This window comes from Anabrus simplex, chromosome 2, assembly GCF_040414725.1.
Source record: "Anabrus simplex isolate iqAnaSimp1 chromosome 2, ASM4041472v1, whole genome shotgun sequence".
Taxonomy (NCBI): domain Eukaryota; kingdom Metazoa; phylum Arthropoda; class Insecta; order Orthoptera; family Tettigoniidae; genus Anabrus; species Anabrus simplex.
Genome location: NC_090266.1, coordinates 1,122,560,316 through 1,122,804,108, shown reverse-complemented (window position 1 = coordinate 1,122,804,108; position 243,793 = coordinate 1,122,560,316). Strand labels below are relative to the sequence as shown.

At 41.4% G+C, this 243,793-nt stretch overlaps 2 protein-coding genes across 2 annotated transcripts; one reads left to right on the top strand and one right to left on the bottom strand.

The window, feature by feature from the left end:
• Window positions 1–7,256: 7,256 nt before the first annotated feature.
• LOC136863803 (17-beta-hydroxysteroid dehydrogenase type 6-like) lies at window positions 7,257–183,279 on the bottom strand. The gene is made up of 8 exons (XM_067140142.2): window positions 183,226–183,279; window positions 151,171–151,395; window positions 130,524–130,736; window positions 53,057–53,239; window positions 22,923–23,055; window positions 13,687–13,786; window positions 13,501–13,602; window positions 7,257–7,510 (listed from the first exon to the last, which is right to left on the bottom strand). Exons 2-8 carry the CDS (start codon window positions 151,388–151,390, stop codon window positions 7,328–7,330), a joined length of 1,134 nt encoding a protein of 377 aa, XP_066996243.2. The 5' UTR covers window positions 151,391–151,395; window positions 183,226–183,279; the 3' UTR covers window positions 7,257–7,327.
• LOC136863336 (uncharacterized) lies at window positions 169,823–202,583 on the top strand. Its single transcript, XM_067139723.2, has 4 exons — window positions 169,823–169,956; window positions 170,027–170,137; window positions 189,793–189,964; window positions 202,357–202,583. Exons 2-4 carry the CDS (start codon window positions 170,112–170,114, stop codon window positions 202,501–202,503), a joined length of 345 nt encoding a protein of 114 aa, XP_066995824.2. The 5' UTR covers window positions 169,823–169,956; window positions 170,027–170,111; the 3' UTR covers window positions 202,504–202,583.
• The last annotated feature ends 41,210 nt before the right edge of the window (window positions 202,584–243,793 follow it).

Here is a 243,793-nt window from a genome sequence, read left to right as displayed (position 1 = left end):
CTGAACAGGGGCCTTGTGGAAGGGATAGGCAAGGAAGAGGGAAGGAAGCGGCCGTGGCCTTAAGTTAGGTACCATCCCGGCATTCGCCTGGAGGTGAAGTGGGAAACCACAGAAAACCACTTCCAGGATGGCTGAGGTGGGAATCGAACCCACCTCTACTCAGTTGACCTCCCGAGGCTGAGTGGACCCCGTTCCAGCCCTCGTACCACTTTTCAAATTTCGTGGCAGAGCCGGGAATCGAACCCGGACCTCCGGGGGTGGCAGCTAATCACGCTAACCACTACACCACAGAGGCGGACACATTGTTGTTTTTTTTCTTACTGGTATTAATGTTATTTGTTACTAATGAATTATGACAATTTTACTTTCTGACACGACAATAATGAATAATTAGTAACAATGACTATCTAACGACTCTTAACACAGCAATTATGACAGATTATTAATAATAATTATTATTTATGCCTCCTTACACAGCAATAATTAAAATTTAGTGATAATAACAATTTACGCATCCTAACACAACAATAATGACAATTTAACTACCGAGCTCGATAGCTGCAGTCGCTTAAGTGCGGCCAGTATCCAGTATTCGGGGGATAGTAGGTTCGAACCCCACTGTCGGCAACCCTGAAAATGGTTTTCCGTGGTTTCCTATTTTCACACCAGGCAAATGCTAGGGCTGTACCTTAATTAAGGCCACGGCCGGTTCCTTCCCACTCCTAGCCCTTTTCTGTCTCATCGTCGCCGTAAGACCTACCTGTGTCGGTGCGACGTAAAACAACTAGCAAAAAAACAAACAATTTAGCTGTTTTTTATTTATTTTATTTTCTTACAATTGGCTTTACGTTGCACCGACACAGGTAGGTCTTATGGTGACGACGGCATAAGAAAGGACCAGACAATTATTGTTATTTTTGGAAGGAAGTGACCTTGGCCTTAATAAAGGTACAGCCCCGGCATTTGCCTGGTGTGAAAATGGGAAACCGTGGAAAATCGCCTTCATGGCCGCCGACAGTGGGATTCGAACCCACTATCACCCGAATGCAAGCTGACAGCTACGTGACAATTTAGTATTAACAATTTACGCCTCTTAACACGGCAAAAAGGACAATTTACACTTTTGAACACAGTGACCCTTTTTTACTAAGGTACTCATCGACACTAGTGATGAAATTTCAGCAAAGTTATTCCATTTTCTTGAAACTTATATCACGGATTCTAAGGGTATAAACTAGTGGATTTCTGGCATAAAATAATCCAAAATGAATTTCTGGGGGTTTTTCCCAAAGAAATTTTGAAAAAATAACAAGCATTTTTGGGACGTAATATCTCTGCTCGTATTCAACATAAAAGGCTCATTGTTGCTTCAGATTGCTTCTCAATACATTCTGAGTGTTACATAGCAGAATAGTTTTCGTAGATTTCATAGGGCCAAGTTTATTCATGTTTTTCCATAAATTGAATTATTCTAATAGAGAAGAATAATTTAATTGCAGGGGTCCGGACCCTTAATTTTAATGTAATTGTATTATTCTGCTATACAACATAGCTGAATTATTTAGCTACAATTTAGTTTCTGAATGAAGTTAATATCTCTATTCTAAGTGTAGATTTCATTTGCCAAAGTAATGTCAAATGCTGAAAAAAATGAAACGTGAGAAAAAGTCACTTAAAGTTGAGATATACATTTAGAGTAAAGTAGCTTACTCCTATGCTCCTAAAAGCCTCCTGATGCATAGGTGGTGCCTTCTTCTCGGGATTTTAGGTCAATCTTGTGCTTCCTCCTCGCCCGTATCACCGACGTTGTTTTTGCTCCGGAGTACACTGCTTCAGAGCCACAAAAGGTGCTCCTTATCTGCGCCACCTACGCCGGACACTGTATACTTGCCTGGATTGATGCCAGCCTTCTTGAGAATGTCCAGTTCTGACGTACAGCCGTTGTTAAAGTGGCAAATACTGTCCATTACTCCAAGTTATAGGGTTTTTCGTCTTGTCTTGTGTTTGATAGCCACACATATTACATTATAATAATATAGAAATGGCCCAGCCAATCTCTTATTATCTACTTCGTTTATAACTAAACTACCACATGTCAAACATTCAGGGCATGCTACAAATAAAATCATAGTATGTAGACATTCTAAATTAAACAGAACGTTCCCAGAACAAAAATGAACATCACTAAATACGTCAGTATTTACAATGTCTGAACCTAACCTATGTGAATGACTTTTTGGCACATGATTATTCACACTATCAGTAACACTTGTTATTTTGAAATTCCGTAGGTGTCTTAGCGTGTTAATTCCCTTGAAACACGTGTGATTTCCTTCTATTTTGCGTACGAGACTTGGAGCCGATCTTTCAAAATAAAACATGAAGACCACATGTACAAAATAACTATCACTCACATGACCACGTGGCAAGGAAGAAAGACGTTCTTCCTTTATTCAAGGAATACAACATAGTTAGTGCTTCTATCTGCTGCCCACCAGGAAAACTAACTTCTGAGTATGAGAAATAAAGCGTTCAAACACATCCCGCGCTTTGAATGAAATGATATTGAAATATCAAGCCAGAAACGTCAAGTTGTCAAAGTGACAGCTGCTGAAACACGTGCGCACCGATCATTTAAATGTATATAAATAAGCTAAATAAGAAGAAAACATATATAAATTATACATTTCTGGAAACTAGATAAAACATACATTCGTATGGGCCAATAAAAAAATTCCAAAATTTTCTTAAAAATGGCTGTATGGAGGGTCGATGAGTACCTTAACGCAAATATCTGCGTCAAGTTATTAAAGAATCAGTGAAAAGTGGTACTAAATTATAAAAGTTTAGACCCAATTATTCTTTTGCTGTTGTTTTCGAAACTGAAACTTATTAAGGAACTACCTATGAAATGTCATGACCCAAGACAGATTGCGAACTCAGCCTAACGAGCGTTCAAGATAATTAATAAGCTCACGTAATCCGGAGGTAAACGAAGGACGGTGATAAAATGATCATTTCTTCAAGACCGCAGGCTCAAACAGGGTCTTCAAGGCCAAGGACAATGGGTTCAACAGCAATAACAAAAACAGTAATAAAAATAACAACACAGTGCAACAAATTTAAACGTTCTTTCGCTCTCAGAAATGAAATGCTGTGTGGCCTCAGGTCTGGTGCAGGTCTTTTTGATTTGATGCTCGTAGGCGACATACATCCAGTCCCCGTGCCAGGGGAATTAACCAATTATTATTAAAATTCTAGAACTTGCCAGGAATCGAACCCAGGATCCCTGTGACGAAAGATCAGCACGTAACTACTTAGCCATGGAACCGACCAGAAATGAAAGTATGCGATGTTAGCTGATTAGCAAGTGCTGATTTCCAATCTGAAGCTCGTTTTTCTCTATCACTCAACAGTTATTTGAGAAGATATGATGAACTTCCCGCAACGTACTGCATAGTTCACCGTTGTTCATTTGCGGTTTTCTATTATTTTTTGCTATAATTTCAACCCAAATCATCCATAATCCAAAATAAACAACAACAGAAATATACTAAGTATCCTAAAATTGTTTTTTTGTTGGAATTAAGACTTTATATAGTAAAAATTATTCTTTCTTTCTTAATCTGTTTACCCTCCAGGGTTGGTTTTTCCCTCGGACTCAGCGAGGGATCCCACTTCTACCGCCTCAAGGGCAGTGTCCTGGAGAGTGAGACATTGGGTCGGGGAATACATCTGGGAAGAATGACCAGTACCTCGCCCAGGCGGCTTCACCTGCTATATTGAACAGCAGCCTTGGTGGGGGATGGGAAGATTGGAAGGGATAGACAAGGAAGAGGGGAAGAAGCGGCCGTGGCCTTAAGTTAGGTACCATCCCGGCATTGGCCTGGAGGAGAAATGGGAAACCACGGAAAATCACTTCCAGAATGGCTGAGGTGGGTATCGAACCCACCTCTAATCAGTCGACCTCTCGAGGCTGAGTGGACTCCGTTCCAGCCCTCGTACCACTTTTTCAAATTTCGTGGCAGAGCCGAAAATCGAACATGGACCTTCGAGGGTGGCAGCTAATCACACTAACCACTAGATCACGGAGGCGGACTAGCATATTATTGCTGGTGCTTAATGAGGAGTACACCGCAAAGTCACAGCAGGGCAGCAAAACGGCACAACATTTCGACCGATAAATTGAAAATCTGCTTTTGAGTTATATAAGCCGGAAGAGTCTGGTGTATTATTAGGTTGGAGGTTGAACTTGTGTGTTTAAAACTTACGTGACAAAGGCGAAGCATGTTTGAATATTTATATGTGTGTAATTCGAGATGCCCTTCCTACAATTGAACACTTGTCCGATATTGATGATCAAATTATTGGTTCTAACTTGCATACTGCTTATGCAACACAGGACGCAATGACTGCTGCTAATAAATTATGTTACCGGGCGAGTTGGCCGTGCGCGTAGAGGCACGCGGCTGTGAGCTTGCATCCGGGAGATAGTAGGTTCGAATCCCACTATCGGCAGCCCTGAAAATGGTTTTCCGTGGTTTCCCATTTTCATACCAGGCAAATGCTGGGGCTGTACCTTAATTAAGGCCACGGCCGCTTCCTTCCAACTCCTAGGCCTTTCCTATCCCATCGTCGCCATAAGACCTATCTGTGTCGGTGCGACGTAAAGCCCCTAGCAAAAAAAAAAAATAAATAAATTATGTTGGTGTTCGAAAAGGAAGGCTAAATTCTGGAGGGGACACGTACTGGGTGTTGTAATAAATATAAAATCAGAAGTGAGTTCATTGAAATTAAATTTGTTTGGTAATGCACCGCTACACTTTAAAGTATAAGCATTATCATTTTTCCTACCCTTTCCTGTCTGACCAGGCTTGCCTGAGAGCTCCAATGGCCCTTTTCACTTTTAGTGAATGTTTTATGGTTAATTTTATATTGCGGCGTCAAAACACGTTTAAAATGATATACCTAATTTTCTTCTTCTTCTTCTTAATATCTTTACACTCCAGGGTTGGTTTTTGCCTCGGACTCGGCGTGGGATCCCACATCTACTGCCCCAAGAGCAGTGTCCTGGAGCGTAAGACTTTGGGTCGGGGGATAAAACTGGGTAGGAGGACCAGTACCTCGGCCAGGTGGCCTCACCTGCTATGTTGAACAGGGGCCTTGTGGGGGATGGGAAGATTGGAAGGGATAGACAAGGAAGAGGGAAGTAAGCGGCCATAACCTAAGTTAGGTACAATCCCGGCATTTGCCTGGACGAGCCGCGAGTTGGGGAAAGGGCGATCTCAACCTAGGGGTAAAGTCATGGCTGTGAACTCAGTCATGATAATGCCAAGTGGAGACCACGTGAGTAGGCTTACTGAAGGGGGAACAAACCTGGCTAGAGCAAAGTGTTGTGTTGGTTCCTGCACCCCGCAGTGAGCCTTCACCTCAATCAGCAGCCCCACTTCACATGAACCACCGTATCACCCACTTGGAGGAACCATGGATGCCTCTCTAGCATGAGTGGGCGAGGCCTCCACTTCCAAACCGTGACTTGGGCTAGTAACAATCACAATGCCTCAAGACTTTTTCTGGCAATACCTGTTTTTGGTCCGCGAGAGGGTATTTTATTTCCGTCATACCCTCCAGACAAGTCAGAAGGGTCCCCTATCCGCCATCTGGGACGCGCCCGATAGGGGAACAGGTTAGAAAACCGCAACGGGTTGCGTGCGGTACGTATTAAACAAATATTTAAAAAATTGGTAATCCTCACCCTAGACTCGAACCTCCCACCTAACATGCAAGCCCGCTTCGCCACGCCTGTACCAACTACACTACGGCTCCGTACGGCACACTGGGCAGCTTATAGCAAGAATTAGGTTTACTGTGGCCACAATATTAATTTAGTGTTTCGCCGGCGTGTCAGGTTCATATGATCTAGAAGGCACACGCATGTCTTCCAGTGTTTAATACGAGTATAATATTACGGCGTCCTATCATGGTGAGGCGGTAAATACCATGATATCCGGTTGTGTTGTCTGAGCATATCGGCAGGGCAGATGTTTCCTCGTCGGGGTGAATATTGTGGGTTGCATAAAACTACATCAGAAGGGGTGGCTGAATCACGCTGTATATATACCAGGCAGCCCGCAGGCGTCGTGCTTTCTTCTTACAAGTGTTCCGCATGCACGAGTGATGAATGGGATATCTAATAACTGATTTTCTCCGGGGTATTACCGCCTGCAGGTTATTCACGTCAGAATTTAAAGGTAAAACAACAGGACGGCCGTTCTCTTCATGTTCCTCAGCGCTACCCGTCAAATGAACCTTCTTGGGTTAATAAGTCTCGTTTTCGAATGCTTAGTGGTAGGCTATATTTGGTAGAGTAGCACTACAGCTGCAGTCAACATATCGACATTGGCTGGTGTGTTCGGGAACGACGAATGTACAGACATAATTTTAATCTACGAAGAATCTAGTCGGAGTGCAGCCGAAGCTTGCAGACGGTTTGAGCAGGAGTTTCCAAACAGCTCCACGCCTTCTCTACACGTATTTCGCGGAACAGAGTTGCAGTTCAGAGCTAATGGATCGTTCAAGGCACATACCACACACAAGCAAATTTTCAGTAGAGTGGATTGTCTGTACGTGTATAAATTAACGAGTTATTGAATGTTATTTTCTGCAACTTGGTGTGGTTAAAAATGCACCCTGTTATAGAAGGTGTGCAGTAAAATGACTGCTGTTTTTCACATCCAAAATACAGCACGTTGTAGCGCTCCTTTCTAAACCAGCGATTGGGCATTTGATTCATAATTAGTTCACTTATTCGTAAAAAGTTCTGGGCTGGAGGGCCACTTGATATATCATAGGGAATTTTGCCTTTTCAGCCCGGCACATGGAAACCGCACGTGGATATGATTATGATATCAACAGTTAAGTAAACCGACAACCTTCCCCTTCCTTTATTATATTACGCTTGTTATTGTTTCTTGAGGATGCTCTGTCTCTTCTGCTGCCACTCCTCTTCACTAGATGGCATTACTGTTGTGAAAATACGTACTCTGCAATGTGAAAAGACTAGCCTATCAAACACGGGTACAAGAATTTAATAAACTGAACAGAATATTGAAGGTGATACAAAATTTTCCCGACAGTGTTTTTAAGGATTAGCATGAAAGTGCCTTGGTTAAATGAATTTATATTCTTTTTGCCGGCTCAAATACACAGGGAGAAAGGTAAGGAGGAAGAAGAAGCACAAGAATAAGAATGCGTATTTTATTTATTAACACAAATACAAATTAAATTTGCTAATTTAAGGAAGAGGTATCACGTATCTGGAGTAACATTATCTCTGTCGAATTTTCTCTTCCTTCTCTTTACTCATAGCTTGCAGCTTGTTAACAATCCAGTTTCCAAATGTTGGTAATTTTGGCTGAAACAAATCCTTGAAGAAGTTCCAAGCGACAGTTGGAGCATAGATTACGAGAGTTTTCATTACCCAATCAATCAGAGAGGGTGAAATACTATCCTGAAACGTAATGGAACAGATTTAATTTAATAAATATTACAATTACGTATGGAGAAGCAGTGGAAGACATGTTAACAAAAGCGTTTTAACGCTCACATTCCTCAAAATGTAAAAGGGCCGATGACCTTAGATGTTAGGCCCATTTAAACAACAAGCATCATCATCATCAAAATGTAAAAAAATAAGTTTTTGCAAATTTCTCAGAAAATCTGTTTCACGTTTTATTTCTATCTCTTATCTAAATGCACATCATAAATTTATTTAGTTGCATAATTCAACGATATATTAATTAACAATCATTAAAAATAGAATGATCCGTTTATGATTTGTTCATTAATTCAAACATACAGTACACCATATCATTCAGTACATCAGTTTCTGTTTTAAACACAACAAAGGATTTATAGCTGAAAAACAGCTGCATCTGTGAATCAGTGGTTAGAGTGTCGTCTGCTGGATCCCAAGCTAGCGGGTTCAAACCCGGCAGAAATAGTCGTATTTTTGAAGGGCGGAGAAAAGTCCATTCGACACTCCATGTCGAACGATGTCGGCATGTAAAAGATCTCTGGTGACACATTTGATGTTTACGCGACGTAATTTAATCTCAACCATAGACGCCCAAGAGAGTTTCAGTTTACTCGGTCTGCCATCTAGTAGGCCTAGAGTAAAACAGAACGTGAAATTGACGAGCAGACAGCCAGGTTACGTCAAATCCAAATGTCTGCATATGGTAGCTAAGGCCATACGATTATTATTATTATTATTATTATTATTATTATTATTATTATTATTATTATTTATTAGCTGAAAAACATTAATTTCCAAGAAAAGATTAATTGTGAGATTATTAGTAACTTTTCATTTATCAAATGAACACCGAGCATTGCCTGTTTCTATATCAGGGAGCATGCATGTTAAACACTTTCTTGTTGTGTAGAAGTTTCTATAGTTACTACCGTAGTTAAAATGGTATTTCAATGTATGTTTACAGCATTAGACGGGTAGTCTGCATGAATTTGTGTACTTCTTCGCTCCACGAAACTATCTCATCGGACACGCAAGAAATCCAGGGGGATAGATTTAGTGGCCATTCGATGTTAGACCAACCGTTAATAGTATCTATCTCAATTAACATATTGCAGCACTAACCTCGACATTTTCAGCGTTTAAGGTTAGGTCACTTTTGTGTACATGCCTTCAATTCAAAATATGGAATTCATTTCCTGAAGCACAAAACCTAAGGAACAAATAGGATATTTAAAGAATATCTCTCCTGCATATTTAGGTTGAAAGCGAATGCGTGCTTTTGGTTCAGATTTACCAAGAGCGTGGACGGTATACCCCCTTTCCTCTTTGTCTGGAGAAATGATCATAACTTCAGACCGCACAGATTAATCTTGTAACGCCAGACTAACTAGTATATAACGTCATAAAGATTTGATTTTCATAAAGTTTCTTCGTATCATATCAGATTCTCGTAAAACGATTTTGTATGCTTTCGATCTTTTTAATATGTCTATTATGATGTGACATATTTTAATAATACTGTATATGACACAGAAAAAAGTTTTAAATAAAATAACATTGGTTCACGACTTTCTTATCAGAAAAGTGTAAATTGATTGTACTGGTGAGAATTCACCTTGAAGCTAATACGGTTGCATGTTTACGTTAGAAACAATACGACAAGTATATCAAAAAAGCGAAACTAATAAAAAGCACACAGATCCTGAATATTAACAATGCGGGAAGTTCATTGTACTTATAAAACCACAGATTATGAATATTTGCAATACAGGAAGTACATGAAATTAGGAAAAATTGCACATCATGGATATTAGCATCACAGTTCATTTTGTATGTAAAAAAAACTCCTAAATTGTATATTAGATCAATAGATCAATAAATAAAATTCTGAAATAATTTCAATTTCTTAAGTAGAGAAATTGCTTACTCTTTTCATAGCACGTATCGGCGTTGATATCCGGGGCGTTACCTAAGAGTAAATCTAGAGCTTTTAAGCAAAGGCTGTTTACGACTCTGAGGAGTAATATTTCTTATTGTGTAATAATAGAGGAGGCATGAACTGATCCTCCTTGTAACTTGAAGTAATTTGTGTGACAAATACGTGACACGGGGAATTATAGTGTTAGTGTCGAGAGGGCAATGGAACACGGAGACAAGTGTATACGGGATGGTCCACCTGTCCTTGCGATTTAGCTTTTAGTCCCGCACCGTATACTTCCAGGCTATCCAGCACAGCCTGTGAAGAAAAATTTAATTAAATTAAAACTGAATTACGTAAATGAACGCCTATATCTGCAGTTTAATAGAGAAATAAGAGCCACAATAAGCATTTGTATATTTTTGAAGGAAAATTGACGGAAAATCATGTGCTAAGTATTTCTGATTTATGATAATTACGCAGTGAGAGCCTTAGTCCACAAAGATGGCCCGCTATTGGAGTCACCGGCTTGCCTAAAATGCATGAATGATGCTTAAATTTGCTAGTAAGTAAATACACAAATACACATTTGAATTAAAAAATAAATAAAATGCACACGCGATCTATCACTTATAAATTAAGAACAGAAAGTTCATTGAACTTCTCCTGCGCTAGAAAACTACCATACAATGGCAGTTTTTGTCTCGCTGCCTTGAGGAACTGTCTAAAGATGTGTACAGAGCATCTATCTTCGGTCTGCACATAGTGAAGAAAGACCATTGATAGCCATACTAGGGTGATATTTTTCCCTATTGGTTACGTTCAAAATTAAGTACATCTTATTAGGGTTGCTGGAAGATGTAAGCTGCTGCGCCATATTAAGTGTCCATTGCCAGACATCTAGCGTGTCACCAACAGCGTGTGAGTCTGTGGAGTTGCGTATCGATAGTTTTAAACGCCCTTTCCTTACACAAGGGTGACAGGATCAAGCTGTGGCGAAATTTCTTCTCCTCGGATGGTGTGGCCTCTTGAATGACTACATATGCAGAGTTTCCATTCTGTTGGAATCTCGTGAGTTTTGAACTGCTTCCATAAATTTTTCCAGTTTTTGTAAGGAAATATTTCCAAGATCCGTGGTGTGACACGATGACGGAAATACGATTGTAGATAGTTTTCGTGGGGTGGAATGTACTGTTGATTCGTATGAAGACAGAAGGATTACAAAGTCTCCGGCCATTTTTTGAAGCTTGAGAATTCTACCAAAAGATTTCACGTCTGAGCTGACGTCCAAAAGTATCCATCATTTATATCTCCGAGTCCGTTCTTTGCCATTAGAATAGTTCTCGAAGTAGGGCCTGACACTTAGAGGAGACTGCGATGAGCCTCAGGACTCCTTGCTCAACTGATCTTCTGAGCTGAGGCTCCACTCTTTGCGCATGTTTCTCTGAAAAGGGGAAGGACCTGGACTGTGTACCATAATTTAGATAGAGCGAATAGATTAATATGCCGTACTTCCTGTACTAGGTCAAGATTCCTCCTGAGGTGAGTCATCATTGAGTTCCGCACGGTGTGATTACTCTAGTCCAATACTTTTGGTTTGTCTCCTGAAAATTACCCGTACATTTCAAACCGATGATTTTTAATTCTTCTTTTACTGGTATTTTGGCACGGCCAGTTATCCCGTGGTAACAAGGCATATTTCTGACATTTCACTTTCGCTTTGGCGGCTTTTTCATACACAGATAATTTTCCCCTCAGCTGATCCGTTTGGGTTCGGATTAGTATTAACAGTGTTATGTAGTCGGCATAAGCTCTGAATGTAAACATCTTGTGCGGGTTTGGTACGTCCTTCAGTAGGTGATCGACAGCTCGAATGAAGTTTTACACTTAAGGGGAAGAGAATCAGTGATATTGTACATCCCTGTTGAACTGACTTTCTTACTGGAATAGATTATTTTGAAGAAATTGAGATTTAGGAGTATTCTGGAATGAGCATGAGTGTGTAGATTTCTAAAGATACAACAGGTTGACCTTGGAATATCAAACTTGTCGAGAATCGTGAAGAAATAACTATGGTGAACTCTGTCAAAGGTATTCTCAAAGTTAATATTAAGTATTGCTGCGTCATTATGGGGATAGTTTTAACATAATAATACAGCGCGTCGAATTGCTTGGAGATTAAAAATGATTTTCTTGTTCGGAATGCCACGCGTGTGTCCTCGTGTAGTTGAGTGATGCTTTCCTAAAACGGCCGCAATCTGTTGGCGAGAAATTTTACGAATTCTAAATTCCCGATATACTCACCCGTAATGCCGGCGAGGGATGGAATTCTCCAGTCTGATATTTTGCTTTTATTTAAAACACAGTTGAAGTCGCCTCCGAGGATAATATTTCCATCATTTTGACGCAGATAATACGGCAAATGTGTCTGGAAGAAATCGTGTCGTCTGTGTGTTCCTGCGTGTAGATACAGGCTACTGTATATTAATCGTCAGTGTATTATCTTCTGTACGTATGGGTGAGATTCTTCCTGACAGTTATTCCTGCTCTACACACTACGGAGGTTCCTCTAAGTTTCTCTCCTGCTTTAACTATGTAATATTCTATTCAAATCCAAGGAGTGCTAGGTTCGTGATGTTAAACTATTACAAGAAAAATAAGGCCTAAATTATCTTTAATAAATTATTTTAGCAACACCTGCGTGCTCTGACTTCTCACACTCAGAGTTCCATAAGAGCTAATACTTTTATTTTACAGTGTGCTTTACATCGCACCGACACAGATAGGTCTTATGGCGACGATGGGATAGGAAAGAGTGTTAAGGGAGTGGCCGTGGCCTTAATTAAGGTACAGCCCCAGCATGCGCCTGGTGTGAAAATGGGAAACCACGGAAAACCATTTTTAGGGCTGTCGACAGTGGGGTTCGAACCCACTATCTCCCGGACGCAAGTTCACAGCTGCGCCCCCCTAACCATACGGCCTACTCGAGCTAATTACTGACATAACAGCTAAGGTTACCAAGAAAAGTACATTGGCGGCTTCCATACTGTTTAGCATTATCGTAACGGCACGTAATGTTATTCAGATTATGTCTGCGGAAGACATTTCCTTGATTTAGTTACTTTTTCCTGTCATTCCATTCAACTGGACCTATAAATCACGGATTTCTGTAACTAACTTCAGGGATGGGTTTCGACCATTCAAATACCGCCTTCATCGCCCTCCGTATATGTGTATTTTGTCGGGGGATGTGTCTGCAATGACTGTGTAGCGGTGGCATTGGTTTAAGCCAGTCATATCATTGTCAAGGTGTCGGCAACTTTTCGCTGTGTGATTCACATATTTCAATTTGTTTCTGTGAGGGTGGCTCTGATAGTAGGTATTATCACTGGGTGATCGTTCCCCCGCTCGTCCGCCCACTTATATACACTGTGTGTCTGTGGGACGAAGATCCCAGCGCGAGCACCTCTTTTATAGAGCCTTATCGACCCTTGCTACGTCTCAAAGTACCCTACAGCAGGCATGTGAACCGATACGGACCGACGGAGCAAACACGATGGTTTCAGTTGAGCTGAGGGTGAAACTGTCTTGGCCATTAGCCCGCTGAGTTAGTTCAAGGTAGGATTTTGAACCACCCGAACATTTTCTGGCCGGCTACAAGACGACTGAGTTACATGGAGGTCACTTAATCGTTTAAGAACTGGTATTGGCAGACCTAAACCAAGTGCATCTGTGATGAAGAAGAGACAGTGAAAGAAATGAGTCAGATTCGTCTGTGTTCATCTTCCTGTTCTGAGTGAGAACTGTGACGGTACCATAATAGGTGTGCTCGATTCTGAACAAAAACAACCTGATATACCTATTTTGTCAAATCACAGCATTTCCTTACTTTCCACGTGTATATGGCTCTATTTAATTCTTTCATATATTTTTCCACTATGTTAGTAGGTTCCAGACAGAAGTAAGAAAGCTGCGCAGATCACTTATTGGGATGCCTAAACAATATGTAAAGAAACAAAATACGAAACAAGAAACAAAAACTTACCGGTGGATTGACACCTACGGATGCTTCAATCATACCATCAACAACATCGTTCACCCTATTTGATACTAACCTAAAGGTCGAGAGTATGTATTCATCTCTTGCCTGCAACAAAAAACACTTTGATTACGATTTATGCTCAGTAGTTACTTCTTTCAACAGAAAATGAAATTATCAAGATCATATCACCTGATATAACTTGAAGTAATCCTCTCCATACACCTCTTTAATATGCAATGGACACCCCTCCCAAACAGCTGAGGAGAACAGATTTTGCATTATTGGTGTTCTGAAATAAAGAAGAAAACATAGCATACAAAAGTACTGTCAGCAACATTCTGTACTATTATCGTTATGCACTGTAATATTATCTAAAATTACGCAACTAGACACAATTTTAATTTATATATATTTAAATGAAAATGGCGAATTATCGGTAGGTTAATAAGATAATCCAGGGAATAATATTTGAGATCAGTCAGCCAGTGCACATGTGCGGGTTTAGGTTATTGTGAAATAGTGGTACAAGAGATGTATTTTTAGTTTGGGGAAGTTGTTGAGCATTAGATTTATCCTGGATCTATCCAGGAATTTTGCCTTTGCTGTGGAAAGACGTTGGTTAAGTGAAACCGGAAAGTATTTGATTATTTAGTGGCGGTATACGTGTGGCCCGTGCCTGGCGGGTAAGTTCATCTCATGTTCTTGTCAGACAAATGGAGGTGATGGCTTGCTCCACAGTGTGTTCGGCTGGTGTGTTGGTGGTTTAGAGTTCTGTTCTCAGTATGTAAATCCTAAGTGGTGGATAAGACCACCGTTTTCATTGATATAGTATTTAAATGGGGTTGTAAATAAAGGGTAATGATCGCTGCACATGATTTTGAGGGTGTTTAGGGATTGTAGTAAGGATGTAAAGGAGAGGGCATATAAGTCTCTGGTGAGACCCCACCTAGAGTATGGTGCCAGTGTATGGGACCCTCACCAGGATTACTTGATTCAAGAACTGGAAAAAATCCAAAGAAAAGCAGCTCGATTTCTTCTGTGTGTTTTCCGACAAAAGAGTAGCGTTACAAAAATGTTGCAAAGTTTGAACTGGGAAGACTTGGGAGAAAGGAGCTGCTCGACTAAATGGTATGTTCCGAGCTGTCAGTAGAGAGATGGCGTGGGACGTAGACGAATAAGTTTGAGTGGTGTCTTTAAAAGTAATAAAATCACAATATGAATATAAAGTTGGAATTCAAGAGGACAAATTGGGGCAATTATTCGTTTATAGGAAGTGGAATTAGGGATTGGAATAACTTACCAAGGGAGATGCTCAATAAATTTCCAATTTCTTTTAAATCATTCAAGAAAAGCCTAGGAAAAAAACAGATAGGGAATTTTTTTTTGCTAGGGGCTTTACGTCGCACCGACACAGATAGGTCTTATGGCGACGATAGGGAATCTAGCACCTGGACAAGTGCCCTAAGTGCAGATCAGTAGTGATTGATTGATTGATTGATTGATTGATTGATTGATTGATTGATTGATTGATTGATTGATTGATTGATTGATTGATTGATTGATTGATTGATTGAACTTATAATTTTGTACGAGTCGATAATGAACAAAGTCAGGTGAGTGGTATAAGCTCAGGGCAGCTGTGCCTATTAGTCAGGTACTACATAGGGTTGATTAAAGGTAAGTGTCGCTTGTGGTGTAGAGAAATAAACGCGCACAACCAGTCCAGTGTGTGTTCCGCGATAAATCTTGAATCCTACCTACTGTCAATCACAATACCGGGTGGGTCATAAGTCGCTACCATATACTTAATAAATTTGTCACACGCTGTATTCCACTTGGATTCTAAAATGGAAAAGTGGCGTCTCATGGTACTTTTCCAGTTCGTTGACTGGTCGAGTGACTGACAAATGCGGTTACAATAATCCAGGCGTGTTTAAAATAAGCTTCGTCAATATTCTGCACAGTATAGAGGAGAATCGGGTAATATGGAATAGTCGGTCAATATGGAATACCACAATATCTTGCCTGTAAGGTACTCCTCTCAGGTGGAAACTCGTCAAATTACGGTAAATGTTCTCATGATGCTTTGTATTCAGTTTCGACATGTTCGTGAGTGAGGTTAGTGCGTGGAGCAAGAATATTTGTTTCTCATATTTGAAAAGCTTTTGCAGGTAACTCTTTTAAAACTTGTACTAATTACCAACACTGTGTTTAGTCCTGGGAAATCCAATGTTACATATTGTACAAGAGTTGCTTATATTGTTACACCAGTGTAACTTCCTTGTTGTGCAAAGTTTATGGCATGACGAATCCTTTAATTCAAACATGGTGTGTCGGGATATATGGAATACTGTTTTAGTTTCAAAGTAAAATGACGTTTAAAATTAATTAAAATTAATTGCATTAATCCTGGTATATTATAACATTTAACTACCTATAGATCTCAGTTTCTGCATCTGTGACTTTTGTCACTGAATGAACATGTGACTGTAAAAAGAAAACTCTGAATAATTAGTGTATACAGATTATCATTTAAGTTAATTACCAATTTTATTCTTTCGATTTTCTAAAATTTCTGTATGTCCACCTGTAAGAACGTTCCTTAAATATAACTGAAAGAATTTATTGAAGCTGTATTTTAATTTACATATTATTTACCCTACTATTCCATATTAGCCGAGTATTCCGTATTACTCATCAAGTGCAACTTTTTGAAAGAAATAATTTTGACGTGAAGACATTAACAATTTACAATTTAAAAATATAGAGAATCTTGGCTAATTATTTGAATTTTCAAACCATATTTATATATATTTCATAACTGATTTCAGTAAGAAGTTATACTGCCAAAAGTAAATGGTATTCCATATTGTACGACTCTCCTCTATCCATGTAGAAGCTTGTTTTAGCTTTGTCATTATTTTGTGTTTACAAACATTAGCTTGTTTGTAGCTTTCTCAACAGTTTTATATACTGTACATCAAGATGTAACCTAATCTACCGTTTGTAGCTAAGCTATCTTCTCAAAGCCAAACAAGATGTGAAGACTCCAGTAATTTTTCACGTTTTTTTCTAAACTTTCATCAAGTTTTCATTATTTCTTCTGCCTCCTTTTCCCAGTAATCTTTAATTAGGCTCTAGTGTATATGCAGCGTTTTCAGCTTCACTCTTCATACAAATGAATACTTATTTGATCCTGTGGTTTGGTCTTCAGGTTTGGTGGTTTATTTTGCTGTTCGAACCTTCAAGAAGCTTGGTAGTACGGTGCCGCCTCTCCTAGCGAGTCCATTGTTCAATTGGAATTTCTTCATTCTCCAGTCAACTTTCTACAAGACAATAAAACATCTGAGACAATTTCGGATTGTCGGGATCCATCTTCGATACCATCAGGCTTCAGGGAGTCTAGAGCACTGGATGTGCAGGCGAATGTCTTTGTTTTTACGGTATTCATTATTCAATCCAACGTCTTGCACTGTTCACCACAAATACTTTTTTTCATGTGCAAGTAGCACCCGTTTATTTCCACGGAAGGAAATACTTTCTTAAGGGCAGAAATCGCAGCTACCTCAAAGTTAACGTTGATTTTCCTTGGTTTTCATTCAGGGATAATATTTACATCATGACGGAATAGTCGGATGTAAGTCTCCTTTTTCTTATTTCGTAACAGAGGGCTACTACTGGATGGACGTTTGTTTCTTCTCTAGAGCTCCCATAATCAACATGAATAGAACAAATTTTGGCAAACTCTCTGATATTTTATTTTATTTTATGAAATACTTCCTCTCATGCAGAGACTGCCTTGCGACAAAGTATACTTTTACATTTATTTTTAGAAGAGAAATAGATATATTGTACTTGAGAAGTGTTGAAGGTAACCTAATTGTAACAGTGATTTCTTAGAATTATCAGTGAACCCCTTAAGGCTATGATGGCAATCTCCCGTAACGTTGTAACTGGCAGAGACATCTGTTTCCAGAAATTAGCGGCAAAAACGGGAATCGTTCCCTTAGCTCCAATCATCAGACCTGCTATGTCGACTTCCTCTAGCTGGTATTTCTCCCTGTAGTAAGGAATTGTTGTTTAATAAATATTCTTCTCGAGGTTAACTGTGGTTAGCTGAGGTTAGCTGTGACTGTAGCTTTCAAAGCGAATTGTGGCACCTCTTCCTTTCTGCTGCAAGTTACACCACTCACTGAATGCCCTTTCTCTCAGTACTGTTCTCACTTTCCTGGCATCAGTTATTTCTAGGCGTGGATGTAGAAAATTGTCAGATCGAGGGACACTGAGGGATTGTAGTGAGAGAGTTATTTCTTCGCTCAGATTTCTCGTAGCACGGATGTATTCGTCACCTGATCTTAATAGTACCTTACAGATGTTAATGTGCTGAAGATGAGCTTCCCAAGTGGCGCAGAAGAGTCCCGACCCCTTATATTTTTTCTCAGTATAGACCATTCCATTAGGAATGTGTGCAGGAATTTGAAGAATTTCCTTAAGAGCACGAGAAAAATATTGATGACACTTTATGTTCTCACTTTCTTGCTTCCCACTGAGAATTATAGTTCTTTCTGCTCTGTTATGATCTTTCACTTGAAGGACTTCATGATCTAGAACAGGGATGCTCAGTTGGACGCCCGTTGAGGCTAGTCCAGTGCGGCCGGGGTTGTCTGACGTAAATGCGGGCAGGTTACGCAGCAAGCGTACGTCACAGTGAAGCGAGAGAGCGAACACACTTGGCAGGGAAGGCGGCAGTGACTTCGATTGTGATGACAAAACTCTTCTCCACTACTCAGCGAAATGTTGATTGGGGTACATTATTTAAAATAAAACGCTATAACGGCAAGAAATGACCTGTTCAAGATATTCCGGTTTTATTTTTACTGCGCTCAATATAGGCCTAAACGGTAAGTTTTATTTTCTTATATGTATTCATTCAAAGTCCACCTCTGTAGCGTAACGGTTAGTGTTATTAACTGCCGTCCTCGGAGGCCCGGGTTCGATTCCCGGTACTGCCAGAAATTAAAAAGGGAGTGCCGGCCCCGTGGTGTAGGGGTAGCGTGCCTGCCTCTTACTCGGAGGCCCCGGGTTCGATTCCCGGCCAGGTCAGGGACTTTTACCTGGACCTGAGGGCTGGTTCGAGGTCCACTCAGCCTACGTGATTAGAATTGAGAAGCTATCTGACGGTGAGATAGCTGCCCCGGTCTAGAAAGCCAAGAAAAACGGGCGAGAGGATTCGCCGTGCTGAACACACGACACCTCGTAATCTGCAGGCTTTCGGGCTGAGCAGCGGTCGCTTGGTAGGCCAAGGCCCTTCAAGGGCTGTAGTGCCATGGGGTTTGGTTTGGTTAGGTTTTTTATTCATGCAAAGAAAACATGACGTTATCATTTTTGTGAACAATGTACAAGGGTACAGGGTTTAAGCGTACAAGCTACGATTTAAATTCCTTGGATGCAAATGAGAGTATTTCCATTTTTTAAAACTCCTGTTATTCATTAACCAAAAAGTAATATCATTACATAATTCAACAAGTTTACTGCTTGATTTTGTACAGTTTTGTGTGACTTTCTCTGTTCACTGAATTTCTGAAAATAGCAATTAACACTTATCAGGTATCCGATGATAATAGCTAGCTCCTAAATGGCGAGGGAATTTAATCATGAGTCAGAACATAGATATTTATTATCCAAGATTAAATTACAACAACAATTTAAATGCATCTATCAAATAGATAAACAGTATGCCTTCAAACAAATAAACTGACTTTATTCGCGGTTAGCATAATTCGATTGTTGGCGCGTTTAACAGATAATTTAAACCCAAACAGCCACAAGCCACAGCTTATTCGCCTTAACTCCGTATTATAGTCTATTAATGATGATTCTAAAGCACCTCTTAAAATATAATTGTGAAAGTTGTAATTCATTACGTACATTATAACAATATTTGACGTTGTAGTGACGTATACTTCTGCCCTCTGGCTTTCATTATTTTCTGCCTCATTTCAAACTCGAGTATCGCCGCAGTGATCAAGAGTGAGTGGGAGAACTTCGCCCATCCTTCATGGCCTGTGACAGCCACAGCGTCACTGGCTGAATAGCATACGCTGCACTCATCGCCCGCCTGCCCGCTTAAAGTGCTGGGCGCCCGCGCTTTGAAATGCTCAACGTGAGCACCTCTGATCTAGAACAACGTCATCTCGGCTTTTCGGCTCCGTTTGGTTTCCAAGCGACTTGCTTTTCTGATGGTACAAAATGCTCCTGGGCATTCGTTGATGGAGGATTTCTGTAACAAAGTAAGTCTTTTGTTGACACTTGAAAATACCTCAGAAGTTCATTCCCGTTTGTAACAAACATGATCCATGACCAGAGAGCAGCACGTGGCTATGTGTAAGATGACTACAATATTTCCGATCTTGGCCGTAATACTGTGTATGGTCATGATATGGGCTTTTGAGCTTATGCTGTATCAAGAAAACAAGGACCGGACGAGTTGGCCGTGCGGTTAGAGGAGCAGCTGTAAGTCAAACCGTTTTGGGGGATGATTGTTTATTTTCTGATCAAACACTCACTTGAACCTCATACGGAAGTATTTCGATGTTTTAAACACTATCATATTTTACATCTAGGATGTAAAGGCGAACAATCTGTGAAATTTTGATTTTGCACGTCGAACCGTAATGGAGGAATGAACTAAGGGATGAATGTTTTTAAATATTTACTAACATCTAGGATATAGAAGACAACCTTTCATGAAAAAAATGAAGTTCGTATCTGAAACGGTTTCGCAAGAATGGATATTGTGTTTTTGAGAATCAACCGTCATCTAACCCCCTTAGGGGAGAAATATTTTGAAGTATACAATATTTTATACCTAAGACTAAAATTGCAACTTTGTACGTCTAACGGTTTTGAAGGGATGAATAATTGCGCTTACGGAGCTAACCTCACTTAAGACTTTAGGGGGTGGAACGTTAATAAATATTTCCCATTTCACACCTAGGATTTAAAATATACACAGCTATTTGGAACTGTGTCTTCGTACGTTAAACCGTTTCGGAGGAAGGAATGAATATACACTGACTGACAGAGCAAATGCAACACCAAGGAGGAGTGGTTCGAAAGGGATGAAAGTTGGGGAAAAAACAGAGACGGCACGGATGAATAATTGATGTTTATTTCAAACCGATGTGCAGGTTACACAATGCGCACGGCATCGACTCAGTAGGATGTAGGACCACCGCGAGCGGCGATGCACGCAGAAACACGTCGAGGTACAGAGTCAATAAGAGTGCGGATGGTGTCCTGAGGGATGGTTCTCCATTCTCTGTCAACCATTTGCCACAGTTGGTCGTCCGTACGAGGCTGGGGCAGAGTTTCAGAGTTTGCAAACGACGTCCAATGAGATCCCACACGTGTTCGATTGGTGAGAGATCCGGAGAGTACGCTGGCCACGGAAGCATCTGTACACCTCGTAGAGCCTGTTGGGAGATGCGAGCAGTGTGTGGGCGGGCATTATCCTGCTGAAACAGAGCATTGGGCAGCCCCTGAAGGTACGGGAGTGCCACCGGCCGCAGCACATGCTGCACGTAGCGGTGGGCATTTAACGTGCCTTGAATACGCACTAGAGGTGACGTGGAATCATACGCAATAGCGCCCCAAACCATGATGCCGCGTTGTATAGCGGTAGGGCGCTCCACAGTTACTGCCGGATTTGACCTTTCTCCACGCCGACGCCACACTCGTCTGCGGTGACTATCACTGACAGAACAGAAGCGTGACTCATCGGAGAACACGACGTTCCGCCATTCCCTCATCCAAGTCGCTCTAGCCCGGCACCATGCCAGGCGTGCACGTCTATGCTGTGGAGTCAATGGTAGTCTTCTGAGCGGACGCCGAGAGTGCAGGCCTCCTTCAACCAATCGACGGGAAATTGTTCTGGTCGATATTGGAACAGCCAGGGTGTCTTGCACATGCTGAAGAATGGCGGTTGACGTGGCGTGCGGGGCTGTCACCGCTTGGCGGCGGATGCGCTGATCCTCGCGTGCTGACGTCACTCGGGCTGCGCCTGGACCCCTCGCACGTGCCACATGTCCCTGCGCCAACCATCTTCACCACAGGCGCTGCACCGTGGACACATCCCTATGGGTATCGGCTGCGATTTGACGAAGCGACCAACCTGCCCTTCTCAGCCCGATCACCATACCCCTCGTAAAGTCGTCTGTCTGCTGGAAATGCCTCCGTTGACGGCGGCCTGGCATTCTTAGCTATACACGTGTCCTGTGGCACACGACAACACGTTCTACAATGACTGTCGGCTGAGAAATCACGGTACGAAGTGGGCAATTCGCCAACGCCGTGTCCCATTTATCGTTCGCTACGTGCGCAGCACAGCGGCGCATTTCACATCATGAGCATACCTCAGTGACGTCAGTCTACCCTGCAATTGGCATAACGTTCTGACCACTCCTTCTTGGTGTTGCATTTGCTCTGTCAGTCAGTGTATTTGTTTTCGGATCTTAACCCCCAATTAACCCCGGTTAAATTTGTTTCAAACCTTCTGTTATTTATCACCTAGGATACCATTTGAAATTTTAACGTCATAATTCAAACGGTTGTATATAAATGTGTATTTTTGTCTCTATTCCTCACTCCCCAGTCAAAACTCCTTTAGGGGTGCATTGTTTAAATTCACGCCTTATTTGTATCCTCATAAAAGAATTCAACACCTTTTACACACCCTTGAGTTAAATCCACACTCCTCCCTGCCACAAAATACGTGTGTATTTATTTTTGATAAAGGAGATTCCAAATACCAATTTTCTCGCCAGTAACAACCTTTCTTTCCGAGGTATAAGTATCCTCAAACAAATAATTGAATTCAATTTTCAATTCATTTACCCCCACCCCTTAATTGGATTTTCCGAAAACAATAGAATACGCGTTTCTTTATTTTTGAAGGAGATTCCAAATACAAATTTTCATGTCGGTAACATCTTCAGTATCTTCATAAAAGAATTCAACCAGCCTCTCAGTACTTTTTGTAACCCCCGCTCTTTAAGTGTTCATCCGAAACAAAAAAAAATACGTGTTACTTTATCTTAAAAAGAGATTAAATATACCTATTTTCACGTCTGTAATATGTTAAATTTTTGAGATATACTGTAGACATGCTCACAGTCAAGAAAACGTGTAACAAATTAGAGAATGGGTAGCATGCAGTCGTTTAGTAGAGATGGAAAGGCTAGCACATGACAGGGTAGCATGGAGAGCTGGATCAAAGCAGTCTAATTACTGATAACCAAAAAAGAATCCTTACATGCCGGATTTCATAGAATTCAACTCGTAAAGAAAGCAGGAAATTTTAATTAATAACAAAAACTATGTACTAAGTGACTAGAGAATTGAGTATAATAAAATGTTCTCCTTACCTGTAAAAAGCAGGCTCTATGGAGTGCACTGATATGGAGAATTTCTGTAGTTCCTGACGTAATCCTTCAGTGAAAGCGACTGATGCATGTTTGGAAGCAGAGTATGGGGTGATACCGTTTAAAGTTACGAAAGCTGAAACAGAAAAAAGTGAGGCAATATAACATTGACATACGAGGTGATTAAAAATTATAGACGCAAACTGCAGGGTTGAGTACAGCGCAATTAAACGATCAAAAGATTCCTAATAAACAAAATGTCCGGAAGGAACTGTTTATAAGATATGAAGTAATCACACTTACAACCGTTGTTCTTGTTTTATGTTTCAGGTATCGGGCTCATCATCGGATGTCAATTACGCCTAGCACTTATAGAGGCATCTGAAGCATTTGTTATGCCTACTCACACGTTTTGTAATTGGAAAGGGCTAGGAATGGGAAGGAAACGATCTTGGATTAATTAAGGTATTACCCCAGCATTTGTCTGGTGTGAAAATGGGAAACCACTGAAAACCATCTTCAGGGCTGACGGCTGTAGGGTTTGGACATTTAGAGATATCTGGCAATGGCCCTCATGGACGTTTTAGGATTCTCATCTATAATATTCCACAGAGCGTTCGTACCGTCCAAATGTAAGTGCTATTTGCACTTCGCTGCTTGAGATATATCCCCATCGGAGGCTTCCATCTCCTTCAAAAATTTGTGCACAATTGAACTTTTGGCTTTGAAATACCATGCAATTTCAACATGACTGTCACAACAAGAGAAAAGTACAGCTGTCAGTTCGCACATAACTGAAGGCGTACCAGTCGCGAAGCTCTCTAATAAGAGGAAGGTCCATCCGTTTGACAGCTGGAGCGACACTAGCACCTCTAGCGGCGAGGTAGAGGCAACTTGCTAACAGACAACAGGGAACGTACTACCGCTACAGTCTAAAATGGTCATAACTTCTGAAGCATTTATTCAAATAATGTCCTGACAAAGTTATAGTAATCCTTACAAAATAGTGGAGGAGGTCAAGTAATTTATTTCGATGGGGAGTTCGAGGATAGTATCAAAATATTTATTTATTTTTAAGGAGTTATCTTTTTACCGCGGCCTATAACATAAAATCGCTCCTAGAGGGCGACCGGTTGGAAATAGGTATACTATCCCGAAGTTTCTTGTAAAAGTTCCTATCCTCTACAATTCGTACGCTTACACTTGGGGTCTATTGTTGACGGTTCAGGCAGCGTAAGCCAAGAAATTAAGTGACCGACCGACTGATCTTTTTGTCTCTTTCTTCATATTTACTGTATATCGGATCAGGGATACTGTATTATTTCATGAGCTTCAAGATATATTCAGAAATATAAGTTATTAGCAGGGGCGGTGCTTCGTTAAGGACTAAAGGGGCTTAGCCCCACCAGATTTTTGGACAAAAAGAGTTTAGAAATGTTACACGATTATTATTATTATTATTATTATTATTATTATTATTATTATTATTATTATTATTATTATTATTACATTAATACATAATTTATTTAATGAGACCAAATTAATGTCTGAGTACCATTGTTCTCAAGTAATTGATGATATGAGAAAAATTCAGTCTAACTCAAGCTACCGAAGGGAGCGGTTGTGCTGAGTGGAGTGTGCAGAACAATGGTTGGTGTGGAGTAGTACCGAGCAGCGATAGGAAGGTGGTTATGGAGAATGAAATGGGGAAAAACTGAGAAGAGAGAGCACAAAAGTGACTTATGGAGGATAGCAGAGATGGTGCTGGTGGCTGTGGTGGTTACGACGCTGTTAGTTATTGGGGGCGTGGAACTTAATCCCGGCCCGAATGCTAACGGCAATATGAGTTGGAACGACATGGAGGCTATTAAAGGAATAGTCAGAGAAGAGGTGAAGGATGTCTGTACAACAGAACAACTAAAGCAGATGTTTCAGAACCAGTCAAGTAAATTCGAAGAGCTGGAGAAATGGTTAAAGGACAAAACTGAAGAGGTAGCGGCAAAGACGGGGAATAACGAAGAAAAATCAGGAAACTGAAGGAAAAAGTCAAAAACCTGGAAGAAGAGGTAACGAAATTGAAGAAAGTAGAGGCGAACAGTGGACAGGAACGCGTGAAGAAATATATTTTTATGTACGGAGTGAAGGAAGAGGTAAAAGAAGTTAAAGTTGAACTCATATACAAGGTGTTCGATGTAATTCAGACTAAGATGAAGATCAACTTTAGCGAAGTGGATAGCGACGGTGTGGAAAGGGTTGGAAAAGTGAGGGGGAGCAGGCCTATCAGAGTGAAACTGATATCAACTCTCATAGCGGAAATTATCGTAAGAAATACGAACAATCTTCAAGGCGAGAAATTATGGGTGAGAAGAGATATGGGAAGTGAAGGCAGTAAGTGCTTAAATAGAGCTCATCTATTTAGAGCAAGAAGTCAAGGGCTTAGAGCACATATCAGGGTACAGCAGTTGATAGTTCAAACGGAAAGTGGGTAAGGCGTTGGACGGTGGAGAAGTCACAGATGATTGACTAAAACCTAAAACGAGAAGAAAACAGGCTGGGTGACAGGAAGACAGAAGAGGATACAGTGCGGGACAACGAAGCAAGTAAGGAGCGCACGTCAGGGGTCAGCGTACCGAGCAGTCCAGTAAGCAGTGCGGAAGCTGAAGCGGGGAGTCAGCAAGTGCCGGCAGAAGTTGACTCACAAGATCCGGGAAGTTCAAATGTAAGTAGGCAAGTGTCCACTAAAGAACAAGGAGCATGAGAGGAAATAAAAGGTCGAGACGAGAGGGAAGACTTATGGGGTAAGAAAAGTAGACTTGCGGAAGAATAGGAGGGCAAGCTGCGCCCCAATGGGAAGAAGAAAGATGGAATGGGAATAGAAGTGGAAAGGGCCAGAATAACAAGAAGCAAAAATAAGGGAGATAACCGGGAGGGACGGGAGGGGAAGTCATAGCTAGAATGGAAGATAGGGTTTATAAATATTGAAGGGCTACTAAATAAATTAGGTAACGAGGCAGTTATTAAAATGATGGATAGCTTTGACATTGTGGCACTACTAGAAACCTGGCTTGAATTTGGGAAAGAGATAGAATGGAAAGGGTATGAGGTAAAATATAAAACTAGGAGAAAAAAGAGCGGAAAAAGGAGAGCTCCGGGAGGAATAGCGCTATTGATAAAAGAAGAGGTTAGTGAGCTAGTAGAAGTTATTGACAACCAGATGGAGGAAGTAATTTGGGCCAGATTTACTAGGGGGAAGGTTTTTTATTTTATTTTTTTTGCTTTTTGCTTTACGTCGCTCCGACACAGATATGTCTTATGGCGACGATGGGATAGGAAAGGCCTAGGAAGTGGAAGGAAGCGGCCGTAGCCTTAATTGAGGTACAGCCCCGGCATTTGCCTGGTGTGAAAATGGGAAACCACGGAAAACCATCTTCAGGGCTGCCGACAGTGAGGCTCCAACCCACTATCTCCCGATTACTGGATACTGGCCGCACTTAAGCGACTTCAGCATGTAGGGGGAAGGAAAAAGGGAGGGAAAGGAAGATATGTTTGGCCTTTGTTTATTGGCACCCACAGAACTCTGCCTATGCGAACGAAAATTTCTATGAGGAGTTAGTTATAGAAGCGAGTACCATAAGAGGTAAATTTGATGAAGATGGATTGTTGTTATTGGGGGACTGGAATGCCAGAATAGGAGAGTTGTGCCCTGTTTGTAGTAAAGAAGATGATGACGATGAGGGTAAGAAAGCGAAATGCAGATAAAGAAAGGAATGGGTACGGATCAAAACTGTTGGAGCTATGTGCCACAGGCCAATTTTATATTTTGAACGGATTGTGGGAAGGAGATAGGGTGGGTAAGCTGACTTTCATTAGGGAACAGGGGGGGGGGGAGTGTGCTTGATTTAATATTGTGTACAAAGGACATGCTAGAGTATATCAAACAGATGCAGGTTGGAGACTGGGCTCAGTCCCATCATGCACCAGTATGGGTAATGTTAGAAAGAAGCGAGGGAAAATAGAGGGGGAGGAGGTATAGGGATGAATGGGGAAGGGCACTAGCTACACTTAATACAGGTGGACGGAAAATACAACACAGGAGCTAAATGCCCTTTTAGAGAAGGAGCTGGATGTAATTAGGTGTGGAAGGGAACAGGCCTTGAGAGAAGGTAATACTGATAGAGTACTCGAGTTAATCGATACCCAATTAAAAGGGTGGCAAAGGCGAATAGAGTCCCTAGCAGGTCGAAGAAGAATGAAGAGGGCTGGTACAACAATGAATGTAAAGAAAAAAGGAAATTAGTGATGGTGGCGCTAAAAGAGTTTAGGAAGAAGGGAGGGAGCCAGGAAAGAATAGCGTTCTGTAACCTAAGAAAAGAATACAAATTAAAAATCGCAGAGAGAAAGGGAATATATATGAAAGAGCAAATAGAGCTAATTAACAAGGAGTGCAAAATGAAACAAGTGGATAGGGTATGGGACAGAATTAATAAAATTAACAAGGGAGGGGAAAGGGTTGGCAAATCGAATATAGCGGACAATCAATGGTTTGATTATTTTCGAGAGCTGTTAGGAGGTGAAGACAAATGGAAAAAGGTGGAAATAGAAATGACAGGAGGGAGAAATCTAGAGGTTCACGTTCAGGAACTGGATAAAGAGATCTCGAGGGATGAAGTGATGAGGGTGCTGAGCAATCTTAAGAGTAAATCAGCGGGAGGATGTAATGGTATAAGTAACGTTTTTTGGAAGGAAATAGGCAAACGCGATCAGATAGTAGAAGGTATAGTTAAACTTTCCAACAGTATTTTCGAAGGAGGGAACCGCCCAAAAGAATGGGAAGTTGGTGTAATATGCCCTATTTCCAAAAAGAAAGGGTTCAGAAATCTACCAAAGAATTATAGAGGAATAACACTGCTGGACTCGCTGAGTAAGGTTTACACAGGGGTATTGGCGAACAGGCTAAGTGATTGGGCTGAGAAACAGTCGATATTGTCAATCTATCAAGGGGGGGTTTAGGAGACGACGCAGAACAACAGATAGTATAATGACCGTCAAGATGATCATAGAAAAATATCTGGATAGGAAAGGGGGTAAAGTGTACCTAGCTGCAGTAGACTTTGAGAAAGCATTTGATACAGTTAGTAGAAGAGCACTATAAGAAAAATTAGGGGAAGTGGGGTGTATCTAGGAAAATGATCAAAGCGATTGAAGCGTTATATAGGAAGGTATATTGTAGGGTTAGATTGGAGGATAATCGGTTGAGCAACCAAATAGAATGTAAGGTAGGTCTGAAACAGGACTGTAAGCTGTCGCTCATATTATTTCTCCTGTCCATTAAAGACATCCTCCAGGATCACGGTGGAGATAGCTGGGCGGTGCCAGCGATAAATGGGTTAGAGGTAACAGGCTTAATATTTGCCGATGATGTGATCCTACTAGCCCTGACAGGGGGAGGTTTACAGAAAAGTCTCAACATGGCTGAGGAGTTTGCAAGGAAATGGTCCCTGAGAATTAATGGAAGTAAGTCGAAGGTGATGGTAGTAAGTAAAACTAGGAGAAGGAAGAATGAAAGAATATAGGTGGTATAGAGAGTGAAGATTGAAGAGGTAAGCAAACTAGAATATCTGGGGGTAATTATAAACAGGAGCGGAGGCTGGGGCGACCAAATTAGGACGGTGTAATGGAAGGGGGCCGTAGCACTTTCGGTGGTCAACATCCTAGAATCAAAATTCCCTGGTATAAATTACAGCCTGCACAGACTGGTTTTTAAAACGCTGGTGCTAGGCAGAGTACTGTACGGGATGGAACTATGGGGTTTAGAGGACAAAAAAGACATGTTGAAACAGATTGTATCCATATTCAGCAAAGTAATAATGCAATTACCACAACGCACGGCTAATGCCGGTGCATTACTAATGTGTGGGGAGTGTATCGAAGCTGACTGTGTAAAAAGAGTACTAAAATATTGGATGAGACTTAAAATAGGAGAAGGGGGTGTTGTTTTGCAAGTAGCATATCTCCAACAGTCGAAGCATATGTATAAGGGTGTTGGCTTACGAAAGTTAAAGCGTATTTGGATAGGATCGGTATGGGGTATATATGGGTGACAGTGTGGTACGGGAAAGAGAACTGTAGACTGAGAGAGATAGTAGGGACAGTTAAAGACATTCCAAGGCAGCGTCTGATAGAGGAAGGTAGGGAGAAGTGTTCCCTTAGCCTGTATACTGAAATCACCAAAGAAGCAAGATTAAGCATTACCAATGTAAACAGAGCAGAGAGAAGAGGTATGTTATGGTGGTTAATGGGGATGTATATGATTAAGGGATGACCAGAAGGGCAGGTAAGTCACGGTGTTTATTATTCGAGAAAGTGTCCAATGACCTGCACTTGGTGAAAGAATGTGTTGCTTTAGAAAAAGTGAGAAATAAATTATTGAATCCAGAGGAACAAGCCCTACTTAAGAAGGGGGATGAACGGAAAATTACTAAATGGGTAGTGAATGAATGGACCAGGGCCGGTAACTTAAATAAATATTTAAGTGTTGCGAAAAATTATGTGTGGGCAAAATAGAAGAAGGATTTGGTGGAATATCTTAAAGAAACAATTTTAAAGGAAGACTTGGTGAGTGTGATTTGAATGCTGCTCTTAAATAATGAGTCACGGTTTAGGAGACTTCGAGTTGGAAGTAGTTAGTGTATAACTCAGCAGGCTAAAGAAGTTATGTGTGTGTAGCGAAATGGAGCAATAGAGGATGTCTAAGAGCAAGCAGGCAGGTCCAACCATATTGAATAGGGTTCAAGGACAATGCCTGCTTGCTAAGATGCCAGAGTGTGAGGAGGAAGTGAATAGACAAGTGTTGCTGACACTAAGGATGGGGGCAGGTCATGTACCCCTCTAGAGTGCCGATGTGTTTTATTTATTTCACTGTTTTTCTCTTTTTATCACCGAAAGGAATTATTTTTATTTTCTTTATTCAGTGTTGCCGTTCTGCCAAGGTCTCCGATAAGGAGCGAAACATTTCTCTGTTTTATCAGTTCTATATGTATTGGGTTAGATGTAAATTAGTAATCACATTTAGTAGGAGGTGGTAAGAGGAATAGTATATTTGGTTTTTATGGGCATGGTGAACATGTATCTGGGTGAAAGCCTGCTATGTTCAATCAATCAATCAATCAATCAATCAATCAATCAATCAATCAATCAATCAATCAATCAATCAATCAATCAATCAATCAATCAATCAATCACTACTGATCTGCATTTAGGGCAGTCGCCCAGGTGGTAGACTCCCTATCTGTTGTTTTCCTAGCCTTTTCTTAACTGATTGCAAAGAAATTGGAAATTTATTGAACATCTCTCTTGGTAAGTTATTCCAATCCCTAACTCCCCTTCCTATAAACGAATATTTGCCCCAATTTGTCCTCTTGAATTCCAACTTTATCTTCATACTGTGATCTTTCCTACTTTTAAAGACACCATCCAAACTTTTTCGTCTACTGACGTCCTCCCACGCCATCTCTCCACTGACAGCTCGGAACATACCACTTAGTCGAGCAGCTCGTCTCCTTTCTACCAAGTCTTCCCAGCCTAAACTTTGCAATATTTTTGTAACGCTATTCTTTTGTCGGATATCGCCCAGAACAAATCGAGCTGCTTTTCTTTGGATTTTTTTCCAGTTCCTGAATCAAGTAATCCTGGTGAGGGTCCCATACACTGGAACCATACTCAAGTTGAGGTCTTACCAGAGACAAATATGCTCTCTCCTTTACATCCTTACTACAATCCCTAAATACTCTCATAACCATGTGCAGAGATCTGTACCCTTTATTTACAATCATATTTATGTGATTACCCCAAAGAAGATCTTTCCTTATATTTATACCTAGGTATTTACAATGATCCCGAAAGGGAACTTTCACCCCATCAACGCAGTAATTAAAACTGAGAGGACTTTTCCTATTTGTGAAACTCACAACCTGACTTTTATCCCCATTTATCATCATACCATTGCCTACTGTCCATCTCACAATATTATCGAGGTCATTTTGCAGTTGCTCACAATCTTGTAACTTATTTATTACTCTGTACAGCATAACATCATCTGTGAAAAGCCTTATCTCTGATTCCACTTCTTTACACATATCATTGATATATATAAGAAAACATAAAGGTCCAATAATACTGCCTTGAGGAATTCCCCTCTTAATTTTTACAGGGACAGATAAAGCTTCACCTACTCTAATTCTCTGAGTTCTATTTTCTAGAAACAGAGCCACTTATTCAGTCACCCTTTTGTCAAGTCCAATTGCACTCATTTTGGCCAGTAGTTTCCCATTATCTACCCTATCAAATGCCTTAGATTAGTCAATCGCAATACAGTCCAACTGACCTCCTGAATCCAGGATATCTGCTATATCTTGCTGGAATCCTACAAGTTGGGCTTCAGTGGAATAACCTTTCCTAAACCCAAACTGCCTTCTGTCAAACCAATTATTAATTTTGCAAACATGTCTTATATAATCAGAAAGAATGTTTTCCCAAAGTTTACATGCAATGAATGTCAAACTGACTGGCCTGTAATTTTCAGCTTTATGCCTATCACCCTTTCCGTTATATACAGGGGCTACTATAGCAACTCTCCATTCATTTGGTAAAGTTCCTTCATGCAAACAAAAATCAAACAAGTACTTCAGATATGGTACTATATTCCAACCCATTGTCTTTAGTATATCCCCCGAAACCTTATCAATTCCAGCAGCTTTTCTAGTTTTCAACTTTTGTATCTTACTGTAAATGTCATTGCTGTCATAGGTAAATTTTAATACTTCTTTAGTATTAGTCACCTCCTCTATCTGGACATTATCCTTGTAACCAACAATCTCTACATACTGCTGACTGAATACTTCTGCCTTTTGAAGATCTTCGCATACACACTCCCCTTGTTCATTAATTATTCCTGGAATGTCCTTCTTGGAACCTGTTTCTGCCTTAAAGTACCTGTACATACTCTTCCATTTTTCACTAAAATTAGTGTGGCCACCAATTATGCTTGCCATCATGTTATCCTTAGCTGACTTCTTTGCTAGATTCAATTTCCTAGTAAGTTCCTTCAATTTCTCCTTATTTCCACAGCCATTTCTAACTCTATTTCTTTCCAACCTGCACCTCCTTCTTAGTCTCTTTACTTCCCTGTTATAATATAGTGGATCTTTACCATTCCTTACCACCTTTAAAGGTACAAACCTATTTTCACATTCCTCAACAATTGCTTTAAAACCATCCCAGAGTCTGTTTACATTTTTATTTACCATTTTCCACCGATCATAGTTGTTTATTAAAAACTCCCTCATGTCTGTTTTATCAGCCATATGTTTAATGTTCAATAAATAAATATGAGAAAAATTAAAGTATGATTGTATTAAAATGTTTTGTACGTTTGTCCTGACACAGGGGCTAATTCGCTCTCAGTCCTCACAGTGAGTATTGGTAACCGTTTTGAAGGTCAGTGAACTTTTGACGGAGTCAAAGTTCCAATGCATTTTAAAATGTCAACCTAAGGGCTAGTTTTGATATGCCCACAATAGAAAAGGACATTGTAGACGAAGCTGTAGCGGCGGGTGTTACGGCGATGTATTGCAAACTCACTTGTATTCTTCTAACCTCATGTTGTAACATGTTCTTGTGATAATTCACAGAGGGAAGCTTTCGACACGTTTCGAATTTTAGTTTACAGTTCGCTTTTAGCAGTCGCGGAGTGGAGAGCATAAGTTCTGGATAGTTGTTGTTCAACAGTGATTAGTATGTAGCGTTTAAAAAAGTGAATAGTTTGCACCGCAGAAGAATCGACAAGCGTAGCTAACTGTAGTAATACTGCAAATAAAAATGCAGTGGCAAGGTTTAATATGGGTGTAGGTACAACAGCAGAAGAAACACAAACTACAATAATAATAATATTAAGAATAATAATAATAGGAAATATAATTTTCATTGTCATTTATATCTGACACCTTTCTACCGTACGAGTTGTAATAATGGAGACATTCAAGAGTTTATTACAAAGTGCATCAACAGCCAAGCATTGCTCATTAGGAAGTATTGTTATGCCATCATAGTACCAAACTAACTGGCTATGGCGGTCTTTATAATATGCAAAATAATACTAGTATTAATTGTGTTACGTCGCACTAACGACATTTACGGTTTTCTGAGACTCGAGGTGCCGTAATTTTGTCCCACGGGAGTTCTTTTACGTGCCGACAGTGTTCTAGGCCCATAAAAATTTTCAACGGTGACATTTACCTTTCTGAATCCTTAGGAAAACTTACACCGACTGTTGTCAGGAAATCTAACGAAAGACAATCCCGGTGAATTCTTCCGGGTACTGGAGCAATTTATAGCACCACACGCGTTTACGTAATATGTTGACTGCATTTTAATCAGTACAGCTGTAGTGAACGTACAGCGTTTCCTCTACCTCGCCGCTTGGAGAGCTGTAGTCGCCTCGGATGAAAAATATCGTCAGAGCTTCGTGACTGGACTGTGGACGCACAATGACACGAGGTAGTTACGAGTAAAGAGGTCAGGTAGATATCACGCGCAGATCTCTCCACCACGCTTAGCCGTCGATGACGTCATCGGAACCCTGACATCTCAGCGCCTCTGTTTGATATAATACGCAGCTGTGAGCGTTTCTGTTTTAGCCGCAAGTTTCAGATTAGAGAACTTAGTTGACATTTTTATCTTGTTGACATTTTTATTTCACCTCAGAAAAGGCATTCCGCTATTATATTAGAGTAATAAATGAGATCACGTACCGTACAATGTGGATCAGGCAGCGTTTCTGAAGTATTTTGACGGTCGGTATAAAAGGTTGTAACAATGCTAAGACTGTACTCGCAGAGGAATGGCCATTCCATATTTTCATGTTCCTAAACCTAACTATGACAACAATACCATACATACATACATAACACTAGCCTGCAAAAACAAAAAAACAAAAACCAACTTTTTTGTGCGGTAAAAACGAAAATAGGTGGATTTTATGAATTTCTTAACGCAGAATTCGAGAAAAAAATTAGTTTGGGAGTATCACCTCTGGTTTAGTGGCAATTTTACAAAATATTATGTTGTTCTTACGTAAAATTTTTGATACTTAGTATTGATTAAATTTGACGTATTAATATAAATTTCAGCTTGCAAAACGTAATCATATTTTGCATGCTTTGAATACACATAAATGCTGCTTTGTAAGCAAGTAGATGGTTTGTATTATATTTTTAATGTATATTGAAATTCGTGAAACTGAAGCATAAAACGCCTATTTAGTTTCGGCTGTACAAATTAATATAACCATACCTTGAATAAAAATTACATGGTTAATCATACATAGTTTTGTTACTTACATTATATGCAGGTTAGATTCACACCTCCATCTTTTCCGTGGAATTTCCGGGTTTTTAAATTTCTTGAATGACCTCTAGAAGGGTCGTCTCGTGCAAATGGACCAGCAGTAATCGGCCATCATATTCACATCCCAACGTCCCTGATAGCGTCGTTCTGCATCTTTGAGATCCTGGTGAAACCGTTCACCTTGTTCTTCACTGACAGTTCCTAAATTTGGAGGGAAATAATCCAGATGCGAAGCCAAGAAATGAAGCTTAAGGTTCATATTAAAATCGAGTTCCGTAAACTTTACCAACATTTTCCTTACAATTTCTTTGTATTGAGGGTCCTTAATGTTGCCAAGGAATTTAGTCACTACATCTTTGAATGCGTTCCATGCCTCTTTCTCAATTTTGGTCATCGTGTCTGTGAAATTTTTATCCTTCATCAGTTTACGAATCTGTGGTCCATCAAATACGCCTTCTTTGATTTTTTCATCTGATAATAGGGGAATTTTAGTGGATAAATATTGGAAGCATAGGCTACTTTTATCTAATGCCTTGACATACAGTTTCATCAATCCTAATTTGATGTGCAAGGGCTGAAGTAGAATTTTTTCACGGTCAATAAGACTTACATTCAAGAAAATTTTGGATCCTGGTTGTAGTTGTTTCCTTTCTGGCCAATTCACTGTATCCCAATGTTTATCCCGTGCCCTGATCTCCCATTCGCATAGGAAACAGGGAAATTGTGTATAGCCTTTTTGTTGTCCCAGCAACAATCCAATGATCTTCAAATCACCGCAAATTTGCCACCCATGCTCATGATATGTAAATTTTTCAAGCACCAACTTTAAGGTCTCGTATGTTTCAGACATTTTTGTGGAGTGTGCAAGTGGACGGATGCCAGAACATTTGTATTATGAAGCAAAACAGCCTCTAAGCTTATTTTGGAAGAGTCAATAAAAACACGCTAGTTACTAGGATCATACTCTTTATCTCCCAATTGACGTATAAGATTTGAAACATCCGTACAAAATACAAGTTCATCTTCTTGAGTATAATAATTTCGGGCTGTTGTCTTTGAAAGGAAACTGCTTTATCACTCCATCATAAACATTGCGTAAGGGCTGGGGCTTTTAACACGTCTGTTTATTCAAGTGGTCTAAGATGAAAGACAAACTCTCAACTGTCTAATTGTCAATCCTACATACCTCGCGGTCTATTGCGTATCTGGGGGAGTTTGTTATGAATTTACCAGGAAATTCCCAACTACAAAATGAAAATTTAGACAGCAATAAACCTATAATACAATGCAAACAATAACAAATCAAATCACATAATTGTTTTCTAAAAATATTTGCGCGAGAACATCTCTCAACATTACATCTTACGAATTCATGTAGATACTAAAAAACCGAATTGCGTCCAAAATAGACGTGATAGGAAAAAAATAGCATCATTTTCAGAACCAGGGCAGCGATTTCCATAACAATTACATATTTTCTATTTTACCACAAAATCATGTTGGCTAGTGTAATCATTATAGACCGTTATGCCTTTCAGCGTTCAGTCTGCAATCCTCTGTGAATTTACTAAACGTCGCCACAATCCTCTATTTGCAACTAGTGCTGTGGCCTCATTTAGTTCTGTACCTCTTATGTTTAAATCGTTAGAAACAGAGTCTAACCATCGTCGTCTTGGTCTCTCTTACGATCCATAACAGAGTCCATTATTCTCCTACGTAATCTATCGTCCTCCATTCGCCTCACATGACCCCACCACCAAAGCAGGTTTATACATACAGCTGCATCCATAGAGTTCATTCCTAAATTAGCCTTTATCTCATCATTCCGAGTACCCTCTTGCCATTGTTCCCACCTGTTTGTACCAGCGATCATTCTCGCTACTTTCATGTCTGTTACTTCTAACTTATGAATAAGATATCCTGAGTCCACCCAGCTTTCGCTCCCGTAAAGCAAAGTTGGTCTGAAAACAGACCAATGTAAAGATAGTTTCGTCTGGGAGCTGACTTCCTTCTTACAGAATACTGTTGATCGCAACTGCGAGCTCACTGCATTAGCTTTACTACACCTTGATTCAACCTCACTTACTATATTACCATCCTGGGAGAACACACAACCTAAATACTTGAAATTATCGACCTGTTCTAGCTTTGTACCACCAATCTGACATTCAATTCTGTTGAATTTCTTACCACTGACATCAATTTAGTCTTCGAAAGGTTAATTTTCATACAATACTCATTGCACCTATTTTCAAGTTACAAGATATTAGGCTGCAGGCTTTCGGCACAGTCTGCCATTAAGACCAAGGCGTCAGCATAGGCCAGACTGCTTACTACATTTCCACCTAACATAATCCCTCCCTGCCATTTTATACCTTTCAGCAGATGATCCATGTAAACTACGAACAGCAAAAGTGAAAGATTACAGCCTTGTCTAACTCCTGTAAGTACCCTGAACCAAGAACTCATTCTACCATCAATTCTCACTGAAGCCCAATTGTCAACATAAATGCCTTTGATTGATTTTAATAATCTACCTTTAATTCCATAGTCCCCCAGTATGGCGAACATTTTTTCTCTCGGTACTCTAATTGTTGGAGACTCGAACATTAAAGCTTGATGACTGCAAGAAGTATGTCCATTGTTAAAAACAATATTAGGGAACTATATACACTGTCAACAACACAGACAGGAGATGTTAGGAAATTATACCTGTCCACAACACAAGCAGTAAATGTTCTCCTCCAAGTGCCAAGAACTGATAAATTCCACGTTAACATTAGATAGTATATCAATGAGCCTGTATATTAACACCGTTAGCCCTAGTTTCATATACAACATAGTAAACGGCCTTTCATAAAAAATAATACGGATGTTATACACAAAGAATTTTGCTGATATTTAAAAAAGTTATCAAACATAATGGATCTGTAGCATCTATATCATCAATGGAATTTATTTGTCTTTCTTCTTTCTCTATCCGTATTGTAACTGAAAAACTGAAACTCGGTCTATTGAATGCCTTACTTTTGTTTAAAGTGTTCATTCGAATAAAAGGATGACTTCTGACAAAGCAACTTGCAAATTCATGTATTTCGGGAAATTTCTTCAGGATATCCGTAAGGTCTGTGATTACTTTAGAAAGCTCTTTCAGTTCTTTCCTGTGGTCAAAATTGAACTCTCTTTCCATCTGCACTACCGAGTTGTACCATCTCTCTGTAGGCTGAATCAAACTGTCTCTAGACGTCTTTGAAATCCAATTTCCAGCCCTTGTTTTAAGTTGACTTTCTTTTCTCTTCGTAATCGCTTCCTATGCTGAGGTGCTTTTTCTTACCCCTGAAACCTATATAGGCCGCGATGTCTTCAAGCAGTTGATCACGATCCTTGGTCCTGCGACTGTGCCGCTAACTCTTTAAGGGCTTTAACAAACCCTTGTTCATCCTCCCGTAAATAATAGGATGTTGTGGGCGCAACGCTGGCCTTAGACCGGCACACTATACCCGAGTTTTGATCGACTTCAACAGTAGCATATGACAAAATATTTGCACGTAATGTTTCATAATATTCTGGAGAACAGTTGGAACTTCTTATCACCTCGAAAACATTGATACTGAAAAGCAATGATTTCACCCTTTGCGTCACATCTGTCGGAAGAGGATGGTCATAAAATCTTCCGAACCCTCGAAGCTGAGAGACATAGCTCTCAATAATGCCTTGATTAGCCTACATCTTGCTGCCACCCTTTATTTAGGTCAGTGGCTTTGGGGAACAAATGAAAGTGTATGTTTCGTTCCTTTGCGTGCCTGCTATGATATGTGCAGCCTGCAATGGAGCAACAAATCATAAAGAAACGTGCACAGTACACTATTACTGCTTTTTACGTGTTATCACATAAAATAAATACACAACGTCTCTTATACACCACAGATATGTTATTATCGTGTATTATGACCTCCTAGCTTTTGCGTGCACAACGATTCGTATTCGGACTACCGGTACGTCTGTCTCGTTAGTAGTGAATACTTGTGTGAACTGGGCCAGGGACTCGTGTATACACGGGCTCTTATGGGACTAACTCGGCAGAGCTGTGCTAGGGCTCTTGAGGCAGGATGGCGGCTGGCACAGGGCCCCTGCGTATACACTGACTGACAGAGCAAATGCAACACCAAGGAGGAGTGGTTCGAAAGGGATGAAAGTTGGGGGAAAAACAGAGACGGCACGGACGAATAATTGATGTTTATTTCAAACCGATATGCAGGTTACACAATGCGCACGGCATCGACTCAGTAGGATGTAGGACCACCGCGAGCGGCGATGCACGCAGAAACACGTCGAGGTACAGAGTCAATAAGAGTGCGGATGGTGTCCTGAGGGAAGGTTCTCCATTCTCTGTCAACCATTTGCCACAGATGGTCGTCCGTACGAGGCTGGGGCAGAGTTTGCAAACGGCGTCCAATGAGATCCCACACGTGTTCGATTGGTGAGAGATCCGGAGAGTACGCTGGCCACGGAAGCATCTGTACACCTCGTAGAGCCTGTTGGGAGATGCGAGCAGTGTGTGGGCGGGCATTATCCTGCTGAAACAGAGCATTGGGCAGCCCCTGAAGGTACGGGAGTGCCACCGGCCGCAGCACATGCTGCACGTAGCGGTGGGCATTTAACGTGCCTTGAATACGCACTAGAGGTGACGTGGAATTATACGCAATAGCGCCTCAAACCATGATGCCGCGTTGTCTAGCGGTAGGGCGCTCCACAGTTACTGCCGGATTTGACCTTTCTCCACGCCGACGCCACACTCGTCTGCGGTGACTATCACTGACAGAACAGAAGCGTGACTCATCGGAGAACACGACGTTCCGCCATTCCCTCATCCAAGTCGCTCTAGCCCGGCACCATGCCAGGCGTGCACGTCTATGCTGTGGAGTCAATGGTAGTCTTCTGAGCGGACGCTGGGAGTGCAGGCCTCCTTCAACCAATCGACGGGAAATTGTTCTGGTCGGTATTGGAACAGCCAGGGTGTCTTGCACATGCTGAAGAATGGCGGTTGACGTGGCGTGCGGGGCTGCCACCGCTTGGCGGCGGATGCGCCGATCCTCGCGTGCTGACGTCACTCGGGCTGCGCCTGGACCCCTTGCTCGTGCCACATGTCCCTGCGCCAACCATCTTCGCCACTGGCGCTGCACCGTGGACACATCCCTATGGGTATCGGCTGCGATTTGACGAAGCGACCAACCTGCCCTTCTCAGCCCGATCACCATACCCCTCGTAAAGTCGTCTGTCTGCTGGAAATGCCTCCGTTGACGACGGCCTGGCATTCTTAGCTATACACGTGTCCTGTGGCACACGACAACACGTTCTACAATGACTGTCGGCTGAGAAATCACGGTACGAATTGGGCCATTCGCCAACGCCGTGTCCCATTTATCGTTCGCTACGTGCGCAGCACAGCGGCGCATTTCACATCATGAGCATACCTCAGTGACGTCAGTCTACCCTGCAATTGGCATAAAGTTCTGACCACTCCTTCTTGGTGTTGCATTTGCTCTGTCAGTCAGTGTATATTAAAGCAAGGCGTACATAAACAAATCAAGGAAATTCAGACAGCGATATACGACACATTTAAAATCTTTCACACATCCACGTGTACAGAGACCTCAAATATCAAATCATGAACGGAGCAGTAACATAGTGGAAACACATCTCCCTTCAGTCACCATAATAATCAAATAAAAAAAGGAATGCTCATATAGACCAGTCAAAATAGTGAACCAGAACTCAAGGTCCATTACAAGACGTCTTTCACGAATTTCCATCATTCCACAACCAATAACACTCGCAACCACCACAAATAGAACCAGACCTCTAGGCATGAGCAATATATCGTCGCCACAGAGGTAAATTAAATTACGGTCCCAAGACACAGAAAGATCCGCACCACCACACACAAAGTATAACAGGACGTATACCCCCAATAATTCTCATACTTACACGAGGGAACTAACATAACGCGAAGAAATAAAACAAGATGAAATCAGGCTCGAGCCACAAAACTAGAAATAAACACGACAAAAGCATGAAGATCTCAAAGATGGCTATGGAAACCATCTCAATTTAAAAACCGAGAATAAGTACACGTTAGAGATGGGGAGAATCTGAACGAGTGATTCATAATGAACGAATCACTACACTGATTCAGTGTACGAAATGATTAGGCTCGTTTGCGAATCGAAAGCTGAATCGAGAGATGGCAGCCGCAACTCGTTTCTTGGTTTCTCGTTCTTCGTTCGTTTTTATTCATATCGGCAAATCGGGTATCCACCCTTTTTGAATCAATGACAACTTGTGAAGAACGACTGTGTTATTTTTTATTTAACGTGAACTAAAAGTCCGGTTCACAAGTCAAAAACTCCTAACCTAACCTTACAGGAAATTTTTTTTTTAAAAAAATAAGAAAATTATCAGGTCGTTTCAAGTCACACACTTCACGTAACTGTAATATACACTCAACTTCCAGCTCGTTGCGAAATGTTTGGTTAAGTTTACATCAAGGTTCCCGTTACCGTTCTCGTTCTCGTGAACTAACCTGTGGAACATGGAAGCCTCCCCGTTCTGGTTCTCAGCCCTTAGTAAGAATCGATATAAGTGATTTGTTTTAATCTTGTCATGTCATGAAGTGTATATGCAAATGGAAGTGATATAGCTAACCATTATTTATTTGTAGTATATAAGCAATACAGGACTACAAATGTACGTTATTTAAAGGAATTTCATCATGATGACGAAGGGAGCAGATAAATCATCCAAGTGATAGATTCTTGTGAATGTGATATGTACACCAGTTACTATCTGACACATAACCGCAATTAGGTCTATTTCTTAAGCATTTTCGTAAAATGTTCCATACTTCCCCCTATGGCGTTCGCCTTTCTGGTCTCTATGGTTACTCTGAGGTGCGGCAGTTTATTAAGGGGCAACCGTACTAAAGAAAATACAAGTCACCGAGCGAGAGGCTGCGCGGTTTGATTCGCGTAGCTGTCAGCTTGCCCTAGGGAGATAGTGGTTTTTTTGTTGCTATTTGCTTTACGTCGCACCGACACAAATAGGTCTTATGGCGACGACGAAATAGGAAAGGTCTAGTAGTGGGAAGGAAGCGGCCGTGGCCTTAATTAAGGTACAGCCCCAGCATTTGTCTGGTGTGAAAATGGGAAACCATGGAAAACCATCTTCAGGGCTGCCGACAGTGGGGTTCGAACCCACTATCTCCCGGATGCAAGATCACAGCTGCGCGACCCTAACCGCACGGCCAACTCGCCCGGTGATAGTGGATTTTGACTCCACTGTCGGCAGCCCTGCTTCTTTCCTACTCCTAGCTCTTTCCTATCCCACCGTCGCCATAAGACCTACCTGTGTCGGTGCGACGTAAAGAAAATTGTACTTTTTTAAAGACAGATGTTTTAATTCGATAACGCAGTGTCTTATTGGCGGTAGTGAGTTGCTATCTAGTGAGTAGCTAGTAAACTTAATGAAAATCGTAAGGAATGTTGTTAAGAACAATAGAATTTCAAAAAACCGTAACGTAGCAGTTGTTTTGTCACGGTTGATTATCTCACAGTCAGGTGATCGCGTTTGCATTTGGTTTTGATGTTTTAAAAACATTTCTTCACTAATAAAGAATGAAAAGTAAAGAACTGATATTGAGGTGCTCTCAATATTCATTTTCTAATTACCAGAAAAATGTTCATATCTACTATAAATTTCAAATTCGACTGTCGTATAGTTTCGAATGGTAGCTTTGAAGAATGTACATTACTTTCATAAAATCACAGTTAAGCTTCGGCTGTTCCTAACCTACTTAAGTTTGGAAAGGATTAGTCGGACAGTGGAGTAGCATTTTTCGACTGTAACCTCTAAAAAGGATATTGAAAACCTACAACCTGTTTTCCAGTCTTTGACCGGGTCAGGGATGTAATGAATGAAACATATATAGGCTGTTATTACAATGGGGTCGCCACTCCCAAGGTGATTTATTAATGAGTGATAAATGCTATGAAATGATAATGGAGAGTGTTGCTGGAATGAAAGATGACAGGGAAAACCGGAGTACCCGGAGAAAAACCTGTCCCGCCTCCGCTTTGTCCAGCACAAATCTCACATGGAGTGATCGAGATTTGAACCACAGTATCCAGCGGGGAGAGGTCGACGCGCTGCCGTCTGAGCCACGGAAGCTCCCCTAAAAAGGATATTACTCTTGTTAAAATGTTAGCGATTACCTTCAACATTTCACTTCTTGTAACTTGTAGACTTGTAAAGGGGTAGCGGTTATGACGAAAATAACGGAATGGTTTATTTGAGTCCATGGTTTCGCCATTCACTTTCGGCTCTCAGTCACATGGTAATCGAGTGAACGAATCAATTAAACGAATCAAATGAACGTCAGGGGCGGCTTTTCAGGTGAAATAGGTGAAGTGCCATTTCACCATTTATTTTTACTAGAATGAATATTTTTAAAATTTATTTTTCTTATGGCATTTGTTTGTTTTACGAAAGAAAATGTTTTTTTGTACGGCGTTTGGAGCACCAAGAGCTCGCATCACTTAATGAGAACCAGGGGAACTCACGAAAGCGAGTACGGCGCATGAGATTGAGTGAAGACGAGAGATTCTGCAGCTGGCTCTACTTCCCCCGTACCGCTTGGCCTTGGCGGTTATCATGACAACTAAGGCTCTATAAGATGGGTATGCTTAGCCGCCATTTTGGTTCATACATGTGCAGTGGGACATGCGATCAAACTCTAGGTTCTCCTACGAGCGCTCGCTTCGTCATATCGAACGTATTGCTTTAATCACCACGTGCATGGACAGAATAGAGCTAAATTGTGTGGATATTTATCACATAATGGTGGGTTGTTCTGAACCTAATTGTAGTAATGTCTCTACTGCGGGATAGAGGTTGTATTATGCCTCCACTCCTCTGCTACACCTTCTACTTCAACTGCTGGCTTAAACCTGCATCCATCTCCCACTGACATTACTACAACCCTTAATTCAGACACACTAATCATTCAATATTAAGTTCTGCCCCCAAAGTCTGGCAACAGGAGTTCAACATCCAAACACCACAGTTTCAATATTTGTCAAAACTAACTTCATATGACAGAAATAAATTGTTTAACATTGGTGGTAGTACAACAAATGCATGATTGAAAACCAAGATCTGTGTTAGGCTTATATGCAGACAGGTTTTAAACTATGAGCATTCTGACTCAAGCTCTGAAACTTTCGGGTTTTTTGGGTGAACCAAAGAAAGCAAATTGTGAAGTTTTGAAATTAATTTGTAACTGTGAGGTGCAATCTTGTAATGGAGAAAATTTTGAATGATAAATGTACCAGTACATGTTCTCCAATTTAAAAGTAAAAATTGTTAGATACTTCTTCAAAATTCGATCCTATGTTGTTGTGACTCTAACAAGAATGTAGGGAAACGAGGTAAAATGTATGGGACAGCTTCGGAAAAGAAGATATCGTCGAAAACAAGGAATTGAATGTTATTGTTTTGTAAATACTGTAATAAAAGAAGACAGTAAATTAGTAAAATATTACTTAAATATAATATTTTTTAATGTGCTGCCTGAGCAAGTTACCAATGTTGCAGCCCTTCGAAGTTTAATAAGGTGAGTCGTGTTGAGAAATCATAATACTTCTCCTCAAACCAGAGAAATCTCTGTAACAAAAAGTACTGTTAACTTTGCGAAAGTCAAAAAATTTCAATATTCTCCCTTCCCTTATAAGTCACTGGTAACTGATTATCCGTGCGATACTTCAAGTTGGGAGAGAAGATTCAGCTATAGAAGTAGTTACTCTATTCCTATTTTCTTCCTGAATGTAATTTATAATAGCATAACATTTGTTTCATGAATGGTCGGTTGAATAAACTAAAATCCTCTGTTCATTATAACTGAATAACCTGATGAGATTCATAACACTCGCCAAAAATTAAGTTTATTTTTTACATAGAATGTCTTTTTTTAAATACTGGTAAATAAGAAAAGGGACTAAATTTTAGAAGAAAGAAATAAACTTAAAGAATCCCAGTTACTTGGGTGTGTTCGTCTTCATACATCACATTTCAACGTAATTTTTCTTCGAAGAATTGTTTCTTATAATTTCTACAACATTGAAAATAGCGCTGTATCAGTCCGGCTCCGCGGAGTAGGGCGCAACGCGTCCACCTGTCACCCGGCAGCCCCGCGTTCGATTCAGGAGTTTTTAATTGTAAATGATTAATATCCCTGGCCTGGGGACTGGATGTTTGTGTCGTCCTTAACGTTCCTTTCCTCACATGCAACACTCTACACTTCCGCAATTCCAATTACAAGCAGGTTCATATCATATGGTGCAAGTAGGGGCAAAAGATCTCTATAGGCCGACGCCCCGAACAAATAGCATTAAAAAAAGCGCTGTATCAATTTCACGCAAGTATGAAATACCGACTGAGATCATATGGTATCAAAATCTTCTATTACAGTTTACATATCTTCAACACTGACCGATTACCACGTCAAATTCCGAGATTTAAGAACGACAGTAGCCTATATCAATACCACGGTGTCCCTCATTTCATTTGACGGTACCGCGGCGCATAGCTTACGAACACCCTATTCTACTTATCAATAATATAATAATAATAAAAAACCGATTTATTAGTAAGCTATTTTTTCTAATATTTCTCCAGTGAGAGTACATGCCTAGTTTGTTTGTTTGTTTGTTAAAAGGCAAATTATCAACCACCTTGCTTTTACAACCTTCGTCTCGAGTAAAATTACACAATAATGTAAGAAATATACTAATATTTATCTTTAGTAACCGTTTGAGTAATATTGAGAACGAGTATTTTTATAGTATGTTAGTTCAGCATAATTTCCTAGCGTGGAGAACAGTAAAAAGAGGGATATACAAGGCTAGGGTGGTCAACTGCCTTACCAACGTAGCGCAGGAATGAACCATATGGCGGGCGAGCATACCTAGTCTTTAGAGAGCCCTAATGACAACCGTGACGTCACCTGAGTACTTTCCTCACGGCGGAATGTGCAAGTGAAGTTGCCGGGAGATCGAAATGTTTCGTCCTCCCTGCGTCATCCTGCCCTGCAGAACATATCAAATGTCAGACTTTGGAAAGAAACCAAAATACGATCTCTGATGCCCTGAAGGAAAATGCTAGACTTGTATATTGTACAGTTCAGTGAAAATGTACGTTTAAATAGGCTTTTCCTTCAGTTGGTAATTGATGCAGTGCTCTATTTAAGTAAGCAAGAACTAGCTTTTCGTGGTCATGACGAAACATTAAATTCAATACATCGTGGTAATTCTAAGGAATTGTTAACATTGCTGGTATCAAGGAGCCCTGCAGAAATACGAAACCAGTATTCTAAGATAAAAAGTACGTTTAAGGCTTTTTAACGTGCTAGACCCTCCGCCAGTCAAAGGTGCTAAACAACCGAAAACATCACGTAGTTCCTAAATCTGTCGCTCGAAACCGAACGGGTTTTAGCTCTTCACCATACTTTACAGCCACGAGCCGCCACTGATGAACGAATCATTTTGGTGAATTGTTTCAAATGAATCAGATTCCCCATCTCTAGTATACATGTCAATGATTGTAGTGTTAAGATAAACATTACCTTGGGACGAAGCGAAGCGAAAACAAGTTATTTCATTCCTCTCCTCAACCGAGGAGGGGCGGGCCATCAGCTCAACTAAGGAGCTCTTCGGCCGTGTAAAGGAAAGGATTTACCGAAAAAGAGAAAAAGTAGGGGGTGTGTGTCGTACACACCAGAGGGGGAAAAGTGTGAGAGAATCTGGCGCAAAGGTACCGTCACAATAAGCCGGGACCCAGGGAAGACCCACAAAGCACCCCGCACAGGCAAACCCCCGCAAACACCGGGGGAAGAGGAGACAAGTGATTTATTTAATACCGATGTATCTCGGGCGCGCGTTACAGAAAGTAACAGTATTTACAGAGAATTACAGAAATTACATACATTGTGCAGGGAGAAGGTTGGAGTAAGGAGGAGGGTAGAAGTGTGACAGAAGGTAGGAAAGGGTCGTGGTTATGTTGGTAAGGGAAGTGGCTAGTAGGCGAAGGAAGTCTAGAGTCTGGAAGGGCGAAACGAGGAAGTTCTGTTCTGGAGCGGCTAGGGGGGCAGCTTGCTGGGGAGGTGTGGGTGGCGGGGTGGGCGGCGGGCTACGAGAAGGGGTGAGAGGAGGGGATCGGTCAGGGCGGGGTGGGGAGCGAGAGGGCTCCACTCGATATGTCCGCCCGCGAAATCGGGCGCCGGTGGTGAGTAGATGGTCGACGTCGGCTGCAGAGGAGAGTTGGATGCGTACCATGAAGGTCGAGCCGCTGGCGTTGAAGATACGAAACGCCCGACGAGCGGGAACGCCTGCCAGTTGTAGTTCCTCCAGGATGTCCCGGTCGGCGACGGCGGGGTCAAGGCCACGGATGACACAGCTCGGAGAAGAAGACTGCTGGTGAGATGGCGTTGCTGTAGAGGCTTCGGCGCGAGAGAATTGCTGAGCTGGAAGGGCGGCATCCATGTAGGTGACAGGAGGTGTGTGTGAACGGGAGAGAGGGGGAGAGAGGGAGGTGGTGGGAGTGGACATGATAGGAGTGAGGTGGCTAGTCGTGGTAAGAAGAAGAGAAGTAGACGAGGTAGTAAGGGCAGAAGTGGTGATGGTAGTGGTAGGGGTAGTGGTAGTGATGAGAGTGGTCGGTATGACGGAGGGGGGCGCGGGAGACGGTGAGGAAGGGTGAGGCTGACGGACATGAATAGTGGAAATGGGATGAGGATGGTGGCGCCGCGCCTCGATGAGTTCCTCCGGAGTAGAGACCACTTCATGGAGCCTGCCGTTGATGGTTGCGCCGGTGGAGATCAGGGCTGCAGGGGCGTCCGAATGGAGGAAGAAGGCCAGAACCTCCGTCGATAGTTGACCAGTGAAGTCGTCCCGGAGCCGATGGACATCGTAGATGGGGTAACCAGCCTGGCCGATTTCACGGCGAATATACAGGTCGGGGAGAGTGGTGTCCACATTCTGAATAAGACAGGTGTAAAACATGGTGGAGTGGGGGAAGGCGACAGCCAACTAGGCGTCTGCCCGTTTAATTATTCTTGGGTCGACTGAGTATGCGCAGAGAAGAGGGCCACCCAGCCGAAAAAAGTGTGGACACGCGAGAGTGCCTTGGGACTATCTATCTATCTATCTATCAAATGCTTTCATTCCCCACCCTGAAGGGGTGGGGCGGGCCACCTAGAGGGTGTCGCCCTCTCTCTGGCCAAGAGATGCGGGCAGGTTGGGGAGATGTGACGGAAGAAGGAGGTGGGTAAAGGATGTGAATGTGTAGGAGATGGCGAGGTGCTTTATTATATCAAGGGGTTTACAATAGGAAGTATATAAAATTTTTCAACACTGGTATTACAGATTTACAATTTCGGTTGTGGCATGTTACAAAGATTATGCACTGCATTATAAACATGTAGGAAAGCATGGTGGGGTAAAGGATTAATGCAGAGGCTGTGGGACTAGTGAGGGGTGTGTGAGAGGGGTGAAAGAATGGGCTAGGTTGTGGAAGATACAAGAGAAATGATGCAGTGAAGTAGTAGTAGTAGTAGTAGTAGTAGTAGTAGTAGTAGTAGTAGTATTTATTCATTCATCAAGTCGTTTACATATTTACAGGACTCTGTTTTATGTATACATAACTCTTCTAATAACATTATTACTTGAGAAATATTAATCTTATAACTAAACCACATATATTACATAAGTAGTAGTATTATCAACGTATTAATACTTAAAATAAATTGAACTTCTAACTATCTCTTGCACACATTAAATAAATTATTATTATTATTATTATTATTATTATTATTATTATTTTTATTATTATTATTATTATTATTATTATTATTATTATTATTATTATTATTATTATTATTATTATACAAAATCACACCAACCTCAACAGAGTCGAGTAGATATCAGTAAAATACCACGTAAGGTGAAACCTTGTGTGTGGTAATTTAGAATATTAATTACATAGTGAGAAATATATTTTAAATGATGCCTGAAATACGAGTATGGGTATGAGTGAATGACGGATATGATCAACAGCACATGGTGGAGCATTGAATGGAAATTGGATATGGTGACGTGATATTCTCATTTAGTTATTTCTTCCATAACAGTTTTATTATCCCTGACAAAGGATTTAAGACACTTCAGACTCATTTTCTGACCTAATAAAGTAGTTTGTAAAGAACCGGGAAGGACATTAAAGAATTTTGGAATGAAGTACAAGAAATTGCGCTTTGTTATGCTAAGTTTGGGTTTGTATAACATACAGCGGTGGTTCATCTTACTGCGTGTTGAATATTCATGTTTCTCGGTGGAAGGAAAGGTGGAGCTGGCCGGGGACGGCGACGAGGTGTGGGAGGTCGGGTGAAAGTTTGGGGAGAAGAACGAGAGGGTTCAATCTGTTGAAGGCGGCCGTGGAGATGAATTCCGTTGTCGATGAGGTGTTGGGCGGTGTCCGGAGTCGGTAGATGAAGTCGAACAAGGTGCGTAGGTCCTGAGGCATTGAAGATCCGGGTTGCTCGGCGCACTGGTGTTACGGTCTGGCGAAGGGCTTGGACGATGGTATCCGTAGATAAGAGCGGGTCCACTCCTCGAATGACGCAGGTGTAAGCTGGCGATAATGGTGGCGTCGTGTCGGTGGCAGTTTCAGATGCTGCTTGTTGGCTTGATGGGGTAAGGTTGGGAGGGGAGGTGACAGTAGTTATCATTATAGGGGTGGGATGGGTAGTAAGCGAAGTGGTGAGAGAGTTTGTGATGGGGTTGTGAACAGAGGAGATGGTGGTGGTAATAGTGGTGGCGGTGATCGTGGCGGTAGAAGTGATGCAGAGAGAGGACAATGGTTGTGGCGCAGTGGGGGTAGGGAGATGACGTAGAAACATCAGATGCAGGAAGATCAGATGAGTAGTCCGGTAATTGTTCAAGAACTTGGCTAGGAGTGGGTTCCACGCGATGAAGACGGCTGCGAATATGGGCACCAGTGGCGAGAAGATGGTCACGGTCGGTCGGAGAGGTGAGAAATAGAAGGACCTCTGGTGCTGGAGCGGAGCCTTCGTAGAGTCTGGTTGCGCTGTACACTCCCGTCTTGCGGAGGTCGGAGAGGATGGTTTCTTCCGAGATGGAATGGTGGACGTCCAGCACAATACAGGTGAACATAGTCTATAGCCGACTTCCAACTAGGCGTCTGACCGATATGCTTGTTGGGTCGGCTGGGTGCGATGGTAAAGTTGTGACGTCACCCGGCCGAATTAAAAAATAATGAGGAGAAGGATTCGCCAGAGCTGTGTAATGTGTCATTGGGACATCGGAGGAGATAAATCATAACTTATGTATCGTCAGAAATAGGCGAGTGCTCGATAAAACATACCGTACTTAAAATGATAGAAGTATCGTCGTTATGTTAAGAAAACTGGCAAAATATTTCTCGCTTTCATTAACAAGAAACATAAATCCGGACAGACAAGTCAAGGAAGTAAACAGGTCAAAAAGAGGCAGGAAAGAAATTCTTTCCTGGCAGATATATGCATGGAGCGCCATCTGTCGGTCATCGGGTCAACTTAAATAATCAACTACCATTTCTGAGTTCAGTGAAGCCATTATTGGTAGAGATGCAGCTAATCAAGACCAATATGCTCCCATCCGTAGTTACAGTCACAGAGATCATAGTAATGGCTCGCTCTGTTTAGTATTAATAGAGGATGATTGCCCAGTTATACTTCCTCTTAAAACAGTAATCACCATCACCTTTTCATTACTTGTTTTTCGTTAGGTTCTGCCTCCACTTCAAACTCGGTTATTGCCGGAATGATCGACACCGACTGAGAGATCTTCACCCGGCGTTGACTTCCATGGCCTGTTACGTAACCACAACGTCACTCTGCCTGGAACACACATACTGATCGCCCACCTACGAACTTATATGCTGGGTGCCCGCGGGACAAAAATCCCAGCGTGATTCAGATTGGTCTACACATTTTCTTCGCTGGGAAAAGCACCATTACAAAATATCTTCTCCAGTGTTACGAACTCTAGCTGTCTTGAGTCTTTCTGAAGTCATTTAAGGACTTAATTGCAAAGATAGCCATGTAGAGAAAATCCTGGCGATTTTAATTTATAACGTGATAAATTTGCTGAGCCAAGGAGTCAACACTAGCATTGCGATTCGCGTAGTAGCATGGGCGCGTGATTCATTATGTTAATGTATGCATGTTAAGTAATGGCACCTGAGTTCATTACTTATTCACATGTGTGGAGCACGAGTTCGTATTATTTTCGGAAGGCTTACCATAAACCAATCGTCCAACTTCCTGTGAGAGAATGGAGGTAGGAAATTTTAATTTATCTGAGATGAGAGTGATAAGCTGATGACACCATTTGGATCACTTTTCATTCGATCATTTCAAAAGAATTCACTATTCGATTGCCTCATTCATTCGAATGGAGTTTCGAATGAATAGTCGAAGAAATAGTCCAATGGATAAATTAAACAAGTAAGCGAATTTTTTATATTCTATTACTCCATCACTACTGTATACCTACTCGGATTAGTATTTATAGTGTTGTACTTCGATCTTGGATACTAAATATCTATGACTTCGCTCATGACGCAACTCTCTCGCGATTTAAAGGCTAGCTATTATCACAGAACGTCTGATGACGAATTTTTAAATTCTGTTTTTAGAAACTCATCGATTAGGGAAAGTCACTTCACATTACAACACAGCGCAAAATCAGGCATTAAGCTTGTCGAATTATGGTTTTACTGAATGAATAACGGGAATTTTACTTTTCTTAGTGGAAATTCCGTCATTCCCATCCAAGAAATTGTAAATCATAGCTTGTATGCTTAATCCCGTGTCTTTGTACATTGTAACACAAAAGCTGCAATTTGTCACTTTTTCAAATGTGTAAATGTATGAAATCAAAATCATGTCTGTTAATATCGAGCGCAGTATAAATCAAACACTGATATTTAAGAAACATCGGTCTTCCTTGTGTGACAGTGTACTTTTTATACTGTACTCTAATCAACATTTCGCTATGCGATGAAAGCTTCGTAGTCACAATATAACGTCATTGCTCCTGCCCCGTGCCGAGTTTGTTCGCTCCCTCACTTGAGTGTGACATGTTTGGCACGTAAGCTGCAATCAAGCCAACCCGGCTGCACTAGGCTGGTTTCTACAGGCACCCAGCTGCGCATCTATGCTTTAGAGTAGAGATGGAAAAAGTAACAAAACAGCTATTTTTGAACCGTTCTGGAATCGGAATGAACAGTACGCCGGAACATCCTTTTTCAAAAGAACAATGTTCCATGTCGTCTGCACTCCAGCGAGATTGGTGTAGTAACATCCTGTTCCGAAAGAACAGTGTTCCGTACCGCCTGCACTCGGCGGGACTGGTCTAGCAGCACCCTGTTCCGGAAGAGCAGTGTTCCGTACCGCCTGCACTCGGCGGGATTGGTCTAGCAGCACCCTGTTCCGAAAGAAAATTGTTCCATATCGCTTGCACTCACCTGAATTGGTGCAAGATCGACTCCAGTGGTCTTGCTTGGTCTCGGTGTTTGAAAACCGCGCATGTTCCGCTGGTTGGCTGATTGTTCTGACTCCGGGCTACCCTGGTTTTGATATTCTTTTAAACTAGACATTGAATGTACTGGAGCCTCAAGGGAAGGGGAAGGGAGCCCACGAAATATGAAAGGCCCGCTTCTTAGTCGGCATTTTGACAGACAACGAATCCGCGGTAAGTATGCATGACACTGATTTTAAATCTTCGTTGGTATAAATCCTCGCTGCGTGAAACTATGTGCATCGTCAAAGCATTCTTTTACCGCGATACACTGATGTTTGTGTTGTGCTCTCCACTTTAATTTGTTCATTGAAAGTGTTAGAAATAGACTATTATACATACCGGTATAAAAACATGGCAATATCAATTTACCAAATATTATTGAACTAGGCCTACATGTTTAATATCTTCCAGTATCAGTACCTGCCTTCTTTTGCAGATAAAAAGCTTAGTTAATCTATAACTGTTAGGTTCTTCTATCTTTCGAAACAAATTTATGATTGAAAAATAAAACATTTAACAACAGATCAAACCTGAAAATTAGTTTAACTTAATTAAGGTGTTTCTTTCTCAGGGTTCATTAATATAATATTTGTTGCGATAAAACCATGGTTTAGCGTTTTCTAGGGACATTAACATTAAAGCATGAAACTAGCAGTGAGGAAAATTTTTTGAATTTGCATTTATGAGGTTCATTAATATTTTTTATTCCCCTGTGCCTAAACCTTTGACTGTTATTTTGGAACTGTTATTCAGAACATAGTATTTTTCCGGAACAGGAAAAACCGGAATTGTTCCAGAAAAAGAACAACTTCGCCCATCTCTACTTTAGAGTCTCAGGTCCAAAGACGAGAGTCCCGGGTTTGATCCCAGGCGAGTTCATATGGGATTTCTCAATAGGGCTAGCACGTAGTGACGGAAAAACATCCGGTTTTAGACTCCCAGCCAAATCCTAAACTGAACATAAGTGCTTTGCCGTCTTCTCACAAACGTGGAAAATGTATGCTATTCTTTGAACACAGTTCAGAATTTCTATGCACATACCTGCTGCACTGTTGACATTAACTACTCTTCCTTTGGACTCTCGCAGTAGTGGAAGCAATGCTCTCGTAACTCTCAGCTGGCCGTAAACATTTATATCAAATATCTTCTTTATGGAATCAATGCTGTGCCATTCAACTTCAGCAAATGCTGCGATGCCTGCGTTATTTACGACAGCCCATAAAACTGAAAAAGAATTTATCAACACATACATAAGATATTCTAATATATACATACATACATACATACATACATACATACATACATACATACATACTGTCCCCTTAAAATTTGGCCTATAACGAATATTTTATTATAAGTGGTAAATGGATGGTATCATTCTTTCGTTGAGTGTAATACGTTACAAGTTTATTCTGACCCAGTCGTGTCTTCGCGCAGAAAACCGGTTTGAACGGGTAGAGTAGACAGTGTATTGATTTTTCAATCGACCGGCTCGTCGTGGTCATGTGACCAGCCAGGAATTTCTCAAAGCCGCTCCAATTTATAGCACGTGGGAATGTTCTCGAAGTAATACTTTCTCGAATTATGAGAACCTATCAGGTGAAAGTACGATGTCAAATTACGAGGCAATGTAAGGCCACACCTCCAAGTGTAAATGCATAAGTACCTGTGCTTTGGGAAAATACGATCCCTGCTACTTCGACGTGTTTTGCTTCTACTTCGACGCTCTCTTATCTTCGCTTCTACTTTGATGTGATTTTCTATTGCGACGTTCTCCGAGTGAAGCAGATTTTCGAGGACAAGTTACGTATTATTCTACGATAATTTCCACGTGGTCGTGTGTGTGATCACATTCTAAAACTTTTGTGTCAGCTTCAGCTCTCATCGAGGCAAGAAAGAAGAGGACCTTTACATACTCAATTATCTACACCAGGATGTTTCACCCATCTTCTGAAAGAGCGATCTACGTGAATCTGGGGATCGACTTTGCTGTCAACATGCAGTGTTAAAAATGTAGGCACCATCTGACATGGGGGAGATGACCACTGGGCGCAGATTGCCATGTAAGCAGATCACCATGTGAGGAGATTCTTTCATCGACGGCGAGATCCAATTTCATCAAAAATTTAAGTACGTTCTTAAATAATGTCTATGTTCATCTTTGTAGAAGTAGTACGATCCTATTCATTGATGGTAGTATTTCTGTTAGATTAGAGCCTTTTGGCAATATTTCCATTCTTCTTTCTTAAGGGGTAATGATAGTGTTGTCACATTGTGTGTGAATGATTTGTTGGACTCTATTAGCGTAGTTATTCTGTGAATGTCTTCTAATATTGTTCTAAATGTCCCTCCGAATGCTGAGAATGTTATTTAAAAACCTAGACCTCTCCGATAAAAGATAATTTTATGTGAGATTAATTTCAAGTGAACTCGTGTGAGAAAAAATTACGTAGTACCTTATATGTTAAATTTTAGAGTATATTTCATATTACGCATTTCAATGGATTTATGCAAGGCAGTGCCATCAGTTTCTGTGATGAATTCAGATTTTTGGCAGAATTAATAATCAGCACTAATAACAAAGTTGAAGGCCGGATTAAACTGAAATTTAATGGTCATGAGTGGTAAATGTTATTTGCTATTATTGTGTTATGTTTGATGTGTGCTCTATTAGTGGATTATGAGCCTGGAATACGGCAGATCTTGAGGGATTTATTGTGAAATTTTATTTGGTTCATGTTTGTGGGTTACTGTAGTCACGTCCTAGTTCGTGAACCATGGGCAACGGCTGAGTGGCATAGTAAGTGGTCCTGAGAGTCGGGATACAAGTTGCTATGGAATGGGAGTGGGCATCTCGGACATATTCTGAGTCGTGGCCCTCCTTGTGCTCAGGCGGCTAGGACTACACAATTCACCGGTGGTCCATAACCCGTTAGAGGAGAGATCCTCACTTGGACTATGTGCAAGTAGGGCAGCATCCTGCTTCATGACTTTACCGAGCTCAGAACACTTTAAGCAAGCCTCGGACCTATGGGAGTAATGGAGTCCCACTCCCATTTGACAGGCGAGGGACTCCTTGGAAACAACTTGGCGAACGAAATGGAATTCGATGGGGAGCTATCAATATTAATGGGGCTTATGGAAGAAAGAAGGTAGAACTTGCTGAGTCAGCAAAGAGGATGCATCTGGATGTGCTAGGAGTAAGTGATATTCGGGTAAGGGGAGATAAGGAGGAAGAGATAGGAGATTATAAAGTGTACTTGACGGGTGTTAGAAAGGGAAGGGCAGAGTCTGGGGTAGGGCTCTTTATCAGGAATACCATTGCACGCCACATAGTTTCTGTTAGGCACGTAAGTGAGCGAATGATGTGGGTAGATTTGTCAGTGGGAGGAATTAGGACAAGAATTGTGTCCGTGTATTCACCATGTGAGGGTGCAGATGAGGATGAAGTTGACAAGTTTTATGAAGCATTGAGTGACATCGTGGTCAGGGTCAACAGCAAGGATAGAATAGTGCTAATGGGCGATTTCAATGCGAGAGTTGGGAATAGAACTGAAGGATACGAAAGGGTGATTGGTAAATGTGGGGAAGATATGGAAGCTAATGGGAATGGGAAGCGTTTGCTGGACTTCTGTGCTAGTATGGGTTTAGCTGTTACGAATACATTCTTCAACCATAAGGCTATTCACCGCTACACATGGGAGGCTAGGGGTACCAGATCCATAATAGACTATATCTTAACAGACTTTGAATTCAGGAAATCTTTTAGGAATGTACGAGTTTTTCGGGGATTTTTCGATGATACAGACCATTATCTGATCTGTAGTGAACTAAGTATCTCTAGGCCTAGAGTAGAGAAAGTGAAATCTGTCTGCAAACGAATATGAACTAAGTATCTCTCGGCCTAGAGTAGAGAAAGTGAAATCTGTCTGCAAACGAATAAGGGTAGAAAATCTCCAGGACGAGGAAATTAGACAGAAGTACATGGATATGATTAGTGAGAAGTTTCGAACAGTAGACAGTAAGCAGGTTCAGGATATAGAAAGTGAATGGGTGGCATACAGGGATGCTGTAGCAGAAACAGCAAGAGAATGCCTAGGAACAACTGTGTGTAAAGATGGGAAAAGGCGAACATCTTGGTGGAATGATGAAGTGAGAGCAGCCTGTAAACGTAAAAAGAAGGCTTATCAGAAATGGCTCCAAACAAGGGCCGAGGCAGACAGGGATTTGTACGTAGATGAAAGAAACAGAGCGAAACAAATATTTGTTGAATCCAAAAAGAAGTCGTGGGAAGATTTTGGTAATAACCTGGAAAGGCTAGGTCAAGCAGCAGGGAAACCTTTCTGGACAGTAATAAAGAATCTTAGGAAGGGAGGGAAAAAGGAAATGAACAGTGTTTTGAGTAATTCAGGTGAACTCATAACAGATCCCAGGGAATCACTGGAGAGGTGGAGGGAATATTTTGAACATCTTCTCAATGTAAAAGGAAATCATCATTGTGGTGTTGCAAACAGTCAAGCTCATGGGGAGGAGGAAAATGATGTTGGTGAAATTATGCTTGAGGAAGTGGAAAGGATAGTAAATAAACTCCATTGTCATAAGGCAGCAGGAATAGATGAAATTAGACCTGAAATGGTGAAGTATAGTGGGAAGGCAGGGATGAAATGGCTTCATAGAGTAGTCAAATTAGCGTGGAGTGTTGGTAAGGTACCTTCAGATTGGACAAAAGCAGTAATTGTACCTATCTATATGCAAGGGAACAGGATGGATTGCAACAACTATCGAGGTATCTCATTGATTAGTATACAAGGCAAAGTATTCACTGGCATCTTGGAAGGGAGGGTGCGATCAGTCGATGAGAGGAAGTTGGATGAAAACCAGTGTGGTTTCAGACCACAGCCAGGCTGTCAGGATCAGATTTTCAGTATGCGCCAGGTAATTGAAAAATGCTACGAGAGGAATGGGCAGTTGTGTTTATGTTTCGTAGATCTAGAGAAAGCATATGACAGGGTACCGAGGGAAAAGATGTTCACTATACTGGGGGACTATGGAATTAAAGGTAGATTATTGAAATCAATCAAATGCATTTATGTTGACAATTGGGCTTCAGTGAGAATTGATGGTAGAATGAGTTCTTGGTTCAGGGTACTTACAGGGGTTAGACAAAGCTGTAATCTTTCACCTTTGCTGTTTGTAGTTTACATGGATCATCTGCTGAAAGGTATAAAATGGCAGGGAGGGATTAAGTTAGGTGGAAATGTAGTAAGCAGTTTGGCTTATGCTGACGCCTTGGTCTTAATGGCAGACTGTGCCGAAAGCCTGCAGTCTAATATCTTGGAACTTGAAAATAGGTGCAATGAGTATGGTATGAAAATTAGTCTCTCGAAGGCTAAATTGATGTCAGTAGGTAAGAAATCCAAGAGAATTGAATGTCAGACTGGTGATACAAAGCTAGAATAGGTCGATAATTTCAAGTATTTAGGTTGTGTGTTCTCCCAGGATGGTAATATAGTAAGTGAGATTGAATCAAGGTGTAGTAAAGCTAATGCAGGGAGCTCGCAGTTGCGATCAGCAGTATTCTGTAAGAAGGAAGTCAGCTCCCAGACGAAACTATCTTTACATCGGTCTGTTTTCAGACCAACTTTGCTTTACGGGAGCGAAAGCTGGGTGGACTCAGGATATCTTATTCATAAGTTAGAAGTAACAGACATGAAAGTAGCAAGAATGATTGCTGGTACAAACAGGTGGGAACAATAGCAGGAGGGTACTCAGAATGAGGAGATAAAGGCTAATTTAGGAATGAACTCGATGGATGAAGCTGTACGCATAAACCGGCTTCGGTGGTGGGGTCATGTGAGGCGACTGGAGGAGGATAGGTTACCTAGGAGAATAATGGACTCTGCTATGGAGGGTAAGAGAAGTAGAGAGAGACCAAGACGACGATGGTTAGACTCGGTTTCTTACGATTTAAAGATAAGAGGTATAGAACTAAATGAGGCCACAACACTAGTTGCAAATCGAGGATTGTGGCGACGTTTAGTAAATTCTCAGAGGCTTGCAGACTGAACGCGAAAGGCATAACAGTCTATAATGAAAATGTATGTACGTATGTTTATTTGGTGAAGCATGTGTCTAGAGAAGCATGCCTTCTGTGAATTTGGAGCATGTGTTAAATAATGTGGGTGAGATTTAGGAGTAATAATAGTTCGTCGCGACTCGTGAAGCACATGTCCAATGACATTAACGTTTGACCAATATTTATGTGCGTAGTATTTGTCGACCATTTCTCCTGAATATTGAATCGCTGATTTTCTAGATGATCAACGTTGTGATAACTCTGCTATTTTTCTTTCCAGGAGATTGCCCAGATTCAATCACATTTCTATGACTGTTGAGTGGTACGATTTATCATATACCGTCATCTGAATATTCCACGTATAGTAAGATAAAAATCATAACTTACATTTAAGTTCCAGAATCCGATTTTAAAATATGTAAATAATAATCGTGTGTCATTTGTGTGAGTGTGGAATGAGTGCAGTAGCTTGTGATATTTTTCTGTAATTTTTTGAAATGTGGTTCTGACCTGGCCACGTGTTCATCATGTTATGCCCAGGTTATTTCAGCGTTGTTTGTGGTGACTTATTTTGATATAATTAATACCTTTAGTAAATTTTACTTGAATTTTACGTAAAGTTGACATTGACGTACTAGTCAAAAATGAATAGGTGCATATTATTTCGTAAATTGTATGAGCAAAGCACCAAAATTGTAAATCTTGTAAAATTCATTTTCAAGGCGTCGAGTTCATTAATGTTATAAATTATTCAAAGCAGTTTAGAAGGATTTTCGTGGAAATAATAATTGTTAACGTAATTAATTTTCTGAAGTCTTGAATAGATATGATTATATAGGATTGCGTTAATGGAAATATTTTCAAGAGTGTAGTGCAGTGGTATTCACGCCGGAAATTGGAAATAATATTAATGGAATTTATTCATGAAGAAGAAGGATAGTAATGTAATATTTCTGATAATATTTGCAAAGTTTAATGACGCCATTATCAATTAATTTTCTTCATTAATTTAAAATTTATGAATTTTCTTGTGCAATGGTAGATGCTATCGCGATAGCCTAGGATAGTTTAAGATAACATGGCTAGCTTACTGTTGTTTAATTTTGTAATTTACTGATAATCCAACCAGTGTTAGGAGGAGTTTCTCCCGCAATAATTTTTATTTTTATTAAAGCCAGATGTGGGCTAATTGTTATTTTATTTACATTGCAGTAAAATTCAGGCTTCGTTATGATTGGAGAAGGAAGTTGTAGTGTATCAGATAACCTTTCGAGAAGAAATCAGAACCAATATCAACAAGATTAAATTGTTAAATTTGGTTATTTTGTGTTATATGAAGTGCTAGTGTTAATAAATGTCAAACCTATTGTTTTAAGTGTTTGTTTTTCAATTATCGTCAGTCCTTAAGTCTTACCAGCCCTTTTAAAATAGGCAAAGCCTGACAGCGAACGGCCCACGACTGGGATTCTCGCTCTCCGTCTGAGCCGACCGGGAATAAAGGGGGCACGTATGAAAATGGCTTTATCCATTCGTGGGGCTCGAAGGCGCGAATTAAGGGCTACTTGATAGCTGTTAATTCGGCTTGTCAAACAAGGACTCGACCTTGCAGTGTCCAGTGATTTTGACATGAAAATGACGCGGCGACAATTTATTTTTTAAGATTGATTTCATGACATTTATTTAACCAAATATTTATGGCTAACATAGCACGTGTGTTAAGGTTAGAGCAGTGTTGTGTTGTTGATGATTAAAATAAAATCGTGATGAAAATTAGGAAATTTACGTTTATATACGATAATTTACGCTTAATTTAGGTAGAAAATTGACAATTGCTTTAAATTTAATCTTCTCTGAAGGTTGAAAACTTTGCTCATACTTTTCTGATGAACTGGATCTCCGAAAATCTGCGTTCCACACGTTACCTCCCTTATTGTTAGAACCGCCGCTTACGTAATAAATCATTGTGATGGAAGAGCTTCAGTGCTTTTAATGGATATGGACCGCAGAAACCAGGAGGCTATTGCAAGTCTACAAGCTAGTGTAGAACAAAAACTGAGTGAAAATCAGGCTACTTTGAAAAAAGAGCTTAGTGAAAATCAGGCCAGTTTGAAACAAGACATTAACGACACTCTTAGTGAAAATCAGCTAGTTTGAAACAGTAACTTAGTGAAAATCAGGCTAGGTTGAAACAAGAACTGAGTGAAAATCAGGCTAGTTTGAAACAGGAACTTAGAACAAATCAAGCTAGTTTTGAACAAAAATTTAATGAAGATTAGATTAGGTTTGAAGAGAAACTCGCTAGTACCTTAGAGAAAGTGCAAACCCGGACTGACGAAAACATCGGGAAACTCCATGCGGACGTTAAACTGTTTAATGGAAAATTGGCTTCTGTTCAGAGTGAACTAGTGGCAGTTAAACAGAAGTTTGCTAACCTGAAGAGCGAAACAAAGGGAAGCATCACTAAATCGATGTCGGCCATGTCAAACGAATTTAGTGAGAGGTTGCCATATGTACAGCAAGATATTATGCGAAGTCTCGACAAGTACAAGGACGAGGTCGAGGAGAATTTCCAAAACATTGAGGATAAAATAGATGACAATATTTCAGACCTCGCGGCATCTAAGTCCGCGTAGGCGAGGAAATTCAATGGAATTTACGATGTAGTGAAACAGGTGGAAAAGGAGATATCGCTGAAATCAGAGTAGCACCAACTACCAACACTGAGCGTCTAGATTATTTTTATGAGGCATTAGGAGCTAATCAGGAAGACCTCAAGAAATCGAGAAGGTTAAAGCAGACTCAAAAACCGATGCTGAGGACTGCAGAAGAGAACTCGCCGGGGGAATCCAATATCTCGTACAGGAAATGAAAGTGCTCAAACTACAGAGCGAGAGTACCAGTCTAGTCACGGCTTCGCTCCTTGAAAAACAAAACTTGTTGGAAAAATGGATGTCCGGAGAGGTTAAACCATCAACTCCCATAATAAATCCAGGACTGAATACAGTTAACCCTGTAATCCATGTATCAATTATGATAATAAAAATTCCAACCAGCTAAATTCCACAGGCCAAACTCAGATCGTGAACATAATCAGGCTTCACGAGGACCAACCAAAGAAATTTAATAATATCAAAGGAATCACTCCTGAAAGTTTATAAGTGAATTACAGGATTACTTCCGAGACGCCAAGATTCCGCCAGAACGTCAATTACGCGTAACAGCGTTACCTGGAGAATTCAGTACATACTTCGTTCACAGCGTTCAAATTTTCCTTTGACGATTTCGAGGATTTCAAATGGGCATTCCTCGAAAAGTACTGGAATCAGATGTTCAAAACAACCTCAAAACCGAGTTATAGCTCAAAAGTACGCTTCTCTGATTTCTTTTCCAGTCAGCTTAGAAAGCTCAGAGAATTAGATGCCCCTTCATCTGAGCCAGAAGTGGTGAAGGTTATTATCACACAACTGCCAGCTGATATCCAAAGAATAATGATTGCATCGGACGTACAAACTGCCATAGCTGAGGCGATACACAGGCAGTTAGATATGCCGTCTAAGGAAACGACCAGACCCAGTAGGAGACCTGAGCAACAGGTACTTCAGATAACAGCGACAGGACAGGAAGAAAGGATACCAAACAATCAGGGGAGAACATGGAAGAGGGATCCCCAAGGAAGAAGTTCACCGAAGGACCGATCACCTGCATTGAGACTAAGAAATGGACGAAATTGGGAATTTTCCCACAGAAACAATAGAAGAATTCCGTACGATAACCACCAACGAGAATGGAGGAGAGATCCGAACTTTCGCCAAACAAGGGAGAGAAGGGATTGGTGACAGGAAGAAAGAGAAAAATACCCTAAGGAACTACAGAAGTCCGCGCATGAAAAGGGCAAATGGAAACGCGCAATCCACGAGCAAGACACCAACCTCGATACTGTAGGAGATGAAAGCATGCAATACAAGGAGGCGAAACGGCGCGAAAGAAGAGGCAGTCACAGCAGTGATGGGCACAACGAGGTGCTATTAAAAAACCCTGCACGAACCAGTAAAAGGTAGCCTGAATTCTTGAGTTTCTACCTTCAATGGATGTCAGGAGTGAGCAATTGTACAAATAGACTCTTGGATGACTAAGTCTGAAGACCTTTTGGAGGAAAATGAAGATCTAAACCACAAATCTTCAAACACATTGCCTATAATTTCGGCCAGGATCTGTAACGTGAATGTTAAATGTTTAGTAGACACAGGTTCAACTATCAGTGTTATTTCTACTTCATTCTTAAATGACCTTAAGTACAGGCATGAAATACCAATTATGCCTGTGTCACATGTAAAAATTAAGGGAATCATTCCGGATAAGACCGTATCATGTAAACAACAGACGTTTCTTGACTTAGAGATCGGAAATACCCAATTTTACATGCATTTTAGCCATGTCTAACATAAAATTCAACATTATCCTTGGGGTTGATTTTCTGTCGTCATACCAAGCGACCATTGACGTGAATACCAACCAGATCCAGTTTAGAAAGATAGACATATCTGAAGTTTCATTACTTAACCTTTCAGGTGCAGATGACCCATGCTTTTTTCACATGGAAGACGCATTATCACCGGGGGATGCGAAGACCAGGAGGCCGTAGAAGAGATTCAGATGGCCATGGATAACATACTAGAAGAGGGCGAAGGAAATGCGCATCCATTTGACCTCATTCACATCAAGGTCAAACAAGCTTTAGGGTCAGAACAGGAGCAGGATCAAACTCCGAAATTTACTACAAAATATAAGGATCTTTTTGATTCTAAACCAGGCAGGATCCCTGACATTAAGTACTCACTTTTGGTAACAGATTGGCTACCATTTAAAAAGAAGCCATGCCGTATCCCAGAAAAATTATTGAAGAAATGGAACGGGATGGCATTATCATGAAAGCCAGCACGCCTTTCATAAATTCTTTGGTCGTGGTATCCATGCCCGATGGTTCCCTACGCGTATGTTTGGACGCCCGTGTCGTCAATGAAAAGCTTATTCCATAGAACGATCAGGCTCCAACAATAAAAGACATAATTCAGAAATTTAGAGGGGTGAAACTCTTCTCATCTGTACATTTCACATCATCCTACTATCATATACTGCTTGAAGAGAAATCCAGATCGCTCACAGGATTTATGTATGACAAGCAGACGTATATTTCCTGCAGATTATTATTTGGTCTACGTTATGCTGGTGCAGCGCTTATTCGAGCACTCGAGAGATGTCTGACAGAAGGGAAAACGAGCTTCACCACTAGATACATTGATACAACGGAGACCCCAGACGAACACCTGGTTAAACTCGAAAAATTGCTTGACAGTCTCACGGGCTGGATTAACTTGCCGAAATCTCACTTCTGTAAACCTGAAATTTTATTTCCGGGACATGTCATCGATGGTACTGGGATAAAGCTTTACCCACTCAAAATTGAAGCCATCAGCAAGTTTCCGAAACTCATTCGGGTAAAACAGGTACGGCAAATTTTAGGCATGTCTCAGTTCTTCTCGAATCACTGCCCACAGTACAGCCAAACAGTCGCACAGAAAAGATATCGTTGGCACTGGAATGCTGAGTGTGACCAGGCGTTCTTAAAAACCAAAGAAATGCTTCTAAATAACATTAAATTGGTGTATCCTGACTTCAAGAAACCGTTTATCCTACAAACGGATGCATCTGGCATCGGCATCGGAGCTGTTTTGTTTCAAGAGGAAGCTGAGAATCCTGAAAAGAAACCTATTTGGCATTTGTCAGTCGAAGACTCCGTAAACATGAAAAGCACTACTCTGTCACCGAACTAGAGATGTTATCCATTGTATATGAGTTGAAGTTTTGGCAGAAACAAATTTATGGATTTCCTATCATTGTTATGACTGATCATCGAGCTCTAACATTTATCATGAAGACCACTATGGCTTAAGAACCTGTATCCCGATGGAGTCTCTTTGTACAGCAGTTTAATCTTCAATTAGCACACTGTTTCGGGAAAAACAACTTATTAGCTGATTGCTTAAGCCACAACCCCAACGCCAAGACTCTGGATGTTAACCAAGTTGAACTAATTCAAGAAGATCACGAATTTCTGCGTAAGCTTGGTTATCTCAGGCAAGCTCAGAGGCGAGATCAATTGTTGAGACCCATAATAAATTTTCTAGAAGATAAACTCAAACCTGGAGAACCTGGATAGCAGAAGATTAAAAGACAAGCTGAAAAGTACCAATATTTAGATGACATCTTGTTTATATTTGTAGATTCTAAAAAAATCCAAATTAAAGCTGTAATCCCAATAAAATTACAGGAACCACTCATTTGGCATACCCACCGAATTACAGGTTATGGCGGTATGGAAAAAACAATAGCCGCTATTCAAGAAAAATTAATGTGGGAAGGACTTAAAATTCTTTTCAGGAATGTAGTTAGAACGTGTGACATCTGCCAGAGAGTAAAACCTAGTTCTCATCTGCTACAACAGAACCCAATTCCAATAAAATCTTCAGGCCCGAGACAATTATATGCCATAGATTTTTTCGGCCAAATTCCAACGTCAAAAAGGGATAACCGTCATATCGTTGTTTCCATTGACGTGTTTTCAAAATACACTGACTGACATAGCAAATGCAACACCAAGGAGGAGTGGTTCGAAAGGGATGAAAGTTGGCGAAAAAATAGAGACGGCACGGAAGAATAATTGATGTTTATTTCAAAACGATATGCAGGTTACACAATGCGCACGGCATCGACTCAGTAGGATGTAGGACCACCGCGAGCGGCGATGCACGCAGAAACACGTCGAGGTACAGAGTCAATAAGAGTGCGGATGGTGTCCTGAGGGATGGTTCTCCATTCTCTGTCAACCATTTGCCACAGTTGGTCGTCCGTACGAGGCTGGGGCAGAGTTTGCAAACGGCGTCCAATGAGATCCCACACGTGTTCGATTGGTGAGAGATCCGGGAGTACGCTGGCCACGGAAGCATCTGTACACCTCGTAGAGCCTGTTGGGAGATGCGAGCAGTGTGTGGGCGGGCATTATCCTGCTGAAACAGAGCATTGGGCAGCCCCTGAAGGTACGGGAGTGCCACCGGCCGCAGCACATGCTGCACGTAGCGGTGGGCATTTAACGTGCCTTGAATACGCACTAGAGGTGACGTGGAATCATACGCAATAGCGCCCCAAACCATGATGCCGCGTTGTCTAGCGGTAGGGCGCTCCACAGTTACTGCCGGATTTGACCTTTCTCCACGCCGACGCCACACTCGTCTGCGGTGACTATCACTGACAGAACAGAAGCGTGACTCATCGGAGAACACGACGTTCCGCCATTCCCTCATCCAAGTCGCTCTAGCCCGGCACCATGCCAGGCGTGCACGTCTATGCTGTGGAGTCAATGGTAGTCTTCTGAGTGGACGCCGGGAGTGCAGGCCTCCTTCAACCAATCGACGGGAAATTGTTCTGGTCGATATTGGAACAGCCAGGGTGTCTTGCACATGCTGAAGAATGGCGGCTGACGTGGCGTGCGGGGCTGCCACCGCTTGGCGGCGGATGCGCCGATCCTCGCGTGCTGACGTCACTCGGGCTGCGCCTGGACCCCTCGCACGTGCCACATGTCCCTGCGCCAACCATCTTCGCCACAGGCGCTGCACCGTGGACACATCCCTATGGGTATCGGCTGCGATTTGACGAAGCGACCAACCTGCCCTTCTCAGCCCGATCACCATACCCCTCGTAAAGTCGTCTGTCTGCTGGAAATGCCTCCGTTGACGGCGGCCTGGCATTCTTAGCTATACACGTGTCCTGTGGCACACGACAACACGTTCTACAATGACTGTCGGCTGAGAAATCACGGTACGAAGTGGGCCATTCGCCAACGCCGTGTCCCATTTATCGTTCGCTACGTGCGCAGCACAGCGGCGCATTTCACATCATGAGCATACCTCAGTGACGTCAGTCTACCCTGCAATTGGCATAAAGTTCTGACCACTCCTTCTTGGTGTTGCATTTGCTCTGTCAGTCAGTGTATGTCACCCTGTACTCCATCCAAAAGCAAATTTTAAATCTATACTCCGGAGGATTACTCGTAATATTATTCCTCATATGGGTAAGCCTAACGCCTTGTTAACAGACCATGGATACCAATTTACTTCTGTCGAATTTCAGCAGACCATAGTTCAGTTAGAGATCAAACGTGTCCTTAATTCCGTGCGACACCCGTCCAGTAACCCAGCTGAGAGAGTCATGCAAGAGCTCGCTAAATTTTGTCGTATATTTTGTGGCGAGACACATTGGAAATGCGTAGACGTACTGCCTATTACGATGGACAGCTCAAATAATACTATTCATGAAGCCACATCTCAAATTCCATCTGTCGTTCACTCTGATAAATACCCTGTGAGACCATGGGACAATATTATTCAATGTCCAGGGACACATAAGCCCACCTTGAAAGAAAATATAGAGCAGGCTACTAGGTCACTCCAGGATCACGCTGAGAGACGTCAAAGAAGGGTAAAAGATAAGAAATTTCATCGACCGTTGAGATTACATGAGTGCATCTTGCTTAAGAATCCGGCTGTATCTGAACCCACTAGCAAGATCTACGTAAAATTTGCACCACTTTTCGTTGGGCCATATAAAATTATTAAAGTCTTTGTAAATAACGCCTACAGAATTCAGAGTTTGCATAAGAATTATGAAGCCAATCACAACGCGGCTAATTTTAAAGTTTATTATCAACCGAGACAGGCAAAAGCTATTCAAGTTAACGTCATCTCAGACGAAGAATATTCATCGAGGGAGGAAAATAAAGACCCGACTCACCATCATGTAGCAACGCAAGTGGACATTCCTGAAGAAACATGTAAGGAGGGCCAAGATCTACAGGCCACTTTAGTAGGAAAACTCCGTATGCTATGTACTGCTGTTGAAGTGGATAATACCAGGCTACGTGCGGAACAAGCTCGTCTGTTACAAGAAAAATATATTGTGAATCCTAGTCAGTGAATGCAAATTTTCACGGAACATTCTTATGTTGAAATAGTGTAAATTATGATTTAATCTGCCAACTAAATCATTTCCAACCATGGGAGATGATGTCCCCTTCAAATTTGGCCTATAACGAATATTTTATTATACGAGGGCTGAGACGAAAGTCATGGCAAATATTTTTTTTTGAAGATACCAGTCCGGTTGGAAAATGTGACATATACAGACAAAGGGCAAGGTGTTAACTACATGTGTGGACAATGAACAGCACTGAAATATCGTAACGCACTAATTTATCACGGTAGTATACAGGGGAATGTGGCCTTCCCGGTGCAAAAGACTGACAACGCAGTACACGTGAAGTTGACATGACAAACCTGGGCCTAAAGACCCTCGAAGTAGTCCCCTGCTACTGACACCACACGCTGCCAACTATGTGGGAGGCGCGAATACTATCTGCCTCAGCATTTGCCTCACCATGTGTGAATCGGGTCACCTGTTGGCGCACAGCATTAACAATGTCCTCTCGTGTTGCGAATCGCCTACCACGTAGTGGTTCCTTAATCTTTCGAGTGAGATCAAAGTTACAGGGCGAAATGTAGGGAGAGTACGGTGGGTGCTCCAATTCTTCCCATCCCGAACGTCGCAGTAGCTGCTCTACACACTCTGCTTTATGTGGTTTTGCATTGTCGTGCAGGATCATTGCACTGTCCACAAGATCCGGACGTTTCTCCAGGCGCCACGCCGTACCTGTCGCACCAGGAAGTCCCTGTAATACTGTGCGGTCACTGTTCTGCTATGTGGGACAAAGTGGCAAACAACGACACCTCTGACATCATACGCGACGATCACCATCAATTTGACTGGGGAAGGATTCTGACGGATCTTTTGCCTCCTTGGTGATCCAGCATGCCACCACTCCGCGGACTGATGTTTCAGTTCTGGTTCGTATGGCCTGGCCCAAAATTCATCGATGCGATTATTCATGACAAGAATTGATCGCTGTCCTGTTGCCAGAGTGCAAGGTGGTCGGAGCATATTACATAGCGCACCCACCTTTGAACTTCCGTCAGTGCATGTGGTACCCACCGCGATGCGATTTTGCGCAGTTGCAGCTCATTACGCAATATCCTGTGGACGGTGCGTTTATCGATGCCACTTGCCTTCTCTAACTCCAGTAGCGTCCATCTTCTGTCTTCATCCAGGAGCTGCTCGATGACGGCACGTGCCACGTTGGTCCGCACACCGACAGGTCGTCCCGAACGTTGCTCATCACTGGTTGACACACGTCCTTGCTGAAACTTTCCTACCCACCGTGCTACTAAACGATATGGTAGGGCATTATTCCCAAGCGCTTCCACTAATCCACTGTGACATTCCATCGCATTTCTCCCTCGTGGAATGGCTATTTTGATGTAAGCGCGCTGTTCATCACGGATTACGTCCATCTCGCTCGACACTCACCAACTGACTGATTTCACAGCCCTCGCTGCGCTACTACCAGCTATCACAGAGCCATCTGTTGTTCTGCATACACGCTATGCCTGCAGAACTTCCACACGACACATATACGTTTGTGATCCGTTCACATATCTACGAGAAAAAAAATAATTTTCATGACTTTTGCCCCAGCCGTCGTAGCTTGTGCGCGCCAATCACATCAATAGTAGTAGTATTAGAATTTTTTTTTTATCTTTGCTAGCACGACCTAGTGTTTACAGTGCACTATGTCGTCTGGTATGGGCTAGAGTAATGGTGTTACTTTCATTGATCTTTCTCTGTCTTATACTTGGCTTTGACAATATGAAAGTGACTGACGTATGAGCGATGCTAGTAATGCCATTCCTTCCGCAGCCAGTCCCTGCTATGAATGGTGTGAAAATGTTGCTCATAGGGTCAGTTGGTGCATGCATTTCAGTGGGCTTGGGAGAATGATATGTAATAGCAACTTCTGGCTCGGTGAGGAAAGCAACGCGAAACTATCTCACTCCTCATTTCTCTAGTACGCCTCTTCAGTGATGCTTATGCCATCTATGAAAGCTGGTGGTGGAGCTGTTGAGGATCCAACGAGCCTTAGGGCTGAAGACAGAACATACACACATGCATAAGGAAGTATATATATCCTCTCTTTCTATCGTTCCGCTGACTTGGAGTTGCCCTTCTGTCAGTGATTACAGCGTTATCGTTATACAATTAAGTAATCACGTGTTCGATTCCCGGGATTATAAGATGGTGAGTATAGGCTGTTGTGTTGTTTTTAAATTCTAATATGAAGTTGCAGAAAATCGTATTGTCTTGCGTCATTTTATCTGCATAGTAGTAGTGATTATTTATTTTATAGGAAGTACATCAATTCCTCTCCCCCTGGAATCTAAGTTCGAATCCTATTTTGTTTTCTTTCTCTATAGTGTTTGCGATAAGAGAACAGGGTTTGAATCCATGTTCTGTCTATTGTAACTAAATCAGTGTTTGAAATCCATACAGATTTTTTTCTGTTGCATGTGTTTGAATCCCGCAAAAAGTCTATTTCCTTAGGCCAAAGATTTTTCATAGTATTCCCTGAGAAGTAGTAAAATCATTTTATCTGCAGTGATTAAGAAGTACGTTGGATAGAGATATGCAACATTTGTAATTCCATGTGTGCACGCGCTGATTGCATAGAAGTGCGTTTTATCAACAGAGAGATTAATCTCATAATGCAGAGTTCGCATCTCATAATGATTTGTGTCATAAGTTTTTCTATTCTAAACACTAAACCGTCCCTAAAATGAAGGTAAGTTAACAATATACATTTACGATCCCTCTCGCAGCTCATTTTATCTGCATAATAGTAGTGATTATTGATTTAAAAGGAAGTACACTTCTACTCCTCTACCTTGTAAACAAAGTTTCAATCCCATAAATTTTTTGTAGTGTTAGAATAGGATTGAATGCGTAATTTTTCTCCTTAACACAATATGATGTAGGATAAAGGTATCCCCTGCTAAGTAGTAAAATCATTTTATCTGTACAGTAGTGTGATTTTTTATTCTGTTACGGTAACTAAACAGATTTTTTTCTGTTGCATGTGCTCGAATCCCGCAAAATCGATCTCCTTTGGACAAAGGTATCCTCTGTTAAGTAGTAACTAAAATCATTTTATCTGCAGTGATTAAGAAGAAGTATGTCGGATAGAGATATGCAGCATTTGCAATTCCATGTGTGCGCGCTGATTGCATAGAAGTGCGATTGTATCAACGGAGAAATTAATCTTATAATGCTTTGCGTTGTAAGTTTTTCTGTTCTGAACACTAATAGCCAACATGTTTTGTTTTGTTTTGTTCTACAATAAATTCTAGTGTGTGCAGATTGTAACTTGTCTTGACGAATAGAGACATACAGCACAGTAGCGTTAAAAGTTTTTCTGTTCTAAACACTAATAGTCAACATTTTTTGTATTGTCGGATGGAGACATACAGCATTAGATTATTCTACAATCAACTCTAGTGTGTGCTAATTGTAACAAAATTGAACCTGTTTTGTCCTTTCGAATAGAAACATACAGCACAGTAGCGATAAATGTTTTCTGTTTAATAGTCAACATGTTTTGTCCTGTCGGATAAAGACATACAGCATGTCAATTCTATATTTTTGCAATTGCATTCTGTAACTAGATTGAACCTGTTTTTTCTTGTCGGATTCAGAATTTGTTTATCGTACAATATTTTTGCATACTGATTGTAATCAACAAAGTATTACCTTCTCCTTACCGCCTCCTCCTCCTACCGCTCCCTCCTCAATCGGAAAACTTATGCGACGAGGACAACGCTACATAAAGTAAGTACATTTGTTTGTGATGTGACGTTCAATTCAGGAAGGCATCTGTCCATAGGAGGAGAGATTGAGCTAACCTCAGTAACTGTAAGGAGGAGTGCTTTTGCCCTTTTGCCACGAAGTGCCCTTTTGCCAGGAGGAGGAGCCCTTTTGCCAGAAAGAGGAGCCCTTTTCCCCTTTTGCCAGGAGGAAGAGCCCTTTTGCCATACAGATAAAAAGGAGACCTTTTGCCCTTTTGTTAGGAGGAGGTGCCCTTTTGCCAAACGGATAAGGAGCCCTTTTGCCAGGAAGAGGGTCCCTTTTGTCCTTTTGCTCTACGGATGAGGAAGAGGTATCCTTTTTGCCCATTTGCCCTTTTGCTAGAAGGAGGAGCCCTTTTGCTCTTTTTCTATATGGATGAGGAGGAGGAAGGGAAGGGGCGGCTGTGTCCCTTTGGAGGAGGAAGAGGCCATAAGAGCCTATGTATAGCCGCCATCTTGCGCAGTAGACCCTGGGCTAGCTTTCTCCTTAAGAGTCTGTGTATAGCCGCTATCTTGCGCAGGCACCCTTAAGCCGTCTTCTAAGAGCTTATGTATAGCCGCCATCTTGCACAGTAACAACTGACCCCGGTTCTAGGAGTTAGTCTCATAAGAGCCTGTGTATAGCGTCATTTTGTGCAATCGCCCATGCCCATCATCTTTCCCCACAACAGCCCGTGTATAGCCGCCATCTTGTGCAATCGCACATAAACGTCATCTTTCTCTATAAGAGTCTATGTATAGCCACCATCTTGCGCAATCGCCCATGACCGTTATCTTACTCCATAAAGAGCCTGTGTATAGCCGCCATCTTGTGAGAGCTCCCCTAGGCCGTCTCATAAGAGCCTGTGTATAGCCGCCATATTGCGCAGTAGGCCCCTCGGCTAGCTTACTCCATAAAATCCTGTGTATAGCCACCATCTTGCGCAGTAAGCCCCTGCGCCAGCTTTCTGCTTAAGAGCCTGGGTATAGCCGCCATCTTACGCAGTAGCCTCTAAGCTAGCTTTCTCCATATAAGCATGCGTATAGCCGCCATCTTACGCAGTAGACCCCTGGGCCAGCTTTCTCCATAAGAGCCTGTGTACAGCCGCCATCTTGCGCAAGCGCCCTTAAGCAATCTCATAAGAGCGTATGTATAGCCGCCATCTTACGCAAGCGCCCCTAGGCCATCCCATAAGGAGCTGTGTATAGCCGCCATCTTGTGCAATTGGCGTCGTGAAGGGCATCTTGTCGTAAAACTAAGGACATCCCCTTCAAGATGGCGGATGTGAGGTTAGGCTCGCTCTCTTAGGCGTCGGGAACGGCAACTAGCCGTTAATGTGAGGTTAGGCCCCTAAAGATGGCGACTGTGAGGTTAAGCTCACTCTCTTATGCAAAATCCGCAAATCGCCATTGGCCTCCTGCTATACTAGGGGTCAACGACCGCGGAGACGGAACCGGCCTAGGTACACCACCAGGGGTCAATGACCTCGGGTTAATGACCGTGGAGTCGGAACCGGCCTAGGTACTCTACTAGGGGCCAATGACCTCGGGTGCTGATTCAGCAGTAAAGTGCTGACGCTGTGGGGTTGAACTCTTACTGCTCTACTATTTCTGCAAGGAATGTTATAGTGATTTGGGATATCATAATAGGAAAGAGACACACAGAGAAAGTGGCTGCTTGGTTTGGGTCACGTAGCTATCAGCTTTCATTCTGAAGATAGTGGGTTTGAACCCTACTCTCCGACAGCCCTGAAGATGTCCCTCCGTGGTTTCCCATTTTCACACCAGGCAAATGAAATGAAATGCCGTGTGGCCTCTGCAGAGACCTTGTGCAGGTCTTTTGATTTGACGCTCGTAGGCGACCTGCGCGTCGCGATGAGGATGAAATTATGATGAAGACGGCACATACACCTAGCCCCTGTGCCAGGGGAATTAATCACTTTTGGTTGAAATCCCCGACCCTACCGGGAATCGAACCCGGGAACCCTGTGACCAAAGGCCAGCACGCTAACCACTTAGCCATGGAGCCGGACACCAGGCAAAAGCTTGATTAAGTCCACGACAGCTTCCTTTCAGTTCCTAGACCTTTCCTGTCCCATCGTTGCTATAAAAACTGTCTGTGTTCGTGCGACATAAAAACAATATTTGAAAGAAAACGAACATGGGTAAAAGCCATGAGAGCACCTTGAGAGTTGCCTCACGAGAATCCTCCAGTTAGCTCCCAGCGAATTAACAGACAGACCATTGCCGGTTTCTTGTTAGTCCTTGGCACAAAAATACTCTGGTATAAGTAACATGTATACAGTCCAGGCCTTTGGCTAAATGGTTAACGTAGCGACCCTCCTTTCAGTGTGCCTTGAGTTCAATTCCCCGTGCGGCCATAGATTTTAGTTGTGTCTGAATAATTTAATTGGTGTTTTTGTTCGCCTTAATAGAACGCCACAGAAACACGCAATGACGAATACATCCTTCCTCATAGTGTTAGCGGCAGGAAGGCATTCACCCGTAAAACTGGGCCAAATCCACATGAAGCCAGACTCTGAAGGTCAAAAGGAGAATTTCGGAAAACTGCTTGACAATGAGACTTTTTTTAATTTGTTAAGTGATTGCCAGATGTGATATTCTGACCATTGCCGGCCTCGCCGTCCAGGGTTGGACTCGTGGCCACTTCAGGGGTATTTTAATGTTGAACACATTTCATAGCAGACAAAGTGCTAAAATTAAGCAATTTCCTCAATTGTGCCGAACATTGAAGGGCTAAATGGCCCGGAGAGGTTTCAAATTGTGAGTCTTGGATAGCTCTAGCAAGAAAAAAATATAAAGTAATAAAATATAGGGGAGAGAGGGACAATGGGACGCTCCCCTATAAATCCCCTCCCCTTGTAGCAAGCATTCTATAATCTTCTTCAATCTAATGGGGTGAACAATCTTTCTAACAATTTTAACAAAACTAATAAACCGGCAAGGACTGGGCGATAGGTTTCTTCAGAAGAAATCAAGAACTCAGTCTGTGGAAACCCGAAGCAACTACGTAAGCAGAATTTTATAATTTAATAAAGCAGAAGTTAACAGAATTTATCATGGACCCATGGCTAATTTGGAGATAACAGATTATCAGTGTTATCTCCAGATACGAGCCTACTTCAGCCGACAAGCGATGATTAATAACGTGATGAAGTTTTAGGAGAATTGATTTCTCCTACGAGCAATGTGAAGTACCTCCAAATCAGGAAGATGTCAAACAGGACCTCCTACACAGTGATTTAAAAGGCACGAATAAAAAGGTAATACTTTATTACATAAAATCTGCCGTAAGCCTCATTTTTTAAGCTGCCATAACAAGAACAATAATAATAGTGAAATACGGCCTATTTTCAGATAGTAGTCTGGTTGTTAAATGTCGGCACCTTATTGCATAAAGTATTCTAACTACTGATAAGGTACGGAAATGAAACAGGCTGGTCTATCCTATCCGTTTATTTACTAAAATACATGAAATTGAAACGGATTAATTAACAAATTAAAAATCATAAATCATCGTTTACCGTACAATCTCATTTACTTATTTGTTACTTAAATATACTCGTATTTCGTATTATCCATCCTGCTGCCGTTCTCTCTGTTGTTTTACACATGTGTTCAAACATGCCTCTAAAAGTAAGCTGTGGAAGCTAACATTAATTCCTAACGTAATAAACAAATACACCTGGTCTTCACAGGTGAACTATATACAAGTGACACGCTAGCGTGGTGCCGTACACAAAATAAAAGCCTTAAATTGAAAACTAACTGAACTGTAGGAAGGTACACATGAAAACCTAACTACTGGAAATAAATCGCACAGTGACCTTTGAAGACGTGAAAAAGAGACAACATAGAATACACTCCTGTACTGGTCATCCGCGTCTTCTAAATCCATGCTCACTCTGTCTAAAATCAAAGGGTTTCGGTTAGGTATTTTGTCCAATTAAAAAGTACGCTTGGGTGACTAAATCAATTCTTTTCACCTAAGCAAAAATTTGTGTACCTAGAAGACATATTTACATTTTCGTTCCTGGTTCCAAGTTAGGCACTTCTAAATTTACTGTAGGCTTATATTCATTGATAGACGCTTGCTATTTTACTGGTGACATTGACATATACATATCACCCTAAAAACCTGTTACCGAGCTCGATAGCTGCAGTCGCTTAAGTGCGGCCAGTATCCAGTATTCGGGAGATAGTAGGTTCGAACCCCACTGTCGGCAGCCCTGAAAATGGTTTTCCGTGGTTTCCCATTTTCACACCAGGCAAATGCTGGGGCTGTACCTTAATTAAGGCCACGGCCGCTTCCTTCCCACTCCTAGCCCTTCCCTGTCCCACCGTCGCCATAAGACCTATCTGAGTCGGTGCGACGTAAAGCAACTAGCAAAAAAAAAAAAAAAAAAAAACCTGTTGTCCACTCTGCTCTATATCAATTCAATAATCTACCCACATTTTTATTACTTTTTTTTTTGCTAGTTGTTTTACGTCGCACCGACACAGATAGGTCTTATGGCGACGATGGGACAGGGAAGGGCTAAAAGTGGGAAGGAAGCGGCCGTGGCTTTAATTAAGGTACAGCCCCAGCATTTGCCTGGTGTGAAAATTGGAAACCACGGAAAACCATTTTCAGGGCTGCCGACAGTGGGGTTCGAACTTACTATCTCCTGAATACTGGATACTGGCCGCACTTAAGCGACTGCAGCTATCGAGCTCGGTATTAGTAGTAGCAGTAGTAGTGGTAGTAGTAGTAGAAATCACTTTTCAAATATTCATGCCGCAGTACAAACTCGATCATATTCTATTCCTTCAGCGCACAATATTACAACATCGTTGACACTTCACGTCACACTGACCTTGTTTGTTTTATCCAGAAAGTAGGTTGCAACAGCATGGGTTTCACTTACTGCCCATTTAGGTTGAGGTCGGTGGTTTGAATAAGACACCTTCGAGTCGTTGCTTTACCGCATGTTTAAGGTAATCAAAACCATTAACAGCAAGAGTGGGCGTTAAACAAATAACATTCAATTATACAATTTTGATTATAATTAGCATTAAAATTTTTAGATCGAGGGAGTGACCGCGCGGTTTGGGTCACATAGCTATCAGCTTGCATCTAGGAGATAGTGGGTTTGAACCCCACTGTCGGCAGCCTTAAAGATAATTTTCCATGTTTCCCCATTTCCCCATCAGCCAAACGCTGTGGTTGGACCTTAATTAAGGTCACGGTTGCTTTTTCCCACTGCTAGCCCTTTCCTATTCCATCGTCGCCATAAGACATATGTGTGTCGTTGCAACGTAAATCAAATTGTAGAAATAAAAAAAATATGGGTGTTGTAAAATAAATAGAACAATGCGTGTAACCCAGAGGGAACCGATCGATCGTTTAATAGCCTCGTTTTTTTTTCCATGTGTGGTCTTCCATGATGTCACGTTCCTCTGAACATGTCGACATTTTTAGTCTGCTGAGGTGTGTAACTGAAGAACCTGCAGACCCTCCAGTGCCGAGGGTCACACAAGAGGGAGTTTAATATTATTTCTACTCGTAAATGTATGTGTGATAAAAAATTGACAATATTGCTATTTACAGAAGAAACTTTGAGAACGGGTTACTTACACCGAAACAAGAAAAAATGGTCATATCAACATATGTCCCAAAACCCTTCGTTTCATTTTCACGTTAAATGAACATGTGCCTATTAGTCTGTCGTTACCGTTTCAATTCTGTACATGTTACAGTGGAAGTGTTCGGTTCAACTATGGCGTGATATTCATTTTGCGAGCAGGCAGACATGACTTATGTACGGCCGCGCGAATGATAATGGACGCACGGCTGTATCAGAGGTCATTTCCAGACCGAAGACAGCCGATTCATCCAAAAATTGCTGCTGCTTATCTTTGCGTTAGTGAGACAGGATCCGTAGAACCACAGGCTATTGATCGAGGAAGATAAAGAGTTGCTCGTACGCCTGACCAGGAAGAACACATTCTCCAGTACGTCGAAGAAGATCCAGGTATCAGCACATAGCAAGTGGCCCTGGCCAGTAGCGTAGCCAGGATTTCAGTTTGGAGGGGGGGCATTTATTTTGATAGGCGAGTAGTATAATTGGATGGTTCGGGCGCCGCCTCCGCCTCAGGGCTCCCAGGGGCCCCTCCGCCTCCGCCTCACGGGGGCCCTCCCAGAGGCCTCCTCCGCCTCCGCCACCCGAGGGGCCTTCCCAGAGGCCTCCTCCGCCTCCCACGGGAAATTTGAATTTGTAAACAAAGCCACGTGCTTCTTGACAGCTGTCATCGACAACAACGCATCCCTAACCTCACTGCTGCCATCTTGACGGGCCTAAACCTCAGTGGTACCAACTTAACCTAACTAGCGCGAGATTTGAATAGGTAAACAAATCCACGTGTTTTTTGACAGCCACGTGCTTTTTGACAGACAACAACGCATCGCCAACCTCAGTACTGCCATCTTGACGGGCCTAAACCTCAATAGTACCAACATAACCTAACTAGCGCGAGATTTGAATAGGTAAACAAATCCACGTGCTTTTTTGACAGCTGTCATCCGCCATCTTTAAACCACAGAGCAATGTGCTGCCCTCTTTATCGCAGTAGCTGCAAATTCGTCACCTGTCATCCGCAGTGCTGCCATCTTAACGGACCAAAACCTTAGTGCTACCAACTTAACCTCACTAGCGCGAGATTTGAATCGGTAAACAAATCCACGTGCTTTTTTGACAGCTGTCATCCGCCATCTTTAATCTATAGAGCACAGTGCTATCCTCTTTAGCTACTTACCTTTGAAATGTGGTGGCGGATAATTTGAAAAATGCTTTTTGACAGCAGCCATCTTTAATCTAGAGAGCACCGTGCTGCCCTCTTTAGCTAGATACCTTTGAAATGTGGTGGCAGGCAATTCCACATGACAGCAGCCATCTTTAATCAAGAGAGCACCGTTCTGCCCTCTATGTGATGGCGGCAATTTGAAAAATTCTACATGCTCTTGTTTGGAAACAAACTCACGCGCTTTTTTGACAGCCGTCATCCGCCATCTTTAATCAACAGAGCACAGTGCTGCCCTCTTTAGCTAGATACCTTTGAAATGTGGTGGCGGCAAATTCCACGTGCTCTTGTTTGGAAACAAAGCCATGTGCTTTTTGACAGCTGTCATCCGCCATCTTTAATCAACAGAGCACCGTGCTGCTATCATGCGGGCAATTTCGTCAGCTGTCATCCGCCATCTTTAATCCACAGAACACCGTGCTGCCCTCTTTGTGGCTACTACCTTAAGCACGTAGTAGTGGGCAATTTGAAAAGTTCTGTTAGCTATCATCCGCCATCTTTAATCAAGAGAGCACCGTGCTGCCATCTTTAGTTAGATACCTTTGAAATGTGGTGGCGGCAAATTGAAAAATTTCACGTGCTCTTGTTTGGAAACAAACTCACGTGCTTTTTGGACAGCTACCATCCGCCATCTTTAATCAACAGAGCATAGTGCTGCCCTCTTTAGTTAGATACCTTTGAAATGTGGTGGCGGCGAATTCCACGTGCTCTTGTTTGGAAACAAAGCCATGTGCTTTTTTGACAGGTGTCATCTGCCATTTTTAATCAACAGAGCACCGTGCTGCTATCATGCGGGTAATTTCGTCAGCTGTCATACGCCATCTTTAATCTACAGAGCACCGTGCTGCACTCTTTAGTTGAAATGTGGTGGCGGCAAATTCCACGTACTCTTGTTTGGAAACAAATTCTATGTGCTCTTCAGCTGTCATCCACCATCTTTAATCAAGAGAGCACCGTGCTGCCCTCTTTGTGGTAGCGGATAATTTGAAAAAATTCTTTTTTGACAAGCACCCATCTTTGAGCACCGTGCTGCTATCTTTATCGTAGTAGCGAGCAATTTAAAATCTAGATGCTTTTTTCTAACAGTTGTCATCCGCCATCTTTAATCTAGAGAGCACCTGGCTGCCCTCTTTGTGGTGGTGGTAAATTCCACGTGCTTTACAAACCCACGTGCTTTTTGTCATCCGCCATCTTTAAACAAGAGAGCGCAGTGCCGGACTCTATGTAGTAGCGGATAATTTGAAAAAAATTCTTTTTGACAAACAGCCATCTTTATTCAACACAGTTACCGCTATCTTAAATCGCTTACCTCGGCGCTGCACTCTTTAGTTGAAATGTGGTGGCGGTTAATTCGAACAAGTTTAATCATACATCGGGGGAGCTAGAGTAAGCACGTGCTGCAGTGATGACGTCATCATGCATGTTTAGACTTGTCCGTTTTCTTAAGAGTAAGTCGGTGTAAAGGAATGCAATAAGTATGCATCATAAAAACAAGAGTTTGCATATGCTGCAGTGATGACGTTATTGTGCATGTTTAAACCCGTTCGTTGTCCGACTCGTTGGCTGAATGGTCAGCGTACTGGCCTTCGGTTCAGAGGGTCCCGGGTTCGATTCCAGGCCGGGTCGGGGATTTTAACCTTAATTGGTTAATACCAATGGCCCGGGGGCTGGGTGTTTGTGCTGTCCCCAACATCCCTGCAACTCACACACCACACATAACGCTACCCTCCACCACAATAACAAGCAGTTACCTACATATGGCAGATGCCGCCCACCCTCATCGGAGGGTCTGCCTTACAAGGGCTGCACCCGGCTAGAAATAGCCACACGAAATTAAAATTAACCCGTTTGTTGACTAAAAGCTTTAGTCTTCGAGAAACAGTGACAGAGAGTGGAGTGCAAACATGACGAAAACATTAATAGTTGATGTGCAAGGCTTTGAAGTAAACGGAAACAAATTTGTGTTTAAAGAGGTGGCTGTGTTAGATTGCAGTGTGTTGTGGGCACTAAAACTTGTTAGTTTAGTATTTAGTCCACCGTTCCCTTACTGTTTGCAACCAGATGAAGATAAAAAGCAGACTCAGTGGATTGAAAACAATTTAGGTTTGAAGTGGGAAGAAAAAGGAATACCTTATCGTTTTCTACTTTTAATGATGAATGCACATTTGTCAAGAGCAGATCTTGTTCTTTTAAAGGGTTGTGAAAAGAAAGAATGGTTGCGTGATTTTCTACCATCATCGTGTGAAGTTATCGACATGCATGAATTGGGGTGCCCATCATTTAAAACTCTTCCGAAAGAGCATAGTAGAGAAACAAGTAAACAGTCTTTACAACATGTATGCATGCTCTTTGATTGGTTGTGTTGCAGTGCATGCCGGGAAGTGAACAACATATGTAAACTGCAATGCCGAAATAACCTTAGTGTAAAAGAAACATTTGTAAAGACATCATGTCATTTCTAACAGATACTAAGTGTAACGCAGTTGAAAAGGCGATCGTAAAGTTTTATGCATGCAAAAAGAAACTAAACACTTTTACTGAAGAAGTGTTAAATGCATTACCAAAGGCATTTTTGGTTAATGTAGCTGCGAATGCTGTAAAGAAGATTTGGGATAAGGTGCCTCGTGAGTGGACACAAGATCCTGTTTTGTCAGAGCTTCAAACGTGTAGTTTACATCATGAACACGTGAGTTTAGGTAGAAGACCTTCTGTGAGACAGTGCCGTACATGTCAACTAATTAAACTGTATCACGGACCTAAAACTAACGAGTTGTCTTCGCTTATAAACACTTATCATGGCTGTGGAGAGAGTAAACAAGGAAAAGGTGAAGAAACGTGCTGGGAAAAAGATGAGGAAGCATGTTGGGCGTGGACTCATCAATAGAGTGATTGATCTTCTTTTCTTCGTGCTTCATCTCCCCTGCGGCCCTAGAACATTTTCGCCTGACACGTAGTTACATGCTGCCTGCATAGAGTATGTCGTGTAGCTGTTAAAATCTGCTTCGTAAAGTTATGCTGTGTGTGTGTGTGTGTTATTACCTAGTGCTTTAGCTGCTCAGAAGATAGCAGCACTTGTCGTTGTTGGTGCAATAAAACGAAAACTGAGTAACAAAGACCGTAAGATAAACAAAGGATAAAAATGTATATATAGTCTAAAATTAACATGAATTGTCAAAACATATTACAGGTGTTGTTTAATCCTACAGCATGTCTTAGTGACTTAGAAGAAAGGAAACGTAGAGGATTAAAAGAAAACACACATAAGATTTAAAGTACATCCTCTTTATTAATCCATGAATTAAAGCTGTTATTAAAACCAAGCCATTTAACATACAGTTTATTGCCACGACGTCGAATAACACGTTCAACTAAATAGTGATCAGGATATTTTGTTTTCTGCAGTTCTTCGATGTAGAATCCTCCTTCAATAGGCTGTCCTGTGAGATCGCGAAGTAAATACGTAACTGGATTAGTAAGCTTAACACTTCTGATTTGAAAAATTTCAGTGCTCCAGTTAGGTGTGTATCCTTTTGCAAAGATAGACTTGTGTTTGCTGATGCGAACAAAATCACCTTCTTTAAAGCGATAGCGACGTGGATCAGCTGTTTTAATTACAAGATGAATAGCATTTATACGAGGTGTATTCTTTGTAACAAGACGTGGCTTTGTACGATAGTGCCATGAGGTGTATCGTTGTAGGTAGATAAAAGTCTAGGTAGCAGATCAATCCAACGATATGAACCTTGCGCTGTAAATTCTCGCCACATCATTGTTTTGAGTGTACGATTAAGGCGTTCTACAACACTTGCCTTGAGATTGCTGAACGTAGAGTAGTGTTGAATGCCAAGTAACTTGAGGTAAGAAGAAAAATCCTTGTTGTAAAACTCTTTACCTTGATCAGTTTGAAGAAGCCTTGGGCAGCGTTTCGATTCTTCAACAATATGTTTAAATGCTTCTTTAACTTGAGTTGCTGTTTTAGAACGCACGTGTTGTGCAAAAGCAAACTTCGAGTACACATCGATAACAGTAAGTAGATACTTATACCCCTTATTACTAGAAGCATATGGAATCATTTTTACTAAGTCTGCTTGCCAGAGATCATCTTTTCCTCGTGTAATAACGCGTCTGCGACAGTAGGTGCGACGTGCTGGTTTATGTAACTCATGTGCGATGTCTACCTTTACAGGTGAGATCTTCTCTTGACGAGCCATTACAAAATAATACCGGCATAACGTAGTTCTCTTTCTATTTCTATAATTTCTGATCCGTGACCAGTGTGACAGGCCTCTTGCGATGCTCTTAAAAGTTGTAATTGTTCAACGAGTAAGTTTGGGTCATTCCAGTATCTTACATCCACATACGGCAACAAAGGCTTGTAGATAACATCTAGACTACGTGCAGTCGGAAACAGCTTAGAAATAAACTCACGATACTTGTAACTCTTATTCGCATTTACAGCTTCTGTTCTCTTGTAATTACGTCGTGTTGCGTCAGTAGCAAAAAGTATTGCTTTATATTTTTTAAGATCATCTTGTAAAATTATATCCTTGTCAGGTATTCGTGAGAAAAGAAGTTCTAAGAGTCCTTTCGTAGGTTTATAGGTAACACCTTTTACAATGAGTTTGTTGTTATTAATGTTAACATTTGAATTTCCTATCCGGAAACAGTCATCTTCGTAGCGAATACCGTAGGTAGTGTCAGTTTGTCCTGTAAAAAGTTTTTCTATATAAGGTGCAAAGAGAGATCCATAGGTATCTTGAATAAAAGTTCTAAACTGATTGCGATACACTGGTGTAATCATAACCTCAGACAAAGATGGTAGATTTTGCGTCGATGTAGTAGGTGTTTCAGCAATAATATCTGTAGTTGAAAACTCAACACGCTTAGATGGTGATGTATCATTAAGTTCTTCTTCTCCTTCTTCCTTATCTTCCTCTTCCTCTTCTTGATCTACATCCTGCTTCTTCTCTTCCTTATCTTGTTCATGCTTTTCTTCTTCATGCTTCTCTTTATGATATGATGGTTGCAAAGAAGCAAAACTTGAAGTAGACTGCGGTAATGAAGTAGAATTAAAAATTTCTTTGAGTGGTGTACTTAGTTGTGTTTTTAAAAATAAATCCGTGTCTGCTTGAATACGTTTAAGCTCTTTAAATTTCCGTCGGATATTGTTTCTAGCTTGGATGATATGTTTTGTGATCTCATTGCTAGATGTTAACATGATGATGGTTTTTTAATCAAGTAGTTACTGTAATTCTGTGTTAATGCATATAAAATGATCGAAACCCATGCGATATCGTCCATGCTGTACATCACTTTCTTTATCAATAACTAAAATGCTGTAACGGTGTAATGACCAACATTTAGCACACATACGTTTAAAGTCATCGAATGTTATATCAGTGTTAACATGATCGTTATACACATGTCGCATGTTGCGCTCATCTTGCCGAAAAAGCACAATAACATTTGCGTTGTCGCGTATCAACTGCTTAGGCACACGAGAATAGGTTTGGCACAAATAGATACAATCAACATATTTATGCCGACCCATACTAAAGAATGCACGAATAACGTTTTGCTGTTCTGTTGCGACATCATCAAAGATCATAAGAGAATTAGGAAGCACATCGTCTGGTGATGGTACTTGCTCATGTGAATTAAATTTAAAATATCTTATTACATCTTTAACTAGATCGTGCATTACAGTTTGTAGAATAGTATATAGCGGCTGATAGAGTGACTTTGCGAAAACGTAAATATTCTCGAAGCGTACACCATTTACAGAAGTAATAAGTGTGAGTAAAAGATTTGTTTTACCGCATCCCGACGGACCTGATATAATACATCGAACAGTGAAAGGAAACAACGTTCCATGACGTTTTCTTGTAGTTGTACTAGAACTAGGTAAGAGCTGTGGTACAATGTCGGTGACAGGTAGTGTGTCTTGCTGCTTTATAATCTTCATGATAACTGAATCATAAAGTACGTAATAGTAATATATATATATATTAAACGAAACAAGAGGCAACGGTTAGTTTATGATTTGCTCTTGACTAGTAAAGTCGTGTGCAGCATGGTGAAACAACGATATCCAAACGACATGAAGAAGAAGAAGAAAGTAAAAACTGTTGGATGGAAAGATGTTATAAAGGCTGCGCAAAAAGCTATTCGAGGGGAATACAATCCTCGTGTAGCTATTACTAAAGCGTTACGCGCAGCAGGAGCGAGAATTTCTCCAAAGTGCAGAGCAATATTTAGTAAACGTGCACGAATTATTCCTGTACCAAAACGAGGAGGATTTCTTCCTGCGCTGTTTGCTGGCTTAGCAGCTTTAGGGTCATTGCTAGGTGGTGCTAGTGCTGTAGCGAGAACTGTCAAAGCTGTAGAAGAAGCGAAATAACAGTTGAAAGAGAGTGAACGTCATAACAAGACGATGGAGGCAATTGCGTTACGAGGCAAAGGTGTGAACATGAAGCTAGCGTCATACAAGAAAGGGCTTGGTATCTACATTTCTCCAAAAAACGTCTACTGAATGCACTGCCATATCGAGCTCTAACACATGATGAAGTTTTTACGTTTGCTAAACAACTAGGAATTCATTATTTTCGAGGAGTGTATATGCGCGATCAACTACCAGCGCGCCCACGTGAAAGTGCCGTAATTAACTTAGACGACAGTCGTGGACCTGGAACTCATTACGTTGCTTACGTAAAACGTAAATCTAAAGTATGGTATTTTGATAGCTATGGAGACTTACCTCCTCCTTTTGAGCTCATACGTTATTTCGGAAGCAGTGCAGACATTGTTTTCAATAAAAACCGTGTGCAAAACTTTAATACACGCATGTGCGGACGATTATGTCTTATGTTCTTATATCAAACCCAGACTGTAGAGAAAGTGCATTAGTGTCTACGTGATGACGAACAGTGAACGAACGTTTGCTGTACGTGGAGAAGGACCTGAAACAACCGTCTATTTTAATCCACCAATCGAACTTGGTTATCAGCCGCATAGTCTTGGACTAGTATCGTTTGAAAGCTACAATAAAATCTATAATGTGCGTGATGGTGTAAACAAGTTCTATTACGATGAGTATGTGCTAACACTACCTTCAGGTAGTTATACAGTAGACGATATTCACGACTATATTGAAAGTACGTTAATTGATCAGTTTGGGGAAGATAGTTTTAGTAATCATAATTACAAGTTCTCTATCACTATAAGCAACATTACACATAAATGTGTTATTGAATCATCATTTAAGATTGACTTCAAATCACAACCTGATTCGATTGGACCACTGCTTGGATTTTCATCGAGGGAGCTCCTACCGAACGTACGTTACGAGTCTTATCTATCTATCTATCTATATATATATAAAATAACTTGTCCTGACTGACTGACTGATTCATCATCGCCGAGCCAAAACTACTGGACATAAAGAGATGAAATTTTGGGGATATATTCATATTAAGACGTAGGTGCTCGCTAAGAGAGGATTTTTGGATATTCCTTCGCTAAGGAGGTGAAAACGGGGGTGAAATTTTAAAATGAGTTGCTCTATATCTCAAAACTTTAAAAGTTTACAGATGTAAAAATTGGTATTTAGAATCTTCTTTAAAAATAAGGAAACACGTATTTTTTTGTTTTCAGACAATCCCAATAGGAGGGGTGAAAAAGGGTGAAAATGGGGAAAAATGGGTTGAATGCCTTTAATCAGGATACCGGTACCTATATCTCAGAAACTGAAGATATTACAGACCTGAAAATTGGTACTTTTGATCTATTTTAAAAATAAAGAAACACCTAATTTTTTGTTTTTGGAAAATCCAATTAATGGGAGGGTGAAAAGGGGGTGAATTTTTAAAATGAGTGAATCTATATCTCCAAACTTTTGAAGTTTGCAGACGTAAAAATTGGTATTTAGAACCTTCATTAAAAATAAAGAAACACATATTTCTTTGTTTTCGGAAAATCGCAATAGGAGGAGTGAAAAGGGGTGAAAAATGGGTTGAATGCCTTTAATGAGGCTACTTACACCTCAGAAACTGAAGATATTATAGACCTGAAAATTGGTGTTTGGGATCTCTTTTAAAAATAAAGAAACACGTATTTTTTGTTTTTCTGGAAAACCCAGTTAAGGGGGGTAAAAAGGGGGTAATATTTTAAAATGACTGTATCTATATCTCAAAACTTTTAAAGGTTATAGATGTAAAACTTGGTATTTAGAATCTCCATTAAAAATAAAGAAACAGGTATATTTTGTTTTCGGAAAATCATAATAGGAAGGGTGGTAAAGGTTGAAAAAGGGGTCGAATGCATTTCATGAGTCTACTTATATTTCAGAACCTGAAGATATTACAGACCTGAAAATTGGTGTTTGGGATCTCCTTTAAAAATAAAGAAACACGTATTTTTCTTTTTGTGGAAAATCCAATTAATGGGGGGTGAAAAGGGGGTGATTTTTTAAAATGAGTGTATCTATATCTCAAAACTTTTTTAGTTTATAGATGTAAAAATTGGTATTTAGAATCTCCTTTAAAAATAAAGAAACACGTATTCTTTTGTTTTCGGAAAATCCCAATAGGAAGGGTGTAAAAGGGTGAATAATGGGTTGAATGCCTTTCATGAGGCTACTTATATTTCAGAACCTGAAGGTATTACAGACCTGAAAATTGGTATTTGGGATCTACTTTAAAAGTAAAGAAACACGTATTTTTTCGTTTTTGGAAAATCCAAATATTGGGGGGTGAAAAGGGGGGGTTAATTTTTTTTTTAAATGAGTGTGTCTACATCTTAAAACTTTAAAATTTACAGATGTAAAAATTGGTAATTAGAATCTCCTCTAAAAATAAAGGAACACGTATTTTTATGTTTTCTGTAAATTCTAATAGGAGGGGTGTAAAAGGGTGAATAATTGGTTGAATGCCTTTAATGAGGATACATATATCTCAGAAACTGAAGATATTACAGAACTGAAAATTTGTATATGGGAGCTCCTTTAAAAATAAAGAAACACGTATTTTTTGTTTTTGGAAAATCCATTTAATGGCGGTTAAACAGGAGTGACAAACTGGGGTGAATTTTTTGAAAGACTATATCTACAGAATATCTGAGAAACGTAAAATGTTACAGACGTAAAAACTGGGTATTTGGAATCTCTGTACATGTAAAGAAAGATAGGTGATTTGTTTTTGGAAACTCCACTTAAGGGGAACTAAAAAGGGGTGAAATTTTAAAAAGAGAATTTCTACAGTATATCTCAAAAACTTAACATGTTATAAAAGTGCAAAATTGTATTTTTAATCTCTATTAAAAAATAAAGAAACGTGTATTTTTAGCTTTCGGAAATACCACTTGGGTGGAAGGGTGGGGGGGTAAAAGTGACTGAAAATGGTGTTGAATTCTTTTAATTAGGCTACTGATATCTCAAAAATGAAGATATTACAGACGTGAAATTAGGCATTTGGAATCTGGTTTAAAAGTATAGAAACACGTATTATCGGAAAATACAGTGAAGGTGTGGGGGGGGGTGATGAAGGAATTGAAAAATTAATTGACTTAATTGTATGAGAATACATACATCTAATAAAAACTAAAGTTGTTACGGACGTGAAAATTGGTATTTGAATCTCCTTAAACAAAGAAAAACGCGTTTGGGGGGGACCATCTTGGGGAGCGAGAGCGAAAAGGAGTTGAATTCCTTTCATGAATACATGTAAATCAAAAACTGAAGAAGCTAGAGTCGGGATAATTCCTATTTAGAAGATCCTTTACTATTAAAGAAACAAGTATTTTTTGCCGGAAAATTCACTTACGGGGGGGGGGGGTGAAAAGAAGTGAAACAAAGTGAATTATTTTTATGGGAATACTTACATCTCAAAACTGAAGGTAACAGACGTGAACAATGGTGTTTGGAATCTCCTTTCAACATAAAGAAACCAGCCTTCTATTATTTATTTTTTGGTGGGGTTAAATTAAGTTAACGGCGGTGGGGTGTAAAAGGAGGTGAGACCAATTGATTTTACTGTTCATAATGTACTTATAAGGAGCCTCCGTTGCTCAGGCGGCAGCGCGCCGGCCTCTCGCAGCTGGGTTCCGTGGTTCAATTCCCGGTCACTCCATGTGATATTCGTGCTGGACAAAACGGAGGCGGGACAGGTTTTTCTCCGGATACTCGGATTTTCCCTGTCATCATTCATTCCAGCAACACTGTCCAAATTTCATTTCATTTGTCATTCACCGATCATTGCCTAAGAGGTGTGCTTCGGCAGCCGGCACAATTCCTATTGTCGCCGTTAGATGGGGCTTTATTCATTCCATTTCTTACCCTGTCGAATGACTGGAAGCAGGCTATATAGTTTCGATGTACTTATTCTGATCATAAACCGATCATTTTTTAATCTTTCCTGGGTTCGTTTTCAACAGCCATCTTTTCATTCGGAGAACGTTCTTAGATTACAGTAGATTCTCCTGGCATATAAATAAAAATTTAAACACATTTGAAATAAACGATAGGAATGAGATGGACCGTCAAATTGTTCACCTCTATAATAAGGTCAATAATGCACGGAAGTATGTCATTGGTGTCGGCAGAAATCCCGCACACATGCCTACGCGCGACAATGGTGCTGGTCACATTGTAACAATGACACTGGCAGCAGATGTAATTTACCGCCACGTAGCGATCTTGCATCTTGCTCTGGGGTCGAGAACATATTTTAATAATAATAATAATAATAATAATAATAATAATAATAATAGTAATGTTCTGGACCGTTGTCAAATGTGCGGACCACCCTGGAAACGGGTCCTGGACGTGTAATGACTAAGAATGCAGTCCGGCCGCGGTTCAGTACCGCGAAGGCACCCAAGACGACACCAAGCCGGATCTCCTGAAGGATTTGATTCATATTAAAAACGCTTATAGGAAGAGATGGCAAAGATTTAGGGACCCAACTGACCGGGTGGAATATCTGGACCTAGCTCGGGAAGTACGAAATCGATTGCTGGAAGGAAAGATTGAAAAATGGGAGGAAACATACCGTAATCTATTAGAAAACGAGTCAGATCGCGAATTTTGGCGGATTCTCGCAGAAAACGAGTCAGATCGCGAACTTCGGCGGATTATATATCTAAAACAATAAACATTCAATTGTAAATTTCAGTATAATACCGTAGCGAAGCACGGGTATCTTGCTAGTTATGAATAAAACACTTGATTGTTCTGGTCACACGAAAGAAATGCGTAAAAGAAGACTTTTGGAGTGCTTCACCCTCTTAAACGGCAGAGGGATATATTTCCATTTGAGCTAAAGGCAAAACTAATACAGACACTCATCCCCCCTATTCTTGATTACTGTTACGTTGTATTTGTTGATATGACGAGAGAAGAAACACTTAAACTTCAACGAGCACTGAATTTCTGCCTGAGATTTATTTACAACATCGGGTACGATGTTCATACCACCCCATACTATCAGGCTGTCTCATGGCTGAAGCCTGATAAACGTCGGCAGCTACACACTTTAACGATGGTGTTTAGGAGTGTTAGCTGAAAGTCAGCCACTGTATATTTCTTCTAAATTCACCTTTTTATCATCATTTCACAACTTAAATACACGTTCTAGATCCTATCTTTCTATTCCACTGCACCGCACAAATACAATTAATAGATTATTTGTGGTGATCGGCGTCACATTATGGAATTCCCTGTCAGCTCAGGTCAGAGAAACTAGCTCTTTATTAAGATTTAAGGTCACCTGGCGAGACGTCCGACTCGTTGGCTGAATGGTCAGCGTACTGGCCTTCGGTTTAGAGGGTCCCGGGTTCGATTAGTTAGTTAGTAATTGTATTTAAATTTATTTTTAAAACTATTAATTTTTGTAGTTTTAACTGTTTTACGTATCTCAGTATTTTATTTAAGATTTTGATTAGTGTGCGGTTAAGTATGCGAGAGGGCCTCGAGCCCTAACTTCGCCACTGTAAAAAAGGCCCTAATAAATAAATAAGTAAATACAGAATGTAAGGGGTATGGGTATAGATATTTTGTTAGGTGGTAAAAAAAATATATGTCACAACATATGCTAGGGAGTGTTTACCTTGTCCTATTAGTTTCCCTAGCGGTTAGGGCAGCGCAGTTGTGAGCTTGCATCCGGGAGCCAGTGGATTCGAACCCTTCTGTCGGCAGCCCTTAAAATGGTTTCCCGTGGTTTCCCATTTTCACACCAGGCAAATGCTGGGGCTGTACCTTAATTAAGGGAACGGCCGCTTCCATCCCACTCCTACGCCTTTCCTATCCCACCGTCACCATAAGGCCTATCAGTGTCGTTGCGACGTAAAGCAAATTGTTAATTCGTTTCCCTCGCAAGCCTGGGGTGCAGAATATAGTAGCATTAAGTTACAGTTTTATGACGCTAATATTCGTATGTATAATTTTTATTAACGTGCCAGAAACCAACGACATGGAGCTGTTGCCATTTCAACACCGTTTTGAGGGCCACCGACCAAAGTCGGGATTTGAACCTGCGAACTCGGACTCAGAAGGACAGCGACTCAACCAACTGAACCACATGAAAAGGAGGCGTTTCTGATTATTGTTATAAATAGAGTCAGTTAGTATGTTCACAAAGGTTTTATGAGGAGCATCTATTAAGGCGTACGTTTTCCAACTGTCCTAAATGCACGAGACCGGACGGAAGAACTAGCTGGAAGCTAAAGAGCCTTGCAGGGGTGTCGCTTCCTTCTCTGTACACTTTTCCAAACCAAACTCCATGACGTAACAGCCCCGAAGGGCCATCGCCTACCAAGCGACCGCTGTTCAGCCCGAAGTCCTGCAAATTATGAAGTGTCCTGTGGTCAGCACGACGAATCCTCTCCGCCGTTATTCTAGGCTTTCTAGACCGGGGCCGTATTCTCACCGTCAGATAGCCCCTCAATTATAAGCTCGTGGGCTGAGTGTACCTGGAATCAGTCCTCAGATCCAGGTAAAAACCCTGACCTGGCCGGGAATCGAACCTGGGGCCTCCGGTAAGAGGCAGGCAAGCTACCCCTACACCGCGGGGTCGGCTTGTTACTTTCAGGTCACCTTATTTTAGAATTAGACTTAAGGCATCCTGCATTCGATGCCCGCCACTGACAGAGTTAAGAAAGGCATAGGGTCGGGAAGATACAGCCTTGTTTGTGGGTGCAATAGAGTTGGCCATGAGTCCCCGTGATCGAAATATCTACGACCTGGCAGGTAGTCACCTTCACGGGGCGTCGTACCAAAGTGGTTCGTTTTTTTAGAAAAAATAAAAATAAATGAAGATTCTACTTCCTCACAAACGAAGAACGATATCAATTCTACGAACAGTTTCAATAATGCAGCCGGTTTATAGTACAGAAGCTATGATTTCGATTGTTGGATATAATTACATGGCAACAATCAAAACCATCAATATCTACAGAAGGTCCGTCACCGCACTCGGTAGGACCGGCTTTCTTTTCATATCCACCGGGCGAGTTGGCCGTGCGGTTAAGGGCGCACAGCTGTGTGCTTGCATCCGCTTCGAACCCCACTGTCGGCAGCCCTAAAGATAGTTTTCCGTGGTTTCCCATTTTCACACCTTAATGACAGCTGATGATCCAACCAGCCTTAGGGCTGAAGACTGAACATACAACATACAATTAAGACTACGGCCGCTTCCTTCCCACTCCTAACCCTTTACTTGCCCATCGTTGCCATAAGACCGACGGTGCGACGTAAAGCAAATTCTAAATACAAAATAAAACATCTTTTCACAGTCCCTTCCATAGAAAAGTTGTATCCACGCTACTGGCCTAGACTTGGCCACTGAAATTATTTCGTGGGTACGCCACTGCATCCACTCACCATTTAAGGTACAAGGTAAGCCCAAAGAATGGTTGATACTAAAAATACACCATCATAAATGATGCGGTTATTACTCAAAAGTACTAAAGAAAGGTAAGGCACTCGACCTAGTGTTTAAAGTAGAATCTGTGTCAATAGAACGTGACTTCCCATTTTAAAAATGTTTCGTGCATCGATTGCGACTCAAACCTCGGCCGTCTTGATGAGAGTTATCACGTCCGCTTATTACAAGATAGTTACATGCACTTTTGATGGTGCCATTTGAAGTTCCAATCAGTCCCCGGGCATTTGGCAAAATATATAGACCTACCTATAGAACTAAGGTACGCATCTGCGATCTGTCTTGCTATTAGAATTTAGAAAAAGTCATAACTTACCGAGGATGCACATTATTTTGCCCTTAGTGACAAATAAAGTTATTATATGGCACAAAATGAGAAACTAACGTGCAGCTCACAATCCTGTCACAGTCTTCCGAACGCTGCAACTTAAACACAGCACATCTTTCAACCACGGTACAACCCCAGTTTCCTGGAACTGATCTGCAAAAGCTGACACGATGTTGTTCAACTGTTTCTGGCTGTGGACCCCGTTATCTCGGGGGTCACGTTCCGGCCCCTACTGAGTAATCCCTGGCTAATTGCCCCTTTCCTCATCTTTTGGCGTTTGTCAACACATTCCCAATACAGAGGCCTCTACAGTGAAATATCCCCGCGCATCACAACCCTAAGTGTCTTCCTTTCATTCAAGCAGTACAAATATGGAGAATTATGAATGGCCGTATTGAGCCCTGCTAGTAGATTCTTTGTCGCTACGTTAATTCGTCATTTCGGCGTAAGTTTTAAGTTGTTCGTATCGTACGTAAAACAACGGCTGATCCTCGCTCTAGTTTCAGGAAACATTTTGGGGGGGGGGGGGCCGGCCCCACTGCCCCCCCCCCCTTGGCTACGCCAGTGGCCCTGGCATATGGTACATCTCAAAGTACAGCTTGCCTGGTGTGAAGGTGGGAAACCACGGAAACCATCTTCAGGGCTGCTGACTGTGGGTTTCGAATTATTTGAAAGAGTGCGACAGTCCGTGATTTGACGAGTGTATACGTGTGTAGACGCAAGAGAAGAACATTTCGAGCATTTCCGATGTGTTGAACATTCCCAACACGCTGACAATGTCAGCGCCAATGTTTAAAACAGATTATTGTATCACTTTAATCTGTTCTTTCATTAATAGCATTTTGAACTTCAATAAATGGAAAACGAAGGATTCCGCGACATATGTTTGTATGAACTTCTTTTTCTTCTTTTGGTACAAAGAACCCAACCCCAAAGTTTGTAAAAGTATTTTAGAATCACCCTGTGTGTATATATACCTCCTTCTTCTTCTTCTGCGCGAATGGATCACTTAGGACCACGCGAAATCAACATTCGTTGAGCTTTTCTCCTTGCCCAGTAGTTCTTCATTTTCAACTATTGTTGTAATTTCTGCTCCTCCCACCAAGTACGTCGTGTTGGTTTCTTCTCCTCTTCCTCAAATCCCCTTGTGTGAACAATTTTCCTGATCACCTTCCTGTCCTGCAGATTTGGTGATCCTAATTCAGTGAGGCCTTTCTCTACTTCTTTATACCATGTTGATCTCGTACGTTTGTTTTACAAACATGTGTGTATTTGCTACTGTATTTACGCCGCGCCAACACAGGCCTACGAGTTGGAAGGAAGCGGCCGTGGCCTTAATTAAGGTACAGTCGCAACATTTGCCTGGTGTGAAAATGGGAAAAGACGGAAAACCATTTTCAGGGCTGCCGACAGTGGGATTCGAACCTATCTCCTAGATGCAAGCTCACAGCCGCGCGCCCCTAACCGCACGGCCAACTCGCCCGGTTTTATGTAGGTATTTGATAAGTAAGTCTGTTGTTATTCATTCTTTCCAACTATACTCTCTTTAACTATCGTTTACCATTGCTAAGTGATGCAACAATAAACATCAAACGAATTATAATGCTAACATTCACGAATTAGGAATTCATCGTATTACATTTTCGGTTAACGGGCATGGTTTTCATAAAATGTGATGTGAAGAAAGCAGTTTTTCTATGAAATTTTCTTCATTAAACAAAAATGTATTACCAAAATTTAGTTCTGGTTATATGTGCTGGCTACCAATGAGGGAATTACTTTCTACCATCAACAGGGTATAATAGATTCGTTTTCTGCACAAAATCTTTAGTAATAACCATAAACTACGAACAGAGATAAGAATGAGTCAAGAAATAAAATCAAACATTTCCACATATTCATCAGTTTCTTCTGACTTACTTGAACAACATCTTCAGTTTTACTAGATGAACTTTCAAATAAATCTCAACTAAATTCACTGTCGGAGTTTATGAGTCTCTTGACAATTTCCTCCTCAGTCAGTCTCGGCCGTTTATACATTTTCAAACGTGCGATGAAAACAGACCGCCCTTTTCAGCACCATTTACTGAATGACTGACAGCTTCCAGGAATAACGCAACAAACAACTGACAGCGGACGCTCTCATGTTCTTCAACGCACAGAGTATTCATGATACACAAATGTCACAATTGCTTAAAATAAATGAAACTGTAACTTTAAAGTTTTTACTCCGTTAAACACTAAGACTATAACATACCTGTAAAATGAAAAGTACACAATTACATAAAGGATCACGTGTTTCGTTCTTCAACGAACATCACCATGCGAATCTATTAAATCGCACTTGATATTAATTGATGAAATGTAGAATCACTTATGTTTAAAATTGGGCCCGGGTTCGATTCCCGGCCGGGCCAGGGGTTTTTAATTGTAATGATTAATATCCCTGGTCTTGGGACTGGGTGTTTGTGACTTCCTTAATCATCCTTTCCTCACATCCAACATTCCACACTACCGCCATTCCAATTACACGCAGGGTCGTCATACAATATGGTGCCAGTAGGAGCAAAAGATCCACATGGGTCGACGCCCCGAACAAATAGCATATTTTTATAAAGAAAAAATGTTTAAATTATCTTCATACCGTATAATAATTGAAAGTTAGAACTCATATTAACGAAGTGCTCCAGTAGTATGTCCTCTCTCCTTGCTGATGCAACAAAGAGTGAGGAGTAGTGTGATGCTCTCTCACAGTCGTAAGTCTAGCTGACTAGTTTGTCGGTAACTCTCCGTTACTTCACGTTCTAGTGATGTCACCGGCTACTTTCAATTGTACTTTAAGATTCATTATTAACGTTATTAATTTCTTCTTCTTCTTTTTCTTCTTCTTAATATCATCACCGTATTCAACTGTTTCGCAAATTATATATGGATTGTTTAGTGAGCATCTACAGTGACTCACATAATTATTCGGACACGTTAATAATACCCTTTGTTACACACTCTGGTCTTATGTTTCAAGGAAAATATTGTACACGCAAACTAGTTTCTGACAGAACCCAGTTTGACAGATTCAGCATGGCGTTGAAATGTGTACTTTCAGAAAACAAGAGAGAACCAGTGACCCTGGAACCTCAGAACGCAGTTACCGTGCTTCAACAAAATTATTCGGACACAAGTCAGTTGCCATGCAGAGGTCGTGTGTAGAAGAGCCACGGACAGTATGAACGTAAACATTCAGTGAGTTAGAGTACTGTGTACAACTTAAGAGAAAATGGGCCGCAGAGGAAGAGAGAACACAATCAAACAGTGGCAGCTAGTAATTTTTCACCATGCTAAAGTTAAAAGTTGCCCTCAAATTGCTGAAATGTTACAAATGAAGAAAAGTACAGTCTCTGATATTATAACAAGATTGTGGAAGGAAGATAGGATTGAACTTCTACCGCATACGTGATGTCCAAGAACTTTTTCTGTGAGAGAAGAATGTTATATCATCAGAAAAACAAAAAAGGAACCCAAGTTTAGTGCTCCAAAACTCGTTACGGAGATTGCCGCAGACACCGAAAAGAAAGTTCGCCCCGTAACAATACGGAGAGTGTTCACAAGAGGTAACTTTCACGGCCGTATTACAAGAAGGAAACCGTTCATTAATCAAATAAATCGAAGAAAGAGAATACTGTTTGCCAGAGAGCATGTTAGAGAAGACAATGAGTGTGAAATAACGTTATATTTGCTCATGAGAGTAAATTTAACATGTTTCAGTATAATGAGAGGATAACAGTTTGGCGGCGTCCTAATACTGAGCTTCAAGAGAAAAATCTGAGAGCTGCTGTGAAGGATGGCGGTGGACATGTAATAGTGCGGGAGTGCATGTCGACGAATGGAGTTGGTGAATTGGTTTTTATTGAGGGTAAAATTGGCCACTCTCATTGCCTTAGAATACTGAGGGACAATATGAAAAAGAGTGCCTAGGATATGGGTATTGGTGAAATACTAAGTTTTATCAAGATAACGACCCAAAGCATTTGGCCTGGAATGTGAGGATGTGGTTATTGTTTACATGCCCAAAGGTTCTTCTTCCTCTCCCTTAATCCCTAGACTCGAATGTGATTGAGGATCTTTGGGACAAACATGATATAGCAATAAGAAAAACAACAAGGACATGTAGAGAACAGCTTGAAAACCGACTTCAAGAAGAGTGGCAGAAGATATCTCCCGACTACACCCGCAAATTCGTGGAGAGCATGCCCAGTCGACTCAAGGAAGTAATTAAAACTAAAGGAAAGCCCACCAGATGCTGAAACTTTAGGGCCATATGTAAAAAAAGGAAAGTGTCCGTATAATTTTGTGCTATATTGGTTTTGGTGTTGATTTTGTTTTTTAATTATTATATTTTCATTGAAAGTGTTCATTAGAAGAATGATGGACGTTTATTTTTATATTCCTTACAGTAACTTGTATTTAATTTATATCAGTGCTTTATAATTACTGAAATCACTAATACTAAGGAAAATGCAATATATCATGTCTGTCCGAATAATTATGCGAGTCACTGTAATGAGCTGGTTCGTTTACCGGTAATTTTCCGTTACGTTATTTGCCGGTGCCGTTAACGCCTTTCGTGGAAGTGTATTTGTAGTGTTTTTTAATTATTACTAATATTATCTTTAAAATGTTCCAGTAGCACTTTGATGATACACTGAAAATACATAAATTAGATTTGGAAATTATTCTTCTAGTACGTTTTTTAATTAATTGTATCCCCTAGTTTCATTAGCCCCTATCCTAACGTTCTGTCTGATAAAAAGTTGTTTAAGAAATATTGCCAGTGACAATGTTAGATGACTCACCTGTGTATTTTTTATTATGTGTGTATTGTCCACAAAACCATAGGAAAGTCAACGTGTTCTGAATGCACACAATAGGATATTTTACCGTTCAAACAGAATACGTTAGATCCTTTTACTTGTGAGGAATGTTGACGAATCTACTTGTGAACAGTTACACAGTTTATATGTTAGTTGACTTACATGATCATCTATTTCCGGCCCCATGGCTAAATGGTTAGCATGCTCAACTTGAATCCAAGGGATCCTGGCTTCGATTATCGGCCGGGTCGGAAGATTTAAAAATTATTTAAAACAACCGACTCGGGTGCTTGGAGTTTGTGCCGCCTTCAACATTAGAATCCATCTTGGATAGGGTCTCGTCCCCACAGTCCGGTTTGAGCTGTGGCAGAGAGTGGTTCGCTGTACTCTGCATTCATTGCGTGTGACGTTGGTGCGTTAATATTTTCCAGTAAAATACAGTAAAGTGACAATGGCAACCAATAGCATTAGGAGAAACGTAATAAAATGTGCATATACCAGCAAGACAAAAAAACCGGGGCCAGCGGAAAGTCATGAGTGGATTCAGCAAACCTTAAAACTTACAGTGGATCAACTGAAAGCCATCCAACTCGACAATCTGGAAATCGCTGTTTACATCAAGCTAACCAGTAAACTACTGATGGAGAACTTAAAACTGCCATACCACCCATCGTGGCCATAGAGGGATATAAAGCGCAGGTAATGTATGAAGGGCGACCTAAATCTTGCTTTTAATGCAACGCTACTGATCACTTTAGACAAGATTGCCCCATACGGCGAGGTGAGAACAACAAAACAGGGCCAAAGTTACTCAGTGATATAGTTGCGAACAGGGAACATCACACTGATTTAGCCGCTGTATCAGAGATGGATACTGTATCCACAAGCATACCTCACACGGACAAACTTGCCCCAGGACAAACACAGGCTGCAGAACAAGACGCAGTTGATGAATCACTTACTCACTCTAATGCCTTATCGCCAACACAAGTCAGCCAGGCAGCCTCACCGAACGACATATCCACAGAGCAACAAATACAGCTATCAACACAAGACGAACACGAGCAATAACAAACATCCGATAATAGTCAACACAAGAATGAAGGTCATGTCGGAACAGAACATTCTCTAATACACAACTACGAACAGGAAATTGCAAGCACACCTGTCAACACTGAAGCGGAGAATACAATAAATGCTAGAACACTAGAGAAACCAGGAGAGAGGGACATAAGTATTCAACCACTGAACAAGAGCGTTATTCAAGACACTACGACTAATAGCATGCAATGGGCCTATGAGATCGAAGCGGAAACCTCGAATCTTATGGAAATACAAGAGACGAGGTCAGGGAATCAAGAAAGCTTGAAGACGAACGAAACACCAACCCATGAAGTTGCTATTTCGAAAAGCAAAACAAAAGTAAAAACACATAGAGGGAGGAGATACAGAAGCCATACAACAGCAGGGACCCGCGGCTACAGGGGAGTAGAGTAGGAGATAGACGATAGAGTCCCTCCCCTCATCTCCGTTGAATTTATTAGGAGAAGAAACATGCATATTTTCACGAGTATGCTGTTAACATACACAGTGATGACACTAAATATAAATTGTATTCAAACTGCAAGTAAACAGTCGCTTCTTAAACAGCTTATTCGTGACCAGGACGTGGATATAGTTATATTGCAAGAAGTGGCAACCGAAGACCTTGCTCCCATTCCTGGATACGATAAAATTATTAATGTTAACGAGCACAAACGCGGTACAGCCATATACATTAAGGACAATATACCATACTCGAACACAGCACTCCTGCCAAATTCTCGAGGAATCAGCATACGTATTCGGGACTTATTAATTGTAAACATCTATGCCCCATCCGGCTCACAAGCAAGGATGCAAAGACGGCTGTTCTATACCACAGACATTCTTCCACTTATTTACAGACATAGAGACAATATGATCCTTGGAGGTGATTTTAACGCAGTATTATCAACCAAAGACCAAACAGGACAGTTCCAGGGATGTCCCGCGCTATCTGATTTAATAAAAGGGCTACGCCTAAAAGACGCGTGGGAAGTGAAGCAACAGAGGTCAGCTGGATATACGTATTATTACCAAGTGGCGCATCTCGTCTAGATAGAATATATGTCAGCGGGAGACTGAAAGAACAAGTGAGGGAAACAGACGTCTGCCCAGTGGATTTTTCAAACCATTGTGCGTTTATCCGTAAGATCAGACAACCTGAGTGGGGACCAAAACGCGGACGGGGAATTTGGAGGTTAAATGAATCTGTTTTGAAGAACATGGATTTAAAAGAAAGATTTTTCCTTGAATGGCAAAAATGGAAAATATGCATACCCCAATATAGAGATACTCTTGATTGGTGGCTGTTATACGCTAAACCTCGCATGATCTGGCTATTGAAGACATACAGTGCCGAGAGGAGAAGGCAGTTAAACCAAACGAAAGAATTCTATTATAAATGCTTCAGACAGCTATATAAGGAGGATCATACCAACCCTGATACATATTGAAAAATAAAGGAAACAAGAGCGCAGCTACTAACGATACAGCGAAGAGAAATGGAAGGTTTGAAAATTCAAGCGCAAGATCATCAAATTCTTGGCAACGAGTCTCCATCCAGTTACCACCTTATAAGAAATTGCAGGAAAGGACGTCGAAAATACATCCATGACATCGAAACAACTAGTGGACAAATAACGAATAGCCCCGAAACAGTAAAAGAAATGGCGGTGAGCTCTATCCAGTCTTTGTATAAAGAAGAGTCACCCAACATCATAAATCACAAACACTCATTTTTTTATGGTATAAGAGGGAGATTCAACATAGGGAACAAGAAAGTTTGACCCAAGACATCACCTTAGTAGAAATCCAGCAGGCAATACTACAAAGCGCACCGAACAAATCTCCTGGTCCCGATGGTCTAGGAAGAGCGTTTTACATGACCTATTGGTCCATCATTAGAGATTAACTTACTGCAGCAATGAATGATGCCTGTAATCCAGAAAGGAACATCGACAAGATGAAAGAAGGCCTTGTATTCCTTCTTCCCAAGAGGACAAATCCAACCACGTTATCTGACTTTCGGCCCATAACGCTCTTAAATTTTGACTATAAGCTATTAACTAAATGTGTGAAAAAGAGACTAACTGCCTTTATGGAGGACGCGTTTAAGGAGGTACGATACCAGAAAGATGTGTAATAAATTCTCTCTGTGTCATTCGGGATATTATAAGCGAGTCATTGGTCAACAATAAAAAAACTGCTAATATAACTAGATTTTGACCACGCATTTGACAGGGTAAACAACAAATATATAATTGAAACACTAAATGCCCTTGGCTTTGACACTCGATTCACGACTCTCATGGGCAAAATTCTTAATGGAGGCTCTTCAAAGATTAATATAAATGGTTATTTAACAAGGTCAATCCACATCCACAGAGGAGTACGGCAAGGGTGTCCGCAGTCTATGTCGTTCTTCATTCTCTACCTAGAACCACTACTTAGCAATCTACAGCAAACTTTCAGTCCTAGTAATCTAGATATTGTCGCATTCGCAGATGATGTTACTTTAATATTCGATCAAACCATTGATATCCAGCATTTGTTCAAGGTAATCGAGGATTACGGGAGATATTCCGGGGCTCAGCTGAACCCGAGGAAGACAAAGGCGATGTGGATTGGGAAAATGGGCAGTGCCCAATGGGCACTTCCAAAGTGTGTAACATTAACACAAGAAATAAAAATTCTGGGAATAACCTGCTTTAACAGTGTGCACAAGGTGATCAAGAAGAACTGGGCCGATGCTTTGCATTCAGCCAGGGGCATATTGAAACAGGTTAGGTATAGATCTTTCCTCTTGCAAAGATGTGTATCTTGGTATCTGAGCCAAATTCTTCCCATGCCACGGATGATTGGTAAACGTCTAATTTCGGTTGTTGGTTGATTCATTTGGCAAGGATCATTAATACGACTTGCCAGAAGTACACTCATCTTACCTAAATCCCAGGGTGGCCTGGGACTAATTGGCGTCAAGAAGAAAGCAAGAACCTTGTTTCTAACAAGAAATTTAAAGCTGTTTCACAAAGCAGGCGATCATACATCGAAGAATTTCCTCACGAGACTGTGCAGTCTTCAACAATGCTTTTACGTATGGAACACCTTGAGGTAGATAATCAGTAGAAGTACACGTTATTTTTAAAGTACCACACCAGCTAAGGAGTCGGAATGATACAGGTACAGACTACATGACGACTGACTGGAGGTCAAGGGAAAGCTTAGGCTGTGGATAGGCGTGATAGGAGTAGCCAATGAGATAGCTTTATTTGAACGGCAGCATGACCCAATGACGTACACATCGTCCAATCCTGACGTAGTGACAATCTAATACAGCTGCTTATAATCACATGGTTTACAATCGTAAGTTCTAGAAATATATGTGAAAATTGTAACAGAATATATTACATTCCTTCCTCCTTAAGATCTTGATTACAACAGATCAGGCCAATGTAGTATCGTAAGCATTCATTAGAAAACACAAAACACACCAATATATCCCAAATACAAAAAGTGATTATGTAACTAAACAAACAACCATACAAATTGAAAAATCACACAATACTATACAATACAAAAGAGTGACCTATTCTGAATTCAACCTTAGAATAGGTTTCCTGTCTCGAATTGGATAGCGTCTAGTTGTGACAGGTGACGTAACAGTTACCTGTGCGGGTTGCAGAGATCGTCTGCTAGCTGCAACTGACTGTGACGTTGTGGTGATACAGGTTGTGAAGTAGGAGAACTCTGTTGGCACTCAGAGGCTGGTGTCGGCAGAGGAGTGGTCAGTGAGGGAGAGTCTAACTGTGACGTCCCTCGCTGTAAAGGATTAGCCCTACAGCGGTCAGAGCTAAAAACAACGGGCCCTGACTGTATCCCTATTAGCTGGTCTATATGTCTTTTCCAAGTCAACCCAGACTCGAGTTGAATTAAATATGTAACGGGGCCAAGTCTATGTATAATCCTACCTTCTACCCACGTATCTCTTCCTCTGTAGTCTTTAGCTAATACCGGTTGTCCTATAGTTAATTGTCTAGTGTAACTACCTCCTGCGTTAGTTATTTGTTCGTCCTGTTTATTTGCTACAGCTTTCTGCAAATTAGGTCTGATCAAATCTAACTTAGTTCTCAAAGAACGATTGAACATTAGCTTAGCAGGAGTTTCATTAGTAGTGCTATGTACAGCATTACGATAAGCTATCAAAAATCTACTCAAAGCTAAATTTACATCTTCATGTTCAAAAATTGCACATTTTAAACGTTTTTTTCACAGTTTTAACTGCATTCTCAGCCTGTCCGTTAGAAGCTGGATGGTATGGTGCTATCAACGTTTGCCTTATCCCGTTAGGTTTCAAAAATCGAAAAAATTCTTCAGAGGAAAAGGGAGGGCCATTATCACTAGCAATGAGTTCGGGAAGACCAAATCTACAAAATATAGGACGCAATTTCTCAATGACTTGCTTAGCTGAAGTTGAGTTAACGGTTTCAATTTCCGACCATTTGCTATGAGCGTCCATTACAATTAAATACAGTTTTCCTTTGAAAGGTCCTAAAAAATCTATGTGAATTCTTTGCCATACATTGGGTGGAAATTCTCATACATGAAGTGTACTTCTATTAGGACTTTCTCGCTGGGCAAGACACGCTGAACAACTGCTGGCTACTGCTTCGATGTCCTTATCAATTGAAGGCCACCATAAGTACGATCTAGCTAATGATTTCATTTTAACTACTCCAAGGTGTCCACTGTGTAATTCATTTAACAAGGACTTTCTCAAGGACCTTGGAATTACGACTCTGTAGCCCCACATCAAAATTCCTTATTCTACAGTTAGCTCAGCTTGCCTTTTAACAAAGTTGCTTAAAGTTGGATCTGGCATAGTAGGCCATCCGTACAACACATAGCCTAGATTTTGTTTAACTCCTGGTCTTTTTGGGTCTCAATACGTATATCGCTAAAGTTTATCGGAACATCAGATTCCATTATGCATTGTAAGTAACTACCTACATACTCTAAACTAACATCAACGTCCGCAAAATGATTGGCTGATAAAGGTAGCCTAGATAAGCCATCTGCTTTGCCATGGCATTGAGATTTAACATACTGAATGCCATAGTCATAACTTGACAGAAACAATGCGTAGCGTTCAATCTACCTGCTGCAACGGCTGGTAAACCCTTTTTTGGACCGAAAATTGTTAGAAGCGGCTTGTGATCTGTACACAGAGTAAAATGTCTTCTCCATAAATGAAGGGTATGGGGAAATATAATGGTAACCCACATTGGCTATGAATGGAGATATTCAATTGGAAAGGTTTGAAAAAAATAGTTCATACAAAAGTTATTGACATTTTATTAGTAATGCAACTGGTATTTGCTGTTCAAAGACTGAAGCATACAAATCAATAGAAGAAAATATACACATTGAATTAATAATGTACAAATGATTCTGTTTTCTTTGCACTGGCAACGTATTTTGTGGCATACCATTGTTTTCCTGCAACTAGCACAAGACTGCTGAATGTTGTCACATCTCGTCTGCAGAGGCATCTACATACTCATCCTCAATTGTAGATGTTTTCTTAGTTTTTATGGCCCTGTAGAAGTCGTGGTAAATAGGAGGTATCCATTTCAGTGCAGAAATGAGGTCGTGTTTCTTCTTTGCGTCAATTGGAAGTGACGCAGAATACTTCTTTCGAGGACTGGTACTTTGTAAGGTTGAAGGACGACCTCGTTTGTTTAAGTTTACTTCCCCATTAAATGTGTTTGATACCAACATGATCCCTGGCTCGTCTGCAGTGAGGATGAGACATACACTATCTCGGAGTAACACCTTATGCCCTTCTTCTGAGATATTCTTCTGACTAAACAAACATGTCACGTCACTGCAGCACACAAAATCTTGTGATTTCATAACATGGACACACAGCGGTCTCTTTTGGGCACACTTCTTCAAGATGCCCACCCAGTCTTTAGGGGCGTATACATACTGCACATGTCGACGAACGTACTTCTCCACAACACTGAAGTCTCAATTACTTTGTGACATGGAGTGTCCAGAAAGAGGGAAGTGGTGCTCAACGGAGGAAAATCTTCCTGTTGCAATAAGCAGCATCCAAACATACACAATATTCCAGTTTTTGTTTTGCAATAAATTTATTCGCCCGTATATCGTGATCTTCAAAATACTTCAGTAAGCAGCTGCCTATTTCATCTGAACCCCTGGATGCTACTGTTTCATCCCAAACAAAAAAAAATGACAGGGTGAGGAATTACAGGGATGAATGCTAAAGTTATATGTCCACAATATCCTCTTATAGAACATTGGTCCTGTAGAGAGTTTAGGAGTGGGCAATGCCTGTTGTAGATCAAAAGTTATTACATGGATATCTTTATCTAAAACTGCTCACTGTGTCTGTACTTTTAGATTATCTTGACCTGCCTGGGCTTTTCTGAGATGTAATTCCTTCTGTACATTTATTTGTTTTAACTTTTCCATGTTGTTGTCATTTCTCACAGCCATCAGTTCAATTTCATTTGAATCGCACGTTGGGCAAGTATCTGATTTGGGCAATTTGAAAGAAATATTGAAATCTTCAATAAAAATGCCATGATACTTATCGAAAGATACAGGATTTGCTTTGATATCAGGACAGTATTCATCTTTATAGTGGTTGTAGCAACTGTGTATAGAATATTCCATTGACACATAGAATTTGTCAACATTATCTTTTATACTATAATGGCTTTTGTATTTTGGAATACCTTCTACATGTTTTTTTTTTTTGCTAGGTGTTTTACGTCGCACCGCCACAGATAGGCCTTATGGCGACGAGTGGAGAGGAAAGGCCTAGGAGTTGGAAGGAAGCGGCCGTGGCCTTAATTAAGGTACAGCCCCAGCATTTGCCTGGTGTGAAAATGGGAAACCACGGAAAACCATCTTCAGGGCTGCAGATAGTGGGATTCGAACCTACTATCTCCCGGATGCAAGCTCATAGCCGCGCGCCTCTACGCGCACGGCCAACTCGCCCGGTCTTCTACATGTTTCTTAACAAACTGCACGTCTTCCTCTGAGTAGGCATGTGGTCTGTGCTTGTGTTTGCCTCTACTATCATCTGGTGGAGTAGTAACCCCTGTTTGCATTTTTGATTGTACAGTATATTTTCTACCCTACCTCTGTAGTGCTGTAAACCATGGATGCTTAAAAATGCAACTTTACAGACATCAGTGCTTCTGCCATCTTTTATTACACTGTATCGCACAGTGTTTTTACGTCTACTAATCTCATTGCCTGTATATCTTCTTTTTATGGGTTATAGCCGCATGCAACCGAACAAATAAGCATTTTGTCTGTTGAAGTCCCCAATGTTCCAGAATGACTTTTTTATATTCTGTATAAGCCCCTCCCCAATCCGTTCAAAACACTTTTTAGGATATTTACGAGAAAGGTGGTGGTGGTGGTGGTGATTATTGTTTTAAGAGGAAGTACAACTAGGTAACCATCCTCTATGTAACGCTAATCAGAGGGAAAATATGGAAGGGGTCCGACACTTCGAAAAATGAAGATATCGGCCAAAGGAAGACAAGGGCCACGAAGGGCGTGAAAATGAAAGACTCCCTAGCCCTCGCAAACCTAATAGCGTCGGGGTCGGAAAAGAACAAGAGTTGACCAAGAGAGGTCGGATAGGATAGATGAAAGTGAGGAGCCTAGCACAAGTAAGTGGAAGCAATGCCAGGACTCAGCTGAAGGCCCCGTGGTCGCCAACCCACGCTCCAAAGTTCAGAACCCCTGGGGCCCCTTTTAGTCGCCTCTTACGACAGGCAGGGGATACCGTGGGTGTTATTCTACCGCCCCCACCCACAGGGGGTTTTACGAGAAACACCGGGTTCCTTTTCTCGCCTGGATCACTGTACTTTTTTTTTGTAGTGTATTCAAGTCCACTATTTCGTGCAAGTTTCTTCCTTTGTTGTTTGTTCACTTTCCTTTTTTCTTTTTCTTGATGTCTTCATTGCGATGTATTTATTCTGAGAGTCAATCCTGTTGTGGTCCTCCCCATTCTGGTAACAAAATGATATTGTATAGAAAGTGGCATTTTAAATTATTAGGTCCGTTACATCAATAAAATGGTAATCTCATCAATGATATGATGAATAAAATGGTAGTCCACAAATACAAGTACACTGCATTTGTAAGCATCGTATGATTTATACATGACAGTATAGTTGTATGAAAATGCATATTAACTTATCTCAGTATCACGACCTCCTATAATAGTTCACTATCCAAATAAAAACGCAGCTTAACTAGCCCGCACAAAGATAATGGTAACCAGCAAATAACAACATGTGGTGGAAAACAAAACTTACCTCACTTGTACTAGAATTAATATTAGTAGAATCTTCTATCTTCTTCTGTAAACTGAAGCCTGGATCATTAATGTCTTCATCAAAACAGTCAGAATCGCTGGAATCACTAGACAATTCACTTAAAATTGCATTAATATCACAACTTCCCTTACTACTGCCAGCTGCTGCCTCCATTTTGAATTGTGGTTTACCATTGTCTCTCACTAGAGAGTGTGGGTTCCCATAGAAACAAACCGATATTGTGCTGCCATCTGTCATCAATAAGGCGAACTCGTAGCACCAATTAGTGTAGATGTGGGTTACCATTGTATTACTCTACTTAGCTTGAAATATTCAAATTTGAGGGTTACCATTGTCTTTCCCCATACCCTTCAAATACTGACTGAACTTCTTTACACCATACACAATGCTCAAGGCTTCTTTATCAATCTGAGAGTAGTATTTTTCAGCTGAGTTTAGAACTCTACTTGCGAAAGAAATTGGTCTCTAAATTCCAGTGAAAATCTGCATCTTTTCTAAGAAGCTGGTACAAGGGTGTAAGAACAGTGGCTACACTGGGGATAAATTTAGCATAGTAGTTCACCAGACCAAGAAATCCTTTAAGCTGTGTAACATCTTTAGGAACTGGAGCCTCAACAACTGCTTTGACCTTATCACTGGCTGTAGCTAAACCATCTTTACTTATGACATAGCCTAAATATTCTAGACTGTCACAGAAAAACTTGCACTTATCTTTACCAACAGTCAACCCATGACTACTTAGGCGTTTACAAACTTCTCGTAATCTTGACAAATGTTCTGCTGTATTTGCTCCCGTCGCAATAATATCATCACAAAATGAGGCCACACCTGGTATACCTTGTAGTATTTGTTCAATAACTCTTTGAAAAATACCCGGTGCTGACGAGATTCCATAACAAAGACGGTTGTAAGCAAATAACCCTTTATGTGTACTTATAGTACATAGTTTTTTACTTTCTTCGTCTAACCACAACTGCATGTAAGCTGATGACAAATCTATTTTAGAAAACTTAATTACCTTTTGTAACACAACAAAGATGTCTTCAATTCTAGGTATTGGGTGTCTATCTACTTCTAGAAAGGGGTTTAAAGTGACCTTAAAATCTCCGCAAATACGGATATTACCATTCTTTTTTAATACTGGAACAATCGGAGTGCCCCATTCACTTGAAGATACTGGGGAAATAATTTCCTCATCCACTAAACTTTTCAACTCTTGTTCAACCTTTTCTCTTAAAGAATATGGTATTGACCCAGGTTTATGGTACTTGGGTACTGCATTTGGCTTAAGGTTTAGTTTTACTGGGTCTCCCTTAAAGCAGCCTAATTTACTAGTAAATACCTCTGGAAATTCATTAAATAAGTCTTGTACTAATTTAGACTCTGCATTGGTTTTTACATTCGATAAGTTTACGTTGTTTACACTGCTGGGAATGCTTATAACAGCTTGGAGCTCTTTTATCCAATCACTCCCCATGAAAGGATTAGATACATTACTAATAACATACAAATCTAAACTCTTTTCCAGGGACTGATATTTGACATTTACTTCTAACTTACCCACAGGCTTGATTTTCTCGTTGGTGTAAGAATTTAAAACTAAGTCTGTGGGAATCAATGTTACATGACTTAAGTTAGCCTTATAAAAATTTTCAGAAACAACAGACACACAAACACCAGAGTCTACTTCAAAGTTAATTGGCTTTCCTTCAACAGTTAAATTTACTCTAATGGGCTCAATTTTTGTTATTTTACCTAACTTAGGCTGAATGATTTGATCATTTTCATCACACTGAAAAATGTTAGAAATATCAGACACTTCATCACACAATTTTTCTTGACTAACATTGGGTTCATGTAAGTCTACATAATGCTGATTGGGTCTAAGTCTGTTTCCCTGTTGATTCTTAATTCCCTTAGAAAATGAAGGATTGTTTGTAAGCATGTTCGGTTTTACCTGAAATTGAGACTTGCTCTTACTTTTTGACTTGCAAACCCTTTCTAAATGACCCTTCTTCCTACAAAAATTGCAAATATATTCACGATAACAGCACTGAGCAGTAGAATGCCCACCTTTATGACCACAACAACAACACTGAGACACTTTCACAACACGTGATGACACATTAGGTACATTGCTGCGTGGAGAATGCCGTGCTGAAAACTTCTGCAGTCTTGGTGTGGTGTGGTAGGCCAAGGACACTGCATCCTTGTCAGTAGCTTCCAAACGATATCGCCAGCTGTTCCGCCTTCTGGAATGTGAGGTTCTCCTCCGACAGCAGTCGTTTCTTGATGGATTCATCACGGATGCCACTGACTAATCTGTCCCGTAAATAATCAGGAAGTTTGTCCTCGAACTCGCAATACTTGGATAACTGCTTTAGTTGAATAATATATTCTGACACAGTCTCATGTTCCAATTGATCTCGCCTGCTGAATTTATATCGTTCAACTATAAATGAAGGTTTAGGATGGAGATGGTCTTGACAATTTTAACAATGGTTTCAAAGGATTTTTCAGAAGGTTTATCAGGGGTGATTAAATCTTTCAGTAAATTGTAGGTTTTAACACCGACCACTGCTAGAAAGGTACTAACCTTTTTAGCATTCGAAATGTCATTGCACTGTACGTAAAGTTCAAAGCGTTCAACGTAGGTTGACCAAGTTTCTTCCGAACTGTCAAATGGTCCAATATTACCAATTAAAGACATGGCGTGATATAAGTGAGCTAAAGTTTAAAAGGCGGCGAAAAAACTGTTGTCTAAGGGCATGGAGTGAAAGGCATACGCAATATTACGTTGCTTCAGGAGGAGGCCCGATACATCGGACTATACTATGTTCCGTCATTCACTGTGAAAACACACGAGAAACGTTTTGTTGCCATGAGGAAGCACTGGCACTCGCTGCAATGTCATGACGTTTACCTCGTCGCCAATTTTTACGTATGGAACACCTTGAGGTAGATAATCAGTAGAAGTACACGTTATTTTTAAAGTACCACATCAGCTAAGGAGTCGGAATGATACAGGTGCAGACTACATGACGACTGACTGGAGGTCAACGGAAAGCTTAGGCTGTGGATAGGCGAGATAGGAGTAGCCAATGAGATAGCTTTATTTGAACGGCCACATGACCTAATGACGTACACATCGTCCAATCCTGACGTAGTGACAATCTAATACAGCTGCTTATAATCACATGGTTTACAATCGTAAGTTCTAGAAATATATGTGAAAATTGTAACAGAATATATTACAAATGCATTAACCACCAGTTTATTATGACATCCATCATCATGCACCTCACGCAAGATATCTGAGAGTCGAGTTAAGTTATATGCCAAAAGACGTCGTTACATCTCCAGATGTCTCAACGGAAAGGTTTAGAGCTGTATACTGTCTCAACAGTATTTACCCCTAACATAACGAAAGCAGCTATGATAATCAACTGGAATCGAGTGTGGAGGAATATCTCCAATCGAATACTTCCAGACGCAGTAAAAGAAAGTTGGTATAAAGTAATCCATGACATTATATCGACAAACAGTAGACTTCATCACATTCATATGATGGAGACGAATTTGTGCAACTTCTGTCAACATAAAGATACAATCCAACACCGACTTACAACTTGTGCGCAGATTCGTCGGACATGGAATAAATTTAAACAGATGCTGAAGAGTATCATCGGACGTCCGAACACATATATCGCACCTGAATGGGTAATCCTCCCTGTATTTAGTTTACAACTACCGCAACTGAACAGTGCTGTCGTGTTACTGTTAGGTTGTTATGTCGACTGCATGTTGAAATCTTCTGAGCCTTCCAGTGAACTCGAAAGAATGTCCGAGACAAGCGACTATGTTTTAATATGCCTTCAGTGTCCGCAAAGGAAGCGATGGTTGGGAGAATATGTAGAGCAGCTAAGTAGTGTTCTGTAAGTGTGAAGTGCTGGAAGTGCCAAGGGAAAATTTAAAAAAAAATCAAGATGGACTGTATAAAAGTGTGATATACATTTGTGTGATTCATTCGTTTGTTACTTGTTAATTCTTGTCAACCACAGATGGGCATTATTGTGATATTCTGAGAATTCAAATAATTCATTAGGCAATAAGAAATTGTGAACACGGTTCCTGTTGTGTTTTTTCTCTATCTAATTGTGTGTTCATTTGTTAAACAGTTGAAATAATTTTATGTATTGCCTATTATATGTAAATAAATCAGATGTGAAAAAAGTCCTCACAGACGTGCACGTCGCTTACGGGGAGTCTACTCGAATGATTGCCTCTCCGATGGCCATACGTTATTATTATTATTATTATTATTATTATTATTATTATTATTATTATTATTATTATTATTATACGCCCGACTGAATGGCTCAGACGGTTGAGGCACTGGCCTTCTGAATCCAAATTGACAGGTTCGATCCTGGCTCAGTCCAGACAGGTTCGATCCTGGCCCAGTCCATTGGTATTTGAAGGTGCTCAAATACGTCAGACTTGTGCCGGTAGATTTAGAGGAACATAAAAGAACTCCTGCGGGACAACATTCCGGCACCTCGGCGTCTCCCAAAAACCGCCAAAAACCGTTAGTTGGACTAAAAAGGTTATTATTATTGTTACGGAGATATCTGTGGTAGTCAGAGGTGAAAGAAGGTGCGGGCTGGAATAGGTTTCAACTACAGAATTAAAGTTAAGGAGAGTACATTCCATTACACCAGAGTGTATTACCATAGTTTTTGGTAGAGACATCTGTTAGAGTTTGTCCACATTTCTTGATCCATGAAAAACAAAAGCAAATCAAAAACACTCAGTGACATCTTCTGATAAACCTTAGAATTAGTTCAGTAGTAAAGTTCAGAGCTTCTCCTGTAGAGGAGTTTCAATTGGCGCAAGATTTGAACTTGCGTCGTAGAGGTGTACCGCCCGGTACAGACCTCCCCCCACCCAAAAGTCCTTCCAAGGGGTGACACAGAAGAAAACAAAAAAAAATTCCAAGGCAAAGTCCAAGTTTGTTGCTGATTAGTTGAAGAATAATTTAGCAGAGAAAATACAATTTTTCAGTAGTCGGAGGTTTCTCAATTGGTTTGATATAGATGGGTGCGACTTAGATTAAGTCCAGTTTTAGAATTTCTTTGTAGTTGTAGAATTGCGAAACAAAACATTAATTCATGGTAGTAAACTTTTTCTAAGTCCGCCAAAAGTTGATTGAAGCAGAATTTATTAATTGCCGAATAGAGTGTCCATGTAGCAGAAGAAGTACATTAGCTGCCGATTACTTTTGACGGCAAGGCCTGCCACCGCTGCCTGTGTCCAGAGGAGGCCGCTCGGACCCCTCAAGTACCCTGAGATACCTCTCTCCCTTTACTATGAGATGGGGAGTCGTGGTGAAGCACGCCGCAGACGCGACGATTGTTTACAGTCCTCGAGCAGTTTGCGGGAGGTGTGCCGCACATCAGCCTTGGCCGGAAGGAGGACTCCGGCTCGCCGTACACTGGTTGTCCTCACTGGAGTGGAGTGGGCCCGTACCCCACCTCAGTAGCGGTACGGCGCCGCACGGCTGCGGGGTCACTGAAACAATAAGATCTCGGCGGCAGAATTGTGCTGGACATTAATGTTTTTAGGGTACTGTCTTCGTGGTGAAGCTGAGGGGCCAGCGGCGTGGAAAATTTTATTTAATTTAAATGCCACTGGTGTGGTTTAGCAGGAGACGGGAGCGTGGTAATGGCCGAATAGACAGGACAGCAGAGTAACTATGGGGAAGGTTTTACAAGGTAAATGAACTAACACAGAGCAGAAGGCCTTAAAAATACCCCCCCCCCAAAATATAACCTTTGTGGTTCTTACAAAATGTTAAAGATCCAATGAGCAAGTACAGTAATTTACACAGGCTTCACCTCAGACAGGTGAACCCTAAAGATTCTCTCGGTGGCTGGATTGCTCACTAACAAAGTGACCGGCGTAAGAAAATCCAAGACGGTGCACGGCCCATGAAATCTGGGGGCAAGCTTGCCCGCGGGAACAAAATTCTTGACCATAACTTGGTCTCCTACATTTAAATTGGTGGGCCTCCGTCCACGATCATATCTTTCCCTAACCTTTTCATGATACACTTTAAGATTGGCCTTAGCCTTCTTCCAAAGATCTTTAGAATTATCCGGATCTATTGTCTCAGGTAGAATATCACTAAGAGACCAAAGGTTAGAGAGCGGCGTGTTGGGAACAAACTTAAACATCAAAGAAGCTGGAGTAAATTTATGGGATTCTTGAACCGCCGAATTCAAAGCAAAAGCTAACCAATGCAGGGATGTATCCCATCTGGAGTGATCGTCGTGATGATAGGCAATAAGAGCCGACCTCAGATTACGATTGACCCGTTCAGCAAGAGATGGTTGAGGATAGTAAGCAGAAGTAGTCACATGAGAGATGGATAGATCAAAACAGAATTTACGAAAGAGATTGGATGTGAAAGCTTTAGCATTATCAGAAACAATATATTGACATGGACCAAAAGAAGCGAAGATGGAATTTAAACAAGAAAAAGTGGACTGAGCGGTAGCCAGCTTGGTCGGAAATAACCATGAAAATCTTGTGAAACCATCTACACACACCAAAATGAATTTGTTGGCGTTCCCCTTTGACTGGGGGAAGGGTCCTACGTAGTCGATATAAAGACGTTCCATGGGGCGCGACGCCTGATGAGAAGACAAGAGCCCTTGCTTAGTGGACATGGAGGTTTACTAAGCCAACAAGTTTTACAAGCTTTTACCAATTCACGGATTTCTCCGTCCATACCCTTCCAAATGAACCTCTCTCTGATCTTTTCTCGAGTTTTAAAGATGCCTAGATGCCTCCCTAATGGGGTCTCATGATAGTACTTGAATATCATGGGCACAAGAACAGCTGGAACCACTACTTTCATCATCTTATCGTGCCCTGACGGGCAACATAGAACACCATTCCTCAATACATAAGGGACGACATGTTCCCCAGAAGAAAGGGTTTCCATAATGGGAGCCAGCACTGGATCTTCACGTTGATATTTTTCAATATCCCTAAATAACATGGGAGCATCAGTCAGAATGGCATTAACCTCAGGTAGTATGGACTCGGGAGGTGAAGAACTATCAACCTGTTCAGGGGTCTCTACGTCATTGGCAAACATACGGCTTAGTCCATCAGCCACAACATTTTCAGTTCCTCTTATATGCCTAACATCAAATTGGAAGGCAGAAATTCTGATGGCCCAGCGGGCTATGCGACCTGTACGACGCGGCCTACCTAAGACCCAACTTAAGGCTTGGTTATCTGTCTCCAAGTCGAACTTGACATGTTCCAGATAGAGGCGGAACTTTTCTAGAGCAAACAACACTGCTAACCTTTCAAGTTCGTAGATGGAATACTTGGATTCTTGAGCCGATAATGTCCTAGAGGCATAGGCGATGGGTCGCCTCCCTAGTTCAGTCTCTTGAAGAAGGACTGCAGCTACCGCCGACGACGACGCGTCGGTTTGGACGATGAATTTCTTAGAGAAATCGGGCATAGCGAGGACAGGGGCATTACAAAGGGCTAATTTGAGGTCTTCGAAAGCGGCTTGTTGAGAAGGCCCCCACTCAAATTTGACGCCTTTTCTACGAGGAAGTTTCAAGGGCGCCGCTCTATTAGCAAAGTTAGGAATAAATTTCCTGAAGAAGTTCACCATGCCTATGAACCTAGCAATACCTCTGATGTCCTTGGGAGGTTTGAAATCACGGATGGCCTGTGTTCTAGAATGATTGACTGCGACACCATCGGGCGACACAATATGCCCTAGGAATGATATGGAAGGTTTTGCGAAAGCAACCTTGGACAACTTCACAGTTAACGCTGCCTTACGAAGGCGACTGAGGACCTCTTTCAGATGATCTAGATGTTCTTCAAAGGTCTCAGAAAATACGACGACATCATCAAGATAATGGTATAAATACTCAAATTTGATGTCGGAGAAGACCTTATCTAGCAGCCTCGTAAGCACAGCTGCTCCTGTGGGGAGCCAGAAAGGCACGCGGTTGTATTCGTACAAGTTCCAATCTGTGGCCAAAGCTTTCAGGTGTTTAGATTCCTCTGCTAGCGGTATCTGATTATAAGCCTGATTAAGGTCTAAGATGGTGAAAAATGTAGCCTTTCGAAACCATGAAAAACAAGAGTGAAGGTCTGGAAGGGGCACAGATTGTAACACCACCTTCCGATTGAGAGCCCTATAATCAATCACAGGCCTGAAGCCACCTTGGGGTTTCGGGACTAGAAAAATAGACGAAGAATACGCCGACTTAGAGGGCCGAATAATACCATCCTTCAACATCTGATCTATGATTCCCTTCAAAGCTTTCATTTTAGGTGGAGACAGCCTATAGGCGGAAACCGGACTGGGATCGAATCCGTAACCTCAATCTTGTATTCAATGAGGTCAGTAACACCAAGAGTATCAGAGAAAACCTCTGGAAACGACTGACACAACTTACGAATACTATCAGCCTGCTCCTCAGGTAGATGTCTAAGATCTAACAACATCTCATCCTGGGTGGGCGAAACAGATGAACATGACACAGAACTACATTTTAATAAAGGGATATTGAATTTACTATCAAATTTGAAAGTGCACGACTTGCTCTGAATGTCCGGTGTGTGACATGAAATCCGCTCCTAGTATAATGAGGCAAGACAAGTGCTTAGCCACAAACAATTTAAATTTCGAAGTAAATTTGGCAATTCTAATTTTAGCATACATAAAACCTACAATTTCTAATGGAGAGGAGTTTGCCGAAACGCATTGAACTAAAGACGAACAATAATCAGGAAGTTTACAAACAGATTTTAATTTGGAATACCATTCAGCCTAAATAATGGAACAAACACTACCTGAATCTAAAAGAGCAGTTACGAGCCCATTATTCAATTCAATCTTGAGAAATGGAACAAGTTCAGGGGAATCCGCCGCAATCGTAAGACATTCTTTGGGACATTAAAATGGTAATGTAGAACAGTTCTGACTTTTCCCTGAATTTTCGTCGGATTTAACCTGGGCTGAGCCTTGAAAAGGTGGGATAGCCGACTCAGCCAAAGCCACTAGTCACTTATGATTGTTGGTGGAAGTTGCCCCCGAAGTTGAGCAGGAGGGAGTGCTGTTAGCATTAGGGCAGTTCTTGGCAATATGGGAAAAAGCGTCGCATTTAAAACAGCCTTGGGATGACCCTGCTCCATTCCTGGTCCCATTGGGTTTAATCAAGGGGGACTTGTTCCGAAAATGGTCAGGCGACCCGCAAGCGTAATATTTACGGGCAGTGAAGGTTCGGCGAAGTGGAGACCGAAAATTACTAGAGGATGGAGGGGGCTCTTTCGCGCCACGTAAGGTGTCGGCGTATCTAACTCCTTCCGCTGAGACAGCCATAGCCTCTAATTCAGCAAAAGTTTGAGGACGCGACGCAAAGCACAAATATGACCTGTATGATGGAGAAATACCTTCCACAATAGCCTGTACAATTAGATCTTCTGGAAAATGAAGGACAAATACTCTGGTGTAGAATTTGATGTCTTGAATAAAGTCGGCAAGGTTTTCATCCAGACGCTGTACTCGGTAGTAGTACTTTTGAATTAGCGATGACCTAGCTCGAGCGGGGATAAAATTTGCAGAAGGTGTGCATGAAACTCTTCAATACTTGATTGTTCGGCAATTGCCCTAACTATTTTGTCTGAGAGGACACCAATGGAATAAGGGTAAATAACTTGAAGGATTTGACACGGAGAAAGAGAAAAAACAAGAGCATGGTCTTGGAATTCAACTAAAAACCTTAAGAATGAAATAACGTCACTGGTAGAGTTAACCGAAAACTTCGAAATACCCCTGAGCAGCATTGCTAATGGATGAGGCAAACTACCGAACCCGGGTGACATAGTAGGTAAGGTTCTAAGGGGCGGAGAAGCTGTTTCAGAGGGTGCAATATTCAAAACAAAAGGTGGAATGGATGTGCGACGAACGGACTCAGTTTCTAATGGAACAGAATTTTGTCGGACATCTACAGTTTTCCTGCTTTCTTCCCCCGCGGGAGAATGCTCCTCGCTGACAACGTTTACCATATTGGGTTGGTCGGTTTTGGGGGGACTGCCCCAGTTAACAATAGGTTAACCTTACTGGACAATTCAGAAAGGTTTTCGAGAACTGCACTAGCTTCCTTCCTTGGACTGTCATTTAACTTAAGAGACAATAGATCAGTGACCCTATTGTAAAAATGAAACAATCTAGCTTGCACACGTTTAAGTTGATTTGGAGAGGGATCATTTTCTTCAAAAAAATACTAACTACAGATGCTAGCTCAGTAGTATTATCAGTGATCGTGGAGAGAGCGTCGTCAATCTCTTTCTCTCCCAAGGTGGGGATGGAAATGGGCAAATCAAGGGACTCTTTAAGCTTGTTGGTATCTACTGCAACCGTGCCTCCAGATTGCACATTTCTAATTGTTAATTCATAAATCAATTCCTCCTTGCGCAAATAGCCGGGATGGAGGACATCGCGAGGGCCGGGCATGATGACAGAAATTTACAAATTTAGAAAAATCAAAAAACTCCAGCGACGGAGAAAATTGTTAGAGTTCGATCCAAAAGCAATATTTAGCCGTCAAGAGGGGCTAAATTGAGACCCATTCAACCACGCTCTGCTACCACTTGTTACGGAGATATCCGTGGTAGTCAGAGGTGAAAGAAGGTGCGGGCTGGAATAGGTCTCAACTACAGAATTAAAGTTAATTTAGAACTTTAACAAAGGTTATATTTTCTTTTCAAAATCAACAAATAACAGATAACAACATTTAACAATTTCCACTAGGTGAAATAAAAACGAAAGGCAGGTAAAAAATAATTTTACCCGTTCAGGGGTTTTTTACAAGGTTTTGGGGGTTATTACAAGATCTGGGCTTCAAGCCGCAAGTATAATTTCCGAGCTCTCAGCTCACAACAACAAAATACCAAAGGGCAGAACACCCTTAATTACATGGAGCATTAGCTCCCAACTTTACGTCTCAAGCCTCTCTAAGGCACTTTTACCACAACCCTATAAAGAGCTATCCCGCTCTCGATCTTTCAAGCCTATAAAGACAATAACGGACTTTTACACAAACTGCCATCAAGGCATAATAAAGAAACAGGAGTATCTCGTACCCAACCTACTGGGCCTTAGTGAAAAAACTAGTTTAATATAAATGGCCCAAAACAAAAGGATGAAGGCGTGAATTTGCACTCCTAAATCTACACTTTAAAACCTAAGTGGCTCTAGGCCGATAGTACAGGGGATAATCCCAATCTATGGAGCTGACCCGTATGAGAAAAATTTAATACATTAAGGAAGAGAAGAAACGGTTATGAAACGTAGTCACCACAATTTCAAAATGAAGGGGAGCTCGAGAGGGTACAGCACTCTCTATCCCCGCTTTACAGTAAAATATATTTGTAGTTTTTACATAGACAGAAGAGGAATTTAATTTTAAAGTGGTAGGTTACCTATTAAAGGTTTTGAACCCTCCCCGAGAGTTAAACTGCTGAGCTAGCAAGAAATAAAGATGTTAAGAGGCCATTACCTTGTTGAAGAGCTGCTACTTGAAGAAAGAGGCGCTTCCCGCCCCCTGCTACATATCCACACACTAAGTAAGATGTTACTGAAGTGGCACCGAGACAAGAAAATTAGCAGTTCTTATACCCTTGTGGAAAATTCGAGACCTTTCAGGAAATGAGTAGATACCCCCACCAATTTTATTGGTAGACAAATAATTACACATGGAAATTCGAAGAAGAAACCAATGATTGGAGGAAAATTAATTACAGAAATTAGTGATTGGTTAAATTCAAAACAGGCGGAAAGAAAGGATTAATGTTGCCAACCCACAAACCACAGAACAAAATTTAGTAAAAACACAACTTAGGTGCAGTCGCAGAGTGTTGAACCTGGGTATCTTACGACTACTTTGGAGAGTTGGTGTTTTTCTAAAGGGTTGCATATTAATCTGAACAAGAGAAAGGTAGTGATCAGAATCTATGTTGGCTCCTCGTAATACCTTGACGGAAGGACCTCCACGTTATCCTTCAGGTCTCGTAATAGAGCATACACAATCGTAAATTTCCAATCACCCACGAATGACACAAACCGTTCAAACCTGGAAAATGTAGAACAATGCTGGGCCACCTTAGAAGAAACTCTAGATATGATCCCTTCCCACCATTCCATCATACTCATGGGAGACTTCAATGCACAAGTCGGTAAGGAGTGGAAGTACCGGAAGATAGTATGCCATTATCCAGCCCATAAGAGAACAAACAGAAATGGAGAACGACTCATTGAACTCTGTTGACAAGTACAACTTAGTCCTGAAATCAACAGCCTTCAAACGTCTACCTAGAAAGGCCAAAACCTGGAGGAGTCCAAATCCTATACTTGGTGAATTCCAGTTAGACCATGTTGCTATAGCACGGCAACATCATACGGACATACAGAACGTCTGCCAGTAGTTTGCCTCATCCATTAGCGATGTTGCTTAGGGGTATTTCCAAGTTTTCCGTTAACTCTACCAGTGATGTCATTTCATTTTTACGATGTTTAGTCGAGTTCCAGGATCACGCCCTTGTCTTTTCTCTTTCCCCATGTCAAATTCTTCAGATTATTTATCCCTATGCCATCGGTGTCCTTTCAGACAAAATAGTAAGATCCATAGCTGATCAATCCTCTATAGAAGACTTCCACGCCCATCTGTTAGCTAACTTCATTCCGGCTCGAGCTAGGTCATCCCTAATTCAAAGGTATTATTATAGAGTACAGCGACTGGATGAAAATCTTGCCGACATCATCCAAGACATTAAATTTTACACTAGGGTATTTGCTCTACATTTCCATGAACATATAATTGTACAGACCATTGTGGAAGGAATTTCACCATCCTACACGTCATATTTGTGTTTCGCGTCGCGTCCGCAAAATTTTGCCGAGTTAGAGGCTATGGCTGTCTCAGCCGAAGGTGTTAGATATGCTGACACATTACGTGTCGCGAAAGAGCCCCCTCCGTCTTTAAGTAATTTTCGGCCTCCACCTCGCCGAACTGTCATTGCGCGCAAATGTTATGCGTGTGGGTCGGCAGATCATCTCAGGAACAAGTGTGGCTTGGTTAAATCTAGAGGGACAAGGAATGGAGCAGGGTCATCCCAAGGCTGTTTTAAATGCTGCTCGTTTTCCCATATAGCCAAGAATTGCCCGAATACTAATAGTACCCTCTCCTGCTCAACTTATGTAGCAACGTCCACCAACACCAATAATCAAAAGTGACTAGTGGCACTGGCTGAGTCGGCACATTCTTCTCTCCAAGGCTCAGCCCCGGTTAAAGCCTCCGAAAGCTTGGAACCGGATAGAAGTTCTTCTAAACCGGCAGTTGAATGCCTTAAAGAATGTCTTAGGATTGCTGTGGATTCCCCCACACCTGTACCACTTCTCAAAATTGAATTACATAATGAACCTGTTACTGCTTTATTAGATTCTGGGAGTTTTGTTCCAATATTTCGGCTGAATGGTACTCTAAATTAAGGTCTGTCTGTAAGTATTCTGATTTTTGTTCGTCTTCGGTTCAATGCATTTCGGCAAACACTTCTCCATTAGCAATTTTAGGTTTCATCTTTGCCAGAAATAGGATTGCTAAATTTACTTGAAAAGTAAAATTGTTTGTGGCTAAGCATTTGTCTTGCCCCATTATATTAGGAGCGGATTTCATGTCTCACACCGGTCTTGTGCTCGACATTCAGAGCAAGTCGTACACTTTCAAATTTGCTAGTAATTTCAAAATCCCCTTGTTAAAATGTAATTCTGTGTCATGTTCATCTGTTTCGCCTACCCAGGATGAGATGTCGTAAGAGCTTAGACATCTCCCTGAGGAGCAGGCTGAGAGTATTCGTAAGCTGTGCCAGTCGTTTCCAGATTTTTCTCTGATACTCTTGATGTTACTGACCTTATGGAATACAAGATTGAAGTTACGGATTCGATTCTTGTTCGATTTCCACCTTATAGGTTATCTCCATCTAAAATGAAGGCTCTGAAGGAGATCATAGATCAGATGCTGAAGGACGGCATAATTCGGCCCTCTTAGTCTGCATATTCATTGCCTATTTTCTTAGTCCCGGAACCCGAAGGTGGCTTCAGGCCTGTGATTTACTATAGGGCTTTAAATCGGAAGGTGGTGTTATAATCTGTGCCCCTTTCCGACCTTCACTCTTGTTTATCATGGTTTCGAAAAGCTAAGTTCTTCACCATCTTAGACCTTAATCAGGCGTATAATCAGATCCCTCTAGCTGAAGAATCTAAATATCTGACAGCTTTTGCCACGGATTGGAACTTGTATGAGTACAACCGCGTGCCTTTCGGGCTCTCCACGGGAGCAGCTGTGCTTACGAGACTGCTAGATAGGGTATTCTCCGACATCAATTTCGAGTACTTATACCATTATCTTGACGATGTCGTCGTATTTTCAGAGACTTTTGAAGAACATCTAGATCATCTGAAAGAGGTCCTTAATCGCCTTCTTAAGGCAGGGTTAAGGGTGAAGTTGTCTAAGGTTGCTTTCGCTAAGCCTTCCATGTCATTTATAGGGCATATCGTGTCGCCCGATGGTGTCGCAGTGGATCATTCTAGAACACAGGCCAACCGTGATTTCAAACCTCCCAAGGACATCAAAGGTATTGCCAGATTCATTGGCATGGTGAATTTCTTCAGGAAATTTATTCCTAACTTCGCTAATAGAGCGGCGCCCTTGAACTTACTCCGTAGGAAAGGCGTCAAGTTCGAGTGGGGGCCTTTTCAACAAGCCGCTTTCGAAGACCTCAAACTAGCTCTTTGTAACGCCCCTGTCCTTGCTATGGCAGATTTCTCGAAGAAATTCATCGTCCAAACCGACGCGTCGTCGTCGGCGGTGGCTGCAGTACTTCTTCAAGAGAGTGAACTAGGGAGGCGACCCATCGCCTATGCATCTAGGGCTCTATCGGCTCAAGAAGCCAAGTATTCCATCTAAGAACTTGAGGGATTGGCTGTCTTATTTGCGTTAGAGAAGTTCCGCCTTTATCTGGAACACGTCATGTTCGACTTGGAAACGGATAACCAAGCCTTAAGTTGGGTCTTAGCTAGGCCGCGTCGTACTGGTCGCATAGCCCGCTGAGCCATCAGGATTTCTGCCTTCCAATTTGATGTTAGACATATAAGAGTGTCTGAAAATGTTGTGGCAGACGGACTAAGCCGTATGTTTTCTAATGAAGTAGAGAACTCCGAACAGGAGGACTATTCTTCACTTCCCGAGTCCATACCTCCGGGGGTGAATGCCATTCTAACTGATACCCCCATGCTGTTTAGGGATATTAAAAATATCAAAGTGAAGATCCAGTGCTGGCTCCTATAATGGAAACCCTTTCTTCTGGGGAACATGTTGTCCCTTATGTGTTGAGGAATGGGGTTTTATGTTGCCCATCGAGGCATGATCAGAAGATGAAAGTTGTGGTTTCAGCTGTGCTTTTACCCATGATCTTCAAGTATTACCATGAGACCCCACTAGGGGGGCATTTAGGCATCTTCAAAACCCGAGAAAATATCAGAGAGATGTTCATTTGGAAAGGTATGGACGGTGAAATTCGAAAGAGGAGATCAAGTTATGGTCAGAAACTTCGTTCCCTCGGGCAAGCTTGCCCCCAGATTTCATGGGCCGTGCATAATTCTAGACTTCCTAACTCCTGTTACATTATTAGTGAGCAATCCAGCCACCGAGAGGATATTTAGGGTACATATGTCACAGATTAAACCCATAAAATATCCTAGTTAACCTTGCCAATAAACATTGATGAAACTCTGAAGGTTATATTTTTCTATTAATCTTAGGCCTTCTGCCCTTTGCCTCTTATCTGCTCTGTATAAGTATGTAAGATTTTCCCCCCTGGTTACTCTGCTGTCCTTCCCGTGCAGCCATTACCAAGCTCCCGTCTCCTGCTAAATCATATCAGTGGCAAATAAAATTTTCCACGCCGCTGGCCCCTCTCCCTCTCCAACAAGAATGTGCCCTAAAATAAGAAATCACCAACAACGATTCTACCGCCGAGATCTTACTGTTTCAGTGCCCCGCAGCCGTTCGTCGCCTTACCGCCACCGTGGTGGGGTAAGGGCCCATTCCACTCCCGTGATGTCCTTCTGTGTACGGCGCGCCGGAGGCTATCTCCGGCACAGGGTGAAGTGCGGCGCACCAACCGCAAGCTTATCCGGGGACTGTAAACAAACTTCGCATCTGAGGCGTCCTTCACCACGACTACCCCTCTCATAGTGCGGGAGAGAGGTATCTCAGGGTACTTGAGGGGTCCGGAGGACCTCGACTGGACATCGGCAGCGGCGGCTCGTCTTGCCGTCAAAATTTCGATTTTGTGATTGGCTTTCTACGGCAACAAAGACACTCTCAAGCCGGAGTTCAACTAACTCCCAACTATCTACTTCAAAACAAAGTAGATTTTAAGAAAAATTTTTATGCCTTAAATGTTTTTCAAAATTCTTCTACAAACTTTGGAAATTCTTAATGTCTCCTCCATATTCTCCCACAATCTATTTGCAAAGAAGCAGAAATTTTCTTCTATTGATGACTAAATTTTGTTTAAAAACTTCTTCTGTGTCGCCCTGTGGAAACCGGCTGGTACACCTCTACGCCGTACATTTGAATTTTCCGCCTTAAAGTACTCCTCTACAAGAGGAACTCTGAACTTTAACTACTGTATCAACCCATAAGTTTTCTCAGAAGATGTCACTACCGTAAATTTTGTGATTACGAAGTTGTCAGTACTGTGTGGAGTTCAACTTGTTTTTTTTCTATTGATCATGAAGTGTGGACATTCTCTGATAGATGTCTCTACAAAAAACTATGATCATGCACCCTGGTGTTAAGTTAAGGAACTTTCTGAAGAAATTTTGTAGTCATAGGTTTCATCTTTACTAAATTTCGTTTTTTTCATTTGTGGGTTGGCAATATTAATCTTTTCTTTCCGCCAGTTTTGAATTGAGCCAACCCAAAATTTCTGTAATTAATTTTTGACCGATCGTGTCCATCTGCTTCGATTTTGATGTGTAACTCTAAGCTACCCAATAAACGACTGTGGGCGTGTCTTAATTATTCTTGAAAGGTCTCGAATCTTCCCCGAGAGTATAAAAACTGCTGATTTTTCTGTCTCTCCGCCACTCGAACAACATCTAGCCTAGTGTATGGAGTGTATGGAAGTGTAGCAGGAGGCGGGAAGCGCCTCTTTCATCCGGCAGCAGCTCTTCAACAAGGTAATGGCTACTTAACCATCTTTATTTCTTGCTAGCTCAGCAGTTTAACCCGCGGGGATGGTCCGAAACCTTTATTATGTAACCTATCTTCAAACATGTAAATTGCCGTCACTTTTGTAAAACTTCATATATCTTTAACTGTAAATCGGGGATAGAGAGTGCTTTACCCTCTCGAGCTCCCCTTCATTTTTGCCTTGAGGTGACTACGTTTTGGTAACTTTTTCTTCCTTAATGTATTAAATTTTCTTATACGAGTCACCTCCATAGTTTGGGAATAGCCCCTGGTTCATCGGCCTAGTGCCTCTTGGATTTTAAAAGATTTCATGTAGGAGTGCAAGTACACGCCTCCATTCTACTTGGTGTTGCGGGCCATTAACTTAACATATTATTTTTCTACTAAGGCCCATTCGGTTTCTTTGTAAGGGTGCCTTGAGGGCAGTTAATAGTAAAGTCCGTTGTGGCCTTTGATAGGCTTGAAAAATTGAGAGCGGGTCAGCTCTTTCTTGTATTTGGATATGTGTCTCTAGGAGGCCTGACAGTGCTAGGTGGGAGCAAGTACTCCAGGTTATTAGGGGTTTTCTGCCCTTTGATATATATATATATGGTTGTGAGCTGAGAGCTCAGGAATTGTAAAAAGTGGGGCTTGAAGCCCAGATCGTTAAAGTGTCTCTAAATCTTGGCTTTCCTGGTCTTGTACCTGATTTGTTAACTTGTTATTATTCGTTGAATGTTCAAATTGTATGTCAAAATTGTTAAGTTTTGATATTTTTTGAAAATATAACCTTTAAAACAATTTTAATCAATATCTCTGCTTTGTAGTTAGACCCATTCCAGCACGAGCCTTCTTTCACCTCTGCTGTTCCACGGGTATCCCCGTAACAAGTGGTAGCAGAGCGTGGTTGAATTGGTCTCAATTAAGACCCTTTTGACGGCTAAACATTGTCTTTGATTTGAACTCTAACAATTTTCTAAGTTGCCGGAATTTTCCTTTCTATCTTTTCAAAATTTGTCAAGTTTTTGTCATCATGTCCGGCCCCGCGAATTCCACCATCCCGGCTATTTGCGCAAGGAGGAATTGATTTTAACCATTAAAAATGTTCAATCTGGAGGCACGGTTGCGGTAGACACAAAAAAACTGAAGGAGTCATTAGAGTTACCAATTTGTATTCCAACATTGGGAGAGAGAGATATTGATGAGGCACTCTCCACTATCACTGACAATACTACTGATCTAGTATCTGTAGTTAGTTTCTTTGAAGTGAGTGATCCATCTCCAAATCAACTCAAAAGTGTACAGGCTAGATTGTACCATTTTTCCAATATAGTTAGCGATCTATTGTCTCTTACGTTAAATGAACTTCAGGGTAAGGTGGCTAGTGCTCTTGTTGAACACCTTTCTAAAATATCCAGTAAAGTTGGTCAATTGTTATCTGGATCCGCTACTCCCAACACCGACCAGCCCGCCGTGGTAAACGTAGCTAGCGAGAAGGTTTCGTCCAAGGGTGAAGAAGGTAGAAAATCCGTGGCAACTCAACAAATTTCTGCCCCATTAGAAAATGAATCTGAGCGTCGTACCTCACTACCGCCGTTTGAGTTGAATAATGCACCCTCTGAAGCAGCTTCTGCGCCCCTTAGGCCTTTACCTTCCATGTCACCCGGGTTCAGTAGTTTGCCTCATCCATTAGCGATGTTGCTTAGGGGTATTTCCAAGTTATCCGTTAACTCTACCAGTGATGTCATTTCATTTTTAAGATGTTTAGTCGAGATCCAGGATCACGCCCTTGTCTTTTCTCTTTCTCCATGTCAAATTCTTCAGATTATTTATCCCTATGCCATCGGTGTCCTTTCAGACAAAATAGTAAGATCCATAGCTGATCAATCCTCTATAGAAGACTTCCACGCCCATCTGTTAGCTAACTTCATTCCGGCTCGAGCTAGGTCATCTCTAATTCAAAAGTATTATTATAGAGTACAGCGACCGGATGAAAATCTTGCCGACTTCATCCAAGACATTAAATTTTACACTAGGGTATTTGCTCTACATTTCCCTGAAGATAAAATTGTACAGGCCATTGTGGAAGGAATTTCACCATCCTACACGTCATATTTGTGTTTGGCGTCGCGTCCGCAAACTTTTGCCGAGTTAGAGGCTATGGCTGTCTCAGCCGAAGGTGTTAGATATGCTGACACATTACGTGTCGCGAAGGAGCCCCCTCCGTCTTTAAGTAATTTTTTGCCTCCACCTCGCCGAACTGTCATTGCGCGCAAATGTTATGCGTGTGGGTCGGCAGATCATCTCAGGAACAAGTGTGGCTTGGTTAAATCTAGAGGGACAAGGAATGGAGCAGGGTCATCCCAAGGCTGTTTTAAATGCTGCTCGTTTTCCCATATAGCCAAGAATTGCCCGAATACTAATAGCACCCCCTCCTGCTCAACTTATGTTGCAACGTCCACCAACACCAATAATCAAAAGTGACTAGTGGCACTGGCTGAGTCGGCACATTCTTCTCTCCAAGGCTCAGCCCCGGTTAAAGCCTCCGAAAGCTTGGAACCGGATAGAAGTTCTTCTAAACCGGCAGTTGAATGCCTTAAAGAATGTCTTAGGATTGCTGTGGATTCCCCCACACCTGTACCACTTCTCAAAATTGAATTACATAATGAACCTGTTACTGCTTTATTAGATTCTGGGAGTTTTGTTCCATTATTTCGGCTGAATAGTATTCTAAATTAAGGTCTGTCTGTAAATTTTCTGATTTTTGTTCGTCTTCGGTTCAATGAATTTCGGCAAACACTTCTCCATTAGCAATTTTAGGTTTCATCTTTGCCAGAAATAGGATTGCTAAATTTACTTGAAAAGTAAAATTGTTTGTGGCTAAGCATTTGTCTCGCCCCATTATATTAGGAGCGGATTTCATGTCTCACACAGGTCTTGCGCTCGACATTCAGAGCAAGTCGTACACTTTCAAATTTGCTAGTAATTTCAAAATCCCCTTGTTAAAATGTAATTCTGTGTCATGTTCATCTGTTTCGCCTACCCAGGATGAGATGTCGTAAGACCTTAGACGTCTCCCTGAGGAGCAGGCTGAGAGTATTCGTAAGCTGTGCCAGTCGTTTCCAGATGTTTTCTCCGATACTCTTGGTGTTACTGACCTTATGGAATACAAGATTGAAGTTACGGATTCGATTCTTGTTCGATTTCCACCTTATAGGTTATCTCCATCTAAAATGAAGGCTCTGAAGGAGATCATAGATCAGATGCTCAAGGACGGCATAATTCGGCCCTCTAAGTCTGCATATTCATTGCCGTTTTTCTTAGTCCAGAAACCCCAAGGTGGCTTCAGGCCTGTGATTGACTATAGGGCTTTAAGTCGGAAGGTGGTGTTATAATCTGTGCCCCTTCCCGACCTTCGTTCTTGTTTTTCATGGTTTCGAAAAGCTAAGTTCTTCACCATCTTAGACCTTAATCAGGCGTATAATCAGATCCCTCTAGCTGAAGAATCTAAACATCTGACAGCTTTTGCCACGGATTGGAACTTGTATGAGTACAACCGCGTGCCTTTCGGGCTCCCCACGGGAGCAGCTGTGCTAACGAGACTGCTAGATAGGGTATTCTCCGACATCAATTTCGAGTACTTATACCATTATCTTGACGATGTCGTCGTATTTTCAGAGACCTTTGAAGAACATCTAGGTCATCTGAAAGAGGTCCTTAATCGCCTTCTTAAGGCAGGGTTAAGGGTGAAGTTGTCTAAGGTTGCTTTCGCTAAGCCTTCCATGTCATTTATAGGGCATATCGTGTCGCCCGATGGTGTCGCAGTGGATCATTCTAGAACACAGACCAACCGTGATTTCAAACCTCCCAAGGACATCAAAGGTATTGCCAGATTCATTGGCATGGTGAATTTCTTCAGGAAATGTATTCCTAACTTCGCTAATAGAGCGGCGCCCTTGAACTTACTCCGTAGGAAAGGCGTCAAGTTCGAGTGGGGGCCTTTTCAACAAGCCGCTTTCGAAGACCTCAAACTAGCTCTTTGTAACGCCCCTGTCCTTGCTATGGCTGATTTCTCGAAGAAATTCATCTTCCAAACCGACGCGTCGTCGTCGGCGGTGGCTGCAGTGCTTCTTCAAGAGAGTGAACTAGGGAGGTGACCCATCGCCTATGCATCTAGGTCTCTATCGGCTCAAGAAGCCAAGTATTCCATCTATGAACTTGAGGGATTGGCTGTCTTATATGCGTTAGAGAAGTTCCGCCTTTATCTGGAACACGTCAAGTTCGACTTGGAAACGGGTAACCAAGCCTTAAGTTGGGTCTTAGCTAGGCCGCGTCGTACTGGTGATGTCCCTTATGTGTTGAGGAATGGTGTTTTATGTCGCCCATCGGGGAATGATCAGAGGATGAAAGTTGTGGTTTCTGCTGTGCTTGTACCCATGAGTATTACCACGAGACCCCACTAGGGGGGCGTTTAGGCATCTTCAAAACCCGAGAAAATATCAGAGAGATGTTCATTTGGAAAGGTATGGACGGTGAAATTCGAAAGAGGAGATCAAGTTATGATCAAAAACTTCGTTCCTTGGGCAAGCTTGCCCCCAGATTTCATGGGCCGTGCATAATTCTAGACTTCCTAACTCCTGTTACATTATTAGTGAGCAATCCAGCCACCGAGAGGATATTTAGGGTACATATGTCACAGATTAAACCCGTAAAATATCCTAGTTAACCTTGCCACTAAACATTGATGAAACTCTGAAGGTTATATTTTTCTATTAATCTTAGGCCTTCTGCCCTTTGCCTCTTATCTGCTCTGTATAAGTATGTAAGATTTTCCCCTCAGGTTACTCTGCTGTCCTTCCCGTGCAGCCATTACCAAGCTCCAGTCTCCTGCTAAATCATACCAGTGGCAAATAAAATTTTCCACGCCGCTGGCCCCTCTCCCTCTCCAACAAGAATGTGCCCTAAAATAAGAAATCACCAACAACGATTCTGCCGCCGAGATCTTACTGTTTCAGTGCCCCGCAGCCGTTCGTCGCCTTACCGCCACCGTGGTGGGGTAAGGGCCCACTCCACTCCCGTGATGTCCTTCTGTGTACGGCGCGCCGGAGGCTATCTCCCGGCACAGGCTGAAGTGCGGCGCACCAACCGCAAGCTTATCCGGGGACTGTAAACAAACTTCGCATCTGAGGCGTCCTTCACCACGACTACCCCTCTCATAGTGCGGGAGAGAGGTATCTCAGGGTACTTGAGGGGTCCGGAGGACCTCGACTGGATATCGGCAGCGGCGGCTGGTATTGCCGTCAAAATTTTGATCGTGTGATTGGCATTCTACGGCAACAAAGACACTCTCAAGCCGGAGTTCAACTAACTCCTAACTATCTACTTCAAAACAAAGGAGATTTTAAGAAAAATTGTTATGCCTTAAATGTTTTTCAAAATTCTTCTACAAACTTTGGAAATTCTTAATGTCTCCTCCATATTCTCCCACAATCTATTTGCAAAGAAGCAGAAATTTTCTTCTATTGATGACTAAATTTTGTTTAAAAACTTCTTCTGTGTCGCCCTGTGGAAACCGGCTGGTACACCTCTACGCCTTACATTTGAATTTTCCGCCTTAAAGTACTCCTCTACAAGAGGAACTCTGAACTTTAACTACTGTATCAACCAATAAGTTTTCTCAGAATATGTCACTACCGTAAATTTTGTGATTACGAAGTTGTCAGTACTGTGTGGAATTCAACTTGTTTTTTCTATTGATCAAGAAGTGTGGACATTCTCTGATAGATGTCTCTACAAAAAACTATGATCATGCACCCTGGTGCGAAGTTAAGGAACTTTCTGAAGAAATTTTGTAGTCATAAGTTTCATCTTTACTAAATTTGGTTTTTTCATTTGTGGGTTGGCAATATTAATCTTTTCTTTCCGCCAGTTTTGAATTGAGCCAACCCAAAATTTCTGTAATTAATTTTTGACCGATCGTGCCCATCTGCTTCGATTTTGATGTGTAACTCTTGGGTTTTAAAAGATTTCATATAGGAGTGCAAGTACACGCCTCCATTCTACTTGGTGTTGCGGGCCATTAACTTAACCTATTATTTTTCTACTAAGGCCCATTAGGTTGGGTACAAGATACCCCTGTTTCTTTGTAAGGGTGCCTTGAGGGCTGTTAATAGTAAAGTCCGTTGTGGCCTTTGATAGGCTTGAAAAATTGAGAGCGGGTCAGCTCTTTCTTGTATTTGGATTTGTGTCTCTAGGAGGCCTGACAGTGCTAGGTGGGAGCAAGTACTCCAGGTTATTAGGGGTTTTCTGCCCTTTGATAAATATATGGTTGTGAGCTGAGAGCTCAGGAATTGTGAAAAGTGGGGCTTGAAGCCCAGATCGTTAAAGTGTCTCTAAATCTTGGCTTTCCTGGTCTTGTACCTGATTTGTTAACTTGTTGTTATTCGTTGAATGTTCAAATTGTATGTCAAAATTGTTAAGTTTTGCTATTTTTGAAAATATAACCTTTAATTCAATTTTAATCAATATCTCTGCTTTGTAGTTAGACCCATTCCAAGCCGCACCTTCTTTCACCTCTGCTGTTCCACTGGTATCCCCGTAACAATTATTATTATTATTAATATTATTATTATTATTATTATTATTATTATTATTATTATTATTATTATTATTATTATTATTATTATACGAGCACCTCTGAGCTGTTAGGACAGATCACCTGGATGTTAGACATGTAAAATAAACTCTCTTGAGCGCCATAAAATCTGTTAATTCAATGAAGCTGTTTAATCAGAAATAGGCTACAAACCTTTGTCACCAAGAGTGCTCTTGACATACTGAGCAGCCGCCTCCACGAGCTTGTCGTTCGTAACATCGAGAGAAACTATGTGTGTTCTGTCTGAACACTTCTCCTTGAGAGCTTTGGCCCCGTCTCCTTCGGGGTGCAGGCATCCTGCATAGACTAGTAAACCAAGGGAGTCCGCTCTCAGAGCTGGAAGGTGGCCAAATCCCGTGTCACATCCTGGAACAAGAAGAGGGGAAAGGAGATATTTTTTAAAAAGCAATTATAATCAATGGGAAAAGGTAAATAAAAATGTTAACAGCTTATGAGTTGTGTTTAAACTAATTGTTGAAGAATGTAAAACAGATATGTACCGGTACCATTAAAAGTGGTAAGAGTAGTTAAGACCCGTCATATATAACAGGGAAGTAAAGAGATTAAGATGGAATTGCAGATTACAAAGAAAGAGACTTGGAAATATTTGTGGGAATAAGAAGATATTGAGGAATCTCAATAGAAAATTGAATTCAACGAAGAATTCAGCTAAGCATAACATGGTGGCAAAAAAATTGGCAGCCATATGAATTTTAGGGAGCAATGGAAGCATAGGTATAGATACTTTCAGGCAGAAACAGGTTCCAGGAAGGACAATCAACATTTTTTTACAACTTGGTTTACGTCGCTCTGACGATGGGATAGGAAAGGGCTAGGAGTGGGAAGGAAGCAGCCGTGGTCTTAATTAAGTTACAGCTCCAGCATTCGCCTTGTGTGAAAATGGGAAACCACGGAAAACCATCTTCAGGGCTGCCAATAGTGGGGTTTGAACCCACTATCTCTCGGATGCAAGCCCACGGCTGCGCTCCCCTAACCGCACGACCAACTCGCCCGGTGAAGGATATTCGAGGGATCATTAATGAACAAGGGGAGTGTACATGCGAGCCCTTCCAGAAGGCACAGGTATTCAGTCGGCAATCTGTAAAGGTAGTTGGATACAAAGTCCTGATAGAGGAGGCGATTAATAATGGCGGCTAAATACTGACATTTACCTGTGATTATAAAGACATTTATAAAAGGATACAAACGTTGAAAGGTATAAAGGCAGCTTATGAGTTGTGTTTAAAGTAATTGTTGAAGAATGTAAAACAGATATGTACCGGTACCATTAAAAATGGTAAGGATAGTAAAGACCCGTCATATATAACAGGGAAGTAAAGAGATTAAGATGGAATTGCAGATTACAAAGAAAGGGACTTGGAAATATTTGTGGGAATAAGAAGATATTGAGGATATATTGAAGGCTATGTGTTGGGATTTAGTGCCATATCTGAAATACTTATTTTATTACTGTTTGCATGAAGGAGCTAAACCAAATGAATGAAGAGTTGCAATAGTAGCCCTCTGCGTACAAGGGAAAGGGTGACAAACATAAAGCAGATAATTACAGGCCAGTCAACTTCACATGTGTTGTTTGTAAGCTCTGGAAAAGTATTCTTTTTGATTATATTGGACACGTTCGCGAAATTACTAACTGGTTTGATAGAAGGCAGTTCGGGTTTAAGAAGGGTTATTCTAGTGAAGCTCAACTTGTAGGATTCCAGCAAGTTATAGCAGATATTTTTTATATTTAGGTCAAATGGACCTCAGAAAACAGAACTCAGAGAACAAGAGAATGTTAAGTGTTTTCTAATTACGTAGTGATTATAGGAACTTTGTTATTTCTTATATACAGTGTATAAATGATATGAGTAAAGACCTGAAATCACATATAATGCTATGTGCTGTATAGAGAGAGGTGCTCAGCTGGGCGCCCGTTGAGGCTGGGCTGGCGTGACGTAAATGCGAGCAGCTCACGTCACAGTGAAGCGAGAGAGCGAACGCACTTTGCAGGGAGCATAGACGTTCAACTGTGATTACGAAGCTCTCCTCCACTACTTAGCAAAGTGTTGTTTGGGGTAGATTATTTACAATAAAACTTTATAATCACAACAAAAAATCCTGACCTTTTCAAGACATACCGGGTTGATTTATTCTGGGCTCGACATAAATGTCAGTTTTATTTACTTATTTACTTATTTACTTATTCACTCAAAGGAAACTGACACGTTATACATTTTTTGTGTTAAACCTACAAAAGGTACAGGGTTTATGCGTACAAGGTACGATGTACGGTACAACTCCTGGGATAAGAATGACAGTATTTCCATGTTTTAAAATATATCATTCCTGTTGTGCATTAAGCAAAAAGTGTTACAACTGCATAATGCAACAACAACTTTGCACAGTTTTGTAGTGTTGTGTGTCTTTCCCTGTTTAATAAATTTCTGAAAATAGAATTTAAAATGTAATAGTCGTCCGCTGATAATAGCTAGCCTCTAAATGGGGGGAGAGACTTTCATCACGGGTGAGGACATTGATATTTACTATCCAAGATTAAAGTGCAACAACAATCTATCTATCTATATATATATATATATATAATAACTTTTCCCGACTGACTGACTGACTGACTGACTGACTGACTGACTGATTCATCATCGCCGAGCCAAAAAGACTGGACATAAAAGAATGAAACTTTTGGAATACATTCATATTACAATGTAGGTGCTCGCTAAGGGAGGATTTTTGGATATTCCATCGCTAAGGAAGTTAAAAAGGGGGGGGTGAATTTTTAAAATGAGTGTATCTGTACCTCGAAAACGGAATAGTTTAAAGACATGAAATTTGGTACTTGGAATCTCCTTTAAAAACAAAGAAACACGTATTTTTTTGTTCTCGGAAAATCCCATTAAGAGGGTGAAAAAGGAGGAAAATGTGTTGACCACCTTTTATATGGAGACTTATATCTCAAAAAATGAAAATGTTACAGACATGAAAATTGGTATTTGGAATCTCCTTTAAAAACAAAGAAACACGTAGTTTTGTTTTTAGAAAACCAATTAATGGGTTTAAGCAGGAGTGACAAATGGGGTGAATTTTTGGAAATTTTTAAAATTCGTCTATCTATATCTCAACACTGTAAACGTGTGTAGCTATAAAGATTGGTATTTAGAGTCTCCTTTAAAAATAAAGAAACACGTATATTTTGGTTGCTAAGGGGGTGAAAAGTGGGGTGAAATTTTTAAATGAGGATATCTATATCTCAAAAACTTAAAAGTTTACCGACGTAAAACTTGGTATTTGGAATCTCCTTTAAAAATAAGGAAACACGTGTTTTTTGTTTTCGTAAATTCCCTTTAAGGGGGTGAAAAGTGGGGTGAAATTTTTAAATGAGGATATCTATATCTCAAAAACTTAAAAGTTTACCGACGTAAAACTTGGTATTTGGAATGTCCTTTAAAAATAAAGAAACCCGTATTTTTTGTTTTTGAATTGGGGGTGAACGGTTTTGAAAAACGGGGTGGAATTAAGAAATATATGTATTTAGGCCTACAATATATCTCAGACACTTAACATGTTACAGACTTGAAAACTGGTACTTGGAATCTCCTGTAAAAGTAAAGAGACATAGATATTTTTTTTCGGAAAATACACTTAAGGGGAACAAAAAAGGGGGTGAAATTTTAGAATGGGCATATCTACAGTATATCTCAAAACCTAACATGTTAAGGAAGTGAAAACTGGTACTTTTAATCCCTTCCAAATAGAGGAAACACGTATTTTTGGTTTTGGAAAAACCACTTGGGGGAGTGGGGAGGGGTGGGTAGAAAGGACTGAAAAGTGGGTTGAATTTTTTGTATTAGGATTCTGATATCTCAAGAACTGAAGACGTTACAAACGCAAAAATTGGTGATTGGAATCTCATAAAGAAATGCATAATTTTTTGTTTTCGGAAAGTCCACTTAGGCGGGGTGAAAAAATTGAAAAATTAGTTAAATTATTTGTATGAGTCTACATATATCTCAAAAACTATAGATGTTGAAGTCATAAAAATTGGTGTTTGGAGTCCCCTTTAAAAGTAAAGTAACACATATTCCTTTGATTTCGGAAAATCCAATTAAGGGGGCAGAAAGAATTGAAAAATATATTGAATTATTTGTATGAGGATACTTATACCTTATGAAAACGAAAGTTGATACAGACGTGAAAATTGGTACTTGGAATCTCCTTTAAAATAAAGAAAAGCGCATTTTAGGGGGGAAATAAACTTGGGGGGAGTGGGTGAAAATGTATTTAATTCCTTTTATGAGGACACATATCTCGAAACCGGAAGATGTTACAGTCGTGATAATTGGTATTTAGAAGCTCCTTTATAAATAAACACGTTATTTTTTGTTTTCGGAATATTCACTTAAGGAGGGAGGGTGAAAGGAACTGAAAAAACGGAATTATTTTTATGTGGGTACTTATATCTCAAAAACTGATAGTTACAGACGTGAAAATTGTTGCTTGGAATCTCCTTTAAAAATAAAGAAACACGCATTTTGTGGGGGGGAAACAACTTAAAGGGGGTGGGGTGAATAAGGTGTTGAATTCTTCTTGTGAGGATACTTACATCTAAAAAAAGACGTTACAGACGTGAAAATTAGTATTTGGAATCTTCTTTAAATATAAAGAAATGCGTCTTCTTTGGTTTATGGAAATCCACTTACGGGGGGGAAAGAGTTGAAATATTCGTTGAATTATTTGTATGAGGATACTTATATCTCTAAAAGGTAAAGATGTTACAGACGTGAAACTTGGTATTTGAAATCTCCTTTAAAAATAACCACGTATTTTTTTGGTTTTGTAAAATCGACTCGGGGGTGGGGGCGAGGGGGTGAAAACGAGTAAAGAAGGAGTTGAATTCTGTTTAAGAGGATACTTATATCTCAGAAACTGAAGATGCTACAGACGTGAAATTAGGTGTTTTGAATCTCCTTTAAAAATAAGGGAACACATATTTTTTTGTTTGCGGAAAGTCCACTTAAAGGGAGAGGGGGTGGAAAAAATGGAAGAAGAAGTTTAATTCATTTTATGATGATACTTACATCTAAAAAAAGAACATGTTACAGACGTGAAATTTTCTACTGTATTTTGAACCTCCTTGAAAAATAAAGAAGCACGTACATTTTGTTTTCGGAAAATCCACTAAGTGGTTGAAAATAATTGAAAAAGTGGGCAAATTTTGAAAATGAGTACCGGTATATCTACAGTATATGTCAAAATCTTAACATGTTACAGACATGAAACTTGGTATTTGGAAAGTCCTTTAAAAATACAGGTACACGTTCTTTTTGCTTTCGGAAAAGGCACGTAACGGAGGTGAAAAGAAGTGAAAAAAAAGAAGTGAATAATTTTTAATGAGGATGCTTATATCTTACATACTGATGATGTTACAGACGCGAAAATTCGTATTTGGAATCTCCTTTAAAAGTAAAAGAACATGTATTTCTTTTTGTTTTCAGAAAATGGGAATGACTGATAAAGGGGTTAAATTCTTTTAAAGGGATTTTTGTAGCCTATCTCAAAAATGAAAATGTTACGACGTGGAGATAGATATTTGGAATCTACTTAAAAAATAAACATTCTTTTTAGATTTGAGAGAAGAAACTTTCTCATATGATGTACCGTTCCATATTGCATGGTCATCTTAGCCCCAATAGTCAATAACACAAACGTGGTTTACAAAGAGTTTCCGGGGTAAATGAAACTCAGTTTGTCGGTGAATGTTTATACTTTAGGGATTTTCAGATAATGTCTTAGTACAGTACCTAGGAACGATTACTTTCATTACTTTACGAAATCCACGCGAGCGAAGCCGCGGGTAACTGCTAGTATATATATAAAATAACTTGTACTGACTAACTGACTGACTGATTCATCATCGCCGAGCCAACACTACTGGACATAAAGAAATGAAATTTTGGGAATACATTCATATTAACATGCAGGTGCTCGCTAAGGGAGGATTTTTGGATATTCCGTCGCTAAGGGGGTGAAAAAGGGGTGAATTTTTAAAATGAGGATATCTATATCTCAAAAACTTAGAAGATTACAGACGCAAAAATTGGTATTTGGAATCTCCTTTAAAAATGAAGAAACACGCATTTCTTTTGTTTTCGGAAAATCCCACTAAGGGAGGTGAAAAAGGAGAAAATGGGTTAAACACGTTTTATGAGGAGACTTATTTCTCAAAAACTGAAAATGTTACAGACATGAAAATAGAAATTTGGAATCTCCTTTAAAAATAAAGAAACACGTACTTTTGTGTATTTGGATAATCCGATGAATAGGGGGTGAACAGGAGTGACACACGGGGTGAATTTTTAAAAAGACTGTATCTGCAAATTATCTCAAACACGTAACGTTGCAGATTTGAAAACTGGTATTTGGAATTTCCTGTAAAAGTAAAGAAACATACATTTTTTTCGGAAAATCCACTTAAGGGGAACTGAAAAAGGGGGTGAATTCTTAAAATTAGCGTATCTACAGTATATCTCAAAAACTCTACATGTTGCAGACGTAAAAATTGGTATTTGAATCCCCTTTAAAAATAAGGAAACACGCATTCTTTGGTTTTCGGAAAAACTTTTAACGGGAGAGGCGGGGGAAGAATTGAAAAACTAGTTGAATTATTTTCATGAGAATGTATATATATACAGTATACATATATATACATATACAAAAAATATAAAGATGTTACAACCGTGAAAACTGGTATTTGGAATCTACTTTTAAAAATAAAGGAATTCGCATTTGGCGGGGGAATCAACTTGGTAGATGGGGAGGTATGAAACCGGAGATGAATTCCTTTTACAGGGATACATATATCCCAAAAACTGAAGATGTTACAGTCGTGATAATTAGTATTTGGAAGCTCTTTTAAAGAAATCGGTACTGTTTGTTTTTGGAAAATTCACTTGAGTGGGGAGTGTCAAAGGAAGTAAAGTAATTTAATTCTTTTTCTGGAGAAACTTATATCTCAAAACTGAAGGTTACAGACGTGGAAATTGGTATTTGGAGTCTCCTTTAAAAATAAATAAACACGCTTTTCGTGGGTGGGGTGAAACCAAGTTAACGGGCGGGGGTGGAGTGAAAAAGGAGTTGAATTCTTTTTATTAGGATACTTATATCTCAAAAACTGAAGATGTTAGAGGCATAAATATTTGTATTTGGAATCTTCTTTCAAAGTAAAGAAGCACATGTTCTTTTGTCTTCGGATAATCCACTTAAGGGGGGGTGAATGAATTGAAAAATTAGTTGAATTCTTTGTGTGAGGATACTTATATCTCAAAAACTAAAAATGGTAAAGACGTGAAAATTGGTATTTGGAATATCCATTAAAAATAAAGAAACACACACTCTTGGGGAGGGGGAATCAAATGAACTGGTAGGAAGGGGGAGGGGGATGAAAAAGGAGTTGAATTACGTTTATGAGGATACTTATATCTCAAAAAATAAAGATGTTACAGACGTGAAAAATTAGTATTTTTAATCTCCTTCAAAAATGAAGAAATACGCATGTGTTTTTTTTTTGTAAAATCTACGTAAGGGGTGTGGGGATGAAAATAAGTAAATAATGAGTTTAAATATGTTTATGAGGATAATTTACCATAAAAACTGAAGCTGTTACAGACGTGAAAGTTGGTATTTTGAATTTCCTTTCAAAATAAAGGAAAATGTATTTTTTTTTTGTTTTTGGAAAGTTCACCTAAGGCGGGAGAGGGGTGGCAAGAAGTGAAGATGAAGAATTTGAATTGTTCTTATGAGTATACATTTATATCAAAAACTGAAGGTGTTACAGACGTACAGGCATGAAAAATGGTATTTGGAATCTCCTTTCAAAATAATAAAACATGTATTTCTTTGTTTTGGAAAATCCAGTTAAGGGGCTGAAAATAACTGGAAAAGCGGGTGAATTTTTAAAATGAGTACCGATATATCTACATTATATGTCAAAAACTTAACATGTTAGAGAAAAGAAACTTGGTATTTGGAAAGCCTTAAAAACTGAAGATCTTACAGACGTGAAAATTGATATTTGGAACCTCCTTAAAAATAAAGAAACATGTATTTTTATTTTCGGAAAATACACTTAGATGGAGGTGAGGGTGGGAGAAGGACTGATCAATGGGTTAAATTCTTTTTTATCGGGATACTTATGCATATGTTAAAAACTGAAGATGTTACAGATGTGGGAATAGGTATTTGGAGTCTACTTAAAAAATAAAGAAACATGTATTTATTTTTTCTACTTGAGAGAAGACTGTTTCTCACACGTACAGTTCAATGTCGCATGATCGTCTTAGCCCCAAAAGGTGATGGTTTACAAAGAATTTCTGGGGTAAATGAAACTCATTTTTTGGGTCGGTTTTATACCTTAGGAATTTTCAGATAATATCCTAGTACAATGCCGAGGAACGATTACTTTGATCAAATTACGAAATGCACGCGAGCGAAGCCGCGGGTAATTGCTAGTGTAAATATATCTACCAGATAGATGTACAGTATACGTTCAAATAAATAACCTCACTAATTTTATTCCGGGCAAGCATGATTGGATTGGCGGTGAGTTTGTCAGATAATTTATACCCAAACAACCTCAAGCCACAACTTATCCACCTTAACTCCGTATTATATTAGAACTGTTTCTAAAGCCCCTCTTAAAATGTAATAATGAAAACTGTAATTCATTACGTACATTATAAAAATATTTGAGGTTGTAGGCCTAATTCTTTATTGCAACCGGTCAAAATACATAAACTGCAATGAACATAAGTAAGTTATTCCTTATAAGGTAAATTGAAAGTGACGTGTACTTCTGCACTCTTTCTTTCATTTATTTCTGCCTCATCGCCGCACTGATTGAGAATGACTGGGGGAGCTTCGTTCAACGTTCACGACCTGTGACAGCCACAGCGTCACTGGCTGAATAGCATACGCTGCACTCATCGCCTTCCCCCGCTTACAGTGCTGGGCGCCCGCGGGACGGAATGCCCAGGGTGAACATCTCCGGTATAGAGTAGTATATGAGTTGCAAGATTGTGAGCGACTGCAGGGGACGTAAATCAATGTTGTGACATGTACAGCAGACTATGGTATGAATGTAGATGGGATCAAAATCAACTTGTAAGTTTCACGAAGAGAAAAAGTCCTCTCAGTTTTCATCATTATGTTGATGGGATGGTAGTACCTCATGAGGAACACAGTAGGTACCTAGGTGTTAATAAAAGGAATGATCTTCATTGGGGAAATCATATTAACGAGGTAGTCAAGAAAGGTTACAGATCGCTTCACCATGGTTTTGAGAGAATTTTGGGGTTGCAGTAAGGATGTAAAGGAGAGGGCGTATAAGTCTCTGGTAAGACCGCAGTTGCAGAAAATACAGTATAGACAATACGGGACACCTCCGGATTTAACCTTGTTAAAATGGGAGACAATTCGCAAGTGGCGCTCATAGTGGCGTGACCTGGAAACTCATGCCGAATTCAAATATCAATGAAAATTCATATACGGTAATGGATAAATAAATTACGTCTATAAATAAAGTATTATTAAGATATTAACTTCAAAGTTGCCGAAGCAATTCTGGATGAATGAACGAGGAATTACTTAGCAGGTTATTATGTAAAACACCGAAATTGGAAGATCTGAAATGCACTGCTGTGAAAGGGCTTGATCGTTCATTCATGCTTTTTTTGCTTTAGCATTCCTGCCTTATCGTTAATGGTTAGATTTGTCTAATCCCTCATTTAAAAAACATTGTATCATCACATTAAGACACTTGTCAATAAACAGATCGGCACATTCCTGTCTTTTTCTTTTGGAAGGACTACCCCTTTTGGAAAGAGCAGGAGAATTTGATGTTTCATTTTTGGGAGATTCTGTGTTGGTACAGATCACGGCTTTAATCTGAGAAGAGGAATAAAAGATAGAAAAGCATGAAACTCCTATCGACAGTTATGTGTTGAAGAGTATTTACGCACAATTAAGAATATAACACACCCTTCGCTGTATAGTCGGGGATTTGTAAAGTCACTGAATTAAGCTGCATTTTTTAGTGCTTCAATACAATATATCTATTTTAATTCACATTTTCAATTAATTCACTTGATTGTAATCATAATGCTTCGGCTAACTCCGCTGCAGTCCAGGTATTTCCACAGCACGGTGCGACTAATTCAGCTATAGCCTCTGAATGCATTGCTAAGAACACTGCAATTAAATATTGTAGAAGTACTCACGTTAAAGAAGTACTTCATCCAAATTGAGAAAACAGGAAAAGTAACGATGTGATCCACTGTAGAACTTACAACCTTTACCATCAGAGTGCAAGATGTTTAGAGGATGCAAGAAGCCTATCACACCTCCTTACGCTGGTGTAAAGCCACAGTAATAGCTATATTTCAGTTGGTACAGAATTAGCCGAACCCCCTTCAAACGTCGTTCATTATTACCTGTATTGCATGTGTTTGAAGAATATTGGTGCATTGTTGGTTGGAGAATTCTCCTCCAGGACACAACAGCTCAATAGTTTGCTCACGCTTTTCATCCATTTACTGCAAGCATTTCATATTATGAGGACCATTCAAAACGAAACGAGCCAGAGGCTATAAAATGAAAACTTGTACCGTTATTTCAAAAGAATTGCCCAGCACTGTTGAGGCACCTTTCCCACTGCTACAAGGGCGGTGAATGGCCGTCTCGTAAATTTTCTGGGGCTGCGTTCCAAACGTACTGCTTGACGTCGGCGTCCGAGGTAAATCGTTTGCCTCTCAGAGCATTCTTTAGCTCACATTGGACTTTTTTGGGTTGCGACGACCCTGCATGCTTCCACTGGAGACTTTGTCGTTTTGACTCGGGTTCGAAGTGATGATACCATGTCTCGTCTCCAGCGACCACTCGTGAAAGAAACTCATCCCCTTTCTTGGCACAGCGCAGCAAATGTTCAAGAGGTCCATTCAACATGCTTCCTGTGCTGGTTGAATACTGTGAGGCACCCATTGGGCGCACTTTTAGCGAAATTTCAATCTGTCCTTAAAGATGGCGTGAACCCTTCCGACGGTCACTCCGACCTCTGCGCCAACGGTTGATACTGTAACTCGCCGGTCTTACATAACGAGGCCATTCACGTGCTGGACAATGGCATCGGTAATGCAGCGTGGCGTTCCAGACCGTGCATCATCGGCCAACGACATCCATCCTTCCTGAATCACTTGAGCCATTGCCTTGACCCTTGCAATGGACAAGCAGTGATCTTCGTACATTTGTACCATTCTTTGATGAATTTTTATTCCCCTCACTCCTTCTGCTGTCACGAAACGCTCTACACACCTTTGCTATTCTATTTAAGCCTCCATTTCATTGTTTTCAGCACGACTGGGTGCAGTGGACGATCAACGCGTGAGCGTGCTAGATCTGTCGTCACGTGGTGTGCACCCATGTCCCTCCAGCGGCGAGCTTAGGACCTCAGCGCTCTTATAGGGACCGCACCTTCTCCCGCAGGCAATTGCATGACGGTCCTTTCAGGGGTAATATTTTATAGCCTCCGGCTCTTTTCTTTTTGCATGGCCGTCATATATATCATGTTAGGTAGGGCCCCATCCTCACAGACGCGCAGGTCGCCTATACGGTGTCAACTCGAAAGACTTTGCCCAGGCCTCCCCCGAGGCAACAAAACATTATTATTACTAGGCCGTCGATGAACACGTTATCCTAACATAATTTTGATCAATAGCGAAATGTACACATTATTATTATTATTATTATTATTATTATTATTATTATTATTATTATTATTATTATTATTATTATTATTATTGTTGTTGTTGTTATTGCAATTTGCTTTACGTCGCATCGACACAGATAGGTCTTATGGCGACGACAGGGTTTGGAAAGTGCTAGAAGTGGGAAGGAAGCGACCGTGGCTTTAATTAAATCAGCATTTGGAGGGAGGAATTAACTCCACAGCCCATAACTGTTCTGGAATTTTAAAACTTAATAACTGAAACAATATTTATGCAGTAGGAATACATTTCGAACAGCATATCCTGGATGTTGTTCGGTACCTGTCGCAGTATTCTAGACGTTTCCAGGCATAAGAACGTAATTTAAAAATTCCAAAATCTGAAGAATTTGTTTCGTTCTTCAACTGACTGAGTAACAGATGGAGAAATAAGGAAAAAATTTAAACGTATACAAATTTTATTCCAGTGTGTTATAATGCAGAATGGACTACAAAGCAGAAAAATACGTTTGAAATTTTGAAGAATTACACATTTTTGCTCAGGAAAGGCGAATCGTATCTTTATTAGTGAAAGACAGTCTTCAAGGACAGTCGTATAAGTTGGCCAAGTAAGGATGCTCTCATAGAAGTCTCTCTTTCCTGGGAGATCATAGGTGATGATGTTTATTTAAGTCTTGAAGCCTTTTCTCGTTTATAGTTATGTTCCCAGTGTAGACAGTTTCTATAGGAACGGTGATATAATCCAGTAAGTTTAGCTTTTGAAGGAGCAATTTTGCCTTCAAGAGAACATCAGTGTATTTTATATCATAAAAGTCCCCAGTTCAATACTGAACAATATATTTGCTTTTTATAAGCAACAAGAATTACATAACAAATAGAGTTGTACATATTTCATCCCTTAATGTGGCACATCGTCAGCTACATTCAAAGATCAAAACTGTCCACGCCGGTAGTTCAAATATTGCACCAGTTGAAACTCCTCTACAGGAGAAAGTCTGAACTTTAACAAACTGTATTAACTAAACGGTTTCTCGGAAGATGTCACTACTGTAAATTTGGTAATTTTGAAGTGTTCTGAACTGTGTCTATTTCGATTTGTGTTTGTTTGCTCCGTATGAAAAAGTTTGGACATTCTCTAACAGATGTCTCTACCAAAACTATGATAACGCACTCTGGTGTGAAGGAATGTACTCTCCTGAAGAAATTTTGTATTCCTAAATTTTGGTTTTACTAAATTTTGTTCTGTGGTTTGTGGGTTGGCAATATAAATCCTTTCTTTCCACCTGTTTTGAATGTAGCCAATCAAGTATTTCTGTAATTAATTTTCCACCAATAAGGTGCTTCTTCCTCGTCTTGTGTATTAGTTTTTGCTGTTATCCAATAAAAGTTTGTGGGCGGGTTGTTATCATTCATGAAAGGTCTCGAACTTTCCACGAGGGTATAAAAACTGCTGATTTTCTGGTCTCGGGGCCACTTCAGTAACATCTCTCTTAGTGTGTGAATATGTAGCAGGGGGCGGGAAGCGCCTCTATCTTCAAGCAGAAGTTCTTCAACAAGGTAATGGCCTGTTAACATCTTTATTTCTTGCTAGCTCAGCAGTTTAGCTCTCGGAGAAGGTTCGAAACCTTTAAAATGTAATCCATCTTCCTTAAAATGTAATTCCCTTTTTCTATCTATGTAAAAACTACTATTTCTTGAACTGTAAAGCGGGGATAGAGAGTGCTTCACCCTCTCGAACTCCCCTTCATTTTGAAAAGGAGGTGACTACGTTTTCATAACCGTTCTTCTCTTCTTTAATGTAGTAAGTTTTCTCATACGTGTCACCTCCCTAGCTTGGGATTTGCCCCTGTATGATCGGCCTAGCGCCACATAGGTTTTAGACAAAAACTTTGTGTAGGAGTGCAAGTTATCGCCTCCATTCAATTTTGTATTTTGGGCCATTTACTCAACCCGTTTTGTTTTCCTTCCTGCGAAGGCCCAGTAGATTGGGTATTAGATACCCCTGTTTCACTGTATGTGTGCCTTGAGGGCAGTTAGTGTAAAGTCAGTTTATGGCCTCTTAAATAGGCTTGAAGACTTTGAGAGCGCATCTGCTCTTTCTTATGTGAGAAACGTGCCTCTAAGAGGCTTAACATGGTAATTGGGAGCAAGTGCTCCTTGGCATGATTGGGGTTTTCTGCCCATTTGTGTGAACTGGGTACATTGGTAAAGTTGGGCTCATAGCTCAAGGATTGTAACTGTGGGGCTCGAAGCCCAAAACTTGTAACGAACTGTAATCTGTAATTTCTTAATTTGTTGATCTGCTACTTGGTACCTGTTATACTTTGTTATTTGTTGATTTTGAAAAGAAAATATAACCTTGTTAAAGTTTTAAATTAACTTTAATTTGGTAGTTGAGACCTATTACAGCCCGCACCTTCTTTCACCTCTGCTGTTCCACAGATACTTCGGAACAAAACAAATTCCAAATAAATATGGAAAAGATATACATTGAGATATCAAAACCAGATCACATAAATGATGCACCATGTGGTACTATTGTCATAAATACACTAATTTTTAAAAACTAATTCCGGTTATATATTACCGTAGAAAACTTTTAGGTCCATGAGGCATGTTGATGAGATATGTTGACATATTAACAGTGCAGCGGGAAGTAACGCTGTCGTCCAAGTAAGGTGTTACGTTTAGATGTATAGCTTGTAGCACACTGCCTTATACAAGCACTTTCTTTTTTGTCATCGACTTCAGGAATTTTGTCTTATAAGAGTGCTTTAAGTGTAATAATACGAAACAAATAAAATTTTATACTTTTAGATTACAAGTAAGGAACAATGTTTAAGATTAAGGGACAAAACATGTACCACTATATTTGATATGTAATTGATATTGTTTAAAAAAGCAAATATATTGTTCAGCACTGGAAGAAAAGGTGGACTCCTCTTAAAATACTCCTTATGATATAAAATACTTATCGCCAATGCGGGCTTCAGCGATTATAAATTATTATTATAAATAATCTACCGCAAACAACACTTCGCTGAATAGTGGAGGAGAGCTTCGTATCACAGTCGAACGCCAATGCTCCCTCGCTTCTGTGCAAAGTGGGTTCGCTTTCTCGCTTCACTGTGACGTGTGCTTCCTACGTAAGCTGCCCGCATTTACGTCACCCCAGCCCAGCCTCAACGGGCGCCCAGCAAGATATATATTATATTCATACGGTCAAATGGATTGTATAGTTACTAACCTGTCCCAGACTTTTAATAGGGTAGATCTTAGAAGATTACAATACAAGATTACAAGATTACAAGATTACAATACAATATTCACCCCATGGACGAAGAGTGATACTAAAGGTGGTGAAAAAAGTCACTCCTTGGTTTACTTTACAGGATTTTTGACATCACAGATGTAAATGCCCTCAGAGCATTCTACGTTTCCTCTATCTTACAGATTGTTGAATACGCCTCTCCAGTCTGATCCATTTCTGCTTCTTCAAATATCAGCCAGCTTGACCGTGTACAATCTTCTTTTCTGTGCTATCGTCAGAGCTGCTACTTAAGCACTAACCAAGTGCTTGGGAAACTAAAACACAAAACTCTTTCTGCTCGGAGGAAAGTAGCCGACCTAAAGCTGCTATGCAAAGCAGCTAATTGTTTACAAGGTCTCCAGAATTAGTTTCCTTATTCCCCTTCCACGTCCCATCCCGTAATACCAGAATGAAGACCCTATTCCTTATTATTCCTTACTCCCGGCTTTCTCTCGCCCAGAGGTCCTTTTCTGTACGTGTTCCAGCAATGTTTAATACTTTATGTAACAACAAGAACCTAGATATCTTCGTAATGTTTCCATCCTTCTGTCATGATATTTCTCATATAACTTAAAACTTAAGTTTCCTTCTTGTTCTTTACCGTTTTTATCTCTTGTATTTAAGTGTATTTTCCTTTGTTTATTTAGTTGTTTATGCAAATATGTATTATATAGGATTGTACAGTTTTTATTGTGTATATTTGTCTACTTTGTAAATATTTATGTACATTTCAATTTAGATGAATATCTATTGTACATAGCTCGGATCTTTGTACTTCGGCGTTATGCTGTTTCTGATCCTAAATAAATAAATAAATAAATAAAAATGTGAGCCTGGAGACAATTGAATAATTCTTATCATGCAAGTATACTGTAGAAAGCTACAGGAAACAACAGCAACATCGATTAATTAGTAAAAATAAATAATAAAATTCAACACACCACAATAATTCGACCGAGCTCGATAGCTGCAGTCGCTTAAGTGCAGCCAGTATCCAGTATTCGGGAGATAGTAGGTTGGAACCCCACTGTCGGCAGCCCTGAAAATGGTTTTCCGTGGTTTCCCATTTTCACACCAGGCTGTACCTTAATTAAGGCCACGGCCGCTTCCTTCCCACTCCCAGCCCTTTCCTGTCCCATCGTCGCCATAAGACCTATCTGTGTCGGTGCGACGTAAAGCAACTAGCAAAAAAAAAAAAAAAACAATAATTCGAGCGTTAGATAATTTAAGTAATAACCGGTAATTGAATGTGGTGAAGGCACTTCACGGTATTGTAGCTGAAGAACACACTGTTCGATGCAGAGTTTATTATAGCACCAGGAACACATCATTAAAACATTTTCATCATAGTTATCTACACAGCAGCTTCCGGATACATGAAAATTAATGTCTAGAGAACATATGAATATCGAACACGAGAAGAATAACACTTGTTGCTTGCCAGATGAATGCAGGTGATTAAAATCTAGAGAATGCATTTTGATTACGAAAGTTCGGTCATGAAATTTCGTAGCCATGAGTGAATATAGTCCATAGAGCTCCTGGTTCGATATAAAAAGAAAGTACGTTGATCGTTTTGCGACATTTTTATACCAGAGATTGAACTGTTGTGTCCTGGGCTGTTAAGGCGATAAGGACCCCGTTGACCCCGCGGGACGGGGGGACCCATGGCTTGTGAGGGGCCCATCACTGTGCTATATCAACTTTTTTAAAGTGTAGGCGATGCATGTTTTCCTGTTTCATTCTGCCCATGCACTCCACTACCAGTTGGTTTCACTCAGTTCCCCACTGCTCTCTAAGGAAAAGCACACTCACCTAAAACTTGTAGCCTACTATGTGAATCTCATCTCAATACTCAGCTCCCGAGTTCATATTCGAAACCGGACTAAGTGGTTAAAAGGTCATTATCAGCTTCAGCCCACTTATGTCAGAGCGTTCGTGTGCTGTCTGGGCCTATCAATGCAAACGGGAGACTGCGGGTTCAAATCTCACGTTGGCTGTCCTCCAAATGCTTTTCTCATTTTCGTTACCAGTGAAGTATTGGAACTAGGAATGGCACTCTTACGAGAGCTGCAGACGTCTGCTTTCCCAATTATTAACAAAATCTGAGCTAAAAGAAAAAACTACGAATAAAAGAATCGGTGCCTTAAAAAGCGTCGAACAAATTTATTATTATTATTATTATTATTATTATTATTATTATTATTATTATTATTATTATTATTATTCAACTTCGCTAATCGGCCAACTAAGGACCACGATAAGCCTCACTTTACATTCTGGCATTTGTTCATTTTTCGATTGATCCACATCGTCTTCATTAGCTCACTGTGTTTATCACGACGTTCTTCTGTCCATTTAGTACCAGTTGCCCGTTTTTCGTCCCGGAAAGTCTCAAAAGTCTTGATGGCTGCTCTGAAAAGATTTCGGTCTTGTGCATCCTCTGCTTGTAGGGCCAGTTCTTTAAGATCTTTCTTGACATTAACGTACCATGGCACTGCCGTTTTTGGTTTTGAGTCAAATACAGTATACTGAAGATACGTTTCGTCCATCGAGAGTCGATCATCCGTCGTATATCACCATAGAAGCGAACTCTGCCTTTACGCATTGTGTCCGTGATCTTCTCTATCTTAGAGTACACTTCTTGCCTAGATTTTCTAATGTAGATGTCATTTTTGTAGTTTGGACCAAGTATGGTGTGTAGGACCTTTCTTTCTTTCCTCTCTAAATCCGGAACCAAACATTTTTCGGACAGGATAAGGCATTCAGATGCATACAGCGATACTGGTTTGATGACAGTGTTGTAGTGACGAATTTTTGTGTTCAGGGAAAAGCACTTTTTGTTGTATATGTTGCGGGTGGTTTGGAAAGTGAAGATTCTTGCTTCTTGCTGCTATGGCCTCTTTGTCAAGTCCATTTTGCTGAATCCATTCCCCAAGGTATTTAAATTTACTAACACGGTTTATCGTTCCATATTTGGTGTTTAGTTGTGCCACATCATCTTTGATATTTGACATTACTTCTGTCTTTTGAAAGGAAATTTGTAAACCACTTTGTTCTTCTACTTCCTTTAACACATTGATTTGTTCTGTTGTACTTTCGAATTTTTCTGTCATAAGGGCTATATCATCAGCGAACGCTAAGCAATCTATTTCCACTCCGTTTTTCTTTGTCCCAATCCTAACGGGTTTGTAAAGGTTTCTTTCTTTTAACGTCTTTCGCCACTCCTGTATTACCTTCTCAAGTACGCAGTTGAACAAAAGAGGTGACAGCCCATCTCCCTGTCGAACGCCTGTCTTGATCTCAAAGGTTTCAGAGAGACATCCTTGGAATTATACTTTGGATTTGGTATTAGTTAGTGTTGCCCTTATTATCGCCAGCAGTTTCTCATCGACTCCCATTTTTTCAATGATGTTAAGCAACACATCACGGTCGATAGGGTCGTATGCTTTCCTGAAGTCTACAAGTGTAGATACATAGGTTCGACCTCTCAGCATATGGTATCTTATTATGGTTTTTAGGTTAAGTATTTGTTCTGCACTTGATCGGCCTTTCCGAAAACCTGCTTGGTTCTAGTCTTTCTAGGATGGATAGTGACAGGATCTTGTAGGCTACTGACAGAAGAGAAATTCCACGGTCATTTTTCACATCTCTTATATTTCCTTTCTTTTGTAAAGGATGGATCAAGGCTAGCTTCCAGTCCTCTGGTAGTTGTTCTTTTCCCATATATCTACAATGGTTTGGCGTAGGATATCAATTGCTTCTTCCGGGGCATGTTTCCACAGTTCCGCAATCCTGGAGTCTTCACCAGGAGCCTTGTTATTTTTCAGTCTCTTTATGTGGCGTTTGATTTCATCGCGATTTGGTGGAGAAGATGGCAGGTTTTGGCTCACTGGTTTGTTTGTTTTGATGGGGTTGGCTGGTTTTTCACAGTTTAGAAGGTCGTTAAAATACTTAGCTAAGATTTCGCAGTTTTCTTCATCTGATGTTGCAAGAGTTCCATCTTCCCTTAGAAAGCAAAGGGAAGGTGCCTTGTATCCTTGTACCTTCTTTTTAAAATTTCTGAAGTATTCACGGGTCTCACCTCTATGAAAGTCTTGCTCAATCTTGTCCAGTAGTTCCTTTTCATACTTGCGTTTCTCACTGGGTATTATTTTTGCTGTTTGTGCTTGTTGTGTTTTGTACATCTTCCAATCTTCTTCTTTTTTCGAGGTGTAATATCTTTTCCAGGCATTCAGATGATCCCCTAAGGTCTTCTCGCAGTTATCGTTCCACCACGTGTGCTTCTTCCTCTTCTTGATTTCGGCTGCGGGCAGGCATTCCCTCCTTACCCGAATAGTTATGGTTTTCCCGCCAATACTCGGGTGGATGATTGCAGTGGTTTCCCACTGGGCGATGGGTTCGCCACATCCCTACGCCAATTATGATGATGATGATGATGATTATTATTATTATTATTATTATTATTATTATTACTATTATTATTATTATTATTATTATTATTATTATTATTATTATTATTATTATTATCGTCGTTGCGTTGCTGTTCATTGTAATAATATACAACCTTGTACTACGAAGTAAACTTGTAACATTCCTTATCAGGAAACGAAGGGCCCATTTTCAATTATTGCGTAGGGGCCCCGAGCTTCCTACCGCCGCTACTCGTCCTGCAGGAGTATTCTCCAACCAACAATACAGTAATGTTCTTCAGATACATGCACCCATATACCGAGTGTAATGTGTGGTTCTTGGATCCGTGTAATTACGTAGGTCACTCAGTTTATTTTACAGCCTACACTGTAGTATTTTTGAAATAAAAATACCGCACCGCACTCTAGGAATGTATGTGTGCTTGACTTATTTATGCACTTCTACAGCATAATTTATTTAAGGTTCATTTTCCTTTACACGTCAGTCCGATGGACTGCATGTCCATATGTGGCTGAGAGGCGTGACCAGTCTTAGGGAAAATAATGGATAGGAAGAGCATTGGGAGATGTGACCTTTCGCCCGAACAGCAAAGAATTCACTTTCACCTATTATGAACTTTTAAGTGTTCAATTTCTTTACGGCTTTTCCGTCGTGAAATTACCAGCGATGTATTCCAGCCTGGCAGCGGCCTCGCCAGTCGGACTGCCACACTGATGGTTGGTACGACGACCACTACAAGCCTCCTCTGTAGTACAGCGCTGTGACGGTGCACTAGGGGTGGCGTGCACCTCCACCTGTATAAATATCTGCCTATCTTCTATTACCCTCTACTTCGCCGATGAACAAGTTAACCTCATAAAATATTGATCAATAAAGAAACGTAAGGAGACAAATATAAAAATTTACGACCTCAGAATGCTTTTTACAGACATTTGACACTCTTTGAATTGCTTTCTCTCTCTCTCTCTCTCTCTCTCTCTCTCTCTCTCTCTCTCTCTTCCCTAAATTACTGTTTTTTCGATTTACTTCTCTAACCATACTACTCGTACTCTGCATACTGAGTTTCGTAAAATTCTGTTAATACACTTTCCCGTTATGTCGTAACAATCACACGAACAGACATACAGACAGACAAAACTGAACTGAGCCTGCTTTCGAAATTTGTGTACCTAAACTTAGATAAAAACAAAGTGAGAAGCAAATTTTAAGATGTAGAAAAAAATAGGCCTACAATTATAGGAAGAAAATATTTGGTTAATACAAACCTGTAATAAAGATGGCCTTCTTGTGTAATTCCGGCAGCAGTTCTATCGGAAGTAATTTTCGAATGGCAGCATACATAATTCTTCCCAACGTAAGTCCTAACGCGCAATACAGAATAAGTGCGCTGACATCTTTGTCCAGCAGTAAGCGGACCAAAGTGTAGGAAACGACCAGGCAAGTGAAAAATATTCCAGTACGGCGAATCATTGTCAGAGATGGCATTATTCCTGAAACAGAAATAATTGTAGTTAAATGCATGGTTTGGCGGAACTAGTAAAGAGAGCTTAATTTCTTACGCTGCTAGCAAAATCAACCTTGTAGTTTAACACGACTGTTTATGATATTAGCCACGGGACGTCCGTTTTTATACGTGGGAACCGAACCACGTGGACGTTACTATTCCTTAAAAGATGTCCACATAAAGTACATTTGCTGGAATTCGGAGTATGGCCACCTGTGACGATGACACTCGGCTCTGAAGCCCCACTTACGGATGCAATAAATACAGAGTTACATCAATGAAGTGTATAAAGAACCGTAATGGAAGGACGCTTGACTTAATATTGACCAACGTAACTCATTTTAACGTTCCTAAAATATGATTTTCCTCATCCTTTCCTCTATATAGATTCTGAAACTCGTATTAAAACTAATAAAGTTGATATTATGCACGATTTCTCGAAAGCAGATTTTCATTGTCTTTACAAAGTGCTAGAAAGAGAAAACTGAGATGATCTGAAAAAAGGAACACTAAATGATCCTAATGAAGCTATAAAGTACTTCATATTGTCTTTAACGAGATTACGGATAAGACTGTTCCAAAAATTAAAAAATTAAAAGGAATATCCACTTTCTTTTACAAATAAAATTATTGAAACCGTAAAATTAAAGGACTATTATCGAAAACATACGAAAAATTCAGAGCACAATAAGATAATGTTTAAAGAAATGAGAAAGCTTCCAATTCAGTGGTAAAATTTTTATATAAAATGTTCAAAAGAAGTTGCGAAGGACTTATAAAAATATGCACCCATCGTCATTGTGGTATTTCATTCAAAACAAATGGAAAAATAGATCAAACCCCGGGGTTATGATTTTAAACGGCGTACCTTTGCGAAGCACTAAGCAAATAGTCGATGGCATTGCCACATATTTCTGTAAGGTTTATGTAAACAACAGGTCCAGTTATAATAACGAGGTAGAAACTCCCATGAAAGCAAACTCTTCCAGTGGCTCATATAGCCGGAAAAGAATATATCCAGGCTAAGAGGAAACCTACTAATACGCCAGTGGCCAGGTCATGAATTGTGGGGGGGGGGGGTTACCTGACAAAAGGTCACGTAGTTTTGGATTTTGGATATGTTGTTTGTACCTAGGCCCTTATCAAGAAGCCAAGCCTTCTAATTTGGCGTGCCTGTGCTCGCATCAGTACGACCACCTTTTTTTTTTTTTCGATTTTTGCTCGATAACACTTTACCAGTGCATCCTACAAAACAATACTCATCATTTTTGTAGAGCACAAAATTTGCTACAATTTACTCCCGTAACATGTTTTTCTAAACCTCATACTTACCGAAATACGGAACTTCAAATCACAACCTTTTCCAAAAGTTCCTTATCTCAAATTAATCATTTTACCGTCTTCCATCATCTCTGAAAGTTTGTACCATCATCATCATCATCATCATCATCATCACGGATACATACTGTATAGTACGACAGGGCTGCGAATGGAGCATTTAGATCAAACTAAAGTTTAATATATCTAAATCTGTAACCCTTTCTTTTTCAAGACCCAAACTGCCGGTAAATTTGACTTATGTGACGTTAGGGGAGAACTTGAAGAAATTAATGGAATACAATGACCTTTGTATATTATTTCATGCCAAGTTAACATTCCGAAGTCATTTTTAAAGAGCAGTTAAGAGCGCCTACAAAATGCTGTCAACAATTATTACACTCTACAATACGTCAGTACGCTCTAGACTTGAACACGCTACTGTTGTATTGAAGGTGTGCAACAATAGAAGTACAGAGATAATAAAATGAGTCCAGAAACGTTTCCTGAAGTTCCTATACATGTAGAAAGAAGGGTTCAGGATTACCGGGCGAGCTGGCCGTGCGGTTAGGGTTGCGCAGCTGTGAGCTTGCATCCGGGAGACAGTGGGCCACGGCCACCTTGTCTAAGGCTGCAAGTCCTTTGTAGAGTAAGTAGGAGACCCCGCAGCCTTTCTCTTAGAAGTCGTCGGAGCATTTGCTAGAAGAATTCCTGCCAGTCTGAAGAGGAATTGCGGGACTCTTAATAATAAGTATAATCGCAGTTGAAGACTTGAAATTAGTCGGTGAAGAGAGTAGAGACTGCATCGATGACTTTGCTATACCAAGCAAGAAAATACGCTCAACTGTATTTTAAATATTGTCCATAGTTGTACGTAATTACGTAAATTGATCATAAAAGGAAGAATTGGATCAACTTCTTCACTCCCAGGTAGTTGGATCTTCCCCATCAGAACGTTCCCGACGACTCAAAGAACCAATAATCCTACTGAGAGTCCTGAGTTGTGTCTTGAAGTGTCCAACGTCAGTGGAGAAGAGGAAACAGATTTTTGAACATACCCGCAGAAAAGGCTAAGTCCAGTACACGTCCAACGCCAGGTCAACGCAGAGCCAGTCAAGACTATTTATTGCACCGGGTGAGGTGGCCGCGCGGTTAGGGCCACGCAACTATGAGCTTGCATCAGGGAGATTGTGGGTTCGAACCCCACTGTTGGGAGTCATGAAGATGGTTTTCCGTGCTTTCCCATTTTCACACCAGGCAAATGTACCTTAATTAAGGCCATGGCCACTTCTTTACCACTGTTAGGCCTTTCCTATCCCATCGTCGCCATACCATCTATCTGTATCGGTGCGACGTAAAGCAAATTGTAAAATGAAGTCTATTTATTTCGGGCATGGGGGAGTATCGGTATTGTTAATTGCAAGCAAGGAAGAATCACGTATCACCGACTGAAATTATAATGATTTTAGTGAGTCAGGCTCAAGCAACGATAGTGTGCACGAGCAGGAGGGACCCTTTGTATCAGTGACAGAAGGCTTATAGGACTGATAGGACATGAATTCGTAGGTTGTAAACCGGATAGGCTCCGCGAATTTATTGCCAATGTAGACACGGCACAGTGCATGATCAAAGCATCTGACCAGGCACTATTTTAAAATACACTTTAACTAATATCTCAGGAGCAGCCCATGAAAACTTGTTAGCTAGAGGTGGCACCATCGATTGGAAGCGTTCTAAGGATGCTTTGTGGGAATATTATGAGAAAAAGATAGTTTTGATTTACATTTATTTCAACTTTTCCAAAACATCCAAGAGGCAAAGGATCCAATAGTGGACGGGGCACAAAAGCTCGAAGAAAATACGGCAATGTTTCGAAATGCCATTCCAGATACTGAACCACTACAGTAGGATACAGAATAAGTCAATGGTATGTTTTGTCTAAAATAGCAAGAGCAGCATTCATACATGGAGTACTGATTGGGCCTATCCAAATTAAGTTACCGGATCGAACTCCAAAAACATTTGAAGAGACGATATCTGTAGCTAGGCAGGAAGAAGCCTTGATAAATTGTCAGAGAAAGAGTGAGAAGCTTTATATAGGCAACGCTAGTCCGCATCTTCACGAAAAGAAGGGTGGCAAAAGGTACCGGTCAAAGAATTTAAAGACCGGTGGCCAAGAAAGACAGAAAAGAAGTCTCACAAGGCTAAATACGTACTCGTCATATGATTTAATTGTAAAAAAGAGGGTCATATTGTCCGGGACTTTAGATAGAACAGGACGAAAAGAAATTCAAACAGTACGACATACTCTAAGGAGATAATAAAATGCACTTATTGTTAAAATAAAAATGTTCACGAGGAAAAATACTGTAAGCGGAAACAGGATGATAAAGAGAAACATACTGACGGGAGCGTGAGTACGCACTCGAGGGGTAATGTGGAAGCGAAGCCCAGAGAAAACTTACATGTCACGAATGTAAGGACGCAGGCCGAGTGCTCCATAAAAATAAGGCAGTCCTCGCAAATTTTCAAATTATATGAGTTTAAAAGTCCGGGCCGTAAGAGGGCTGAATTCGCACAGAGCAATATTCAAGACATGAAAAGGGACCGAGTGGAAACCAAAAACGCAGAAACGGGAAGTCTGCCCAGGAAGTCACATCACGTAAGAAAGTGCAGTAGATGGTCGCACTCGACCCAGGGCTTCTGGTTTAGTTCGCGAGGGGCCACAAGGGAGGGTCGCCTATGGACCCCCCCAAGGAGGTTAGTCTCGATAAAGCCAGTACCTCAAGTACGAAGGTACGATATTGATAAGTATAGCCTGTAGAAGATTTGCCTTAAGATTTTTGACAGATATTGGAAGTAATGTATTCTTATTAAAGGAAAGATGTGCACCAAAAGGCATATTCATTAACCGTAGATAGATCCTCCAGTTAAAGGGAATTTGTAATGGTTAAACAGCGACAAAGTGTAAGGTTTGAATCCCGACTGCGCGCAGGAATCCGGATTTCTGTCTGGTTGGTAATGACTTTAATTTGAAGCAAGATGGAATAATCGGGAAGGATGTATTGAGAGACAGCATCCTCAATTATAAGGAAGGCTATACCACATTACCTAGAAAAAGATACACTATGGGTACGCGAGAAACGATTATTGTGAAACTCGAACCAAGAACTCAAAAGATTGTAGCTGTAGAGGTGGACCAAGGTACAATTGAAGGACTCATTGAAAAGCAGGAAGTTAAGCCGGGAGTTCTTAGTGGCCTATCTAACAAGCATCTTAAACAACACAGATAGGGAATGGAGCTTGAGAAGCGCTATTATCAGAATGTGGACATAGGAAGTGATACACCAGGCGCGGTACACAAAGTTGAGGGGACCATGTTATCGCGACCAGACTGTGAATAATAATAATAATAATAATAATAATAATAATAATAATAATAAAGTACCGAGCTCGACAGCTGATAGTATTCGGGAGATAGTGGGTTCGAACCCCACTGTCGGCAGCCCTGAAAATGGTTTTCCGTGGTTTCCCATTTTCACACCAGGCAAATGCTGGAGCTGTACCTTACTTAAGGCCACGGCCGCTTCCTTCTCATTCCTAGGCCTTTCCTGTCCCATCGTCGCCATAAGACCTATCTGTGTCGGCGTGACGTAAAGCAACTAGCAAATAGTAATAATAATAATAATAATAATAATAATAATAATAATAATAATAAGGTAAAATTTATGGGGAAAATTTCAGCACCCTTCTACATTCAAACAGGCGTGAGACAAGGCGACAAACTCTCTCCTATTCTGTTCAACGTCGTCCTAGACATGGTTATTGAAGAATGGGAAAAAGAACTCAAGAAATTTGAGTTTGGAAGCCAATCCGACTGGGCTTTACCATGGATAACCTCCACATACCATACCTCGTTTTTGCAGATGATCTGGCGATACTAACAGAGGATGAGGAGACCGCCATTAAACAGCTCGAGATAAAGAAAGTGCAGAAAAGGTGGGACTATAGATATCGTTTGAGATAACTAAAGACAGATATCAAGAGCCTGAGAACAAAATATGGTACAATTGACAGGGTCACTTACTTTAAATACCTTGGAGAATTTATCGAACCGACAGGCATTGAAGAGATCTCACAACATACTCGTCTCCAAAAAATGAAAAAAAAAGCAAAGGGTTACACCAAGACATCTAGAACAAAAAAAAATCCAGGTCAAGGCATACAAAAGTTCGGCATCACAACACAGTCATAAAACCAACCAGTCAGTCCTTTACGCAAGTGAAACATTGTCACTCAACATAACACAAGAAATTGAAGAAATCAAAAGAGATGAGAGGAAGATCATTAGGAAAACGTTTACAGGTTATAATCAATGAAAACAACAGTAAAGTTCTAAAACATCGGAACTGACATTAGGAGAAGACGAATGAAATTATTTGATGATATCAGTAGATTACCAGAAAATCCATTGACAAAAACGATAGCAGTTTATGTCAGTTCACTCAACACCCTGGCTTAAGCCAGGACCTCATGAACGCAAACATAACGTTGTCTAAAGGGACATCTTTAGACATAAAATAAACAATTGGGTAGCTCCATCAGAGCAACAGAACAGACTAAAGTGGTCGGAAGAACGTAACAAGCCTTCTCGGAAAGAATTAAAGCCTAATGGAACAACAAGAAGAACCCACAGAATAATTGACTGAGTTATTTGCTTAACGTCTTCCAATAATGGGAGAATTCGCTACTACTACTACTACTAATAATAATAATAATAATAACAATAATAATAATAACAGTGACATAAATTATTATTGAACAGCTTGCAAAACAAAACCAGTTGTTAAGTCACCGTCTCAAAAGGTTCGAGAGCAATTACCAGTAGAACATGTGTCACTCCAAGGTCGCGAAAAGATAATTACATGAAAATTATATGCTAGCTGTACGTTCTACAAGACATATTCTATTTAGAAGGGTATACGTTGACAAATACACACACTGACGTACTGCAAATTACTAATATTATTTCGTGTGTTCAAGTACATGCCAGATCTGCCAAGGCCACTACATTGCGACATGAGTATGTACCTCACTGTGGAGAACAAATGAACGCTGAGATTAAGGACCGCCTACAAGGAAAGCCAGTTTTTATAGTTGCAGACGAGACTTCACACATACAGGGAAGATGCGTTTTCGCTGTTTTATTCCAAACAATGTGTGACAAAGCAAACCAGGAATTATTTCTAGGTAGCTGTAACTTTTTTGGTACTACTTGTAGCAGGGCAATAATAGACACTTTAAAAGAATATGATATCTCATATGAAAATGTAGTTGATTTCGTAAAACGTTCAGATGGATACATGTGGGCACTGGAGACAATAGTTACAACTGACCATCTCGTGCACTTTCAGTTTTATGCGCACAAGGTAAACTTAGTTGGAGATGTGATTTTAAAAGGAATGTCACAACTTTTTTATTACAATTTGTTTTACGTCGCACCGACACAGATAGGTCTTACGGCGACGATGGACAGGAAAGGGCTAGGAGTGGGAAGGAAGCGGCCGTGGCCTTAATTAAGGTACAGCCCCAGCATTTGCCTGGTGTGAAAATGGAAAACCACGGAAAACCATCTTCAGCGCTGCCGACAGTGGGATTCGAACCCACTATCTCCCGAATACTGGATACTGGCCGCACTTAAGCGACTGCAGCTGTCAAGCTCGGTAAAGTTTTTAATTAATCTTTTGACTGTCTTAGATAGACCCATTCATGCCCGCACCTTCTATCACCCCTGTCCACCACGGTAACCCCGGAACAGCCTGTAGCAATTGTTCTCTTTTCTCTGTGTTACTTTAACTTATATAAATAGCAAATAAATGTACACTTCACTTACACTGTTAACCTTTTGCAAACGTGATTTTAATGTCATTTCAAAAGACATTACTCGTTTATCAGTATTATCCCATATTAGAGTTTTCTCCAAAATGCTATAAAATGCTAAATTGCAACAGTATAAATGCTAAACAGTGCTAAATGTTCAAATCAAATTGCTAAATATCCTGATTTTCAAATGCTAAAAATCACCATCTCATCGTCATCATACTGTGCATAACATAAAACTCTACCAACACGAATATGCGATTGTGAATGAATCCCTCCACACATGGTTGGCGTCAGGGGTGCCATTCGGCCGTAAAACTGGGCCAAGCCCGCATATCCGACACAGTCAGAAACAGCGAATTACATAAAATGTAACCTGTCAGCAGTGGGTTTAACAACTAGTAAACCGGGCGAGTTGGCTGTGTGGTTAGGGGCGCGCAGCTGTGAGCTTGCATCCGGGAGATAGTGGGTTCGAACCCCACTGTCGGCAGCCCTAAAGATGGTTTTCCGTGATTTCCCACGTTCACACCAGGCAAATGCTGGGGCTGTACCTTTAATTAAGGCCACGGCCGCTTCCTTCCCAATCCTAGGCCTTTCCTCTCCCATCGTCGCCATAAGACCTATCTGTGTCGGTGCGATGTAAAGCAAATACAAAAAAAAACTAGTAAACCTAGCGTGCATAACAATCTACATCCGATGGTTCTCTTCGAAGAGTTCAGAAAAGCAGGAACATGTTTCTAAAAATATTTTGTTTAAAATTCAGAATCTAAAATATGGAAGAGGTGGATCATTTAGCATTTAGAACAGGGCCTTTCAAACGCCCAAAATCTCACGCGTGCAAACCGAGGCGCAGAGGGTCTGTGCACCGTGCATCGGTACAACTCGGCTCGGCTAGGACCAACGTTTTGTCACTGGGCGACTCGGCTAAGATCGGCTAAGCTCGGCTCAACTCGGCTCGGACGGCGGGGCGCTGCGCAGAATGTGAGGAAGGGGGAGATAGGTGGAGCGAGCGAGACAGGCGTAGGGAAAGAGAGAGACAGCGCTATTGCTCAAAATCCAGGCGTGGGGGTCTGCATTCTGTTCAACCTAGCGAATTCGTCTGTTGCACCTTGCGCCTCGCAATGCACCGGTGCATGCAACCTCAGAGGCCCTGGTTTAGAATGTGTATTCTGCCAGGATGGAGGAGTATGTTAGTGGAATGCTATCGACCCCGCCAGGGCGTGGTAAAAGCTGTAATAGTGGTGGTACTAGTAGTACGGTGGACTATTTTTAATTTGAAATCCAAGGGGAGTCACAAAAATTTCGAATATTCCAAAATTCGTATTAATCAAGAATGACTATTTTGACGAAAATATAGTACTGTATAAGTACATAAAATAAATTCATTATACATTCTATCGACCCTTAACACCTGCCATGTTGTTCTGTATTCTACATTAAAACTTTCACACGAAACTATACTGTACAAGCACTAGTAAAACAACAGAATTTACAGTATTTACTCACTATTTCGCACATGTAACAATACATTTATTGGCATTAGCAGAGATAAGGGTTAAGTCTGTTAACAACAGCAACTCCCTGACTATAACTAGGAAGCTATAATAAAAATAGAATATATTTGGGTATTATTTGAAGGCTTCAATTCCAGGAACCGTTACAAGATAAACTTGCGATACATTCTGACTTCGAATTATCCAAATTTAAGCTTCAACAATTTGAATTAAATGTAATTTTTTTGTATGTATTGGACCGAGCTCGATAGCTGCAGTCGCTTGAGTGCGGCCAGTATCCAGTATTCGGGAGATAGTAGGTTCGAACCCCACTGTCGGCAGCCCTGAAGATGTTTTTCCGGCCGCTTCCTTCCCATTCCTTGGCCTTTCCTGTCCCATCGTCGTCATAAGACCTATCTGTGTCGGCGCGACGTAAAGCAACTAGAAGAAAAAAATTATTGATTGGAATGGGAATTTCAAGGGAAATCAACTTTTATTCGAAGCATCCAATTTTAGAAGTATCTAATTTTTGAATTATCCCATGTCGAATTAACCAGAGTCCACTGTAGTAGTAGTATTTGTAGCGGTAGGAGTAGTAGTAGTACCACCGTATAAGAAGAAGAAGAATAAGAAGGAGAAGAAAGTATTTCTAATGAATTAAGGTACAAAACTTACATCACAGTTTCCACCATTTGATAGATTACAATTACAGACTAGGATGCGGATATATCAAGAACTTTTGTCAGTTATTCAAAACTACATTCAGTGATGGGAAATGTACAAGAAGAAAAAAAGTAACTGTGATGAATTACAGATACCTGTTTTACTCACTTAAAATTACAAATTACTTTCTCAACAAGTAATCAGTAAAATTACAATTACTTGACAGAACACCACTCTTAGGGGAGGATGTAAGCCACTTTGTTTTGAACCGGGCTAGTTGGCCGTGCTCGTAGATGCGCGCGGCTGTGAGCTTGCATCCGGGAGATAGTAGGTTCGAATCCCACTATCGGCAGCCCTGAGGATGGTTTTCCGTGGTTTCCCATTTTCACACCAGGCAAATGCTGGGGCTGTACCTTAATTAAGGCCACGGCCGCTTCCTTCCAACTCCTAGGCCTTTCCTATCCCATCGTCGCCATAAGACCTATCTGTGTCGGTGCGACGTAAAGCCCCTAGCAAAAAAAAAACTTTGTTTTGAAAATACCCATTTTATGACTTTGAATTATTTTCATAGCTGGAAGTGCATGCGGCTTTTATATTTAAAAAGTACCCCAAACGCCATTTAACATTCATTTTAATGCCACGTGACATAAGGAAACTACGCCTCCTTTCTAAATCTGTTCCTTCAGGCCTAGGAATTGCAGTATTTTCTGTTTTTCTGGACTGGTTCCTTTTTCTTTGGGAGGTTTTCTTTTCTAGGGAGTTTTGTGTGTTGGTCAGCCATATACACCGACGGTATGTTGCATTCTGTTGCTTGTTTGGCGGTTACATGTCCAGGTCAAAGTATTTTTTATCCTCGTGGTTGTGTGATTTGTATGTAAAGCATTATCATGGCCAGGCCAACACAAATTTCAAGAAAAAGAAAGGAAAGTTTCAAAAATGGTATTTGTGGGGTATCAGACACTCAATCTACAGGGACATTATTTTAACTATTCAGGGGATTGCCGTTCGCCCGGTCGCCTGCGCTGCGAGCCTGTCTGCCGCCAAGCACTCTGCCGCAATGTGGCCAGCGCTCGCCTGGCACTGAGCGTAGAGAGTTTTCGCACAAGATATCCCGTACGTTCTGGAGTACATGGATATACATACGCTAACTAAAGAAGATGGCATTGGAACAACACACTGAGCACTAAACACGCGAAAACTTGACAAAACTGAACCCTAGGCTGATAAACCTCTCAACAGACTGCATAGGAGGGGAACTTACGGCACCAAGAAACGCATCACGGCAAAGTGCTTGGCGGGAGACAGGCTCGCAGCGTGGGCGACCGGGCGAGCGACATCCCCTTAATAGATAAAAAAATGTCCCTGTAAGTGTTAATAATACATTCAATGAGGGAAATGTGTTCAAGACCTACGTCAGCTAGGGATTCAACCTGGAAGAATGCTCTGAAGATTTTCCTGGATTTCCACAGAGTGCTGGTTCCCAAAGCTGATTTAAATGCACAAAGTCTTGCAAAGAGGGCCAGAAAGTTGCAGAGTCGAGAAAGGGAGCCAGAGATGACGAGGACAACAGTGAAAATCTAATACATGGGAGTGGCATGCAGGCGCGCCGACTTCGGTTAATTATTGCGGGGGGGGGGTCATAATTAACATTAACATAGGCATGTGATATGAGGGACGAATATTAACTCAAACATTCCTATATAATTCAAAAATATAAAAAACAGATCAGTAATAGAACCAGTCTAATGTACAGAGTTTTCAGTAATATTCACAAGTAAACAGAAAAATAGAACTTGATTCTTAGATAAATATTTTGAAGGAATGTCTAATGTACGAAGCTATCAAAATAATCACAAATAAAAAAGTAGTACTTGCTTCATAAATACATTTTCTGAATACGTGACCTGTTACTGTACATTGTTCATTTCATGATAAAAGCTCTACCACCAGATATACCGCCTGAACAGTCTCCATTGGGAAATGTAGTTCTTTGAAGGAATATCCGCTTTTTAATCTCATTTCTTGATATAAAATCATCTACCAAACTCACTGGGGAGAGCTCACCGGACTCTCTGCTTATAAGCCCATCAGCGCAGCTCAACCTATCGCGCAGCAGACCTTGGGACTTACTTTCTAAATCTTGTCACAATGTAGTTCACGACTCGGGGCCCCGGAGGCTACCGAACTCCACATTTTATGGGGACTTAACACTAGAAGGAGAATTGGGGGGGGGGATGCAAAGTGGCACTCCGCCCCCTAAGGCCTTGCCGCCTCCCCCTTCGAAGTCGGTGCCACAGGTCGCGTGCATTAAAAGTACCGTCAAGTTTTTTTTTTTTTTTTTTTTTTTTGCTATTTGCTTTATGTCGCATCGACACAGATATGTCTTATGGCGACGATGGGATAGGAAAGACCTAGGAAGTGGAAGGACGCAGCCGTGGCCTTAATTAAGGTACAGCCCCGGCATTTGCCTGGTGCGGAAATGTGAAACCACGGAAAACCATCTTCAGGGCTACCGACAGTGGGGCGTACCGTCAAATTTAAATCAATGTGTCTCAAAATGTTGTCATGGTAACATATTACTGTAGTTTTTTCAGGAAGTTCAATACCTAAATATGTTAAATGTTTTACAGTTGTTCCATACTTAGCTGTGGTGTTACTGACTTTTTATTTGTTGTTTCTAATTTAATCATGGAGGTTATCAAACATTTTAAATGCCGGGCTGAGTGGCTCAGACGGTTAAGGCGCTGGCCTTCTAACCCCAACTTGGCAGGTTCGATCCTGGCTCAGTCCGGTGGTATTTGAAGGTGCTCAAGTACGACAGCCCCGTGTCGGTAGATTTCCTGGCACGTAAAAGAACTCCTACGGGACTAAATTCCGGCACCTCGGCGTCTCCGAAGATCTTAAAAAGTAGTTAGTGGGACGTAAAACAACATTATTATTATTATTATTATTAAACATTTTAAATGGGAAAATATGGTGAAAAATTAGTGTACTGTTAAAAGAATAGAAATTAAACTTCATACTCTGCATTTAAAAAACAGTGGAACCTCGATATTTCGAATCACCTCGGGAGCTAAATTTTATTTCGATTTGTCGAAATTTCGAGATATAGAGAATACCGTTTTTGAGCATGTATAGCGCATAATTGTATCATATGTATCTACGGGCTTATACTTAACACATTGTGTTGAACAGTATTTACAAATACACAAACAAACTATATTTTACTGCATAACTTTGATTATAACCGTTATTATAGTAACTTTTTGGAAGACAGGATACAGTACATATAGTAGTGAGACAAGAAACACACCTCGGTTAACACCTTTGGAAAAAATCCTTTAGTCTCTTCTGTTTGTTACTGTTAACTTTCCTCCCTTCACGTTGAAACTTCTCGTCAATACCACGCAGCCGAGATTCATAAATGGAGCTTCTCGTCCACGACTTCGGGGGTTGCTTTCGTACGTGACCGGTAATTAATTCACACCCGAGAAGCAACGAGGCTTCGCCGATTTTTCGACCATTAGAAGTTTTAGTTTTTCGATTCCCGTCATATGAGCTCCCAGCATCACTGTAACCCTTTCTTTACTAGTTAACTGTTCCTGACAAACCACAAATGCTGTACTGCACAGTTTATGTTGCACAAAATTCAAGTTACAGAGTATTATTTCCTTCACGGGAAGAAATGTTTGCTTCTAGAAATCGAGAAATACGTGTAACCGAATTTCGAGTAGTAGAGACATAAATACACGTGAAGAATAGGACAAACGGCCGGTAATTTTAAGTTACTTCGAGATACTGAAAATTCGAGTAATGGAGGTTCGAGATATCGAGGTTCGACTGTATCAGTATATTGATAAAGCATCTACTGACAACTGCACACAAGTTCAACGTCATGGAATTAATAGTTTCGGAGAAAAGTGCAGTCGGAGTTCGTCAGTTTAACACTTCGATTACTGGAATGTAACGAGTAGTGGAATGTAACGAGTACTGGAATTTAACGATTTCTGTAATGTATGGACTAATGGAATATAACGAGTGCAGTACGTAACGATTACTGACTTACAACCTCCCCTTATGGAGATTTTTTTCGCATGTGGCTGTAATGATCTAAGTGAGACTAAACATTATGGATATCTTGGTAGTTTCGAAAATAATTGTTTCTAAAATTTATAATCTCTAAGCATCTATCTCTTGGGGGAAGTATGTTACATCTTTTGTATTTGCTGAAAAGACGCTCTACAGGTGCATTTGAGGGAACACCTGTGTTTAATTTTAAGAATACACCCAATAGTGATGGATATTGTGGGAGAAGTTTGGAAGTTCTTTCGAAGTTCTGAGGAGGTACGAATGTCTCTCATCCAGTACTGGTTCTGCTGTAACAGAACCGAAAACGTTACCTTAATCATCACTTAATTTTCTCCCGTTTCCGCTTCCATGCGATGTATATCGATTACAGTAATGTAACGAGTACTGCCATGTAACGAATACTGGAATGTAACGAGTACTTGAATATAACGAGTACTGTAATGTAACGAGTACTGGAATATAACGAGTATTGAAATGTAACGAGTACTGGAATTTGACGATTTCTGGAATACAATGAGTAATGGAATATAACGAGTACTAGAATGTAACGATTACCGGAATGTAGTGATTAAGAGAATGTAATGAGTACTGGAATGTAACGAGTACTGGAATGTAATGATTACTAGAATGTAACGAGTACTGGAATGTAACGATAATATCACACGGTAATATCACACATTTATCTCATCTCCATAATTTCTCTTCTTTGTTACGAACACTTTGAAAATTGAAATCATTTTCATAAAATATAAAGAAGAACAAACCCAAGAGAACTTACATTTTAAAATGGGTTTAAAAGAAAACGTACTCAAAGCGATACACACGGTATGGAAGAAATAGCCTAATCGCATAATCCTTCAAATACAGTATAGTCCAATCGCTTTTTCTGACAGCGGGAAGGCCTAATTCCCATTCTTTCGGCGACGGTGTATACTTAACTTCACGTGACTTTTTTCTCTGCTGGCTGCTGTCTCCACTCACCGAGATCTCAGGTGAAGAAGAACTGAGAATGTTCTTCCTTTCGCCTTCAGCTTCATCCTCGCTACCGAAGTCTTTGCAGTGCTTGAAGAAAAAATTCCCTTTCCACCCGGAGGCTTCGTAATGACTGCGTTTCAAAATTTATTTTGGATCGTCAAGGGTAATTGCGTGTTCGTGTTCTTCCACCTCAACAGCTTGTGTATCACGATTTGGTAGTGATTAGAAAATGTTATATTGTGGTCCACCCAAATGAAGATATGTCGCACACATACCCGTAAAACCCCGTGTTCCTTTCGAGATTACAAAGAGGTCCATATTCTATTTCCATTTATCCCGTCCGGTGGCGAGTGTGGTTACGTCGGAATCCCTATCAAAAGGAGGAATTTCCCTTCCTTCCACTTGTTTCTTTTTTCTTGCAACATTTTACAGAAGCTGAGAACAGGTTACTTTAATCGCGACAGTCCGGATCTATGGCGTGCTGGCCTTTGATCCAGGGGTTCCTGGGTTCGATTCTCGGCTGCGTGCGGTTTTTTAACCTTCGTTGGTTAATTCCAACGGCTCGGGGGCTGGGTTTGTGTGCCGTATTCAACATTAGAATTCATCATAGGTAGGGCTCCTTCCTCATAGATGTGCAGGTCACCTGTACGGCATGAACCCGAAAGAAATGCTTCTGTATATGTAATTCAGGAACATAACTAAATTTCAATATCACACGTATTTCCTCGAATTCAAAGTAACGCTATCTCCTTACAAGCCATGAAGGCTCCTGAAGGAGCTCACGTAACATCGGACACTAAGTGGGATAGATTGGTTAGTTCCAAGCTCAGGTGCTATTGCCCCCGGGAATTAGCCCATTCACATTTTATTTTTATTTTTATTTTTTCTAGTTGCTTTACGTCGCACCGACACAGATAGGTCTTATGGCGACGATGGGACAGGAAAGGGCTAGGAGTGGGAAAGAAGCGGCCGTGGCCTTAATTAAGGTACAGTCCCAGCATTTGCCTGGTGTGAAAATGGGAAACCACGGAAAACCATTTTCAGGGCTGCCGACAGTGGGGTTAGAACCTGCTATCTCCCGAATACTGGATACTGGCCGCACTTAAGCGACTGCAGCTATCGAGCTCGGTCATTCACATTTTTGTTGCAGGGTCATTCAACCTCAGGGGTATGTGCCGTTCCAGAAGTGAGTATCTTGTTTCTTAAGTTTTTCGACTTCCAGACAGGGAATCGAACCCACGTCATTCGAGGTGAACCAAGCACGCTTTTTCCTTCTCGGCTAGGCAGCTTCTTTATCACATTAAACTTCTACAATTTAAAACAAGCCAAATGCGATTTTCAAAACACAGACTTTTTTTTTGCTAGTGGCTTTACGTCGCACCGACACAGATAGGTCTTATGGCGACGATGGGATAGGAACGGCCTAGGAGTTGGAAGGAAGCGGCCGTGGCCTTAATTAAGGTACAGCCCCAGCATTTTCCTGGTGTGAAAATGGGAAACCACGGAACACCACATTCAGGACTGCCGACAGTGGAATTTGAACCCACTATCTCCCGGATGCAAGCTAACAGCCGCGCGCCCCTAACCGCACGGCCAACTCGCCCGAAGACTTTCTTTTTAGCGCATGACCTTTTGTGCCGGACGTGTTCGGTTCTCCAGTCCTGCGGCTGCTTTTCCCCTACTCCCCATCGGAGTGAGCAACATATACCGCTGTGTGACGGTGTTGTCTGCGGGTGTATGTGAATAAAAGCACATCGAAGAAATGACAATAGCACGGGGACAATAGCGGGGACTGGTTACGTTACCCTGCAGTAACACCAACTGTGATCGCGAGTTGTAACTGATGGACTGGGGTGGGACCTGCGTGTCGTGGGCGAATGCACGCTGCAGGTCTACGCCGTACACGTGTACGTCCATCACTTGCAAACAGACCTAACCTACTCTCGCCACTGAAGACAATAGACCACCATTCCCCTCTCCAGTCGACTCTTTCACGACACTAGAGTAGCCGTGCTTGGCGGTGTCGAGGTGTCAGTGGTACCCTGGACAGAGGCACATCGTCGCTCCTATGCCAAAGCCGCGAGTGTGGCAATGGTCTTCCTAGCCATTATTTACCTTAAGACTGGTCACGTCTCCCAGTCACATATTGATATACAGTCCATCAGAACAAATTTCGTTGAGTTTACTTTCCTATGCTAATGTGTAACGGAAAATGAACCTTGTGTAACGTGCTGTAAGAAGGTATGTTTGCATGACATATTTACCTGCTCCTAGAGTATGATGTATTCAAGGTTAATTCTCCTTTGCACACGCGCATAGGAAAATAAACTCAACGAAAATTGTTCTGATGGACCGTGTATCAATATGTGGCTGGAAGGCGTGACCGGTCTTAAAGGAAAGTGATGGATTGGAAGAGCATAGACATATTCGCTGTTTTGCATTGGAGCGACAACAAATAATCGTAATCCGGCTGCAAGCCTTGGTGACACAGCAGGTGCAACATGTCACCGGATCTGGTTCGTGGATGATGTTCGGTTGGCCATCGCTGCTCGCACAATGCGTCGATCTTGACGTGCGTCTATACTAAGCGGACGTCCAGAGCCCAGTCTATGGGTGTGGGAATGCTCCACAGACCACAGCTGAAAGCAGCGATACACCACCGATACATTGCACCCAACATGTGCAGCAATGCATCGATACGTCCATCCAGCTTACCGTGGGCCACTATGCGAATCCGTTCAAAGGGCTGCAGTTGTTCAACTCGTTGGCGGGGCATGGTTGTAGCCTAGAATGAATGTTGCAAACACTGTTCACCTCTAACCTCAGAACAGTTAGGGACTGCCTGTAGAGTCAAAGCAGAGTGCGCACGGAAAGTACAGTGACTCTATATGTACAGTGTGGCCAAGTTCAGTCCAGTCACCATGTTTTAGCCAAGTACTCAGTTAGCTGATAGATGAAGGAGAATGATATTATTATTGTTTCAATAAAGAATAGACCAGATCAATGTTTTAAGGTGTTATTTATTTTGCTTGTGCTATGTGTATATAGGAATATCAGTATTTGTTATATTCAGAGTCTGACCACCTGAAGTAAAACTCCAAAATTTAGATTTATACGTGGTATAGGTCTACAAGTCATAATTACTGAAGAGGTTAGAAATTCTGTGTAGGTAGCTAGGCCTATAATAACATTTATATCATAATACATGTGGCATAAAATCGTATAGTCATTGTCTTGAATAACGTATGTGATGAACGTAAAGTTAGCCTAGATTTAAATGAAAAAGTTAGCTTTACCAGATTCCAGGTTACATGGTTTTACATATCAGAACATACAATGCGGTATCACCAAACTATACATAGTGAACCCCTGACCTTTGTGTCATGAGAAATCAGAGTCGTAAAGTTACCACATGAGGCCCCATATTAATCGCAATGAGGAGCTCAGATGCATTTTTTTCTCATCGGAACGACACCTAGCATGGGGGAGAATGAATGGCTCTCTTTCTCACGCTAAGAAAAATGACGTCACTCGCAAGTGTAAATACAGACTTTAGACTGCTAAGTAGTTTCCAAGGGAAAATTGGCAAAAGACGCGCGTGTCTGTTCAACCTACGTCACGTCACAAAAATATAATGCCTATCAAACGAGGTCATTTAACCAGTCAAGTTTTTACGACATAATCGTAAATGTTCGTAAACAATGTCACTATTAAATTAGCAAGTATGGGGTTACTGTGAAACCTGCCTTCAATACATTTCCACAAGGTCGGAAAAATATGTAAATATTCTTGTCGGCAAAGGAAATATGCCTAAGAGAGGGGGTAAAGACTATAAAAATGGGAGGGCCATCTTGAAATTACCCGCATTGTGTCATTTGAGCTAGAGGAGGAACCTCGTACTGTTGTATAATTTATCGACGATTATTAATCTACGTCCAACTGAGAACTTAGATTTTGGCCGATGTGGCTGGAGTACCGTCCCCAAGTGGAGATAGATTTTGTTTTTGTAACGTATATTTAATAAACATGTAAAAGGACGATCATCGTAGGCCGCAGTCTTATAAGTGGAATTTTAATAATATCGTGTTGAAAGTATTGCGTGTGCGATCGATTTACAACAGTCGTGTTCGGTACGTGAAAATTTCGAGTGAAGGGTATTTTTATGTGCCTTTAGGGTATTTTTATGTGCCTTTATTTCAGGTGAATCCAGATGAGTGAAATGACCTGTGAAGCCAAAAGTGTTAAAATGGCTAAATAAATTCCAGAGAGTTACTGGTGAACTCATATGATGGAAGCTGGCGTACGTCCAAGGTAGGTGAATGATCACCGTAACCACGTGTTTATTTGTTTCATGATGTCACCATTTATTTTGTACGTGTACTTGTGAAGCAGTTTGTTCACCCATTTATTTTCGTGAAATGTCAGAAATATGACGAAAGGTCGTTGGTTTTAACGCTTGGATAAAATGAATTTTTACGAAGTACCGTGTGTTGTGTTGTAAAATAGTTAGTTGATGGTTATGAACCGATATGATGTCTGAAGTGGACTGTCATTTCCGTGCGTTTATTTTCCTGTATTTTGTGGTGTAAGTTAAGATCTTTAATCTGATGTGAAAGTTTTCTGTTTGAAATTATGACGAAAGTTGTATAAGAAATCCGTGGTTACTCAATTTCAGTCGAATGAAGGCACGATGTCGTGTGGAGCAATGTAAAAATTTCATTAAGGAAAGTTACAAGGCGAGATCGGTAGATATCTGTTACGAAGGGATTGCTATTTCTATGTCCGTTTTAAACTGTTTATAACTGACGATGAAAATAACAGTAAATTTTGTCAGTCATTTTTGTGAAGTCCAGTTCAGAAATACGAGGTCACGTTATACGGAGATGTTTCATTATCAGAGTATTTGTGTGTGTACAACGTTGTGGATTATAAGAGTTATATTCCATTTTAATATCGTCGAGATTTTGTCGTGTTTAAGCAAGTGATCGAGTCTTGTTAAATGTGAGTTGAGGTAGTATTTTGTGAATCAGGTTTTGGAAGCCTGTGAATGATGTCGGGAGATTCTGTGTGAAACTCGAGGGATTTTAATGTCTGATGTTTGAGATGGAAATTGGGATGGATTCCACGTAAAAAGTGTAGGTTCGTGATATATATGAATATTGAGTGACATCTTAAAGAAAAACTCTCCGTATAATCTGTTTGGGCCAGGCATGTCGTATTTATAATTTTATCAGCGAGGTTGTAGATATCATTTCTTTAAAGACCAGTTTAAACGCGGATAGATCATATGGTTCCTGTCAGGCGAAGACAGGAGCGGTGGCTCGCTCCGCTGGACAGCTGATCAGATAGACCACCAAACGGAATATAACAGTAAATTCAAGTCCTTTATATAGTCAACGTGTTGAAAATCAGATTGTATTATTTTTAGCTCGTAATTTTGAAAGAAACTAATTGAAACTCTTATCACTGAGTAATGTTTATGTTATTAGATCGCATTCTTTAATATTAAGGTGTTTAACCGAGATTTGAACGTACATTTAAAGCGACGGAAGTGAGACAATAATGAGCGGATTTAACCCTTTCCAGGGATGTCCAAAATAGAGTATTGGTGGTAGTTACTGATTTTATTTTTGAGGGATCCACAAAGCCTTATTTAAATGCCATGTTGGGATGTGACATAGTGTTGGATCATTTTATGTTGAGTACATTTGTGCAGATTTGAGTGCTTAATAATTAGGGTTATCCAAGCAAGTATTTATAATTGTTAGGGTCAAATTAAACTTGTGGTGTGACGTCATGAAATAAATAATACTGGAGATAAATGTACTTTTCCAGACTCAACGACGCGAGTGACGATAAATATTATAATAAAATTACGTCAATAAATTTGAGTAGGGACTTGTTAAAGAAACCATTCGTGCGCGGAGATAGAATTTGTTGTTAATTACGATTTATAAAAATCTTTTCAGTTTATTAAATTATTAAACTCATTGAAAAACCGTATTTGAGAAATAACTTAAAACCAAGTGATTAACTTGAAAATGTATTCTGGAAATCTTAGTTTATTTTGTTAGGAAAATTCAATTGTTAACGTAACGATTAAGGGAACATATCCGATTGTAAAGGATTTTTAATGCCACAAAGGTTGTGAGCATTGTTGTTGTCGTTGTATTATTTGACTTTGATTGATTTAGCATTGAATGTGCTGGGACTAGTAAAGTGGAAACCTTGGTCATCAACTACTGTAACTGAATTGTGTGTAGCCTTGAGCTTAGAAAATTGGATGGTCATGTTGTCATCAACCTCAGTGACTTAGATTAAGGCCATCTGCCATTAAAGCATCATTTTTTGCGGTCGTCATCCATGACAGCTGCTATCTTGGCATGTCCTATCTATGTGCACTAACTCAACGACGTAGAGCGTGGAATTTAAAATCTACGTGCTTTTGACAAGTTCTAACGACGTGGGTGTTGATTCTGAACTTCATGTGCTGCCGCGGCATACCACGTGACCGTGACGTCACAACTACTTGCTCTTATTTCTAAACAAAGCCACGTGCTTGGCCACGTGCTTTTTTAACAGCTGTCATGTCATCTTAACCTCACTTTTAAGGACAATAGAGCATCGCTAACCTCACTGCTGCCATTTTCACGGCGCTAAACATCATTGCTGCCACCTTATGCAGGTAGTGGTGCGGAATTTAAAATCCACGTGCTTTTTTGACACCTGTCAAGATGACAGCTGCCATCTTTAACCACGTGGGCGTGGAATTTTAAACAACAGAACATCGCTAACCTCACTGCTGCCAACTTAACGGGGCTAAACCTCACTGTTGCCACCTTATGCATGTGGTGGCGGACAATTTAAAATCCACGTAATCTTAACTCGGTATAATATTCCTCTGTAAGCCACGACATGCTGTCGACGCACACTGCTGTGTCATTAGTAATTTACTGCTTATTTCCGGTCGCGAGCCAGCCAGCTCGCTGAATGCAAATATTTTCTTTCAATGTACTGTGTGTTAAATGCATATCTGTTCTTTTTCCTTTCGATATGTAAGTATTGTTAATCTAAGGTAAGTGTGTGCTCTACTGTGCAGTGTTCATAATTTACACTTCAACGCCTTCGAAAACGGGATGCATCTTGTGTAGTTTTACGATGCAGAGTAATAGTAGGCAGTGGTTATTGCTTTACCGTTTATTCACATGCTACTGCATGCAGCCATCAGCATGGAGCGGGCAGGTTCGAACCGCACTCCGAAGATGCTTTTCCGTAGTTTCTCATTTTCGCACCAGACAAATAATAGAAGTTGTATCTTAGCTGTAATCAACTTTAGACTGTAAGGTTGGCGACGTGTTAGCCTCGGGATCGTAAGATAGTCGGTTGAAACTGTATTGTTAATCGTGGTAGTGGTAATTATTGTTTTAAGAGAAATGTAACGTTTAATTCTGTATTCTGCAGATCGATTTTAAACATTGTATATTCTAAACATCTGTTTTAAGTGTCGATACCGTCCTAATATATGGCTGGGGGTTCGATTCAAAGTAGCACATAGCTTGTTCGCGCTAATCACATCAATAGTAGTAGTAGTAGTAGTAGTAGTAGTAGTAGTAACTATTGTTTCATAAGGAAGTATATCTATTCTCTATTTCTATCGTTCCACTGACTTGGAGTTGCCCTTCTGTCAATGATTACAGCGTTATCGTTGCACAATTAAGTAATCACGTGTTCGATTCCCACGATTACAAGAAGATTGTCATGTATTTAAATTCTAATATGAATATCGACAGAAGATATAGTGGCAGAAAATTGTATTGTCTTGCGTTATTTCACCTGCATAGTAGTAGTAATTATTGACTTAAGAGGAAGTACATCATTTCCTCTCCCCCCTGGGATCTACGTTCGAATTCTATATTTTTCTCTATTGTGTTTGCGATAAGAGAACAGGGTTTGAATCCATTTTTTCTGCTATTGTAACAAAATCAGAGTTCCAAATCTATACATTTTTTTCTGTTGCATGTGTTCGAATCCCACAAAATCCTTAGTAGTAAAATCATTTTATCTGCAGTGATTAAGAAGAAGTACGTCGGATGGAGATATACAACATTTGCAATTCTATGTGTGCGCGCTGATTGGATAGAAGTGCGTTTGTATCCACAGAGAGATTAATCTTATAATGCAGATTTCAAATCTCATAATGTTTTGCGTTATAAGCTTTTTCTGTGCTAAACACTAATTGTAAACATATTTCGTCTTGTTTCACAATCAATTCCAGTGTGTGCTAATTGAAACTTGTCCTGTCGAATAGAAACATACAACACAGTAGCGAAAGTTTTTTCTGTTCTCAACACTACTTGTTATCGTGTTTTCTCTTGTTCTACAATCAATTCTAGTGTCTGCTAATTGTAACAGGATTTAACTTGTCTTGTCGAATAGACACATACAGCACAGTAACTACTGTGTTTGCGTTATAAGTTCTTCTGTTCAATAGTCAACATGTTTTCTCTTGCCATCTTACGTCCCGTCGGAGGAGGAGGAGGAACGTAGCTGACCTGTAAGGCAGAGGAGAAGGAAGACGGGTATGCCGGTCAGAGGAGGAGGTGGAGGAGGAGGAGGAGGCTATAAGAGCCTATGTATAGCCAAGACGAGAAGACCTTTTGCCCTTTTGCCATACAGATGAGGAAGAGCAGAGCGGCTGTGTCCCGTGCCCTTTTGCCCTTTTGCCCTTTTGCCCTTTTGCTATACGAATAAAGAGGAGGAGTTGAGCGGCTGTGGCTTAAATGTAACCAATGTATTTCTTATAGCACTAGGCGTTCTGTTTAATTTCGCTCCTGCATGAGGTACAAACCTATAGCAACAGATTGAAATAATATGTTTCCAAATCGGTATTTCATGTTACATGCTCAAGTGATAATTTGTTCGACTACCAAGAGCATAAATGTAAGAAATATATTTCTTATAGCGCTACGCGAACTGTTTATTTCACTTTCCGCATGAGCTACATACTTATAACCCATGCCAACAGACTCAAATAATATATATCCGAACCGAAATTTCAAGTTACATGTTTATCCGATAATTTGTTCGACTGCTATGGGCTTAAATGTAATCCATGTATTTCTTATAACACTAAGCGTTCTGTTTAATTTCACTTTCCGCATGAGCTACATGCTTATAACCGATGCCACCAGATTCAAATAGTATATTTGCTAGGGGCTTAACTGCAACCAATGTATTTCTTATAGCACTAGGCGTTCTGTTCAATTTCACTTTCAACATATTGTGGTTTCCCATTTTCACACCAAGCAAATGCTGGGACTGAACCTTAATTAAGGCAATGGCCGCTTCCTTCCACTCCTAGCCCTTTCCTGTCCCATCGTCGCCATAAAACCTATCTGTGTCGGTGCAACGTAAAGCAAATAGCAAAAAACCTATTGTGCAGTAGCCTCTAAGCTAGCTTTCTTTATAAGAGCCTGTGTATAGCCATTATCTTGCGCAGTAGGGCCCCTCAGCCAGCTTTCTCCATAAGAGCCTCTGTATAGCCGCCATCTTGCGCAAGCGCCCTTAAGCCGTCTCATAAGTGCCTATGTATATCCGCCATCTTGTACAGTAGCCTCTAAGCTAGCTTTCTCCATATGGTTCTGTGTATAGCCGCCATCTTGTACAGTAGGCCCCTGAGCCAGCTTTCTCCATAAGAGCTGGTGTATAGCCGCCATCTTGTGCAAGCGCCCTTTAGCCATCTCATAAGAGCAGCCGCAATCTTTTGCAGTAGCCTCTAAGCTAGCTTTCTCCATATAAGCTGGTGTATAGCCGCCATCTTGGGCAAGCGCCCACGGCGGTCACCTTTCTCCATAAGAATTAATATATAGCTGCCATTGTGAAATCGCCCATGGCTGGCATCTTTCTCCATAAGAGCCTATGTATAGCCGCCAACTTGCGCAATCGCCCATAGCAGTCATCTTTCTCCATAAGGGCCTATGTATAGCAGCTATCTTGTGCAATCGCCCATGGCCGGCATCTTTTTCTCTAAGAGCCTATGTATGGCCGCCATCTTGCAGAAGCGCCCCTAGGCCATCTCATAAGAGCAGCCGCCATCTTGCGCAAGCGCCTATGGCAGGCATCTTTCTCCATACGAAGCCGTGTATAGCCTCCATCTTGCGCAAGCACCCCAAGGCCGTCTCATAAGGGCAGCCACCATCTTGCGCAAGCGCCCCTAGGCCGTGTCATAAGAGCATCCGCCATCTTGCGCAAGCGCCCCTAAGCCATCTCATAAGGAGCTGTGTGAAGCCGCCATCTTGTGCAATTGGCGATGGGAAGGGTATCTTGCCGTAAAAGTAAGTATAGTCCCTTCAAGATGGTTGATGTAAGGTTAGGCTCGCTCTCTTAGGGGTCGGGAAAGGCAACTAGCCGTTAAAGTAAGGTTAGGAAGCCGTCTCATAAAGAGATTGTATACCCGCCATCTTGTGCAATTGGCGTAGTTAAACTCCTCCATATGGTTGCGTGTGCTTACTTATGTCAATCCCCATTGCCCTACTACTTAAAACAACGTCCGGAGAATCATCATTGCCCTACTACTAAACATAGCGTCGGGAAGGGCATCTCGCCGTAAAACTACGTCCTGTATGGTTAAGCCCCTCTAAGATGACGACTGACCACGTCGAGAAGGGCATCTAACCGTAATACTAAGGTTAGGCCCTTCCATGAAGTTAAGCTTGCTCTCTTAGGCGTCGGGAAGGGCAACTAGCCGTTAAAGTGAGGTTTGTCCCATCAAGATGTCGACTGTGAGGTTAGGCTTGCTCTCTTATAAAAAATCCGCAAATCGTCATTGCTCACCTACTGTATTAGGGTCAATGACCTCGGGTCAGAATACGCATAGCTACATTACTCGGTGCTGACTCAGCATAAAAAGTGCTGACTAAGAATTTGGGAATCCTATTGCCCTACTACTATTATCCGCTGTATTTTGAACATTCTATTTGCTACAATCTGTTTTGTTAATACACTCAGGAATTCTAAACTTGGTGCTCGAAGCCCAGATCTTGTAATGATCCCCTAAAACTTGTGATTTCGTTGTACCTGCTGTTGGCTTGTTGTTGATTTGTTTCTTGTTGAATTTTGAAAGTCTATATGAAAATTGTTAAGTTCTGAAAATATAACCTTTATGAAAATTTTAATTCATCTTTCGGACTTGTAGTTAGACCCATTCCAGCCCGCACCTTCTTTCACCTCTGCCTTCCACAGATAACTCCGTAACAATTATTATTATTATTATTATTACTATTATTATTATTATTAAAATATTTTGCTGTTGTCTTAAAGCTGATATGTTTTCTTACCTTTCACCGCGAGGTCTGGTGCAGGTCTTTAGAGTTGACGCCGTACAGGCGACCTGCACGTCTGTGAGGATAAGGCGCTACCTAAAATATAGTCTAATGCTGAAGGCGGCACGAACACCCGGTCCCCGAGCCATATGAATTAACTAAAGAAAGTTAAAATGTCTGACCTGACCAGAAACCGAACCCGGAACCCCCTTGACCCCATGGACCAAAGGCCAGCATGCTAACCATTTATGCATGCAGCCAGACGACACAAAATTAAAGTAGGTATACAGTATTGCCCGCTGCTAGTTAAAAGAAACTGTCAGTTGATAGTACTGCGACTTAGTTCCATTATGCGGCCAGAAGGCGGTAATTACTTGAATGAGGAATTTCATTTAGAAGTATTTAAGATCAAGACAGTTAATTCACTCATTTAGCTTCAATACTTGGAGATTCACTAGGAAAAAAGCGTATTTCTATTGTTCGTAAGAGTTCATCTATTCGCTTATTTCAATAGATCATCTACCCGACACACTTAAACCGAAAAATATTATTCATAACGCATCCGATTATTCTGCGTGGAATAACTGAATGATATTTGAAACTCGTTCGATTATTTAAATTGGTTATTCATTCGATTATTTAAATAATCGGATGGAAGTTATTCGATTATTAAGAGTATTCCATTATCCCATCACTAATAGGGTGGATATTTATCTATTCAAAGAAGAACTCGCCTTGCTCGTGAGTTTTGAGAGTGGCCCAGGTAGAGAAACCTGTTCTTTCTAATCCTCTTCCTGGAATTCGTGAGTTTTGGGACTCGTGAGTTTTGAGACTCGTGAGTTTTGAGACGACACGGGTTATTGGCTGCAGCTCAGATCGCTTATGGCTTGACATTCACTAAACCAACTATCGAAAAGGGATAACCTAAGTTTAGTGGTAGCCCACGTCTTGATCCCAACGTACGCCATGGTTTTTATTATTAGTAGTAGTAATGTCCGCCTCTGTGGTGTAGTGGTTAGCGTGATTAGCTCCCACCCCCGGAGGTCCGGTTTCGATTCCCGGCTCTGCTACGAAATATGAAAAGTGGTACGAGGGTTGGAACGGGGTCCACTCAGCCTCGGGAGGTCAACTGAGTAGAGGTGGGTTCGAATCCCACTTCAACCATCCTCGAAGTGGTTATCCGTGGTTTCCCACTTCTCCTCCAGGCAAATGCCGGGATGGTACCTAACTTAATATCACGACCGCTTCCTTCCCTCTTCCTTGCCTGTCCCTTCCAATCTTCCCATCCTTCCACAAGGCCCCTGTTCAGCATAGCAGGTGAGGCTGCCCTGGAGAGGTACTGGTCATCCTCCCCAGTTGTATCCCACGACCTAGAGTCTGAAGTTCCAGGACACTGCCCTTGAGGCGGTAGAGGTGGGATCCCTCGCTGAGTCCGAGGGAAAAACCTACCCTGGAGGGTAAACAGATTATGAAGAAGAAGAAGAAGTAATTCCAGGGGTGTTGTAGTGGCGGTAGCGATTAAGTCCGTTACTGACCTTGGCCGTGAATGTTGCTGACGAATACCATAAATGTTATTTTCCTTTTATATTCGTTTTCCGAGCGAGTTCGCCGTGCGGTTAAGGGCGCGCAGCTGTACACGTGCATCCGGGGGGTACTAGGTTCGAACCCGACTGTCGGCAGCGCTGAAGATGGTTTTCTCTAGTTTCCTCACTTCTATACCAGGCAAATCTTGGGGAGGGGGGGGGGCTGTACCTTAATAAAGGCCACGGCAGCTTCCTTCACACATCTACGCCTTTCTTATCATACCGTCAACATAAGACCTATCTGTGTCGGTGTGACGTAAAACAAATTGCTAAAAAAATGTATCTTTTTCTTTCTTTCTTTCTTTCTTTCTTTCTTTCTTTCTTTCTTTCTTTCTTTCTTTCTTTCTTTCCTTCTTAATCTGTTTACCCACTAGGGTTGGATTTTCCCTCGGACTCAGCGAGGGATCCCACCTCTACCGACTCAAGGGCAGTGTCATGGAGCGTGAAACGTTTTGCTCGAGGGATACAATAGGGGAGGAAGACCACTACCTCGCCCAGGCGCCCTCACTTACTATGTTCAAAAGGGGCCTTGTGGGGATGGGAAGATTGGAAGGGATAGACAAGGAAGAGCGAAGGAAGCGGCCGTGGCCTTAAGTTAGGTACCATCCCGGCATTTGCCTGGAGGAGAAGTGGAAAACCACGGGAAACCACTTCGAGGACGGCTGAGGAGGGAATCGAACCCACCTCTACTCAGTTGACCTCCCGAGGCTGAGTGGACCCCGTTCCAACCCTCGTACCACTTTTCAAATTTCGTGGCAGAGCCGGAAATCGAGCCCGAGCCTCTGGGTGTGGCAGCCAATCACGCTAACCACTGCACCACAGAGGCGGACCTTTTTGTTTTAATTGTTTTGTTTTGTTGTCTTCGTTTTAACAGATTTTCTATGTAATCAGATTATAATACTGTATAATAGAATGGAAAAGGCTATTATTTAAACACGTGGGACTTTTCAATAGGGAAGTCGCGTTCGCGTAGCCTGAATTCTATACAGGACTGTAAATCCCGGGGCTATGATCATTACACCAAAGTTTCTTAGAACTACAAGGTAGCACCGTGCGACCTGGTCATATGGTTTGGGTCTCGCAGTCGTGAGGTTGTTCTCGAGAGATAGTAGGTTCGAATCCCATATTGTTGGCAGCACTGAAAATGGTTTCCATTTTACGCCAGACAAATGGTAGGTCTGTACCTTAATTAAGGCCGCGAGTGCTTTTTTCCCGATCCTAGCCTTTTTCTATCCAACAGTCACATCGTCGGTGCGACGTAAAGTATATTCTACAGTAAATACTGTGATTTCTATTCTATTCCCACGTCATCATTCTTCTTCTTCATCTGTTTACCCTCCAGGGTCGGTTTTTGCCTCGGACTCAGCGAGGGATCCCACCTCTACCGCCTAAAGGGCAGTGTCCTGGAGCTTCAGTCACTAGGTCGGGGGATACAACTGGGGAGGATGACCAGCACCTCGCCCAGGCGGCCTCACCTACTATGCTAAACAGGGGCCTCACGGGGGGATGGGAAGATTGCAAGGGATAGACAAGGAAGAGGGAAGGAAGCGGCCGTGGCCTTATGTACCATCCCGGCATTTGCCTGGAGGAGAAGTGGGGAAACACGGAAAACCACTTCCAGGATGGCTGAGGTGGGAATCGAACCCATATTTACTTAGTTGACCTCCCGAGGCTGAGTGGACCCCGTTACTGCCCTCGTACCATTTTTCAAATTTCGTGGCAGAGCCCGGAATCGAACCCGGACCTCCGGGGGTGGCAGCTAATCAAACTAACCACTACACCACAGAGGCGGACGGTTTCCATTTTACGCCAGACGAATGGTATGTCTGTACCTTAATTAAGGCCGCGAGTGCTTTCTTCCCGATCCTAGCCTTTTTCTATCCAACAGTCACATCGTCGGTGCGACGTAAAGTATATTCTACAGTAAATTCTGTGATGCCGCCTCTGTGGTGTAGTGGTTAGTGCGATTAGCTGCCACCCCCGGAGGTCCGGGTTCGATTCTCGGCTCTGCCGCGCAATTTGAAAAGTGGTACGAGGGCTGGAACGGGGTCCACTCAGCCTCGGGAGGTCAACTGAGTAGAGGTGGGTTCGATTCCCACCTCAGCCATCCTCGAAGTGGTTTTCCGTGGTTTCCCACTTCTCCTCCAGGCGAATGCCGGGATGGTACCTAACTTAAGGCCACGGCCGCTTCCTTCCCACTTCCTTGTCTATCCCTTCCAATCTTCCCATCCCCCCACAAAGGCCCCTGTTCAGCATAGCAGGTGAGGCCGCCTGGGCGAGGTACTGGCCATCCTCCCCAGTTGTATCCTCCGACCCAGAGTGTGAAGCTCCAGGACACTGCCCTTGAGGCGGTAGAGGTGGGATACCTCGCCGAGTCCGAGGGAAAAACCGACTCTGGAGGGTAAACAGATTACGATACGATACGAAATTCTGTGATTTCTATTCTATTCCTACGTCATCATTCATTCAGTAAAACCATATCACTCATACTAAAATGCCAGTCGCACTTGCTTGCACCGGGCAAGTTGGCCGTCCGATTAGGAGCGCGCAGCTGTGAGCTTGCATCCAGGAGATAGTGGGTTCGAATCCCACTGTCGGCAGCCCTGAAGATGGTATTCCGTGGTTTTCCATTTTCACATCAGGCAAATGCCGGGGTTGTACCGCGATTAAGGCCACGTCCGCTTCCTTCCCATTCCTAGCCCTTCCCTATCCCATCGTCGCCATAAGACCTATCTGTGTCGGTGCGACGTAAAGCAAATAGCAAAAAAAATTTTTAAAAAAAAGTCTCACTTGCTGGGGAAAAGGCAGGAAAAAATGGAACGTTCAAAAATCCCACCAAACATTATTATTAGTAGCAGCAGTAGTAGTACATTCGCCTCTGTAACTCACTGGTCAGCATCTTGGTCTTCGGCGCTAGGGGTGTCGAGTTCATTCCTTTGGCTCGGCAATATGATATTATTTTGTGCTGCCGCCAACATTCCTGCAGCTCCAAAGATCACACCACGTTGATTCGTCCGGCTCCATGGCTAAATGGTTAGCGTGCTGGCCTTTGGTCACAGGGGTCCCGGTTTCAATTCCCGGCAGGGTCGGGAATTTTAACCTTAAACGGTTAATTTTTCTGGCACGGGGACTGGGTGTGTGTGTCGTCTTCATTATCATTTCATCCTCATCACGACGCGCAGATCGCCTACCGGAGTCAAATCAAAAGACATGCACCTGGCGAGCCCAAAATGTCCTCGGAAACTCCCGGCACTAAAAGCCATACGCCATTTTATTTTACCACGCTCAGTTTCTTATACGTGAAAGACGCCACCGACGATCGTCGGAGGGCCTGCCTTTCAAGCTACAGCAGGGTATTAATAATTACAGGAAATTGAATAGAATTAAATTAAAATGTATTTTATAATTCTACTTGTTCGGGGAGTCGACCCATGTGGATCTTTTGCCCCTAGTGGTTTCTTTCTATCTTCCTTAATCCGTTTACCTTCCAGGGTAGGTTTTTCCCTCGGACTCAACGAGGGACCCCACCTCTTCCACCTCAAAGGCAGTATCCTGGAGCGTGAAACATTGATTCGGGGATAAAACTGGGAAGAGGACCAGTACCTCGCGCAGGCAGCCTCACTTGTTATGCTGAAAGGTGCCTTGTGGGGGGTGGGAAGATTGGAAGGGAGAGACAAGGAAGAGGGAAGGAAGCGGCCGTGGCCTTAAATTAGACACCGTCCCGGCATTTGCCTGGAGGAGAAGTGGAAAACTACGGAAAACCACTTCGAGGATGGCTGAGGTGGGAATCGAACCCACCTCTACTCAGTTGACCTCGCGAGGCTGAGTGGACCTCGTTCCGGCCCTCGTACCATGTGTCAAATTTCGTGGCAGAGCCTGGAATCGAACCCTGGCCTCCGGGGGTGTCAGATAATCACGCTAACCACTACACCACAGAGGCGGACTAAGATATATTGCTATTTGTTTTAAGTCGCGTCGACACAGACAGGTCTTACGGCGACGATTGTGTAAACAAGAGCTAGGACTGAAAATGAAGCAACCTTGGCTTAATTAAAGCTTGGTGTCGAAATGGGAAACAACAGAAAATCGTCTTCAGGGCCTCCAACATTGGGGGTTCGAACCCATCATTTCCCGAATTCAAGCTTGCCGCTTCGTGACCCAAAACTCATGGGCAACTTCCTCGGTATTATTATTATTATTATTATTATTATTATTATTATTATTATTATTATTATTATTATTATTATTACATTGTTGTTAGTTTGCACGTAATATCGAATAGAAATCTTAATATTCTACCTGTTAAATACAAAATGCTAAACTGAAAATCTTAAAGATTTTGTACGCTCATTTTCAACTCAGAGCGTTAAATTTTGAATTCCAAAATGCCACGGACTTTGTGATTATCGATAATCTTTCAACTAAAGCTATGGTTTTGTATTTATTGTTTAATGTCTGTGAGTAATGCCATACGATAAACGTATTTAGTACTCACTTGTTGCTGGTCCAAGCGAAGTGGGCTCCCGGCCTGTCCACGGCACACTGTAGTTCCCAGTGGATACTGTAGTAGTAGTAGTAATAGTAGTAATTTATTTACCGCATCTGACCTTGACCAAAAGAAGGCTCAGTCAAGGATCATTGATCGAAGGTTACCTCAGATCGTGTGTAACTGTGCGCGTTAGACTGGTTTTTTTAAAGCACTTTCATTTTCGTAGGTTGATCTTATCGCGACGATGGGATAGGAATGTACTAGGAGTGGGAAGGAAATTATCGTGGCGTTAATTAAGGTATATTCCTAGCATTTGCCTGGTGTAAAAATAGTAAAACACGAAAACAAATTTCACTGTTGTCGACAGCAGGGTTCGAACCCACTATCTACCGAATGCAAGCCGACAGCTACGTGACCCACGCCTAGCAGCCACTCCCTGGGTCACACACACTAGATTTGTATAAAATGTTTCAAATCGAGCTGAGTAGCTCATGCGGTAGAGTTTCAAATTGGCGGGTTCGATCCGGGCCAAGTCCGCTGGTATTTGAAGGTGCTCAAATACGTTACTCTCGAGTCGATAGATTTACTGGCACGTTATGGAACTCCTAGGACAAAATTCCAGCACGTAGGTGTCTCTAAAAACGGCAAAGTATTTAGTGGAACGTGAAGCAAAGGACATTATTATTATTATCATTGTCCGCCTCTGTGGTGTAGTGGTTAGTGTGATTAGTTGCCAACCCCGGAGGCCCGGGTTCGATTCCCGGATCTGCCACGAAATTTGAAAATTGGTACGAGGGCTGGAACGGGGTCCACTCAGCGTCGGGAGGTCAAATGAGTAGAGGTGGCTTCGATTCCCACCTCAGCCATCCTGGAAGTGGTTTTCCGTGGTTTCCCACTTCTCCTCCAAGCAAATGACGGGATGGTACCTAACTTAAGGCCACGGCCGCCTCCTTCCCTCTTCCTTGTCTAACCCTTCCAAAATTCCCATACCCCCACAAGGCCCCTGTTCAGCTTAGCAGGCGAGGCCGCCAGGGCGATGTACTGGTCCTCCTCCCCAGTTGTATCCCCTGACCCAAAGTCTGAAGTTCCAGGACACCCTTGAGGCTGTAGATGTGGGATCCCCCGCTGTGTCCGAGGAAAGGACCAACCCTGGAGGATAAAAACATTAAGAAGAGAACATTATTATTATTATTATTATGATTATCATTATTATTATTATTATTATTATTATTATTATTATTATTATTATTATTATTGTACCGGAAAGTACAACTCAATCCCGCGCATTCAAAATTAGCGCTTAAATGAACTCCCCTATTGGTAAAACAGTGAAACTGAAGCTACACCAACTTAGAACTTTAATCAGAAGATGTCACCACCGAAATATTATGTAATTTTGTTCTTGTACAGTTTCTTAAACTGAGTGAATTTCTCCTTGTTTTGTTTGCCATTCATCAAGAAGTTTGGACATTCTCCCATAGATGACATTACCAAAAAAACTATGATTATGCACCCTGGTGCAAATTGTAAGAAGTTATAATTTAAAGAAGTGTATTATTTCTAGTTTTTTTTTTTTTTAACTGATTGATGTTCATTTATTTTTGGGTTGGCAACATTTCCTTTTTATTTCCGCCAGTTTTGAATCTAGCAAATCACTAAATTCTGTAATTAATTTTCCACCTATCACAGGCTTCTTGTTCGATTCTGAGTGTTACTTTTGTAATCTACCAATAAAATTGAGAGGGTGTGGCTAGTTTAGTCTTGAATGATCTCAAACCTTCCCTGAGGGTTTTTAAACCGCGGCTTTTCACGTTTCTTGGCCAATTGATCGACTTTTATCTCTGTGTGTGTGTTAAGCAGGAGGCGGGCGGCCTCTTTCGTCGGCAGCTAGAACATCTTCAAGGTAATGGCCACATAACTTTATTCTTTCTTGCTACCTCCGTAGTTTAATCCGAGGGAAAGGTCCGAATCTTTAACTATGTAAAAACGTTTCTAAAAAGCAACTTTCTTCCGGCTAATGTAAAAAAATTTCATAAATTCTTTAACTCTAAATCGGGGATAGAGAGTGATGTACCTTCTCGAGCTCCCCGTCATCTTGGTTTAAGGTGACTTCGTTTTGTAACGGTTTTCTGTCTGTAATATCTTAAAGTAATTTCTAAACGAGTCACCTCAGTAGTTTGGGAATAGCCACTGTTTCATCGGTCTAGAGCCCCTTAGGTTTATTTTAGTGTTCATATCTAGGAGTGCAAGTATACGCCTCCATTAATTTGGTGTTCGGGCCAGTAATTCAATCTGTTATTCTTATTCCACGAAGGCCCAGTAGGTTGGGTATTTAATACCCCTGTAAAAATAAGTTCCATTTGTAAATGGTGGTTTGAGAGACCCGAGATGGATGTAATGTTGCCTTAAGTAGGCAGTATGGAACCGAGAGCCTGTTAGGTCTTTTTCAAATTTTGTAATTGTAAAGTGCGCGTGTGGAAGGCTAGATATTGTAAATTTACCGAGTTCGATAGCTGCAGTCGCTTAAGTGCGGCCAGGATCCAGTATTCGGGAGATAGTAGGTTCGAACCCCACTGTCGGCAGCCCTGGAAATGGTTTTCCGTGGTTTCCCATTTTCACACCAGGCAAATGCTGGGGCTGTACCTTAATTAAGGCCACGGCCGCTTCCTTCCCACTCCTAGCCCTTTCCTGTCCCATCGTCGCCGTAAGACCTATCTGTGTCGGTGCGACGTAAACCAACTAGCAAAAAAAAAAAGATATTGTAAAGTTAGGAGCAAGTGCTCTTTGAATTGGGGGATTTCTGCCCTTTACTAAAATTGTTCTTTATTGAATTGTAAATTTGAGCTGCGAGCTCAAGAACTGTAAAACGATGGGCTTGAAGCCCAAAATCTGTCACGTTCACTAATCTTGTATTTTTCCTTGACTTGTTTTATGATTGTCATTGTACCTGATGCTTCATTATTATGAAAAATTGTTAACTTGAAGTTCTGAAAATATAACCTTCAGTTTAAGTTTTAAATTAATTTTGATATTGTAGTTAGACCCATTCAAGCCCGCACCTTCTTTCATCACCTCTGGGTTCCACAGATACCCCGGAACAATTATTATTATTATTATCATTATTATTACGGGGATATAAACAATGTCTTTTTTTTTTCTTTCAAGTTACTTTACGTCGCGTCTTATGGGGACGATGGGATACGAAATGGCTAGGATTGGGAAGGAAACGGTCGTGGCCTTAATTAAGGTACAACCCCTGGTGTGAACATGGGAAAACACGGAAAACCATCTTCAGGGCTGCAACAGTGGGGTTCGATCCAGCTATCTCTCCAAATGCAAGCTCACAACTGCGCGCCCCTAATCGCGCGGCCAACTCGCACTGTGCAAACAATTTCCACCATAGTATTGTATTGTGTGGTGTAGTGGATAGTGTGATTAGCTGCCACCCCCGGAGGCACGGGTTCTATTCCCGGCTCTGCCACGAAATATGAAAAGTGGTACGAGGGCTGGAATGGGGTCCACTCAGCCTCGGGAGGTCAACTGAGTAGAAGTGTGTTGGATTCCCACCTCAACCATTCTCGAAGTGATTTTGCGTGGTTTCCCACTTCTCTTCCAGGCAAATGCCGGGATGGTGCCTAACTTAAAACCACGGCCCCTTCCTTCCCTCTTCCTTGTCTGTCCTTTCCAATCTTCCAGTCCCCCACAAGGCCCCTGTTCAGCTTAGCAAGTGAGGCCGCCTGGGCGAGATAGTGGTCTTCCTACACAGTTGTATCCCTCGACCCAAATTCTCACGCTCCAGGAGACTGCCATTGAGGTGACAGAGGTGGGATCCCGAGGGTGAAACCAACCCTGGATGGAAAACGTAATAAGAAAGAAAGAAGTAGGCCTAATTTATTGTTTTATTGTAACTAGAATTGTAATTATTTATTATGGGCTTTTTCAGTGCATAGTTTTATTACAACAATTCCAAGTGATGTGAATAATTTCTCCATGTTGTCATATTATTTTATTCAATGTTTCCTGATCTATATTTTCATTCTCTATAAGTAAGGCTAAATGTATTCAAATGCAATGTGCTGTGATTTAGTTTGTGATTACGGAAATGTGTTATTGTTCCTTCTTTATGCAATATGTAAGTATGAACCTTTACTTTAACGCCCTCTTTAAAATGATACTGTGCACTTTTAAGTGCTTTCTTATTAAGAAAACTGGGTAACGGCCTTTGTTCCTGCAGCCTGTGATTTTGCTTCATCACAACGTCCACTTGTTTTGATCGCTTAATATATGGCAGACTCGCCCCCATCGGAATTCAAATACGGAATCCAGTCTTCCTTCAAGCTCGTGGCAGTGGCAGGCGAGTTGCTGCGCAGTAGATGGCATAGAACCCTTCCATCGACAGTCCACATGTTGGTTCACCACAGTTTACCCACTCTTACACTAGGTACTGTAGGGTGTTCAGACGTCCCTTATTTTATGCGATTCACCCTTATTCCTCTAAAGTGTCCAGTTGTCCCTGCAAAAAATATACATATTTTTCCGTTTTTCGTCAACCGTCCTGTATATTTTAAAATACCGTGTTTACACTTTATGTATCACAAAGCTCTGATGAATATTGTGTAATTTAATTAAAGTTTGGTTGGCACTAAATGTAAACAAACCAGAGACACAGACGTATATAAAATGTAAAAGTGGCCTAATGCAAGTGAATAAACGTTGACCTGTTCCTAAGCTCATGTTAATAATTAGAGTATTTAAGACAGAACACGTCATTGCCGATAAATATGAGATGTCATAATCACCAACAAAATCATCAGCTTTCGACGATAACCTCAACAAATGGACATGTTCATTACAGAATAGAACTGTACAACTAGCCACTGATTAACTTACAGTAAAAGAAACTAACAACGGAAACAATATTCAGAAAACATCATGAAAATGCATAAAGCAGCAACAACTAACACAGCACCACTCCAAAACATATCACAAAAGCGACTGAGAGCAAGCCAACCCAAGTAGCGATAGCTTCCTTAAATGTCGCATAGCTGTTATCGTTGCCTTAGATCATTTTTGAGCAGCCTTAGTCAACTTCTTCTCGTGGGCCTTCGTATAGGCAAGAGGCCCTGCCATTAGAATGAAAAGTCCCTAATCCAGTCTTCACATGAAAAAAAAGAGGTATGGTGACTTCCCCATAAAGTTAAGAGCTATGCAATTTAATATAATCTTACTCACAACGTATACACTACTTAACCTAGAATTCCGTATATAATGATAATTCCCTAGCGAAACACGGGTACAACGGCTACTTAAGGGTAAGACTGGATTAGTACCGAAAACTGCTGAAAGTACATTTTTAAACATCTGTTCACGTTCTTCGCTTTAAAATATGATCCACAAAGAAGGAACAAGGACAATTTTTACAATAAAGTTCACGATTGACTCGGCGGGTAGCAATTCTGTGAGTGTAACGGGCAACGTTCAGACCTACAAAGGTTGTAGTGTAAAGAACCAGAATTAAGAAGTTACCTCTTTCTGAAAAGTGTCTCACTATTATCAATGTGAAAGAATCAATACGTTACAGTAGTTTTCTGCTCGGACAAGCAACATTTCGAATTTGTATGAACTAACCGAATAAACCGAAACTTTGACTACGTCTCTCTCTTACACGGCAACTTAAAATAGATTTATGTAGACGGCAGAAACGATATTCTACGAAATGGAAATTAGATGAACTCCTTTTTACAGTACAAACATAAGTCATTTTTTGGTCAAGTTGGACAAGTTTGGTCATGAATCAAACGAAACATAATGTCACACTGCCAGTTCCAAGACAGATGTACTGCAGGCTGTACAATGGATTTCAGGTTATGTTAGATTAATGTCTGCGGATAACAGAACATTACGTAAATCTTTGACCACCGGGCGAGTTGGCCTGGCTGTTAGGGTCGCGCAACTGTGAGCTCACATCCGGGAGATAGTGGGTTCGAACCCCACTGTCGGCAGCCCTGAAGATGGTTTTCCGTGGTTTCCCATTTTCACATCAGGAAAATGCTGGGGCTGTACCTTAATTAAGGCCACGGCCGTTTCCTTCCCACTCTTAGGCCTTTCCCATCCCATCGTCGCCATAAAACCTATCTGTACCGAGCTCGATAGCTGCAGTCGCTTAAGTGCGGCCATTATCAAGTATTCGGGAGATAGTAGGTTCGAACCCCACTGTCGGCAGCCCTAAAAATGGTTTTGCGTGGTTCCATATTTTCACGCCAGGCAAATGCTGGGACTGTACCTTAATTAAGTCCACGGCCGCTTCCTTCCCACTCCTAGCCCTTTCCTGTCCCATCATCGTCAGAAGGCCTATCTGTGTCGGTGCCACGTAAAGCAAAACTGTAAAAAATAAAATAAAAGAAACGTAAATCTTTTTAAGATAATTGCACCTTGTGCGGGAGCTTGAATGTATTGTGCACTTTGCCACCATTGAAATATTCAATTAAATGTATATATTTAATGTAGAATAAAATATAATGAGCAACTGAAATATTACTTCATCAATACTCTAATCATTTTTCATCATTCCAGGCTAAACTCTACAAAACTGGTGAGGAGGAAATTCAGAAAGAGATTAGATGCAGATGGGGAGAGACTGGTACCCAGCCCAAAGTCTCATTCTGCACCTTTAAGCAATCCCTGTGATAACGATGGCCAGTATCATGTGTTTGAAGGAAGTTTTGATTATACTTCCAATCTTGAGGCAAGTATGAATAAACTTTGCATAATTTAGGATGTAAAATGTATGTATCTACACTAGCCTGCTTGTTAATGACTACAAAAAGATCAGGGGTGGATGGTTAATAAGACTCACTGCAGTGTAAATGACATTACAGCGGAAAGTAAATATTGGAAATCTTCCCAGAAACAAAAAGAGAGATTTCGTCTCCAACTACTGTACAATAAAAAGTCCTTTACAAGGTGGCTGGGGTGAAAGTTCCTTATGAGGATCACTGTAAGTACCTAGGTGTTAATATAAGGATATATCTCCATTGGGGTAATCATATAAATGGAATTGTAAATAAAGGGTACAGATCTCTCCACATGGTTATAAGTACGTTTAGGGGTTGTAGTAAGGATGTAAAGGAGAGGGCATATAAGTCTCTGGTAAGACCCCAACTAGCGTATGGTTCCAGCGTATGGAACCCTCACCAGGATTACTTTATACAAGAACTGGTAAAAATCGAAAGAAAAGCAGCTCGATTTGTTCAGGCTGATTTCCGTCAAAAGAGTAGCGTTACAAAAATGTTGCATACTTGGGAAGACTTGGGAGAAAGAAGACGAGCTGCTCGACTAAGTGGTATGTTCCGAGCTGTCAGCGGAGAGATGGCGTGGAATGGCAATAGTAGACGAATAAGTTTGTGTGGCGTCTTTAAAAGTAGGAAAGATCACAATATGAAGATAAAGTTGGAATTCAAGAGGACAAATTGTGACAAACATTCGTTTATAGGAAGGGGAGTTAGGGACTGGAATAACTTACCAAGGGAGATATTCAATAAATTTCCAATTTCTTTGAAATCATTCAAGAAAACGCTACGAAAACAACAGAAGGGAATTTGCCACCTGGGCGACTGCCCTAAATGCAGATCAGGATTGATTGATTGATTGATTGATTGATTGATTGATTGATTGATTGATTGATTGATTGATTGATTGATTGATTGATTGATTGATTGATTGATTGATTGATTGATTGATTGATTGACCTGAACCACAGGCACTTTCTTCCTTCGACGGCAGTTTGCCGAACACACATGACATGTTAGATCAATGTTTTTTGTCACTATCCAGCACAGACTAATAACAAAAATTCCTAAATGATGTGGGCCAATGGCTGACACAAAATCAGTGTTACACTAAAACTGATTTTTGTCACTGGCCACAAATCGAAAGGAAGTGAATCTGTAGCCCCATTTGTTGAAAAATAGCCTATGGCCAATACACCCTCACCTCTTTCTTTTGCACACAACTTCTGGGGTTGAATAACTGGCAACAGTTCATTGCAAATTAGTCTATGTGAATGCAGCATGTGGAGAACTAGCAACAAGACAGTTATATTGCGGAGAGATGCTTGCGCTGCAACTATCCTACAGGAGTCTTATTTTTATATCATATAGTTTGGACGGGAGCCTCCGTGGCTCACACGGCAGCGCGTCGGCCTCTCCCCGCTGGATACCGTGGTTCAAATCCCGGTCACTCCATGTGAGATTTGTGCTGGACAAAGCGGAGGCGGGACAGGTTTTTCTCCGGGTACTCCGGTTTTCCCTGTCATCTTTCATTCCAGCAACACTCTCCATTCTCATTTCATAGCATCTATCATTCATTAGTAAATCACTTTGGGAGTGGCGACCCCATCGTACTAATAGCCTATATCTGCTTCATTCATTACATCCCTGACCCGGTCAGTGACTGGAAAACAGGTTGTAGGTTTTTTCATAGTTTGGAAGATCAAAAATAGATTGAAAAGTCCATATTTTCCATGAAAACACTATAAGTTACCGAAAAATAGAGCTTCAATATCTCCAAACGTATATAATATCGTTATGGAAATCAACCACAAAAATATTTAAGAATTCAGTGCAGTCAGGCAATACTTGCTAAGTTACATCATTATCACAGGCCTAAACGTTTAAAAATGTATAAACTTTTCATGGAAAAGAACATCAAATATTTCTATTTTTAGTGTACAGTACATTTCGCGACGATGAAGCTTATGATAGTATGTGTTTCGTTGTGACATAATAAGCAAAGATCATCTGTAATACAGGAAACGACTTGGATAAAGATGCAAATCCATGCATGACTGGGCGGAGTAAAAGTTCCACTTTTCCAGATATTCATCAACCAAATAATAAGCTTTGTCAGTAAGGAATCTGGCTTGACTCTTCCAGAATTGCTGATGAGGTAGCTTTAACACAGTCGTGCTCATAAAGTAAGAATAATAGGAGCTTTTGGTGCCACGGAGCATGGCTTTGTACCAAACTAGTGCTGATAGCATAGATACACGTCAAACACGCAAGGTTGAAGGAAGAATCCCACCTTCCAATATTTATTTGCTTTTTATGCCTAGTCAATGTAATCACAAACATATTCCAGCTTAAATTATAGTTAAGTGATTAAATAATTACATGTTCCGTTCCTGATTTGGAATATCTTCAGCTAAAAACGTGTGTAAAGACACAAAAATTGGCATGTATGAAATAGAAAACACTTATGATGATGATAATGATGAGATAAAATGTTCCTTCATGTTGACCTAAAACAATCAACAAGTTAATGTTCAAATTTGTGATACAATCTGAAAGGGATCCTAGAAAGTGATCTTCTTTCTTCAAAATGCTGGAGAGGTTGCTATGGTATTCTGGTATGTACTTTAAATATCTTGTAGACGAGGATAGACTTAAATTTAAAAATGTAAAAATAAGATGGCCGGGGGAAGCTCCTTAAGAATAACTGAAGTTGAGGATGAATCTCGATATAAAGATTTAAGGTGCTGAAGGCAGTCTCCCGGCCGGTCCCTGTATGTTGACTTCTTCCCTTACGTCGTCAGCTGACTAAGTGTGTATGCTATGCAGTTGGCCTATAGTCTCCGTGGCTCAGGCGGATATTTGTGCTGGATAAAGCTGAGGCGGGACAGGTTTTTCTCCAGGTACTCCGGATTTTCCTGTCATATTTCATTCCAGCAACACTCTCCAGTATCATTTCATTTAATCTGTCAGTCATTAAATCATTGCACCAGAGGAGGGCGACAGGCTTCGGCAGTCGGCACAATTCCTATTCTCGCCGTAGGATGGGGGCTTCATTCATTCCATCCCTCACCCGGTCAGTGAATGGAAAACAGGTTGTAGGTTTTCATTTTCATACAGTTAGCCTGTGAGAGGAACATGGGGCGAAAGAGGGGAAACGGAGCTCTTAATGAGTTGAAAAAGAGGAGTGTAAAATCTTAGATTTATAAGATGCAAGAAACACATCCACATACCCTGTTTATTGCTTAAAACATGTGAAAGGAACCAATGCACACATGTGATGCATGTCTCACTATACTGTTCTAGTGGCAGCGGCAAGGCCTCTTGCAGTACACAGGTTTTAGTGTGGTATGTGATGACATTGCACATGGATACATGAAGTAGGCTTGATGTACTCTGGATCAGTTTGTCGAGCAGCTGTTGGGAGATGGTCTCTCGTTCGTGCCCATCAGAGCTCCAGAAGATTTGTGGGAGACATGCACCAACACATCGACAGAGAGCATTTTAGGCACGCTTGATGGGGTTTATGTCGTAGGAACAGGGAGGCCAGGTCATTCGCCTGGTGTCATCTATTTCACGGTACTCCTCTATAATCGGAGCCTAGTGTTGTTGTGCATTGTCATCCATCATAGGAACGTGGGACCCACTGCACCCCTAAAAAGGCAGACGTAATTTTGCAAATTGACATCCTGGTACACCAGACGTGTTGCAGCATCCCTGCTGAAGACATGCAGGTGTGTACGTGAACCCGTATTTATGCTGCCTCACACCTTAACACCACCACCTCCATACAGGTCCATTTCAAGGATGTTGGTGGTTAGATATCTGGTTCCTGTTTCATGCCAGATGATTACATGACAAAAACCACTCTTGAGAGTATACTTGGAGTAGTCAGGGAAGAGAACCTGGGTCCAGAGACCTGCGGCCGCTTACTGGCCAACGGCACTGATCCCTCTCAGCCCACGGCAGTCCAGCATACTGGGCGTGCTGAGTAGTCCACCTTGACTTCTTCCTCGCAGTAACGCGTGCGGCACTTATAACGAAATGTTCATTTCACACTTCTATTCGGATCGCTCGCTATGTGAAATCGCGAAGGCTAATGCCAAATTTTAAAGAACGCTAATCGGAATTTGAAATAAAACGATAAAGATCTCTCCTGCACTACAATAATAATAATAATCATAATAATAATAATAATAATAATAATAATAATAATAATAATAATACAATAAGAAATCAATATCCACAAAAGCCAAACTCCGACACTACCACACTGTTGTCCTCCCTGAGGCACTCTACGCAACTGAGACATCAGCACTTACCATTAACATCAAGGACATTGAGAAAATTGAACGACAGGTACTGAGGAAGATATTCGGGCCCAAGTTTCAAGAGCGTAAATGGATGCGAAAAACCTCGGCAGAACTCTATGCATTAACTGAGCGATTCACTTCAGTCGCACGCAAACTGCGTATGAAATTTTATGGATATTTAGCACGAGTTGATGACTCACGACTGACTAAGAAAATATTTATTATTATCAATGGAAATCCACAAACCAAAGTTCGCTGGCTAGTGAATGCACAAAAGGACCTCGTAGAAGTCGACGTTGATCCAATGGCAAACATAAGGAATACATACAGACAAAAGATCAACAGCCATAAATTTGCACCCAAGAATCCATCTGAGAAAAGCTTGAAACTCAAAAACTCATGGACACAAGAAAGACGGCAGGCCCATAATGAAAGGATGAGGAAGTTTTGGGAAGATAAGTAGAACGAGAAGATGAAGAATACCAGTGCTACTTAATGGTCCCACGTGCTCCTTAAGGGGCTAAACGAATGTATATATATATAATAATGACAATAATAATAATAGAACACAATCAGAAACTTCATTAGGAACTATAATCTTCGCCTGCAATTGTCATTAAGTTAACTGAAAATGAATCTAAATAATACGAAGTATATTCAAGGTGGTGGTGATTACTGTTTTCAGAGGAGATACAACTGGGCAACCATCCTTCATTAAGCTAATCAGAGAGAAAAACTGGAAGGAATCCGACATTTCGGAAAATGAAGATATCGGCCAAAGAAAGGCAAGGGCCACGAAGGGCGTGAAAATGCAAGACTCCCTAGGCTCGGAAGTCCTAATGCCGTTGGGGTCTGAAAAGAACAAAAGTTGACCAAAGGAGGTCGGATAGGATAGATGAAAGTGACGATCCTGGCACAAGTAAGTGGAAGCAATGCCAGGAGTCAGCTACGGGCCCCATAGTCGCCAACTCACACTTTTTTCGGGTGGCTATTTCTAGCCGAGTGCAGCTCTTGTAAGGAAGGCCCTCCGATGAGGGTGGGCGTCATCTGCCATGTGTAGGTAACTGTTAGTGTGGTGGAGGATAGTGTACAGTGTGAAATGCAGGGATGTTGGGGACAGCACAAACACCCAGCCCCCGGGCCATTGGAATTAACCAATTAAGGTTAAAATCCCCGACCCGGCCAGGAATCGAACCCGGGACCCTCTGAACAACTGACCATTCAGCCAACGAGGCGGACGCCTACTCACACTGGCACGTTAAGATTCACTGTGTGCCCTTTTAGTCGCCTTTTACGACAGGTAGAGATATCGTAGGTGTTATTCTATCGACTACGCCTACAGGGATTCACATTCAAGAGGCCTATCGTGCGTTTAACTCAAAATTAACTAAAATACAAACTAAAACGACATGAAAAGTATCTGAACACGGCTTTTTTTTTGCTAGTGGCTTTACGTCACACCGTCACAGGTAAGTCTTACGGTGACGATGGGATGGGAAAGGCCTAGGAATTGGAAGGAAGCGGCCGTGGCCTTAATTAAGATACAGCCCCAGCATTTGCCTGGTATGAAAATGAGAAACCACGGGAAACCATATTCAGGGCTACCGGCAGTGGGATTCGAACCCACTATCTCACGGATGCAAGCTCACGGTCGCGCGCTCCTAACCGCACGGCCTACCCGCCCAGTGAACACGACTTTACTTAGTTGAGGTGCGTAGTATATTGGCCATTGATCAACGGTGGTGGACGTACTGTGAATAAAAAATTATCAACATTGTCTGGGTGCAGAAAAGACCACCATACGTTGAGAAAGAAGCCAACTGAACTGAAATTTCTTTCTGAAGCTGAACTTAATGCTTGCATACATAGTACTTTTCTGGCGATCTGGTGAAATTTTGGATAGTTTTGTCCATTTGTCCTCTAATAGGATGCTATGTATTCTTTCGTTGCAAAATTTTGGTTCAAATATCTTTCCAGCTCATGTGTTGGAACAGGACAATCTTCAGCGTCAGCCCACAAAGCAAACTTCATTCGTTTCTTTGACAGTTTATGGCATAGTCGTGGAGTGTGATGACCCGGGAAGATTGGAATGTTCGTCATTCATACACGCCTTGTTCAGATCGTTCTGTACACAAAATTAACGTCTTTCCCATTACTGTCAACTAGAGACTTAAATACCGACCAAGTACGACTTTTGAGGTTCGAATCCGATTTAGAAGTCTTGTATTGTCCGGTTTCTAGTTTTTCCTTTACTTCACGTTTTCATGTAAAGGTTTCTTTTCTTTTGAAGCCACAGTCCACATTCATTTCCGAAACAGGATAGACGGGGATGTCAAATAGAAAACCACAGCAAATGAGATCGTCTCCACTCGACCGTAACGCAACGCACTCCGCTGACAGTACACTGTTCACATTGAAGCAGTCTGCCCATGCAAGGTCTGTCTAGGGAGGTCAAGTCACGAATGGTACTTATGGAGTCAACGTAACCAAAGGCAAGTCTGTACGAATTTAGAGGATTTAGGCACCAAATATTGAACAATAAACAAACGAACAACTATTTCTCTTGCAGAATTTAACTGGGCATCTATTGTTAATGTATATATAACTGCACAACTCGTAAATGACATGAATTCATTCACAACCATTTGAATAGGAGATCATTAATAGAACCTAAATTTAATTCTTTTGAGAAACAAGAATTAGGAGAAGTGCTCATGTATGCTCTTTCACTTCTATATTACTCGATCTTACCGTGTTTATAATCAATATCGTCTGTCAAAATACGTAATCTCGTTGACAAACATAGAAATCTGTACAGTAGCTCTATTATATCATGAATAGATGAAATATTGAACTTAAAAGTATTTAAAGACAGTTGTAGTAAATTTCCTTGAGCATTTCCTTTATTAAGAACGTAGTAACGGGTATTGCGTTTTAAATGGTTACTTCAGCATGTTGACAAAGACTGAATGCCTATTGAGTTGAGTGCATTAAATTATGTTCACTGATTTTTTTAAATTTTTTTTTTTTTTTTTTTGCCAGTTGCTTTACGTCGCACCGACACAGATAGGTTTTATGGCAAGGATGGGACAGGAAAGGGCTATGAGTGGGAAGGAACCGGCCGTGACCTTAATTAAGGTACAGCCTGCTGTGAAAATAGAAAACCACGGAAAACCATTTTCAGGGCTGCCGGTAGTGGGGTTCGAACAAACTATCTCCCGAATACTGGTTACTGGCCGCACGCTGTTGTTATCCATTGATGTGATAAATTCTTTGGGTTCTGAGGCAAAAATACTCTTCTCGTATATAACAAGAGTGATGTTCTTAGCTACTGTAACTAGTTTATGGATAACCCATGCAGCTGAGTAGTACAAAGTGGTGGTGGTGATTATTGTTTTAAGAGGAAGTACTATTGGGCAACCGTCCACTTTTAACACTAAACAGAGGGGAAATTTTGAAACGATCCGACACTTCGGAAAATTGTGGTATTGGCCAAAGAAAGACAAAGGTCACGAGGTTCGTGAAAATGAAAGACTCTCAAAGCTTCGACTGCTCTAATACCGTCGGTGTCTGAAAAGAACAAGAGTTGACCAAGGAAGGTCTGTACGATAGAAAAGGTGAGGAGCCTGGCACAAATACGGTAAGTGAAAAGAATGTCAAAACTCAGCTAAGGGCCCCGTGGTCGCCAACCCACGCTCTCAAGTTAAGACTCTCTGGGGCCTCCTTTAGTCGCCTCTTACGACAGGAAGTGGATACCCTGGATGTATTCTGCTGTCCCTACAAAATGGTTCAAACCCGTCATCTGTATTATGTTAATGTCAACATCATTTGAAAACCGCTGATAATAATTTGTAGAGCTACAGTTTTCAGTTGGCTTTTGGCATCAGAAGAAGAAGAAGAATGCCGAACAAGTGGCTGTGCGGTTTCGGTTTCGGTGGGTTCGAACTCCACTGTTGACAAGCCTGAAGATGACTTTCGGTGGTTTCCCCATTTTTCACACCAGGCAAATGCTGGGGCTGATCCTTAATTACAAGGCCACGGTCGCTTCCTTCCCACTCCTAGCCCTTCTCTATCCCATCGTCACCATAAGACCTATCTGTGTCAGTGCGACGTCAACCATATTGTAAAAAGAGAATAAGATGAATACTTACGCATTATGCGAATACATTTATCATTCGAATTACATGTATCACTGTTGTAGGAGTGGTATAACACTTGCGGTATATAACTGCGAACCTGTTTGTATAGGATTTCATAATCTTTACACCCCCCTCCCCCCGTGGGTAGGGGTGGTAGAATAACACCCACGCTATTCCATTGCCTGTCGTAAGAGGTGACTAAAAGAGGCCCCAGGGTCCCTTAACTTGGAAGCCCGGATTGGCGACTACGGGGCTCTTAACTGAGTCCTGGCTTTTTTCTGTCACTTAGCTTACCTGTGTCAGGCTCCATACTTCAGTTTTTCCTAAACGACTTCCCTTGTGTAGTTAACGCGAAAAAAAAAAACAGGAATAATATTATTATACAGTTCATATTACATTTGATGCTTCTTTAAAAAAAAAAACATCTTTGTTTGGAAACTTTCCTATAACCTTTTAAAGACTTGGGTGGATTAGAAACATTTTTGGGATCGAATTCCACTTGAGTGTTACCATCCATCTACACTCTTCTGTTCAAATTGCGATTCATCAAAATATCAGAAGAAAATACATCATGGAACCCACAAATACACTAAATGTTCATATAAACATGTGATTCTTCAGGAATAATTCCGTTGTAATAACTTAATAACCTCGTACAAGACGGAAGTGGGTTGCCATTTATCACGCCTGTAATTTTTTACCGTATCCACTGAACTCACCATTGCTTATCACTGGAAAGCGAATTTTTGTTTGGTGTGATGACACTTCGTGGCATATGTAGCTCCCATGACATGCCCTTCTGCGTTTAGCCAGCCTCTAGTCACCTTCCTATCCTGTCCCCTTCTTCTTCATCTTAATATGTTTACCCTCCAGGGTTGGCTTTTCCCTCGGACTCAGCGAGGGATCCCACCTCTACGGCCTCAAGGGCAGTGTCCTGGAGCGTGAGACATTGGGTCCGGGGATAAAACTGGGGAGAATGACCAGTACCTCGACCAGGCCTCACCTGCTATGCTAAACAGGGTCCTTGTGGGGGATAGGAATATTGGAAGAGATAGACAAGGAAGCGACCGTGGCCTTAAGTTAGGAAACCACAGAAAACCACTTCGAGGATGGCTGAGGTGGGAATCGAACTCACCTCTACTCATTTGACCTGCCGAGGCTGAGTGGATCCCATTCCAGTCCTCGTACCACTTTTCAAATTTCGTGGCAGAGCCGGGAATCGAACCCGGACCTCAGGGGCTGGCAGCTAATCACACTAACCACTACACCATAGAGGTGGATATCTTTTTTTTTTCTAGTTGCTTTACGTCGCACGGACACAGATAGGTCTTACAGCGACGATGAGATAGGAAAGGCCTAGGAGTTGGAAGGAAGCGGCCTTGGCCTTAATAAAGGTATAGCCCCAGCATTTGCCTGGTGTGACAGTGGGAAACCACGGAAAGCCATCTTCAGGGCTGCCGACAGTGCGATTCGAACCCACTATCTCCCGGATGCAAGCTCACAACCGCGTGCCCCTGACCGCACGGCCAACGGCCAACATATGTGTGTGTTGAGCCATTTCCAACTCACAATCACCGCTGAGATCAGAATCACACCTGTGAGTCATCGGTCTAGCTACAGCGCCACAGTGACTGCAGGGTGTTTGGTACAGTATCCGGACATGATTTCAAGCCACAACATGCACGCTTAAAGTTTTGTTTGCGCTTGGTTCAGCATTAAAGTTAATTTATGAGCACGTGTGTAAGGCATAAACATGTTTTCTAACCATATAGCAAGGCTTCTTTTTAATAATAAATTTTATTGCGCACAATGTGCAAAATTTACATATTACATCAAGTAAATTACAATTCACTCAAGAAGCACTTTGTTCAGAGCAAAATTGATTCAGAGAGACTGTTCTCTTCTTGCACTTCATTTTTGAAAAGTCTAAAAGCTTGTGGCCTATCAGTGCAGGCAAGTCTTTTCTTCTTGTATTGTAGTAATGTATATCTGAGTTTTATAACTTTACAAATGTTGATGGTGTAAGCCATATATGAAAAGATAGGGTCATAATCTGTACACATCTGAATACCTGTTTGCACAATTCATTATATTTCAATGTTGCTAGGTATCTAATGGCTCTTTTCTGCAAAATTAAGACTTTAAAAAAATTCTGCCGGGAATTCTTACCTCATAATTCTGTGCCGTAGGTATGTTATGGGGAAATATATCACTCTTGGAGTGCTGACAAGACCTATTTAACCACTGTTCTCAAGATAAATAACCCCTTAGTGATTATCTGAACTAATTTCTCTATATGTTACTTCAGAGTAAATGTTAAACTGATCTCATTCCTAAAAGAACTGTATAACATCACTGTTATCGATTGCATTATCTCCACTGCAAATGTGCAGTTCAAAGTCAGTAAACATGACTTTCTCTCTGCTGTGCTATCTCAACATAGTAAAATACACAACATGATAAGAACTTCATTCAAATCAAACGTAACTTTAATTTAACATCAAAAATATTTAATAATATTAATGGTTTTTGAAGGAGAGCCTATCCTTTCATAATAGGTATCAGTAACAGGATACAAAATTGATGGTGGAGGTAACCTAAAAGAGAATAAATAACCAATGAAAGAAAGAGTTTATACATTGGAATGTAGAAAAAATATATCTGAATTATTTACTTGCAAAATGTACGAAGTACTATGGTAAAGTGTGGTATGTTTTGGCAAACAAAACAAAGTTACAGATAGTCGAACTGCAATGACTGGTAAACTGAATGATGAAGTTCAGTGGTAGTTTTTCCACAATGTAATGGGGTTTCGCCTGAAGAATATTAACTTATTTCAGATTGACTTAAAAAAATTAAAGGTACCTTTGGCCAGGTAATTCGGGTAATTATTTGGAGGCATGATTAACATAAATACAGGTATGAGAAATAAGGAACAACTATTAATGCAAACATTCCTATGTAATAACAATATTCACAAACAGGAAAAGGAATAATAATAATAATAGAGCTTGTTTCTCAAATACATTTCTGAACGAGTCTTATGTACGGAGTTTTCAATAATATTCACAAGTAAACAGAAAAATAGAACTCGATTCATAAAGAAATATTTTGAAGGAATGTTTATGTATGAAGCTATAAAAAATAATCACAAGTAAAAATGTAGAAATTGCTTCATAAATGCATTTTCTGAATAAATGTACTACTATTGTATATTGTTCATTTCATTATAGAGAATGTGAAAAGCTCTACCACCAGGCGTACCACCGGAACAGTCTCCATTGCGAGATGTACTTCTCAGAAGGAATGCCCACTTTCTAATCTCATTTCTTGATATAAAACCATCTTACCATATCCAGATTTAACACTTTAGCAGCCTCCGAAGACTACCAAAATCTACGTTTTAAGGGGACTTAATATCTAGGAGGAGATTTTTTGTGGGGGAAATAACACTCTGCAGAAAGCGCCTTGCTTCGTCAAAGTTGGCTCCACTGCCTTTGGCCCTGAGAATCCCATCTTGTTACAACAGCACAATCTGTATGCATCACATACTATAGAAAACCCTTACTTCCCGCAAAACATAAATAAGAAGCAAGCAGAGTGCTGATGGTTTGGAAGGGAGCCTGACATATGGGAGAGTAATATGAAGGAGAATGGAGAAATAAATTAGAAATAAATGCAGATTTTAGTTTTTACCTTAAGCTTATGTAAGGTTAGGAGTCATTTTCTCCTCTCCCCAGTAGTAAAGGGGGGGGGAGGCAAAACATATATTAATGCATTCCAGCGTGGTTGATCTTTGCCTTTCCAGTCTGAACCGAAATAATACAACAAACTATTGTGTTGGAAGTGTCGTGCAGTTTTAACATGGAATTAACGTCATGTATTTCTTTATTACAGGATACGCAGGAAACCGTCTTAGATTTTTCTCTCCCTGTGGTGGCACATCTCGCTGTAACTGCTGGCTGTGATGATTCTGAAGATCATGCAGAAGGTGAAGTTTCACCTGTTCTCTCGCCTTCGTCTCCTCCAAATAAAGATTCATAGTCAGCAGTTCAGCATCTGCGTGCGGTGTAATAGATCGCGATAGATATCCAAATCCAGGTCAAATGTTTCTCCAGAGCATGTAAGGCACCAGCAAAACAGATTATAACGATTTGAGATGCAAGCATGAGCTAGAGTTGGACATTTTACGCACAAATTTGCAGATGGTAAAAGTAGAGCTGGAAATAGAGAGAGCAATTTTAAATAAATAAAATAAATAATTTTTATTTCAATGAAAGAATGTGTTAAAACTTTATTCACCTTTCTGCCACTTCCATTAAATGTGTATTTATGAGAGCAGCTCTGAATGCATTCCTTCCATTTCCTCTTCCTCCTGCAGGTAGTTCATCCTTATCTATCTCTGGGTAGAATCTAGCAATCATATCTTCATTGAGAGATTGGGGGATCATTTTCTCCTCTCCCCAATAGTAAGGGAGGTCAAAACATGCATTAATGCATTCTAGCGTGGTTGATCTTTGCCTTTCTAGTCTGAACCGAAGATCCCATGATAACCTTCTTTTTACAACTCAAAATGCTCATTTGATGCAGTTCCCAGTGTATACAGAGTAGAATTGGACATCTCCGGTTCAGTCACGGGATTTGCTAAGGGTGTCAATAGAAAATTTGAGCATGGGTAGAGGCATGAACATTTCGCATTTACGATAAACGCGACAAAAAATATTTTGAAGCGATTTTGAAATATCTTAAAGAATCGCATTATTCTGGTTAAGAAATGAGTGATATTGTTTTCGCGAATTACAGCGAATTAAAACAACAATGCCCGTTTAAAGCGAAATTGAAATATTTTACGATAAGTGCGAAAATGCAGTGAAATTCATGGAAAATAACGATCTTCAAATTGTAAGCCAGTATCACATGTGTGAAGGGAAACAGAAGACAGACTAAGGACTTCTCATTTCGACACAAGTGTCTCTTCGTATTAATATTCTACAAAATCCCTTAACGGTATGGCCATATAGGGTGAAGGCTACGGCCATGTAGGGTGAAAGGGCAATTTATTATGTAATCTTGATTAGGGTTATATTATAGTTCTAATTAAGATAACATGAGTCAGTGATGCCTAGACAACCTATGACAGCTGATGGTGGAGCTGTTGAGGATCCAACCAGCCTTAGGGCTGTATGATACAATAAATAATGAAGAATTATCTATATTTATTTATCTATCTTTCACATAAATAATTCGCAAACCTCACGAATTAAACCTTTTCTGAATAAATTTACGAAAGGGTTAAAGCGAAATTAAAGCGATAGGGTCAATCCTATTTCGAGAAATAACGCGAAAAATTGATTCCTTTTCGCAAAATCGAACATAAATTAATGCGAAAAATTTATGCCTCTAAGCATGGGTAACCTTCATCACCTAAAAGGATTCCATTACTCATTTCCCTATTGACAAACTGAGCACGCAGCCTACTCATTAAAAATATAGTGATATCATGTGTAGATCTCTGCCAATGGGCTACTACATTCCAGGACTTCAATTATGGTGTACAGACCGCCTGTACATTTAAAGGAAAAAAAACTTTTCTATTGCGGTACAGTTCTCCATCATTTCCACTTGGTGATGTGATGGGAATGTGAGTACAGTCTATACAGCGAATCACTCCTGGAAACCCTGACATGGCAGAAAATTCTCTTTGTATTTCCAGATGTTCTCTGTCAGTAGTGGGAGGTTCGATCAAGTTTTCGGCGAGCATAGCAATCTCGTGTGTGACTTGCCTAACCAGTCTGCGCATGGTTGATTTGTGAACCCCTACCAAGTCGCCCAAAACAATCTGAAAACTCCCGTAGTGTAAAATGAAAATGAAAATCTACAGCTTGTTTCCAGTCATTCGACCGGGTTAGGAATGGAATTAATGAAACCCCAGGATAGGAATTGTGCCGCCTACCGAAGCCTGTCGCACTCCTCGGGGGCAATGATTAATGAATGACAGATGAAATGAAATGATATTGGAGAGTGTTGCTGGAATGAAAGATGACAGGGAAAGTCGGAGTACCCTGAGGAAAACCTGTCTCGCCTCCGCATTGTTCAGGACAAATCTCACATGGAATGGCCGGGATTTGAACCACGGAACCCAGTGGTGAGAGGCCGGCGCCCGTAGCGTAAAACCGAAGTGCAATTAGAAGCTGGTTCTTGATCGTGGTTTCTATTTGTCTGTCTACAAATCCTTTCCTCAATAACTGATAATATAATATAATATAATATAATATAATATAATATAATATAATATAATATAATATAATATAATATAATATCTTCATTTTTGTTCGAAAATGTTCAAACAATGCTAGTGGCTTTACGTCGCACCGACACAGATAGGTCTTATGGCGACGATGGGATAGGAAAGGGCTAAGAGTTGGAAGGAAGTGGCCGTGGCCTTGATTAAGGTACAGCCCCAGCACTTGTCTGGTGTGAAAATGGTAAACCACGGAAAACCATCTTCAGGGCTGCCGACAGTGGGATTCGAACCCACTATCTCCCGGATGCAAGCTCTCAGCTGCGCCCTCCTAACCACACAGCCAACTCGCCCGGTTGTTCGAAAATTTCTTCGTCAGAAGAATTCATATTAATAAATTACCTGTACTAGATATAATACTACAGGCCCCGCGGTGTAGTGGTAGCGTGCCTGCCTCTTATCCGGAGGCCCCGTGTTCGATTCCCGGCAAGGTCAGGGATTTTTACCTGGATCTGAGGGCTGGTTTGTGATTCACTCAGTCTACGTGATTACAACTAAGGGGCTATCTGATGGTGAGATAGCGGCCCCGGTCTAGAAAGCCAAGAATAACGGCCGAGAGGAATCGTCGTGCTGACCACACGACATCTCGTAATCTGCAGGCCTTCGAGCTGAGTAGCGGTCGCTTGGTAGGCCATGCCCCTTCACGGCTGTAGTGCCATGGGCTTAGTAGTTAGTTAGATATAAGTGTAACTACTGACTGACGAACAGGCCACAGTACACACTGCATGACCGGAGTATGACGTGGTACGAAAATTACAAAAGAGTAAACAAGCATGCTGCAGTTAGGTTGGAGTTTTGTCAAGTTGGCTTATTCATTATACAGTCTGGTTTGACATGAATATTAATTTACCAGATATCAATATTTATTTCAAGATCGAGGTTATGTGTGAGAATAATGACTACGGAAACAAAATAGTACACCACTCAAATCGCACTTTCTATATGAACATGAATTTATTTATCAATGAAACGTTTAATCAGGCGTATTTAATGGAAGAATAGTACCCTTGAGTTTAAAGACTGCAAGCACTGGTTGGAGAATCAGTGCTTGATTAGCATGAATTTGTTGGTCAAATTCGATGCGACATTAACCGTCGATCAAACACTGATTACTGTTTCTGTAACACAGATAGCATGATAACCAATCAAACCCACACTCACTGCCAATCAAACTCCGGTCAAATTTTGATAGGCTTTTCTGCAACCGGGGATATGTCATTCTTACTTAACGTTGAGCTCCCTGTTCTCTCATCACCGCTCCCTAGTCCACCCTGCTCCCCTGAATGTGCTTCCCTATAATTCTTCCAACCAAACCCCCTAACTTATATGTACCCATGCGGTTCAAGTGAAAGCCATTTGAGGACAGATCCCTATTTCCTACTCACCCATTAGGATCTATCAATCTTGCCTCCAGTTTCCTGCATACCCACTCCATATTCTCATTTAAAACCCAAATACCATTCATTCAGTATTCCCCGTATGTAGTATCCCACTGATAACAAGATCCGCTCCCTTAACCGCTGCCATAACAAGATCTCACACATCCGCAACAATGTTGTTGTGTATTCCTGCTTGCCTTACACTGTTGGTACCAACGTGAAGAACTACGGCCTTATCCTTATCGTGCTCCTTCCTTTCTTCTTTCCTCAACATCTGTCTTAAACTAATTCCTGGATAACACTCTACCATGTTTTCCATTCCTCCTGACACACTGTCCTCACTTGCCTAACAATAGATGTCCCAATGACCAGAGCCTCAACACAAACCTCCTCATTAGAACCTCTCCCATTCTGGTCTCCCTTATCTTGCCTGACGTCTGCAGAATATTTTCCCCCTTTTACTACCTCTTGTGACAGTGTTCCAACTCCCTCTTCCTATCCTCTACTCTTTTTACCTTTCACCTTACTTGACTTTGAGCTCCCTGTACTCTCATCACTGCTCCCTAATACACCCTTTTGCTCTGAATGTATCTCTCTATGATCCTTCCAAACAAACCCCCTAAGCCATTTGAGCACAGATGCCTATCTCCTACTCACCCATTAGGATCTATAAACCTTGCTTCCAGTTTCCCGCATACCCACTCCATAGTCTCCTTTAAATCATCCTTTGTAGTTCCCCATCTTCCCTGAGCTTTTCTCCCTGCAGTGACTAGTATCACCAATATCTCTCCTGAACTCTAACCATCACGAGATACCTTAGCCTTCATTTTCCTTCCACTTTAGACATTAGACCTTTACTCCTGTCCTCCACTTAAAACCTAACCATCTCCTTCAAACTCTCTCTCTCTCTCTCTCTCCCTTCCCTCATACTCCTTAACGTCCATTCACACCTGCATTCCTCAGCCATTCTTTAATCTTCTTCACAGAATTATGGAATAGTATGTAAATAGAATGTGTTGGATCTGTTTAAATTAAAGGTTGGCCTGCACTGCTAAAAATAACAGGGATGAAATTCATAGTAATGTGAAAGGAAAAGTTACCAAGCTTAAGAGAAATCTTGAAAATATGATTTTCATTTTGAGCATTTTTCTCAGACTCTTGATAAATATAGTGTAATATGTGCTTGATTAATAGAGATAATAATTCCCAATGCAATGAACGAAGCCCCATCTAGCGGCGAGGATAAAAATCGTGCCGGCTGCCGAAGCCTGTCGCACTCCTCTGGGGCAATGATTAATGAATGACGGATGAAATGAAATGATATAGGAGAGTGTTGCTGGAATGAAAGATGGCAGCGAAAATCGGAGTACTCGGAGAAAAACCTGCCTCACCTCCGCTTTGTGCAGCACAAATCTCACATGGAGTGACCGGGATTTGAACCACGGAACCCAGCGTTGAGAGGCCAGCGCGCTGCCACCTGAGCCACAAAGGATCTGGGTGGACCATGAACTGATGAAATTCAGATTATTCACTTGATCTTACCTGCATTCCTGTTACAAATGTAACAAGAAATTATGGCAAGATTGAACATAATTAAGTATATGATTCCAATTTCAATTAATAAAAATGTGTTTTAATATGTGTAATAAATCACCACTGTTATAATCTACTACCTCGCCCTACACAATGATTTTTACATCAAAATGCAGTAGGCCTACTGTAACGGTTCAAATCCCGTTACAAGATGATATCTGTATTTTATTATTTTATCTGTATTATTATTATTATTATTATTATTATTATTATTATTATTATTATTATTATTATTATTATTATTGTTACGGAGTTTTCCGTGGTAGTTAGAGGTAAAAGAAGGTGCGGGGGGTGAACAGGTCTCAGGCTACGAAATTAAAGTGAATTTAAAATTTAACAAGGTTATATTTTCTTAGCAAAAAACAAGAAATAACAATAATGGCAGGTACAGAGTAGCAAACCACTAATCGAGAATGTACAATTACAGGATTTGGGCTCCGAGAGCCAGACACACAATTCTGAGCAATTAGCCCAACTTTACGATATACGGAATTCAACAAAGGGGCAGAAGACCCCAATCAAGCCCAGGAGCACTTGCTCCAAATTACACAGTAAAGCCTCTTCGAGGCATACAACACTCAATTTTCGAAAAAGAGTCACTCGCTCTCAACTTTAAGCCTATCAAAGGCCACACCAAACTCCACCTTCAAGTTGTCCTCTAAGGACATATACACAGGGGTAACATACCCAACCTACTGAGGTCTGTTAAGTGAGAAAAAGGTTAATTACCTGACCTCTAAAATAACAATTGAGAGGAGGCGATCTGCACTCCTAATACATTTGTTTAAAACCTACTTGGCACTAGGCCGTTAATGCAAGGGCTAATCCCATACTAAAGCGGTGACTTTTAGAAGGAAACAATTTACGTTACATTAGAAGGGAAGAAACGGTTGTGAAAATAAGTTCACCTCAAAGCAATATGAGTGGGAGATCGAGAGGGTTAAGCACTCTCTATCCCAATATGTAGTTTTGAAAGAGAATAGAGGCTAAGAGTCTTTACATCTTAGGGAAAGTTACATGGTAGAAACGCTTCGGACCCGCCCCGAGAGTTAAACTGCTGAGCTAGCAAGAAAAGAAGTTATTAAAAGGCCATTACCTTGGTGTTGAACTGCTCCCCGAAGAAAGAGGCGCTTCCCGCCCCCTGCTATGTACTTTACACACTGAAAGATGGTACTGAAGTGGCACCGAGACCCGAAAATCAGCAGTTTATATACTCTCGCGGAAAGTTCGAGGCGTTTTTGGAATGAGAACACCCTCCCACAAGGATTTTATTGGTTCACCAAGAAACCCCCTACTCAATACGAAGAAGAAACATATTATTGGTTGAAAATTAATTCGAGAAATTCGGGATTGGCTAAATTCAAAACAAGGGGAAAGAAAGGGTTAATATTGCCAACTTAAACAATGACTGAAAGAAATTTAGCAAAGAACAAACTTTTGAAATTAAATTTTCTCAACAAAAACAGTTCTTTCACTTCGCACTAGGGTGCACCGTTGTAGTTCTTCAGTAGTGTCCTCTAGAAGAGAATGTTCACACTTCTTACTACAAGCAAAACAAAAATACATCGAAAACAACACAGTTCAGAAACTTCAAAATTTACAAGTAGTGACATCTTCTGAGAAACTTGAAAATTAACACCTTAAATAAAGTTCAGACTTTCTCCAGCAGAGGAGTTTCAACTGGCGCAAAATTTTAAATTAGCGGTGTGGAGGTGTACCGCCCGGTACAATTATTATTATTATTATTATTATTATTATTATTATTATTATTATTATTATTATGTCAGTATTATTATTTCATCTGTGAGATTACTATTATTTTGTTATAATTATTATTCAATTCCATTACGCAAAGCTTATCGCATGTGTATTTGTAATTGAGTGTATGCATATATACGTATATGTAGAATAACATTAAATACCTGTACAGTGAGAATTTCGATGTATCAGATGTGGATGTGACGTCGTTATATTGATGGCATTTCTGCCAAGTCATCGCCACGTCATGGCTACGTCATCGTATTTAGTTAGCACTGAGCTCACTTTCTTTGAGAAACCCAACGAGCCGGCGGCGGTTTCACAACTGTATGTAATATTTGCCGCGTTGTGGGAGTATGTCATTGTTATTTCTGGAGATTACGTAGCTGTGTCAACCAACGTCTATAAAATTTGGATGCATATTGTAGCGTCAGTCATTAGTTAAACGGAAGCTGAACAGTGAAGTAGTCTACTAGAGGAAGAGGCCTCAGTCGGTCAGTCAACGAGTGTGAACGAGAGATGGAGAAGTCTCAGTGAGCCATTAATCATTGGTCATTGAGAGAGTGAGGCCAAAGGTTGGTCGGTCACTTAGTTGAAGACACGGAAACAAGGGCTTACCATGGAGTCAGAGAGGGCAACACTGGACCTGCCATGAGGTGATACCATATTGACTTACAAAGAAGTCAGATGATATGGAGAAGAAGCAGTCACAAGGATGTATCACCAAGTTAGGCGTGACACATCTACAGTAAACACCAGATTTAAGGAATACGTCGTAATTACACTCAAAGTGTTGAAGGTACAGTCAAGTGAATCAGTGAGGGAAATATTTCTTAAAATTGTTAAATGTCCGGTCAAGAAGAATTCAAATTCATGCCTAGTTTCTTTCAGTTGCAATGTCATAATTTCATATTCTCATCTGTTTTATCGCAACAAGACTCACTATTTTTTATATATTATTTAAAGAATATATTTTGTTCTATCAAACGAATTCATAGTTTTATTTCAATGACAGTAAAATATCTTAACCTCAAAATTAATGGGGAAACCGAACGCCAATCTCCTTTTCCCAGAACTTATATGGTATGTTGTCAAAAGTAAGCTTATTACCCCACACCCTAGAGATAGTCAACAGTCTCATTCTATTATTGCTGCACTGAGTGGCAGCTGGCACCCTTCAAATAACATATGTGTAAGTAAGCAGGTAAGAAGTAAGTGTGAGTCCAGGGTTCGACGATTGTGTATTTTATTTAATGAATAGTAATTTTCATAATTTTCGTGTTAAATGCAGATATTCAGATTTTTCAAGTTAAATGCAGTTTTATATAATATTTGTAAAATTAGTCAGCGACTTAGGAAAATGACACTACCTGAAATAATAGTTTTGATAATTGTGTCGCCTTGTCTCGTCTTCTTCTGTTTACCCCCCAAGGTCGATTTTTCCCCTCAGACTCAGCGAGGGATCCCACCTCTACCGCCTCAAGGGTAGAGTCCTGGAGCTTCAGACTCTGGGTCGGGGATACAACTGGGGAGAATGACCAGTACCTCGCCCAGGCGGCCTGACCTGCTGTGCTGAACAGGGGCCTTGTGGGGGATGGGAAGATTGGAAGGGATAGACAAGGAAAAGGGAAGGAAGCGGCCGTGGCCTTAAGTTCGGTACCATCCCGGCATTTGCCTGGAGGAGAAGTGGGAAACCACGGAAAACCACTTCCAGGATGGCTGAGGTGGGAATCGAACCCATTCAGTTGACCCGAGGCTGAGTGGACCCCCTTCCAGCCCTCGCAAAACTTTTGAAATTTCGTAGCAGACCCTGGAATCGAGCCCGGGCCTCCGGAGGTGGCAGCTAATCACACTAACCACTACACCACATTCCTAAATACTGCTGGCTTTTAATGCTGAGGGGAGTGGGTTCCGACCGCACCGTCGGCTGTCCTCGCAATGTTTTCTTGTAGTTACCCGTTTTTACTTCTGGCAAATGTTGAGACAGTTGCTATGCATTGCCCGCCTCGTTCATTTCATCTTCATTGGCTCCTCGAGTGAGGTTAGCGTCAGGAAGGGCATCCGGCCACACACATCCATCTCGCCTTATTCACGACCCCGTAACAGGAAAACAGGAACCGAGCAAATTGCTGCTTGCATTCGGCAGAATAGTGGATTCGAACCCCACTGTCGACAGCCCTGTGGTTTCGCAGTTGTACACCAGGCGTCCGGCTCCATGGGCAAATGGTTAGCGTACTGACCTTTCTTCAGAAGGGTCCCGGGTTCGATTCCCGGCAGGGTCGGGAATTTTAACCATCATTGGTCAATTTCGCTGGCACGGGGCCTGGGTGTATGTGTCGTCTTCATCATCATTTCATCCTCATCACGACGCGCAGGTCGCCTACGGGCATCAAATCAAAAGACCTGCACCTGGCGAGCCGAACATGTCCTCGGATACTCCCGGCACTAAAAGCCATACGCCATTTACTAACAGACAAATGCTGGGGCTGTACGATAAATAAGGACACTGCTGCTTCCTTCCCACTCCTAGGCCTTTCCTATCCAATCATCGCGATAACACATATCTGTGTCGGTGCGACGTAAAGCAAATTTTTAAAAAAGGAAAGTTAATCGAGACGAAGGTGTAGACATACATACAAAAGCTGGTTGTTATTTCTTTTCTAGGGAAGGGTGGGGCAAGCGAGTAATACGGGGTAAGATAGTCCACCCCATCTGAGAACTGTAGAATTCTGGACGCTGTGCGAGGTTACACGTTGTGAACTTGGCTTTTGATATGTGCAGGTTGAGTTACGAATCGCTCCGCCGCGAAACTTCGAAGTTATTGATCAGTCTTTCTTCATTTTAGTCGTTTTTCCTCTAAGATATACAAATTCTTTATTACCAGTCAGGCTGATTTATAAAAATGTGGAGCTAATTTTAATATAGCATTTCGTAAACACATTATAGGCCCATGTTAGGCATGGTAGCTGAGTTAATTGACTACTCTCTACGAAAGGGACCAATAAATTTGAAAGTATAGTGCAGGGTAAGGAAGACCAGAGGAATGTTGAAGTTGACTCACTTGCCCCATATTGCCTGAACTAACTAAAACCTTGAACTGATATAGTGATATCTGAATTATAAGGCATGGGCAATGTTATTATTTACTTCCCCAGTCTCTTCTTTGTATTAAAGGTCAGAAATGACACAATTAAAACAGAGAGGAGAGTGGCATGGAGTGACGATGATTTGAATAATATTTACCATTGGCTTTACGTTACACCGGCACAGATACGTCTTATGGCGAAGGTTGGATGGGAAAAGGCTTGAAGTGGGAAGGAAGCGACCGTGCCCTTAATAAAGGTACAGCCCAAGTATTTGCCTGGTGTGAAAAGAGGAAACCACGGAAAGCCACTTCAAGGCTACCGACAGTGGGGTGGAATCATAAATTTAAGAATCCTTGTGTTTAACCTTCTTAATAGCTTAAGTTTTCGAAACCACTATCTCCCGAATGCAAGCTCACAGCAACGCGCCCCTAACCGTTCGGCCAACTCGCTCCATGATTTGCAAAGTGCTTGGGAGGATATAAATACCGGAAGTCTATCCAGGAAAAAAGGTGGTACTAAACATATTATACCACTAACAACATTACTTTCCAGAATACCGAGTGAGTAGGGCGAGCGGAGAGGGTCGCCTAGCTGTGTGCTTGCATTCGGAAAATGGTGGTTTCGAATCCCACCGTCGGCAGCCCTGAGGATGGTTTTCCAATGCTCCCCAGTTTCAAAGTAGGAAAACGCTGGGGCTGTGCCTTCATTAAGGCCACGGCCGCTTTCCTCAGAATGCTACCGTTTCCCGATCCTATTAATAAAGAAACTCTCTGCCGTTAACTGAAGCTTCCTCAGATCAAAATGTGGCAACCCATAGAACAGTTCTTCTAAAGAAATCAGATGATTTCTCAATTCCTCCATCCTTAAAGTGAAAACTAGTTTAAACCTTCCAGTGGCGTAGGTTCAACAATAATAAAAATTAAAATAATAATAGTAATGTTTGGGTCATCAGTCCATGGACTGATTTGATGCAGTCCTCCATGCCACCCTATCCTGTGCTAGCCTTTTCATTTCTACGTAACCACTAAGCTACATACTACATCTACTCGACTCTGTCATATTCATACCTTGGTCTACCCCTGCCGTTTTTACCCCCTAAACTTCCCTGAGTGTCCTGGGATGGGCCCTACCATCCTGTCACTTCTTCTCGTCATATTTCTCCAAATCGATCTCCTCTCACCAGTTCGATTCAGCATCTCTTCATTTGTGTTTCGGTCCACCCATCTCACCTTCAGCATTCTTCTGTAACACCACATTTCCAAAGTTTCTATTCCCTTTCGTTCTGTGGTAGTTATCGTCCATGTTTAATTTCTATACAATACCACGCTTCAGACGAAGGTATTCAAAAAGTTCTTTTTAATTTCTATATCAATGTTCGAAGTGAACAAAATTATTTTCTTAAGGAAGGCTGTCCTTGCTTGTGCTAGTCTGTAGTTTATGTCCTCGTTACTCCTGCCAACATTAGTTATTTTAATACCCAAGTAAAAATATTCATCTTCATTTCCTAATCTAATAGGCTTCAGTTAGGAGTTGGCAGCTAGAGGAATAGGTCGTCACAACTAACTACAGCAACATGTGCCGTCTGCGGCCTACCCATTGCAGGCGAAGGGGAGTCCTGCAATCGGGGGCGGGACTCGGTGCGGCGGGGGAACGATCCTACTCGTCCCGCCCCCAGGCTTGGGTCGCCATTCCCTGCACCGAGTCGCTTCCGACCACCATCTATGAATACTGGCAGACCTTCAATCCGGAGGAAGACCTGGAGGAAGACTTACCACAGCAACCCTTTGTCGGTGATATATACCACGGAGCAGTCCAGGACCTCCGCCAACAATCGGGCTTGGGACATCATGCCTGATGATGCCCCGAGTCGCGACCCAAGCCCCGATCGTCACGCCGACGATCGGCGTGAGGATGACACCCACAGTGCCTCAGAGACAGCGAAGACACTGGAATCGGAGACCTAGTTTTCTCTGGCCGCTCCCGCGGCGTATACCTAACCCAGATTCTCTTCAACCTCCAATTCTTCAACCCAGACCGGCACCTACCCACTATACCTCAGTGGCAGTGCCTCCTGCTCACCCCGTGCCTTACTTAGACACGCCATTGGGCAACTATGACTCTCGCATCCTCGACCGGGGCGTATATCTACCCCGGCCCCGAGCCGCTCCTTCCGTCTTTAGATCTACGCGACCGTCAGCGCTGATGGACCACGTCATCAACGACTTATGCCATAATCGCATCAACGAAAAGGCTCCTGCTACTAATGCCTTTCCGCTCTTCCTGATGCCTAAGGAAGACTCTAGCGCCCGCGTGATGTATGACCTCTCCGCCTGGACGCCATATATCGAGAAACCACACTTCAGACTCGACGGGCTCGCGCAGGCTTTGCAGCGCATCCCTTCTCATCATCTTGCCATCAAGGTGGACTTGCGCAGTGGATTTTATCAGATTCCTTTCGACCCTCATACATCACATAATTATGGGATACGATACCGAGAAGTCACCTACACCTGGACCCGTCTTCCCATGGGGCATGCTCTTGCCCCCTCGGTCATGCAGCGTTGGCCAGACGCCGTGGCCGAGGTTCTTCATCAAGAATTCAACGTATCAGTCATCACGTACCTTGATGACTGGTTGATCCACGCGGACAACCTCACTCAACAGTTGGTGGATGACATTCTCCTCTACATGTCTGTCATACTAGGCATCACCATCAACCGTCGCAAATCTCTCTTGCAACCTGTGACTGTTCTTACTTACCTCGGAGTAACGGTCGACTTGCCCGCACAGGAACTCACTCTTCACCATGCCTCCCAAAAATGGATTCGATAACTCCTACAATTGGTACCACACGCAACAGACGAGGAATTATAGCTGATTGCCGGATACATGAGCTGGGTCACCTGCGTTATGGGATGGCCCAGATTCATCCCGAAGCACATCCTATCTGCTGAACTCTTTTGGATTCACCGCTTGCTCACCCCAGATCTCATCGCTACACTACGACGCATGGGCACCTCGGACCCGCACATCGTCCTCTACGCTGATACTATCCCTCAGTCCATTGCCGCAGTAGCATCACAGCTTCACCAAGGATGGGCTCAAGCGTTCCAGACTAGGGCTCCCATCCACGCAGCCGAGACGACAGCAGCAGTTATGGCCGCGACCTGGGCCATTCAGGACTTACCACCTGTATATAACTCTGTCATTGTATATACTGATAGTTCGGTCACGCTCTGGACCCTTCGCACAGGGCGTGGCCCAGTTTTACACATGCATAATTACCTGTTTGTCTTGTATATTTCATTAATAAAGTCAACAATTTAGAGGGGCATTACCCTCTCGTGGCGACCTATCGCGTCTGCTGGCAACCCTGTTGACGCCCCGTCCAGGGCAGTGCTGGACTCCCTACACGCGTACCCAATCTTGGCTATATAAGTGGGGCGCGCCCTGAGACGGGGGGTTGAGGACGAGTTCGACTGCGCTAGCGAGAGGACCTACGTGCCTATCGCTCCGCTCTCTCTCTCCTCTCAACGGCTGCGGGTAGTGCTATGCACTGCTCGCCCCGCATCGAGACCGCCAAGAACTTCGAGATGGACACACACTCGCCCCAACCGGCTACCGCCTCTCGGTGCCTAGGGTTAGACAGGGATTGCCGTGAGCCAGGGGCCCGTTCGTGTCGGATCACCCCCCGTTCACTAGTTCGCATTAGCTCTTCCCCACATCTATACACACGGGACCAGGCTCATTCTTTCCAAAAGAGCAATCTTTCGAAAGAGCAATTTGTCGATGAGCCTGGGATCACACAGACACTCATCGAACGCCGAGAACTTCCAGAGACGACCGCTAAGGCGGAGCAGCTGTTATCACAGCACTCTACCCAAACAGCGGGCGTCATTTCGCCGGTCGTGAACGAAGTGCTGTTCTCACAGCGCTCTCACTCTACGGCCGTCAGTTCATCAGCGGAGGGCAAATCGCAGTTCTCACAGCGCTGCCCCCCGCCAATAACCCCCACGGGCAATATATTATTTTTTAATAGTAATGTATTGAACACGTCCTTAGGGTTCAACACTACCAACGCGCATAGCGTCACGCTACCGGCCCTCGCTCTGGTCAATGACCCGGCCGAGCGACAGCTGGGGGTGACTCAGCGCCTAGCGTGCTCCGAGAGCAGGGAACGAAAAGTACAGGAGCTGACAGCAGGCTTTACCCCTGACTCACAGCTAATAAACCTGACGGGAAACGTTTACCTGACGGGGCAAGCTATGTGCAACTATGCGTGCACCACCACCACCATTACTACCACCACCTCGACATCTCCGATAACCACCCCGTCAGTATAGGCCAGCTCGCACATACCAGTGCAGCCGCTTTCCACTCGGACGGACAGCCAAAAAAGCTGAACCCCGAAATAAGAGCAGGCGGCGCCTGGAGATCGAGCTGGGGTGCGTGACGTTGTGCTCGGACGACCGGGAACCGGGGCTAGACCCCGATGTGCCGGAACCTGAGCATGGGAAGGAACAGTCACATGGTTCCGCTGAGCCAGTGACTGTGGAGCAACGCCAACATAAACTGGAGGCTACCTCTCCCCCCAAAACGAACCGAACCCTTACACCCAGCCCAGTGGTCAGCCAGCCGGACGCCGGGAAAGCGGGACCCAGTTCCGCCAACCTGAGCGGAGAGGCAACAGCACACAAGGGAGGGAAAGGGAAGAAGAAACGGACTAGGCGAATGGCGCCAATTAAAGTCCAACCCCCACACGAGCGAGCGAGAATCTCGGACCCGGACTCGGACGAGGCCCCACTGGTGATTGACCTTTCAGGTGCATCCCGGGAGGCCGAATCTGAAAGCTCCGATGGGGGAGAAACTCAGCAAGCACGGGGTGACCGAACCCGAGGTCCCAGCCACGCAGCTGGGAAACCAAGGTGACGGCTTCAGGGAGGCAAAAGGGAGGAAGAGGGGGAAGGGGAAGGGGAAGGGGAAAGGCAAAGTTACCCAGCCCCCGAGCCGCAAGGCCCAAGCAGGCGGGAAAAATAAGCCAAGTACCCGAGTCGATAGTAGCACCGAAACATCTATCGGCTCAACCCAACCCCAGCTCACCACACACAGGAGGCAGACTCGCCAGAGCCCACCTCCACCACCACAACAAAAGAAACCGAGCACCTGTAAGGGGTCAACCCCCCCCCCCACCTCTTACGGTATATACCAAGGACACGAAGACACTTGAAATGGAGCTCCTCAAAAAGCTGCCGCATGAAGAGAGAAAATATTATTTCTCTAGGCCGAGAGTAGATGCACATGAAGCGATCCGGCTACACATGACGAGCTTCGAGAGCTATGAAACCGCTATCGAGGTGCTAAAACGGCTAAATATTAACTTTGTAAGAGTATTGCCCAATAGCACTATGAAGCGGTTCGTAGTGAGGACCCCCATTAACGGAAGCAATGCGGACGAAATCCAGCTAGCCTTGAAGGCACAGGATATCCCCGCATTCTCCGTGGTGCGGATGCGTACAGGGAATAGGCCAGCCAAGGGCAACCTATTTCTAGTTGCCGTGGCGGACACCCCAGACGCGGACAATCTGCGGAAAATGCGGATGCTCGCGAACATGCTGGTGTCGGTCGAGCCGTACCGCCCCCCAGCTACTGGCCCCCAATGTGGAGTGTGTCAGAGGCATGGCCATCCAGGGGCGGCGTGCCGACTGGAGCCTAGATGTCGCAGATGCGCCGCCTCCCACTTGTCCCGCGACTGCCCCCACGGCAACGACCCCACGCACTCAAAGTGCGCCAACTGCTAAGGGAAACACGCGGCCAATTTTAAAGACTGTCCTAGCCGCAAGGACTACGAAGCCGCTCATCAAGGCAAAGGGCCAAAGGGTAACAAGCGTGGCAACCCTAAGGCCCAAGCAGGCCTTTCAGGCTCAGGCGTTTCACGCAAAAAGAACCCAGGCCCCTCAGGCAAACAGGACCCTTCAGGTCCCGCAGGCCCGTCAGGCACAAAGGGCCAAAAGCAAGGCCCTCCGGGCACCCAGCGCCCATCAGGCGGAGGCATATTAAATTTTAAACCTTTACGGACGGAGGGTAAACACAACCCCGGGCCCTCAGCCCAATCAGCCCCCACCACCGTCCAAATTAAGACCTCCAATAATAATATAAAGAAGGCCCACCCATATGTAAGGAACCCAAGGCAGGTTAAGTCCACGCCAGCTCCTCCTGAGCTCCTAGAGGGCCCGCCCCAGGCCAGCTCCACCCCCGCAAAGAACCTGCCAATAGACAGCCGTCATCCGCACCACCACCACCCTCGCCCCCCCCCCCCTCTCACTACACCAATCACACCAACTACACAGGAACAGGCACAACAGCCAGCGGGGAGCATGGCAGTAAAGGCGTTCAGGGAAAGGATAGAAGAAATCCTGAAAACATTATTTCCGAACCTGAACCTCTCGGTAGCCATAACCACTGGGGTTATGATGGCCAACATGCTCCCCTACCCCTGGCTAAGGGACCTGGCTAATGCAATCTCCGAACTCCTAACCCCGGATGGCTGAACAACCCAACGTAGATAACAATAATAATAATAATAATAATAATAATAATAATAATAATAATAATAACACGCAGGAGCTTCGAGTTCTAATATGGAACTGCCAGGGCGTCAGGTCTAGGAAATATGAACTCGAAGCCTTCCTAGCTTCGAATACCATACACATAGCTCTCCTAACAGAAACCTTCCTCCCACCGGGGAAGAAGTTCACCATAAGAGGCTATAAAATACACCGAAGCGACAAGGTTAATAGAGTCGGGGGGGTGGCAGTTCTGGTAAGGAAGGACATTAAACATATGGAGCTAGACTTACCAGAGCTAGTCGAGCTAGAGGCATGCGGAATAGCCATGCCAGTGCGAGGAACACTCGTCAATGTCATATCGGCATACTCCATACCTAAACACCTCAACACACAAGACATTGAATCGGTACTAAGGCTAAATCGAAACACGATCCTAGGAGGAGACCTAAATTCGAAACACGCCAGCTGGGGATGCCTGAAACCTAATCCAGACGGCACAAGGCTGTACAACCACATGCTATCCCAAGACTATGTGGTAACAGCCCCCAGTGAACCCACGTTCCTAGCGCCAAACGAACAGATCGACGATATATTGGACATAGCCCTACTGCGAAATATTCCTCAAAAACACACCATAAAGGTCATTAATGACCTAGGATCGAGGCATCAACCAGTAATATTTACACTGGAAGCGAATCCGGAGGAATATGAGAATAACCCCAAGCGCTGACTCAACTATAAAGCAGCCAAATGGGGTAAATTTGAAAGAAAACTCGATTCACTCCTACAGGGGACTGAGGACATACAAATAGTAAACTCAGCCCAAACGGTTGAATCCCTAAAAACACTCATAAATGCGATCCAGGCAGCCACAACTGCGAGCATCCCGGTGCACAAACCTAGGCAAAACACTAACAATGAATTACCGGCCAACATTAAAGATCTAATACGCCAGCGCAACAGACACAAGCGCAACTGGGCCCGATACCACCGCGATGAAGACCGGATACGTAAAAATGAACTCAGGGTCGAAATCGAAACCGGAATAATGGAGTATAGGTCTCAGATCTGGAGTAACAAACTGAGTACGTTTGACACTAATGCCAGACCGGTTTGGAACTTAGCGAGATATTTCACGCGAGAACCACACGTGATCCCAACAATTAAGGGACCTAACGGACCAGTATACGAAAACCAAGATAAAGCCGAGGTGATAGCCGACTCACTGGAAGAGGCCTTTACGCCCAATGACGAACCGTCAGACCCCGCCTTCATTAGGCAAACAGAGGCCAAGGTAGCGGAATTCCTAGCAAACACACCTAAGCCCGAGGTGAAGAAGACTAATATCCACGAAATTAAGTGGATAATAGATCACCTTAATCCGAAGAAGGCACCCGGCCCAGACGAGATACAGAACATAATATTAAAAAAGCTAACTCCGAAAGCCCTCGCACTACTCACTAAAATATACAACGCAATGTTTCAATTGCAGTATTATCCGGAACAGTGGAAAAAAAGGCGAGAATCCTTGTATTTGGCAAACCAGGCAAGGACAAATCTAACCCTAATAACTACAGGCCTATCAGTCTCCTAGACGCCCTCAGCAAAGTATTCGAGAAAATACTGCTGAAAAGGCTAATAGCACATATCAAGGAAAGAGGAATCATTCGAAATGAACAATTCGGTTTCAGGAACGGCCACTCCGCCCCGCAACTGCTTACCCGGGTCCTAGAACAAGCAACCATCGGACTAAACAAGCGGAGGGACACAGGCACGGTATTCCTTGATATCCACAAGGCATTCGATAAAGTCTGGCACGAAGGCCTATTAGCGAAATTAATAGACCTCGAATTCCACCCAGGGTACATAAGATTAATTAAATCATACCTGGAAGGCCGAGAGTTCCAAGTAGACGTTCATAACACACTGTCAAGCACGCGGCCGATCAGAGCGGGCGTAGCCCAAGGATCACTAATAGGGCCAATCCTGTTCATTCTATTTACGAATGACATGCCGACAGCGGAACTCACTACCACGCACCTCTACGCGGATGACACTGCTATCACAGTACAACACTTTCAGCTAGCATGCGCCCGAAAGAGACTACAAGTAGCACTACGAACCCTCGAGCCCTGGCTAACCAAATGGCGTATCAAGGTCAATGTAGACAAATGCCAAGCTGTAATGTTCACTAGGAAGAACAGACGCACACACAGGCCAGCCAATATAAAACCGCTCAAACTATTCAATCGAGATATAGCATGGCACGACAAGGTCAAATATCTAGGAGTAGTCCTAGATAGAAAACTAACCATGCTATATCACATTAAAGACATCCAGCGGAAAACACACGCACGACTGTCACAGCTCTATCCCATACTGAACAAAAGATCCAGTATTAACAAGAGAGTAGCAATCAACATGTACAAGGCCCTAATTAGGCCAATAATAACGTACGCAACTCCCGCCTGGGGCTACACTGCTATGACAAATCTGGATAAGCTGGAGCTAATACAAAACAAATGCATTCGAGCAGCGGCTAGACTCCCGTACGAAACGCCAATACGCCAACTACGCTCTATTGCGAAAGTCAGCTCGATAAGGCAACACATACGAAAGCAAACACTCCGAATGTACAAGAAGTCATGGGGTAGTAAGGTCAACCCACTTGTCAGTGGAATCGGACCCTATGACGTCGACCTATACACAAAATACCCCACGCCGAAACACATTCTGTTCAGCCACAGGGTTAGGAGGCCGGGGGGCCAAAACCGCCCTCGCTCTTAAGCTGACACCAACCCACTACACCGCTCCACGTAACATTACACCCACACACCACACTGCAGCACCTGTATATGTGTACATACCTGATCACCTATATCCTAGATTAAGCTATACTACTATTATTATGCTATGTTATGTTTTTGTTATGTTATGTTACAGACCTAGCCACCACCGGTAATCAAGCGAGGGAAGATTGAGATAAGAAATGCATCAAGACGAAGGCAACTCAGCCATAATAAGGGACGACCCAATCCACCCCCGCCCCCTGCCAGCGACAAGGGAGTGGACAGATAACCCACCCCTGATAATATAATTTAATTATACGATGTACTTGTTTTACAGGACACGAGAGCGGAAGAGAGCGGCCCGCACTCTAAAGTTTTAAATGTATATATGTACAAATTGTTGCAGAGACAAGTGTGTTCCAATAACACCGCATAGAGGGACATCGACAGGCGGAAGAAGATAGCCCCTTGCATTACGCAAGGCTTGGCTTTAATCCCCCCCTCTCCAAAAGGAGACTTGGCACCAGGGACTGCTGGCTGCTGGGCAATGGGACGAACCTGTGGCCCAGAGCCCAGACGCTACCAGACCCGAGCCGCACCAGGCAGTGACAAGAAGGACTGATCCCCTCAATAACAGAAAATGGCAAGGAAATGGTTATGTTTGCATGACACATAATCCTAACTAACACAACCTCTGGTCTATCTCCAGCCCACATCCTTGCATGTGCTATCAAAAGAAGTCAGGTTGTACATGTAGGTTCTTTCTTCCTTCTGCCTATGTGGTTTTTCCCTGACCCTCCAATACCATACTTCAACACCATATACCTAAAACAATCTCGCCTGGTAACGTGTCTGACATGGAAACAGGCAGATACTCATTGTATCACTTCCCACTCTACCCTGCTATCTCTTTTCTACTTAGAAACTAATAGCATGTCGGAGGCCATGTAGATTGAGTCGATGGTCACGGCGGGGGAGCGGGCTACGGGGGCCCCCCGTAAAAAAAACTGGGACGGGGCTTCAGTTAGGAGTTGGCAGCTAGAGGGATAGGTCGTCACAACTCTTATCCCCTGCATCACCAGACTTCATTTGACTGCACCCCAATACCTTTGCTTTGGGTTTGTGTACTCCTTCTCCAAGAGTATCCATACCATTCACCATTTCACCAAATTTTCTGCAGACTCAGAGAAAATAATATCATCGGCAAATCTGATAGTACCGGGCGAGTTGGCCGTGCTGTTAGGGGCGCGCAGCTGTGAGCTTGCATCCGGGAGATAGTGGGTTCCAATCCCACTGTCGGCATCCGTAAATATGTTTTTCCGTGCTTTCCCATTTACATACCAGGCGAATGCTCTGGCTGTACTTTAATTAAAGCTACGGTCGCTTCCTTCCCACTCCTAGGCCTTTCTTATCCCATCCTCGCCATAAGACCTATCTGTGTCGGTGCGACGTAAAGCAACTTGTAAAAAAAAGAAAAATATCTCGAGTTTTGACTTCCAGTCCTTGGATTGTGGTTCCTTTTCCAAATTCCTCTTTGGTTTCCTTTATCGTCTGTTCTGTGTAAACATTGAAAAGGAGAGGGGACAAACTGCAGCCTTGTCCCACTCTTTTCTGGACTTACGCTTCTTTTTCAAAGCCCGTGAATCTTATCACTGCAAACTGATTTTTGTACAGATTGTAGATAATACTTCTTTCTCGGTATCTGATCCCGATCACCTTCAGAATCTCAAATAGCTTAGTCCAATCAACATTACTGAATACCTTTTCTAGATCTACGAATGCCATGTACTGTACGTGGGCTTGTCTTTCTTAATTCGATCCTCTAAGATCAGACGTAAAGTCAGGATTGTTTCACGTGTCCCTGCATTTCTTCTGAAGCCAAACTGACATTCCAACTCCAACTCAGCTTCAACTTGTCTTTCCAATCTTCTGTAAATAATACGTGTTAACAGTTTGCATGTGTGAGATATATAAACTAATGGTGCGGTAGTTTTCACACTTATCAGCACCCGATTTCTTGGGAATAAATATAACAACATTCTGCCGAAAATAGGATGGCACTTCTCCTGTATCATGCATCTTACGCACTGAGTAGAATGACCTCCCCATGCTGGCTTTTCCTAAGGTGGTTAGTAATTCTGTGGGTATGTCATCAATTGCAGATGCCTTGCTCCTATTTAGACCTCCCAAGGCTCTGGCAAATTCTGACCTCATAACTGAGTCTCCCATTTCATCATCATCAACAGTTTCTTCTTGTTGCAGAACCTTATCTTCTACTTCTTCTCTTGATACAATTGTTTAGTATGTTCCTGCAGTCTTTCTGCCTTGTCTTCTTTCCCTCGAAATAGTTTTCCATCTCAGCTCTTAATATTCATACACCCAGTTTTCCTTTTTTCAAAGGTTTCATTGATTTTCCTGTATGCAGCATCTACCTTTCCTACAACCATACAACCTTCAACATCCTTGCACTTCACTTTCAGCCATTCTTCCTTGGCTGGCCTGCACTTTCTACCTACTTCATTCTTTAAACTCCCTCCTCAGTTTTTGGCATTCCTGTATTTTCGCCGTTCATCAGTCAGGTCTAATACACCTCCCGAGTAATACACTGATTCATACATGATCTCACCTTTCTTACTAACTCTTCGGCAGCCCTACTGATCTCATTCTTCACGACTGTGCACTATCCATCCATTGTGATTCGTTCAGCCTTTTCATCCTGTCCTTATGCAAAATATTCCTTGGAACATTCCCTTACACTCTTTTCCTTCAACTTATCTAAATTCCATCTTCTTTCATTCATTCTTTTCTTCAATTTCAATTTCAGATGGCATTTTATGACCACCAAGTTGTGGTCAGAGTCCACGTCTGCTCCTAGGAACGTCTTACATTCCAGTACCTGGTTTCTGAATCTTTGCCTGCCGTAATGAAGTCTATTTGATACCTTCATGGGTTTCCAGGTCTTGTCTGTGTGTACAGTAGGGTGTTTGAACCAAGTAACAGCAAGGACTAACATATGATTAATGCAGATTTCAACTAGCCGACTTCCTCTTTCATTCTATCGTCCCAGTCCGAATTCTCCTACGGCATTGCCTTCTCTTCCTTGGCCTACCACTGTATTCCAGTCTCCCATCATAATTAGATTCTTGTCTCCTTTTACACAGGCTTATTGTATAAAATCTTCTATCTCTTCATATATTCTTTCGATTTCTCCATCATCTGCTAAACTAGCAGGCGTATAGACCTGCACTCTTGTGGTGTGCATAGTCTTGGTGTCTATCTTGAAAATAATAATTAGTTCACTATGGTGGTCGTAGTAGCTTACCGCTGCCTTATTTTCTTATTATTGAACCAACATTTCCCATGTTTGACTTTGTGTTGATAATTCTGTAGTCACCTGACCAAAAATCCTGTTCTTCCTGCCAATGTACTTCACTTAGAAACACTATATCTGATCTTAGTCTATCCATTTCCCCTCTTCATATTCTCTAACCTACCACAACGATTCAAACTTCCAAGATTCCACGCTCCGACTGGCAGAATGTCAGTACAGTATTCATCTTCCTGATGAATGCCTCCTCCGAATGGAATATTATCTCCGGAATATTTTACCCGGGAGAAAACCATTATGATTCATTCATACAGAGGTATCTGCATGTCGTCGGGAGTGTGTTACGGCCATATGAGTCAATCATCCGGACAGCCACCCTTGCAACTTCCGAAAGGCCGTTCCCTCCGCGGAAAGGTCACATAGTTCACAATAATAATAATAATAATAATAATAATAATAATAATAATAATAATTGTACCGGCTGGTACACCTCTACGCAGCACATTTGAATTTTCTGCCTTAAAGTACTCCTCTACAGGAGAAACTCTGAACTTTAACAACTGTATCAACTCATAAGTTTTCTCAGAAGATGTCACTACCGTAAATTTTGTGATTACGAAGTTGTCAGTACAGTGTGGAGTTCAACTTGTTTTGTTTTCTATTGATCAAGAAGTGTGGACATTCTCTGATAGATGTCTCTACAAAAAACTATAACCATGCACCCTGGTGCGAAGTGGAAGAACTTTATTTGAAGAAATTTTGTATTCATAAGTTTGTTCTTTACTAAATTTCGTTCTTTCATTTGTGGGTTGGCAATATAAATCTTTTCTTTCCGCCAGTTTTGAAATTAGCCAATCTATTATTTCTGTAATTAATTTTTGACCAATCGTGTCTTAATTCTTCAATTTTGATGTGTAACTTTTAGCCAGCCAATAAACGACTGTGGGTGTGTCTTAATTATTCATGAAAGGTCTCGAATCTTCCCCGAGAGTATAAAAACTGCTGATTTTCCTGTCTCTCCGCCACTCGAACAACATCTAGCCTGGTGTATGGAAGTGTAGCAGGAGGCGGGAAGCGCCTCTTTCATCCGGCAGCAGCTCTTCAACAAGGTAATGGCCACTTAACCATCTTTATTTCTTGCTAGCTCAGCAGTTTAACCCGCGGGGAAGGTCCGAAACCTTTATTATGTAACCTATCTGCAAACATGTAAATTGCAGTCACTTTGTAAAACTTCATATATCTTTAACTGTAAATCGGGGATAGAGAGTGCTTTTCCCTCTCGAGCTCCCCTTCATTTTTGCCTTGAGGTGACTACCGTTTGGTAACCTTTTCTTCCTTAATGTATTAAATTTTCTTACACGAGTCACCTCCATAGTTTGGGAATAGCCCCTGGTTCATCGGCCTAGTGCCTCTTAGGTTTTAAAAGATTTCATTTAGGAGTGCAAGTACACGCCTCCATTCATTTTTGTGTTTTGGGCCATTTACTTAACCTATTATTTTTCAACTAAGACCCAGTAGGTTGGGTACGATATACGCCCGTTTCTTTTAATGTAAGTTGTGCCTTGTGGGCAATTAAGTGTAAAAATCTGATATGGCCTTGTAATAGGCGAGCAAAATTGAGAGCGGGTCAGCTCGTGTGTATGTGGTAAAAGCGCCTCTAGGAGGCCTGACATGTTTATTGGAGCTAATGCTCCTCGTATGAAGGGGTTTTCTGCCCTTTGAACTTATGTATGCCTGGGTAAAGTTGGGCTAGTAGCTCAAGGATTGTAAATTGGGGCTCGAAGCCCAGAATTTGTTAACATCCCTGAACTTGTGCTTTCGTTTGTAAAAAGTATACCTTGTACCTGATTTTTCATCGTTATTTCACCTAGTGAAAATGTGTTAAATCTTGTTGTCTATTGAAAATATAATCTTCGGTTAAATTTTAAGTTTTGGTTTCATATTCTGGATAGACCCATTCCAGCCCGCACCTTCTTTCACCTTTGCATTCCACGGCTAAACTCCGTAACAATAATAATAATAATAATAATAATAATAATAATAATAATAATAATAATAATAATAATAATAATAATAATAATAATAATAATAATAATTAATAATAATAATAATAATAATAATAATTATTATTATTATTATTATTAATTATTATTATTATTATTATTATTATTATTATTATTATTATTATTATTATTATTATTATTGTTCCGAGGTATCTGTGGAACAGCAGAGGTGAAAGAAGGTGCTGGTTGGAATAGGTCTCAACTACCAAATTAAGGTTAATTTAAAACTTTAACAAAGGTTATATTTTCGTTTCAGAGAAAACAAATAACAGATAACAACCTTCAACAATTTCCACTAGGTGAAATAACAATGAAAGTCAGGTACAAAATGATTTTTCCCGTCAGGGGTTTTTTCACCAAGTTTTGGGCTTCGAGCCCCACACTCACAACCTTTGAGCGAATAGCTCAACTTTACCCAGTTACCAAATGAACAAAGGGGCAGAAAACCCCATCATTCCAAGGAGCACTTGCCCCTAATTACAATGTTAAACCTCCTAGAGGCACGCAGAGAACAAATTAGGAAAGAGCAGTTCTGCTCTCAATTTTACAAGCCTATCAAAGGCCACAACCAACTTCACTCCTAACTGCCCTCAAGGCACACATACAGTGAAACAGGGGTATCTTGTACCCAACCTACAGGGCCTTCACATGAAGAAAACAAAACATCAGGTTAAGTTACTGGCCCATAATGCAAAATAGATTGGAGGCGATAACTTGCACTCCTAAACCAAGTTTTTGTCTAAAACCTATGTGGCGCTAGGCCAATCATACAGGGGCTAATCCCAAGCTAGGGAGGTGACACGTATGGGAAAACTTTACTATATTTAAGAAGAGAAGAACTGTTATGAAAACGTAGTCACCTCCTCTTTCAAAAATGAACGGGAGTTCGAGAGGGTGAAGCACTCTCTATCCCTGCTTTCCAGATTTGTAATTTATAGACAGACAGAAAAGAATTTACATTTTAAAAGGTAGGTTACATACTAAAGATTTCGAACCCTCCCTGAGAGTTAAACTGCTGAGCTAGCAAGAAATGAAGATGTTAACAGGCCATTACCTTGTAGATGAACTGCTGCCCGAAGAAAGAGGCACTTCCCGCCCCCTGCTACATAATCACACACTAAGCAAGATGTCGATGAAGTGGCCCCGAGACAAGAAAATTAGCAGTTTTTATACCCTCGCGGAAAATTCGAGACCTTTCAGGAATGAGTAGACACACCCCCTCAATTTTATTGGGTCACTAAAAGTTACACATCAACATCGAAGAAGAAAGACACTATTGATCAAAAATTAATGAAAGAAATTCGGGATTGGCTGAGTTCACAACTGGCGGACAGAAGATAAATATTGCCAACCGAAAAAAAAAAGAACAAAATTTAGTAAAGACAAAACTTAGAAATACATTATTTCTTCAGGAGGGTACACTCCATTACACCAGAGTGCGTTGTTATAGTTTTTGTAGAGACATCTGTTAGGGAATGTCCAAACTTCTTGATACGGAGCGAACAAACACAAATCAAAATAGACACAGTTCAGAACACTTCAAAATTACCAAATTTACAGTGGTGACATCTTCCGAGAAACCATTGAGTTAATATAGTTTGATAAAGTAGAGGAGTTTCAAGTGGCGCAATATTCGAATTAGCGGCGTGGAGGTGTACCGCCTGGTACAGACCTCCCCCCCCCCCTCCAAAAGTCCTTCCAAGGGGTGACACAGAAGAAAACAAAAATTTGTTTTAAAACAAGGTCCAAGTTTTGCTGTTGATTATTGAAATTAGTTGCAGAAGGATTTAAAAGAGAAAATAAAATTTTCCCGTAGCCGAAGGTTTCTTAAATTGGTTTGATATTGATAGGTGGGATCAACTTATATCCACTTTCAGAAATTCTTTGTAGTAGCTTTTGATGAAATGTCTGTATGCTTGTAGTAGTTGAGTTTCAAAAAGAAAACTTTAAATCTTGAAAAAAAACGAATTCTAAATCCACCAAAGGTTGATTTGAAGCAAAGCTATATTAATTGCAGAAATAGAGTGTCTATGTAGCTGAAGAGGAACGTTATCTGTAGCTTAATTTTGAAGACAAGACGGGCCGCCGCTGCCTGTGTCTAGAGCAGGCCGCTCGGACCCAATCAAGTACCCTGAGATACGCCTCTCCCGCTACTATGAGAGGGGTAGTCGTGCTGTTCGCCGCAGATGCGAAGTTTGTTTACAGTCCACAAGTAGCTTGCGGGTGGTGCGCCGCCCATCAGCCTTGGCCGGAAGGAGGGCTCCGGCGCGCCGTACACTGGTTGACCTCGCTGGAGTGGAGTGGGCCCGTACCCCACCTCAGTGGCGGTACGGTGCCGCACGGCTGCGGGGGCACTGAAACAGTTAGATCTCGGCGGCAGATTTTTTGCAGCAGTATTATGTTTTAGGGTACAGTCTTTGTGGTGAGGCTGAGGGGCCAGCGGCGTGGAAACTTTTATTTCATTACTTTTATTTCAATGCCACTGGTAAGGTTTAGCAGGAGACGGGAGCTTGGTAATGGCCATACTGAGAGGACAGCAGAGTAACCTGAGGGACGGTTTCACAAAAATATACAGAGCAGATAGCAAAGAAAGAAATGTAACACAATAAAGGGCAGAAGGCCTAGGATTTAGAGGAGATTATAACCTTTTGGGGGTTCGTACTAGAGGTTAGAGATCCAATGAGCTATTGATTTACACTGCTTTCACTTGAGACAGGTGAGCCCTAAATATCCTCTCGGTGGCTGGATTGCTTAGTAACAACGTCACCGGGGTAAGGAAATCTAAAATGATGCACGGCCCATGAAATCTGGGGGCAAGCTTGCCCGCGGGAACAAAATTCTTGACCATAACCTGGTCGCCTACCTTCAAATGGGCGGGTCTCCGTCCACGATCATATCTTTCCCTAACCTCTTCATGAGAAACTTTAAGATTGGCCTTAGCCTTCTTCCAAAGATCTCTAATGTTATCAGGATCTATTGTCTCAGGTAGAATATCACTAAGAGACCAAAGGTTAGAGAGCGGCGTGTTTGGAACGAACTTGAATATCAAAGAAGCTGGAGTAAACTTATGAGATTCATGAACGGCTGAATTCAAGGCAAAAGCTAACCAATGCAGGGACGTGTCCCACCTAGAATGATCGTCGTGATGATAGGCAATAAGAGCTGACCTTAGATTACGATTGACCCGTTCAGCTAGAGATGGTTGAGGATAGTACGCAGAGGTAGTTACATGCGAGATGGCAAGATCAAAACAAAATTTACGGAAAAGATTTGAAGTGAAAGCTTTAGCGTTGTCGGACACGATATATTGACAAGGACCAAAAGAAGAAAAGATAGAATTTAAACAGGAAATGGTGGACTGAGCGGTAGCCAGCTTAGTCGGAAATAACCAGGAAAATCTTGTGAAACAATCTACACACACAAAAATGAATTTGTTGGCGTTCCCCTTTGACTAGGGGAAGGGTCCTACGTAGTCGATATAAAGACGTTCCATGGGGCGCGACGCCTGATGAGAAGACAAGAGCCCTTGCTTAGTGGACATCGAGGGTTTACTAAGCCAACAAGTTTTACAAGCTTTTACTAATTCACGGATTTCTCCGTCCATACCCTTCCAAATGAACATTTCACGGATCTTTTCACGAGTTTTGAAGATGCCTAAATGCCCCCCAATGGGGTCTCATGATAGTACTTGAAGATCATGGGCACAAGAACAGCTGGACCACAACTTTTATCTTCTGATCATGCCTCGACGGGCAACATAAAACCCCATTCCTCAGTACATAAGGGACGACGTATTCCCCAGAAGAAAGGGTTTCCATTATCGGAGCTAGCGTCGGACCTTCACGTTGATATTTTTCAATATCTCTAAAGAGCATGGGAGCATCTGTTAGAATGGCATTGACCTCAGGTAGTATGGACTCGGGAGGTGAAGAACTATTAACCAGTTCATGGGTTTCTACATCATTCGAAAACATACGGCTTAGTCCGTCTGCCACGACATTTTCAGTACCTCTGATATGCCTAACATCAAACTGGAAGGCAGAAATCCTGATGGCCCAGCGGGCTATACGACCCGTACGACGCGGCCTAGCTAGAACCCAGCTTAAGGCTTGGTTATCCGTTTCCAAGTCGAATTTGACATGTTCCAGATAGAGACTGAACTTTTCTAAAGCAAATAAGACAGCCAAACCCTCAAGTTCATAGATGGAATACTTGGCTTCTAGAGACGAAAGTGTCCTAGATGCGTAGGCGATGAGTCGCCTCCCTAGTTCAGTCTCTTGAAGAAGGACTGCTGCCACCGCCGACGACGACGCGTCGGTTTGGACGATGAATTTCTTAGAGAAATCGGGCATAGCGAGGACAGGGGCATTACAGAGAGCTAATTTGAGGTCTTCGAAAGCGACTTGTTGAGAAGGCCCCCACTCAAATTTGACGCCTTTCCTACGAAGAAGGTTCAAGGGTGCCGCTCTGTTAGCGAAGTTAGGAATAAATTTCCTAAAGAAATTCACCATGCCAATGAATCTGGCAATACCTTTGATGTCCTTAGAAGGTTCGAAATCACGGATGGCCTGTGTTCTAGAATGGTCCACTGCGACACCATCGGGCGATACAATATGCTCTAGAAATGACATGGAAGGCTTAGCGAAGGCGACCTTGGACAACTTCACAGTTAACCCAGCCTTACGAAGGCGATTGAGAACTTCTTTCAGATGATCTAGGTGTTCTTCGAAGGTCTCCGAAAATACGACGACATCATCAAGATAGTGGTACAAGTACTCAAACTTAATGTCGGAGAAGACCCTGTCTAGCAGTTTTGTAAGCACAGCTACTCTCGTGGGGAGCCCGAAAGGCACGCGGTTGTATTCGTACAAATTCCAATCCGTGGCAAACGCTGTCAGGTGTTTGGATTCCTCTGCTAACGGTATCTGGTTATAAGCCTGACTGAGGTCTAATATGGTGAAGAACTTAGCTTTACGAAACCATGAAAAACAAGAATGAAGGTCTGGAAGGGGCACAGATTGTAACACCACCTTCCGATTGAGAGCCCTATAATCAATCACAGGCCTGAAGCCCCCTTGGGGTTTCGGGACTAGAAAGATAGGCGAAGAATACGCCGACTTAGAGGGCCGAATAATACCATCCTTCAACATCTGATCTATGATTTCCTTCAAAGCTTTCATTTTAGGTGGAGACAGCCTATAAGGCGGGAATCTAACAGGGACCGCATCCGTCACCTCAATCTTGTATTCAATAAGATCAGTAACACCCAGAGTATCAGAGAAAACCTCTGGAAACGACTGACACAACTTACGAATACTGTCAGCCTGCTCCTCAGGTAGATGTCTAAGATCTAACAACATCTCATCCTGGGTAGGCGAAATAGATGAACATGATACAGAACTACACTTTAACAAAGGGATTTTACAATTAGAAGCAAATTGGAATGTGCACGACCTGCTCTGAATGTCGAGCACTAGACCAGTAGAAGACACGAAATCCGCTCCCAATATAATGGTTCAAGACAAGTGCTTAGACACAAACAGTTTAACTTTCCAAGTAAATTTAGAAATACGAATTTTGGCATATAAAGAACCTAAAATTTCTAATGGAGAAGAATTAGCCGAAACATATTGAACTGAAGACGAGCAAATATCAGGAAGATTACAAACAGTTTTCTATTTGGAGTACCATTCAGACGAAATAATAGAACAAACACTGCCAGAATCTAATAGAGCTGTTACAGGTTCATTATTTAATTCAATCTTAAGAAATGGAACAGGTGCGGGGGTATCCGCCGAAAACCTAAGACATTCTTTAGGGCCTTCAAAAGAGGAATTCGAAAACTGAATTTTTCTTGGGAATTCGGCAGTTTTACTTGGGGCTCAGCCTCGGAAAGGAGAGTTAGTCGACTCAGCCGAAGCCACTAGTCACTTGTTATTATTGGCATTGGTGGAAGTTGCACCAGAAGTTGAGCAGGAGGGAGTGCTATTCGAATTTGGGCAATTCTTGGCGATATGGGAAAACGCGCCGCATTTAAAACAGCCTTGAGATGACCCTGCTCCATTCCTTGTCCCCCTTGACTCGATCAATGGACATTTATTGCGAAGATGGTCAGTCGACCCGCAAGCATAACATTTACGGGATGTGACGGGTCGGCGAGGTGGAGGCCGAAAACTACTAGAGGATGGAGGGGGTTCTTTCGCGACACGCAAGGTATCGGCGTATCTAACTCCTCCGGCTGAGACAGCCATACCCTCTAACTCGGCAAATGTTTGCGGACGCGACGCAAAACACAAGTATGAACGGTATGATGGAGAAATACCTTCCACAATTGCCTGTACAATCTGATCTTCAGGGAAGTGAAGGGCAAACACTCTGGTATAGAATTGTATATCTTGGATGAAGTCAGCCAGACTTTCATCCAGTCTCTGTACTCGATAATAGTACTTCTGAATCAGAGATGACCTCGCACGAGCAGGAGTGAAATTTGCGAGAAGGTGTGCATGAATGTCTTCAATCGATGACTGTTCAGCAATTGCCCTAACAATCTTGTCCGAGAGGACACCTATTGCATAGGGATAAATGATCTGCAAATTTTGACACGGAGAAAGAGAAAATACAAGGGCATGATCCTGAAACTCAACTAAAAATATTAAGAATGAAATTACGTCACTGGTAGAGTTAACATAAAACTTAGAAATACCCCTGAGCAACATTGCTAATGGATGAGGCAAACTGCTGAAGCCTGGTGACATAGTAGGTAGAGGTATAAGTGGCGAAGAAGCTAATTCTGAACGTGCATTATTCAAAGAAGTACGGCGTTCAGACTCATTGTCTAATGGGGAAGAGGTTTGTTGAGCTCCTACAGATTTCCTATTTGCTTCTCCTTTAGAAGACTCTTCCTCGCTAACTACGTTTACCGTAGCGGGTTGATCAGTTTTGGGAGGTACTGCCCCAGTTAACAATAGGCTAACCTCACTGGACAATTCGGAAAGGTTTTCGAGGACAGCACTGGCCTCCTTCCCTTGAGTATCATTCAATTTAAGAGACAACAGATCACTAACCCTATTGGAAAAATGGTGCAATCTAGCTTGTACTCGTTTAAGTTGATTAGGTGATTGATCACCCCCTTCAAAAAACTAACTACCGATGCTAGCTCAGTAGCATTATCAGTGATCGTGGATAGAGCGTCGTCGATCTCCTTTTCTCCCAAGGTTGGGATGGTAATAGGCAAATCAAGGGAATCTTTAAGCTTATTAGTGTCTATCGCAACCGTGCCTCCAGACTGAACATTCCTAATCGTTAATTCATAGATCAATTCCTCCTTGCGCAAATAGCCGGGATGGAGGACGTCGCGAGGGCCGGACATGATGGCAGAACTTTACAAATTTAGAAAAAAAATAAAAAACAGCGACTGAGAAAATTGTTAGAGTTCAAACAAAAGCATATTTAGCCGTCAAAAGGGGCTAAATTGAGACCCATTCAACCACGCTCTGCTACCACTTGTTCCGAGGTATCTGTGGAACAGCAGAGGTGAAAGAAGGTGCGGGTTGGAATAAGTCTCAACTACCAAATTATGGTTAATTTAAAACTTTAACAAAGGTTATATTTTCTTTTCAAAGTAAACAAATAACAGATAACAACCATCAACAATTTCCACTAGGTGAAATAACAATGAAAGTCAGGTACAAAATATTTTTTCCCGTCGGGGGTTTTTTTACCAAGTTTTGGGCTTCGAGCCCCACACTCACAACCTTTGAGCGAATAGCTCAACTTTACCCAGTTACCAAATGTACAAAGGGGCAGAAAACACCATCATTCCAAGGAGCACTTGCCCCTAATTACAATGTTAAACCTCCTAGAAGCACGCAGAGATCAAATTAGGAAAGAGCAGTTCTGCTCTCAATTTTACAAGCCTATCAAAGGCCACAACCAACTTCACTCCTAACTGCCCTCAAGGCACACATACAGTGAAACAGGGGTATCTTGTACCCAACCTACAGGGCCTTCACATGAAGAAAACAAATCATCAGGTTAAGTTACTGCCTGATAATGCAAAATAGAATGGAGGCGATAACTTGCACTCCTACACCAAGTTTTTGTCTAAAACCTATGTGGCGCTAGGCCAATCATACAGGGGCTAATCCCAAGCTGGGGAGGTGACACGTATGGGAAAACTTTACTATATTTAAGAAGAGAAGAACTGTTATGAAAACGTAGTCACCTCCTCTTTCAAAAATGAAGGGGAGTTCGAGAGGGTGAAGCACTCTCTATCCCTGCTTTCCAGATTTGTAATTTATAGATAGACAGAAAAGAATTTACATTTTAAAAGGTAGGTTACATACTAAAGATTTCGAACCCTCCCTGAGAGTTAAACTGCTGAGCTAGCAAGAAATGAAGATGTTAACAGGCCATTACCTTGTAGATGAACTGCTGCCCGAAGAAAGAGGCACTTCCCGCCCCCTGCTACATAATCACACACTAAGCAAGATGTCAATGAAGTGGCCCTGAGACAAGAAAATCAGCAGTTTTTATACCCTCGCTGAAAATTCGAGACCTTTCAGGAATGAGTAGACACACCCCCTCAATTTTATTGGGTCACTAAAAGTTACACATCAACATCGAAGAAGAAAGACACTATTGCTCAAAAATTAATTAAAGAAATTCGGGATTGTCTGAGTTCACAACTGGAGGACAGAAGATAAATATTGCCAACCAAAAAATAAAAGAACAAAATTTAGTAAAGACAAAACTTAGAAATACAATATTTCTTCAGGAGGGTACACTCCATTACACCAGAGTGCGTTGTTATAGTTTTTGTAGAGACATCTGTTAGGGAATGTCCAAACTTCTTGATACGGAGCGAACAAACACAAATCAAAATAGACACAGTTCAGAACAGTTCAAAATTACCAAATTTACAGTGGTGACATCTTCCGAGAAACCATTGAGTTAATATAGTTTGTTAAAGTTCAGGCGTTCTCCTGTGGAGGAGTTTCAACTGGCGCAATATTTGAATTAGCGGCGTGGAGGTGTACCGCCTGGTACAATAATAATAACCGCAATCAAAAATGGCTGTTGCTGAAAATGAATGTGTTTATTATTTATAATATTTATTTATTTATAATAATGAGTACAAGCACCGCATGTTTGGGGGACATACCCCCTTTACCTCTTCCCTTATCTACGCCACTAAAACCTTCTTATATTTAGCTTACATTATGTAGAAGAGGTTAGCATTCGATTTCGCTAAAGGAAGTGCGCTTAATTCAAAATGCGAGGATGGCGGAAGAAAAAAACTGGAGGCAAGCATTTCTGCAATGGACCGAGCCAGCTCGCTAGCTACAAGAAGCGGTAGTTCTTGCAAGAAATCACAAGAAGAACCCTTAGATTTTATAAAATTGTCTGGAGGAACATTTTATTAACACCGTGTATTTATGTCGTTATTTGCCATTTCATATATTTTTAAATGTTGTTTTGTGTAAGTGGATTATTTTGATAAATAAGTAGTAGTAAAACTATACGCTCATGCTCCACTGGTAGGGGCAAATGTGTCCAAGTGCTTAATGTTGCTGATTTCATTAATTCAAGCATGCATATAAATATTTACTTCTTCTGATTGCTACGTGTGATTAAAAAACTACGTTTGTTGTATTTATTATTAATTTCAAATAATTATTCTGGTCGTTATGACATATTTCGCCTTCATTCTTTTATTTATTTCAATTAATTCCTACAATCATTCAGACTCATACATAGGAATTGTGCAGGACATTACATACCGGTGGGCACTTACATATCTAAATATAGTTTGTATATATAAAGTTATTAATAAATGGTTGGGTATATAAACACATACAGTGTATGAACTATGTGCATCATCAATATGAGGATTTCAGGGAATTATTTCTGATAGTATTTACAGAATATTTACATTTACATTACCGTACCTAAGAGTTGCTGAGGTATAAGAATAGATGCGGACACTTTGCAGGATTGTTTGGGAGAATGACCTAAATGACAACCGATATTTTGTGTTAAACAGCCCAGTACCTTTCCCACGAGTAATGCTGAACTCTTTGTTTGAATGTTGCCAATGTTGGTGCTGTTTTTACCTCCACAAGGCCGTTATTAAACGTTTAGATTGCAGAGAATTTCAAGCTGTTTTTACCATAATTAAGGGAACAAACATTGTATAAAGCAAAGTCATTTGCGTGCCTAATACTATATGAATGGTTGTCAGAATTCAGGGTATATGTAGTATTGTGGTGTATTGATTTATGTTTTATTTTATAGATGAGTACAGCTGTACCATATTATATATTCATGCTTAGAGGTGGTACCTTAGCACTTATAAAAAGATATTTGATTGCCGTTAAGTAATAAAGATTAAGTATACGAGTATTTATAACAGCTCTATTCTGTGCTACCATTAACTCATTCAAGTCAGACTTCTTACAGCACATCCAGATAGCATTCAAATATTGTAGGTGACTATGAACCAAAGATTGTAGATCTGTTTTAGAATATGTTGTGGAATAAGGTACCAAAGTTTCTTTAAAATTCCTGCAAAAGGTGTGATCTTTTCAGTTATATATTCAATATGGTCCGTCTAGTTCAAGTTTCTGTCATTTACCAACCCAAGATATTTGACAGTACTCACTAGTTTTACTTCAGTATTGTGCATATATATTTTACTGTGTGGGATTTCTTTCTGACCCTGTTTTTTATTATCATATAGTTAGTTTTTGCACATTAATTGTTAATTTATTTGCTTGAATCCAAAACAAAAAGTCTTCCTGCATATCTTTTACAACTGAGTCCATATTGCAACCAATATAGAACATGTTCGTGTCATCAGCATATAGTGGGATACCTCCTTTCAAATGGCAAGTTGCAATGTCACTGAGTAGAGCAGAAAGAGTATCGGCTCTAATACAGACCCCTGTGGAAGACCATGTGTTACCCTAAGCTCCTACAGTTATTCAGCACAACATACCGTTTTCTATCAGAAGGATAATTTTCAAACCATTTCAAAGCAACACCACGAACTGCTGCGCTCTCTAATTTAGCTAATAGCCTTTCATTGTCCACTGTATCGATGGCCTTCTTTAGATCTATGAACAAGCCACCAGCAAAATTATTACATTCTATTGATTCTTGCAGAAGATTTACGAAATCTACTGTTGCTATTTCAGTGTTAGAGTTCTCACGAAAGCCATTGCTGAACAGAAATTAATTTTGATTCAAAAAGTAAGAAGTCCCCTTTTAACAAGATTTTTCTAATATTTTGGAAATCACAGAGAGAATACAGATAGGTCTATAGCTACTAGGATTTCTCTCATCCCCAGGAACTACCTTAGCTAATTTTAGCTCACTATGTAATGTACCAGATGCCAAGCATTCGTTAATGTTCTCCGTTAACATCCCGCTTAAAGAATCCTGGAATTATTTTAGTAAGTTGACAGTTTTAGCATTCTGGCCACAGCCACTCTTGTTTCTTTAGATTTGATATTGTAGATCTTACTTGTATTTCACCTGTTGGATATAAATAAAATGAGTTCAAGTAATTAGAAATGCCAAGTGTTTCAGTGCTCTGGGGAAGGATCGCTGAAGCCGAAACTCAATAATGATTTCGTTTTGTCCGAATCCTTGGTTTTAGCAATATTTGAAAAATATAAATTTAATCATTCACATAATTCCTGACTGTCTGTAATTATCTTGTTATCTATTTCTAGGGACGCACAATTATCACCATTTGTTGTTTTGTGTTACGGATGATTTCATTCATTATTGTCCATGTTTCCTTTGGGTTCTTCTTATGAATTCGAAATTTGTCAGAGTAATATTTGTTTCTTAAACTCCCTTTTAAATTTGTTGCATTGTTTCTACACTTGCGATATTCCTGATTGCGATTGATGTTATTCCTTAGGGTAGGATTTTTAAGTTCTCCGTGTAAAACGTCACGTCGCCTAATAAGACTGAGAAGTTCGGAAGGTACCCATGACGAGCTGTCGGTTCTATGGGCTTTAGTATGTGTTTGATGACTTTGTGTTTTCTGTCTTTGTGTACTAAGGGGTAGTTGGTCGATGAAGGAAATATACATTTTGTCAAACCTACTACTCGTGTTGTTTATGATTTTTGTGAAATGTTCAGTGATATCACTAGTTTCCCGTCTATATTAGTTGCTTTCAACCATTTCATTTAAAACGATTTTGATGGAGATTCAGAATTTGGCAAAAGAATATCAGATTATATTATGGTAATTTATATAACCCCGACATTCGATAAACAACAATATATTCCAGAATTAATTATAGACACATGATCTGTTAGAGCGCTTGTAGCAAATACGCAATAGACAATACTGGACACTTCAGCATTCTCCCGTACTAAACTGAGAGACATGTTGACAGTGGTGCACCTGGCGGTCCGACTTTAAACATCAGGCGGTAAGACTGAAAATACAAAAGATGAATTGATAGAAATAATTGAAATTAATTAATTATTTCTTGGTTTTATTACGAAAGTTGAATATTAATACTGATAGAAATAATGAAACTGAATAATGATTACGTTTTGTCCGAATCCTTGGTTGAATTGTCAGCGTTTGAGGCCTTCGGTTCAGAAGGTCCGGGATTGGATTCCAAGCTGGAGCGGGAATGTGAATAGCGTCGAATTAATTATTATGGCTCGGGAACTGGATGATTGTTCCAACATGTTTCTCTTCATATTCAGACACACTACACATCTAACCACCACAGAAACATGCAATAGTGATTACTAGACCTCGGATTTTCAAATGCTTAAATTATATTTTAGCTGTCTAAAACAGACTCAATTAGGTTCTAAAATAATTTTATGCAACTTCAATTTTACGTAGGCATCATCTAAACTATTTGAATATTTGTTTCCAGAAGTCTATGCAGGGTTCCCTCCAATTAATAGACCCTATGATATCTGGAATATAAGTCTACTTAGACTATTAATTTGTGCAAATGCCTGCATTGGCGCATATGGCAACTCCACCACCCAGTCACGGGTAACCACCAACCAGGGGGTGAGCCTCCTATCACTCCCCGCGACGGATTTCCGGCAGCTAAGGTGAACACGTTGTCATTTCATGCCTTATCTCAGCAGGTTTCCCAACGCATACAACTGTTATATATGCTACGAACGCCCATACACGCACAATAGCCTACTCCCCCAGCTACGGATTACCGCTAGCTGTGGGTACACCCTTGTTTCTCTCAGTGCCTGTGTAAGTGTGCATATAGCTTTTACCAATTACCACTACAATCTCCCTCCTTCCTTCCATTACTGTAACTACTCCTTTCCTGTAACTTTCGTATACACATATTTCTAACTACAGCTAAGTACTTGCTTACATTACTAGGGTTATTCCATTCATTCTTCAACCATCTTATAATTTTATGATCGTTTTCTTTCTGACATAATACTAATAATTCAATATTACTCAAAAGAATTCTTCTAATCACTATAGTTCCTTTACATACTTTTAGGAGATTAAATTCTTCTCTCATTTCCCCACAAAACACACAATTTGCATTATCCTTTTCCCTTGTTTTTGTAAATTCCCATCATCCACCATATATGCCCTCTTCTTTCTCTTCTGTTTACATTATTTATCCTTACATTCGTTTTCTTGTTCATTATGTTAAATACTAAGAGGGCCGCCTTGCTCGCGCACTCAGACTCCAACTGTCTTTGAATAGCCTTAGCCATTCATACGATTCTCTTCCATATTGTTGCCTCTCCCCTTGCCATGTCTGTCTTCCAATAATTAACAAATCCCAACCTCTCTAAGGTAGTTTTAACCTTACCTAACCAATAATCTCCGGACATAATGTCCGTCTGGTGTTGGTATGCCCTCTGCAGGAGCAGACCCCTCTCTCCTCTTTTGATCCTTAACCAATACCTCATATTTCTCTTTAAAATGTCTACTTGAATATTCTCATCACATATTAGTCTTCCATCACAATTTGCTGTACAGTATGGCGATTCCATTACAATTTTACTAAACTTACTTACTATTTGGTTCAGCATTTCACACACTTCCTCTGTTCCCCATATCTCAACACCATATAACACTCTACTCTTAACTACAGCTTGAAAAACCATTTTTTTGATCTTGTAGTCTATATTAGGGAACTTACTTTCTAAAATCTTTATTACTGAAAGTGCTGCCAGACCCTTCCATTTCGCTTGTCTTATTTGGTGAGTCCACCTCCCATTGCTTCTTATATATATTTCTAAATATTCTAGTTTGTTTGTTATCTCTATTTTTCTTCCTTTGTCACCCATTGCTCATCTGCCGCTTTTTTTCCACCCTTCTTACATATCAACACCTTCATCTTACCAATGTTAATTTTCGGTGACCATTTTTCAGAGAATTTTATCACCTCCTTTACACTTTTTTCATACCTCCGGCCGTTTGTGCCATCAGGAGAACATTGTAGGCAAAAATCAAGCCAAGTAGTTCTAGGTTTCCTAATACTGGACAAGCCCACTTCTCTCCACCATGAGCCTGTAGTGTATCATTTATAAATAACCAAAATAGAACCGGTGATAACTTACACCCCTGTTTCAACCCCATATTTGACTCTATTATCAGTTCACATACTACCCCATCATATGCTCTAATACTGCAATATACCCTTTCATATATAGCCTTAATCGCTCTTCTCATCTTGCTCATAACCCCTAACCGGCCCAGCTTCTCTGCAGACTGTGTCGAAGGCCTTCTCAAAGTCAACTGCTGCAATATATAATTTTCCTCCTTTCCTTTTTAATATTCATCTATTATATTTTGACAATCATGATATTATCCGTTGTTCTTCTCCCCTTTCTGAATCCAATCTGGAATATCGTGAGGATGGTAAATTCTTCTGCCCAATTCATCAATCTTTGCCAAGATTCCTGTGTATACTTTGCTGATGGAATCAAATAGTTTTATTCCTCTACAATTACTAGGATTGCCTCTATCCCCACGCTTTCCATAAATTGGACAGATTATACCCCTCTGCCAGTCATTCGGAAATTCTGCAAGCTCAAATATCCTATTACATACCTGTAATAAATTTCCCAGCATTTGTTTACTTTTAACTGTTTATTTCCAAAACTCGTTAGATAAACCACTTAAACCCCCCTGATTTCCTACACTTGACCTTTCCCATCACCTCTAGTACCTCGTATTCTGTTGTCTCCTCATCTAAGTAAGGTATACCGGTACTTATCTCAACACCCCTCACAACATCCAGACACCTCGCATTATTTTTCTGCATCTCTTTCCCTCTTAATAATTTCCGGTAATAATCAACCCAATATTTGTTATTAATTTTAGATTTCACATAACCTCTCTCCCCTCTATTTATTCTATTAATTCTACTCCATACCTTATCTCCCTGGTTATTTTTACGTTTTATATTAATTACCGGTGCCTGATCTTTCTGCCATGGTTTCTTTATTTCTGCTAATAACTCCTTATACTCTTTCCTTAGATTACAAAACTGTTCCCGCATCTCCGTATCCCCTCCCTTCCTGCAGGCCTTCATGGCCCTAATCACTTCCAATCTCTTTTTCTGTATTCCTTGTTGTACCATCCTTCTCTCCATCTCTTTTGGTTGTTTTTCCTTTCCACTCGTTCTATATACTTAAAAGGTTTCTGTAATAATTCTACAGCTAAATCCACATCATCATTGCCCAATGCCTTTTCGATACAACTCTTAATAGCATGAAATTCTTCCATTTTTAGATATGCATTTATTTTACTTTTGATGTTATCACACCACTTGTATTTTTTAACTATAGTACTCTTCACTTTTCCCTCATTCCACTAACTTTCTCTTCTATCTTGTGCCTCCTTAATGTAATTTAAATTGGGAAATGGTGTGACTCCACCCAATCCTTCACTTCTATCTTCTTTAATATTTCCAATATGTCTCCTGAACTCACCACTAGGTCAACTGTACTCCGTCCCTGCTTTCCTGCTTTATAATATATCAACTTTCCTCCTTCATATCCCATCCAGCATCCATTTAAAATAAATAAGTTTCCTGCGGCACATAATTCTAGGAGTTTATTCCCGTAGATGTTCCTCTGTTTGTCCTGACTACTTCTATTTCCTCTCATTGCCTCCCTCACCTCCTTATTGTAAACTGGGGTTTAGTCTCCTATTCTTGCATTCCAGTCACCCATCATTATAAATCCTGCCTCTTCAAACTTACATCTAATTACATTTATTTCTCCTATTAGATCCTCAAAATAGTTCCTGTTCGCATATATTGACCCTAATGGAGGATTGTACAAAAATGCCAAGCATGTATATTTCTGTTCTCTCCCTTCCTGTCTAAGCATTATCCACAACACGTCTTCCATATCATTCGGTATTTCTTCTATTTGGTTATTAATTCCTTCCTTTATTAAGAGTGATATTCCTGCAGGGTTTCTA

Bases quoted from the DNA above. Each gene is read 5' to 3' on its own strand.
- LOC136863803 (XM_067140142.2), bottom strand. From the start codon at position 151,390: ATGCCATCTCTGACAATGATTCGCCGTACTGGAATATTTTTCACTTGC. The intron at 23,056-53,056 runs GTATGTGCATAG...TTTCTGTTTCAG, and splicing joins TAATGTCAACAGTGCAGCAG to CTTTCGTAACTTTAAACGGT. The intron at 13,787-22,922 runs GTAAGGAGAACA...TCTTTATTTCAG, and splicing joins ATAGAGCCTGCTTTTTACAG to AACACCAATAATGCAAAATC.
- LOC136863336 (XM_067139723.2), top strand. From the start codon at position 170,112: ATGATGGAAGCTGGCGTACGTCCAAG. The intron at 170,138-189,792 runs GTAGGTGAATGA...TCATCATTCCAG, and splicing joins GAAGCTGGCGTACGTCCAAG to GCTAAACTCTACAAAACTGG. The intron at 189,965-202,356 runs GCAAGTATGAAT...TCTTTATTACAG, and splicing joins ATTATACTTCCAATCTTGAG to GATACGCAGGAAACCGTCTT.